Source organism: Piliocolobus tephrosceles, chromosome 13 (genome assembly GCF_002776525.5).
Source record: "Piliocolobus tephrosceles isolate RC106 chromosome 13, ASM277652v3, whole genome shotgun sequence".
NCBI lineage: Eukaryota > Metazoa > Chordata > Mammalia > Primates > Cercopithecidae > Piliocolobus > Piliocolobus tephrosceles.
In genome coordinates, this window is record NC_045446.1 from 20423059 (window position 1) to 20711416 (window position 288358).

At 43.2% G+C, this 288358-nt stretch overlaps 4 protein-coding genes across 9 annotated transcripts in view; 1 reads left to right on the top strand and 3 right to left on the bottom strand.

Annotated features, from left to right (window-relative positions):
* Nucleotides 1-10882, top strand: part of ALX4 (ALX homeobox 4) — a 49282-nt gene extending 38400 nt beyond the window's left edge. Inside the window, exons 3-4 of the mRNA XM_023215802.2 lie at nt 3705-3833; nt 6140-10882. Of these exons, the coding sequence (XP_023071570.1) occupies nt 3705-3833; nt 6140-6469 (459 nt within the window). The 3' untranslated portion in view covers nt 6470-10882. The remainder of the gene's footprint in view (nt 1-3704; nt 3834-6139) is intronic.
* A 13730-nt stretch (nt 10883-24612) lies between these two features.
* EXT2 (exostosin glycosyltransferase 2) lies at nt 24613-189365 on the bottom strand. 2 transcript variants are annotated; one of them, XM_023215803.1, is made up of 14 exons: nt 189176-189365; nt 175795-176360; nt 174767-174856; nt 169713-169829; nt 159376-159571; nt 157390-157529; nt 154193-154286; nt 96987-97118; nt 70703-70892; nt 61353-61519; nt 36917-37060; nt 35162-35290; nt 33003-33085; nt 24613-25854 (listed from the first exon to the last, which is right to left on the bottom strand). In XM_023215803.1, the coding sequence occupies exons 2-14, from the start codon at nt 176328-176330 to the stop codon at nt 25716-25718; spliced, it is 2157 nt and encodes a 718-aa protein (XP_023071571.1). In that variant the 5' UTR covers nt 176331-176360; nt 189176-189365; the 3' UTR covers nt 24613-25715. The 2 variants fall into 2 exon arrangements, with proteins under 2 accessions (XP_023071571.1, XP_031792572.1); XM_031936712.1 differs by lacking the exon at nt 189176-189365 and adding an exon at nt 177431-177452.
* An 11236-nt stretch (nt 189366-200601) lies between these two features.
* Nucleotides 200602-218869, bottom strand: ACCS (1-aminocyclopropane-1-carboxylate synthase homolog (inactive)). 5 transcript variants are annotated; one of them, XM_023215806.3, is made up of 15 exons: nt 218188-218867; nt 216975-217262; nt 213588-213647; nt 211387-211457; nt 210204-210273; nt 209274-209340; nt 207490-207587; nt 206945-207022; nt 206081-206181; nt 205344-205433; nt 203791-203875; nt 203536-203677; nt 201531-201673; nt 201265-201418; nt 200602-201147 (listed from the first exon to the last, which is right to left on the bottom strand). In XM_023215806.3, the coding sequence occupies exons 2-15, from the start codon at nt 217260-217262 to the stop codon at nt 201050-201052; spliced, it is 1545 nt and encodes a 514-aa protein (XP_023071574.1). In that variant the 5' UTR covers nt 218188-218867; the 3' UTR covers nt 200602-201049. The 5 variants fall into 5 exon arrangements, 4 of the variants coding, with proteins under 4 accessions (XP_023071574.1, XP_023071575.1, XP_023071576.1 ...); XM_023215807.3 differs by having other exon boundaries at nt 203791-203836; nt 218188-218865; XR_002732302.3 differs by having other exon boundaries at nt 200605-201147; nt 203519-203677; nt 218188-218869.
* Nucleotides 218870-224130: 5261 nt separating this feature from the next.
* On the bottom strand, nt 224131-236897 carry ACCSL (1-aminocyclopropane-1-carboxylate synthase homolog (inactive) like). The gene is made up of 14 exons (XM_023215862.1): nt 236344-236897; nt 234739-234798; nt 234242-234312; nt 233772-233841; nt 233459-233525; nt 232400-232497; nt 232089-232166; nt 231665-231765; nt 229528-229617; nt 228739-228784; nt 228498-228639; nt 226356-226498; nt 226116-226269; nt 224131-224977 (listed from the first exon to the last, which is right to left on the bottom strand). Exons 1-14 carry the CDS (start codon nt 236845-236847, stop codon nt 224895-224897), a joined length of 1707 nt encoding a protein of 568 aa, XP_023071630.1. The 5' UTR covers nt 236848-236897; the 3' UTR covers nt 224131-224894.
* Nucleotides 236898-288358: the final 51461 nt, after the last annotated feature.

A 288358-nucleotide genomic window follows, 5' to 3' on the forward strand; every position in this document is an offset into this window, starting at 1 on the left:
TGACTTTAGTTTGCTGTACAAGGACACATGCCAGATTGTTCAGAGGCTTTTCTTTGTATAAAGGAAGCAGGGTGGGTGGGATCTTCATGTGCGTCAGACTTGAAGGGTTGAGCCCTAAGCCTGGCAGTGCCCTGGGCGGGGGGTAAGGGGGTGGTGATGGAACCCCCTTCCTGCCTCTGCTGTGTTTGTTCAGGGCCCATGATCCGCTGGTGGCAAGCCAGGTGCCTGGAGTAGAGTGGTGGTAGGGACAGGGACGGGGCATTGGGGGCCCCAAGATGGACTTTTCCTGGGAAGAAGCCTGGGGTTTGGCCCTGCTCCAGGGGGCTGCAGGGGCCTCTCTCTGCTGTCTGGGATTCCAGTCTCTGCAGCTGGTGTCTGCAGACAATAAGACAGAGGCCTCCCCGCCCTGGGCCACCCCGCCCTGGCCCCAGATGGGCTGCGGTTAGCGAGGCCTCCACCAAGACAGTTGGTTCCTTGCACAGACCGGTCCTCGGGAGAGGCCTATGCTGAGTAGGCCCAGGCCAGGGTGGTCCTGAGGTGTGACATTCAGACTGGGAGAACAGTGGGGACCTCATGGTTGGCTGTCCTCCTGGGGCTGCACAGTGGAGACAGGCCTGCGGTGCAGAGCTTGGAGGCACAGGAGCAGGCCGGGGGGTTGGTGTGGCAGCTGGAAGGGAGCTCTCGGAGCCCCTAGGGCGCCAGGGGTCAGAAATGGGACACTCCAAGCCTCAGGACCTGCAGATGTGCGCATAGAAGGGGTCGTGGGGATACCCTTGCTGCCTCCAACTTACTGGGGAGGATATTGAGGACCGGCCAGGCTCACCTAGCTTATGTCTGGATCTGGGCAGAAGAGCCAGAGCTGGGTGCACAGGGTAAGGCCCCAGGACAAAGGAACAGGAGAAGGAGGGAGGAGGTGGGTAGCCCTGCTCCCAGCGGCCGCTCACCCGCCTCTCACCCGCCTCTCACCATTTCCATCTTCAGCCCTCAAATAAATCCCTCAGCCTGACCTTCTTCCACTCCTGTTCCAAAGACGGTGCTAGCTCTGCCGGCCTCTCCCCCGCCTGGTCATCTGTCTTCCCCAGATAACCCGCATCTCCTCCTCCCTCACACTCAGCTCCAGCGAGCCCGCACCCCACATTCCACTCCCCCACACGGCTCCTCCCTCCACTCTAGACCCCTTTGCCAGGCGCTGGCCACCTCCTTCCCTCCTCGGGGTCCCTCCCTGCCCATCCCTGGATCCTCTGTTCCAGAGCCTGCAGGGACATCTTCCACGTCCACAGTCCCACCACGGGGACCTGGAACCCACAGAGACACAAGGGGAACCCCAACAGTCACCATGACAAAAAGAAAAAGAGAAGCCATCTCTCTGCGCGCCTCCAGTGGCTTCTCCCCTCCCCCCAGCTTCCCCCACAGAAAACCCTGGGAGGCTGAGGAAGGAGCGGAAAGACGGAGCTAAGCCTGCAGGAAATTAAACATGAAATGAAAACAAGCTCCTCTGATTCATTCTCTCATCCTGGCCCCAGTCTCCCATCCCAGGCCACTGATAAAGAGGGATCCCATTTCAGCAGCGCAGAGAGGAGACCCCATCTGCCCTTGGCTCCCAGTGGGCGGCCAGGGCCTGGACCCTAGGAATCCCTGGAGGAAAAGAGGCCCTGGGAGGCCAGGGCAGGGGCTGAGACCCCAAGCTTGGGAGAGGGTCCGTTTCTAGGGAAGAGACCTCTCCTCCCCCAGCCAATATGTGCACACACACGCACGTGCGTGCAGCCACACTAGTGGGTACACTCGTGCACACACACACATGCTTAGGATTAGGAAGGGGAAAGTGAGTTGGTATAGGAGTGGAGAAACATACTAATGCGCACCCCTGCACCCCTGCTCACCCCCACCCTCCTCACAGTAACATGAGATACATTCCCATCTTCTTTGACTTCTCTTTCCTCTAGCAAAAGACAGTGAGAAAGATCAGGAGCTGTAAAGAAACAAATGGGAAGTACTTTAAACATTTTTGGACTGCATTTCCCATCTATTTCCCCAGCTGCGACTATGAGGCACCATTCACCACGCAGAAACTGAGGCCGTTGGCAATGCCAGTGCTTCTATGAGCCTGTCTGTTGGCCAGCTACACTGGATGCCCGAAGAGGCCAGGCAGCATCTGTGGGGAAGCATGTCCATGCCTCCTTCTCCCCTCCTTGCAGTGGTTCCTAGGAAGCTCAAAGGCTCTGAGGCAGAGGAATTTTGAGAGCTGACGCCTATATTTAGCTCAGCAGCTGCATCGATCGTGATGGATGGAGGAGTGTTTCCACCTGGAGAGCAGGGACTGGACCTCAGGAAAGTTGGCTTTCTTGATGCCTGGGCCTGGAAGGGCCTGGCAAGGCTCCTTATGGCTCTACAGCTGAGGCTGTTGTAATGGCTCTGTTCTCCCGGTCTGCAGCGTGCTGTCTGAGGTGTGCCCACTTGCATCTGAGTCTGCAAAGCCAGCAGGCAGGTGCATATCAAGATGGCAGAAGCCTCCCTCTGAGGAGCACCATGGTCCATTTCTGAATCAGCCTAAAGCCATTCCCGGCCTGGAAGCTGATCCCTCCTCATTCTCCCTCTCTCACCCACCCCGTCCCCATCGCCCCTTCTCCAGATCCTAAGTCATGGGCCAGGGGTAGGGCAGCTCTTGCTCCTGAGCCTTGGGACAGTTCTCAGCCTTCCAGAAATGCTTGTGCAAAGGAAAAGGACCCAACACTCCCCATCACCAAAGACCCCAGTGCTCACAGCTGACTCAGAGACCTCCCCTCCCCTCCCAGTCAGGCCAATATCCCGTCCACCCGTGCTCAGTGACAGGTGGGCCTCCGCTTCCTCTCAGCATCAGGCCACTCTTCTACACAAGATGCTGTAGCGACTGCTTCTCCGGACAACACTAAGGGCAAACCGCTTTACTTGGCATTCAAGGCCCCCTGCGATCTGCCTCTGTCTCTTTCTCTCCCACTACTTCCTTCAAATTGACCTCTTTAGGCTTTTGGGGCATGCCTCGCTGTTTCTAAACCCAGGCCTTGGCTTTCCTCCTTTCAGTCAACCATTCAAGGCCCAGCTCCTGTCCCTCCTCCTGGAAGTCTTCCCTGACTGCCTCTGTTGCCCAGCAGAGCCCCTGTTCTGCCACAGGGTCTCATTCCCTTTAACACAGGGGAGTTTTGAGCTGGGAGACTGTTTCCAACAAGAAGGTTGCAGACAGGATGCAGGGAGGAAGGCATTCTGAATCTGGACCAATAGGCCTTAGACAGCCATGAACCTTTTGGAAAACTGTGGCAAAACTGTGTGTGACTGTCTAGGAGAACGTATCTGGAGGAGCATTTGTAGCTTTTAGCAGCTTCTCCACAGGAGTTTGTGACCCACAGTGGGTTAGATGACTGCTAAGATGACTTATTTCATAGGTGGTGACACTTGGCTGCTCTAGATTCTGAAGCTTAGAAAAATAAAGTTCTGGCTCAGGATCACGCCCATGGCTGGTGGGGGTAAGATACCTTCCCAGCTCAGAGTGGATGATTCTAGATCGTCAGCTCTTGAGGCCAAAGACCAACGTTGATATTTATGTGTGGCCCCACCGCTTCCCAAACACACTGCAACTGATGGGGGGCTCAAGGGAACAGTTTGCACTGCCTGAAAGTGAGGCCTCCAGGCTGGCGTCTCACCCTGGCGACATCGGCTTCTTCATCTTGTAGGTCTGGTTCCAGAACCGAAGGGCCAAGTGGAGGAAGCGGGAGCGTTTTGGGCAGATGCAGCAGGTTCGAACCCACTTCTCCACTGCGTATGAGCTGCCCCTCCTCACCCGAGCTGAGAACTACGCCCAGGTAAGTCCCGCCCTGAGCTGCCGCCACCGATCCCCAGCCCCTGGTGCTCTGAGAATGAGCCCCTTGGAGGAGAGCCCAGGTCCCCCGAGATGACTTATGGCTCCAGGCTGCCCTTCCGTCTCGTTCCAGGGGTGTGCCTGTTTATAACCAGAATGTGGGAGGCCCAGGGTTACTCTATCCAACTAGTCATTGAACCAGGCTTGGCTGAACTTTAGGGAAGGGAAGGTTAGGGCAGTGAGAACGGCTCTTTCCTCCACTAGCTTTGGCCACTTCTGCTGTGGGCTTTGGAACCAAGGCAGGCAGAAGGCCACCAGGCCCTCAGATACCGCTCGGAGGGTCTCTTCCAAAAGCGAGCTCTGAACTCTCCAGGACTCGTGGCCAAGTTGGAATGAGCTTGGGATTCCGAGTCCGGGGACTTAGGCTGTCTCTCCAGCTCCAGGTCTTTCTCACTTCAGGCAAGTCTCAAGTCTCTGAGCCTCAGTTTCTTCACCTGTACCTTGGACATGGTAAAAGCATCTGCTCAGCTCCGTTGTCAGGCAGTTGTAAGGTCTAAATTCAATCGTGCAAAAGTATTTTGTGAACTGTACCCTTTCAAAAAGCTTGTGTGCCTGCACTCAGCTTCTGGGGCCATGTCCTCCCCTCCCCCTAGAGCATTTTCCCTGGGTGTCTGTCAGCCAGTCCCCCGTTCCAGTGTGAGATGCAAGGGATGAGCAGTGTTGAGTCACATCAGGCACCTGGGAGGCCTGGAGAGATGTGTTTTTGGCCAAGTCCAAGCCCACTCCTGACCCCTCAGCCTGCCCAGCTGAAGTGACTGCTCCCTCCCTGCTCAGGCCTCATTCTGGCATGACCTCCGCCTCAGCTCCAAGCCCGGCCCTGCCCAGCAGCCAGCCAGTAGCACGGGCGCCCCTGCCTCCTTTACTTCTCCCTGAGCAGGTTCTGTGCTAGCAAATCGTCTCTGGACTCTCCAACCAGACCAGCCCTCCATTCGCTCTCCCACAACCCGGGATTCATAGGGCAGGGGGGCAGGGGGGCAGGGGGGCAGAGCACAGGCCTGGAGGTGAGGCTGAGGAATATGGGACGTCTCACACAGGCGCCATCGGCATGAGCTCGCGCTGTGTTCTTCCATTCTTTCTCCCCTCTCCCTCCCTAAACTCAGCCTCCCTCTGTCCTCGCAGGATGGAACTCTAGCTCCCTCCTTGGCTTTGAGCTCTGCTGCCTGAGCGCACAGCTGGAGGCAGAAACCAACACAGGGCCCTATTCACCCCCTCCTACCCCCACCTCACCTACAGCACCACATAGTGCATGACCAGACCTCTTCCGAGACGGGGTGATGGAGGCCAACTGGTCCCCCTTCCCCTGCACCGCGGAGAGAAATGCGGTTCCCTCTGGGACTGAGGCTGAGCTCCTTCTCCCTGCTTTCAAATGCCTCCTTTGAGTGTGCTCCAGACACATGCAGGAGGGCAGGCCAGCAGAAGCCCACCTGAGGTTACCAGGAATCCTGTGTGCATAAGCTGAGAGGTTCCCGGATCTCCCCCACACCCTAATTCTACCTCCTTATACGTGCCTAGAGGGCAGAGGAAGATGGGAGCCCCAGGTGAACGTTGGGGAGGGAGGGGAAACCCAGTGGCACCGATGGAAGATAAGATGGCCAGCTCACCCCTGCTCATGCCCTCGCCCCCTCCTCGCATGAGGAGGTCCGGCCTCGGCTCTGGCTGTCCACTCCTGAGGCAGCCCCGTCCATCCTGAGTTAGTTCTGAAGCCTCCTAGTTCAGGCCCTGGAACCTCAGCCACTACCCTTGGTTTCTGAGAGGTTTAGGCCCCTGCCGCCCACCTTACCCAACCCCTCCACCTTCCCTTCTACTGGTGGGGGCCCAAGGGAATCTGTGATGCCAAAGTTCTCGGAGTTGAGGTCCACTCACCTTGCTCAGGTGCCTGCGGATGTGAGGGCCCTGGGGAGGAGCTGGAGGTGAATGAGACACAGCTGCCATCCGCAGATGGAGGCCAAGTCTACAGCTGAGTCTAAAATTAGGAAGCCAGCTGGGGGTTGCTGGGGTGTCACCCTTCCACTGGACCCTTGATGAAGACTGAATTTCCCTCTGCTGCTAGCCTGGCCCTGGGAACAGAGGTTGCCAAGGTGTAAAAGCCACCCCCGCAGGGGTATCTGGATGTCCATGAGGCTAAATGCTCACGAGGGGCTTCATGGGGAGGATGGACAGTGACGGGAGAGGTGCTCTGGGGGAAGGGGCGAGCCCCTTCCATACCGCGCCTGCCCGCCAGCCGGTGACATCTCTCCCTTCCTCTCCCAGATTCAGAACCCATCCTGGCTCGGCAACAACGGGGCTGCCTCACCAGTGCCGGCCTGCGTGGTCCCCTGCGACCCGGTGCCTGCCTGCATGTCCCCTCATGCCCACCCCCCTGGCTCTGGGGCCAGCAGCGTCACCGACTTCCTGAGTGTGTCTGGAGCTGGCAGTCACGTGGGCCAGACGCACATGGGCAGCCTGTTTGGAGCAGCCAGCCTCAGCCCAGGCCTCAATGGCTACGAGCTCAATGGCGAGCCGGACCGCAAGACCTCAAGCATCGCGGCCCTCCGCATGAAGGCCAAGGAGCACAGTGCGGCCATCTCCTGGGCCACATGACAGGGCACCCCTGCCCCGTCCCCACCTCGGGACACCATGGGCCACGCCCCTGTTTTCCAGGCCCCCAGCCTCCCACTCGACTTTCCTCTTAGGAACCTGGCCTGGGCCAGGGGCCTGACCCTCAGCACTTTCAGCCGCCCCAAGTCTGAGGCCTCGTGGACTGCTGGGAGGGAGGGGGCAGCAGGCCCCTGGCCCCTTCCTGGCACTGAGGCCCTGACCCCTGCTCCTGGCCACAGGCAGTGGAGAAAGCCAAGCGGCCACGTTTTTCGGCTTCGCATCCATGATAACCTGAAGGCGCTTTCTCCCTCCTGCCACCTCCTCTGCCCCGCCTAGTTGACCATGAGTCAAAGTTAGATTTCCCTGCAGACCCAGCAGCCTCACCAGCCCAGTCTTGTCCATCCTTCCCCCTCCTAGTGGGATCCCCTGGTCACCAGGCTGGTGGCTGTGTGTCTGAAGCACAGGCTGCCCTGCAGAACCGGCCTCCTACCCTCCCATCTTTCTCTCCCTGAAAGCACATGGAATCCGACCAGCTGGGGCCAAGGCAACGGCCTCCACCTTCCCCCAAACAGCAGCGAGTCTGACAGAGCCCGGCTGACTGCATCCTGGCTGTCCCCTGGGCTGGATACACCTGGAGGGAGTGGGCAGAGGACGACAGGAGCTGGAGCCGAGGACCCCTGCTGCCATCTAGCAATGCCAGTCCCCAGGGGAGACGTGGGCCAGCCCCTCACTGGACACTATAGGGGAGGAGCCAGACCTGAGGGAGGCTGAGAACACGGATGCCACAAGGGCTCCCGCGGTGCTAGAAGAAGGAAAGGTCCTGGGAGAGGGGGAGGCATCCGGGTGGGCAGGGGCCCGGGCAGTCCTCCCGCTCTCCCGCCTGCCTGGCATCCGGTACAGAGGGGAGGTCTAAGCAGCTTTGTTCTCCATCCGGAGCCCAGGCAGGGTCCCTTCAGGAGGATGCCGAGGGGCGCGTCCCTTCCCTGCCCTACCCTAGCCTCTCCCTGGGGCTGCTCAGCAGTGTCCCGGCGTGGAAGGACTCACAACTCGGAACACACAAGCTAGGGCTCGGGGGTCGGGCGGCAGAGGGTCAAGAGCCACGTGCAGGCTTTGCTAGAGGACACGTGGCCGTGCTCGGCCTCCAGGCTCTGCCACGGCCTCAGACTGACTGTCCTCCCTGCCATATCTGTCACAGTGTCATCACTGCCCAGAGCCTTCCACGGCAGATGGGGGCTCTGTCCCTCCAGGCACTGGGGAGGGTGCTGCTCTTCTCCACACAGCTTTCCACGCTCCGTCCTTACACTTCTTCCACAGGGACCGGGACCCTCTGCCCTCTCTCCAGCCTGCGAAGGGCTCCCGGCCTGGGCTCCTCGGTGTGGCTTTGCTGTTGCAGATAGGGGTGGCAGGATGCCCTCCTGAAACCAGGCTTCCCGCTCCAGGAAGCGGACCTCCATGCCTGCCTGACCCCTGCGGCTTGGGTCTGGCCCTGAGCCCCAGCCCTCACCTCAGCTGGGAGTACACAGTAACCGTCCAGAGGCAGGCCTGTCAGACCCCAGGGGGATCCCTCCAGCAGGCAGCCCCCCGCATTGAAGCGCTGGCCTTTCCTACCTTCTCCCTTGATTCCTGTCATGGAGTAGGGCTCAGGGTCGCCGACACAGAAAGGCCTGCTGGGTTGGGCTGAGGGTAAACTTGGTGTTGTTGAATGAGGGTCTCTGGGGTTGGGAGTGACAGTCTCCCGCCTGCCTGGTGTTCTCATCTGCTCTAGAAACCGGGCTGAGGAAGGGTCTGGCTGTGGCCTCCCTTAGTAAGAGTCAGACCTGTTTGTGAATCGTAGCTCTAAAATTGAGCTTGTAGAGGTGAAAGGGTCCTGGACATTGAATTAAATGTTCTTGGAGGCTTGGCTTTAAGTGTTTCAAATATTTGAGGATCTTGGAGTGACTTTTGGGAAGTTTTTTCTAGTTCTGAGGTTTGCTGAAATGACCCAGACTCCCCCAAAATCTAGCCAGGGAAAGGAAGAACTTAAGGCTGGGAACAGTTCCCCCATTTCTCCCCCTTTCCCTTCTGAAATGTTCATGGCTGAAGAAGGATGGGGGAGGAAGGAACTTTCACCCCGGGTCTTTCTCACCCATGAGAGAATCGGGACAAAAAGGAGGAGAGTCAGGTAGCTCCAGAGTGGGCCAGGAGGGAGAGCGAGGGAATCAGGACAAAGAGGAGGACAGACAGGGAGCTCCAGAGCAGGCAGGGAGGGAGAGCGAGAGCTTTAAGGGGGTTCTTCCAGAGGGGCCCCCGGCACTCAGTTCCTCCATGGGTCCGCTCTGTGGCTAGGCTAGACCCAAGTCAGGCAAATTTCAACCCAAAAGCTTGAGAAGAAAAGGTGTCTATTAGAAGGCCCTGTGGCTATGGCTGCCTGTCCCAACACACCCAGGAAGTGGCTAGGATTAAACACGCCAATGTGAAACGTTCCTGTTCATCTCGTCAAAGGCAGCCACATACCCCAGGCATGTCCTCCGCGGCTTGGCCCAGCCCCTGGGGTCCACCTAACCGCGCTAAGTATGATAGGACCACCGAGTTGGCAGGAAGCTTAGAAACCCTCTGCTTAGTCCAGTCCCTTCACAACAGAGAAGACCCTGGCCCAGAGTAGAGAAGTGACTGCCCTGACCTGCATTTGCCCTGAGACTAAGCTGAGAGAGGAGTCTGGGATGTGCCACCGAGGGTGTGAGGGCCCTGGCGTCGGTGGCACCGGGAGTGGCCGGTGCTGCACGGAGCTCCCCAGTGCCTCATGAGCATTCACTCAGCAGCTCAGTTCTCCAGAAGAGAACCTTGGGGCCCGGTCCCTTCCCAGACAGGTGGCTAGGCCCAGCATTCTGCACTGCAGAGTAGGGGGCCACTGCCTTGTCAGCTCCTAGGATGACTGAGCAAGTCAGGGCAGCTGCCCAAGGCCGTCTGGAGCTACAGCTCACGAAGGCAGGTGGAGAGAAGCATCTATCCGCCACGTGGTTCACTGCTATGCGAATAAGCTAGGAGAAGGGAGGATTTCCTTTGGATATCTGCCTAAGATCTCAACAGAGATGGCAACTTAAAAATGAAGTCGTGGGTAGCCAGCAGATGGACGGGCAGCCTCCCCACACTGACAGCCTCCAGTCCCTGCTGGGCACAGGTCTCAGCATGGCAAGGCTCGACCCTAAGGTGCTGCTACTGCCCTCCAGATGCCAGCACTACTCCTGGGGCATGGGAGCGAGGGCTCTGGGGGGCACACAGAGAGGCTTGTCTCCAAGGCTGAAATAGCACTTGGAGGACATGGGCTTTTAGAACTTTCCTTGAATTCTTTTAACTATACTTGATTCTCAGCGCTCAGTACCATGCCTCCAGCTTCGGGAAGCACTGTGGCCAGGTTAGCTCAAAGACACTGCGATGGGGTGGGTGCAGCAAGTATGGGGTGGGTGCCCAGCACACACGGCTGTGATCACACCGGACCCAGCTCCATGCCCCATCTCCCGTCATTTCGGCTGGGCAGACAAGAGGGACGTTTCCACGAAACGTACACTTTTATGTACCCTGCTTATGCAGTCATTCCCTCCCTGGGCTAGACAGTGGGGGGCCATCTTTGAGAACCCGAAAGACACGTGGGGGTTCCTGGTCTGTTTCATGGCCCTGACTGTCAGGTGCAAAGGCAAACAGGCCTAGCTGGGGGAGGATGGTTGGTAAACGGGCCCCCAGGATAATATTCTGTGACTATCCAGTTAAAAAATAAGAAGGTGACAAAGACCCATCAATCCCACTTCACTTCTTTCAGGATGCTGTAGGGAGGAAAGGTGCTTCCATCACCTCACCTCAGCCTCTCCTTTCTTCCCTCTTCACTCACACACATAGAGCTAGGCCTTTATACTACTGATTTTGAAGGACAGTTTTCAATGTCTAATCATCTGTTTGGGTGTGCAGTGGTTGAAAAAAGAGAGCTGAGTGCTAGAAGGAACATGAACCTCAACCGATACTTATTGTTCTCATTGTAAGATATTTTAACCCTGTATAAATGCAACTTTTCCTTTAGCTTAATGGCCTGGGGTGGAATATTAAAAATATATATTAAAAATACAGTAAAAATCTAGAAAAATGTAAAAAAAAAAAAAAAAAAAAAAAAAAGAGGTCGGTTCCATAAAGTTTTACTGCCTATACCACCATGTAACTACATTATAGCAAAATATTAAAAGAAACGTTCTTGCCTTTTAAAGTAAGTTATTGCACTTACATCTTTTTTGGGAGAGGAGGAACACGGATGGGAAGGAGACGTAGGGGCCCAGGCACGGGGCAAAATGGAGTGCAGAGGCAGCTGGGCGCTCCCAGAACACCCTTTGCTGGCCCAGCCCAAACTGTTTGGTTGCTGTTATTTGCAATAAACTCCTTCTCCTGCCTCCTCTCAACTGGAATCTGTCTGTTCTGTTCCTGACTTGTGACAGATGAAATGTGATCAGAGGGACCTCTGAAATCTCACGTTAATTGAAGTCGGCAAAAAATACTAACAGTGCCCTTTTGAACTGCTGACACAGTACAGAAGGGATTACCAGGGCTAGATGAACAACAGGTGGCCGGCTGATGCTCCTGCACAAAGAAGGGGTGCATGGGCCTGTGAAGGTCTGGACATACCCAGCCCCCTTGTCCCAGAGGACCTGTCTGCACCGAGGGAAGCTAGAAGGGGGCAGGGGGTACTACAGCCCACTTCTCAGGCAGCCCAAAGGGTTGCAGCAGCAGCTCTCTGCCTCCCCTGCATCTGGGGTGTGCTTGGCACAGACGCTGCAGTGAAGTCTTCACAACCAGCACTGCCAGCCCCTCGGTGCCACTGAGTACCGTTCTGTTCCCAGGGTTGTTCTGAAAGCAGGAGAGGGCCACAGCGTGGAGGTCCAGGCTGCTTGGCACCAGGAGCACAGGGTGGGGGACCTCCAGGAGAGGCGGGTCCCAGTTCTGGCTCTGCTACTGAGTGGCCAGGGGAACTGTCCTTCCGGGAGGTATGGCCAGACAACTTTTAAAGCGAATCTCTGAAGACAAACTATGAAGCAGAAGGAACACAGGTTCTACTGCGGAATAGGTGTTTCCTTGCTTTCCAGCATGAAGGTGACTCAGGAAGAGGCAGTCAGCCTCCAGGGGACCACTGTGTGGACAGGGAGTCATTTTTGTTGACCAAACCAGCCGACTCTCAGTTCTCACATCTGAAGGATAGAAATAAGACCTGTCCCTGCTTGGCTTACCAATGTGTGGGGAGGATTAAATGGACAATGTCCATGCATGGGCTTTGTAAGCCGACGTGGCATAGTGATATAAGGGACAATGATTACTCCCAGAGAATGACATCTCCCTCCAGCTCCCAGCGGTGAGTCTGATAAAACAACAACAACAAGCTCCTTTTCATCCTCTCTTTCCAACTATTTGAACATTATTCTCTTGGAACCACATCTCAGATTTGATACCTGTGCCAGTGCATTCACATTCAGTATAGACCCAACTGGGTTTTAGGTTGACCTGGACTGGGACCTTGTTTTTTAAAAAAATGACACCTGTCCAAAAATGACACCTGTCCTATATTAGGGCTTAGGGTCATGGCAGCACTTGGACGCTCCACACCAAATCACTGCCAAGTCACAGGGCGGGAATTGAAGCAGAAAGGGAGAAAAGCCATGTGCAAACCACATGTGAAGCCACGGGGTGCTGTCTCTACCTCACGCCCCTGCTTCTTCCTGTGGGAGCTGAGCACTCCCCAAATCCCGCAGGGTCCAGATGAGTGCCACTGCTGAAGAGGAAGACTGGCCTGATGGGTGACTTAGGCATCACGGGGGACGCAGGTAGCCCACCCCTGGGACCTGTGCCTTAGTGGTCTCCGGGGAGGACAAGGACAAGGTCAGGGCCGGCAGGGCCTCCTCTGGCTGTGGACTATGGCTCAGCCCTTCACTGTCTGACCGCCCAGCACAGCTCATTGTTCCCCAAGCCATCTAGGCCCTTTCACCTGGTCACACCACTGGACTTGCTATCTCTTCGTAGACTGCCTCTATCTGCTCCCTAGATCCCCTCCAATGCACCCAGCCACTCTGCAGTGTATCCTCCAAATGATAGCACCCTCTGTGAAGCTCTTTCCTAAGCCCACGCCCTCACCTCAACTTCCACCCCTAGGTCAACATCTGCCCTTCTGTGCCTCCACAAAACTGTTTGTGTCATAATACTATGACGGCACATAATACGTATAAGTTATCTATTTATCCACCTGACTTCCTCACGTCCCTGAAAGGCTCTTCAAAGAGAAGACAGGCTGTGTTCACATCTGAATGCCTGAGAGAATAAGAACGTCAGGTAACTGGGTGAATGAATGGGAAGGTGAGAATAATAAGATGCTCTGTTTTGATTAAGGGTGGGAGGAGGGAGGTCAGAGGACACTCAGGGGTTCGTTTTAGAGAGAGCTGGAAGCTGACTCAGCCCACTAGAGATCTTCCGGGAGTGTCAGTGCCTCTGCTTGACCATGAACCCCATCCACCCCATTCCTCCAGGGTTCACGTGCATTCATGATGAGCTGTGGCCACAGCAGTAAACCTGCCCTCTTTATTTAGTGTTGCCGGGGTTGGACCAGCACCGGGTCAGCACCAGGCCAGCTCCCCAAGATGGCGCAAGAGGTCCTGTGTCCAAGAGTGTGCATCTGGAAGCTTCTCCACTTGTCCCTGGGCTCCAGCATCCCTGGATAATCCTCATGCCCTTAAGCCCTCTACTCTCTCAACTCCAGCTTCAGCGACTGGCTGAAGACAGCTCCGTTCCTGCCTTGGTGCCAACCCCAGCAAAAACCACTCTTGCCTTCAGCTCATCACCAATCCCATTGTCCCAGGTCTTGCTACAGGCAACAGAGCCAACCCCAGGGCTCCACAAGCTGGTTGGGCCATGTGACAGCAGAATCCTCAATCTGGCGAGCAGGATGTGGAGTGGTGGTGGTACTTCTCCTTCCACAAGTCTAGACTTGCATGCTCAGCAGCTAAGGAACAATAGGCTCTCCACAAATAGCCAGTTCCCCAAAATAGGGCTGACTGCAAACTGTCTGTGTGCACAAGTGAGAAGATGCAAGTTAGTGCCAGAAGACAATGGGGTGTGAGAGTTGAAATTTTCCCAGGAATTCTGTGTGATTCCAAACAGAGTTTTTTTTTTTTTTTTTTTTTTTTTTAAGCTCAACACAGACCAACAGGCTTGAGGAAGGGCAAACCTCCACAGGGAGCTTCAGTTTATGAGCATGTGTACACCATGTGTTAAGGTGTTGCCTTAACTAGTTGGGAGAAAACCCACTGTAGTGCCTGCATGAGATCTGCCTGGAACCCCAGTCAGGAGGTGGTTCTTAGATGTGCAGAGGACACAGTGTTCTTGCCCTGCCTCCTGGGATTTCTCCTTTGGTTGCATCACAAGCCCCCTCTCCATCCCTTCTCTGTCCTCTACCCACAGTGTACCTCTGTAATTTCCAGGCTCTTCGGGAAAGGAAGGGGCTCCCTGTGGCTATGATAGTAGGGCCAAGCTACATCCTGGGAAAGAATGAAAATAAATGAGTGTGCATGTGTGTGTGTGTTTGTGTTGAGAGGACAGGAGAAGGGGATAAAAGCCTAAGGAAGGATGAAACACAAGGCAAACCATAGCTCTTCTCCAAGATAGGTATAGACAGAAAGTACTCTCCAGATAAAAGCATGGGAGAGCACTGGCCAGGAACCCACGTGGTGAAGCGAGAGACAGGAGACCTGAGTTTCAGAACTGACTTTGCAACTTACCTCTGTTACTTTTGGCAAGCCACAAAAATGCTTTCATTTTCAATTTTTTCATCTGTAAAATGGGGATAACCAACTGTTTCCTGCTTATCTCATCAGGTGGTTACAAAGTCCAAAAGTTAAAATATTTGAAAATAGTGGAGAGTTGCACAGTGGGGGAATCATGCACACTGGAGGCTGGGAAGGCCAAAGGGGTTGACTTCCATCCAAGGGGCTAAGGGCAGGCGCCAAACATCAGATAACTGCTTCACAAAAGTGACACCATACTATGGAGCACTGGGAACGTCCGATATTATGTCTATCAGATTGGCGGGGTGGGGAGGCAGTAAGGGACCTGGGGGAGAGTAGTGTATTAATCTGCTTGGGCTGCCATAACAAAATACCACACAGTGGGTGGCTAACAGACATTTATTTTCTCCTAGTTCTGGAGGCCGGAAGTCCATGATCAAGGTGCTGGCAAATCTGGTTTCTAGCCTCTTTCTGGCTTATGTTAATAGAAGACTGCCTTCTCACTGTGTCCTCACGTAGCCCTTGCTCTGTGCACACACGTAGACAGGTCTGGTTCCCCTTCGTCTTTTAAGGACACCAGGCTTATTGGAGTAGGGTTCCACACTTATGACCTGACTTAACCTTTATTATCTCTTTAAAAGCACTATCTGCAAATGCAGTTACATTGGGGGTTAGGGCTTCAGTATATGAAGGGAGGGCACACAACAAGCAGTGTGGCTGGTATGTGTTATCGGGGTGAGGGGAAGGCACAGAAATGGACAGGGGGCTCCTTTTCCCATCCCCATATCCAAAAGGGTCTCAGCATTGCCAGCAGCCATTCTGGTTCAGCGCCCTTTCACTTTCTACCCAGGCTACTGTTAAGTGGCTACATCTCATTCCCAGTCTCTCCCTGGTCCACTCCATCAACAATAGGGATGCCAAAACCCAGCTCTGATCCATTCTTTACCAGCACATTAACCTGAAAACCTTCACACAGCCTACAGACTGGAGTTCCAGCTCTTTCATGCAGCCCTCAAATCCTGTTCAACCTTGTTGTTTCTAATTCCCCAGCCTGGGCTCTGTGCTCCTGAAAACTTAGGACATCCTTTATATTTTCCCATCTTCTTGTTTCCTTTCACTTCCCTCAGGTCGAATGCCTGCCCCAGCGTGCATCTTTGTTTGTTAAGGATTTTGCAATTATGTTCAGGAGGGTTATTGGTCAACACACCCCTGTCCACCTAATGCCCATCTTCATGCATTAACTCTTCACAGCCCCTTCAAGTGGTACCTCCTTGACCAAGTCAGTAGAAATCCTACTGTCCTTCCACAGTGGAGAATGTGTGCAATTTGCCCTTTGTCATGCACTGCCTTATGCATATCAGTTGTACTGATACATCTCCTGTGATTAATCTCCTGTGTTTATCAACTGATTAATCTCTTGTGTTTATCAATTCAATGAGTTCCTTGAAGGCGGAAATGATGTCTCCTTTGCCTGTTTATCTGAAGAACCTGGCATGGCATCCCTCACATGGCCAGCATTTAATAAATGTCAGTCACCTAGTTGGCCAGATGCCACACCTGCCAACACCAGTGCACCAGGGATTAAGTTTCAACACATACATTTGGAGGGGAGTGGGTGCGGGGAGGCACACAAAAATTCAGATCATAGCAATGTATTATCCTTCTAATATGTTTAGAACCTGTTCCAATGTTCCCCTCTGATTCTTGATACTGTTAATTTGTATCTTAGTTCTTTTTTTTCCCTTTAGAAGTCTTGAGCAGTTATTAATCTTTTTCAAATAACCAGTTTTTGATTTTTTCCATTGTTTTCCATTTTCTACTCCACTGATTTCTGTTCTTATCTTTATTCTTTCTACCTACTTTGAGTTTATTTTGCTCTTTTTCCTAGTTTCTTAATGCAGACTTTTCTTTTTTTCTAATTTAAACTCTTCAGGCTATAAATCTCTAAGTACCCTACACATTTTGATACACTGTTTTCATTTTTACTCCAAATATTTTCTAATTTCCTTTATGTCTTTATTAATCCACGCATTATTTAGAAACGTTATTTAATTCCCAACTACTGGGGATATTCTCAGATATCTGTTACTGATTTAGAATTTAACTTCACTGTGGTCAGATAACTTTTTAATGTTTTCAATTCCTTTAAAATTACTGAGACTTATTTTTGTGTAACGCATTTGAGGTAAATGCTGCATGTGCACTTAAGAAGAGTGTGTATTCAGCTACAGCAGACAAAGTGTTCTATAACTGTCAATTAAGCCAAGGTTGTTGACAGTGTTATTCAGGTCATCTACATTTTTCTATCAACTTGTTATATCAGTTACTAAGAGAGGAGTGTTGAAACATCTGTATATAATTGTGGGTTTTCTATTTCTCTTTAAGTGTTAGTTTTTGCTTTATATATTTTGAGGCATTGTTATTTAATGCACACACATTTTAGGATTATCTTGTTCTGTCTTCCTGATGAATGGGCCTCTTTATCATTATGAAATGTTCCTCTTGCTCCCTGATGATACAAGCACTCTCACTTTTTCATGACTATTATTTGTATAGTATATCTTTTCTACCCTTTTACTTTTTAAACTTAACTGTTATAGGGGTTTTCCTTGTAGACAGCATGTAATTGCACTTGCTGCTTAATTCAGCCTGATAATCTCTGCCCTTTAATTATAGTGTTTAGATCATTTACATTTAATGTAATTGGTGACATGTTTGGGTTTAACCCTATCTTGCTCTTTGTTTCCATTTGTCCCTTTTGTCCTTTGTTTACTTTTCTTTTCCTGCTTTTTGATTGAGTATACTTTTGATATTCCATCTCCAGTATTGCCTTATTAGCCTTGCCTCTTTTAAAAGTGATTTTTAGTGGTTGCTCTAGGGTTTACACCATGCACTTTTAATTTATCACAGGTATCTTACAGACACCTTCCTGGTTTTCTTCCTAATTCACTGGCAACTACTTTGTCTCCTTTGCTGGTTCTTCCTTTTATTCTCTACCTGTAAATGTTAGAGTGGGCCCAGTACTTGGGCCCCTATCCTTGTCACCTCTCTAACTACACTAATTCTCTGGGTAATCTTATTGAGTCCTAGGGTTTTAAATCCCATCTTTATTTTCAGTCATAACCTTTCCTCTGAGCTCTAGATAACCAACTGTTTAAATGACACTATACCTTAGATGTCCAATAGACATCTTAAACTTAACATGTTCAAAGTAGAGCTCTTGATTTTTCTCTGTCAACATTTCCTTGCCCTCACCTGCTCAGTCTGACATATTTCAGCTCACGGTATCATGCAGTTACTCAGGATAAAAACCTTGGAGTTACCTGTAAATCCTCTTTTGTTTTCATCTCTTACATTCAATTCATCAGTACATCCAATAAACTCTACTTCCAATATAACTTCTCACCACCTCTGCTGCTACCATCCTAGTTTAGGTCACCATTTCTTACTTCGGGTCCCTAAAATAGCGTCCTAGCTGAATTCCTTTCTTCTACTCTTGCTCCTTACAGCCTATTGTCCAGTCAGTAGCAGGGATAACCTTTTTAAAAATGCCATTCAGATATGTCACTCTCTTGCTTAAAACTATCCAGTGTCTTCCCATCCTTACTCATAGTAAGACTCTAGAATCCTTTTGGCCCATATGATCCTAACACAATTTGGCACTGGTCTACCTTTCTGGCATCATCATCTATCATGCTCTCCATACTCAATACGCTTCAGATATTATTCTTACTGTTCTTAAAATAAGCTGAGCTTGTTCCTGCCTGAGGGCCTTTATACCAGCTCTTCCCTCTGCCTGGTGTGCTCATGGTTTACACCTCAACATTTACATTTGTGTTTAAATATCACCTCTGATCAACCTACCTAAAATGTCTCCAAGTCATTAGCCACATGTAATACTCTGCTTTATTTTCTTTACAGCATTTATTGACATTTGAAATTATATTCAGTTACTTGTTTTGGTTATCTTCCTCATTAGAATGTAAGCTTGAGAAAGTAGGTATATTGTTTTGTTCCGTGCCATATCCTCACACCAAAAACAGTATCTGGCACACAATAACTGCTCAATAAGTATTTGTTGATGGAAGGAAACCATCATATTAGGTTTTTTACTTTTTAAGGGAAAATAATCTTTTAAAGACAATAGACTTAAAAACATGAGTGAAAATTTACCTTCTCTTGGTTCTTTCTCTGAAAGTAAAGTACATTTTGGTGCCAGATACAATTCTCTTCAGTAATAGCCTTCAGGTTCAGATTGTGGGCACGAAAAGATTTCTTTACTGAGTGATTTAACCAAAGTAATCTGTACTGAGAAGTAGATAATAGTCACAGCCCAAGGCGAGAAACAATGTTGTGTCCTGCTTATAGTCTCACAGGATACTTTTGGTGTGTTGTTAAGGCCTAAAGGAACCAAAAATCATTCCTTAGGAAGTTCTCCCTCCAAATATTTCCTAAACCCCAGACTTCCACACAGCACTGCAGTGGACTTCCAAATGTTTCCTTTCTATCCCAACCTCATCCAACGTCATCCTCTCCATTGAGATGGTACAGATGACATGAGAGTTGAAAGAGCATCAATCTCCTATTAAAGGATATTCATCATTATGACTTCCAAAGAAGGGCCAGGGTACAACTGGCAACTGAAAGGTGCTATGAGAGAGAGAGAGGAAAAAAAAAAAAAAAAATCCTTGAATCCTCCATGCTTTGGACAAGATGGAGTTAATGGAACCCTCATTTGGCCAAGTTGTAAGATATCAAACCAACTGGTGACAAAAAGGCTGTTAGGAAAAAAAATTATTGAAACTATATCTGGAAAACAGGACAAGGTATTTTGGTGCAGGGTAGACAGAAGACAGGAGATCAAGGTGAGCCCCCAAGGATCTACTAGAGAAAGACTATTGGAAATCCTATAGGAGCTGCTGCCACCAATGTACAATTTTAGTTAATTACCTCAATTGTGGCTGTTATCCCCTTAATGAGAAACATAACTTTACTTCTAAGCAGGCAGTGATGCTGGCAGAAAGTTGAAACCTGAAAATCAGCAGATACAGGGCTGCATACAGCCTTTTCTATTGAAATTAAGCCACACAGAAAACACAGGGAGAGGACTCCAAATAGCTTCAGACAGCAGCCAGCCATGCAGGGCCCTCACCAGGCACCGGATGGACGCTCTCCGGACTCCTCAAAAGAGGCCCAAATCACAAGTGCTCATTTCAATAACGTAAGAAAATAAACATGGGGCTTATTTATAGCACAGGAAAGGGACTGGGGCAAAAGAACTGCTCATTTGGTAATCCACCCTGACGGGGCCAGATAGGATCCAGACCCCTGGGCTCTCTGGTAACAGGGTAAGCAGAAATAGGGGCCGGAAGAGGGCTGGCTAGCAGCATCACCAGGTACAATCTGGTAAACGATCCGGTTAATAAAAGGGGAAGAGATCTGATACATCATTCCATCTCACCAACTCAGGCATAAGTGCTCTTGCTATCTCCAATTTCTGGCTGAGGAAACTAAGGCATGGTCAAGGGAAGACACTGTGAGAAAAGGACATTTTAAAGCTTCTTGCATCCTCCATACATTGGAGAAGATGGGGTTAATGGAATCCTCATTTATAGCTGGGACTAAAACATACATGCTTAGAGTCCTGGGCCACTGATGGACTCATACCATCTTACCAAGCTCAAGAACTCCCACTAGGACTGGAGCTCAAGAACAGGGTAGGGACACTGTCTTAGTCAGCTCTAATTCCTGTATCTCCTGGGCCTACCACACTGCCTGGCAAAGACTACATTTTTTTTTTTTTTTTTTTTTTTTGAGATGGAGTCTTGCTCTGTTGCCCAGGCTGGAGTGCAGTGGTGCGATCTTGGCTCACTGTAAGCTCTGCCTCCCGGGTTCATGCCATTCTCCTGCCTCAGCCTCCTGAGTAACTGGGACTACAGGAGCCCGCCACTATGCCCGGCTAGTTTTTTGTATTTTTAGTAGAGACGGGGTTTCACTGTGTTAGCCAGGAGGGTCTCAATCTCCTGACCTCATGATCCGCCCACCTCGGCCTCCCAAAGTGCTGGGATTACAGGCATGAGCCACCATGCCTGGCCGAAGACTATATCTTCGTGAGAAAATGAATAGTAGGAATAACAGAATGACTGAATAAATGTTCTCTTCCCTCAACTGGATTAGTAACTAGTTGGTTGTTCTTCAGCTGTACTCACCAGAAAACCAAATGTTCCTTGAGTTGATGCTTGGGTATAGTAGCCAATGGTATGTTTGCAGCTATAAGTAAAAGTCCAAATAAATATATTCCAAAGGGAAGGTTCTATATGGTGGCAAGGCCTGACTGGTGGCTTTGGTCTAAGACATATGGATCCCTGCTTTGTCAGCCGCTCCCACCCCGCCTGCAGTTCCTGAGAGGTTGTAGACAAGATGGGGCTTTGCTAAGGAAGCCTCTAGCAGACATAGCTGCCTGGTACCTCTTGAGAACTACCTCGTCTTCTGTCTGATAGTTCTGTGCCTTTCAGGGAGAGTGGGAAGAGACGCAGCCAGTGGTCCAACCAGTGGAGAGCAGAAGAAAGGAAAAAGCGTTATCCTAGGCCAGGCATAGTGGTTCACACCTGTAATCCCAACACTTTGGGATGCTGAGGCAGGAGGATCACTTGAGCCCAGGAGTTAGAGACCAGCCTAAGCAACATAGTGAGGCCCTGTCTCTACAAAAAAAATAAGCTAGGTACGGTGGTGCATGCTTTTAGTTTCAGATACTTGGAAGGCTGAGATGGGAAGATTGCTTGAGCCCAGGAGTTTGAGGCTGCAGCAAGCCATGATCACAGCTCTGCACTCCAGCCGATGGGACAGAGTGAGACTCTGTTTAAAAATAAAAAGCTCTACCCTAAAATGGTTGCAAATGTGAAGAAACAAAATGCCAGATACAGATGCTGGTGACTCAACTATTTCTTGAAAAGGAAAGAGGCCTGGAAACTTAGGAGAGGGAGCCAAACTTTCTCTGATTATCTTCCCACTGTTGCCAGCAATGGTGAGCCAGAGATCGAAAGAATGACACGAGGTTGCCTGTACAGACCCACACACCCTCCCAGGAAATGTGGGGAAGCTGGGGATCCCTAACAGTCCATTTCATGGAGGTGGAAGAGAGGCTGTGGCTTGAGCTTACAATGCCCTCACCCAGTCTTCAAATGAACTCACAGCTCCTACCCTAAAATGAGGGGAAAACATTAAAATTTAGAGTGGGTCTTGCCTGCCTGACTTTCCTCTGCCAAGATAAGCTCAATAAGGCCTGTTCACAGATGATGCATGGCTGGCATAAAGGGACCAAATGCTGCCCTTGATTCTACTCAGAAGTAGAAAGTGGGTGAGTACCAAACACAAGCCGAGGATAGGAGCTCCAGGGCTTGGACAGAGCTCAGGGGTGAGGTGAGTAGGGGCAGGCCCCACAGGTTTCATATGCCTCCAGGCCCTGCAGTGGAAAGCTCAAGTTGCTTTCAAAGTCTCTCTGGATGGAAGCTGCTGCCAATATGGTTAACACTCCTGCCAGAACTGCTCCTCAGGAAGTGGCTGGAAGAGGTATGGGGCCAGTTTAGCATTCTCTACTCTGCCTCTCCGTGCCAGGGCTGCTTGGGGAACAGCCCATTGTGGCTTCTCTTGCTGCAATGGAAGAGTACCTGAGCCAAGAGAAATGGAAAAAGCAGCATACCCCCAAAGGAGCTACAAAGCAAAGGAAACACAGCAGGCTCAGGATGGGTGGCTGATGGGAAGTCTGCAATACCCAAAGCCTTTATCCTATCAGCTGGGTCCTCACAGGCTCTAACTGCAGAGCTACGAAGAGCCTTCCGAGAACCCCACCACTTCCCAAACCCAGTCTCTGCTTCATCTACTGTCTGATTACTATCTTGGCTGAAAACCATCAAAGGTTCTTGGATTTTAACCCCAAATCAACTTCAGAACCTGTGGATAGAAACGTGCTCTCTTTCAGTGATAAAGATGCTCTAGTTTCCTCCTGGCATGGTCCCTGTCAGAGGCTATCATCCGAGAAGGAAGCTGGGATCACAGGGTTATTAGCTACACCTGCGGCCAATGAGAGCCAAGAGAGAGTTTGTCTCTTCCAGCTCCCAGTCTGCGTCAGCACAGACCGGCATGATGGTCACCTTTTTCCAAAGGCAGCAGAGAAACCAGCACTTAAAAACCATGAGTTCAAAGCCCAGCTGGAAGTAGATGAGGCTGTGGCAGAGAAACCAGGGTGGTTAGAACTTTGAACTCGATGACACTGAGTAAAGAAAGGATACAGCAGCTGAGCGTGGGGGTTCATGCCTGTAATCCCAGCACTTTGGGAGGCCAAGGTATGTGGAGCACCTGAGGTCAGGAGTTTGAGACCAGCCTGGCCAACACGGTGAAACCCTGCCGCTACTAAAAACACAAACAAATTAGCCGTACGTGGTGGCAGGCGCCTGTAGTCCCAGCTACTTGGGAGGCTGAGGCAGGAGAATCGCTTGAACCTGGGAGGCGGAGGATGCAGTGAGCCGGAATCACGCTATCGCACTCCAGCCTGGGAGACAAGAGCGAGACTCTGTCTCAAAAAAAAAAAAAAAAAAAAAAGATACAGCAGAGCATCACTGGCAGGAAAGAACACAAGATTCTGACAACGAAAGTTGCTGTTTTCCTCTTTAATTCTTCCAGAAAAAGAGGTTTATACCTAAATGTGTGAGGGTTGGTAAAATACATGAGACAAACATTTTAACAACTATGTAATGTTAATCAGCAAAATAAAAAAGTATTTCCAGCCCTGGCATTCCAAGCAGGCCCAGCCCAGTTAAGTCCCTGGGGGCAAAGCCAGTGGCTCAGTGTGCACTTGGGCCAGGGCCAGTTCAAGTTCGTCTTTACTATAGGCTAGTAAGATGTGATTTCTTTAAAAAGATTTCTTAATCTAAAACCAGCTGTTGTCTGCTGTAGGCCAGAACATGACATTTTAATTAGCATGATTGTTCCGCTTCTGAAACCAGGCTGTATGGCATCCCAAGGGCAGATGATCCTGACCTAAGCTTATGGGTGAGGTTTGCTGGTGAGCAGCTCAGAAATACACTAACAAGGAAGTGGAGTCCCTAGCCCACTCTGAATCCATGAATCGCCATCACCTGCTACATCCCTGTCCTGAATTTCTACAGTGACTATACCACCTGTCTGTTCAGAGGGTATCCTCACCTTTGAGGTTGTTTCAGGTGCCTGGGATAGAATGCTCCTTCTTTAACATAAACTGTTTTATGCTACGTTGCAAGATCTAACACCCAGTATTCCTGGGAGTAATGAGGTACTTTAAATGGAGTTGTAATTCCTTTAAAGTCCAATGACTCCTATGACGATGACAAAGTCACACAGCTCTCTAGGGCTCACAATGAACTCAGGTGAAAGAGTTCCTCTTCCAAAATCAAAGGACTATTAAGATTTTAAAAAAGAAAAAGTTTAAAATGTACCCTTCGGGAGAAAAGCTGCATTAGAAACCAGCCACTAAGGTAGTGCATTCAGTGATGAGCAAAAGGGCAGAAATATCTGAAGAAGCCAGGGCAATATGACACATACACAATGCCAGCAGAGTCCATAGCTTTCAGCAGAGATTTCAATGTAAGGCCCTCCCCTATACCTGCCCCACATCTTGGAAAACTAGAAAATCCCCAGAAAGGTTAGAGGTCCCCACTGTGCTTGTCAGCCTCTGGTACCTGGGTGACAACAGAAATCTTTTCCTTGCTTTCTATCATATCGCCCCCAATATTGTGAATATGAGACCAAAATGCTTTCCTATGTCTCCCACTGACCAGTACCTATTACCCAAATCAAAAGTATTTGTTAAGCACCTGTGTTTGCTGTTGTCAGACACTGAAAAAAATCACAGCTTCAGTTTCTGCATTTGCAAAATGAACAAACTGGATGAGATGATTGCTTGCCCCCTTTGGCAATAATAGTCCAGGATTCAATCACTCATTCAAATGAAAGAAGACAAAACTCTTATGATTTCCACTTCCAACTTTGCTACTTCTGAAATTTTCTTTGACCTCTCAAAGTCTGGGGAACACATCTGAAGTGACTCTGGATGAAACGACAGCATAATAACTGCCCACCTTCATGTCACTCAACAGAAAAATGGACGGTGTATGAGTGATGTCGACTGGCATAACAACTAGGTTTCTGTAATTATATCCATATTCTAAGCAAATTGTTATGTATTTTGTGTTTTGGGGACATATGTTATGGCGAAAGACCAAACTGTGGCTAATCTTAATATTAGAGCCAGATAAATCTGTTTCAAATCCATAACATTTAACATTTGCCAGGGTTCATCAACTGGGCTTAAAGAGGTATAATTCACACATGTGCAGTATTAGTAAATACTGAAATTTAATGATTTAAATATACCAGCAACTGTTGCAAAGCAGTTGTATAGCAGCATTTAACGTTAGCCAGAACCTCCCTGGCTAATGTTAAGTTTATTGAGAGAAATTTTGGAATCCCCTTGGGATGGGGGTCACAATTCCCACAACTTTTACAGGTACCAGCTAGAGCCACTCCTTGCATGGCTAGTACAGACCCTCTGTTTTTCTCTGACAATACCTGCAAAACATTGACTGGATCTAATCAGGAAGCAAACAGATTCCTCTGGAGGTTTCTGAGTCATCTGCTCTCAAAATGGTTACGATTTGGGACCTTCTTATGCTGGATGCACAGGGTACCAGACGTTCCTCCTGGCGTGTGCTCCCAGACATGGGCAGAAGACTGTTGTCGGGCCAAAGACGGAGTTAAATATACCAAGAGAGAAAGGTGGTTCCTTGGACTATCAGGAATTGGTGTTTAAGACACAGTAGAAAAAGGAATAAAAAATAATTTTAATCATATCAAAAAGCCAAACCAAAGAGGAATCGTTCATGGAACTGACAGGGTCCTGACTCAGCGGCTGGTGCTCCTCCTGTGCACAAGCCCAGCACTCCAGGTCCCAAGGCATTTATCAAATCCCACCAAGATGTTTGGGTTTTGCACCAAATTCTGGGTTTGGCTGCTCCTTGAAAGAACTCACTGATGTAAATGACTAAAAGTGAGGTCTGGGTACCCCTTACATGATTCCCCAGACCTAAAATGGGCTGACAGGCTTCTCTTCTCCAGCAGTCTTACTGTCCGTGATGTGTCCTTCCAGACTGTTACACAGAACTGAAAACAAAGGGAGCCTCAGCTGGATTTAACTCTGGAGCATGAACTCATCAGAGATCATAAGAAATACAAGAACAGAGGTTGCATAGCTCGAGGTGCTTGGATATTCATTCTAGGTTCTTGTTCTTGAGAAAGTGGGTTAGGTGGGTACATGCCAAGATCCAAGTAGGTCAACCTTCCACCCTTAACCCACTTCTCTGACATTAGAGTGGTGGGAGGCCTTGTTCTCTCCCTCGGTCCCGGTCTCACATTCAGAACTCCACCAATGGCACATTTCATAAGCTGCCAATGTTGGGGAAGCTCTTCAGTTTCTCAGGAAAGTCGTCTTTGTACAGGACAGGGTCAGCTCGGTGTTCCACCACCTTGAGAGGCATGGTCCCGAAGACTGAAGCAAACTTGTTGATGCACTCTGACCTGTGTGGTTTGGGGAGGAGATGGGGAGGAGGGGTTTGAGCAGAATGAGAAGGATGGGGGCAGGGAGAAAAGATAATATGTTCAAGAGGCTGAGAGATAACAGCAAAATACGTAATGTTCAACATCAACAAAAAAAGCTCAAGTAGCCACAGTCTGCTCCCAGGTTCTTAAAAAGGTTGACAGGTGTGGAAAAAAGAGGTGAACTGGGGGTACTTGGACTATTAGTTCGGTGGGAGAACGTGAACAGGAGATGGTGCTTGGCGGCCATGGGCCTGCAAAGGTCAGAATATCTTTTCCCCTCCCCCTCAAATTCCAGTCATTCCTCCAGCTCAGTGTGAGAGGGCCTCAAACCAAGGTGGATTAGCTGCCAACAATTCTTAACCCCATCTCTGCCAGCTAAGAGAAGGCAAAGGATGGAAAGAAAAAGAACTACTTGGATCTGAGCTTCAGTTTACTGAAGTTTAAAAGGAGAGGAGAGATCTTGCTCACAAAGTGATGAAAGGCAAAAAAAAAAAAAAAAAGTGACAGGGCCAAATTTCAAACAATAAATACTTCATTCATTCAGCCAACATTGACGGAGGGCCTGTAAGTGGCAATCTCTGGGTATGATGTCAATCTGCACAATCTTCTGTGAAAGCTGAACAGCTTCACAGCCTTCGTATGAACAGCCTTCATAATTCTCATCATTTTTGTCACTTCCATGTCAGAACTGTTAGCAACAACTGCTTCAGTGCCAGTGCAGTGCAGCACCACCGGAGGAGGGGAGAGGCCGTCTCCCTATCTCCACCTCACTCCCAAAGCCAGTCTTCTCAGAGGTGAGCAGGTCAGGCATGTGTTCGGGAATGGCTCTGGTCCATCAGGCCAACTGAGTGTGACAGCTGGGTAATGAGGATGCTTCAGCACTAGGCCAGGGGGAAAACAAGCCTGGAAAAGCTGCTTTTGAAGTCAAGGGGACCTCAAGGATGGATTTCAGAAAGGTCAACACTCTCGCCTCAGTCGGGCCCAGGATATCTGAGAGCGCTACAAAAAGAACAAACTCTAACTGGAGGCAGAACCTTTCACCAAGCAGGAGCTGCATGTCAAGACACAGACCAGAGAGGTCTCTTCTGTCCTCAGAGATACTGCAAGCATTGTTTCAAATTATTTTAACCAACAAGTTTTTGTTCAAGTGCTTTGAGCTTTAGCAAGAAAGCTGTTAATTAAGAAGACTGCTATTATCAATTCTTCTCTCTTGGTCATTATGTTTCTAAAAAAATTTGTTATTATTTCATTTTGAGCCTTTAACTCATAACATTATCATGCCCACCAATACCACAAAGCAACAACTACGATTTACTGTATGTTCCAAGCTGTGTTAAAATTACTTTCTACTCATTAATAATGCGCTTAATCCTCACAACAACCCTATGGGGTAGGACCATTATTCCCATTTTATAATGGAAGACTGAGATACAGAGAGGATAAATAACATGTTCAAAGGTCAAATAACTAGAAAAGGCTAGAGCCAAAGCAGGCATTCTGGCTTCTAAGGCTAAAGTCTTAATTAGATGATACAAATGTACTTACTAACACAATTCTAGGGTCCAATGGGGGGGACTGGAAATTAACAACTGCTGAGCACCTATTATGTGCCAGATAATTTACATACATATCTCATGGATTTCTTAAAGTAATCCTCCCCCATACTCATCACCCGCCTTGCCCAACTATTGGGTTTATAGTAGCCTCACATTATGGGTTAAGAAATTAAGGTTCAGAGAGGTTAAGCAACTTGCCCAAGGACCCAGGGGTAGAATGACCCAGGGGTAGAACGTGGTGGAACTGGGTTTTAAACTCAGGTTTGAGCTGGCAATAGAGCCTGCTCTTTGGATCACACTCTACCATTACACACCAGTGACTGAGTTTCCCTCCTGCTGGAAGTCTTTTGAGACTCAGGAGGTGGTGTTCCTAGTTCTAAATTGAAGGGAGATTGGGAAAAGACAGATGAACTTTAACGAAGTGAGGTGGACCAAGCATGGGACAACAGCTTCCCTCTCTTCAGATTATGGGGTCAAAGCAATGGCAGATAAAATCAAACCTCTCCAAGGTTTACTTTTGACTGTTGTTCTGCCTGTAACATGTCCAGATTCTTCTCATTTCTAGTTATGCATACAGACTCTGGCCAGCAAAGCCCAGCTGTGCCCAGCGTAGGTACTAGCAAGTATGTATTAAAGAAGAATCCTGGTTCTTGGCAGAGGATAGTGGTTCCATGGCCCTGTAGAGAGTATTGAGGACAATGTCTCCTCTGTAACTAGATCTGCCAACAGGAATGGGTCATAGGCAAGAAGCCACTGGGGCTCAGGCCAGCTTGATTTGTTGACAGCTGCCCCTGGCTAACCCAGGTCTAGTGAGTACTTCTTTCTCCTTCACACAGACCCACAATGGAGAAGCAGCAGGCCTCCACTGAACGGTCAAGGTCCTTAACTCTCCTGCCAGGTAATAACAGTGCTTCCTACTATCTTTTCACACAGGGGGTCTGGTTTGGAGAGCAGGTTAGGGGAGACAGGATTTTGGCTGTTTGCCAGTGGCCCACATGAGCTGTTGTCAGGGGTCCAGCTACCATGTCAGTAAGCATTCTCCTGTGTTGGTTTTCCAATCAAGTATAAACACACCAAGAACTGCCACTATCTCTGAAGTGATGAAGGTGTCTGGAGAAGAAAGAACTAATGGTTTTCTATTTTCCTTTCAAACACATACCATTACTTAAAGTAACCAGGAGTCTTTAGGACTAACGCTGGGGAAACTGGGAAGGAAACTAACATTCCCAGGCCCTGTGCTACAGGCTTTCATGTATCACTACTTCATTTATCCCCACACATAACAGCTTGGGTACAAAGATGCTCAATAAATATTTGTTGAACCTATAAATGGACATTGTAATTTGACAGATATTAATATCCCTATGTTAGGAGATGAACAGATTGAAGTTTGGATAAGGTAAAGTCAATTTCCTTAGGTCAGACAGCTAATAAGTGTGGCAAACTCATCATTTGAATAAAGATTAGCCTAATTCAGAATACTATGTTCTTTTTCTTAAATCAATACTGTCTGCCTGTCATACTGCCCTAACCTTGGTGAAGACACTTGTCAAAATGAAGAGCGACACATTCTTCTGACTCTTAAAGAACTAACAGCGGATCTTGGCAACGGAAGCTGGGCAGTAATGGAAGCTACTCTCCTACACAACTGAGATTTCTGATCCCAGACCCCCAAATATAGGAATAAATGAGCTACTGAACCACCAAACCCAACACAAGGTCACACACACACTTGTACAGTGGCTAACTGCTTTCATTGTTTTGCATAAAATGTGTATTCTGCAAAGATTATTATTAAAAATAAAACAGCCGGGCATGGTGGCTCATACTTATAATCCCAGCTACTCAGGTGGCTGAGGCAGAGGCCTGTTTGAGGCCGGGAGACCAGCCAAAGATAGGGGGAGGGAAAAGGAAGGAAGGATGGATTCTACAGTTGTAACATCATCTCTTTATCTACCCAAGATGGCTTAACTCACGTCTCCTTCCCTCCCTATCTAAATGCCTTATTTAATTATTCAGTGACTCAATTTTTAATATAAATAGTTTTGTTCCCAGTTGCTAATTTATTTCCAGATTTGTTTCCTTCTATTCTCTGTTAAATTTCTCAAAAGAGTAGTTTACATTCACTAACTCTACTTCCTCACCATCGACTCATACTCTAAAACCTTTTGGCTTCATACTCTATGACATTATTACTATTTTTTACAGAAGGGGATTTTGCTATGTTGCCCAGGCAGGAGTGCAGTGGCTATTCACACAGGTGCAGTTGTGGAGTGGTATTGCCTTGAACTCCTAAGCTCAAGTGATCCCCCGTCTCAGTGTCCCAAGTAGCTGGGACTACAGGTGCCCACCACCACACCTGGCTATTATTTTTGTAAGGTACCAACAACCATGGAATTCAAAGACCTTCTCCAGCCTGCCTGTTCCTTGCTCCTTCCATGCTTCTGAGCACTGTATGTCCTGGTTCTCTCCTGGCCTTTTCAGTGGTTGCCTCTCTGTTTTCAGTTACTCTTTGTGTCTCCTAAATGTCAGAATTTCCCAAGATTCTGCCTTTGGTTTTCTTTAGTCAACTGCTGTCTCTGGACAGATGACTGCCAAATACAGTTAGCCATCCATATCCAAGGGTTCTGTGTTTGTAGATTCAACCAACCTTGGATCAAAGATATCTGGAAAAAAACTGCATCTATACTAAACATGTACAGACTTTTTTTCATGTCATTTTTCCCTAAACAATGCCATGTAACAACTATTTACATAGCGTTTATGTTGTATTAGGGATTGTAAGTAATCTAGAGATGATTTAAACTATAAAGAAGGATATGCAAAGGTTACATGCAAATCCTAGGCCTTTATATAAGGGACTTGCGCATGCATGAAGTTTAGTATCCTCTAGTGGTCCTGGGACAAATCCCCTATGGATACTGAGGTATGACTGGGCTCAACTTTTTTTTTAAACTTCTTTCTGAAATTCTAGTTCCACATATCTATATCTTGATATACATATATAAAAGTATATACAGAGACTGATTTGAGCAGTAGTAAAACTCCGGTCTTCCAATAAAAAAAAAAAAAAAAAAAAAAGCCCAGGCAGGGTGGCTCATGCCTGTAATCTCAGCACTTTGGGACGCCGAGGTGGGCAGATCACGAGGTCAGGAGATTAAGACCATCCTGGCCAACATGGCGAAACCTGTCTCTACTAAAATACAAAAAATTATTGCCGAGAGTCTCTGCTTCTGGCCCAGGGTTTTACTGGTTGGGATCCTAGTGATTTTTGAAGGATCACTTCAAATGTCACCTCTTTTAGAAAGTTATTCTTAACAATGAACCTAGCAAAAAGTTACTTCTCTTTCACCTGATCAATTATAGCCGTTTCAGCCTCTCTCAGGGCACTCATCACAAATAGCATTGTTACATATACATGTAACACTGTTAAGGTCCTTGACGCTGTTAAAGTCCAACAGTTCGCTCCAATCCCTCCATCAGCATCTCCTCCTAACTACATATCCTACATATCATAACATATCCTATCGTGTCTGTAATCTCAGCACTTTGGGAGCCCTAGGCGAGAGGATACCTTGAGCCAGGAGTTCAAGACCAGGCTGAGTAACATGGTGAGACCCTGTCCCCACAAAAAAATTTAAGAACTAGTTAGCATGGTGGTACTAGGATGCACCTGTAGTCCCAGCTACTCAGGTGGCTCAGATGAGAGGATCACTTGAGCCTAGGAGTTTAAGGTTGCAGTGAGCCATGATTGTATCACCGCAAAACAGAGCAAGATCCTTTCTCTTAAAAAAAAAAAAAAAACTTCCAAAGAGGAAGCCTCCATATCCCCCTTAGTTACTCCAGTGTTTAATAATAATTATATCTAAATTAAATCCCCCTACTGCACTTTTTTTTTTTTTTGAGATGGAGTTTCACTCTTGTTGCCCAGGCTGGAATGTGACGGCACGATCTCAGCTCACTGCAACCTCCACCTCCCGGGTTCAAGTAATTCTCCTGTCTCAGCCTCCCAAATAGCTGGGATTATAGGCATATACCAACACACTCAGCTAATTTTTTTTTTTTTTTTTTTAGTAGAGACAGGGTTTCACCATGTTGGTCAGGCTGGTCTTGAACTCCTGACCTCAGATGATCCACCGGCCTTGGCAACCCAAAGTGCTGGGATTACAGGCGTGAGCCATCACACCCGGCTCTCACTGCATTTTAAACCTCTTTACATTTGTTAAGATCTCAGTAGTGCTAGAGGAGTTGTTTAGCCTCAGCATGAACTTCAAGGCCATCATCAGGTCAACTTTTCTCCCTACACTTCCTTTCCTGGACCATGTATCCCCACCATTTTAACTCAGCCCAATGAATGACCACTTAGCTCACTGCTACGAATTTTCCCCAAACTGTTATTTAGGTTTAAATAACAATTTCATGTACTCCAATAGAAGTCCAATTGGGGTCTCTTCCAAAGGAGCTATGACAGTGTATGTCACTATCCTTAACTGTGAAATACTTATGATACCAGTGACAGTATACTATTTCACATCAACAACTGGTGAAGGTCATGTCGTTTGGGTAATGTTTATATATGAAAAAGATAAAGAGATTATTTAGAGAGTAAAACAGAGTAAAACATTACAGAATCCAGGCCAACTGAAACAACTTTCTGCACACACACGCAAAAATTCTCTAGGCTTGAAGAATTTTAATATAGCTGATAGATTTCAGAAATGAATTCTGCAAGCAAAGGCATATAATATCTGTGAAATCTAAACTAGATATTTCATTCTAAAAGGCTACTATATCCTTATCTGAGTGCATTTTTGTCCCCTGACAAGTGCTACTGGGATGTCAGAGTTTGCTGTCTTGTATAGAGAACTGTCTTCTGAAAGTATTACGTTTGATTCAGGCACTTCAAAGCTTGGGGACTTTTGGGGTACGGGTGAGAACTATTAGGTCTAGTAGAGTCTTAACGGAAGACATACATTTCCCACTCCTTTAATACTTACCTACAAGGCCTAGGATTACATTTCACACAAAGGTGTACTTGTTGAGTAACTGACTTGAATCGAAATAAAGAGAGTATTTTAGAGTTGTCTTGCCCCTCTGTCTGTAACTCGAGGGCTTTGCTTTCGATCCTGTTCTTGGCAGGCATTTCCACAGTGTCAGCAAAGGTAATTTGTCTCTGGTGGGTTTGGTTTAATTCTTTCTAATCAAGTTTTTACTATAATGTAGAGCTATTACCCTGAAAAATAATCCAGTATTTCCTTGGAATTAACTAGCTTCCACTCAAATGACTGTAGATGGTTAACTGCTTAGTCCACATGGAGAATTTGGCTTCTGGAGCTTAAGGCCAGCTATATTTTTAAGACCCTTCCAGCCATTACAAATTGAGTGAGTAGCATTCCGAATTAATTCTTTGGGTGACCTGGGCTTGAACTAACCCAATTCCCACAGTGCACATGGAGGTGACTATGGCTACCAGCTGCTGTCCTTATATCTCCAACAAAGTCCCATAAACAGGCCTAAGGCAGGAAATAGAGATCAGAGGCTAAGGCGCACTTTTGGTTGAGGCTCACTTACCTCTCCACCATGTGTGTTTGGTCTAGCGAAAGCCCATCTATGGCTGTACACTCAGGACACTTGAATTTCTTTCGTGGGGTTACCTACCAGAGGAGGATAAAAACATACCTGGCTGTCAATGTCAAGGACAATAAAATCATGCTTGTGACACCACACTGCATTATTTTGTGTTGTAAGCTGAGATGTTGCGTGCGCGTGCACACACACACAGACACACACCTCGCCATTCCTCCATTCAACTCTGTCTGGCTCAGCCAACAGCAGAACTCACAAGGGCCCAATAAAAAAGGCTTGGAGGGCTTTTGCCTTCTGTAACTGGAAAGAAGTGGTGATGACAAGCTCCTTAATTCCTGTTTAATGACTGTTTTCTCACTGCCAAGGTCCTTGTATAAACACCATTTGTTCTTGTAGCCATAAGGGCGATGAAATACAGCTTCCCATAACTTTCACCGTAACCTTAGTTCCAACAGGCGCTCGCTCTTTCTCTTCTTTCCAGCTAATGGCAAATGCTATGAGCAGTACCATGCTCTTGAAGATGCCAAGCTATTCTGCAATTCCCTTGAGTCAAGAAAAAAATTGAATGGTCCCTCATACTCTGAAACTTTTTCCCTGACTCCCCACTACCCTCTCAAACCTTAACCAGTGATCTTCCTAGCAAACTCAGGGGAAGCTGCTATCCCAACCTAGTGAAGATAAATAAACAGTGAAGAGATAGAAGGGAAGGAAAGCTAGATAACTAAGTCCAGGCTAAGAAGCATAGAGACACTGGGCATTACTGTTCACAGTCAGCAGCCACAGCTGAAAACATGTTGAAGCATGTTAAAAAGCAAATTTTGGGCCGGGCACAGTGGCTCACACCTGTAATCTTAGAACTTTGGGAAGCCGAGGTGGGTGGAGTGCCTGAGCTCAGGAGTTCAAGATCAGCCTGGCCAACGTGGTGAAACACCGTCTCTACTAAAATACAAAAAAAAAAAAAAAATAGCTGAGTCTGGCTGAGTACGCCTGTAGAACCAGTTACTCGGGAGGCTGAGGCAGCAGAATTGCTTGAACACAGGAGGCGGAGGTTGCAGTGAGCCAAGATTGTGCCACTGCACTCTAGCCTGGTGACAGAGATTCAGTCTCAAAAAAAAAGAAAAAGAAAAAGAAAAAAGAAAAAAGAAAAAAGAAAAAAAAAAAAAGCAAATTTGGGGATGGGAGGGGTCCCTTTAAAATAACTCTCACAATTTGCATTATTTTTTGTGTGGTCAGCTGTTCACTGAGTTATTTAGAGAGCTGGGGCACAGGGTGTGGACTGGGGCAAGTTTGGTGAGCACAGACAGTGATGTTTCCTCCTTCCCTCTTCACTTTGGTTTAATCTGGCTTCTCTCATCAGTTTTAGCATGAGGAATCAGTGGATAATGCCATACCATGCTTTCAGCATAAGCTCACCTAGAATCTGGCTTTCTAGGCAGATTGTTAGGGAACCTGGCATTGCCCATTTTCACGCATGAAATTCTAATCTAGAAGGAAAAAAGACCAAGATAATTCTACTCATATAAAGAAGGGTACCTTCTGTACCTACCTAGGGATCTTATTTGAGCAATGTATAAATTTCAGGAATACACAGGTATCTTTTACAGATACAAAGTCCTCTCATAGGAACTTTGTGTATTCTCAGCTTTTAATATGTTATGGGAAAGGTACTTTTAAAACCTGGTAATTGATATTTAAAAACAATTAAATTAGTTGTGTTTAGGACAACTACAGTTACATAACTGGATGAGGTGTACTATCTTCTCAACATCTAATAAAAACAAAACCAGCTACCTTAAGAAAAATTTAAACTACATCCTTTAACTAAAAGAACTAGATCCCATATCAGCTTTGAGAATATAATTACGTTTTTGATTTACAGATTGATCATCATAGCCTTTGTCTCTGATACTGAAGGTTAAAAACTGCAACTAAAGAAATTGTATAAAAAAAGAAAACATGTTTAATTTGTCAAAGCCTAGCTTCAGTTTCCCAGTGTGACCGCATCAATCATAGAAGCTTAAACTAAAATGGAGCTTTAAGTTTATCTAGTCCTATACTTAATTTATAGTTACAAGAACTTCTTAGGCTCAGATAATAGATATTTGCCCAAGGTCTCAAAACAAGTGAGTGCCAGAGCCTCCTACCTTGATAACTGCTTTTCCCGTGACGTTGGCCACCAGGAAGTTCATGGCAATATCTTCACAGTTCATATGAGCATCTACCCAGTTCTTGATATCCCCAGGCATTTTGTAGGTATACAGGTAATTAAAATACTATCAAATGAGACAGAAAGAAGAAATACTCAAAAACAGCAGTTCCCTTTGGCTGATAAATAAGGGGTAGCATAGCCAAGTCATGGGGACAAGCTTTCTCTCATAAGATTAATCACAAGGCTGTATTATTAGGAAAGGTACAAGGAGGTATTGGAATGCTTTTGGTCAAGTGATCAAGCATGTTCTATATGGTTATTCTTCTACCAAAGTGTGTGCTTTTTAAAGCAGAAGAAAAATGAGTCAATTCTAAAACTACCATATATATGAAATAGTATAGAAATGGGTCAAAAAAAAAAAAAGCATACATAGTCTACTACCATAAATCTCATTAATTATAAACCTTAGTTTCTGTTTTTTTGTTTGCTTGTTGCAAAATACAAAAACCCATTTCTGGATCTAGAGACCTGAAAAATATGAGGGCAGTAGTGCTGAGCTAACAACAAACAATCGATATGAATACAGCTAAATTAAATTAACTATGTTGAGCTGAACAGACCTTTCTCTTGACATCAGTTCTTTGCTGACAACAGACAAGTTATTATTGTTTAATTAAACCATACACTCCCAGGGAGCATTCTACCATTGAACTGAATATTCTAAAATCAAATGCATATTCCCCAATCTCTCCCTAATAAAAAAAGAGTCAAAAAGACGAAGTGATGATTCCCGGAGAGGAAATACAAAAGGCTAATAAACACACAAAAGGAATTTCAGTCTTACTAGTAATCAAATCAAAGTTAAGACAATAAAAATCACTTTTACTTATAAAAATAGCTAACTTCTTTTCTATTAAACATATTTCATGCAAGAAAAGGCATGGTAAAACAGTTTTATATTTTGCTGGTGGGAGTGTAAATTCACACAAACAATACTGAAACCAACAGACACAGACACATACACACATATATGCACATACACAACATATATACGTTTTAGAATATTCACAACATATATATGTATATGTGTATATATACGTGTATGTACATATATCTTAAAAAACCCAAAATATTCATTCCCTTTGACATAATAATTCTATTTCTAGGACTCTATCACAATGGTCATGAGTACAAACAGTTATGAAAATGGACATCAATCACTAACATTAGATATTAAGCATTATCTAAAATAGCAAAAATTTAGAAAGAAATATCCAAGATAGCAAAATAGTTATACATGACTTCTAAAGCATTAAGATAATGGTATCTTAATTATGCTAAGAAGTAACTGTTTATGAAGATATGTCAATGACATGAGAAAAGGCTCACAATGCAATACATGAAAAAAGCAAGCTAATGAGAATATTTACAACTGTCTGTGTATACATACGAGTAAGTAAATAAATAAACGGCAAGCTGGAAATAGCACCTGAACAATAAAATGGTTATCTCTAAGTGACAGGATTACAAGTAACTTTTCTTCATTCTATTTTATGTATTTTCCTCTTTTCTACCATGAGCGTGCATTACTTGTATAATTAGAAAAAGGACAGCTTTATTTGTAAAATACTGTCACACAATATGGCTTTTGTAAGCCCTCTCGGCAGGTATGGAAAATTAAATTGGGTCAGATACAATGTGTACCATTCTCTCAGTTTTGTTGACTTGCCCCAGGACTGCGCCCCCTTACCTTGTGATAAAAAGCTGCCCCGGTGAGCACCATGGACACTTCATTCGTCCACTCAGACTCGTACTTCCACTTATTCATCTCATGGTCCCAGAGATGCAGACGACCAGGGTAACCCACCAACCGGTCAGGAAATTCTCGCCAGACCTAAGGACAAATAATAACAATCAAGTCCCAATTCAGACAGCAACCATTCAGTGCTGAGTTATCCAAACAGGTATCAACAGACTTCCTAGGTTCAAACTGTTATAACCTAAGAAGGTCATAATGGGATTCTGGAGATGTTCCATCAGACAGGTGCTAGTTATTCTGCCAATACTCAAAGACAGATGCTGATTCTGACTTCCTCCCAATCTTCTTGTATGTGCTTGGGAATTTCAAGTAATGTGGGGGTAAATAGCTTACCGAGTTGGGCCAAGGTAGGCAATCTCTTAACATGATTAATGAAATAGGTTCCATTCTTAATGAATTCACAAAATGAAGGATAAATGGAACCTTGCAACTCAACTGCCCTGATTTGTATTAAATTGGTGATTATGAAAACTTATAATAAAGTCTCTATTTCTTAAAAAAAAAAAAAAAAGCATCTATTTCTCTTGAGCATACACCCATTCTTATGACCTATTGGAAGCCTAAAGGATAGAAGGGCTGCCTCATTCTGTAATCTATAACACAATAAAAACAAATATTTGATTTCCATATCTGGAAAGGTCCTTACATAGAGTTTTGTTGGATTAAGCAGAATTGGGTATACTGGGGATGAGGAATTTCCAATACCTTCTCCCATGTATTTCTGTATAATTTAGTTTAACCTTGAAAAGATCCATACCAAGAATGAGTATGATAATTTGCTGGTTGGTCTTTGTGCCTCTTATCAGTCTCTGTTGCTAGTTCCTCAACCATCACCAGACTTCTAAATAATGGAGTTCCTGAGAATTCAGTCCTAGGCCCTATTCTCTTCTTCAAACTCTCTTTAAGTAATCTCATCTAGTTTCAATCACTTTAAATATCATCAATAATCTGGTGACCTCTAAATTTATGTTTAGCTCTGAATGTTTCTAAGATAGCCAACCACTTAGTTAATATCTCCACCTGGATAAACAAACCTAATACGTCCAAAACATAACTCTTGATTCCATATCCCCAGACAAGTCATTCTCTCAATCTTCTCCATCTCAATAAATCAGCCAGCCAGTTGCTCAAACCCAAAAGCTAAGACTCAGTCTTTATTCCTTCCTTTCCTCATGTTCAATCCATTAACAAGTCCTGCTAGATCTTCTTCTATCTCTTACCACCTCCAGTGCCATTCCCTCTAGCCCAAACCACCACTGTCCATCACCAAGATTACTGTGCTAGCTTTCTAATTTGTCTCCTTCCTGCCATTCTTGCCCTTCCAAAGCATCATTTGCAAAGCATCCCTAAAAGGACCATTCCTAAAAGAATATTAGTGTATTCTGCACAGGGTAATTCAACTAGTGCATTCTCTCCTATTTTATATCTATTTTAATAGAGTTATTTTCATCATCAATTTCCCTAAATACATATAAAAGTCATATGATCATATGCCAGAGCAACTAGAGGCTTCCCCAACACACAAGTGTTGCTGAGTCCAGAAAGGACACTTCATGCCACTCCCTAGGGCAGAGCCAGTGTGTTTGGGCCCTATGCCCTTTTAAGTTTCCTACGGTTGCTGTTAACAAAGAACCACAAACTGGGGGGGCTTAGATCAGAAACTAGTCTTAAGTTCTAGAGGTTAAAATCTGAAAGCAAGGTGTTATTAGGGCCATGCTCCCACTGAAACATGTCGGGAAATGTTTCCTTGCTTCTTCCTAGCTTCTGGTGGCTGGCTGTCAATCTCTGGCATTGCTTGGCTTGTAGATGCCTCACTCCAACCCTCCATCTTCACAAGGCCATCTTCCCTCTGTGCAAGTCTATCTCTGTGTCTAAATTTCCCTTTTCGATAAGGACATCAGTCTGTGAATTAGGGGTCACCCTGACAACATTTTAACTTGATTAACCTCCGAAAATACCCCATTTCCAAATAAATAATACCCTATTTCCAAATAAAGTCACATTTTGAGGTACTGAAGATCAGGACTTCAACAATTCAACCTATAGTATCGCTCCCAAAATATTCAAAGAAAGGTACCGCCCTCAAAACAAAACAAAATGGCTTCCCACTGCACTGAGAATAACATTTGAACTCCTCCACACGTCACAGAGGGCCTGCCTACTCTTCACCTCTTCTGTCACCGTGTCCCCTCACTCTCCAGTGGCCCTTCTGTTCTTCAGCCACCACTAGACCTCAAGCCCTCTGCACTTGTTATTTCTTCTGGCTGGAGTGTTCTTCCAGCTCTTCCAAAGGCTTGGGTCCTTCTCATCTGTCAGGTCCCTGTTTAAATGTCAACTACTTTGAGAGGGCTTCTCGAACCTTCCTTGCTGAGGCAAACAGCACCCCCAACCAGCCACTCCTCGCCACACCCCCCCAACCCCATCCTTTTCTTTACCAAACTTTCACTTGCACCATTATCTTGGTTATTTATTGTTTACTATGTATTTTCCTCTTGCAGAATTTAAACTCAAAGAGGACAGAGACTGTTTTATACACTGTGGTATCCCAAGCACAAAGAACAGTGTCTGGCACTCTACAACATTCCACACGCAGTTGTCTAACGCATGATTGGGCAGAATCTCAGCAAGTAAAAAGCCAAGAATGAAGGGAATCAAAAATCCTCCTCTTTTCTTTAGAGAAAATATATACCAGAGCCAGTATACTCCTTAATTCAGGAAGGAAGCCTGTAGCAGTACTGACCAGCAGTTACCATGAATTATAACGTGATATCCATTGTGTGTGAAGACCATAGTCCTATTTCCCCACTAAAGCACATGTTGTGATTTGTTTTTCCAGAAGCAGGTAGAAGGGGCATTTTTGGTGAGACACTGCATTGTCTTGTCCAGTCCTCACTGTGACCATCTCTGTGCTTTTATGGAATGTCTGACATAGGTCTTGGGCGTGGTCTGGGATCATGAAAAGAGCTTTCATTTGTGTGAAACCAGCTCACCTAACAGGGCTCTCAAACCCACAGCCTTGGCTTCATTAACACCATGTTGTAACCAACAGAGCTAATCGACCACAGGCATCGTCATAATAGCTGCAGACAAATGAATCCATGTCAAACATTTTCTCAGATGTATAATGCTGCTGCTGTGTTCTCTCTACTCTGGGGTTTGTATTTCAGCAGATTAAAATAATATGATACTATTACAGTTTTATAGAGCCCAGAGCAGCAACACAGTATGTGAGCCATAACTTCTGTTTGTTTTGTGGGCCTGGGCAGATGCCATGAAATGCGCTGCCAGCTTCCTTTTCTCAGCACCAAGCACCTGCCTGTTCAAGTCACACCAATGCCATGATCACTGATTCATGGGGTTAAAGAGATTTCCGAAGGGCTCCAAGCACACATAACTATAAACACCAGGGATGCCAAAGTGAAAGAAAAGGAGTAGGGCGTGGGGAGGAGGCATCCAATTGAGTTGGCACTTCTGCTGAAGATGGAAGTTGCTTTTCTCCCCCTGTTTACTTTGAGTCAACACAGCTCTCTACTTCATGCTAAGAAAAGCTCAAATCGCTTTCCCTAGGGATTCTTCTTTACAAGCCCCTCTTTTGCAGCCATAATAATAACATTATTATTATTGGCTCAGTTGTCGAGTCCAGTGCTGTTAAGATTTCGGTCCTCTTACTGTTGGCTGAAGTCACTTATCAGACTTCTCTCAGGGACTTAATTTGGTGACAATGGGTCAGATGCTAAATTCTGCTGCTCTAAAAGGCATCAGAGGTGTCCTGAATTTCAGGTTGCTTTGGAGCCTTTATAGTGAGCGCTGTTCCTCATGCGGGGCCTCTCAGCCCTTGACTGATTCCAAGCAGCTGGATACAATCAAGATACCATCCTTGTCACTTCATCTATAACTCTGCAGCTGACTACAGGATCAAAACGGAGTGAAACAGAATGGGATGGGCCCTCTCTAATTGAGCCCTAGTGTAGTACGAAGTCGATTATGTATACAGTAAAGCATTTTCCCAGCCAGATGAGCAAGAGCTCAAACTCTACCCTGTCTCTTCATGGCTACCCACCCCTACTCTAATTCAACCTTTTCCTTTTAACCTCGGGGAAATGCTCTGGGTCAGTCTTTTGTCATTACTACCAAATGCCTTTATATATTGTGGTGTGGATATTTGAAACTTCATAGAATATCCCTGGAGTTCCAGAAACAGTGCTTCCACAGTTACATTCAAATCACAAAGTCAATATTAAATTGTCTATACCATTGAAATCCTCCATATATAGAGAGCCTTCATCTATTTAAAATTGCACACATTTTGGGGGACAGCAGCCTATCTCTGTTATAATAAACTCTACGCTTAAGTTAGGGACTTACCAATAATTTGGATAGTCCTTCCATTTGTGGCTATCCCACACCACTAGTCAAATGGGGATAGTAACGATGTAAAAACATCCTCTAACTGTTTCTTTCCATTCTAATTGTTATAATCTTGGTCCTCAACACCTCTTACCTGATTATGGAAATGTTCTGCTCTCTAGATTCTCAGCTATGCCTACTCAGCCATTTTCCAAGTTCTTCTTTCTTGAGCCTCCTGAGGTCTTTTGTCGTGTCCCGTTACTATAGATAGGATTAAACAAATACCTTCTACCTTTGTGTAAGAGCCCACAGGAGGCAGCCTAGACTGAGTCTCACACCCTATAGAAAGTGGACCAGAGGCACGTGGTTAAAGCAGATCCAGGAGGCTCTGCCACTGGTGCATTGTGCAACTGACCTATTCAAGGTGTCTTGCTTCCATTTTGCATCTATAAAATAAGGGGTTGGATTAAGTGACTTCTAATGTCCTTTAACAGCTAAAATATTTTATCTTCCTCCTCACTGACCTGTTCCCAGGGAACTAACCCACCAATTGTGATCTGTTTCAAGTTGTAAGTTTCTAAACAGCATGGGCTGCATTATCTAACTTTGTTTAAAATGCCATGCACATGTAAGTACCCAATAAATGGTCCTAAAAAGAGGATAATGCACTACCTTCTAAGCCAGCTTAGAGAGTGCATTTTAAACTCAGGGTGTGTGCTAACCGCAGTCAGATTCAGGAAACAGACTAGGGGGAGAAGGGGGAAGGTGTAACAACAGGTGGTGCCCATCTGGGATGTCCAATTATGAAATCACGGGTCAGCACTAGGAGAAAAGCCACTCTCTGAAGTGGCTTCTACAGTCATCACACTGTCAAAGGCACAGTTCCACAGGGATGTTGCTACTGGGTGAGCAATGTATTAGGACTCATGAACCAAGAGACAGACTAAGAAGTAGTGAGGGAAATGGAGAGGTGGTGCAGTCTATGGATCCAAGGCGCATCAAACTGGGCAATGGCTTCATTTCCTTCCTTGCACACACTGCCTGAGTTTGGTCAATCCTTAACCATCAAAGTGCAACACAGCTCTAAGAACCAGCACAAACCTTGCTGTCACATGCCTAGGTCAGCCAAGACAGAGCACAAGGAATCCAATATGCAAAAGCATCTTTGAATTAGTGGCCCTTCTTCCCTTCAGGCTTCGTCTTGCATGCTGCCCAGATGGGAAGGGGGCAGCTGGCCGGCTTCCAATTCTGAGCTGGCTTCCACAGAGGAGCCAGTTATAGGATTCACTCTCAGCCCTCTGGGAACAAAGCTCACCCTTTATTTTTGGAATTTCCTGAAATGAAGTGGAATGGAGGGACTAACTGGCTTCATTTTCAGCTTATGCTTTTAACTACATTGGCAGTTTTTATCAAGGAGGTGCTTTGAAAAAAGCCAAAGAGCCTTCATTCACTCCTGGGCCACAATTCAATGCCGATACTAGCCATCTAGAGCCAGGGAGCCCAGAAGTTGTCACGTAGAGTTCCCTAATGCTGACTAGTTTTGACAAAACACATGGACAAACTGCATTATGGATTAAGATTTACCTGCGAGATCACTTTAGTCTGCCCGAGAGACCTTCCCAACCCCAGGCAGGAGTTTGCTTAAAATAAGCCAAGCAGGAAAACCAATCATACAGGCAGGCTTCTGGGGTTTGGGCTGCATTCCCATTTGCCTCAGTCTGGGTAGAGGTTGGTACCTTGGTGCTGGGGCACATGATCTCCATTCTTTGCAAGTTATCTTTTAAGACCAGGGGCCATGAAGATGGCAAAGAGACGGACTGGGGTTGGCCATAGTTGATAGAACAATTTGTGCCATTAAATCTTTCAATAATTATCCCTCCTAGGAAGACACTGCCAAAGAAAGGGTCTTTAAACATGTACCTCATGTTTGTATCTGTACCAGCTCACTGGACAGCATAACCATGAGCCTTCTGTGGATAATAATAAGACTCACACTTTGGGAGTTGGAGCTGATGACCACTGTCCAAGCCACCTCAGAGATCTGCAACCTCAGAGATCATGTAGAAGGCAGAGGGCACTTGGTCCAGTTCCCTCATTGCACAGATGAGAACACTGAGACTTGGAGAGACGTGGTTCTCCCGAGGTTACAGTGCTGGGTCAAATTTAAATTGGTCCGAACTCCCAGTACAATCCTCTATTCATGAAGTCATCTGACTTGCTACTATGCTAATTCTAAAAAGCACCTTATTGTCCCCAAGCTCAGTACCTCACCTGAAAACAAAGAAGTCAGATTATGGTGTGAAAAATGACATTCAGGGTCAATGTTCTTCAGCTCTGTGGTGCCAGTGGCAGATATGAAGAGGGTCACAGGTGCCTGCTGAATGACCAGGTTCAGAATAGAACCAGGTAGGGAGAGGAGGTAGGGAACATGACAAAACCCTTTGCTCCCATCAGTCCTCATTTCTAAAAACTACTGGCTCTTTGTGAATGTGGTTTTCATTTAGCAAAGAAAGCCATATGCTCACACCACTAAAAGAAAGAACTCCCGTCAGCTGTGCAGCAAACTAGTGAGACTTCACATCTGACATCTGAGGGCCTACTGGAACCTCGTAATCTGTGAGGCTCCAGAGCAGAGAAGGAAACACAAGCAAAAAGCAGCTAAATGAAAGATTAACCCCAACTACTATTTTTCATGAGGCAATGAATCTCTTGGGAGATAATAAGAAGGGAAGGAAAGATGTGAGTTCGAGGGGATGAGAGGAGGAGGAAGACATGGGTCAGGATCAGGTCGTGGGTTTTCTAATTTTGTGCTCCCTAAGACCCAGTAAAGATGAAATCACTTTTATTTCCATAACCTCAGCTCCAGTGTGGGTCATACTATTTCTAAGTCTATTCTCAGGAGATTGCTTAATGAAGTTAAAAGGAGAATAGTCATCATAAGCCAAATGATGATTCTCTTTAAATCCTGCACAACCAGTGGAAACAGACTTCAGTTTCTTATAAATAACCATTATTGAGCCTTCAAAACTTCAAGCTGATTTTGGTGAGGCTTAATTTAAATGACCAGGGATCAAATATATTAGCTCTGTCCACCAAGGAGGAAATAAACTCTCCTTACTTCAAGTAGCTGCCCTGGTGACTTCCGTCACTTGCAGTCAGGGACACTACAGCATAACTGGCCAATCTCCTTTGTTTTCTTATTACTGTGCAAAGGTAGGAAATGACAGTGACCACAAACTCAGTAATCCTGGCTGGCTTCAAAGCATAAATCTGCTTCCCAAATCATTATTTAATGCATTAATTCATCCTAGTGCCCTATATGTGTGCTTAAATCCCATAATCTCTTGGTGGAGAATCAAGCAGCAGAGGGACTTTTTCAGATTACTTATTTATTTACATCTCATCTATTTCCAAAAAATGATTTGGGGTCACTTATAATAAAATGCAAAACTAAAGTCCAAAGTATCATAACAGATGACATCAACATTATTAAATATATATATATAAACACATATATCTAATATAAATACACATATATCTAATAAATATAGACAGACAGATATAGATAGATAGATATATCTCCAGATATACTCCATCTAGCTTTAAAATCTTAATTCTGATATTAAGTTCTAGAAAGGCAATCCAACAGCAAGCTAAAGTCATACAAGCTCAGGGATGGAGAGATTTGAGTGTTCTTATTTTATTAATTCATTATGCATCTGACTCACAGATACTAAGCTCCCAATATTTTTTAAATTAAACATTTTAGTTTGAGATAACTATAGATTCGCATACAGTTGTAAGAAAGAATGCAGACAGCCTGTATACGCTTTACCCAGTTTCCCCCAACATCCTGCAAAACTGTAGTATGACATCACAACATGATATTGACATTGATAGAATCAAGGCACAAAGCATTTCCACAGCCACAAGGGTCCCTCCTGTTGAACTTTTAAGACACAACTATCTCCCTCCCTCTCCCTCACTCCTGGCAAGTACCCATCTGGCCTCTATTTCTATAATTTTGTCATTTCGAGGAGGTTATATAAATAGAATCATACAGTATGTAACCTTTTTGGATTGGCTTTTTTCACTCGGCATAACTCCCTGGAGAATCATCCAAGCTGTTGTGTGTATCAGTAGTTTGCTCCTTTTCATTGCTGAATAGTATTCCATATGGTATGCACCTGCCATAGTCTGCTTAACCATTTATCCACTGAAAGATGCCTGAGCTGATTTCAGGTTTTGGCAATTACAAATAAAGCTGCTACAAACATTCACATATAGGTTTTATGTGAGCATAAATTATCATTCCTCTGGGATAAATGCCCAAATGTGTAACTGCTGAGTCCTATGGTAGTCGCATGGTTAATTTTATAAGAAACTACCAAACTATTTTTCAGAGTGGCTGTACCATTTTACATTTCCAAAAACAATGTGTGAGCAATTCAGTTTTTCTGTATTCTCACTGGCATTTGCTGTTTGTATTTTTTTTTTTGTTAACTTTAGCCATTCTTATAGGTGTGTGATGGTATTTCATTGCAGTTTTATTTTGCATTTCCATAATGGTTAATGATGCTGAACATCTTAGTTGCCACCTGTATGTCCTCTTCAGTGCAAAGTCTGTTCATGGCCTTGGCCCATTTTCTAACTGGATTATTTGTTTTTTTTACTGTTGAGTTTTGAGAGTTTTAAAAAACATATTCTAGATGTTTAGCCCTTTGTTGGATATGTGGTTTGCAGATATTATCTCCCAGTCTATAGCTTGTCTTTTTGTCCTCTTCACAAGGTCTTGACAGAGCAAAAGTTTTACATTTTGATTAGGTCTAATTGGTCAGTTTTTTTTTTTTTTTTTTTTTTTTAATGGATCATGCTTTTGGTGTCAGATCTAAGAACTCTTTGCCTAGCCCTAGAGTCTGAAGACTTTCTCCTTTTTTTCCTAAAAGTTTTACGGTTTCACGTTTTACATTTAAATCTGATTCACTTTCAGTTAATTTTTGCATAAAGTGTGAGGTCCAGGCCAAGGTTAAATTTTTGCCCATGGATGTCCAATCTTTCAGCACCATTTGTTGAAAAAGTCAGCAAAGAAAAGACCAGGACTTTTCCACTGAATATGGAATATGGAATCATTATACTTTGAACAACCCCTGACAATTCTACTGACAGGAAGTATATATAAATGCAATGTCCAAATACATCTAATTCAATAAATATTTACTGAGCATCTACTACGTGTCAAGCATTTAGGCATACAGTGGTAAACAAGGCAGATACAATTCTTGCATGAATGGACCACACTGGAGAAGAGGTTTTCAATCAAGTCCAGATCTCTGCTGTGGATGTATTTAGTGGCCCTGGTTGTGAGAAGCCAGTTTCTTCCTTCCCTCTCCAAGCACAGTGTCAACATGTGGTCATGACCTCCACCCAACCCTTCAAATCTTCAGCCCAAAGGCTGATTGGAAACCTAGAAATATTACTAGTAATGGTTGCCAACTCTTGATCTAAACCAGCCAACAGACAGCAGCAAATATATTTCAATCATGATTAATGTGAACCCTAAGCACCAATTTTCATGCACCAAGAAATAAATACGATCTGAGAGATGAGCTGTAAACATCACACTGATTAGTTCATCTTGTTTTCTAGAGACTTGTTTCACAGTTGTGACATTTCTAAGGTCTGGGACTACTCTGATCCTTCAAGTTTTCTTTCTCTTTATTCTCCCCAAATGTGGAATCACTATGTCTAATGCAATAGCAATCACCAATCACTGCCTGAAACTCACGATTTTGCAGGCAGTTGTAAAATTTTGCAATGCATGGATGCAGCTTCATATTCAGGAGAAATGATAGAGCTTTCCTCCGAATGCTACATACACTGCCCTCTTGAGTGAACTGGGGAGTTCAGGCCTGGGGCTGCTCTGGCTTCCCCTGGCCCTGGGCCCAGTCCTGCCCACACATCTCCTTGGAGTATCTCTATCACAATTAAGACAGATAAGCAGCCCATGAAGACAAATTCCCCACATCCCCAAACCATAAGCCAAATTCTGAAGCTCTGAATTCCTAAAGCAGCCAAAGCTCCCCTGTAATCAATCCCAATGAGACAGCAGGCAGCTTTTGGAACAATAACCCTGAAACATATGGATCCTTTCAGGGTTGGAATATCATTGCAGATATCTCCTTTTGAACAGGGGGAGGGAAAGCACATATTCTTTAAACCATCAAATGTACCAACACCTCTTTAAAATAACGATCCCATATTATGAGCACCAGTTTTGAGGCAGAGATACAAAACCACGTGGCCTCCATGGTGCTGCAGACAGGAAAGATCCTGGGGTGAGGTGAGGGTGCGGAACACACAGCGCTGGCTATGGAAAGGTCTGCAGGGCTCTTTCCTCACTAGGGCTGCTTGGTACAAAATGGAAAACATACTAAAACCAATGGAATGGACTTATCTGGAATGGGGGTCTTTGAGGAGGAGAGACCCTCAGACAGGCAGATGTGCCAGCAGGTAGTATGTGCCCTTCTCTGTGGGGCAGGGAGGCTGCTAGTCCTACATTGAATGTTTCATTAATGGCTATATAAACAAATTCTGAACTTGCTGTTTTAATTTGCTCAGTGGGGAAGAAAAAAGTGCCAGTTTCTTGTAATTCCCAACTAGGTGCTTTTTTTTCAACGATCAGATGTTATTTCAATGTTCAGCAAACATATTTGATTTCCTTCCCTTAACATTTGTTTGACTTGTTCTCCAATGGGGACTGGGTGCTTTGGAAAAGCTCTGAGAGGTCAGGCTTTACTGCGGCTTCCCTCAGCACTTCCCTGGGCTTCTGGCCCACTACTTGGTATCTTCTTTCAGCAGCACTTGCTGTAGCCGTGGCACACATGAACTATTTTCCCTCCAGGTCCCTGTGAGTCTTGGGGGTGTAAATCAATGCAAGCTGGAGATAGGACAGACCTAACCGACTATTTAGTTCTCCTACAGGCTGAAAAACAGGGAGCCTGAAGCAATGTGAAGAATACTCCAGGGAGATGATCCTCTAAGAAAGAATGACTCACCTCTGACCATAGTTTTCCATTTGTCTCTTTTGGGAAGTTCTAACTGTACCTGACAGGTGAGAACACTCACAGAAATGAGCTGTTTGTGGCCCATTCTCTTCTAAAGACAACAGTCTCTATAATGGCAACCCTTCAGGTACTTCCAAAAAGTGATAAATGGAGGTAACAGACAGGGATATGTTCTTTTCGAAACTGTACTGACATTATGGCCAGGCTAAGGAAAGGTACTCGGGGGAACTGTTGCTTACTCAGATACATACACAAGGCTCAAAGAGAGCTCACACCCCTCAACTTAAAGAATAGGGTACACCACAGGCCTAAAAAAATTATAGTTTTCTAAAAGCTCAACTTTGGCAAACTGGTCCTAGCTACACTGTAAAGCTTTAGTGTCAGACCTAGCACAAAAGCTGATCCAGTACAGCTCTGGCAAGGTTTGACCTTGTGCTCGCCAAAAACAGGCCTGGCTCAGTGTGAATTCCAGTGCCAGCAGCATACCAGCAGCCATGCAAGCTAACTCCCAGACTGGATCCACAGTGCACTCTGGATACAGGCCACCATCCAGATACGAGAAAGAAAGACTTTAATTCCTAATTTCCCAGTCATCACTAGGTCAGACTTAGGCTCAACGATCTGAGTCACACAAGAGGTCAAGGAAAGAAAATCTGAGGTGCTGGTTCCCACCAAAAGCTGAAATACTTTCAATAAGTATATTTATTGGAAGTGGATGCACTGCAGGTATGTCCTTTGTTTTATGGTTCCTCTGTTAGGGATGGCCCCTTTTTATCAGCCTCAGCTATGTAAGTAAGAACCGAGTTTCTCTGTGCCCAAGATGAACTCAAAGGGTGAGCCTTTCCTAGAGCCCATCCATGGCAAGATGAGATAGGAGGTTCCATGTGCTGTAAAGAAAACCCTTCTGCAGAGACCCTCCTGGATTCCCAACACACCGAGGCACATTTTCACATTTAGGATTCTGGGGTATAAATCTAGGCAGGGAAGCAGTTAATTTCTTATCAGAAGGATCATAAGCACAAGCCTGTGAGAAGCATGTCCAAGACTTGCTTTGCATTTTAACTTTTATTTATTTGTTGTTTTGAGACAGCGTCTCACTTTGTTGCCCAGGCTGGAGTGCAGTGGCGCGGATCCTAGACTCAAGTAATTCACTCACCTCAGCCTCCTGAGTAGCTGGGACTACAGGTGAGTGCCACCACACTTGGTTAATTTTTTTTTTTTTTTTAATTTTTAGTAGAGATGAGGTCTCACTATGTTGTTCACACTGGTCTTGAACTCCTGGCCTCAAACCATCCACTCACCTCGGGTTCCCAAGGTGTAGGAATTACAGGAATGGGTCACTGCACCCAGTCATCTACTAGTTTTTAAAGAAGTTACGAAGTCTAATTCTAGGATATGTAATTTCTGTTTTTCAGTTGTAGTGAGAAGAGAAAAAGTGGGATCATTTATTAAGAATTGCAGATTCTAGGCTGGGTGCGGTGGCTCACACCTGTAGTCCCAGTACTTTGGGAGGCCGAGGTGGGTGGATCACCTGAGGTCAGGAGTTTGAGACCAGCCTGGCCAACATGGTGAAACCCCATCTCTAGTAAAAATACAAAAAATTAGCCAGGTGTGGTGGCAGGTGCCTGTAATCCCAGTTACTCAGGAGGCTGGGGCAGGAGAATCGCTTGAACCTGGGAGGCGGAGGTTGCAGTGAGCCAAGACTGTGCCATTGCATTCCAGCCTGGACAACAGAGTGGAAAAAAAAAAAAAAAAAAAAGAATTGCAGATTCTATAATCTCTCCTACTCTCCTTGGATACACATATAGAGAGCCGTAAGTTTTACTAATTCTGTTTAAAACATAAACGTTATACAGCATCTCAGCTCTGGAATTCTCCAGTTAGCGAAGCCCCCTCATCACTAATTAAATCTGAGCTATGGAGTAAGCTGGTCTTTTCTTTCTCCTTGGTTCTTCAATCCATTCAAACACTAAGTCTATAGATTTTCCACTAACACAATCTCCAGTCTCTGCAACCTCTAAGTCATCCTATGATCTGACGGCTTTTACCATATACTTCTCTACAAACCTACAACACCTCTTTTCTGCCTGTCACTTTAAACCTTTCAGTTGACCTCTTAGCCTGTGCCTCCACTGGCCCTCTATTAACCTAAGCAGCCTAGCTTCCACTGCTCACCAAAACAAAATTCCTACTCTGCCACATCGATACGCTGATGGCTCCCCTGTGCTACCACACACACCAAGTTCATTCTCCTTTGGTGTCTTTCTACTTGGTGCTTCCTGCACCAGGAAACCCCACTCAAAGATGGTTTTATGTTCTCGTGAAAAAACTGGGGCATTCCATGCTATTTTGTGGTCTTCCATGGTTCTTTGAGAGTATTTACTTGTTATTACCTTGGGAAGTTGTGAACAAAGTAATACAAATAAATTCTCACAATGTATTAACACCCAGGAGGTATTACCAATGCTACCACCTACAGGATATCCAGATTGTAAAAGGGAGAGCATCAGTATTTTGTGTGCCTAACAACACACAGTTGCTCTTGGTGAATTCCTATTCTCACATGAACAGGAATTCATTCACTGACTTTATAATGGATATTCTTAGCCAAGAGCATTTCACATCTCAGGTGAAAATGTTCAACACTTAAGTGTTACTAGTAATTTTTATGGTTGGAAATGAGGATCAAAGAATGAAAGAAAAAATAAATTCACAGATTCATATATTTAGCCAAGTCTCCATGGCTCATTTTCTGCCACATGTTTTAAACTGTCTCTCTCAAAGGTGGAGGAGAGGAGGAGGAATAAGTTGCTTTTTATTTCCCAGCTCTCAGATCTGAAATAAAAGCAGACAGCCTTGGAAAAAAAAAAATCAAACATTCAAGTAACACTATACGCTGCTACTGTTCCCCTAGGAGTCCCTCGCAAATGAGTATCAAGAACTCAATAGATACTTTCCTAGTAAAATACATAAACAGATAAATAAATTATCCCAGGCTGAAAAGAATTTCCACATCTGGTAGCTCACTAGAGCTTGTCAAACAAGTCAGAAACACGCAGGGCCAGAGAAGATTATTCCTAGCTCCTGATTTCAGGGCTGGAGAGAGAATGGAACATTTCCCAAAGAGCTTTGTCTTCCAACAGGAAATATGACCCATATAAACACACAAATAACCCCTCTGTTTTCTTCCAATTAAATAAATAATGATACCCGGTATTCAGTCCAAATGTCTGTGTGCTCAAGTCACAGATGCTGGAAGAAAACGGGCTTTCCTACACCGTCTAGCCTTTCATTCCCAAGAACTTGCTATGGTGTGCCTTTAAGGGTTATATTCAATGTATATTTAACACCCCAAAGAAGTAACTTAACCCCTGTGCCCTTCAGTTTTCTCAGCAATAAAGCCTGAAGTGACAGGATGATCCTAAGATCTTCACATTCTGACACTGTGTTTCTTTTAAACAGAGTTTTCTGACTGGGGTGCTATGAATGGGTAATGAGCATGTAAAGATCTAATCCTCACCCATCAGCAGTGAGGCCTCGGGTGGGTCACATCTAGTGTGCCACAGCCTCATCTGTGTATCCCAATATAGCGTATTGGCATCATCTATTTGTGCAATGATTTGACAAAGGATGGAGAAAGGACTATTGTGACTCTAATAACTTTCTCCTGGAGAGTGATTCTAGAGTTCACTATCAATTTGCAAGCTAATATTCAGGTAGATCTCCCCTCATCATTTATCTTATATCTCTTCCCTCTTACACTAGGCCCAAGTTTCTCTCATAGCTCTTAGAAGTGTGCAATCTGTGAACTGGCCTTTAATTACTGCTTTATGTTCCTTTAGCAAGACCTGGAGCCAGTTGCTTTAAAATGGTCTCTGTAAATCAATTCTTCCAACTCTTTAACATAAGCACTGCCTTAGGATGCCTTCGCACTTGTGAAAAACGTGCTGGAAGTCTAGGGCTTGAATCTACATGTTATTCCTCAATACAGGCATCGTTAGAATCCTGAACGAAGTAAGATCTGGTTCACCATATTCGGCTCTGTCTCCTCCATTAAAATAACTTCTTGATTTCTTTCTTCAATTTCAATATGCTGTTGGCTATCACCTGCAAATACACCCTTATCTTAACACACACAGTCTCTCTGTGTTCCACAAGAAAGTGAAGGAATCTGACATTTTTTATGTGTTGAAGTTTGGTACTTTTCCACACAGAATCACACCTTACAGATCTGGCTGTACTTCTGTTGGCTTAGAATCATTACACCCAAAGGGATCTCAGGAAGTCACTTGGTCTATTCTTCTGTGTCCAAGCAGAACTAGGAAAACCACTCTAAATGCTGGGGGATTGCAGGCTTCCTTTTCTGCGAGATTGGGAGACTGCTGTCTCTCCAGGCCTCTTAAAAATTCTTTGGGGCAACAGCTAAAAAGGTCTGTGGCATGATTTCTCTTTGATTCTCTTATAGTAAATACTGTATTTAAACTATTTTTAACTTTAAGTGGGATAATGAATTTAACTATTACAGTATTTAAACTAATTTTAATTTTAAGTAGGATAATGAATTTAACTATTACAGAAATGATAAAAGCTACAGAAAAAAGAAGAAATAGAGATGCTTATTTCAGAGAACAAGCAAGGGCAAGGGGATATTTCGATTATGCTAAAGGTGCTGAGGTAGCTAGACTTACCTAACTGGCCTAGTAAGAACATTAAATCCACAGTGGCAGATGTGCCCTCTTTTTAATCACACATCGAACATTTACCAAAATAGACCTTTCATGGGGCCACATAGTCTCAACAAATTCTAAAATAATAAAATCGTAGAGTATATTTTCTGACCACGGTAGAATCAAGCTGGAAATACGTAAGAAAACTATTAACTTAAACATTTGACAAAAATAAGCTATGTACTTTTATATAACTATGGGTCAAAGAAGATAATACAATGGAAATCAGAAAATATTTTGAGCTTAAAGACAATAGAAATATAACACATTAAAATTTGGAAATGCACCTAAGGCAGCAATTGAAGAGTAATTTATAGCTTCATATGCATGTATTAGAAAAACAAATATTGAACTCAATGAGCTGATCTATCAAGTCAAAAGGCTAGAAAACAGCAACGTAAATTCATCAAAGAAGAGAAAGAAATTAATCAAGAAAGGAGTAGTAATTAAATACAAAAAAAAGCACAAGAGAAAAATCAACAAAAATTAAAAGTTGAGGCCAGGTGGAGTGGTTCATGCCTGTAACTCCAGTGCTTTGGGAGGCTGAGGCAGGAGGATTGCTTGAAACCAGGAGTTCAAGACCAGCCCACAACAACACAGCAAGACCCCATCTACCAAAAAAAAAAAAAAAAAAATTAGTATAGTGGGACAATTCTGTAGTCCTAGCAACTGGGGAGACTGAGGCGGAAGAATCACTTGAGCCCAGGAGTTTGAAGTTACAGTTAGCTACAATCACACCACTGCACACCAGCCTGGGTGATGGAGTGAGACCCTCTGTCTTTAAAAAAAAAAAAAAAAAAATCAATTCTTTGAAAAGATTATAGATAAATCTCTAACAAGATTCATCAAGAAAGAGATAAAACAAAAATTGCCAGTATCAGGAATGAAAAAGAGTATATCATTCCAAATCTTACAGGCTTTAAACAATAAGAGAATATTGTGAATGACTTTATACCAATACATTTTGTAATTTAGAAAAAATGAACAATTCCTTGGAAAATATGATTTATCAAAACCAACACAAGAAGAAAATCTGAGTAGTATTAGAGACATTAAAGAAATTGAGTCTGTAGTAAATATGCAAGGGTGCTGGTTGGGAAGGAAGGAAACATGGAATGGATAGAAGAAAGTTACAAATATTAACTATGGTCTGGAGATCAAGCAACAGAAGCAAAGAATGTGGTACCTATGCATATTTTCTCCTTTCCTTATGTATATATACTTGGATATATAAACCAGTTTATTTTTCTTCTTTTCTAATTACTATTTGAAATAGGAAGCATTGCTACAATTTATTCAGGTTATACAATTTATGTAAATTTATGCTATTTATTCTTTGTGTGTTTACAGTTGGTTCAGCTTCTTGAGTCTGTACATTTATGTCTCTTGCTAATTTGGGACGTTTTTAGCCATTATTTCTTCACTTGTTTCTTCAGTCCCACATTCTTTCTCTTCTTCTGAAATTCTAATGACACAAATATTATATCTTTTGTGATTGTCCCCCAAGTCCCTGAAGCTCTGTTCATTTTTCACAAATCTATTTCTTCTCTGTTGTTTACACTGGAGAATTCCTATTGATTTATCTTCAAGTTCTCCAGTTTTTTCTAGTTATCTCCATTCTCCTACTGAGCCCATCCAGTGAGTTTTCAATTTTAGGTATTGCAATCAGTTTTGAAATTTCCATTTAGTTCTTCTTTATATCTTCTTTTTACTGAAACTTTGGTTTTTCATTTGTTGTAACAGTACTCATAATTGCTTATTAGAGCCTTTTTTGTGATAACCTTTTAAAAATCTTTATCAGATAATTCCAACATCTGTGTCATCTTGTTGGCATCTGTTAATTATCTTTTCTCATTGAAATTGCAATTTTCCTGGTTCCTGGTATGATGAGTAATTTTGGAACACTCTGATTATTGCTATAAGATGCTGGATCTGTAAATTTTCTCTGTTGGTGTTTTCTACCTCACTAATTTAGCATTTACCTTGCTTCCTTCCTTCTACTTGCTTTGAGTTTAATATACTCTTCTTTTTCTAGGTTCTTAAAATGAAATGAACTTTTGATCACTGTTTTAGACTTCTTTTTATAAGCATTTAATGCTATAATTTTCCCATAAGCACTGCTTTAGCTGCATCCCCAAATTTTTTTTTCCAGTTTTGAAAGAGTTTACTTACAATAAAAACTATCAATTTTAAAGGTATAATTCATTGAGTGTTGACAAGTGTATATAATGATATAATCACCACCATATCATAATATAAAACATTTCCATCACCTGAAAAGGTCCTTCCTGCTTTTTTGTGGTCGATCCCATCCCCCAGCCCTAGCAATGTAGTTTTTTCTACTCTAGAATTTCATATACATGGAGTCATACAGTCAGTAGCCTCCGACCTCTGACTTTGTTCACTTAGCATAACACTTCTGAGATTTATCCATGTTGCTGCATGTATCCATTTCTTTCTTTTTATTGCTGTGTAGTACTCCCCTGTATAGATATTTCACATTCTGTTTATCCATTACCAGCTGATGTTCCTAGTTTAGGGATCTTATAAGGATAAGTCTTTATGTAGACATATGTCTGCACATATTTATTTCTTTTGGAAGCTGGGTCATATAAAAAATGTTTTATATGCCAAAGTGTTTTCTAAATTGGTTGTACCAGTTCACATTTTCACTAGTAATGTATGAGTTCAAGTTGCTCCACAGCCTCATCAATACTCAGTATTGTCATTCTTTTTAATTTTACTTATAGCCATTCTAGTGGAGATATAGTGGTAAACACACTGTGCTTTTATTTTAAAATTGCTGTAATGACTATGATGTTGAGGACTTTTTTGTGTGTTATCTTGTATCTCTATATCATCCTTTATTTACTTACTTATTTATTTTTATTTTTATTTTTTGTTTGAGATCGAGTCTCACACTGTCACCCAGGCTGGAGTGCAATGGTGCGATCTTGGCTCATGGCAACCTCTGCCTCCCAGATTCATGTGATTCTCCTGCCTCAGCCTCCCGAGTAGCTGGTATTACAGGCTCACACCACCACACTAAGCTAATTTTTTGTATTTTTAGTGGAGATGGGGTTTCATCACATTGGCTAGACTGGTCTCAAACTCCTGACCTCATGATTCACCTGCCTCAGCCTCCCAAAGTGCTGGGATTACAGGTGTGAGCCACAATGCACAGCCTATATCATGTTTTAAAAAATGCTTGAAGCAGTAATGTTTGCTCAACCCACCCTTTCCCCCTCTGTTTAATCCTATTCCGCTTTTTTAAAAAAGTTATTCTTATTGGCAAGTAATAATTGTATATATTTATGGGGTACAATGTGATAGCTCCATACACATACACATTGTAGATAAGCAAATCAGACTAATCCATCACCTTGCATACTTAATTCTTTGTGGTGGAAAGATTTAAAATCCATTCTTTTAGCAATATTGAAATATAATACATGTCATTATTAACTATAGTCACCTTACTGTGAATAGATCACCAGAACTATTCCTCCTCTCTAACTGAAACTTTATACCTTTTGACCAATATTTCCCCTTTACTCGCCTTTCTCTCCAACGTCTGGTAACCACCATTCTACTCTCTACTCCAATGAGGTCGGACTTTTAGATTCTACATTTAGTGAGATAATACAATATTTGTCTTTTTGTGCCTGCCCTCTAGATAGCATGCATAATGTCCTCTAGATTCATTCATGTTATCACAAATGATAAAATTTCATTCTTTTTTCAAGCTGAATATTATTTCATTGTGCATATGTATCACATTTTCTTTATCCACTCATCTGTTTATGGATACTTAGGTTGATTCCATATCTTGGCTATTGTGAACAACGCTGCAATGAATATGAGAGTGCATATATCTCATTAATATACTGATTTCAATTCCTTTGGATATATACCCAGAAGTGGGGTTGCTGGATCATATGGCAGTTCTATTTTTAGTTTTTTAAGGAACCTCCATACTGTTTTCCAAAACGGTTGTATCAATTTACATTCCCACCAAGTGTACAAGGCCATACATGTGTGGTCCATTTCTAAACTCTTTATTCTGTTTCATTGTCCTATATATCTAAATTTATCCCAATACTACCATGTCTTGATTACTGTAGCTTTATAGCAAGTTTGAAAATAAGGAATATAAGTCCTGCAACTTTGTTATTTTTTTTTAATTGCTTTGACTTTTTCAGGTCTGATGCATTTCCATTTCAATTTTAGCTTGTCAATTTCAATAACGAAAAGCCTTCTGGGATTTTGATTGGATTTCTTTGAATCTATACAATTTGGGGAGAATTTACATGGTAACAATACTGAGTCTTTGGATCCACAAGCATGCTATATCTTTCCAATTATGAAGTTGTTCTTCGATTTCTCTTGGCAACATTTTTTAGGTTTCACTAAACATATCTGGCACACGTTTTGTTAAATTTTTCAAGTATTTCCGTTTTTATGCTACCGCTAGAGTATAAGTAACTTTTCTTGTAGCTTTTTGGAAATATAGCTGACTTACAATAGATAGTTATTTAAAGTGTATAATTTGACATGTTTTAGCATCTGTATACACCAGTAAAACCATTACCCCAATTAAAATAATGAACATATCCATTTCCCCTAAAAGTTTCTTGTACCCCTCTGTTATTCGTCCCTCCTGCCCTTTACAGCCTGACCCTTCCCACTTACCTTCCAGGCAACCACTGATCTTTTTATCTCTAGGGTTAGTTTGCACTTTCTAGAATTTCATATATATGGAATCATAAAGTATGTTCTCTTTTTCATCCTGCTTCATTAACTTAGCATAATTATTTTGAAAAATGTCCACGTTGTTGCATGTATCAATAGTTACTTCTTACTTATTACTGAGCCATATTCTACTCTATGGATGTATCACAATGTTTATCCAGTCAACTGTTGATAGACATTGTTTTATTTTCTCCAGTTTTTGCCTATTACAAATAAAAGCTGCTTTCAGTGTTAGCGTACAAGTATTTGTACAGACATATGTTGTCATTTCTCTAGGGTAAATACCCATGGGAAGAATGGCTGGTCATAAGGTAGATGTATGTTTGACATTTTAAACTCCAAACTGTTTTCCAAAATGGATGTAACCAGATTATGGATCATGGTAAAGTGGAAGGGCATACAGGCCAGAATAATCTTTTCTATATCTTTCATATGTGTGTTGGTAAGGGAGATTTATTCATTAATCAAATGTTACTGAATTAACTACTGAATGCAATGAACTGGGTTAGGCACAGAGGACATAGCAATGAATAAGACAGCCATGGTTCCTGCCGTTTGCTGCTTACATTCCAGAAGGAAAAACAGACACTATAACAACATAGTTCACAATTATTTGCTCACAAAGACATACAGAGTGCTCTGAACCCAACCTGACTGGGGACTCTCTGAAAGCTTCTTTGAGATAGTAACAGCCGAGCTGAGTGTTGAAGGATGAGTAGAGATTAACAAGACAGATATAATCCCAAGGGACTGTGATAACACCACAAAATAGTAGTTCCAGGATCCAATATAACTCCCCTAGGATGTAAATATTTACTTATTTATTCCCTTAATCAGTAAGGCCTGCTCCCAATTCCTGCATGAAAATCAATCCTAGGCTTCAGCATAAAAAGCAGGATTTCGCAGCATCATGATCTTTTGTCTCTTGATTCAACACTAAACTGGGTCCCTTCTTCAAGATAGAAATGTCCCTTCTGAATAATGAAAATAACAATCTCTTTCATAGTAGAATCTCTTTCATCATAGTAGAATCATGAATGGAATAATGAAAATAGCAGTAGTCATAATGATAGCAGCAGCAGCAGCTAACATGGTATCTGTAAAGTGTACAATCTACTATCCATCACACAGGAGGTGTACTTACTGCCCTTTGGTGCTTACATTCTAAAAGGAAAAAAAGACACTAAACAACATAGTTCACCATTATGTGCTCACAAAGAGGTACAGAGTGCTCTGAACCCAACCTAGCTAGACTGGGGAATCTCACTTTCCATGTGGGAGGCACTATGTAATTTCATCCAATGCAAATAATAACCTCATGAAGTAGATACTGTCATTACCATTTTATATAAGAATGAACTATGTTCCAGAGAGATTAAATAACCTGTTCATCATCGTAAATCGGTCAGTGATAGAGCAGGAATTTGGGCACAGAGGCCCTAAAGCACCAATGGTAGGGGTACGTAAAAAATGTATTTGTTTGCCTTAGAGTCAAAATAATTTTGTGACAGGCAAATGATATGCTGATGACTGTAAGTACTACTTCTGAGGACCACTGATCTCAGGCAAATGTCACTCACAGTAAAAATCCTCAGAGAAGACAGCACAGTGTCAGAAAAATTTGGATTTAAATCCCAATTCTTCCACTTATTAGCTGTGTGACTACAGGCAAGTTATCTAACTTTACTTAGTCTCAGTACAGAATGAGAAAAACATACCTGCTTTGCAGGCCTGGGCCAAGATCATAAGTAATGTATGGAAACACTCAGGACGTTGACAGGAACATAGTAAGTTGTATATACAAGGTTGTTATCAAAGTTGTTCCTTCCATAGCGTCTGGGGAGTCTGACTAACAGAGATAAGAAAGCTTCCTGGTTTCACTCTTCTAATAATTACTTCTTTAGAGGTAATGTGGAATCAAACACAAGTAATCAGAGGAAAGAGGTAAAGATTCGAGTTCAGTCCCTTTAAGCGCTGCAAAACTTCCTCTCGTTAACATATTCTTAGTTGCCTAAAACAAACTCAGGGTTGAAAGAAATCATAGGAATACATTTAGCCCACCCTTCTTTTAGTAGTCTTCCTTTAGACCAACTGAAAATACTGAAGAGACAGCACTCTGTCCATCTTGGCCATGTCGTTTTGAACATTCCTTTTTTCCACCTCTCTTTTGCCACAAAAATAAACAGATGAGTAGCATTTGAAGCCATTATATGCAATGAAGAGAGAAATCACTGGCAAAAAAAAAAAAATTAGTCTTTTTGCCATGACTTGACTAGAAAAACAAGTAGGCAATTTGTTTTTAAAATGGGAATAATAGTATACTAAATATCATCCAACACCCTAGACACTATGCTGTAAAAGTCATCTCCTACGAATAAAAATAAATCCAAAAAGATGAATGTATGTTTTATTAGCTACTCTCATGCCTTTCATTGGCCAGTAACTACATCACCCAGGGCATTACATATCAATCTATTTCATAACAATTTCTTTTACACTCAAATGAAGCTACATTTTTTAAAAAACCTGGGAAAACTTGAGCTTTTAATTTTTAGTGGTGGTGATAGTGTCGGGGGGAGTGGATTCCTCTTCCTTTCCCTTAAAATCCACCTTCGATTTAAGTGTTTAAAAATACATTTCTATAATAAATACATGTACTAAATATAGCTTCATTAAAAAAATGTATGATTTAAGAACCCCAAATTCAACAAATCCTCAGTTAACTAAAGAAAATGGTTACCTCACTCCCCTTTCCCCTGAGCCAGCTATAGCTAAATGACTTGAACACTCTGCGTGCTTAAGTCTGATACCACCTCTACTCCCAGCCGCAGGCCTCCGCCTGTCGTCATCATGCATCTCACGTACACCCTGACAGGGCCCATCAATTCCTATTGCTTTTCACCAGGCCTCGACTCTGGCACTTTCCCCTGGGGAGACCTTTACTGGTCTCCATACTTAACCCTTGAACCCAGCCTAATCCATCAGCCTCATTGAATAAACGGTGATAGGGAATGTTTCTCCCTAAAGACAGGCAGCCAGCCTCTCCACTTAAAACTCAGAAAGAAAGCCATCAACAGGGTCTGCTTTGTTTGTCAGTGTCGCCAGCTTCTTCACTTATTGATGTTTTTATTGTTGCAGTGCCCAGCTGCTTGAGTCAAGGGAAGTGGTATTCAAGGAGACATCAATTAAGTGCTTGTTAAATGCTATAGATGCTCTTTTGAAATTGTCCCCTGGGACTCTCCCTGGGAGTTCCCAAAACCAGTGGAGGGCACAGTTGCCATTTTGGAATAGGGTTTCTCCAGTGCTTCACAGAACAGCTTCATAACCCACACTCTTATGCATACCTTTTGGACTCTACTAGCAGATTTTAGGAATTCTGACTTTTAAGAAGGAAATATAATACTCTTTTTTAGGAAAGACAAGCAGTCATAGAAAGTAATATTAAACATATAAACATACTGTGTAAAACCTCCTTACCTCATAACCAAATTGCAGCTCGTCAGAGGTCAGCATAATGATATCATCATCAATGGCCAGAACAGCTTCCGTCTCGATTTCATCATAAGGGAAGAAACGGTTACTTAACTTGTTTTCAGCAGTCCTCACAACTTTTAATGGAACCCGGATTTTGGGCCAGAGAGAATCTGGAAAAAGGGAAAAAGTAGTTACTATTCTCTTAATTTTATGAGGAGATAAAGTAGTAAAAGCATGACATCACAAATGAGATAGAAGAATCAACTTCTATCCATGGCTCTCATCAAATCCAAAGGTACAACTGTGCCAGGGGAGATTCTCACAGATGCATCTTTATTATGATAAAAACTACATATACTGTACACACACACACACATACACAACACATATACACACATACAATATACATACATATTTATCCTCTCTAAATCCTTGTAACATTACTAATTCTCAATACTGTCCTAACTAGAATGAACAAACTGGCTTCAACTCACAATTGAGAGGCAGAGAAGCCAAACGACTCAACCAAGGTCACAATGACAGGAAGAAAAATAAAGTCTGCATTACCTCATTCTCAGGATCACGACTTTAATATCAGAACTCTACCTACCTCCGGTAAACACTCTGTAAAATACTTCCAGGTAAGTATATTCTAGCTGAAAACTTGCCTGCAGCTGTTCTAGGAAACACAGTGTATGTGCTGAAGATGTCTGCCCCGACGTGCCCACCTCCATCATGCAATCAAACAGCTTTCAGTGCCGCTAAAATCCACCCCTCATCAAAGTATGTTTCATTGAATGAGTGTAGCTTTCTTAACTCAGCACTGTATCCCCTCCCCCTGACTCACTAGGTTTGGTGTCTCATCATAACCAATTTACAAAGTAAATACCAAATTTCTAGGTCCAATTATGTGGGATTTTCTAGTATACTAAAGAAGCACCAACCCATGACTTGCCTTATATTTTTTTCCCATTCTACTTTATGAAATGACTAGAGTAATTGAACCACAGATTCTTTGTTTTAAAACGTTGCATTGGCCGGGCGCGGTGGCTCAAGCCTGTAATCCCAGCACTTTGGGAGGCCGAGACGGGCGGATCACGAGGTCAGGAGATCGAGACCATCCTGGCTAACATGGTGAAACCCCGTCTCTACTAAAAAATACAAAAATCTAGCCGGGCGAGGTGGCGGGCGCCTGTAGTCCCAGCTACTCGGGAGGCTGAGGCAGGAGAATGGCGTAAACCCGGGAGGCGGAGCTTGCAGTGAGCTGAGATCCGGCCACTGCACTCCAGCCCGCGCGACAGAGTGAGACTCTGTCTCAAAAAAAAAAAAAAAAAAAAAAAAAAAAAACGTTGCATTTAGCAGAGCATGAAATTCAAACTTCTTTGGTACAGTACTCATGTCCATAGATCTCAGAGGGCAGTTTGTTCGTTACACATTTATCAAACAAGAATAGGAAGGCTAGGTATCATACTGCTTTTAAAAAGTCTATCATGGCATTGTAGAAAAATCTCATTTTTGTGGGTCTTGAAGTCCCAAAGTGCTCATGGCCACTCCAAAGTCACCATAATGAAGGAGAAGTATGAAACAGGGAAAGTCAGTAGGGAAAAGCTGTCTTAACTGATTGCATATAATATATTTTACTTCTGCAGAGTTGTAATATAACTGGTTGTAGAACACACTGTTGCGTCCCAGGGTCTTGGAAGGGGCCTGTGCAAGTGAGAGGCTTTGTAGTCAAGGAAGAGATTCGTGGTCTTAAAATAAACCTGTGGCACAGAGCCTAAAACAGTGGTCAGCTCCAAAAAGTGTGTTTGGGAAAGGGCTGAATCCATGACCAAAGAAATAACCCTATGGGCCACTGCCTTTTCATCAATATCAATAGTTAATTATAGTTAATTCTTGGCACATAATCGATAAATATCTTTGGAATAATGCATGAACACATGACTGAAAGACTAGAGGCCTGAATTCTGCATTATCTATGGGATCTTAAGCAAGTCCACTCTTCTCAGGACAAGAATAAACAGAGGGAAAGGGAGAAGTGGACTTTGTTAAGCAACTAATATATGCCAGATGCTTTACAGATGCACTGTCATTCAATCCTCCTGACAACCTTATGAGGCAGGAATTACTTACAAAGTAGTATTTTCATGGCTCAGAGAGGTTAATTAACTTGCCCAGTGATACACAGAAAATAATAAGGCTAGTATTTGAACTTAAGTCTGTTTAGCATTAAAAGACCAAAAAGGACCTGCAGCTTCAGAATCCCATGTTTCTCTGGATCTGGAACAAAACTAGTAAGGTTCAATCACTTTCTCCAGCAATCATTCTTATTCTTGCTTGATCCCTACTTCCTATATCAGATAAATAAAATCCCTGTCATACAACTACCGTTCCCAAATCCTTATAAAACATGAATACATTGTAACAGTTGTCCTCAACCTTTTTGGCACCAGGGACCAGTTCTGAGGAAGAAAATTTTTCCATGAATAGGGGGGAAGGTAGGGTGGGGATGGTTTTAGGATGAAACTACTCCACCTCAGATCATCCGGCATTAGATTCTCATAAGGGGCGCGCAACCTAGATCCCTGCATGAGCAGTTCACAATAGGGTTCTCGTTCTAGTGAGAATCTAATGCTGCCGCTGATCCTACAGGAGGTGGAGTTCAGGCGGTACCACCGCTCCTCCTGCTGTGCAGCTCGGTTCCTAACAGGCCACAGATGGCTTCGGGTTCATGGCCTGGGGTTGGGGACCCCTGTACCGTAACATATAAAATGAAGGAGGTTATAGCCCTACCTACCAGACCAGTGGTTTTCAAAACTTTTGGTCTCAGAATCCCTTTATGCTCTTAAAAATTATTGAAAATCCCAAAGAGATTTTGTTTATATAGGATACACACACACGCGTGCATGCACGCGCGCACACACACACACACACACACAAACACTACTTACTATATTAGTAATGAAAACTGAGGAAATTTTAAAACATGAAATACATGAAAATATACAAGCACACATTCCATTAGCTGTGGGAAATGATGTCACTCATGACATGTAGATTCTGGAGAACTCTACTGTACATTTGTGAGAGAATAAAAGAAGTGGAAAGATAAATAATGACTAAGTGTGATTATGAAAATAATTTCCATGTCCTGGATCTCCTGAAAGGAACTCAGGGATGTTCAGGGTACCCGGATTACACTCAGAAATCAGAGTTAGACTCTGTTCAGATTTGGGTACCACAACGTTAAGAGAAGTACCAACAAGCCCAGAAAATAGTTGAGAAGAAATAACAAAGACAGTGCAGGCATCTGTATCCAGGCTTTCTATAGAATGCTTAAAGAAATGAAGTGTGTCACTTATCACTTTATTGCTTCTCAGTTTCCAACTGTAGTCATCATTGCCCTGTTAGTGATAGCCGAACTGGACCCTGCAATCATCTCTCCTTTGCCAGCTGGCATGGCGTCACACTGTGTCAGTACAGGGCACTGAAGGGCCAGTGCAGTGCGTGGGGGTGGCTTTCTTCCTGGTTCTGGTATGCCTTTTATACTTCTTGCTCCAGTAGTGCCTGGCCAGCAGACAGGCAGGCAGGCAGGCACGGACACTTGTCTCTAGCAAGTGTAAGTAGCACCTCTTCCCTGGAGCGGCTTCCCAGCAGGTTCTAGCACACCCTAACAGGCTTCCCAGTGAATTTAACAGCACCCCTCCAGGCAGCTTCCCAGCAAGTTCTGTGGATGCCCCACCAGCAACTCAGCCAAAATTCTCCCTGTGGGTAGCTCCAGGTGAGCTCCACTAAAGCCCTAGCCAGTTTCCCAGCAAGTTCAATAACACTTCTGGGGCAGATTCCTGTTGAATTCTATGTATAGATGAGGGCATGATTGGGTTTCCTGCTTGTCAACTTTGGCCTGTGGCACTTCAGTAAACTTTACTAAGCCAGTGGGTGTGATTAGTAAGGTGTGAATCTCAGCTCTAGCTGGGGAAGGGGCTCTCCCAAGTTTATTTTCTATAATCTTTAGAGTTCTCTTTACCCTTTAGTAGGCAAATCCTGTTACTAGTTAATAATTCTTCAGATTAAATTTTTCCTATTCAAATTACCATGCGGTTTCTGTCTCCTAAATGAACCTTGACTAATATTCTTGGGATATCAGAAAGACTATTGAATGAAAAAGGAATTGTTCTCTATGGCCTCTAGAGTTAGAAGCATGACAAATGGAAGGGTAGAAGTTACAGGGAAACTGATTTAGACTTAAAATAGGTAAGAACTTCCTGATGGTATAAGCTGTTCTAAGACTGTTCTAAGACTGTTCAGCAGCACAATGTGCCCTTTTACTTCAAACGCACTAACTTAGGTCAGATTTCTACTTGATATCAGGTGGAAACTAAACAAGATGCCTCTATGGCCTTAGGATTCCCCGAGGCAGCAAACATCACAGAAAGAACACAGTCTTTGGAAACAGCTTCAGATCCCAGGTCTACCACTTACTTGTCATGTGACCTTGAACAAGTTAAACACCCTGAGCCTGCTTCTTCAACTACGAAGAAGGAATAACGACGCCACCATCTTGACATGATTGACTGTGAGGATGAATTGGGAAAGTATTCAGCAACACAGTGCCCAGCACACCGGCGGTAGTCACTAAATGTTAGCCATGCTGTCTCTGGAAAGTCTGTGTCTACCTACAGAACCAGAGCATTTTTTTGAACCCTAGGTAGCAGTGTCAAAGTGGTACGTTTGAGATCTGGTACAATCCAGTGGTATACCCCTGGCTCAGGCCTTCCATATCCACTTTGAGAGAAGCAAGATCCCTGACATGAATCCTCTAAACTCTCACACGCTAATAAAACAAAAGAACATGGAACTTTGGTCATGTTAATTCCACAAGGCAACAAACAGCTCCTCTTTCCACTATGCAGAGAAACTAGGCTAGCTACTTTGATTAAGTATGAAAGTACTTCTACACTGGATGGAATCTGGACTTATAATTGGGGAATGTGTATAGCATATTCAACCCATAGACAGCTTTCCACACTGTTCATCTATATATGTCCAAAGAATTACCTGAGACCATGTCCACAAAGAACTAACTTGCCTCTGTGAAGTCTTTGAAGGGGAGGTTTTAGAGAGCAATGAAGACCCAGGAGGATGATATGGGGTGCAGGTAGAAATACAGACTGAATCATGGCTTTTTAAGATATATAGTTACTTTTCCCTGTTGCAAGTTAGGTCTGAGTAGCCAAAAGTCGGCTTTGGCAAAAGGCGTCTCCATTTTAGTGATCAGCTATCTGTGGACCATCACTACCACCAGACAGGACTCTAAATAGAATTCTCAGTTTCGTGTTTTCCCTTTGTCAAATTAAATGGCCTCCATGAAAGAGAAGTAGCATTATCTCAGGCTTCTGACAGTATCCCTTTCGTGGAGGCCAGAAACGAGAGGGCAGCAATTAAAGAACAAGCATTAAAACTATATCCTGCCTTTAGATAATCCTGATATGGAATTTTGATTCTGGAAAGGTAACCTTTAAAAAAAAAATCAGGACTGGAGCAGTAGAAGGAGAAGGGAGCATGAGGTAGGAAAGAAAAATAAATGTGAAAAAGAAAAGAGGTTTTTTTCCTTCCCATTAGTCTTTTCAAAAAATAGATTTACTTTTCTGTCTCTCTGAGTCCCTGACAAGGATCTAGTTCTTATATATGATCCCAAATCAAAGAACTGACAACACATGATGATTTTCCTACAACTAAACGGTAATCTAAACAGACATGGGGGGGCTTAGTGCAAAGGGCGTGAGCTTTGGATCTAGAAAGATCTGTGTTGATTTCTGACAAATTACTAATCTGAGTTTCATTTTCCTTATTTTTGTAAAATGGGGATAATAATAGCTTCCTTGCAGGCTTGTCCTAAGGTCTAGAGATAATAAGCATGTAGCACAGTTCCTATTCCTAGGATTTAAAAAGTATATAATATGGTTACATCATTATCTTCTTCACAAATGGATTCTTGTGAAGTCCTATGAACTTCACTTCTCTACTGATAACATGAAGAGGTCTAGACAAAGGATACGGGGGTGACCCCTAGAATGCAGACAGAAACTGTGTCATAGCTAGAAATCTTCAGGCCTAACTTCTATTGCTTAGCCTAAATGGGGTCTTTTTTTCCTTACTCCTTTAAATTCTAAATGAAACAGCATGCGCTTGTATCTTATGTCTCATCCTGTGAACCTATAACAGACAAAATAGAAATGTCACCTTCCATTCATACAAAGTAGCCTGAAAAATAAGATTTTTCAAATGCATTGCAGAATTTATGAAAAACAAACAGCTGAGCTAGGTGACCTGATAACTTCACAGTATGAGCTTTAGTCCAGCTCAAAGGAGAAAAAGAACTCCTTGTGTTATGGATTTCTTTTTTTAAGTATATTGATTAACAGTTTTCTCCATGTTGGATGCCAAGAGAAATGTGAGCAAAGACATTTTTCTCCAACTTGGCAAAGGTACTACAAAATGGTCAGGTTAACTGAAGATGACCCCAAGTCCATCCTGCCAATCACTATCATAAATACAACCACAGATTCACAAAATAAATTATCAGATTATCTCCATACGAACCTTAAGCCTACTTCAGAATTGCCTGAGTTGCTGGTGTACAGCTGGTCTCATGAACCAACTCCCCGCAGTCCTAGAACTTGGCTCACAAGGAAGGTGGCTGCTGCTTTTACTCCCCTGTTGACCATACTGGGTTGCTGACATGCTCAGCCAACCCCACCCTGCCTGCTAAGGACTATGCAAATCACAATCTGAAGCTAGGGGGCTCCTGATATTAATACAAATTTAAAACTAAAGTCAGTTAAAAGAAGAAAGGCAGTAGTCTGCCTTTTCTTCTGACAAAGCTCAAAATCAATGTGATGAAAGCTCACTGGAAATTTCAATTGCCTAGTCTAAGTATTTACTTAAACTTAAAACCCAGAAATTTGGACTTAAGTGTAACCAAAAGAAAAAAGTATTTGGTTGGGTTGAGGAACGAAAAAAAAAAAAAAAAAAAAAAAAAAAGTAGGAAGGCGGGTAGATTTCTGCCTACACAAATCCTCCCAGCAGCAGACATGGTAACCACAATATTTATTTTAGTAAATGTAGAGAAAGTGAAAAACATCACTTTTGCCTCTAATATTTCAAAGACTTGGACTTGCTTTTTTATATATATATATAATATATATGTTACTAATGCTGTATGTGAAAAATCAGATGCCTTTGCTGGCATGTGGACCAGAGCTGACAGCCTCATTTACCAACTGAACAAACACCCCACAGAAGATTAAACATGGTTCATGTTCTCCCCAAACAACCACATAGCCAGAGCCAGAGCCCTGACCTAAAAACCGCTGTTAGAAAAAAGCCAGTCCAGTCACTACACGTGTCAAAATTAGGGCCTCATCAGTTAAGGGCTCTTTTTCCTCCCTAGAGTCAAAGTCTTTTAAAAATAAACTAAAGTCCTGGTCATAAAATTAACCACTACATTTTAGCAGGGTCTTACCAAAAATTAAAACTGAACACCCAACTCCAAAATCTGGGCTCCTGCTACACTGCCTTTAGTTGTGCCAGTATAGAGGCTTAGATCAAGAAGGAAAAAAAAAGTTATCCTTTCTCACAGTTTGCAATGATACCTTCCCAAAAGAAGTGACACAAATTCACAATAAATAACTCACCTTATGCCTAAAGTGGCTAACCAGGAGTTATAAGGAGAAGCCTCTTTTGCATTTAGCGCTATAATTTGCAACTCTGCCTTTCAGGCAGGACTGCAGGAGCAGGCTGAGAGTTTCTCTGAAAGCTGGTGGCCTTTGCATGCAGGAGCAAATACAGGCCTGTGACTACCACAAGACACAATAGGCCACTCCAGACCCAATGACAGGCCCCAGACTTCCTTCTACAAACATAACTCATCCTTTATAAATGAAGGGACTAATTAGCAATGCAATACCATCCAAGTCACTTCACTCTGGAGAAAGGCAATTGGTATGAATAAATCCAAGTCAACAATTTCCTTCTTCACATAGTTCCTTATAATTGTCTCTCTTTTCCTTCCTTTCTGTATTCTCATCCTCCCTTCTTAAATGATGCCCACATTTTCCTTTTTCTTTTACCCCTTTCCTTCTCCCTCATTAAGTATCAAACAAAACAAAAACCCAGAAAACTGGCCATGCTATAGTGTTGAGAAAGAGAAAACAAATCTTGGCATAGAAAGTTAATTTTTAAAAATCAGGGAATAATATAAGACCTTCATTTAAAATAGTTGTTTTATTTACTCAAACTGTGGCTCCCTAAATCTAAAAAGAAAGCATATGATTCTCTCAGAGAACAAACATCTCATGAAGTAAAGGAAAAACTAAAGAATTTTCTCAAGGCATATTCTGATTTGCCTAACAGAGCCAGAAATATGGTCTTCTTCCAGCCTGGACTATAGATCTACTACTGGCCATTTTCAGGGTTGACTCTCCCGACTTCAGTATATCCATAAAAGAGACTAGCCATAAAAAGTGCAGATACTACTGTCAGGCAATAAACTAGACCTTATCGGTGACAGTGGTGCACATTACTAACTTCAAACTCATTCATTCCTTGCTCTAATCCATCAGAAACTTCCTGGCTTTAATAGGCTATAAATGGCAGGAGCTTTGAAGTCCCTGGGATTAGGATCAGTAATACACAGACTGAATGAGAAACTAAATGCAGGTGGAACATATTCTGTGCGTCCCGAATTAAAAACAAATCCAATGAATCAAATAGTCCTCAACCCTAGCTGCCAGCCAGCAGATTACAGGGGTGGCCAAGGCAAGGAACAAAGTGATCAAGGGAGAACCAATGGGAACTCCTAGTGATTGCTCTCTTTAAGGACCTGACTTGAAGTCTGGACTTCAAGCAGATGCTTTACTGCTGACTTTTCCAATTAGATGTGAGGCCATCCTTTTTAATTTTATTATTATGATTTTTTTTTTTTGGAGGAAAGTACAGCATCAGAGCAGAGATAAGAAAGGAGAAAACTAATGCCTTTTAAACTGAGTTTTCATGTAAACAAATCAGCTGAGATGGCTGAGGGAAGCTGAGATCTGTTTTCCCAAGGCTGATAGCCTTTGATCCCATTGATTCCTAAGCCCTCAAACACTTGTGGCTACAGAGTATGCCAGGGCTTAGAGTTAAATGGGCCACCCTAGAACAAGAATGAGAGGACTGAGAAAAATGAAGGCATGCTGTCTCAGAAATGGCATTGCTATTGACAAAGCAGGAAAATTTATTTAAAACAAAGGATGTGAATAATTTGGCCATCCAAAATCAATCCAGCTGAGAGATGCACTAAGGCTTCTTACCTTCTGGAGGGTTTTTATTCTGATTATTCCAGACGACAAGCAGTTTGGATAGACTGGGCACCTTGGACACTTCAGTGATGACCCGGAAGAGGCTCTCTACTCGGTCGTAGGTGAGGACTATGGCGGTGAACCCTTGAGACTGTGGTGGGATCAGCGGGAGGAAGAGTGGATTGCTAACGCTGCCCCACTTCTACAAGAGGACAGATTAACACAGGTCAGAAAAGCAGCTGTAACAATATGGCTCACCCAATATCGTCAGCAAACCCAAACATGGCAGGCTTGGCGGCTTTTACCAGGACCGATCCTAGAGCTAAGCAACTGCTCAAAGTCTTCCCCTCCTCAAAATTTGCATGGACTAATTAAGTTTGGCTCTGATATCACTGAAAAAGGAGCTGAGAACTTTTGCAGCTGAGAAAAGAACTCTAGTTAAACACGACAGATTAAAGCATGCATTTATCTCCACTCTCTCCCCAAACCCAATAAAAAGGCAGTTGATGAATATAAAAGAATATAAATCTACAAGGACAAAGAGATGGGAGAAGAGACAACAGCTGATGGGCCTATTACGATATTTCTGAAAGACAGAAACGGCTAGAGAAGGGGTAGCAGAGGAGGAATGAGAGTGGAGACCTGGGCACCTACCAGGAGGGGAGGCAGCAATGGCAAGCAAGCCAACCTGGGAATTCACAGGGCTCAGGAATGAAACTCAACAGATACCTTGTGAGGTAAGAGGAGCGGTAAGGTTGAAAACAGGAAGACTGTTAAAAATCTGTGTAAGGAGCAGTTAGAGGCCCAGATTCACAAACTCTCCCTTGATCCTATTCAGCCAGAAAACGACTCGTCCCTTATCCCAGCTAGAGAAGGGAGGTTTCCTCTCTGAGGAAACTGAAGCTCTAGACAGGGAAATACAGGCAGAGAGGAGAGGAAAATACAGGCTAAAAATCTACATTCTGAATGATGGGCCCTACAGCCTTCTTTCCCCTTCAGTTCCCAAAGCGTTGGCAGCCACGTGGCTAGCTTGGCACCCCAACATCTTACAGTGAAGTCCTCCAGGCAATAAGCTGGCCTTCACACAGAGAACTTCCAATCAGCTTTTCAGTGCTTCCCTCTCAACCATGAGCAGATTCTAGAATCACAGACATTTCAAGAGCATCTTCAGCATGAATGACAAAAACCAAACAAAGAAAAAAAGGAACTTAGAAGTAACAGAAACAATAGAAGCAGCAGAAGGAAATTAAAATAGCATCAACAACAAATTGTATCCACTGGGAGATAAGATTCTTCATCCATGAAACAAGAATAAATTCCTATTTTTATTTTAAAAGCTCTATCAAAGAACAGAAACAACTCTTTGACATTAAAAATATAATAGTTTAAAAATTTTTTTTAAGGGCAGGATTGCTACCTGGTTGGTCCTGCCAGTCGGGGGAAAAAAGGTCAGGATTGCAAGATAAAGATGAGAAAATATTCCAGACTGGTGAACAAAAAGGCAGAGATGAAAAATAAGGACAGAAAAAAATGAGAAAATCTAGGAGGCCCAACATCCATTTAATAGGAGATTCCAGAAAAGAAAACACAGACTATGGGAGAAATAAATCTATCAAAGAAATTAAAGAAGTTCTCAGTACATAAGATATGAGAGGTATGAATTTTCAGATTGCAAAGGATTAACAGAAGTAGCACAGTGAATTTTTTAAAAAGACAAAAATAAAAAAACAAAAACCACTGCCATATTACAGTGCATATTTCTAAACACAGAGAATAAAGAGAAAATGCTCACAATGTGTGAAAATAGGTGAGGAACATATGAGTTCAACGTACAATTCTCAAAACTTATCTGTTAAGAGTGAAATGTTTTCAAAATAAAGTTTAAAAAGTAATGAAAGAAATTCAATCTCTTTGCTATCATTAAAATATTAAGTACTTTTAATATAGCAATGTAAGCAAAACTATTTTTGTACTGATAATAATTAAGATTATTTAAATGTTCTTACATTTTTTACCAGCTTTATTAGGATACGATTCATATACCATACAATCTACCCACTTAAAGCATAAAAAGGTTTTGGTATATTACATTGTTCACTTTTTAAAACTGTAGCAAAATACATATAATATTAAATTTGCCATTTTAACCATTGTTAAATGTGTAATTCAGTGGCATTAATTACACTCATATTCATACTTTATCATGCAAAAAGCCCAGGACTGAATTCCATCTTTGCCAGAAGGTGGCTGAGTATGAAATGTCCTATCTGCTGTTACGGCTGCTGCATACTTCCCTAGCCTTTTATACTCTGGGATTGCCAAGGTCCCCTATCAATCTCATCCATATCACTGATGGACACCCATCACCACCTTTGTGACAATGGCTGTCTGCCAGATGTAAGAGTGTGGGATGAGAAATGCACACAAACACACGGAACACACATGGGATGGAAACTCAAAGAAGCTGAATGCAATTCCTGGGGTTCTAATGTAATCAGGATATTAAAGCCAAAGTGCCCACAACATGCTATAATTAGAGTTCACAACCAAGACACAATAGGAAAGGCCATCTTTTCTTTTTCTTTTTTTTTTCTTTGAGACAGAGTTTCACTCTTGTTGCCCAGGCTGGAGTGCAGTGGCGCAATCTTGGCTCACCTCAACCTCCAACTCCCAGATTCAAGAGATTCTCCAGTCTCAGCCTCCCAAGTAGCTGGGATTACAGGCATGCACTACCACACTTGGCTAATTTTGTGTTTTTAGTAGAGATGGGGTTTCTCCATGTTGGTCAGGCTTGTCTCGAACTCCTGACCTCAGGTGATCCACCCGCCTCAACCTCCCAAAGTGCTGGAATTACAGGTGTGAGCCACCACGCCCAGCCAGGAAAGGCCATCTTTTCAATGTTGACCTTCTGTTTCCATGACATCACACTTTAATATTAAACTGTAGTCTTAGGAAGGTGCCTGGATTTTAGTATTTGACCTTAGCAACTCATTGTATTTCTAGAAACCTTTTTGAGTTTTCTACCCCAAATTTTATTCTTTATCTCTTCCTGACCTTTGTGGAAACTGAAGTCAGAAAGTAGCCCTATATTTAAGTCATAATTAATCCCCAGGGACGGTTCATGGTCTATGTGTCATCACTATCCCCAACCCAGTCACCTAAGCCTCTTGACACAATACTCACTAACGCCTGCTTGAAAAACATCATTTTAAGTGGAAAAGAAACAAAAAGATTTTTTTTTAAAGTGTATAAAATGATTTAATGTGTGATATTGAAACAGTCAAGATTTACTGAGTACTTACTAAGTGTAAAGCACTGTGCTTTACATGTATTACCTCATTAGATATTCACAACAACCCCCAAGATAGATATGGTTATTGTTCTCACTTTACAGATGAGGAAACTGTAGAACTAGAAATAGCAAATGATGTTCAAGGCTATATAACCTGTAAGTGATGGAAGTGAGATACAACTCAAGCAATCTGATTCCAGAACACCAGACGGTAATGGTTCACAGCCCTTCCCTATGCCCTCCTATATACATACCCACAGCAGGTATGCATCACCATTTTATAGACTTTGGAAAATGCAAGTGTGGGGAACTCCAGAGTTTGCTACTTCTAGCTCTTTTCTCAGACAAAAATCCTAAAAGTTCTTGATCCTTGTTAATAAAATCTGGGCCAATAAGCAAGAACCCACCCCCAAACACTATGATTTCAGAGAGTCTATGGAATAAAAACACACCAAATATATAACACTGACACAAAGTGTGCACATAAATTTAAAAAGGTAAATACACCACTAAAACAGAAGGAAAAACTATTAAAACTCTAACAGAATGAGGTCTGTTCTTTGGGAGAAGGGGGGAGAATGCCAACACACTTAAATGTCTTCATGACATTAAGAGGAGAGGAAAATTCCCTAAGAGATGCAAAGCATAGACTCACAAAACGAGTGCCTTGGCATTAAACTAAGGCACCCCTGAAAGGCATCGCAGCTCTGATTTCAAGGAGCTGCCAGGGACATGGAGCCAAAGTCGCTGGCAAGACAACAGATCAGGTCTCATCCCACATGCCAGCTTCACTTGGGAAGTGAACTGGTAGGAGAGGAGGGAGGACAGGAAGGAATGGCTGGCTGGGAAGTGGACAGTAACCTTTCTTGATGTTCAGTTTTTCCACACTTGCATCCCAAACAGGGCTTGACTACTGGAGAAGCAGGGAAGGCAGCATGGGGGTACGGACAGCATGGAAAGGAGCATAAGGAGGACTGGATCTTGCCGATACCTTCCCTTAAAATCCAGAAGTGGAGATGAACACAGGAGGCAGTATGTAAGCTTCTAAGCATGCATTTACTCAAATACAGGCTCAATTACTTACTGTAGAACACACCACCAGAGTTAATGCAAATGGCTTCAAAATTGAGTTAGCATGTTTGAAGTCAGTTTTGGAATCACAAGTCCTTCATCGGAATCCAAGTTCTTTCACTTGCCAGCTGCATAGCCTGGGCAAAGTACTTAACTTCTCTTGTACCTCAGTTTCTCTATCTATAAAAATCATCATACAACTATGACCATCTTTCTAGGTAGTATTACTTGGCCTAAATGAGGTAATATATGTAAGGTACTGTCATGTAGAAGCATTCAATAAATGATAGCCAACGGTTGAACTTGTGTGAGTTGTAATTTCTCCGGGCTTTACTTTCTGTGTGTCTCAAAAGGGGGTAGGAGGTTGCCTAAGCAGTCTTGAGATCTCTTGCAGCACAAGAATTTTGAATGAATTGCAGTACAAGAATCCCAAATGAAATCCTTCTTTCTCCCTCTCTTTATCTTATCATGTTTCAAGGTCCTGGTTTACGTGGATTCTCTACTGCTACTTCTTCCTGTGCAAATACACTGTTTTTAATATCCATGATTTTCTCTTTTCCTTTCTATTCATTATGTTTTGGCTATCCTGAAAGCTCCATGAAGGCAGGAGCCAGAACACCTACTACTTAGAACAATGCCTAATTTTTCAATCAAAACTTGTTTTTTAAAGGAGTAAGTTAAAGCCAAATGACTCAGGCCTGTTTTATCTGTCTCCCTTATGTATAGATATGAATAGCTGATGTACATTCAAATGACTAAAATTATGAGTTTTGAAATGACTCCCAACCTAGTTAACTTGTTTTATACATAGTTACCAAGAATCTTACTGTGCTGTGTTCTGAAGAAGTGTAGGATTTTATAGGGATATTTAACAGAGGGCTTTAATCTGGGCCTTGCCATGTACTAGTCTTGTGACATGTACAGTTCTTTGAGTATCAGTTTCCTCAACTGTAAAACAGGGATCATGATAGTAACTACCTCCTAGGGTAATGATTAAACGAGATTATGTACATAGACATTTAGCAGGGGGCTCAACACAGGACCCTATGAATTAGAGTTTAAAGCAAACAAAATACTTCCATTCTTCCCAATTTGTATTCTTGCCTACTAAAACACTGGTATTGGTGATTCAGCAATCATTCCCACTAGCATTATTTCTGGTACTCATTCATTCAGCTAACATTTCCTGAACATACACTACAAGCCTGGAATAGTGTTAAAGCTGCAAAGATGAACACTTTCCGTCCTCTCAAAACACACATAACCTAATGGGGAAGACAGCGTGGTAAAAACACAAATTACAATGTAAACTAACAAGTAGTAAACAAAGAATGAAAGGTACTCCGTAGGTGGAAACGTGGAGATCTACACAATCACCTCTCCCTACCTGGAGATGAGGAGGTCTGAGCAGTGCCTTTAAGAAGCAGCAGGAGAGGGCTGGCCAAAGAAGCCTAGGGGCAAGCTGGGCGGCATGTGTAAAGATTTGCCGACAAGACAGTGAACCATCCAACAGGGCACCTCACAGCTTGCTGGAAGGAGAAAGGTCAGACAGCAGAAATGAGAGGAACTCAGGTAATGGCAGGTTAGAGCTTTATGGTGAAAAGCCTTAAATAACAATTTTTTTTTTTTAAAGTTACACAGCTAGTCTTTTCGTTTCTTTTGAAACTTTATTTTCCTGATCGTTGTTTTAGTGACAAATTGACATGGCTACCGTTAATGCTCTATTTAAAGAGTCATAAATAGGAAATGCTGATCTGCAACTAAGCTTCTGTGTCAATTGCTTTTCCCTTCCTCAAGCATAATCCTATTTGCCTTTGGAGGTCAGTGACAGTGTGGAGAAGGCCAGCTTTAATTGGGGTGTATACCTTCACACAGACACTCCACCCCACTAGGGTAAGGTCAGCAAACTAACCTCCAGAGAAAAAAAGCTTACTGGGGAGGAACATTTCAAAAACGGCATTTAGTCACCTCTGAAATACCTTTAAGAACTGACCCCCTGCTGGCTGACCAAAGAGAGTGTCTACAGTCTGGGACCTCTTGACCCCACTTTCTGCAGGAAATCAAGCAAATTTAAACCTCCATAATTTACTCAAGACTGGTTTCTGCCAGGGAAAAGGCAAACAATGCTGGCAATTAACTCTGCTACCTGATTAAATCTCCATGATGGTAAGATAGGGCATAAAACCAGGCATCCAGCAACAGAGAGCTGGAGAAGAGGCAAAGCCCATCTATCGCAGCTATGCCTTCAAAACCTTGGCTATCAAGGCAGTTTTCAAATGCACTCGATGAACCTGTTCACTCAAAGGTAGGAGGAGATACCAAAAGAATAAGTGTGTATTATTCTGACAACATGCTGGCCTTTGGCCAAAATGCCTTGCTCACCTCTTGCCCATCCTCCCACTGTTTACTTCTCACTCCTCCAATGAATATTCACTATAGAAGCGCCAATAAGAAATCTCACATTGTTAAATTGCAATTGCATAAAAGGAATCCCTAACAGCCACAAGAACTGTCAGGTCACAATGCCAGCTGTAGAAAAGTTCTTTTATTCTGGAAAGCCCTGGTGTAAGAACTAGTGGAGTGCAGACACTAGTGAGAGGGATGTGTGGGCTCAGGTTTCAGGATGCCTTGAAGGAAAGGCCTTGGGAGACTAAGCTTAAAGTCAACTACCAGTTCAAAGAGGTTTCCCCTTCAGGAAAGAGATTCAAACTCAAGCAACTAGTGGTGCCTTTGGCAATCCCAAACAAAGGAAGTTGCCTGGGCCCTTCCTGCAATCCTGATTTGCTTTCTTGTAGTTGAAAGGTCATGGTAGCTATATATGAGCCTAACCAAAACCATTCTAGGGTTACCATACAGAAAGCAGAGAAAGGTGGTAAACGGGTGGCCTTTGCTAGCCATTCTGAAATGTTCTTGCTGATGCTACCCGGATTGTGAAATCAAGAGCAAGGAAAACCACATTTCATTACCAACTAAAACACTCTTTCAGCCTAAACCAAACCAAACTGTAGCACTGAAGAAATCAAGCTGCAATACAGGATGATCCAAATTTTAATTACTATTCCTCATCATATCAGATATTTTTTGTCACTACGTATAACTTCATGTGAAAATATGAGAATTCAGCAGATATTTGAGTCAACCTATATCTGATTTAAATGAACATATTTTGCCTAAACAGAAAAAGGAGAAGACAGAGAAGAAAGTAAGAGAAGAAGACAGGCTTGTTATACAGAAGCTTTTGAGCCCCTAGTAATGAGAAAGAAGCCTTACCTATTCCTACCTTGATAGAAAGGGCAGTTTTCTTAGTTGTTTTGAAGTTATCAACCCTTACCTCAATGTGGTTTCAATTATGAATTACCAGACTAAAAGGGGAAAAAAGCTTTGATTTATTCTTTTTTGCTCCAATTATGCATGATGTGTTTCCACTGAAGACTTTGAAAAGTATTTCATCATGCCTCTCATCCAGAAGTGGTCAAAGGGCAAAACCAAAAGGAGTTAACCCCTTCATTTCTCCTTTAGGTTCAAAGAGACTCCCCATCAATGAATATAGGACAAGGCCTTGGAAGCAGGGCAATGAAAGAGTTAAGCATTAGCATCATATTACTAACGTGCATAAGGGTGGTGTCCCTTGTCCAAAATGGTGAGATGATATTTATGTTAATGGTTACTGGGAGATTTGAAAGGGGCAATCAGTAATGTGGTCCACGTTGCCTTAACCATTAAACCTCTACAGCCCCAAATACCCACAGCACAGCACTCTATCAGCCAGGCACATGCTGACTTGCAAAACTAGAGAATTACTGAGACCTAACAATGTCTTCAAGTAGCATCTCTTAGCTCAAGAGAGAAAAGTTTTGGGGACAAGTCTGAAGTTTACCTGATGCATCGTGTCTACTTCATTTCACTCTCAAATAATAACTGATATGGTTTGGATTTGTGTTCCTACTCAAATCTCACATTGAATTGTAATCCCCAATGTTGGAGTAGAGGCCTGGTGGGATGTAAATGAATGATGGGGGGTGGGTTTCCCCCTTGCTGTTCTCAAGACAGTGAGTGAATTCTCCCAAGATCTGGTTGTTTAAAAGTGTGTAGTACCTCTCCCTTCTCTATTCCTCCTGCTTCAGCTATGTAAGACTTGCCAACTTCCCTTTTGCCTTCCGCCATGATTGTAAGTTTCCTGTGGCTTCCCCAGAAGCAGAAGCCTGCACAGCCTGCAGAACCATGAGCCAATTAAACCTCTTTTCTTTCCAAATTATCCAGTCTCAGGTAATTCTCTGTAGTGATGTGAGAACAGACTAATACAATAACTGACTGTTCTGAAAAACAAGAATAACACTGAAGGCCAAATCTCACTGACCAAACATTAAACAAACATGTGAAAAATGGAGAAAAGCAAAGGCTAGAAATTCTCTTAAGGCTTCAACTAAATAAGATAGTTAATTATTAACTTAAAGTTCCTGAAACCTATTTACAGCAATTTGCTCATAAGTGAGTTTTCTAAATGGTGGCATCACATTTGGGGGCACTGAACTAACAAGTACCATGACTGACATCTGAAGAAACTGAGCCAGAGACTAACTCAGGGTCACAAGAGCAGGCCAAATATGTCTACAGATATTCTCTTTTTCCTACAGCTGCTTTTAAGATCTTCGCTTTTTCTTTGGTTTACTGCAGTCTCATTATGATTACCAGGCTGTAAATGTACTTTTACTTATCCAGCTTGTGGTCTGTTAGTCTTCCTGGATCTGTGGCCTATGTCATTCAACAACTGTGGAAAATTCTCCATTCTGATCCTTTCAGTAGGGCTTCTTTCCATTCCCCACCTCTTCTTCTAGAACTCAGCTTAGCGTATGTTGGACCTTCTCTCTCTGTTCTCTATATTACTTCACTTACTCCTTCATATTTTCCATCTCTTTGTCTCTTTGGGCTGCATTCTGAACAATTTCATTGATTCTAATAATCTAATCTAATAATTGCAAGCCCTTGCATGTCTATTTCTGGTAGTTCTCACTCACAATATTGCCTATAGCTTTATGGCTGTGAGCTGCTAATTGTCCTCAGACACTTAATTTATAAGAATTATTTGAGACCTGGACTGAAAATACGGTCCTTATGACAGGGTTTGTGTCTGCTTCTGCTGGTTCCTATCAATACAAAGCCACTTTCAACTAAATTCCCTTCTTAAGGCTTATTTGGATGATAACTGTAGTAAGAATCCATCTGGGGGTGGCTTGTGATTGCAGTTCTCAATCACAAGGGTCAATACAGACAGGTTTACTCCTTCCTTACTCTTTCACCGAAGACATAATCTTTTAGTTCCCTAGCTTCATCCAGGAAGTCCTTGTGAGAGTTGGATGGGCCACAGGATTTAAATCCTAATCCCTGTCCCTTACTTCACAGAGTTACCAGGTCAAAGCTCCAGATCATCAAGGTCTACAAAAGTCTCCATAGCAAAAGCTGACTTTGGCTCCCATTCACCTCCCAGGACACTGAGTTTCACTTTGATTTGGGGATTAGTAAATACCTTACTTTCCTGCCAGCTCAGTAATAGGTTAAATTGCTTTATAATACTTCATTCAATATTTTGGTTGTTCACTTAAGAAGGTCACTTAGCATATCTAACCTATCAGAAAGCCAGGGACAGAAGTCTTTTTTATATTCACACTGCCACTGTACTTATGTGTCATTGTGTTCCCTGTTTAGCTTGGGGGCCAAATTTGGGTGCAAGATGAAAACAATTATATGAAAAGAAAGCAGTATAATAGGTGGAATGATGGGCAGAGAATCTCTGCATTAGATGAATCAACATACTTCTTTGGACCTCCATTTCCTCATGTAAAAAAAGAGGTGATCAGTGGATGGGCCTTGAAATCAATATGTCTCACTTCCTTCATCTGTAAGAATAGTGCTAAAGGAATGCTACTCTTGGTTGTAAGGAATAAACAAGAGAAAAAATATAATAAGACCTATCTGGGCACAAAAAATACCCTCCCGTATTTTTAATTTTCCTCTCCAGAGTCCCACCCAATTCTAAAATTTATGTGTCCATGTGATAAAGCATTATACTATCAACCTTATAATCAACACTTCACTTCTCATAGCCCCACACCACTTACAAAATGCTTCCATGTATATCATTAATTTCTTAAAGTAGTTCTCTCAAATAAGTATTCTCATTTTACAGATAAGAATAATGAAATTCAAAGAGATAAGAAACTTGCTGGGGTAGGAGGATTGCTTGAGGCCAGGAGTTCAAGAGCTGGAGGCCAGGAGTTCAAGATCAGCCTGGGCAACATAGCAAGACCCTGTCACTATAAAAAAAAAAAAATTACCTGTATATAGTGGTACAAGCCTATGGTCCTAGCTACTCAGGAGGCTGAAGCAGGAGGACTGGTGGAGCCCACGAGTTTGAGGCTGCAGTGAGCTATGATCATGCCATTGCACTCTACAAAAATAAGATTTTTTAAAAGTAGCTTGGCATGTGGTGCACACCTATAATCCCAGCTACTCAGGAGGCCGAGGTGGGAGGATCACTTGAGCCCAGGAGGTCAAGGCTGTAGTGAGCTATGACTGTGCCCCTGCAGAAGGGAGGGAGGGAGGGACGGAGGGAGGGAGGAGGGAGGAGGGAAGGAGGGAAGGAAGGAAGGAAGGAAATTTTGTACAAGGTCAAGCTAATAAATGGTTTTGAACTCAGGTTTGATTCCAAATGTCCTTTGCAATGGTCTTAATTAAAATCAGACATAATCAGATAATCATATAATCAGATAATAATCAGTTGTTAATTGTTACACTATTCTTCTGAAGCTATCATTATCCCTAATCTCCATCCTACAGATGGGCAAATTGTTGCAGAGAGAGATTTGGTAAGTAACCTCAAGTCACTCAGATCATCCCCAAGAAAAAAGGGATTGAAACGTGCAGTTTAGGAATTTCTGGGCTATAGTTAGTTTACTGGAAGGCTCACAGGTTAAACCCATCTGAATGCCTCTTGAAAATTCCTGTTATTATCCGAGTTTTAGCTACTTCAATTTTTTCTTTATATAGCACTGAAATTCACATTTGGCTAAATGCCCACCCTTCTTCCATAAAGCCAAACTACTGTCAAGGAGAGCAAGAAAGGTTGCCACTGATTGCTTTTCAGGTAGTAGAGGAAAAAGTTGACATTTCATCCTCCTCTTGCTTGGAAAGAAAGCCAATCATTTATAAGAAGCCTCATCTGGCTGCAGCTTCCATCAGTGGGATGGAGAGAGACCATTTAAATGGTTCAACATAAGCCATATTAAAAGAATTTGGAATGAGGGAAGAGAGGGCTCCATATGCTGATACTTTTAATAATTCATGAGTTATAGCAGTCTGCAAGTAATAAATTTCAGTAAATATATCTATAGTATGATTGCTTAAGATACTGGCAAAGATAACACACTATTGATTTTATTGGTTTATAACTTGATATGTTAAAAATAACAGTTCAGCTGTTTCACAGTACAAAAGATTTAGATTATTTAGAACAAGGTCTTCAATCATCATCCTTGGACCTGCTACTTCGTAAGTATACTGAAAATACTTAAATGCTTCAGTGAAAAAACTAGTGACTTATTTGATTCAAACAAAGAAAGCCAATCTATAAACCAAAGACAAAGTGTCCAACAATGTTCATGATGGCTTACACTACTATGTCTTATGAGAGGTAAAACAAATTTACAGCTTCATCTGATTCTCCCATACTTGAAATACTCTGGCAGTTTGAAAGAGTAGCTCATTCTCTGGTCTGGGCATAAAAATGCTTGTTGGTAGCCCATGACCATATTAGAGAGGTCATCCATGGTATAGGGGAAGATTTCATTGGCTTGGTAAGTAAGTACTCTGGGGAGTGATTAAATTACAGCTTATGGCATCCAAGCTCAAAACACCAACACAGTTATAATCAAGAAAACCAAAGTTTCTGTATAGTTTGAGCTGTTAGGAGCCTAACACCAAGATGAAAGTTGATACAGAGCGGAAAGAAGAGCCTCCACAATAAAGTGATTTCTTAAATATTAATTTCTCTGGAATTCCAATAAAGCATATGTTTTGTCTACTGTGTCCCATCTCTGCTTCTTCCTGAAAAAAAGGCATGAACCCACAAGGGCAAAAAAAAATCTTTCATTGGAAACAAGAATGGACCAAAGTTCAACAAATTTTTGGAAGGTAAAACAGATGAAGCCTTCCTTTTTCAAAATCTTCTTGCTATCAAATGTAGAAATGTAGTATAAAATAAAACAAAAATTATTTTAAATATACAGCTGAAGTCACTGGAAACGATAAGAAAATGAAAGCTGAACACCCAGGAGCTAGTTGGCACTATGGCACCACGGAGGGCCAAGCTTGTTGCAGGGGTTGGCAATGTAGTTGGTTTTAATGTTCATGCTGGAAGAGGAGACTTAGTTTTGGGCACAGGAAGTTAGGAAGTTAGAACTGAGACTTGTACATTAAACCAGATCCCCTGAAGGTCTATACAATCAGTGAAAGAGTGGGCTAGAAAAAGCCTCTCACTAGTACACAGAAGCAACAAAAGTCACTTTTGTTTCTCAACCTGAGCTTGGGGTGGTGATGTGGGTGAGGGGGAATCTTCCTGGGGAACTTTTTCTTTCAATTTATGTTTGCTTATTGTTTTGTAACATTTTGTTTTGAACATCAAGCACTGTACCAAAATATGAGCCATTCATCTTAAGACAACTGTATTTACCATAACGAAGAGCACTACACTAGTGTTTACAAGTAGTTGCTGACAACTTAAAAAACTTATTAGTGGCATTGCTGTCTAATAATCAAATGCTTCATCACAGGCTGAATATAATTATCAAAAGAGAAAAGTTCCTCCTCCCTTTCTTACCTTCCAACCAACCAAACAAACAAAAAAATAGTTTTCACCTGGAAAGAACACTTACTTTCAGAAAAAACGTAATTTTTAGCTAGTTTTATTAAACCTAGAATGCTCTAAAACATGGGAAAACAAGGCTTCCCAGAGTAAATACGATGATACATGAAAAAACAAAATTCCCTGGAACAGCATGTTTTCACCAACTTGCAAAAAGAGAGTTTACTGCTTTGTAACCAAGTCAGCTTTGCCTCCCTTGGGAGCTTTTAACAGAGGCTAGGGCTCATGCAGGTTTGGGGTTTTAAATGAATTATCTGAGTGGTACAGAAACCTCCAGTGAGACATTAATATTGAAGAAGCAAAATAAACAAAAACAAATAAATTCTCTGGAAAATACCTCCTTATCCCAGGATGGAAGAATTTCCACAGAAAACCTCACATGTGAGATGAACTCACATTCCAAAATTATAAAACATCTAAGGAAACAATGCAACAAGAGCAGTGGACAGTAGATAAATGACAAGATCAGACCTTACAGGAATTCAGAAAATTGAATGAAGAATATAAAGTAAGTGTCTCAAATGATTAAAGATATAAAAGAAGGAATTAAAAATGTAAGAAAAAAAGATGCTATGAAAAAGACCAGGCAGACAGATTTGAAAAATAATCAAATAGAACTTCTACAAATAACCACTGAAATTTAAATCACGATGGATGGGTAAAAAACACATTAGTCAAAGATGAAGAAAACAGGAAAACAGATGTGAAAAAGTTATCTAGCATGCAGCACAGAGAGAGAAAAATGTGGAAAACCTGATGAACGAAACAAAACAAAGCTGAGAGACATAAGGTAAGGACAGAATAAAAGGTCTAACAAAGATTCAATAGGATTCTAGAATGAAAGATTAGTGAGAATTGCAGATATGTAATATTCAAAGAGAAAATGAAAACTTTCCAAAACTGGATTAAAGAAGAACCTTTAAACTCAACAATCTTCAGGATTAAAAAGAAAAATCACCCTCAAAAAAACTAGTGATTTATTTGAGAAGATAGAGAATAAGAACTGGAAAATCACCATTTGGCAACCACTATAACAACTGATTCAGGCAAGAATCACCAGTGGATGCTAAAACTCTAGTGGGCGAAAGTTTGAGGAGTAACAGGATATTCACATAGTCTCAAATAGTTCCCCACAAGACACATAATAAAAGGAAAAGTAGTAACTTGACATGACATTGGAGAAACTCCCAGAAACCTGTGATCCAAGTTATCATCACCAGTAACAGGACAAATTGACATCATGTGTTCTCCAATATGATACACTGAGAACACATTACTTTTATGATACTCCTGTCAAAATGCGTAATTTGAATCTCATCATGCAGAAGCATCAGACAAAACCAAATCAAAGGACGTCTTACAAAATAACTGACATGTGCTTTTCAAAAATGTCAATTTCAGGTAAGAAAAAGAAAGACTGAGAAATCATTCTAGACTGAAAAAGGAGGCTAAAGAGACATGAATGCAATGCATGGTCTTGGATTTTCTTTTGTTCTGATGGACATTATTGAGATAACTGCTGAAATCGAAATAAGGTCTATAGATTAAATAACAATATTGCACCAGTGTTTATGTCCTGATGATTTCCATTGCTGTATTGTGATTCTGTATAAGAAGTACTTAGAGATAACGGTGCATCGTATCTGCTACTTCCAAAAAAATCAGGGGAAAAAATACACACACACATACCCAGAGAAAAAGGAATAAAGCAACTGTGATAAAATATAAACAGCTGAAGAATCTGGGTGATGGGTATACAGAAACATTTGAGAAATATGAGTAAAGAATGTACTGTTTTTAGAAATTTATTTCTGAAATATATCAAAGTAAAAAGTTAAAATTAAAAAAATAGAGTTTTTAGATCAATTTAAATAAACAAAATGTAGATAGGTGGACAATAACCTACACGGCAAAGAAAAAAAAAGCTAAACCTTCCAAGGATAAAACTCAGAAATTGGAGATACTTGGTATCCTGGAAGAAGGGGCTCTGGAAACAGAAATAAGGAACAGTTGGTCTCCAGATCCCTTAAACTCAGCACTCACAGGCCAACTATCTCCCTGTTACCCCCACCCCTCAACCTTGGCAGGAGAAGGGAGGTTTATATTCTGGAAAAAAAGTGATTGAAGGAGATTCCGGACTCAGAGATCCCAGGCACAGAAAGCAGGGTGAGGCACCATACTAAATATAACAGATTAAATAATAATCTGTAAGATGAAGGATGAGAACCCAACTCCTTCCTCTATTCAGCTCCCAAAATACCTGCAGCCCAGATTTATTATCCATCCTTTTCCCAACCCCAAAAACAGAAAGATTATTCTCTGATCAATGAACCAGTCCAAGAGAAATAAACCATGCATGCCAACACTTAGGCAATCAGGTCCCTATCCTCTTAACCTAAGTTAAGCCCATTGCTTGACAAGCCTTATGCATGTATACAGAGCTTCCAATCAGCTTTCAGTGCCTCACTCTCAAATAAGAGCAGACTGCCAATAATATCAGGTATTTGAAGAAAGCATCCAATATGAAAAATAACAAATAAAAACTGAAAAAGGAATTCAAAGAAACCAAACAATAAAAGGAGCTGAAGAAAACTAAAAACTAAAAACCACAAACAATATCTTCAGAGAGAAAATACTCCACCTTTAAAACAAAATTAGGAAGCTATAAGATTAACTAGAAGTCAAGAAAAAAACTCTCAGATTTTAAAAGTAAACAAAATATTAAAAATCAAAAGAATGGTCAGAATACAAAACTGAGAAAATATCCAAAAAATCAGAAGAAGATGAACAGATGGTAAGATACGAAAAACAGGGATCAGTCTAGCACGTTCGTCATCTGTGTAACAGACGTCCCATAAAGAAAGAAAAGAGAAAACAGAAAAATAAAATAATCAAAGAAATAAAATACAAAAATTTCTCACAACTGAAGCACATGGATTTCCAGTTTAAAAGGGTCCAAATCAGTATCCAGCTAACAGAAAACACCCACATCAGGGTGTATAATCATAAAATTTTAGAACATAGAATTTGCCAGGAAGGAAAAAAAGGTCACACAAAAGGACCAGGAATTGGAATGATATCTCACTTTTTGAGATTAAAATGAAAAGTTTAGAAGAAAATGGAGCAATTCTTTCAAAATTCATAAGAAAACCCACCTCAACCAGAATTCTACAATAGCCCAATTAATCACATGTGTAACAGAATAAAGAACTTTTTTTTTTTTTTTTTTTGAGATGGAGTCTCACTCTGACGCCCAGGCTAGAGTGCAATGGCGCAATCTCGGCTCACTGCAACCTCTGCCTCCTGGTTTCAAGCAATTCTCCTGCCTCAGCCTCCCAAGTAACTGGGATTACAGGCACACACCATCATGCCCAGCTAATTTTTGTATTTTTGTAGAGATGGGGTTTTGCCAATGTTGGCCAGGCTGGTCTTGAACTCCTGACCTCAGGTGATCCGCCCACCTTGGCCTCCCAAAGTGCTGGGATTACAGGTGTGAGCCATCACGCCCAGCCAGAATAAATAAATTTAGGACATGCAAGGTGACAGAAATGTATCTCCCTTCCTCCATTTCTTAAGAAGCTTTTGGAAAAAAATAAACCAAAACAGAGAAAGATGTTACACTATGGAAATAAAAAATCTGACAGAGCAGAGACAAAAAGGGAATTCTCAGTGTCACGGTGTACTGAGCATCAGGATGACGGCTGCCCAGGAAACCTGGAGAGCAATCACTGCCAACTGGAACTGAAGAGAGGGGGTACAGGAGAGATGACTCCAGAAAGAAAGAAAAATCCTGGACTTCACTTGTGCTTGATCATTTTATTATTTTGTTTGGGAATCCAGCAAAATTAAATTAGTGATAGGAACATGGAAAACTGAGGGGGAAAAAAAACCAGGCATTTATTAGCTCTCTGGAAAATAGAACGCTGTACAAGAAAGGAAACAAAATCCTTGTTTACAACTTTGTAAACATTTATACAGCTCTAATAATGCATATAATAAATACCACTTTAATGAAAAATGATGACAAAGTCATAATGGTAAGATGGAACAGGAGGAGTGTATAGGGGAAGTAGAAACAACAGGAGAAAAAGTGCTAACTTGAAGTAAAAAGAAGTTCCTGAGTAAAAAATTTAAAAACAGCATTAATGGGCAAATAGGAAGAAAGTATCAGAGAAAAGTTAAAGAGTTAAAAGCAGTTATCCCTTGAAAACAGGCCCTAATTTTCATTCTGTGGTTTCTTTTACTTGAATTTTTAAGCCATCCATATGTGTTAAGCCGCACTATTTTCTAAAGCACAAAACTAAGAAATATAGCTGAGGGGGGAAAAAAAAGGGTGGAGGGAGAGCCAAAAGTCAAGAATCAGCCTCTGGTTGAAGCCATGTGTAAAGTTTTCTAATCTGCAGCTGTAATGACCCATTTATTAGAAAATTACACTCAAATATTAATCAACTGGGAGATACATAAAAACGATAGACTATTAGAAATGGAAACAAAATTCATTATGTTGAGGTTAAAATACCTAACTACCACATTTCCCTGGTAACTTCTATTATTGAATCATTTAAGCAGACCTCAAGGGAGAATTACAATGGCCCCTGAAAAAAGGGGAAAGGGAATTTGATGTGCTAATCTAAGTGAGAGTTGGTACATGAAGGATTACTTTGCCAAAACATTCAGTATGTTCTTAATTAATCTGTTGCCAGATCAAGCTCCCACGGACTCTGAAAAACTATTCTACTCACTGCCCTCCCACAAGCTGTGTGATGTAAGGAAGCAGTCAGGTTTTGATTCATGAAAGCTAGAGCCATAAAACTGAACTCTAAGTAAGCAACGAAGGCAGGACTGCATCCAAGGAAACAATGTGTGTAGATTCATTCATCCAGCACCACCACTAGGGCTGCCATGCAGATGTGTGTTACACAGGCACATTCGTTTCTCTCTGCTACAAAAGCTCTAGCATGCTCTTCTGATTGACAAGATCATCTTAGTAATATCCCCAAGTCTGTCTTTTCATGTTCTTTATCTATCTTCCCCATCTGGATCGGGCTTGTGATTTTCATTTTCTTTACCATTTTCCATCTGACCATCAGAATTGGCCAAGTTCTTTGCTTGGGGCCCCAGATCAAGCTCTCTGTATCTTTCTGCATCTCTCCATCTGCAGACCCAGCTCAGCTTTCCTTATTCCCTGGCTGCTGACATTCTGAGACTTTCTAGCTCGCTTCCAAAGAAGTAAAAGGTACTACTCAAGGAAAGGTCTAGAATTTAGGGTAGCATACTGGATCACTTGTGCAAATGTGATCCTATAAATGTGAACCCTATAAAAACAATAGACTTCAAAAAGCTTAAACTTACCTTAAATTCAAGCTAAAATTTCTAAATTCCATACTTTTTTTTTTTTTTTTTAATCATATCTAGGCAGTAGGAGGAAGGAAGACAGAGAGAAAAAGCCAAGAAGGCCTCCTGTGGGGCAGGGTAGGCTTTCAAATTCCAGAGAAACATTCCACAACTTACAGGGTGCTGAGTTGAGTTACACAGACTGTTAACCTAGTATCTTTTCAACTTAGAGTTCTGCTTCATACATCTAAGCTAGCGCTTCTTCAGCTTGCAGAGTGATTTATTGCTTGTTAGTGTTTATAGCTGAGTGATATTTTCAGCTGCTTGTACAACCACAACCTTTGTGAGTGAGGGCCACCGTCTGGACATCTAAGTATAGGCAGCCCTGGGTTTTTCATGTAGCTGAGACAGATTCAGTCTAAACCCAGCCTCTGGATGCCTCTAATCCAAGCCCCGCGGGGTTAAGAGGAGGAAACAGATGAGGAGAAAGGAAGAGCCTTCTCCAGGGAGTGAGTTAGGACACACACAGTGAATGAAATCCCACGTCGAAATATGGTCCCTGGACCAGCAGCATCAACACCCAAGACTTGGGAACTTGCTAGAAATGCGAATTCTAGGTTCCTAACCCAGACCTACCCAATGTGAATCTCAGGGTGGGGTGGCAGCACTCTGTATTCTGATGCATACAAAAGATTGGGAACCACTGCCCCATGGCACACTCTACCACATTCTGCCCACAGTTGTGATTTCTGATCCCCCTGGGTGATTCTTGCCAATCAAGTGCTCTTATGCAATACTCTCATCTGGCTGATCCCTTGCCCTTTCTATCTTCAAAAATTAGAGTTAGACTGAGGCTTAGAGGAGGTCCAGGGAAGTATCTCATCCTCATCTGAGGCTTTGATTGCAGTGAAGTTGCCACTCTGGCTAGATTTCATAGAAAAAGTTCTTGTTATTCAACCTCATTCTTATTCTGGGTATAATAATTCATTTTAAGATGCTTCCCCATTTTTCTTATCAATTTTTATCAATGGCTATAAGAACCCCTACTCTCTTCTCTTTCTGTTTTAAATCTGGTAAGGTAAATGCAGAAAGGAAAACAATCTGGGGTATCTTTCTTAGTGTTACCTATGATAGCAAACTTGTAAAAAAAAAACTGTCTATCAAAAATGTAAATAAAATTATAACATTGATAAGATGGAGTATAATCTTTCAAATCACATTATAGAAAAATAACACGGGAAAACACTCCACTCTACATCATTTTCAGACTACATTACATTTAGTTTTTAAAAAGTTGTCACTGAGAGGATATAGCTTTGGTGACACATGAATTCATAGTTTAAAGCTCATTTGTCTCAGTCTCTGTCCTCCTGCATATGTTCACATCTGGCAGAGAACCAGAAGTAAAATGAGGTGGGTGTCCAAGGAGAACCCTAGCTATAGAGACTAGCCCCAGATGTGAGGATGAAGGTCTGCCAAGAGGCAAGACCAGAAATGGCACCAAAGTTAGAAGTAATATAGGATATTTCGGGAGATGATAAAGCTTTGCTGATATTTGCAAAAAGGAGAGAAAAATAAAAGCATGAAGGGACAGAAAAGGCATAAAAATGTGTGGCAGCCTTAACATGAACAGTTAAGAAAATTAATATAAAAACATGCATGCTTCCCCTCATAAAGAACCTTAACTTGGTGATAAATTCTTTTCAAAAAGAATTCCTTTCAAAACAAAGGGTCAATTTCTCTAATTTAGATAGGTCTGTTACTTTAACATTATGTCCAAGTTTTACTGTGTCAAACTTTTTCAGGTTCTGAGGGTGTGGTGCAACGTGGATAATGTCATCACCCTAGTTTTACAGACAAGAGTGACAAAGCATCTAGTGACATGAATACTCTGAAAGGCCACCTCTCACTGTCATAATCATTGACACACATAGGCCCCCCCCCTTTTTTTTCACATTAAACTAAGGCAGCTGCATCTAGCCAAAATATGATTCTGAACTCTCACCTCTCCTTCTCCATTCTGAGCAAGCTCTGTGCATGGCTGGAGACCCTAAGAGTGTATCTCTGAAAACCCCAGACCACCCCTTGATTTACTGACCAAGACCCACACCTACTCCCACCTCGGAGTGTCAGACACCATAAATTTGATGGAATCTGGAGAAGAGACTCCCCTGCAGGGCTCATAGTAATCTCATCTAGAGTAGGTTAAATATTTCTGAGGAATGGGAGAAGTTAACTATAAATAAACCATCGCTATTCAGGCCTCCCATCAGTTGTTTTCACTGAAGATGCAGAAATGTATAACCCCCTGCTTTAAATCAGGGCTCTCGTCACCTGAGCTAGAAATGTGATAAATATCAAAGTATCCTAAAAAGGATTATTTAAGAAAGAGTTAAAAATATATAGAGAATATATTTCCCAGTTATATACCTTGATTTATGCTTTTTATGCTTATTTCTCAAATTGTTAATAGTTTAGCACTTTGACCATTCTGTCCTGAATTAAAACATATCTATTTCAAAACTGTAAAATTTCATATTCTATTTTTCCTAGCCTATCTATATTCTTATAAAAAAGAACTAAAGTCCAACTCTTTATTTTTATTAAACATCTCTTAGAGCTTTAGATAAAAGTATAGGATAAAGTCCCACTATTTCTGTACTTTCTGTCTGGGTCATGACCAGACAGAATTCTTTATGAATTCTCCTGCACCGGTATGAATTCTCTTGCAGAGGAACAGATGAAATATTTTTCACCTCAAGCTTGGACCATTTGCTTGGAACAGTAGTAACGTTTTAGCCCAGAGGAGGCTCAAGGGCTCCCCTATAATTCCATGGCAATTCAAGATAATCTGCAGGTAGAAGACCTGGGTTCTCAGTTGTTCACACAACTTGCCATTACATGATCTTAGATAAGTCATTGGGTTACTCTCATTACAACCACTATACTGATGAGAAACAATCTACCACTTTCCCCACCTTCCCACCAGGATGTGTCTTAGATGGCTCAAGTCCTAGGATGCCAATCTTCCTCCCTCCTTCCCTTTCTCCCTCTCTCCATCCCTCTTTCTTTCCTTTATATATCAAGATCTTCCTGTCTGAATTAAGTTGTCCTAGGTATTACAAGAAACACCAAGGTCAGAAATGACCTTAAGATGCTTAAAACTTTACGGGAAATTCTACTTCTACACATGTTAAGTCATGGAAAAGAAACACAGATACCATGTTCTAAGAGTTACTTCCTACTGAAGGGGTTAGGAAAACCTCCTGGAGAAAGGAGTTTACCAGCCAGCCACTGAAGCCTGTATAAATCTGCAGATGATGGGGAAGAAAGGTGTGCCAAGGAAAAGGCTAGCAGCCACAAAGGCACAGAGGAGGAAAAACAGGGGCACACAGAGGAAGGATTGAGTTGTGTTGCCAGAAATCTAGAACTCTCTGAAACAGAACAGGAAAAAAAAAAAAGAAAGAAAGAAAGAAAGAAAAAGAAAGAAAGAAAGAAAGAAAGAAAGAAAGAAAGAAAGAAAGAAAGAAAGAAAGAAAGAAAGAAAGAAAGAAAGAAAGAAAGAAAGAAAGAAAGAAAAGTAGATTGTGGAGGGCCCTGCCCTTAGACTGAGTTTGGACGCCAATACCATCCTCTCCCATGACTCCTCACGCAACCAAATTCCCTATCTGTATAAACTATACAGTATACCTCAGTCTTCTGAACTTCTCCCTCACTTACAGTTAGAATAGTCCATTTTTTCCAGACACCACTCAAATGTGTCCTCTATTAATTTTCATCTGGATTTCTCAGTCTACTGCCTCCAGTCTGTTCCCACTGCCATGCATCATCCATCCTCCACACTAAGATGAGACTGACCCAAAATGCAATCTTATCACATTACTCCCTTGTTTAAAAGGCTTCAGTGGTTATTTGTTTCTCACAGATAACACTCCAATGCCTTATGTAAGATACACAGTGTTTTGTGATCTGGACCCTCTCCAGACTTCATCCTCTGCGTCTTCCTCCCAAGCCTCCTTCACTGTTGCCACACTGAACTCTCTGACGTTCCTTAAACTACCAAGCTCCCCTGTCCCTCCGTATCTTTGAATTTGTTGTTCCTTCTGGATGGAATCTAACTTTCTTCCTTTCTCTGACTAGATAATACCTACCCTTTTCTTTTAACATTCAAATCACCATTTAACATTGTTCTAGAAGTACTAGCCAATGCAAGTAGATAAAAGAAAAAATAAAAGTTCCAAATACTGGAAAAATGAAGCAAATTAGCATTTGTAGATATAATTGTATATCTAAAAAATATAAGAGAATCAACTAAAAAAAGTAAACAGCTACAGAATTCAGTAACAGAATAGTTGCAAAATTAATATACAAAAGTCAAAATGTGTCTGTATACAAATGGTAACCAGTTGAGAACTATAAGGTCAGAAAGTATTCTTTCATTAGAGCATAAGAAAAAATTTTAAATCTAAGAAATATTTACCAAGACTTGTAAAGGAGATACATATACATACAAATACACACACACACACACATACACACACACACCCCATATAAATTCTACCAGAAAGACAAATCTTTCTTCTAGATAGAAAGATCCATTGTAATGTAAGTTTCCCAAAGGCAAGGCTCCTCCTCTGCCTTGTTCATTCAAAGTACCACACACCCTGCCTGCAACAAGGCAGGCATTCAGTAAATAACTACTGAACAAATAAATGTCTAAAACAATCTAAAAGTACAATGTGATAACAATAAAAATACAAATAGAATTATCTGAGAAAACTCAACAAAGCTATCAATCTTTGCTTTGAAAAATACACATGAAGACCATTTCTCACTTATGAGATGAGCAAAAATTCAAGTACCCAGCATTACTGAAGGCATGGAGAACTAGAACACCCAAATGTTATTTGTGAAACTATGCATTAATATAGTCTTTTGAAAGAGAAATTTGTTAATATCTATCAACATTTAAAATGTGTATTTTCTTTTTTTTTGAGACGGAGTCTCGCTCAGTCGCCCAGGCTGGAGTGCAGTGGTGCGATCTCAGCTCACTGCAAGTTCTGCCTCCCGGGTTCACGCCATTCTCCTGCCTCAGCCTCCCAAGTAGCTGGGACTACAGGCGCCCGCCGCCATGCCCGGCTAAGTTTTTGCATTTTTAGTAGAGACGGGGTTTCACCATGTTAGCCAGGATGGTCTCGATCTCCTGACCGTGTGATCCGCCCGCCTCGGCCTCCCAAAGTGCTGGGATTATAGGTGTGAGCCACCGCACCCGGCCAACGTGTATTTTCTGTAAGCAGTTTTTTAGCTGGAATTAATTCTGTAGATATATTCACATATTTATGTGTAAACATATGAAAGTATGCCCTTGTATTACTGTTAGAAAGAAGGAAAAAAAAAAAAAAAAGAAAGCAGTCTAAATACCTGTCAATAATGGATCTATTACATACGATATACCCAAACAATTGAATACTAATACAGCCATCCTAAAAAACTGAAGTAGACCTATATAGAATAAAACAAAAATAAGTCTACAATCTAGCACTGAAATAAAAAAAGGCAGAAAAATAAGTATAGTATAATCCCATATATGTTTTAAAACTACAAAATTATGCTTATATATGAATGGTAACATTCTGAGATGTTGCCTTTGGTAACGGAGTCAAGGAGGAGATAGAAGGAAACTTCACCTCAAGCAAAACATAAAGATGTTTGCTGTTGTTTTTACCATATGCACATACTGACTTCCTCTCGGGCACTCCCTCTTCAGGAAGTGTCCCAGCAAGAAGAGATGCCTGTCCCCTGTGCACCCACAGCACTCAGTACACCACTCCACTCCAGGACCTCTATGTTCATGGCATTACTTGCTAGCTTCCCAAATTAGTGGAGAGCTTCTTTGAGGGCAGGAACTGTTTTCTTTTTTCTGTATTCTCAGCACCTGAGTACCTAAAACCCAGTAACCACTTCAAAAAGGCTGGATGAAAGTAGGAAGAAGGGAAGCAGGAAAGGAAAGAGAAAAGGATGGTCCTATATGAAGATTAACCAGGTGGCCATATACAGCACTATTTAGAAAAGGTAGAATCGGGGCCTGGCACAATGGTTCATGCCTGTAATCTCAGCACTTTGGGAGGCCAAGGCAGGTGGATCACCTGAAGTCAGGAGTTCGAGACCAGCCTGGCCAACCCCGTCTCTACTAAAAATAAAAAATCAGCTGGGTGTGCTGGCGGGCGCCTGTAATCTCAGCTACTAGGGAGGCTAAGGCAGGCGAATCACTTGAACCCAGGAGGCAGAGGTTGCAGTGAGCTGAGATCGCGCCACTGCACTCAAGCCTGGACAACAAGAGTGAAACTCAGTCTCAAAAAAAAAAAAAAAAAAACGAAAGAAAGAAAGAAAAGGTAGAATCAACGATAGCAATAACGTCCATCAATGATAGACTGGATTAAGAAAATGTGGCACATATACACCATGGAATACTATGCAGCCATAAAAAAAGATGAGTTCATGTCCTTTGTCGGGACATGGATGAAGCTGGAAACCATCATTCTGAGCAAATTATCGCAAGAACAGAAAACCAAACACCACATGTTCTCACTCATAGGTCGGAGTTGAACAATGAGAACACCTGGACACAGAGTGGGGAACACCACACACCGGGGCCTGTTGTGGAGAGTGGGGAGTGGGAGGGATAGCATTAGGAGATATACCTAATGTAAATGACGAGTTAACGGGTGCAGCACACTAACATGGCACATGTATACATATGTAACAAACCTGCATGTTGTGTACATGTACCCTAGAACTTAAAGTATAATAATAATTAAAAAAAAAAAAAAAGGAAAATAAAAGGTAGAATCGGGAGACAAGGAGGGCTGGTCAGAAAGAGAGAGACGATTAGAACGAAGAATGGAGAAGAGTCTAGTTCTCTTACAGGAACGCCTTGAAGTCTGTGAGATGGACAGCCAAGTCCACTTCCGAGCAGCTAGGAAGTAGTAATTTCCAGCTCCAGAACTTCAGGCATTTTCAGTGAGAAAGAAGGTGTGTCTAGAAGCCACTGCCACAGTCTCCACAATGACACATGTGCCTTGTGATTCCTTCACACAAGGAAGAAAGCCCAAGAACAGTTTCTGACCGCTCCATCTCTTTGCTGGAAATAGCTAGAGGCCTCTGCCACAACTGTGAGCAAATGACTATAGCAATCCGTAATGCCTCTAGATCACTTCTGCTTATGATTTTCCTCACAGTGTGTTGGAAATACTGATTGAAGTAATACATGTAAAGCACTAAGCACAGTCCCTGGCAGAGAGTAAGCACTCAAAATACAAGCTATTATTATTAAGTTGCTTACAGAACTTTTTCAAAAGCTCTAAGCATTACAATTGCAAAAGTCACCAGAATGTCTTTGATTTTCAACAAGACCCATGCCTCCTTACTTATCTCTGCAAAAAAATAAACAGACGGTCTTCCTAAGCACATTTAAAACACACTGGAAGCTGCTGCTTCCGTATTTTTTACTGTTGTCGGTGTTGCAAAATTACGCTGCCCTTATCAGCCCCCAGGTATAAAAAGCACACTCTCACCTTAGAAAGCTATAATTTAAATAACCTTTACAATTGTAGTACATTTTCCTTCCACCCACCCTGACAGCTGGACCAAGCCTCACGTGGCTAGCACTGGAATTCACTTACCACAGCAGGAGGGTCATTCCATTCTTCATAGGAGATGGCAGCATATGGATAGATCCGGTCATTGATAATCTGCAGGGTGGCCAGGGCAATGGCTTTAATTGACTGGAAGTATGCTTCCCAGAACCACCGGGCCTATAAAGAAAACAATGCTGTTTTAAGTGAGCAAGCAAGTGAGACAGAGTGGGAAAACTAGATGCTCTATCACAGTCAACTCTGGGTTTAGCTAATTCCTTTATTCCCAAAGTTGTAGGGGTGGGGGTACCTAGGGCAAATGCTCCCTGCTGTTCAAGCCAGTTACTATCAGAAGTTTGCATTTATCAAATACAGTCAAAATAAAATGTTAGCAAGTGAAATGCACATTGGATTCAATTAAGATAGAAGATAAATTATGTAATGATGAGACTATTCATGTGTTATAGCAGAGTTTATAATATTTTGTCTTATATAACATACACACAGTAAAGTGCACAAATCTCGTGTACAGCTCAATGGATTTATACATATGTACATACTCTTATAATTAGTATTCAGATAAAGATATAGAACATTCCAGCATTCCAAAAGATTCCCTCATGCTATTTCCCAGTCAGTATCTCACCCCTCCAAGAGTAACCATTATGCTGATTACAATTGTGGTGTCTGCTCTTGAATTTCATATTAATGGAATCAAACAGTATTTACTCTTTTGTGTCTGACTTGTTTTGCTCAACATTTGCAATATCTAAGTCAGGTTATGGTATCAAGGTTATGCTGGCCTTATAAAATGAGGTGGAAACTATTCTCTCTTTTTCTGTTCTTTGAGAACTTCTGTGTGAGGTTGGCATTATTTGTTCCCTGAAAGGTTTTAGAGGAATTCCTCACAGAAGCCATCTGGGCAACGGTGTGGGTGGGTAGGGGGATTGGTCTGTGTGTGTGTGTGAACATTTTAAATTATGGATTAATTTTCTTTCATAGCCATAGGATTATGCATGTTTTTCTGTGTGTATGTCAGTTTCATAAGTAGTGTTTTTCAAGGGATATGTTCATTCCATCTAAATTGTTAAATTTATTGAAATAAAGCTGTGCATTCACATCCATTTAACACCTGTAGAATCTATTCTGGTACATCTCTTTTCATTCCTGATACTGTTGTGTTTTCTCTTTATGCTTGATCAGTCTTAGTAGAGCTTTGTCAATTTTGTTAATCTTTTTTTAAAAATCGACTTTTGATTTTGTTGATTTTCCACATCATACTTTTTTTTTATTTTGCTAGTTTTTGTTCCTATTTTATTATTTCCTTCTATTTTGGAGGAATTTAATTAATCTTGCTTTTAACTTCCTTAAATTAAAGTTTAGATCATTGATTTCAACCTTTCTTCATTTCTAATACATGCATTTAAAGTTATAAATTTCCCGCTAAGTCCTATTTAAGTGCCCCCTGCACATTTACATATCATTTTCATTACCATTTAGACAAAAAAGTTCTAATTTCCTTTGAATATTGTTTAATTTCTAAATATTTTTATTTTTTCTATTTATCTTTCTGTTACTGATTTCTACTTTGATTGCACTTTGGCTGTGCTGTGGTCAGAGAACACATGTGATTTCAATACTTTACAATTTATTCAAACTTGATTTATGGCCCAGCACATTGTTTATTTTTATAAATAATGTATGTATACTTAAAAATATATATATTCTGCAACTGATGGGTATAATTTTGTTTAAATATTCTATATCCTTATTGATTTGTGTCTGCCTGCATGTGTGGCTATGGATTGCGTAGGGTGTGTGTGTATATTTATATACACATATATGTAAGTATTTCAAGTTTATAAATATATATTTCAAATTTTTACCCTCAAAGCTTGTCCCAAGCTTGTCTGTTGCAAAAAGCATATAAAGGTTGAGCATCCTAAATCCAAAAAACTCAAATCTAAAATGCTCCAAAATCCAAAACTTTTTGAGTGCTGACATGATGCTCAAAGGAAATGCTCATTGGAGCATTTCAGATTCCCTAAAATCTAAAAAAAGAATCTGAAATCTGAAATACTTCTGCTCCCAAGCATTTTGGATAAGGGATAATCAATCTGTTACTGGGTTTTAATATATTATCTCATCCAAAAATATTTGGTTCCTAATTACAAATATAGTTCATTTATATTTAATTTACATTACTGATATGGCTGAGTTTAAATGTATGATCATTCTATTTGTTTTCTATTTATCTCTTGTCATTTTAGTTTTTTCTCACCTTTAGAATTGATTAAAAAAATTTATTATTATTCCACATTTTTCTTCTTCATTAGCTTGCTAGTTATTTAGTCTTTTATTATTGAGTAGCTTTCCTAGCAACTACAGTAAGCATCATTGCTTTATTATATTACATTTCAAACTAACAATTTTATAACTTATCAGCTCTCTCCTATCTGCTGTGCTATTATTGTCAAATGTTTTTCATCTACACATTTTAAATCCCACATGTTTTTTATTTATTTATTTTTATTATTTATTTATTTATTTATTTTTGAGACAGTCTTGCTCTGTCACCTAGGCTGGAGTACAGTGGCACAGTCTCGACTCACTGCAACCTCCACCTCCCAGGTTCAAGCGATTCTCCCACCTCAGCCTCCTGAGCAGCTGGGATTACAGGAATGCACCACCACACCCAGCTAATTTTTGTATTTTTAGCAGAGATGGGGTTTCACCATTTGGTCAGACTGATCTCAAACTCCTGATCTCGTGATCCACCTGCCTTGGCCTCCCAAAGTGCTGGGATTACAAGCAAGAGCCACCGTGCCTGGGGACATCATTATTTTTTAAAGTAAATTTTCACCATATATTTACCCTTTCTTATCTTGATGCATATCTGAGCTTCCATCACATATCATCTTCCTGCTAATTGTAGAATTTATTTTATTTATTTCATTGCAGAATTAGTGGATGACTCTCTCTTTTTATTTGTTTGAAAGCTTCTTTTTACCCAAACAATTTTTGAAGGATACTTTGATAGGTAGAGAATTCTAGGTTAGCAATTATTTTCTTTCAGAACATTCAAAGTATACTTCTATTGTATTCTGGTTTCATCCAATTTTTCATTGATAAACCAGCTGTCAATCTTACTGGTACACCTTTGAGGACAATATGCTTTTTATTTCTGACTGCATTTAAGCTTTCTCTGTCTTTGGCTTACAGTAATTCAACTATGACATGCCTAGATGTGGCCCTTTGTATTTTATTCCACTGAGGGCTGTAGTGCTTCTTCAATTTGTGGTTTGATGCTTTCCACTGATTTTAGAAAACTCTCAGCCAATATTTCTTTTTTCTGGAGACAGAGTCTCACTCTGTCACCCAGGCTGGAGTGCAGTGGCATGATCTCGGCTCACTGACTGCAACCTCTGCCTCCTGGGTTCACGCCATTCTCCTGCCTCACCCTCCCTAGTAACTGGGACTACAGGCACCCGCCACCACACCCAGCTAATTTTTTGTATTTTGAGTAGAGATGGGGTTTCACCAATATTTCTTAAATATTACTTCTGTTGCATTCTCTTCTGAGACTCCAAATGTACATATATGTGAAATATATTTCACAATGTTTTCAATATATCTCATGTATCTCTTATTCTCTTTTCAGTATGTTTTCTCTCTGTGCTTCAATCTGGGTGTTTTCTACTAACTTTTCTTCTGGTTCAATAATCTTCTATCCCTCTTTCTTTGGTGTTTAAACTGCTATTAAATAATGTATTAAATTCTTAATTTCATTCCTCTATTTTTTCAGTTCCAGAATTTCCATTTGATCTTGTCAAAAGTAGATTTCATGTCTTTGTTGAAAGTATCCTTCTTGGCCGGGCGCGGTGGCTCAAGCCTGTAATCCCAGCACTTTGGGAGGCCGAGATGGGCGGATCACGAGGTCAGGAGATCCAGACCATCCTGGCTAACACGGTGAAACCCCGTCTCTACTAAAAATACAAAAAAAAAAACTAGCCGGGCGAGGTGGCGGGCGCCTGTAGTCCCAGCTACTCCGGAGGCTGAGGCAGGAGAATGGTGTAAACCCGGGAGGCGGAGCTTGCAGTGAGCTGAGATCCGGTCACTGCACTCCAGCCTGGGCGACAGAGCCAGATTCCGTCTCAAAAAAAAAAAAAAAAAAAAAAAAGAAAGTATCCTTCTTTTTTTCTACTTTCTTAAACATAGTCAGTTCTTGACTAATAAACTCCAATATCTGAATCACCTGTGGATATCTTTCTACTATCGTTTTTCTCTTCATTTTGGTCATTCGGTCTTAATTTTAGCATGCTTCTTAATTTTGTATTGGATGGCAGACATTCTGTTTAAAACCTGTAGAGGTTCTGGATGATTCAGATTATCTTCCTCCTAAGAGTGTAACGTATTCTTCCGGCAGGTGTAAGAGTAAAGTCAGGCCACTTTAATCCTGTCGGAGGTCAGTTTTAAGTTGTGTCAGGGCTAGCTTATTTCAGCTTTCCCTTATGCTTAAAGTGTGGTCCTTCTGAGGCCTCCAATTAAAGCCTGTGGTATCTGTATTTGCCAGGGCCCCTCTACCTTGGCAGGCCTTGAATACCAACCTCTCACCAGCACTGTATGTATATGGCTGCTGAAATATCTGCATTGCTCACAACATTCCCAACTGCTGCTTTTTACAAGGATTCTTGGAGCCTTGCTCTGATCATGTGTACCTTAGGAGTTGGCAAATACCCTAAGGGAAGATTACAAGCACATTTTTCACTTTCTTCCTTGTGGTTTTCTTTCTCCTGGGATTTTGTGTTTCAGATCCCAAATACTTTAATAGCCCCTAACTCCAACCTCTGAGCCCTGTAGTACTGCTGCTTTCTGCTGGGACCCCACACTCTTGGATAGAGAATTAATTGGCAAATACCCTCAGGGAAAATGCCAGAGTGACTATGTAGCTCAATTCCAAGTGCTTTCTTCCTCTCAGTAATGGTATTCCCTCAAATACTATGTTAGTTGCTCTACAATGCCTGTAAACAGTTGTTTTAAATAAACTTTTATAATTTTTTCTTCTTTTGGCAGGAGGGTTGCTCCAGTATCAGCTACTCTTTCCTGGTCCAACATAGTCTTTGGAAAGAAGGCAGTTCCTTATCTGAGTCGAGGTTAAACTCAGTTCCTAACAAAAGCAGAAGGCTAGTCTATATGATCTCTCCAGCTTCATTCAGATCTATGATTCCACTCAAAACCAGAGGCTATTAGGATTTATGCAAGGGAGTGAACATGTGAAAATTTAACATGGGGAAATTGTAAGGATAACCCAAAAGGATAAAGGAAAAAGATACTTTCTAGTCTAGATGTGCTTACTTTGCTTCTGTTTCGTGGGCAAGTGTTCTATCCATTAGTTAAAAGCCTAGGGTAACTTGAGTTATGTAACTACTATCATCTCCACTGACTAATAAGAAGAAGGCAAAGCATGCACAATGAGAATGTCTCCTATTCAAAAGAAAAGCTGAAATACAGATTTAGCTTTCAAGGGTAACTGACTTTCTCAAGTTGTCTGATAGTTGGTCATCTGGGCACACAGCTGGCTGCCTCCCTGCTACTGCTTCTTAGATATGCCCAATTCACTACAATCTCAATCCTGCTTAAATTCATGTTACTGCTTTCTCTCCTAGCATCCAGCCAAAATATTTACATTTTATGAGACCTGAAAGAACCCATCTTCCCTATGAAACCTTTACTGATCACTTCTATTACCACCAATCTCCCCTTTATGAAATCCCTTAGCCCTTACAGCTTTTGCCATACATGTTAGTTGTTATACACTGTGCTATAATTGTTTTTCGGTCGTTTCAGAGGATCACTTTTTTCTCTCCAGCTAGACTGTGAGGTCCTTGGAAATAGATATTGCCATTTTAAAAATCAGCATCCTTGCAAATGTTAGTGTCCTACCTGCTACAGAGCACTTTTATATTCATGATTTCATCTGCTCTTCACAACCAGTTTGTCACTTATTTGGGACAGTTTCATTTTATAAGTGAGGAAACTAAGATACAAAGATATTAAGGAGCAGAATCACGATTCAAATCCATGATTCCTAACTCTAAATTCAGACCTTTTTCTACCCCGTTCTAGAGCATTAAGAGTACCGGCACACAGCAAGTTTTAGAAAATGGTCCTTTTTCAAGAAACTGAAAGGTGTAAAAATTTACAAAGCATCAGGCCAAACATAAACACACATATATCCTGAATATTTATCTCCTTTTCTACCCAAATGGTTCTATCATCATATGTTCTTTTAAGTCATATTCAAATTAAACCACATTCCAACTTAAGCATTCCAAAGCTTTATGCTCACATATAATCACAGTGGAGACAGCAGCTTTTGGGATTTATAGAAAACAACGATTGGTAAGAAATCCACCCAGGACACCAGCCAAAGGCACAAATGCACAACTGAACTTCTAATTTAAGATGTCTCAAATCATCTCACCCTGTCCACCAAATTGCAATTCACTCAGAAAGGAAGCAAGTTTTGCCAATAATCATAGCTCAAGTGTCTCAGCCTGGGGATAAGTGAACTTCTCAGGCTTAATTGTTTCTGCAGGACCTCTGTAATACCTTGAAATGTTCAGAAGGTATTATAATTTATAGTCCCTCCAGGACTCAGTATAGCCTGCTTATCCACAGAGAGGAAGGAGTTTTCAGCTATGTTGGCAATGTACGAAAGCACCACGATTCTCATCCAGAGAGCAAATGCAAATAAGTGCTTACTATGACTTCTTCTCCCCTAAAACATGGTCCACATTTATATCTATCTTAAAAGTGTGAATGATGGATTCTTCAGCAGCTATGCAAATTCCCCAGTCACTCTAAACTCTGGAAGGTACACAGCTGAAGAGTTAAGTTACAGGTGAATAAATAGGTCATACCAATATAACCTTGAACAAAGCATTTAAACTTTCTTGGTTAAGCAGATTCCACTGTGATTTTGTTTATAAAACATGCAGATTTCGCAGCATAAGAACTACATAATTCCTATGATACTTTCAAACATGAGAATTATAAAGCTCCTCTAGGGCAGGGACTGGGCCAGCTTAAAACTATCATGGGCAAAATGGAACTCCAAATTGAAATTGCTATTTCAGTTGATACATCAGTTAAATGTGATTCATTTCTTAATTTTCAGTAATGCAAAGGCAATAGGATTAGCAGTAATTGTTGAAGGGAAGCCAGTGTGGCATAGGGGAAAGAACAACAGTTATAGAGCATCTTGAGCAATTTGAAGTTACTTAACCTCCGTTTTTTGAATCTGTAAGATGGAGATCACACCCCCTATCCCATGAAGATTCAATGAGATGAGGTTTACGAAGTACCTCAGTGCTAGTGCAGAATAGGCAGTTGGGAAATGTTAGCTCTCTCTCCAACACTTACATCTGTCCTGTCCCCTTAGGGTCTTTGTCACTTACATTAGAATATATTCAACAGGGCCAGGCACAGTGGCTCATGCCTGTAATCCCAACATTTTGGGAGGCCGAGGCGGGTGGATCATGAGGTCAGGAGTTTGAGACCAGCCTGGCCAAGATGGTGAAACCCCATCTCTAGTAAAAAATACAAAAATTAGCTGGGTGCAGTAGCAGGAGCCCGTAATCCCAGCTATTCGAGAGGCTGAGGTATGAGAATCGCTTGAACCCGGGAGGCGGGGTTTGCAGTGAGCCGAGATCGCACCACTGCACTCTAGCCTGGGCAACAGAGCAAGACTCTGTCTCATTAAAAAAAAAAAAAAAAAAAGAAGAAGAATATATTCAACAGTTGGCAGCACTGTTTTGGGGTAAGAATGGGGAATGGGTGAAGGGGAAGAGGAAAGAGAATAGGATCTCAGTGTTACAACTCCATTCATCTCAGTTCCTGAAGACAGTGAAGAAATCCAACCCCCAGAGAATGGAGTTGGAAATAAAAAAAAATACATCAAGCGGGAGTATGATAGCATTTCATATCGAAAAGTACAGCAATCAATAACATGTCCCTTCTAGATCAATCATGAGGTTTCTGAGAAAGAAGACAGTCCTTTTCCAGAAACTCCATGAGTGTGAATATGTCTGGTTTAGCTAACCACTGAACTCCTAGCACCTAACACAGCGCCTGTTAAAGGGCAGGCAGTTAAACATTGTTGAAAGAACAAATCCATCTGACAACAGTCCACCATAGGCACAAGGTAGGACAGGCACCACTTGCATCCTACAAAACTTTTCCAGATCATCAAGGTGTCAATCCATGAGGCTTAAGGGGAAAACAATCATTTAATAATGGCATCATATCTTGTATACCAAATTTTAAAAAGTGAAAGATTAGGGGAGTGGATCTGAGGGAAAAGGAGGAAAATCTGTTCCTGGTTGTAACAGCAAGGCAGAAATAGGACTAAGAATGTTCTTTATGTTATGCTTGCATAGACTACGAGAGAGATAAACAACTTTTAAAACTGTGTCATGTAAGTTTGCTGCCTCAAAGTGGTCAGGAGGTCTGTCCAATAGCACAAAGATTATATAAAAACCCTACCTAGCCCAAGAGTATCTGCATCCAATGATGGCTGGCTCTAATGAACCAGTCAACTTTGGATTGCCCTTTTAATCAGAACCTCCTGAATGGGATGTAGGTCAATAGGCTTAATTTTGGTATATTAAAGGATTTTTCTAATGGAACCCACAAAACAAAACCAGCTAGCTATGCTTCTGTCCCAATTTCCAAGTGCTAATGCCATCCAAACATCTGGCAATGACATGTAACTATGGATTGGTACTTGCTTAAATACTGCTCCATTTCCCCTCTCCCCACTCACTGGTTGGTCATAATATAAAGGATCCGCTTCTGCTTAGGATGGAGAAAGTCAAAAGAGAACATGGAATCTACTATAATAATGAGGAAAAGCCTACAAACATCATAACTTTCCTTAGGCCTATAAGAGAGCTGTGTTCATAAGGCAGTCAAGGGAACTACATTTCAAAGATGGCAAGCCTCTCCAAGGAGAGCTGGGACACACAAATTATTTCAGCTTTGGAAGAGCACAGGAGGAGGAGGTGGACTTCATAAAAGCAGCCACAGAAAACAGCTACAATTTTAACAAATCCTCAAAACTGAGCATGGGCCATCAGGACAGTTTAGAAGCTCTAGACACAAGGTGATCCACATTCACTCTCAAGTTCTCTTCTGCTGGATGTTTCTGAGGAAGATTTGGATAAAACTCTGCCCACTTATTGTAGTTTTTGTCATCCAAAACGAAAGTCTCAAAGGTTGGAGGACAGAAGGAAACCTTACCATGCCCAGGATCCACCATTTCTAGAAGTAGGAATCCTTCCAGCCCCCAGTAAACCACTACTGCCAGAAAGGGCGAAGCAAAAGCCCTCTGCTCCCAAAGGAGGGCAAAAAACTCCCCCAACTCTACCAGAAGCCATGCAAAAAGTCTACTGCTGTGGGAAGAACAGGATACCCTCCCACCACTAATCACAGGCAAAGGTATACTGCCTCACCAGGAGGTGTAGAAGCAAAAGCCATCTGCCCCAGAAAGACAAGCAGGAGCACTGGCTCAGGTCAGGACCCTGCACTGACACAAGGCAGAGGTTCACTACCACTCAGGGAAGGGCAGGAAACTCTCCAGTCCAAGACCCTCCAAGAGGAAGGGCAGGTTAAGCTGCCACCAGAGGAAAGAACAGGAACACTGAGAGTCACTCCCAAGGCTCCAGGAAAAGGGCCTAAGACCAAGGCTGGATTAGGGGAAGGGAAAAATCCCACTGCCCCCACCATGAGCCTAGCACCAAGTACAAGCACCAGCAGTCTATACCAAGGGAGGAACAGGAGTGAGAAGAAAGGTGGCAGGTTGGGTTTACTGAGAGGAGAAGGCCAGGCAGGAACTCTGAGAAGCACTCCAGGAGGCTGGGCCTCACTCTAAGTGTAAGGTAGCGGCCACCATGTCCTGGGAGCACTGGAAGTGTGTGGCACACTGCTGGTCACTCCAGCCATGAATCAGCTGAAACCCACCCCCAATTACTGAGTAGACTGAGTCAGCCTCCCACACTAAGGGCCTGACAGAAGAAAAGGTGTGCTCATTTCTGAACATGATATTTAAGTTGGTCTCTTCTGTTTTTCTATACAGAATGCCCATCTTTCAAAGTTTTCCAGAAACAAAAAATAAGAGAAAACAGACCATTGACATAAAATAAAGCTGTCAAAAGAACCTAACTCAAAGATGACCAAGATGATGGAACTATTAGACAAGGACTTTAACTGTAATTAAAATAAAGCTGTCAACAGAACCTAACTCAAAGATGACCAAGATGATGGAACTATTAGACAAGGACTTTAACTGTAATTAATATGTTAAAAGATCTAGTGAAAAATGTGGACAACTCACAGGAACATATGGGAATTTTTAGTAGAAAGATGCATAATATAAAAAACAGTCAAATAAAAATGCTAGAAGTGAAAAAACAGTATTATAAATGAAGAATTCCTTTAACAGGCTTAGCACACTAGACAGAGCCAAGACAACGGAGAGCTTGAAGACAGAACAATAGAAATTATCCAAACTGAAACACAAAGAGAAAAAAGAGTGGGGGGGTGGAAATCCAAAACAGAGTACTCTAGAACTGTAGGACGGTATCAAACACTCTAACATACCTGTAACTATAGTCTCAGAAGAGGAGAGAGCGTGAAGTATAGAACAAGGCAGTAGATGTATTTAAAGGAAAAAGAGCTAAGAATTTTCCAAACTTAATGAGAAAACAACAAAACACAGACCCCAAAACTTCAGAGAATCAAGACAGACTAAATAAAGCATTCACTTGCTCCCTCCCGAAGTTTAAGAAACAGCTGCATTGTTAAAAAGGCAAATCTTCTCTCTCTTAGCAAATGAGGAGATTCAAGAGATCTGAGCTATAGGAAACTTTCTCTTAACACACTAACATTGACAGAACCATTTATTTCAGGTGAAGGGCTGGAAAATATTTCTATGCATCATGGATTTATCTTTCAAAGCTGTGTCTGAAGATAAGCCTGAAAACTTCCAAAGGGATTCCAAGCCTTTCCAAATACATGTGCCAAAGGCTAATTATTCCTTTTCATTTGTTTGCTTTAACAAAATAGAAGCAACGAACATTCCCAACTTTCCAAAGCCCTGTGTCCAACAGGCTCTTTGGTGTTCACTGGTCCTTTTGACAGCACAAGAGCAGGGAGTCTGATGTCCTTCCTGGACTACCTCATAACAGTCTGAAGGTCCCAGAGATAGGCTCTAATAATCTTCATCTGACAGCTCTAAAAGCTCAATAATAAGGCCAAATTATAACCCAAGCATCCTTATTTTTAGTTTAGAATTACCGTAAGCAAGATTTTTTTGTTTATTCTTTTACGTACTCCATTTTCATAAATATAAGAGTTACCTGACAACTAACTTAAAATTAGAGGGAAAAAAAATGCCAGCAAAACCCCTGAAAGGCACTTCTTGTGGACTGGAGGTTTTTGTAGACATTTACTATGCCCATGTTACCAGTTTCTCCAGAAGAGCAGAGGAAGTTCACAAACATGTGATATCCCTTCAACTTTGGGATTCAACAAACAGCAATTAATAGAACTTACTTTCTTTAACATAAAAAGGGATTTTGAAGCAAAAAGGTTAATATACCTGGGATTTATCCACATACAAATTGTTTTCTTTATTTAAAATATTTATTTTGTTAATTTAGTTGAATGTAAAACACCTTGCTACATAAAACATGAGACTGCTTTTTTCCTTCCTTATTCATGAAGCTGTTTTATTTGCCTTCTCCACGTGTAACTCCTGGAAACACGTTTCTATTAATCCAGTATATTTTCCCAGCCCCACCATCTTCACCTCTCAGTTACATAAATTCAGTAATTTAGGAATCCACCCATATGGCACTCGCTGAAAATTTATAGAAAGCCACACCCAATGGTTCACCTAACAGCAGCAGAATTCATTTTGTAAGTTTTTGGTAGGTTTAAGTATTTTTCTATTTTTTTCCCATGTAAAGTGGTAATTGCCTTCTGTTTTTCTTTTCTTTTCTTTTTGAGATGCACTCTGTCTCCCAGGCTGGAGTGCAGTGGTGCAATCTCGGCTCACTGCAACCTCGGCCTACTGGGTTCAAGCAATTCTGCTACCTCAGCCTCCCGAGTAGCTAGGATTACAGGCATCTGCCATCATGTCTGGCTAATTTTTATATTTTTAGTAGAGATTGGGTTTTGCCATGTTGGCCAGGCTGGTCTCGAACACCTGACCTCAGGTGATCCACCCGCCTCGGCCTCCCAAAGTGCTGGGATTACAGGCATGAGCCACCATGCCCAGCTGGTGATTGCTTTTTTTAATTTTTAATTTTGAAATACTTTTAGACTTAGTGAACAGTTGCAATAGTAGCCAGAGAGTTCTCAAATATCTGGAATGCCCCTCATCCAGCTTCTCCTAATGTTAACATCTTACATCACCATGGTACAATTATCAAAACCAAGAGGTTAACATCGGTACAATTCTATTAACCAAACGACATACTTTTTTTTCTTCTCCAGATTCCCAGTTTTCTCCGGAAGTCCCTTTTTCTGTTCCAGGATCTAATCCAGGACACCATACAGCATTTACTCATCGTGTCAGCTCAGTCTCCTCTAATCAGTGACAGTTTCTCAGTCTTTCTTTGTCTTACATGACACTGACACAGTTGAACAGTACTGGTCAGGACTTTCATAGAATGTGCCTCAATTTGGGTTTATCTGATGTTTTCTACTTACTAGATTGAGGTTATAGATTTTGGAGAATACTACAGAGATGATGTACCCTTCTCTTCACATTCCACCAGGGGATACATGCTACCAATATGACTTATTACAAGTAACATTAACCTTGCTCACATAGTTAAGGTGAGGTCTGCCAGGTTTCCCCACTGTTAAATTACTACTGTTCCCATCCCATAGTGTATGCTCCCTAGAAGCAAGTCACTATATTCAGTCTATACTGAAAGGGAAAGTAATGAAGCTTCACCTCCTGGAGGAAGAAATATCAAAGATTTAGCGTACTATTTCTAATGTACTTTGAAAGGATTAAAAACTGTGAAATTGTATTCACTGAATATTACATTTTTTTTTTAAGAGCCTGGGTCTTGTTCCATTGCCCAGACTGGAGCATAGCAGCTATTCACAGGCACAATCATTGCACACTACAGCTTCAAACTCCCAGGCTCAGGTAAACCTCCTGCCTTGGCCTCCTGAGTAGCTGTGGCTAGAGGTATGTGCCATTGATCCTGGCTTACAATTTTTTAACATACATAAAGTATGGCATTCGGTCAAAATCTTTAAACTTATGGGGATTTGTGGCTAGAGAAAAATATTTAAACGTTTTCTTTCCTCAGTAATAAGTTCACAGCAATAAAAAATCTGACATTTGTCTTAAATGTTAAGTTGAAGCCTGATAACATATCTCACCCATTTAAAAGTGTATAGCCACTTTTTATTTTTAAAATCTTAGAGATGAAATCTGAGACTTTAGATATTTCTGAAATTCCAACTGCTTCTAGTTCCATTTTAATTGTATTCTGATGTATATACCAAATTACCATACAAAAATAAAGTAAACATCCAACTTAATGTGGAAAATGAAACAAATCCAAGAAAATCAGTAGAATTAATAAGAAAACAGAAAAAGGAAACAAATGTGAAAATAAATCCAAGAACTTTCCATAGACTGGCTATGAAGGAAACCCTAAAGAATCAGCTAAAAACCTATCGGAACTAATAAGCAAGTTCAGTAAATTAGCCAGCTACAAAATAACTTGTTAAGTAAATAACTAAAACAAATACCCAGACCCTTATATCCTAGCAACAGCCCCTGAGAGTTTCCACACACACAATCAGTAGCAGAGCTCTTCCCATTACCCAAGGTTCTCACGGTCCAGAGTACTCTTTGTCCAAAATCCATACCTCCTTCATCTTTACTCCAAGACACTCAATATCCTTCAAAATCTGTTGCACTCAACATATCTAAACTTCTCACCCACTATTTTCATCATGCTTCTGCTAGTCTAGGCAAGTCACTTCCTCCACTGGCCCACAAACACATGATCATTACTTTGTTCATGGTATTCCCTTCTTCTGGAATGCCATCTTCATACTCCTCCATCTACTAAAATCCTGTCTGGGGGTTTCTGGTTTCCAGTCTGGCACTGAATAAGCTTAGCAGTCACCATTCTGTCCTAACACAAGTAAAAGGCTGAAATGAAAAAATCAACAGCTTTTCTCCAATCTATCAAGCAAATGAGGTCACATGGCAAACAGCTGCCTTGAAAACTGAAGAGACAGAGAGGTGAATAGAGAGAATCAAACCTTGGCCGGGCGCGGTGGCTCAAGCCTGTAATCCCAGCACTTTGGGAGGCCGAGACGGGCGGATCACGAGGTCAGGAGATCGAGACCATCCTGGCTAACACGGTGAAACCCCGTCTCTACTAAAAATACAAAAACTAGCCGGGCGAGGTGGCGGGCGCCTGTCGTCCCAGCTACTCGGGAGGCTGAGGCAGGAGAATGGCGTAAACCCGGAGGCGGAGCTTGCAGTGAGCTGAGATCCGGCCACTGCACTCCAGTCCGGGCGACAGAGCGAGACTCCGCCTCAAAAAAAAAAAAAAAAAAACAAAAAAAACAAAAAACAAAAACAAAAACAAGATTTGCCCTCAGAAGAAACTATTTAACAAGAGCCTAACCTGTTAGGGTTTTATTAGAGCCTATCCTATCTGAGGGAAAGGAAATACCCAACTCCAGCTGGCTCTAACCTTCCACAGAAAAGTGGGGAAATACCCAACTCTAGTCCCCTGTAGCCATCCTGACCCACCTACGCAAGGTTGGGGAAAAACTGAGAAGCATTTGTGAAGTTCACAGTCCAGGCCTTCCCCAACACAATACCACCGTACCATTAAAGGCCTATTTCCCAGAGCTCCTTTCACCCAGTACCTCATGTCCAGACTTCAACAAAAAATTACAAGGCATACTGAAAAGCAAAAACACAGTTTGAAGATACTGAGTAAGCATCAGAACCAGAATGAGATATGGCAGAGATGTTGAAATTACCAGACCAGAAATTTAAAACAATTATGATTAATATGCTAAAGGTTCTAATGGAAAAAGCAGACAACATGCAAGAGCAGATGAATAATGTAAGCAGAGAGATGAAAATTCTAAGAAAGAATAAAAAAGAAATGATAGAGATCAAACACACTGTAATGAAAATGACGGTGGGCTCATTATTAAACTGGATACAACTGAGGAAAGAATCTCTGAACTTGAGGATATTATAACAGTAACTTCCAAACCTGAAAAGCACAGAAAAAAAAAAAAAAAAGACTGAAGAAAACAAAACAGGATCTCCAACAACTGTAGAACAACTACAAAAGGCATAAATTACATGTAATGAAAATACCAGAAGAGAAGAAACAGAGAAAGAAACAGAAGCAATATGTGAAGCAATAATGACTGAGGATTTTACCAAATTAATATCAAGATACCAAACTACAGATCCAGGAAGCTCAGAAAATAAACAGAATACATGAAAACAAAAAACAAAAAACAAAAAAACACAAGAACAACAAAAAACAAAAGCAAAAAACCATAAAAACATTAAAAAAGAGAAAATCCCAAAAAAAACAAAAACCACATCTAGCATATCATATTCAAACTTCAGAAAATCAAGCATAAAGAAAAAAAAATCTCTATAGATGCCAGGGGTAGGGGAAAACATCTTACCTACAGAGGAACAAGGATAAGAATTTCATCTGACTTCTCCTAAAAACCATGCAATAGAAGAAAGTGGAGTGAAATATTTAAAGTGTTGAGAGAAAAAAATCACACACTTAAGAATTCTGGATCCTGTAAAATTATCCCCCCAAGTGAAGGAGAAATAAAGATTTTCTTGGAAAAAGAACTGAGGAAATTTGTCAGTAGCCTTGCCTTGCAAGAAATGTTAAATATTCTTCAGAGAGAAGGAATGATACAGGTCAGGAACTCAGATCTACATATGGAAAGAAAGATCATCAGAGAAAAAGCAAAGGTCAAATAAAATGTTTTTTCAAATTCTTACTATTTTGGAAGGAATATTTCTCCGAGCAGCACGTCTCAATAGCAGGCTTAAAATATTCATAAACCATGCTATAAACCGATAGGCTGTCATACAGGCTTTGTCATCCCATTTACAGAACAAATAACAGTTTGTTCCAGATGTTCACAGCAACAATGTATCTGATTATATATGCTTGTCTGTGTGAATACATATATACATATATAAAAGGTTTTGTAAGCTTGTGTGTAAGTAAAATGAATGACAGCAGTGATACCACAAGGGAAAGGAAAGAAGAATTAGGAATATTTCATTATTATAAGGTACTTGTACTACCTGGAAGCTGTACAGTGTTACTTGAAACTAGACTTGGATTAGCTGTAAGTGTATAGTGCAAATTCTAGGGCAACAACTAAAAAAAAAGTTTTTAAAAAAGTAAAACAGGGCCGGGCGTGGTGGCTCAAGCCTGTAATCCCAGCACTTTGGGAGGCCGAGACGGGCGGATCATGAGGTCAGGAGATCGAGACCATCCTGGCTAACATGGTGAAACCCCGTCTCTACTGAAAAAAAAAAATACAAAAAACTAGCCGGGCGACGTGGTGGGCACCTGTAGTCCCAGCTACTCGGAAGGCTGAGGCAGGAGAATGGCGTAAACCCAGGAGGCGGAGCTCGCAGTGAGCTGAGATCCGGCCACTGCACTCCAGCCTGGGCAGCAGAGCGAGACTACGTCTCAAAAAAAAAAAAAAAAAAAAAAAAAAAGTAAAACAGATATGTTAAGAAAGAAGACAAAACTGAATCATATAAAATGCTCAATCAAAACTACAAAAATGGGCTGGGCGCAGTGGTTCACGCCTGTAATCCCAGCACTTTGGGAGGCCAAGGCAGGTGGATCACGAGGTCAGGAGGTAGAGGCCATCCTGGCTAACACAGTGAAACCCTGTCTCTACTAAAAAATACAAAAAAATTAGCCGGGCGTGGTGGCAGGTGCCTGTAGTCCCAGCTACTTGGGAGGCTGAGGCAGGAGAATGGCACGAACCCAGGAGGCGGAGCTTGCAGTGAGCTGAGACCGCACCACTGCACTCCAGCCTGCACAACAGAGCAAGACTGTCTAAAAAAAAAAAAAAAAAAAAAAAAAAACCTACAAAAATGCCAGACATGGTGCACACTTGTAGTCCTAGCTACCTGGGAGGCTAAGGCAGAAGACTGCTAGAACTCGGGAGCTGAAAACCAGCCTGGCCAACATAGCAATACACCATTTCTTAAAAACCACACACACAAAAGACAGAGAAAGGGTAGCAGAACATGAAAACAGAAACAAAAGAAAAGGGCAACAAAAAGAAAACAGTAACAAATATGGTAGATATTAACTCAACTATAACAGTACTAACTCTGAATGTCAATGGTCTAAATGGATCCATTAAAAGACAGACATTTCAGCATGGATCAAAAAATAAGACCCAATTATATGTTGCCTACAAGAAGCACACTTTAAATATAGACGCACACACAGATTAAAAGTAAATGGATGGAGAAGGATATACCATGTTAACACTAATCAAAAGAGAGAAGTACCTATATTGATTTCAGACAAAGCAGATTTCACAGCAAAGAAAGTTATCAGGGATAAAAAAGAGGCGATATACATGATAAAGAAGTAAATTCTCCAAGAAGACATAACAATCTTTGACATGTATGCATGTGCCTAACAACAAACCTTCAAAATATGTGAGGCAAAAACTCACAGAACTGCAAGAAGAAATACATACTTGAGATATTGAAGTTTTGGTTCCAGACCACCACAGTAAGATGAATACAGAAATAAAGCAAGCCATACTTTTTTATGTGTTTCCCAGTGTATATAAGAGTTATGTTTGTACTATAGTATGCAACAGCATTATATCTAAAAAGACAATGAGCATACCTTAATTTAAAATACTTCCTTGTTAAGAAATGCTAATGATCATCTGAGCCTTCAGTGAGTCATAATCTTTTTGCTGGTGGAGGAACTTGCCTCAACATTGACAGATGCTGACTGATAAGGGTGGTGTTGCTGAAGGATGGGATGACTGTAGCAATTTCTGAAAATAAGATGACAATGAAGTTTTCTGCATCAACTGACTCTTCCTTTCATGAAAGATTTCTCTGTAGCATGGGATGCTGCTTTGACAGCACTTTGCCCAGAGTAGAACTTCTTTTGAACTTTGAGGCAATCTTCTCAAACCCTAACACTGCTTTATCAACTACATTTACATAATATTCTTGTCATTTCATTGTTGTCATTTCAACAATGTTCAGAACATCTTTATCTGGAGTAGATGCCATCTAAAGAGACCACTTTCTTGGCTCATGCATAAGAAGCAACTCCTCATCCATTCAAGTTTGATCATGAGATTGCAGCAATTCAGTCACATCTTCAGGCTCCACTTCTAATGATAGTTCTCTTGCTATTTCACCACATCTGCAGTCTGGAACCCCTCTAAGTCATTCACGAGTGTTGGGATCAACTTGTTCCAAACTCCTGTTAATATTGATATTTTGACCTCTACCCACGAATCACAAATGTTCTTAATGGCGTCTAGAATGGTAAGTCCTTGCCAGATGGTTTTTAATTTACTTTGCCTAGATCCATCAGAGGAATTACTAAATATCCCAGTTATAGCCTTACAAAATGTATTTCTTAAATAAGATGACTTGAAAGTCAAAATTACTCTTTGATGTATGGGCTGCAGAACAGACATTGTGTTAGCAGGCATGGAAACATTTATTTCCTTGTACGTCTTCATCAAGCTCTTGTGTGGCCAGGTGCACTGTCAATGAGCAGTAGTATTTTGAAAGAAATCTTTTTCTGGGCAGTAGATCTCAACAGTGGGCTTAAAATACTCAGTGAATCACGCTGTAAACAGATGTGCTGTCATCCAGGCTTTATTGTTCCATTTAGAGAGCACAGGCAGAGTAGATTTAGCATAATTCTTAAAGACCCTAGGATCTTCAGAACGGTAAATGGGCACTGCTTTCAACTTAAACTCACCAGGTGCATTAGCTCCTAACAAGAGGGCCACCCTGTCCTTTGAAGCATCAACTTCTCCTCTCTAGCTATGAAAGTCCTAGATGGAATCTTCTTTCAATAGAAGACTTTCATCTACATTAAAAATCCATTTAATGTAGCCACCATCATCCATGATGTTATCTAGAGCTTCTGCATAACTTGCTGCAGGTTCTTCCTCAGCACTTGCTGCTTCACCTTGTACTTTCATATTATGAAGACAGCTTCCTTCCTTAAACCTCATGAACCAAACTCTGTTAGCTTCACATTTTTCTTCTGCAGCTTCCTCACCTCGCTTAGCCTTCGCAGAATTGAAGAGTTAGGATCTTGCTCTGGATTAGGTTGTGGCTTAAGGGAAATATATGGCTGGTTTAATCTTCCATCCAGACTACTAAAATGTTCTCCTTATCAGCAATCAGGCTATTTAACTTTCTTACCATTCATGTGTTCATTGCAATCATGCTTTTAATTTCCTTTGCATTCACAATTTGACTTACTGGTGCAAGAGGCCTAGCTTTCAGCCTGTTTCAGCTTTCAATATGTCTTCCTCATTAAGCTTAATCATTTCTAGTTTTTGACTTAAAGTGAGAGACATGCAACTCTTTCTTTCACTTCAACACTTGAGTCATTGTGGGGTTATTAATTGGCCTAAATTCAATATTGTTGTGTCTCAAGGAATAGGAAGGCCCAAGGAGAGGGAGAGATGAGGAACAGCTGGTTGGTGGAGCAGTCAGAAAGCACACAACATTTCTCAATTAAGTTCACCATCTTATACGGGCATGGTTCATGGTGCCCAAAACAATTATAATAGTGACATCAAAGATCACTGATCACAGAGCACTATAACAGATATAATAATAATGAAAAGTTTGAAATATTGTAAGGATTACCAAAATTCTTGACACAGAGACATGAAGTGAGCAGCACATGTTGTTGGGAAAATGGTACCAATAGACTTGCTTGATATAGGCGACAGGCCTTTAATTTGTAAAAACACAATAAAACTAAGCACAATAAAACAAAGTATGCCTGTAGATGAATCCACTATTATAGATGAAGACTTTGATATTTCAATATTTCTCTACATCAGAAATGGACAGATCAAGCAAGCAGGAAATCAGTAAGGACATAGTTGCACTCAACAACACCATCAATCAACTGGATATGGTGGACGTCTATAGGCTACTTCACCCAAAACAGCAAAATAAACATTATTCTAAAGTTTACATGGAACATTTACCAAAACAAACCACACTGTGGGTCATAGAACACACCTTAACAAATTTGAAAGAACAGAAATTATACAATGCCTGTTCTCAGATAACAGTGGAATTAAACGAGAAATAATAACTAACAATAGCCAGAAAATCCCAACAAATGTGCACAGTCAAGTTCTCCAGATGGGGTTAGACAGACCAAGCTTTCCCCCTTTTTCACTTGTGGTTCTAAAGAATAACTGTAGAATATGCTGGGAATGTAATATCTTGAGATAAAAGGGAACTCATCAGAACAGCTTAGGCTGTTCCAGTCTCTCCTAGAAACAAGATGCGTCTGTTCAACATTTTAGCCCAGTATGTCATGTCACCCCTGGCGTATAAAACCCAGGGCAGGCTGCTTTCTAGGGTCCCTCAGCTGCAATGCAAGAGAGACACATGCAGCCAAGATTCCATCCACCCTGGGTGGTTTTCCTCAGCCTCAGGGGACAAGCTCACAACGAATCCCTAGGCTTCTGTTGTCCCTTGCTGCCTATCTGTAAGAAATAAACCCCTTTCATGAAACATGTGGATAAGTATTCTGTCTCACCTGACTCAGATGCAGCCCAAGGTGTAGTGGGCTGAAGTAGCAACCAGGGCCCAGTGAAACTGCTTCGCAACTTGGAGATTAAACAACACAATTCTAACAAATGGATCAAAGAAGAAATCACAAGAGAAATACTTTAAAATGTTAAACTAAATAAAAATGAAAACACTACTTATTGAAATTTATGGGATGCCGCAAGAACAGTGCTTAGAGGAATATTTATAGCATGAAATGCATCTATTAGAAAAGAAGAAAGATCTAAAATGAATCATCTAAGCTTCACCCTTAGGAAACTAGAAAATGAAGAGCTAATTAAATCCAAAGTAAGCAGAAGAAAAGAAATGATAAAAATTAGAGCAGAAATTAATGAAACTAAAAACAAGAAATCAATAGCAAAAATCAACGAAACCAAAAGCTGGGTCCTCGAAAAGATCAATAAAATCAATAAGCCTCTAGGCCAGACTAACTGGCTAGAGAAAAAAGAAAAGAGAGACAAAAAAAGAAGAAAAAGAGAGAGAGAACACAAATTATTAACATCAGAAATAAAAGACAGGACATCACTATAGATCCTATGGACACTGAAAGAATAGGAAATTGTTTGGACGAACCGAGGCAAGATGGTGTACTTCCGGGTTCTTCATCCCCCCCTCCCAACTTTTCCCGCCCGGAGGCAAGATGGTGCACATCCGGGTTCTTCACCTCCCCCTCCCAACTTTTCCCGCGCGCGCGAAAATGCAGCCGGCCCCCAGGGAGGGGTGCAGACCAACTGGGCATGCGCCAGGTGACGTCAATCTGAAGAGACCAAGATTTACCTGGTCGCACCTGTGGAACGCCCCTGACACGCCCATGCCCCACCTATTGCCCTCCCACTCCTAGAAAAGCCGCTCTCCGCCATTGAGCCACGCGGCCTTCTCACAGCCCCGGCGGCCTTCTCACAGCCCTGCGGCCCTCTTACAGCCCCAGTCCTGTCGGGATGTCGGGACTGTGGGAAGTCCGTCCGAGAGCCCCACCGCGGGGGGACTCTGCCGGCCTCCTTTGCCGGAGGCCGACAGACTTCTCCCGCACACCTTAGGTTACCAAAATAAACTGTGCAGTTTTGCTGTTACACTTGCCTACCCGCTGGTTCTTTTGCGCCCGCTCGGCTGGTCTTAGAAAAACAAGACAGAAATATTATGATATATCTGGAGAGACCAATTTGTTGAAAGACATAATCTGCCAAAACTCACACAAGAACAAACAGACAATGTGAATGGGCCTATATGTAGTTAAAACATCGAATCAATATTTAGTAACCTTTGAAAACAGAAAGTACCATGCCAGATGGGTATGCTGGTACATTCTACCAAACATTTAAGGAGGAAATCATACCTATTCTCTATAATCTTTTTCAGAAGATAGAGGCAGGGGAAACACTGACTCATTCTATGAGGCCAGCATTACCTTAATAAGGAAACCAAACACTGACATTAAAAGATAAACAAAAAGGTGAAACAAGATGGATGAACAGAACCCTCCAGAGATCATCCCCCCTGCAGGAACATCAAATTGAATAACTACACACACAAGAAAGCACTATCGTAAGAATCAAACATCAGGTAAGCAATCACAGTATGTGGTTTTAACATCATATTAAGGAAAGAGGCACTGAAGAAGGTAGAAAAGACAGTCTTGAATTGCCAACACCAACTCCTCCCCCATCCTCTGGCAGCACAGCTTGGTGCAGAGAGAATCTGGGTGCTTGGGGGAGAGAGAGTGCAGTGATTGTGGGACTTTGCATTAGAATTCTGGGCTGCCCTGTCACCGTGGACATCAACAAGGGGCAGAATTCAGTCAGTGTCCATGGAGGGAGCATTTAGACCATCCCTAGCTAGAGGAATACCATCTATCCCAATGGTCGGAACCTGAGTTCTGGTTAATGGCTAAAGTGCTCTGGGGTAGGCAGTCTAGGCCTCAAGGATGGCAATTCCTGGGCAAGTCTGGGCTCAGAGCCAGTGGACTTGGGGTATTTGTGGCCTACATATATACACCAGCTGGGACAGTAAAGTGGGTGCTTGTGTCACTGCTCCCCCAACCTCAGGCAGTGCAGCTCACAGCTCCAGGAAAGGCTTTTTCCTTCCATTTGAGGAGAGGAGAGGGAACAATAAAGAGGACTTCGTCTTGCAACTTGGATACCAGCTCAACCACAGCAGAACAGGGAGGCAGGCAGAGTCCTGAAACCCTCATTCAAGGCTCTAGCTCTAGACTCACACTGGGCCAGAAGGAAACTCACTTCCTTGAAGAGAAGGGCCCAGGGCTGGTAGGATTCAGTCTGCTGCCTTAAGAGCACTGGGCCCTGAATAAGCATCAGTGATACATAGGCAGTTTTCACTGTGGGCCCTGGGTAAGACTCAGGGCTGTGCTGGCTTCAGGTATGACCCAGCACATTCACAGCTGTGGTGGCCACTGGGAGAGACTCCTTCTGCTCAGGGAAAGGGAAGAGAAAAGGGAACTTTGTTTTGCAGTTTGGGGACCAGCTTGGCCATAGCAGGGTAGAGTACCAAGTGGACCCTTGGGATCCCTCATCCCAGGCCCTGGTTCCTGGATGGCATTTCTGGACTCACCCTGGGCCAGAGGGGAGACTGCTGCCCTGAAGGGAGAGACCCAGGCCTGACAGCATTCACCACAAGCTGACTGAAGAGCCCTTGGGCCTTGACTGAACATCAGCCAGTAGCCAGGCTGCACTTGCCATGGGCCTGGGGCAGTGGTGGCCATGGAGAGAGACTTCTTCTACGTGTGGAAAGGAGAGGGAAAAGTGGGAAGGACTTGCAGCTTGGATGCCAGCTCAGCCACAGCAGAATAGAGAACCAAGTAGATTCCTAAGGTTCCCAACTCAAGGCCCTTGCTCCCAGATGGCATTTCTGGTCACGACTTCGACCAGGGGTGAGACCTGCTGTCCTGCAGAGGACATAAGCCAGAATGGATTTGCCACCTGCTGACAGAAGAGCCCTTGGAGGCTGAGTGAACATCAGGAGCAGCCAGACAGTGGTCACTGCAGGCCCTGGGAAAGATCCAGTGCTATGCTCGCTTTGGATCTGATCCAGCACAGTCCAAGCAGCGGTGACCACAGGAGTGCCTATGTCACCCCTCCCCCAGCTCCAGGCAGCTCATCACAGAGAGAGAGACTCCGTTTGTTAGGGAGAAAGTAAGAAAAGAGAACAAGAGTCTCTGCCTGGTACCCAGATAATTCTTCCAGACCTTATCCATGACCACCAAGGCTGTACCTTCATGAGTCCATAAGACTCACAGTTCTGGGCTTGGAGTGCCGCCCCCAGTGCAGATACGGCTGCAGTGACCAAGATTTAGATCACAACATTCAATTTCCTTTAAATACTTAGAAAGCCTTCCTAAGAAGGATGGGTACAAACAAGCCCAGACTACAGAGACTACAATAAATACCTAACTCTTCAATGCCTAGACATTGACAAACATCCACAAGCATCAAGAACATTCAGGAAAACATGAACTAGCCAAATGAACTAAGATAAGTCATCAGCAACCAATCCTGAAGTGACAGATATATGTGATCTTTCAGACAGAGAATTCAAATTAGCTCTTTTGAGGAAGCTCAAGGAAATTCAAGACAACACAGAGAAGGAATTCAGAATCCAAACAGATAAATGTAACAAAGGAGATTGAAATAATTTTTAAAAATCAAGCAGAAATTCTAGAGTTAAAAAATTCAGTTGACAAACTGAATACATCCATCTCTCAACAGCAGAATTTATCAAGCAAAAGAATTAGTGAGCTTGAAAACATAGAGGAGACAAAAGAAAACAGAATAAGAAAGAATGAAGCAAGCCTACAAGATCTATAAAATAGCTCCAAAGGGTGAATCTAAGAGTTACTGGCCTTAAAGAAGAGGTGGAAAGAGAGATTGAGGTAGAAAGTTTATTCAAAGGAATAATAATAGAGAACTTTCCAAATCTACAGCAAGATATCAATATTCAAGTATTAGAAGGTTATAGAACACCAAGCAGATTGAACCCCAAAGAAGACTATCTCGAGGCATTTAATAATCAAACTTCTAAAGGTCAAGAAAAAAGGAAGGGTCCTAAAAGCAGCCAGAGAAAAGAAACAAATAACTTATAAAGGAGCTCCAATACATCTGGCAGCAGACTTTTCAGTGGAAACCTTACAGGCCAGAAGAAAGTGACATGACATATTTGAAGTGCTGAAGGAAAAAAGCTTTTACTCTGGAATAGTATATCTGGCAAAAATGTTCTTCAAACATAAAGGAGGAATACTTTCCCAGACAAACAAAGGCTGAGGGATTTCATCAACACTACACCTGTCCTATAAGAAATGCTAAAGAGTTCTTCAATCTGAAAGAAAAGGATGTTAACAAGCAATAAGAAATCATCTGAAGGTACAAAACTCGCCGGTAACAGTAAGTCCACAGACACACACAGAATATTATAACACTATAATTATGATATATAAACTATTCATATCTTAGGTAGAAAGATTAAAAGATGAACTTAACAAAAATAGCTACAAAAACTTTTCAAGACATAGGCAGTATCATAAAATATAAATAAAAACAAAATGTTAAAAGGTGGGGAGGAGTGAAGTTAAAGTGTAGAGTTTTCATTAGTTTTCTCTTTGCTTGTTAGCTTGCTTTTGCAATCAGTGTTAAGTTGTCATCAGTTTAAAATAATGGATTACAAAACGTTATTTGTAAGCCTCATGGTAACCTTAAATTAAAAAAAAAAAAAAATCCTGCAACGGATACACAAAAAATAGAAAATAAGATATTAAAACATACTAGCAGAGAAAATCACCTTCACAAAAAGGAAGACAGGACAGAAGAAAGAAAAAATAAAAAGATCACAAAACAACCAGGAAACAAATAACAAAATGGCAGGAATAAGTCCTTAACTTATCAATAATAACACAGAATAAAGATGAAGGAAACTAGGTACCTATCTCTCACCATGTACAAAAATCAAATCAAAATGGATTAAAGACTAAGATCTCAAACCATGAAACTATTCAAAGAAAATACTAGGGAAACTGTCCAGGACATTGGTCCAGGCAAAGATTTCTTGAGTAAAACCCCCAAAGCACAGGCAATCAAATGGGCAAATGGGATCTCAGAGTTAAAAAGCTTCTGCACAGCAAAGGAAACAATCAACAAAGTGAAGAGACAACCAACAGAATGGGGGGAAATATCTGCAAACTATCCATCTGACAAGGGATTAATAACCAGAATATATAAGGAGCTCTAACAACTCAACAAGAAAAAAAAATCTGATTTAAAAATGGGCAAAATTAAGCCATGTTGTTACATGGCAGGAAAGGGTGCTCAACATCATTGATCATTAGAGAAATGGAAATCAAAAATATAATGAGATATCATCTCCTCCTAGTTCAAATGGCTTTCAACCAAAAGACAGGCAATAATGAATGCTGGTGAGGATGTAGAGAAAATGGAACCCTCATACAGCATTGGTGGGAATGTAAACAGGCACAGCATCTATGGAGAACAGTATGGAGGTTCCTCAAAAAACTAAAAATAGAACTAAACTTTGATCCAGCAATCCCAATGCTAGGTATATACCAAAAGACAGGAAATCAGTATATCGAAGAGATATCTATAATCCCAAGTTTATAACAGCACTATTCACAACAGCCAAGATTTGGAAGCAACCTAAGTGTCCATCAACAAATGAATGAAGAAAGAAAATGTGGTATATATACACAATGGAGTACTATTCAGTCATAAAAAGAATGAGATCCTGTCATTTGCAACATGGATGGAACTGGAGGTCATTATGTTAAGTGAAATAACCCAGGTATGGAAAGACAAACTTGGCATGTTCCCACTCATTTGTAGGAGCTAAACATTAAAACAACGGAATTCATAGAGATAGAAGGTAGAATGACGATCACCAGAGGCTGGGAAGGGTGGGGAGTGGGTAAGTAGGGGCTGTTAATGGGTACAAAAATATAGTTAGATAGAATAAATAAGATAGAGTATTTGACAGCGCAACAGAGTGACTATAGTCAACAATAATTTATTGTACATCTCAAAATGACTAAAAGACTGTAACTGGAATGTTTGTAACACAAAGAAATGATAAATGCTTGAGGCAATAGCTATTCCATTTTCCCTAATGTGATAATTATACATTGTATGCCTGTATCAAAATTATCTCATGTACCCCATAAATATATATACCTACTATGTACCCATAAAAATTTTTAATTAAAAAAAACCCAGAAAACTATAGACCAATATCTCTCATGAAAATAGAAGCAAAAAATTCTAAAAAAAAAAAAAAAGTACTCAAATCCAACAATGTGTAAAAAGAATTAAACATCATGATCAAGTGAGATTTATCCCAGGTATGCAAGGCTGGTTCAGCATTCAAAGATCAATTAATGTAATCCACCACATCAACAAGCTAAATAGCAAAAATCTATGGGCACACCAATAGATACAGAAAAAGCATTTGACAGAATCTAATGCTTACTCATGATAAAAACTCTCAGCAAACTAAGAATAGAAGGAAATTTCCTCTACTTGATAAAGAATATCTACAAAAAACCCTACTGCTTATATCATACTTAATGATGAAAAAGTCAAAGCTTTTCCACTCAGACCAGCAACAAGGCAGTGATGTCCCTTTCATACATACTAGCAATGAATAAGTGGAATTTGAAATTTAGAACACATTACCATTTACATTAGCACTGAAAACAATGAAATACTTAAGTATAAATCTAATGAAATATGTATAAGAGCTATAAGAGTAAAAGTATAACATTCTGATGAAAGATATCAAAGAACTAAATAAATGGAGAGATATTCTATATTCCTAGCTGGGAGGACTTAATATTGTCAAGATGTTAGTTCTTCCCAACTTGAATTATAGATTCAACAAAATTTCAATCAAAATCCCAGCAAGTTACTTTGTGACTGTCAACAAAGTGATTCTAAAGTTGTATGGAGAGGTAAAGATGCAGAATAGGCAACTCAATATTTAAGAACAAAGTCAGAAGACTGAGACTATCAGACTCCAAAACTTACAATAAAGCTACAGTCATCAAGACAGTGTGATATTGGTGAAAGAACAGACAAATAGATCAACGGAACAAAATAGAGAGCCCAGAAATAGACCTACAGAAATATACCCAAATGATCTTTGACAAAGGAGCAAAAACAATACATATGAGGAAAAGACAGTCTTTCAGCAAACAGTGCTGAAACAACTGGACATCTACATGCAAAAAAATCTAGACGAATTTTACACTCTTCAAAAAAAACTAACTCACAATGGATCACTGACCTAAATATAAAACGTAAAATTATAAAACTCCAGCCGGGTGCGGTGGCTCATGCCTATAATCTCAGCAATGTGGGAAGCTGAGGTGGGCAGATCACCTGAGGTCAGGAGTTCAAGACCAGCCTGGCCAACAGGATGAAAACCCATCTCTACTAAAAATACAAAGATTAGCCAGGCATGGTGGTGTGCGCCGGTAGTCCCAGCTACTCGGGAGGCTGAGGCATGAGAATTGCTTGAACCCGGGAGGAGGAGGCTGCATTGAGCCGAGCTCACGCCACTGCACTCCAGCCTGGGTGACAGAGGGAGACTCTGTCTCAAAACAAAACAATGAACAACAACAACAACAAAAACCTATAAAACTCCTAGATGATAACTTAGGAGAAAACCTAGATGGCCTTGGGTATGGCAATGACTTTTTGTTACAATACCAAAGGTATAATCCAGGAAATAAATAATAGATAGGCTAGACTTCATTAATATTAAACACTTCTGATGTGCAACAAACAATGTCAAGAGAATGAGAAGATAAGCCACAGACTGGGAGAAAACATTTGCAAAAAACACTTCTAATAAAGGACTGCTATCCAAAATAAGCAAAATACTCATAAAACTCTACAATAAGAAAGTAAACAGATTAAAAAATGGCAAAAGGCCTGAACAGACACCTTACCAAAGAACATATATAGATGGCAAGTAAGCATACGAAAAGATGTTCAATATCACATATCATTAAGGAATTATAAATTAAAACAACAATAAGATACAAATACGTATCTATTAGAATGGCCAAAATCCAAAGCACTGAGAACACCAAATGTTGGCGAAGATACAGGGCAACAGGAACTCTCAATCATTCTGGGTGGGAAAGCAAAGTGGTACAGCCACTTTGAAAGATAGTTTGGCAGGTTCCTACAAAACCAGACGTATTCTTACCATGCAAGCCAGCAATTGTGCTCCCTGATAGTTACCCAAATGCATTGAAAACTTACATCTACTCGAAAACCTGCACACAGATGTTTACAGCAGCTTTACTCATATACAAAACGTGGAAGGAATCAAGATGCCCTTCAGTAGGTGAATAGATAAACCATGGTGCATCCAGACAATGGAATATTATTTAGCACTGAAAAGAAATGAGCTACTAAGCCATGAAGACATATGGAGGAAACTTAAATGCATATTACTAAGTAAAAGAAGTCAAACTGAAAGGGCTACATACTATATGATTTCAACTATATGACTTCAAAAAAAGGCAAAACCACAGAGACAGCAAAAAGATCAATGGTTTCTGAGAGTTGGGAGAAGGGAGCAATTAACAGGCAGAGCACAGAGGATTTTTAGGGCAACGAAACTATTCTGTATATTACAATGGTATATACACGTTTGTCCAAACCCATACAATGTAAAATATCAAGAGTGAACCCTAATGTACATTATGGACTTCATGTGATAATGACGTGCCAATGTAGGTTCATGAACTGTAAGAAATGTACACTATGGTGTTCAACGTAAATAGTGGGGTATGTTGGACAACTATGAGGATGGGGGGTATATGGGAATTCTTTGTAGTTTCTGCTCAGTTTTGCTGTGAGCCTAAAACTGCTCTTAAAAATCTAAAGTTTATTAATTTAAAAAATCCTATCTGTACTTTAATGTTCATCTCTTCCTTGAAACTAGCCTTAATTCTTTTCTAATTCATCTGACAATTTTTCACAACAATCAGCATCTATTCTCTGCCCCACTGTAATTCTGTAGGGGAAAAGCTTATCTTCACAGACAGACCAAAAACTCTCTGACAGTTGGCACACAATGTTAAGCAAAATTTACTAGTCCTCACCTATGGGCAAGGACTCAAGAAACCAGCCCATAAATACTACACCTGTTGTATAATACGTCTGTGGATTCTTACAGATTCTTTACACTAGTATACTGAATTTCCTCTAGAGTAAGGCCCAGGTGTCCCCCAAAATTAGAAATGGATTAAGGAGAGAGAACTCCACCCTTAACATCACAATTTTCTCAGCAACAGCAAGGCAAGACTACACTTGGCTTGACCAGTAGAGACTCTATTTTAAGCTGTGTTGTTCCAGAGGAACAGCTGAGAACCATTTTAAATGTAGCCACTGCCCAGTGCAAGATCTAGTGTATCACACCTTAGTGAACACATATTTGCTTTCTTCCCAGGATCTCCTATACAGCCCAATAATTCTTGCTAGGAATTAATCTCTCCTAGGATTTAATCTCAATTTTCTTTTTACCTTATCCCACATTTCCATCCTTCTAAAAATATGTAAGAATGTAGAATCCACAGCGGGTTGTTTATTATTGTGGTTTTGTCTTTTTAAAAATAGTCTCTACCCAGTTGGCACATATGTAGTGAAAGGGAAAAAAAGTTTTAATATTAACAAACACCATTATGAAACTCTGTGCCATACTAAATGGACCTTATTTCTCTCTTGCGCGCCCTTCTCAGGATTTTGACAACTTGCTCATGACCCTATCTCTTGGTTAGCTTCAAAGATCTTGCTCATTTAAATCTAACTTTCTCCACTCCTAGCATTTTTGTTAACCATCTCTTAACCTCCTCCAGTTTAATCCCACTTCCCTGGTGCTGAGGAAAAAAAAAAAAAAAAAGGCTCTACACAGTCTTCCAGGCCATGTTTCCCTAGCATGTTCCAAAGAATTTCTGAAGAACTCTCAACATCAGCATCAGCCCCATCCACATATAAAAAGTTGAATATACAACAATTTCCTCTTTGTGTAGTTTAATTTTGGGGAGTTCTAGATCTATTATTACATCCAAAACTATGAGTCACTCAAAGGTTAGAAAAACAAGAAAATACATGGACCAGCACTCAAATCCCATTCTCAAACAGAGCGGCCTGGTAAATTCCCAGAGGCCCATATATAAGCACATGTCGTCCATTTTGAAGCATATTACTTCCTTTCATCTCTAGTCTCAGTATTTATATTTATGGGGGGTAATTAAAGAATTAACATGCAGTTAGTTCCATCAGAGAAAATGGTTAAAGCATATATTCATTAATGACAAAAATGTAGGGAAGAGGTCTAAATGATGAAATCCAGGACAATACTTTCTGATATCAAAATAGTGTACTCATGTAAGTTCACAAGAGTTTTTAGACAAAGTTTTATTTTCAAGGTCCAATACGTATTTACAAGCTTATACAGCATTGGATTACATGGTTGATTCCTATAAAGAGTTTAAAAACCCGATTATCATCAGCGAAAGGATACAGAAAAAGAACTAGAACATGACACAAAGAGAGGCAAATGAAAAATCGGGATTCCAAACTCCAATTGTTTTTAAGACAGTCTTGCTCTGTCACCCAGGCTGAAGTGCAGTGGCGTGATCACAGATCACTATAGCCTCCACCTCCCAGGTTCAAGCAATCTTCCCACCTCAGCCTCTTGAGTAGCTGAGACTATAGGCATGTACCACTACACCCAGCTAAGTTTTTTATTTTCTGTAGAGATGGGGCCTTACTGTGCTGCCCAGGCTGATCTTGAGCTCCTGGGCTCAAGTGATCCTGTTGCCTCAGCCTCCCAAAGTGCCAGGATTATAGGCCTGAGCCACTGCACCCAATCCCAAACTCTTTCCTTTCTCTAAGTCATGCCATAGACTTTGGAATAAGACAACTAAACTTGCAATTAGAAGGAACACATTACAAAAAGGCAGGACAAGCAACCTAGAAACCATCTTCAACACAGGAATTTCCCAAAAAACGTATTTACCTCAGTGTAAAAGACAAATACCCCTGGAAAAAGGGTGAAAAGTGAACTTAATGCTCACAGTTCATTCTGCTTCCAACATCTGTGACCTCAGATAATGACGATGCTCACCATCATCAACATCAGCATCATCTAACACTTGTTCCTACTAGAGGAATGTAAGTTCCAAGCAGGCAGAGATTTGTGTCTGTTTTGTTAACTGCGGCATCTGTAGCACTCAGAACTGTACCTGAACAAAGCAGGTGCTCAATAAATATCTGTGACTAAATGAGGCACTTACTATGTATTGGGCACTATTTTAAGTATTTTACCTGTATTAATTTATTTAATCCTCACAACCCAATTATCCCTATTTTATGATGAGAAAATTGAGCCACTGACAGGTTCATGGGGGTTTACTAGTCCTGCTTTTCTCTAGACTTCCTGATTTACCTTGGGTAACACTGGAGCATGTGCCGGGCTATGGTCCTGCACAGATTCCTAAAGGAATCAGTCAGTGACTTCAAGACTCCTAATGCTCCATAAAGTTCAACTTTTCCAGAAGTCTCCCTTTCTCAGTCACAGTCTGATGTGCTCTTGGCTAATTTAAGAGAGGCATTTAACCTGTGACCCAACACAGTGGCAAGGACTGTTATATGTCCATCTTGAGTGATGTTGGAAGACCCTTCTGAGAATAACAATAACCGAGAATTTTCCTCAACAACGTTGAGGGAGTAGTTGTCTAGGTAACATAATACCCACGTTCACCCCTGATCTCTTTCTACCTTGATTTCTTGTATTGTAACACAGTTGGGAATTAGTCCTTACTAGAGAATATAAAAACAAACAGATGATGAAATGGAGAGATTTAAAGCTAAGTAACTTGTCCAAAGTCATGCACTAAGAATCTTGAAAAGGACAGGAGGGAAACAGATGCACACGGCTGCCAGCCATCCCACTACCTCTCATGCCACTATTAGTACTCCAACGTGCCTTGCTCCAAGCGTGATAGTCAGCTCACAATTCCCTTGAGAGTTACTTCCTGGAAGATAGGGAGGATCCCACAGCACCTAAAAATAGTAGCTTGCTGCTGGATAAAAGAAACTAACACTTCATTAAAGATAAACCTCCTCTCTCAGGTCCAAAAATATAAAATGTTAAATGTCCCAATTATGTCAACAAATTTGCTACAGAAAAAAAAAAAAAAAAGACAATGCAGAGTACGAGGGGGAAAATGCTCAATTAAAAAACAAAACAAAACAAAAACAGATATCTTCCTGCCCAGGCCTAGCCCATTAACAATTAATGCATATAATATGGCTTGCTATTAAAGAAGTGTGGTATTAGTAAACTCTGCTTTACTAGTGGATCAATGGATCAATAGGGAAAACATCAGAAGAAATTATTTACATGTTTTACAGAAGATAAACTCAGAAGCCTCTGTGTCTCCTTAATCTTCTAAACACTTTGTGCCCTGCCTAGTAGTCAAGGAGAATCCAACGCTCTGAAAAACACAAATGAGGTAGGGAAGGCCATGACTTTATCTGGGCCAAGTAGACTACAATTCTGTAACTTTAAAAAACTTTTTAAAAAATTGCTGAAAAGATTTCTTCTTTATTACAATTTACTACTACATTAACACTCCATCAACCTGGCCAATCCAGAGAGCGAGGGTGTACAAGTATGTGCTGGGGTGGGTTGATCTAGCTAGCTGATGCATCTAGGTGAGGTAACAAAAGGCAGGCATGCAATGTTACAAGGATAAATTAACAATCTCTCTTTGGGGATAGAGATATGTTATTTTCATAAATCTATTTCCTCTGCTACCCTTCTGTCCTCCCCATCCCCCAAATCAACCATCTTGAGTGACGTAAGCATAAGAATGAAGAACTGCTTTTATTATAAGAGGTTTTCTGTACTATCAAATCTTTTTAAAATTCTCAAGTATTTGTTAAAGGACTGAAGCTCTCAATCTAGTGTAGAATCCTGAACCTTCAACCTTCCCTTTCTGGAATTAAAACATAAACTGTGATATGCAAAATTTCAATGAAGAAAAAAGTCTTCTCCAAGAATCTTTCCATTGATACCACAAAACAAAACAAAACTGAGCATTTATTAGGTTTAATAAACTATTTTAAGAATCTAACTTACCCTGTGATGATTAGGGAGCCATGAGTATAAGTCCCACCTTGTAGATGAGGTATCCAGGGCAGAGTCGCCTCACACAATCTGAATTGAGCCCAACAGGCCGGTTCTCAGTGTTTCAACTTGCAACGGAATGATGTGGTAGTGAAAGCACTTCTCTTCACTGGCTCCTACCCTCTGTCCGGCCTAACACCATGGCCACCGCTTATACTTGATAAGGTGTTGAGAATGGAGTTAGGAGAAAACACCTCAGAGATGCACTCCAGTCAGAAGCAAAACCCTTTCTCAATTGAGCCACTAAATGAAACTATTGACTTTGGCTCTTATACTTTATACAGACCTAGCCAGGGCTGAGCTGAACTGCCTACCCCAAATTCACATGTTGACCCTCACCCTCAGCACTTCAACATGTAACTGTATTTAGAGAAAGGGCCTTTTCAAAGAGGTGGTTAAGTGAAAATGAGGCTGTTAGGGTGGGCCCTGATCCAATCTGGTGTTCTTAAAGAAGAGGAATTTGGACACACAGAGTGACACCAGAGGTACATGAATACAGAGGGATGACATGTGAAGAGGCAGCAAGAGGGCAGCCATCCACGAGCCAAGCAGAGCAGCCTCAGAGGAAACCCTCCCTGCCAACTCCTTGATCCTGGGCTTCCAGCCTCCAGAACTGTGAGAAATAGATTTCTGTTGTTTAAGCCATCCTATCTGTGGTATTTTGTTACGGCAGCTCTAGCAAACTAATATAGACACTAATGGACATCACATACCTCTTCCTTCAAAAATGTTGGCCACTTGAGAACAAGAACCATAACTTGTATAGCTCTGAATTGTGTACAGTCTATTATCCAAAGTAGGCATTTTACAAATATTTTAGATGATTATAATAGTTCAAGAGTATTCTAAACAAGTACAAAAGAGAGAGCTTTATAAATGAAGTTCATACTTCTTAGTCACATGCCAAAATTCTTCCCAATCTTGAGTCTGTCACTTAAGTTTTATAACCACAGGCCATCTACTCAGCCTCTAAAGTTCCTCCTTTGTAAAAATGACAATAATAGCTACCTCATCAAGTTTTCATGAGGAAGCTCCCAATACAGTACCAGACACAGTAGTTAACACAAACGTTAATTTGGCCCTTCCCTTTGCAAACTGCGAACATGAGCGCATGATCCTACTCATGAAAATACCCATGACCACAGAAGAAGACAATGGTAGAAACAGGCCTAACTCTTCTGATAACACTTCTAAAAACTTAAACTTTGCTCTAAAGCAGAAAGAGACCTTTGTCCTTTCTGCTAAAGGTAGTATTATAATATCATCAATAATATTCTATTTGAATCGTAGAAAATCAAAGACTTCAATGGATATTATTTGCTCCTTTTCTACACTAAAGGCACCATGAGTAGAAGAGGCATTTTCTACTCAATGTTTTTAGAATGAGATGTTTGATTTCTTGCCAAAGAAGCTATACTGAAGTCATCTAATATCAACAGCTCCCTGGATTTGCCTCTAAATACCAGAAGTTTTCACTTTTGCTCATCAGGCAAGAACCCAAGCAGATGTGGGAGGACAATCCATGCTATTTCTATGTCTTCTGGCAAGATCTAGTTTTTTCTGAAGATGGAATGGAATCAAGAAGGCAAAGAAAACTACAGCCAGGTTCTCTCACAACTAGGACTTCTGTGATCTGAACGCTTTAGGACCAAACACACAGCCCCATGACACTTCCACTACACCATCTTCACCACTATATTCCCAGACACCTAAGATGCTTGTGATTTGCATGCTTTTGCCCTATTAAAAAAAACAAACAAACAAACTTTCGAAATAAATGCTACTTGGGGAACATTAGAAGAGTAAGGGGTGAAAGAGCTTGACAGTAAGAGAGGACTTCATGAATACTCTGAGGGAATGCTCCCATGTTATGACCTCCTGTCCTCCGGGAAACAAGAAGGGGTCAAGAAGGGAAAAGGGGAAGCCTGAGTCATGTTTCTTGGCGTGTGACAGACAGCTCCTGAAATAGAAAGCCCTAGGTTTCAAGTCTCAGGGGTATCACCTTCAAATATGTCAATGTTCTAAGGGTGGATCGGTTTTCCCAACTGCTGAAACCCTGCTGTGAGGTGAGGTCCCCAGCAAAACACAAGCCTCTGACTGGGAGCCTTTGAGGTGGCAGGAGCCATGAGGAGTTCAAAGACAAGGCCGGCCAGTGGCTTGCACCTCCAAGAGCCACTGGGGTGAAAGGTTACTAAAGCAGGAGCCACTGACCAATAAAATTGTGTTTGGTCAAGCCTTCTCAGCAAAGAGACTAGAGATTCATTTCTGCTGGGACCGGTTTTCTGAGTCACCCACGCCTGTGAATCCCACTGTTCCCTAGGCCAGATCAGGGAGTTCATTTGGTGATTAGCAGCTAACCAATTCTCTCTCTCCTGGCTGGTTCCATGAAGAGCTGAAAGGTGGATTGGAAACCTTTAATCAAGATGTGTCATCAAAAATAAATAAATAAGAGCACAACTTGGGTCAACTAGCTCTAAAGGAATCTGCCTGGGGTGAGATTTCCCATGTTTGCCATGCTAAAACCAGGAGAAGGAAAGCATAAGTTTGTTTGATTAGAGAAAGCAAATCTAAAACAAGCCTCACTCCAACAGGCACACTTGAAAGACCTGTCCCTTTTAATTAAAACACACACACAAACACAACACATGAAGGGAGTAAGAGGGGAGAAATCAAAAGCTCACCTTATCCCCAATGCTGTTATCATGACACCCTAATGCTGCTCTCATGTTAGCGGGACGTTCTCTACTCTATTTTCTTTCCCACATAGCAACAATTCTGGAAAACACCAAGGAGACACTCTCTGGCAGGTTTTCCTTTTGGTCATGAATACTAACTCAGCAGTCAGGTGGCACAGCAGCCCTTTCCACTGTTATTACTACACATTCCCAGAAAAATGACATTGAGAATCGTGTAGGTCCAATACCATGTATCACTGCTGCTCCTGACCAGAGGCACATGAGTCCTCTATAAACTGCTTGCTGGTAAAAAGCCCCATCTTCTGATTAAGGGTTATAGAGATAAGCTCTGCTGGTGATTCTGAGGGAAGACCCCTGTGTATGTTCCCCAAATTGGGACTCTTGAAAAGAGGGAGCTATACTTGCTATGTCAGTGGCTCTCACTTTTTCTCCTTGCCCCTTCTCACCTGAAGAATGACAAACACCTATGAGTAGGAGTAACTGTGGTTTGTTATGGCAGGGACTCTCAAGATAGATTCATGTCCCAAGCCCCCAGCCCAGAAAGCCTACAAAAATGGGAGTAGGAGTGGTATGTGAAGTTTAAAAATTCCCCCAGGGAACTGTATCCCTCTCTCATCTCACAGTTAAAAGTTGCTACAGTAGGAGATTAGACAGTTGAACTCCTTCTCTTCCATAGTCTCTAATCTAAAAGTATTCCCAAGGCCAGGTGTGATGGCTCATGCCTGTAATCCCAGCACTCTGGGAGGCCATGGAAGGAGGATCACCTTAAGTCAGGAGCTAAAGACCAGCCTGGTCAACATAGTGAAACCTCGCCTCTACTAAAAATACAAAAATTAGCCAGGTGTGGTGGTGCGCACCTGTAATCCCAGCTACTTGCAAGGCTGAGGCAGGAGAATTGCTTGAACCTGGGAGGCAGAGGTTGCAGTGAGCCAAAATCATGCCACTTCACTCCAGCCTAGGTGACAGAGTAAGACTCTATTTCAAAAAATTAAAGTAAATAAATAAATAAAAGTATTTCCAAAGATTATACTTACTGATATATCATATGTGAAGTCGTTTACCACTTGCTAGGCAAAGAGATTCGGGGGCAATCATGATTTGGAGTTATTCTAAGCTGAAGGGAGCAGGACTGGGTCTAATACTCCCTATGCACTGCTTCACAGTCATGAGCATGTTACTCAGACCCTTCAGTGTATCACTGGCCTCTAGGCCTCCTCATTCCCATCAAATGCCAAAATACCACACTGCTGCCCTCAACCATAATCTGCAGCTTAAAACCAAAGGAAAAACTCAAAGGTCTTTCTAAAATATAAATAATATATATATATAAGATCATTAAATCCTGATCAAATAAACTTGAAACTTAAAAAAAAAGAAAAAAAACCTCAGTATAGATAGACTTCAAACATTTGGAAAGAAACCACTTGTTCTCTTCATAAGAAAGTATTGGAATCTGAAAGAACAAGCAAACTAGTTTCCTATTATTAAAGTCCTTATCAAAATGGGCAGTAAGTACCCACTTAAATATAACAAATTAGCCTTTAAGTTACCAGTAGAAAAATAACTATATTGCCAGAAATGGCTTACATGAAGCTACTTTTGTACTCTGAGTGAAGATAATGAAATAAATATATGTGACTGTTGTCTAGACATTCCCAAGAACAGTAGCACAGAATTATAAGATGAATTGTGCTATTATAAAACTATAAATTACGCCATGCCAAAAATAATTAGGCAACTCCAAATTCTCTCAGCCTCTGTGATGCTTAAGGAGACACCATACACATAAGTATATAAGTTATTTTAATATTTATAAATAGAGACAGAAATCCTATGTTTCTGTTGTTGCCAATATTTGTAGCATGTTAGCCATCAACATACTAAATTCGGGCAAATAAACAAAATGACTTATTTTATTAATCAGTTTAACCCTTACTTGAAGGTTTGAAAACACTGAGTTCTCTACCAAACATACTGACACTTGATAATCTTCAAGTTATTGTATTGTAAACCTAGGTATTTGTCTAAGTAGGTATAGCATGAATTCACAAACCTGCACTGCACTTCCTGTAATGATCATTATTTTTCAGAAATATTTGTCAAATAGTCCCACCCTGTGGGAAACCAGCCCCAAGGAATCAGAGAATTCTTATATAGGCTGCAAATTAACATTTAACACTTTTATTAGACAGGCTATTTCCTAACGCAATATCCCATATTGGGGATTCATGACAAGGAATTAAACCAATGGTTCTAACGCAATATCCCATATTGGGGATTCATGACAAGGAATTAAACCAATGGTTAACTTTAGAGACAATTCTCCAACAAATGCCCAAGGAGCAAAGTATGACCATTTCACCCACCACCTTCAAAAGGCTATGTAACAAAGATTGTTCATGATCATAAATTTACTGACAACTTCCAACATACTTCAAAAGTATTTAGTTTGTTAAAAGTATATTATAAGCAATAACACCCAGTTCACTGTCCTAAATTTAATTTAACTAATTAGACGTTATCAACTTAGTCATCAGAAAAGTATGGAAAAGTGATTCTACCACTTTGGAGTTTGGGGGATTTTGTTTTGTTTTGCTGCTCATTTCGTTTTTGTACAATTACAGTTGGTCCCTTGTATTTGTGGTTCTGTATCTGTGGTTCCACATCCATGCATTTAACCAATCAAGGATCAAAAACATTCAGAAAAAGAAACTGTGCCAGGAGGGCGGAGCAAGATGGCCGAATAAGAACAGCTCCAGTCTCCAACTCCCGGCGCGAGCGACACAGAAGACCGGTCATTTCTGCATTTTCAACTGAGGTACTGGGGTCATCTCACTAGGGAGTGCCGGACAAGCGGTGCTGGTCAGCTGCTGCAGCCCGACCAGCGAGAGCTGAAGCAGGGCGAGGCATTGCCTCACCTGGGAAGCGCAAGGGGGAAGGGAATCCCTTTTCCTAGCCAGGCGAACTGAGACACACAACACCTGGAAAATCGGGTAATTCCCACCCCAATACTGCGCTTTAAGCAAACGGGCACACCAGGAGATTATACCCACACCTGGCTGGGAGGGTCCCACGGCCACGGAGCCTCCCTCATTGCTAGCACAGCAGTCTGCGATCTAACCGCAAGGCAGCAGCGAGACTGGGGGAGGGGCGCCCGCCATTGCTGAGGCTTAAGTAGGTAAACAAAGCCGCTGGGAAGCTCTAACTGGGTGGAGCTCACAGCAGCTCCAGGAAACCTGCCTGTCTCTGTAGACTCCACCTAGGGGACAGGGCACAGCTAAAAAACAACAGGGGAAGCAGCAGAGGCCTGTGAAGACCCAAACGACTCTGTCTGACAGCTTTGAAGAGAGCAGTGGATCTCCCAACACGGAGGTTGAGATCTGAGAACGGACAGACTGCCTGCTCAAGTGGGTCCCTGACCCCTGAGTAGCCTAACTGGGAGACATTCCCCACTAGGGGCAGTCTGACACCCCACACCTCACAGGGTGGAGTACACCCCTGAGAGGAAGCTTCCAAAGTAAGAATCAGACAGGTACACTCGCTGTTCAGCAATATTCTATCTTCTGCAACCTCTGCTGCTGATACCCAGGCAAACAGGGTCTGGAGTAGACCTCAAGCAATCTCCAACAGACCTACAGCTGAGGGTCCTGACTATTAGAAGGAAAACTACCAAACAGGAAGAACACCTATACCAAAACCCCATCAGTACGTCACCACCATCAAAGACCAGAGGCAGATAAAACCACAAAGATGGGGAAGAAGCAGGGCAGAAAAGCTGGAAATTCAAAAAATAAGAGCGCATCTCCCCCTGCAAAGGAGCGCAGCTCATCGCCAGCAACGGATCAAAGCTGGTCAGAGAATGACTTTGACGAGATGAGAGAAGAAGGCTTCAGTCCATCAAACTTCTCAGAGCTAAAGGAGGAATTACGTACCCAGTGCAAAGAAACTAAAAATCTTGAAAAAAGAGTGGAAGAATTGATAGCTAGAATAATTAATGCACAGAAAGTCATAAATGAAATGACAGAGATGAAAACCATGACACGAGAAATACGTGACAATTCCACAAGCTTCAGTAACCGACTCGATCAACTGGAAGAAAGGGTATCAGCGATTGAGGATCAAATGAATGAAATGAAGCGAGAAGAGAAACCTAAAGAAAAAAGAAGAAAAAGAAATGAACAAAGCCTGGAAGAAGTATGGGATTATGTAAAAAGACCACATCTATGTCTGATTGGGGTGCCTGAAAGTGAGGGGGAAAATGGAACCAAGTTGGAAAACACTCTTCAGGATATCATCCAGGAGAACTTCCCCAACCTAGTAGGGCAGGCCAACATTCAAATTCAGGAAATACAGAGAACACCACAAAGATACTCCTCGAGAAGAGCAACTCCAAGACACATAATTGCCAGATTCACCAAAGTTGAAATGAAGGAAAAAATCTTAAGGGCAGCCAGAGAGAAAGGTCGGGTTACCCACAAAGGGAAGCCCATCAGACTAACAGCAGACCTCTCGGCAGAAACTCTACAAGCCAGAAGAGAGTGGGGGCCAATATTCAACATTCTTAAAGAAAAGAATTTTAAACCCAGAATTTCATATCCAGCCAAACTAAGTTTCATCAGTGAAGGAGAAATAAAATCCTTTACAGACAAGCAAATGCTTAGAGATTTTGTCACCACCAGGCCTGCCTTACAAGAGACCCTGAAGGAAGCCCTAAACATGGAAAGGAACAACCGGTACCAGCCATTGCAAAAACATGCCAAAATGTGAAGACCATCGAGGCTAGGAAGAAACTGCATCAACTAATGAGCAAAATAACCAATTAATATCATAATGGCAGGATCAAGTTCACACATAACAATATTAACCTTAAATGTTAATGGACTAAATGCTCCAATTAAAAGACACAGACTGGCAAACTAGATAAAGAGTCAAGACCCATCAATCTGCTGTATCCAGGAGACCCATCTCACATGCAGAGACATACATAGGCTCAAAATAAAGGGATGGAGGAAGATCTACGAAGCAAATGGAGAACAAAAAAAAGCAGGGGTTGCAATACTAGTCTCTGATAAAACAGACTTTAAACTATCAAAGATCAAAAGAGACAAAGAAGGCCATTACATAATGGTAAAGGGATCAATTCAACAGGAAGAGCTAACTATCCTAAATATATATGCACCCAATACAGGAGCACCCAAATTCATAAAGCAAGTCCTTAGAGACTTACAAAGAGACTTAGACTCCCATACAATAATAATGGGAGACTTCAACACTCCACTGTCAACATTAGACAGATCAACGAGACAGAAAGTTAACAAGGACATCCAGGAATTGAACTCATCTCTGCACCAAGCGGACCTAATAGACATCTATAGAACTCTCCACCCCAAAATAAACAGAATATACATTCTTCTCAGCACCACATCGCACTTATTCCAAAATTGACCACATAATTGGAAGTAAAGCACTCCTTAGCAAATGTAAAAGAACAGAAATTATAACAAACTGTCTCTCAGACCACAGTGCAATCAAACTAGAACTCAGGACTAAGAAACTCAATCAAAACCGCTCAACTACATGGAAACTGAACAACCTGCTCCTGAATGACTACTGGGTACATAACGAAATGATGGCAGAAATAAAGATGTTCTTTGAAACCAATGAGAGCAAAGATACAACATACCAGAATCTCTGGGACACATTTAAAGCAGTGTGTAGAGGGAAATTTATAGCACTAAATGCCCACAAGAGAAAGCTGGAAAGATCTAAAATCGACACTCTAACATCACAATTAAAAGAACCGGAGAAGCAAGAGCAAACACATTCAAAAGCTAGCAGAAGGCAAGAAATAACTAAGATCAGAGTGGAACTGAAGGAGATAGAGACACAAAAAACCCTCCAAAAAATCAATGAATCCAGGAGTTGGTTTTTTGAAAAGATCAACAAAATTGACAGACCGCTAGCAAGACTAATAAAGAAAAAAAGAGAGAAGAATCAAATAGACACAATAAAAACTGATAAAGGGGATATCACCACCAACCCCACAGAAATACAAACTACCATGAGAGAATACTATAAACACCTCTATGCAAATAAACTAAAAAATCTAGAAGAAATGGATAATTTCCTGGACACTTACACTCTTCCAAGACTAAACCAGGAAGACGTTGAATCCCTGAATAGACCAATAGCAGGCTCTGAAATTGAGGCAATAATTAATAGCCTACCAACCAAAAAAAGTCCAGGACCAGATGGATTCACAGCTGAATTCTACCAGAGGTACAAAGAGGAGCTGGTACCATTCCTTCTGAAACTATTCCAATCAATTGAAAAAGAGGGAATCCTCCCTAACTCATTTTATGAGGCCAACATCATCCTGATACCAAAGCCTGGCAGAGACACAACAACAAAAAAAAGAGAATTTTAGACCAATCTCCCTGATGAACATCGATGCAAAAATCCTCAATAAAATACTGGCAAACCGGATTCAGCAGCACATCAAAAAGCTTATCCACCATGATCAAGTGGGCTTCATCCCTGGGATGCAAGGCTGGTTCAACATTCGCAAATCAATAAACGTAATCCAGCATATAAACAGAACCAAAGATAAGAACCACATGATTATCTCAATAGATGCAGAAAAGGCTTTTGACAAAATTCAACAGCTCTTCGTGCTAAAAACGCTCAATAAATTTGGTATTGATGGAACGTACCTCAAAATAATAAGAGCTATTTATGACAAACCCACAGCCAATATCATACTGAATGGGCAAAAACTGGAAAAATTCCCTTTGAAAACTGGCACAAGACAGGGATGCCCTCTCTCACCACTCCTATTCAACACAGTGCTGGAAGTTCTGGCTAGGGCAATCAGGCAAGAGAAAGAAATCAAGGGTATCCAGTTAGGAAAAGAAGAAGTCAAATTGTCCCTGTTTGCAGATGACATGATTGTATATTTGGAAAACCCCATTGTCTCAGCCCAAAATTTCCTTAAGCTGATAAGCAACTTCAGCAAAGTCTCAGGATACAAAATTAATGTGCAAAAATCACAAGCATTCTTATACACCAGTAACAGACAAACAGAGAGCCAAATCATGAATGAACTTCCATTCACAATTGCTTCAAAGAGAATAAAATACCTAGGAATCCAACTTACAAGGGATGTGAAGGACCTCTTCAAGGAGAACTACAAACCACTGCTCAGTGAAATAAAAGAGGACACAAACAAATGGAAGAACATACCATGCTCGTGGATAGGAAGAATCAGTATCGTGAAAATGGCCATACTGCCCAAGGTTATTTATAGATTCAATGCCATCCCCATCAAGCTACCAATGAGTTTCTTCACACAATTGGAAAAAACAGCTTTAAAGTTCATATGGAACCAAAAAAGAGCCCGCATTGCCAAGACAATCCTAAGTCAAAAGGACAAAGCTGGAGGCATCACGCTACCTGACTTCAAACTATACTACAAGGCTACAGTAACCAAAACAGCATGGTACTGGTACCAAAACAGAGATATAGACCAATGGAACAGAACAGAGTCCTCAGAAATAATACCACACATCTACAGCCATTTGATCTTTGACAAACCTGAGAGAAACAAGAAATGGGGAAAGGACTCCCTATTTAATAAATGGTGCTGGGAAAATTGGCTAGCCATAAGTAGAAAGCTGAAACTGGATCCTTTCCTTACTCCTTATACGAAAATTAATTCAAGATGGATTAGAGACTTAAATGTTAGACCTAATACCATAAAAACCCTAGAAGAAAACCTAGGTAGTACCATTCAGGACATAGGCACGGGCAAGGACTTCATGTCTAAAACACCAAAAGCAACAGCAGCAAAAGCCAAAATTGACAAATGGGATATGATTAAACTAAAGAGCTTCTGCACAGCAAAAGATACTACCATCAGAGTGAACAGGCAACCTACAGAATGGGAGAAAATTTTTGCAATCTACTCATCTGACAAAGGGCTAATATCCAGAATCTACAAAGAACTCAAACAAATTTACAAGAAAAAAACAAACAACCCCATCAAAAAGTGGGCAAAGGATATGAACAGACATTTCTCAAAAGAAGACATTCATACAGCCAACAGACACATGAAAAAATGCTCATCATCACTGGCCATCAGAGAAATGCAAATCAAAACCACAATGAGATACCATCTCACACCAGTTAGAATGGCAATCATTCAAAAGTCAGGAAACAACAGGTGCTGGAGAGGATGTGGAGAAATAGGATCACTTTTACACTGTTGGTGGGATTGTAAACTAGTTCAACCATTATGGAAAACAGTATGGCGATTCCTCAAGGATCTAGATCTAGATGTACCATATGATCCAGCCATCCCACTACTGGGTATATACCCAAAGGGTTATAAATCATGCTGCTATAAAGACACATGCACACGTATGTTTATTGCGGCACTATTCACAATAGCAAAGACTTGGAATCAACCCAAATGTCCATCTGTGACAGACTGGATTAAGAAAATGTGGCACATATACACCATGGAATACTATGCAGCCATAAAAAAGGATGAGTTTGTGTCCTTTGTAGGGACATGGTTGCAGCTAGAAACCATCATTCTTAGCAAACTATCAGAAGAACAGAAAACCAAACACTGCATGTTCTCACTCATAGGTGGGAACTGAACAATGACATCACTTGGACTCGGGAAGGGGAACATCACACATCGGGGCCTATCATGGGGAGGGGGGAGGGGGGAGGGACTGCATTGGGAGTTATACCTGATATAAATGATGAATTGATGGGTGCTGACGAGTCGATGGGTGCAGCACACCAACATGGCACAAGTATACATATGTAACAAACCTGCACGTTATGCACATGTACCCTAGAACTTAAAGTATAATAAAAAAAAAAAAAAGAAAAAAAACTGTGTCTGTACTGAACATATATAAAATTTTCTTCCTTTCACTTATTCCCTAAACAATACAGTATAGTAACTATCTGCATAGCATTCACATTGTATTAGGAAGTATAATTAATCTAGGGGTAAAGTATAAGGGAGGATGTACATAGGTCGTATGCAAATACTATGCCATTTTGTAGCGGAGACTGGAGCATCCTTGAATGCTGGTATCTGCAGGAGGTCCTGGAACCAATCCCCCACAGATACTGAGGGATGACTGTACTCTTCTCTTCCCCACAGGAGCTACACGAGTAATATCATGAATCAGTATATTTTATTATTTGTTCAATGACAATCCAAGATCAACAGTTATATATGTTTGACTAACTTACTATAAAAATTCTTGCTTTTGCCTCAACCTCAAGTTAAATGACTATTTTAAATGGAACACACTTGCAAAACTGCTCATGTCTACTTGAAAAAGGAAAAATAACATGTTTGTGCCAACAAGCTGTACAGAGTAGTTAGAAATATATATGCCCATTGGATTTTGCTTATCACTACTGACCTCTTCCTAAAAGCTTTAGTTAGAAGAAGAGCAGGAAGATATAAAGTACATTCTGAGGGCTTATTCTACCCATCCATCCCCCTTTGGAAGTCAAAGTTGGAAGGTTTAAAGGAGAAGGAGAGTAAGGATGCTCTTTTTAAAATGCCTGGAAAAACATTCTGGGCAGGAGATGCCAAAGATTTTGGAGCTCCCATCAAACCACTGGCCTTGATCCAGGTAATGGTTTTTCCTTCCCCTCAGCTGTCTGCTGCAGTTTTCCAGCAAAGAAAGAAAGAAAAGTAGTAGGATAGAGGGAGGAGCAGCCTCTAGTCCACTTCTCTACAACAGAGAGGGTAAAAAGGGCCAAGCATCGCAGGCTGACATTTATGGAGGGCCTGGTGTTTCCATGATACTCTCCGGGAGGATTATTGAGGGTTAACAGTCTGGTCTAAAAGGGTCAGCAAAGCAGACTGATGAAAGTCCCTTTCAATTCGATGACAGTGATGCTGTGGAGGCAGAGACAGCAGGCTGGAGCTGGCAAAGACACGCGAGCAGAGGTCCAGCCAGTCAGACTGCCTTTAGGAAAAAAAATTCATCGCAAACCTGGCCACCCTAACCCTTCAAGTTGCCCAACTCACTTGCTGAAGCACGAAAGCACAAACTGCCAGTGGAATGGTATTTCTAAGCTTGGGATAAAAATAAAAGCCCTTGGAAAACCCTCTTTTGCCTAACCCTTCCTGCCCTGCCCCTACCAGTGGCCAGCGGCGAGGTTCCGGACCTGCAAAGGTTAATTATCTTGCTAGTCTTTCACCTCTGCATCACTGACCCACCACCCAATCCCTTCTGCCTGGCATTTTTCTTCAATTTTAATATCAGAAGTTTCACACGCCTGCCTGAGCTCCTGGACTCGGCAGAAAGGCCCATATAGCTGTCAGCAAACTGATAAGGACTTTAAAATGACTCCACAGGGCCTCTTTATAAAGAAGAGCCAAAGAAGCCCATAAAGAAAAGGGCAGGGGCCACGGAAACCAGCCGCTCACACTGTTTTAACGTGGCATTAAAATGAGCTGCAGATTTATGGCAGTGCTTTAGCCCCTGGCCCAAATCATGTGGGGGATGAAGCTCGTCTCCCCTCTCCAGCGGGATTTCCAATATGGGATGGAGCTGGCTAGAAAGAAATGGGGGAAGGGAGGCAGAGGCAGCAAAATGGGGAGAAGAGGAAAAGTGAAGAGGCAGAGAGCACCATGAAAATCAGATATCAGAACTCATTCTCCTTTCGGCAGGATGTGAACAGCTATTTCTAAAAGGTATGTAACCAGTCCTCCTAAATTCACATAAAAATGTCCTTTATTTTTAGCTTATACTCAGTAGACTGCAGCTCCTCAGCTGTTTACCACTCAAACATCTACTCTGATTTTAACTTTCCTCTATAAGTTTTTTAATTAAAAATGGATAAACTTATGATCAGACAAAGAAAAGAACAGAAGGGGGAAAAGGCTCAGTACCATTTTTTTTTTCCATTGGAAAGGGGAAAGAAAGCAATAATACTTTATCCAAATGTGCCACTGAATTAAAAGAAAAAAAAGATCAGCTAAAGAGTCACTGATTTTTATCTCCCTACATGTCATTCTGATCCTCACACATACACGCAAAAAAAAAAGAAAAAACAGAGAGAGAGAAGTGAGCCTCTTCCATGCCAAGATGTAAAATGTACACCAGAACCCACAGGAATAAATTCCCTTTCAAGTTTCCAAGCCCAGAAGCAAATGCATAATACATCCGTAGTTGTAACTTACTGTGGTTCTTTAAGACCACTCTGCATTCCTTGGAGGCTCCTTCTAATACTCAAACGCTGACTGCCAGCATAGAGCGGGGAGCCAGAATCTACATGCTCTGAGTGATCTCATTTAATCAATACAACTACTCCATATTATTATCAGCTCCAGGCTATAGATAAGAAAACAGAAGCTACAAAACTGGTACACACCCGGCAGAGCAGGATTCAAATTCAGGTCTCTCCAGCTCACAGGCCCACGGGGCTTTCCAGTACCAACATTCTTCAAACTTTCTGGACTGGGACCCACAGTAAGAAACACACAAATACATTTTATGCAACAACTCACTACTGGAACAAAAGTTACAGGAAATATTTACCCTTACTTTGTATAAAGCTCTCTAATAGTTTCCTATTATATTTCATTAAAAAAAAAATGCCAGTCGTGAACCACTGAATTGATTTCATGATCTCCTAATGAATCATTACCTTCAGTTTGGAAAATACTGCAGTACACCATGAAAAAAAAAAATCACCAGACTGGGAGTCAGGAGACCTAGGTTCCAGCTGCAGACTGGGCCTAACAATTCGTTCTCAAGATTACTCCAACTCTAGGGCTTACTTGTCATTTGTAAAATACAAGGAATGGGTTGAATAATTTCTGAGGTCCCTTCCAGCTTTTTGATTTCTTTCCTAAATCTCTTCAATTATATTCACTGCTTTCCCCTTGCCTCACAAATCTTTTCATTACCTTCCGCTTGTTAGCTACCAACCTTACCTCCAGTTCTCAACCAAGTTCTTTGTTGCTGGTATTCAAAGCTCTCCCCTGCCTCCCACGCCTGGGCCACCAGATGCTCCTCTTACCTACTAGTCTTTCCACAGAACCTCCTGGTGGAAGTCAGTGCCCTGATGCTCACCCTCCCTATCTGAGGTTACCCAGTTGTGAAGATTCCTTTCACCTTCTGATCCACTCTGATCTTGAGGTCATTCCTGGCTCTCCTTAGCATAACTGAGTACATAGCACTCCTGGCCTTATAATTCATGTATTACTGAAAGTTTTCTTTCCAGCAACCTGAGGGCTTTTCTTAAAGACAAGATCTGTGCCCACCCTTTAAAAAGTCTCCCTCAATAGGCCAATACAATACTAGGAACAAAGCAAGCAAGTCCTTAATCCATATTTATTTAACTGATTTCCATTATGAAAGTAAGGACCCTAATTCTCCTAAATTTAAAGAATGCTTAGGTGAGCTACTCTTAGAAAAGTCACCAAACCAATTAAAACTGGTATCACAATAAGATGAGCAACTATTCTATACAGTCTAAGTTCCACATACTACTCAACTGTATTTGCCTAAAGACAAGACAGACCAAGGCTACCAGGGAAAGTAGCTTTATGGTCTCTCCATCTAGACTGTGAGAATTTAGATTTGCATTATGAAATTAGGGACCCTAATTCTCCTAAATTTAAAGAATGCTTTGGTGAGCTGCTCTTGGAAAAGTTGCCAAACCAATTAAAACTGGTATCACAGTAAGACGAGCGACCTATACAGACTAAGATCCACATACTACTCAATTGTATTTGCCCACAGACAAGACAGACCGAGGCTGCCAGGGAAAGTAACTTTATGGTCTCTCCATCTGGACTGTGAGGATTTAGATCTCAGAAGCTATACAAAACAACTGCAAATCAGTCCAAACCTTAAAGACGGGAAAATTTATTTACAGGCCCTAGTGCATTGTAAATCTGAGACAGTTCTATTAAAATGCTTTTCTTGGCTTACCATCAGATACTTGGTAAAAGTCTTTTTCCAACAAGGTTCTTAATACCAAAGTTGAAAAAAATAGTTAAACACATAAAAATCATCTTCCTTAAGCATTCCAATTAAATGAGGCCTTATTTTATGCTGCTTTAAAACAACACATGTTGACCACTTTCCTTCACAATAGGGATATACATACATAGGAAAACTCAAACAGAATATAGAGTGCTACTGAAAAAAAAAAAACTGAAATTTTAAATATCACACAAAATGATTACACCTGTCACCAAGGCTCTCCCACTGGCCAAAGAGCATCCCTTTGTATCAGAACCATCGTTGTCTATTTCACAGGAAGAACTCCAGGGATCAGGTCAATGTGCTCTGTTTAAGGGAAGCAGCCAGTAACTGTTTAAGGGCAAGTACAAAAGCAGAGACTGCAAAACACAGCTTGAAGTGGCATGTCAGAGGGAAGGAGGAGGGGCAGGGAATATTTGGCATTTTTTAAAAAGCCCCAAGAGTCCAGTTTATGTATATTTTTAAAAATCCTCAATTTCACAGTGGGGGTGCAGGGTGGATAAGAATGGTAGACATTATAATATTGATACTGGAAATTAGAGTGAAACCTTTTCCACATTCCTCATATTTCCAGGGATGTGTCCAGTCCTAAATGTCTCAAGCAACCACTTTTTCAAGGAAGACTATTCAATAAGCACTTAGCTTGAATTGTTGGGAAGCTCATCCTGATTTTTACCCTCAATCCAGGCCACACAGCTCTGTGGTTTGAATGAAGTTGTAGGCAGCAGAACAGAGTGTGCTACTTGTCTGTCCCTCACATGTTGTGTGGTCTTGGGAGGATTACTTTACGTCTCTTTATCCTCAGTTTCTTCACATAAAAAAATTGAGATTACTCTTCTAATGGCCTAGCTTACCACTCTGTTGAGTCTGCTTTGTAAACTGGTGTACGCTGGGGGTGGGAAATGAGAGAGAAATGGACACAGACAGCTATATAACTGTCATGGACATAACAAACTGGCCAGCAGCACAGGGAACCCTCAGATAATACATCAGTCTGGGTTGCTAAGGTTTCTAGACATCTGAGGGTTTACACCTTTAAGCAAATAACACTTTTTAAAAATAAAACAAACATTTTAAACAGAAAACTTTATAAAATATATTATGCAAGATCCAATATCTTAAAAACATACATGCTAAACGAAATTAAACTTAGCTTAAAGATTCAGGGGCATCACCATGAATAGTAATTTCTATATTTCCTCAATTTTAAGATGCCCCATTAATAATAATACTTTTGTGGGAAGAAACAGAAACTACGTTTGATGTTCAAATTGATGATAAGACTTATTTGGATGTCAGAAATTCAAAATATGGAAAATAAAGATGTACTTCTCTAAATTGAGGAATTCTGCCATCTTATAATGATATATCCAGGATATAGTGAAACCTGAAAAGCTAGCTGTCCTTACATTCAACATGCTGAAAATTCTTTATTATTAAAAATAGCTTTTCCACCCAGTGCAGTGGCTCATGCCTGTAATCCCAGCACTTTGGGAGGCCGAAGAGGGCTGATTGCTTGAGGCCAGGAGATCAAGACCAGCCTGGCTAACATGCAAAACCTCATCTCTACTAAAAATACAAAAATTAGCTGGGTGTGGTGGCGTATGCCTATAATCCCAGCTTCTTGGGAGGCTGAGGCACGAGAATCACTTGAACCCAGGAGGCAGAGGTTGCAGTGAGCTGAGCTCGCGCCACTGCACCCCAGCCTGGGTGACACAACGAGCCTCTGTCTCAAAAAAAAAAAAGCGTTTCCATCTTCTTTATTCATACCAGATTGGCAGATAACCCATCTCAGATACCTTCACTGTAAGTAGCCTTTCTTCACTTTAAAAGTGTGGCTTCCAAACTACTGCGACTATGGAAACCAAATAATTAAATGTGTTGAAATTGTATGCAAGTAGGATAAAATAAGAGACCCTTCATGGGGCTCTCCTACAAAGTACATGAACTTTGGTGTATGCACACACATTTACTGTTCTGTGGCCTCTTCTACTCTCTTCTTGATCACTACTAGGCCCAACTATAGTCTAGAGGTTTTATTTTCTTAAATAAAAGTGTTTTGCCTTTTTCCTAATCAGCCCACTACATCTACAAGTACTTCTCTGCAGCACTAATATTTGGTATGCTTAATAGAAAATTATGAAGGCACATTGAGATGGATCAGTGTAGTAGACTGAAAAGAAACTGGTATTTTAATGTACCCCAAGTGTTAAAGGCTAGAGAGGAAAGAAGATGCTGAATGTTTCTGCCACCTCAAAGGCTTCTAGTCAATTGAGTACAAAGAAGAGTTCAAAGGCAAGGCAGGCTCCTGACTTCCACCTCCTAGTGTGGCTGAGGTTAGAGGTCACTGCTGGTGGAGCCACTGACCAATAAAAGAATGTTTGGAAATTCTACTCAACAGATAAACTAGGGATCCATTTACACCTTCCTCCCTATCCACACAAACATTTCTAACGATACAGTCTAGTGTCTATCCAGCCTTCCGAGCCCCCAGATTGTGTACTTTTTCTTTGTGATTCAGGGGAGACTGGGGATATGAATGTTCCATTTGACTACAGAAAAATATTTAGCTGCATACTTCTGCCTGCCTTCCAACATAAGAAAGACGGCTGATGGAACTCCCATCTCAAGGCCTACCTCAAATTCTACATCTCCAATAAATTCATCCCAACAGCTTTAGCCCCAACTTTCTCTCTTCCATTTCAGACCCTTAATGTACATAGAAAAATTGGCATCCTCTTCTCAACTTTCTTTATGCTGATACCCATATATCCCCAACACAACTATTAGTCATTTGTGAATGTGGATCACGGATTTTTTTTTTATCTCCTATAATCTCTCCCCGCTCCTCGCAAAAAATAATAGGGATTCAATAAATTGACTAGTTAATCATTAGCTCACAGGACAATAAAAGACCAACTGAGAAGTCAGCTTTATACCATTACAACTACTATCTTCTACTGACTTAAGGAACTGTATTTTAACTTCCCTACAAAAAGCCCTATAAGCCCCCAGTAGTCTGTCCAATGCCACTTACGGCAGCACTGCTCACTGGTGACCTTCAGGAATAGATACCAGAGACACAGGTTGTACTTTTTTTCAAAAGTCTTAGTCTAACTACAGCTGTTACTGACATTAGGCTCTAACCTTGTAGTTAACTTTTTGGCTGCTACTATCACATCTAAGGTCAAGAGGGAAGTTTAATTTCTTTTCTTTGTCAGGCAGAATGACTTTCTCCCTTGGTACACACAAATTCCCATCACAACAAGGACTTCCACCACTGCAGACATCTGTCAGATCATAGCCTTTCTGATTCTAAACTCTAAGCTGCAAAATGTTGCTCCAATACCTTCCTCACCGAGATCCTACCCCACATTTCTGGGGCCAGCTCAGAAAGTTTGGCTCCATTGCATCTAGGGAGAGTAAAATCCTGTGCTAAGCACCATTTATTCCTCATCTGAAAGAAACGGTCTCTAGAGAGCAGCTATCAGGAAGATGTCAGTGTGAAACACCAGACTGGCTCATGGCATTTAGGATTTCTTGGAAAGATTTAAATACTCAGAGGGAAAATGAGTTAATTAAAAGTGGATGGAGACCTCTGCTGGCTACAACTGTTCAATGCAGCTCCGTAAAGCTAGTTCAGACTTTCTAGGCAAGCAAATCCGATCCTCTGTTCCTCATCCTTAGTTCATTCTGACACAGCATCTAGGGGCTCCAAAATATCACCTACTGATACAATAGGCTTTCCCCTAAAAGTTGATGCCTGTCTTGCAAAAAGACCCACCTCTGACCTCCCTAAAGAGAATTCACTAAGGTATAAGAACTTTTCAGAATCAGGTGTTTTACCATTTATTAAATTACTCCTGCCAAGGTCAGGTTAAATCAATAGAAGGTAAACAGAAAGCAAAATGACAAGAATGTTTTGGAAACAGTGTATTTTGTTTCCAAAATTAGAGTTCCAAAAGAACTCTAATTTTAGAGAGATGAGACATTAACTATCTATAAAGAACAGCGGTTCTCAATCAAAGCAATTTTGCCTGCCCTCCACCCTCAACCCCAAAGGGAACAACTGGCAAGCAATGTCTAGAGACATTTTTGGTGATCACAACTGAGTGGCGGGCGGTGCTACTGGAATCTAGTAGTAGTTGAAGAAACCTAGTCACCCTTCATACCTAACTGGAAATTCCTTTAACCAGATAATCTCATATCTAATTGAGATCAGCCCTCCCTAGAAATGTGGGGTTGGGAGAAGAAAAGAGGTCATTTTGGGAATATGGATTACTCAGAGAAAGAGTAGTGGGACTAGTGAGGCGCCGCAGTGGAGAGCCTTAGACAGTCCGAAAGCAGCACAGGGAAAGAGGCTGTCAGAAAGCAGAGAGTTAGAAAGGGGGCTGGGAAAGTGTCAAGACCACCTTCCTTTTCAAGCTGGCGTAGTAGACTGTTCACTACCAGAAGAGACAAGTGGCCCTTGTGACTACAGCTGTTCAAGGGGAGAAGAGATGACCACTAAATTATTAATGTTGTCAAGGAGAGTAATATTCTTGGTAGGGACAAGCATTTCATCGAGTTTTTTTAACAGCCACATGGAATATGACAGATTATTTAGCCAACCCCTTCATTTAATAAATGAGGAAATGGAAGCCTAGGGAGCTTGGGGACTTACCATGGTCATGCAATTCAAAGGGACAGAGCCAGGGATCAAACCCAAGTCTTCTGACTCTAAGTATGTCTCTTTGGACCCAAATAACCCAAAAGTACACTGTTTTAAATGACCGGCATTCATTCCATCTCAACTGCTCTATGATTCCGAGCCAATGCTGAACATGACGAAGCTTATCTCAGACCTGTGGTTCCCATACCACCCTCCTACGGGCAACAGTACTCCATGAGCTGGCAGTAGACGCCGCTCCAAAAACCAAATGATTCTCTTTCCCAGCTTCAGGGTGGAGGGGTGGAGAAGAAACTGAATAAAATTTGTGCATTTTAACCTCCTCAGTTTTTTTCTTAACCTTTCTAGACTAGATTCTAGTATAAAATAGTCTTTGCTTTAGCATATAATTCTCTATTTAGTTTTATTAATAAATCAAAATTCCATAAAAAGTAACATCAAGTGGGCCAGGTGTGGTGGCTCACGCCTGTAATCCTAGCACTTTGGGAAGCCGAGGCAAGCGGATCACTTGGGGTCAGGAGTTTGACCAGCCTGGTCAACATGGTGAAATTCTGTCTCTACTAAAAGTACAAAAATTAGCTGGGCATGGTGGTATGTGCCCGTAGTCTCAGCTACTCGGGAGGCTGAGGCAGGAGAATCACCAGAACCCTGGCGGCAGAGGTTGCAGTGAGCCAAGATCATGCCACTGCACTCCAGCCTGGACTACAGAGTGAGACCTCTTGGGGTAAGGAAAAGGTAACACAAAGCACACAAATATTATGACTCCTCAAGGAGCATTTCCTTCTACACAAGTTTTAGGAACCACAGGTTTAGGTAAAAAATCTAGAGATCTCTGGACTGATTTTCTGATTCACTGAAACTTAGATGAAATCAGTGGTTAAATAACAACTGGGAAACCCAGAAACTTAAAACGAACATGAGGATGTTATAAAGAAACTGCAGGGAAGCTAAAACTAACCTGTGACTTGTGTTCTAACCAGAATGCCAAAATGTTGTACAGATGAGGTCACTGAGGCCCAGAGAAGGCAGATCCTTACCTAAGGGTACAGAGTTTGTAACCCACAGAGCTGACACCAAAGCCAGGCAATCTGAGGTAAGAACCTAAAGACTCAATCTGTGTCTAATAAGAAGTTCACTGTCATAATAAAGAGGGTGGACTGAACACATCCACTGACCCCTCTCTCTCCTAAAACCCTAAAATGACAAGAGGAATTTTCTAAATTAAGGTATGCATACCCTAAGATAAAGAAAATGAAAGACAAGATAACAGCATCAGAATGTGGAAGCTGAAAAGTAGAGGAAGAAGTGGTAACTGATGCTATAGACTCAAGATAGCGGCCTCCTAAATCAGCCAAGAAAAACTTGAGTCACACTGCAGAGCCCCAAGTCAGGGGAAGAGTGGGGTTCAAGCAGGAGGACAGACTGAAACTTTAAGAAACAGTCAGAACCTCAGATCCCCTCCCCACATAGCCAGGCAGATGCGCTGCCCCCATCCAGACAGAAGCCTGTGGCCCATTCCTGGGACAAGGCCAAATGCAGGCTCTCTGCCTGAGGGTGGGGGAGCCGAACTAACAGCAGGGGGTTGCATGGGGCAGCTACGCACTTACTGCTGAGAATCTGCCAAGCCTCTTTTCTGGCTCTTCTCCCATACAGGTGATTTTGACAAAGATTAAACCTTTTTAAAAGTCCATTAAAAATTTCTGGGCCAGGCGCGGTGGCTCAAGCCTATAATCCCAGCACTTTGGAAGGCCGAGATGGGCGGATCACGAGGTCAGGAGATCGAGACCATCCTGGCTAACATGGCGAAACCGTCTCTACTAAAAAATACAAAAAAAAAAAAACTAGCCAGGCGAGGTGGCGGGCACCTGTAGTCCCAGCTACTCGGGAGGCTGAGGCAGGAGAATGGCGTAAACCCAGGAGGCGGAGCTTGCAGTGAGCTGAGATCCGGCCACTGCACTCCAGCTTGGGCGACAGAGCAAGACTCTGTCTCAAAAAAAAAAAAAAAAAAAAAAATTTCTGGGACAGTCTTCTTAACTTTTTCACCTTGCTCAATATTTAAAGCCAATTAAATGTCCTTCAGAAGAAAGAAAGGGAAGCAGGACTCAGCGGGACACCAAGTGGAGTATGAGACAGTCAGAGAGCAGCCCCAGGGAATGGGGTGTCAGAAGGCAGAAGAGAAATTTAGAAAGAGAGGCAGGAAAATGGCAAATGTTCCAGAAGAGAGGGGAGAATTCCCTAATTACAAAGATTGACTGAACTGGGAACTTGGCTAGTTTGTGCAGCAATAGTATCATGTCAAGAGCTACACAGAAGTATTACCCTGAAATGGTCGGGCTTCCATGGCTGTCTTAGTCACATGACCATCACCTGCTGTGACTACAAACCCTCCAAAGAGCTTCAGCTTTGCATCTGCTATGGTAAGACCCTAAAATTGCAGTAGGCTTACCTCTGCAGAGTTCTGAGAGTTATTATTTCAAACCTTATTTGACGCAACTTGCCTAACACTAATTTCCTATTGTTTAAGTTTGGTTAGTTGATCTAGTGGAGGAAGTAAACCCCACTCAGGCATTCAGCTCCTGTCCCTCTGTATCCAAACAGTCAAGGCCACCATTTCAGTACCACCCATGTCACATCCCCAAGAGGGCTGCTTGAACTTGGCCTCTTACCTGTCTCTGCATTTCTTCAATCTGTCTTTGGGGGATGCTCTGCAAAATACTGTACACGTCTGACATCTTTTCTTCTGGTACAACCACAGATGCTCTGGAGACAACAGCAAAACAGTTTACATACACACAGCCCTTCACAGAAAGCATTTCTACACACAGTCTTGTTTCATTCTCACAAGCAGAAACAACACCCCAAACCTCCTTCAGCCCCACATCCCTTCCGGTAAGTATTCTCTCTTTCCCCTCCCTCCCTCACTGGCTGAACTTCTCAAAGGAGTTCTCTTACACCTTCATTTTTTAACCTCCCACTCCCTACTCCATTAATCTTTCATCCTGCCTCTACTCCACTAGTGTGCTCTAGCCACACTGGTATTCTTTCAGTCACTTGAACACACCATGCTCTGCCCTACCATTGGGCCTTTGCATGTGAAATTCCACCCACCTAGTACACTACTCTTTATTCCCTTTATAAATTAACAAATACTTTCGTCCTTTAGCTATCCATGCAAATCTATTCATTTATCTGGTGTTTATTTATGGAAGCCCTATTATGTGCTAACCCAACAGTGAATTAATCAGACAAGGAAGGCGAGAGAGTAAGCAGGCCAGGAGAATGCCTGGGGAACAGCATTCCAGGCAAAAAGTCTAACAAGCAAACAGCCCTGAAGAAGCACCATGGTGGCCAAGTTCCAGGAACAGCAAGGAGGCTATTGTGGCTGGAGCAGAGTAAATAAGGCAGAGAATAATACCAGGAAAGAAGAAATGTGACAGACAGAGTCACAGCAAAGAGTATAGGACCTTGTAGGCCACTGAAAGACTTGTGCTTTTTTTCTGAGATGGGAAGCCATGAGAGGGTTTTGGGCAAAAGCATGATATAACCTAATCATGTTCTAACAGGATCATTCCATCTAAAGTGTTAGAATAAACTACAGGAAAGCAAGAACAGGAGCAGAGAGAACAGCTGGGGAACACTGCAAAAGCCAGGCAACAGATGTAGATGAGGGAAGACTTGATGACGGGGATGACAGGGTACAGCCCACAGGGTTTGCTAACAGATTAGATGTGGTGGGTAAGAGAAAGAGAAGACTCGACAATCACTTTTCCTTCATTACATTTAGCAGAGTTTGTAATTACATTTGTATAAATTAATGATTAAACTCTAACCCTCACTTCTGCAAACTTGGCCACTCCATTAGGACAGAAAGTGTGCCGGGCTCCACTCACCAGCGTATCCTCAGCACCTGGTATATTACTGCCTTGCACACAGTGAGCACTTGATAAACATTTGTTAAGTAAGTAAATGATTTCTACTATACAGATGGGAGAACTGAGACTCAAAGATTAAGTCATTTGCTAAGATCAAAAAGTCAGCCAGTAAGAGAGCTGGTTATCTCAACCTAGGCCTTCTGACTTTCAATCCATAATTAACACTACCCAAGCAGATCTAGATTCTTATAGAAATATCCTTTCAGACTCAGCTTAGAGTTACCACCTCTGTGAAGCCCTCACCAATGCCACGGCCAATGACGGTGTGTGTCTCCCCCTCCTCCTGGCATCCCATCCGGTCACAGCTGTCTCATCACAGGATTTGGTAACTGCTGATTTACTCCTCTGTCTTCCACCACTATATCATGAATGTCCCCGAGAAAAGGTTTGGCCTTGATTGTCTTTGTCTCCCTATACTTAAGACAGTACTTTGTAAATAAAAGGTACTTAACGAATGCTTTCATTGGGAGATAAATGCTGGAAGTGGCTCATCGCTTCTCTAAGAAATGAAGAATAACTACTTGCTCTCCTCTTTCAAGCTGAGTTAGGCTCTCTCCTCTCTTTTAGGTTTCCATGGTCCGCTGTGCATACACCTGCTCTGACATTTACCACAAAACATTATCACCGGTTTATTTTCTCTCACTAGATTCTAGTCTCCTTGGAAACAGAGACTCTATGTTACTCACAAGAGACTTTCCAATCAATGTGAGATGAATGAATGAATGAATGAATGAATGAATGAATGAATGAACTAGAGCTACTCAAATTGTTCAAATATGGTAGTGATCAGATTTGGACAGAAATATCAAAAAAGTTGGGAGAGGAAAAAACCAGTAAACATTTAAGGCAAGAAAAAGACTGAGAGATAGATATGAACGGAATTAAATTTCAACAACCTTCAACCTGCAAAATCTTGGGAAAATGAAGCATGAGAATAGAGGGCTATTCTGTTCATTGCAATATAAATGGCGAATACCCAGTAGAATGGAACTGGGTACATCTGTACACTGGGAATGTCCCTAAGCTTTCATCTACATGGAGGCCCTCCACCACCAGCTACAACATGATGCAAAATCGACAGAGACTCTAGACCAGTGGTTCTCAACTCTGACTACAAATCAGAATTAGCTGGGAGCTTTAACATTCAGAATACCCAAGAATTAGGCAAGGTTTTTTTTTTTTTAAGCTCTCCAGGTGAGTCTACTCTGCAGTCAGAGTTGCACACTGGTCTAGGCTAGCAGTTGATAACCATTTTCTGAAAAGCAACAGTCCCCAACCTTTACGGCACCAGGGACCGGTTTTGTGGAGGACATTTTTCCACGGACTGGGTTTGGCAGGGAATCGTTTGGGGATGAAACTGTTCCACGCCAATCATCAGGCATTAGTTGAATTCTCATAAGGAGAGCACAACCTAGATCCCTTGTATGCACAGTTCACAGCACGGTCCACGCTCCTGTGGTAATTTAATGCCACCACTGATCTGACAGGAGGCAAAGCTCAGGTGGTAATGCTCAGTGGCCTGCTGGTCACCTCCTACTGTGCAGCCCGGCTTCAAACAGGCCACAGTCCGGGATTTGTGGACTCTTGTGATAAAAGGCCAGATAGTGATATTTTAAGCCCTGCATGTCATCCAATTGCTGTTGCAATTACTCAACTCCGCCAATGTGACACAACAACAGCCAGACTATACATAAAGGAAGGGACATGGCTGTGTTTCAATAAAACTTGACTTACAAAAACAGCCAGCCTGCAAACTGGCCTCAGTTTGTGAACTGCTCTAGGCCAATGTACTAACTCTCTTGAGGGAAAATAGAGAAAAACTATCTGTAGTAGTTCTTGAACCAGGGTATACATTACAATGACCTGAGGGGATTTTATTTATAATACACACAGAACCACTAGTGTAGAGTTTACCAGAAGGTACTACCCACCTCTTCCAGTCAAGAACTTCAGAGAAAGGCAAAATATAGGAGTCTGCAATGACAACTGGGACACAGCCAGCTTGTAACACATCGCTCAATATTGCCTGGCCCAGCCGAGCTCCACGAAGGACCACACAGAAAGTAGCCTCCTGCAGGAACACAAAGAGGTAGGAAATTACAAACTAGTTTTGCTGATCCACTAACTTTGATCCCTATAGACCACAAAGTTTCTACAACGGTTGACGCCAAGCAATACTGAGGCATCTTGACACAAAAATGCCAAAAGACAACAGCTCACACCTGTAAAACTTGAAAAGTTTAAATAGCTGCAATGTTTTATATTAATATTTCTACTCTTCAAGGCCACCACTGTTGGCCTTCTGAAAATGTTCAAAGTCAATGTCAAAGTCTTCCTCTAGACAGTTAACAATGTGACTTTCCGCAAATGGGTCTCTTTAGGCCCTAGTGTACTATGTAAACACACCACAGCACACTGTCTGACATCTCTTACAGTACTTACCTCAGCCTACCTTATAATGGAATTATTTTGTCTGGGAATTTCAGGCTCTCTAGAAGACCCCCTATAGGGAAGGTATCAAATCTCTTTTCATCTTTCTACCCCCCATAGCATCTAACAGTGTGCTTTTTATATAGAAGATATTCATTTCATGAATTCAATGCCTCTGAAAAGATATTAAGACTGATATGTTCTATTAAAAAAAAAAAATCTAATGAAAAATGTCTTCCTCATTTACTCCCTCAAACCACCTCAATGTGGGGAATACTTGGGAAAAGGAGAGATGTGCCACAGAAAAAACAGTTGCAATAGGTAAACCAAAATACAGAGACCCTAACTATCTAATATTCTGTTTCTCCCAGTTTTTGCCTCTTAAGGAGGGGAAAAGATTAAAAAACAAAACAAAACAAAAACAACAACAATTAAAAAAACACTAATCTTTAAAGCTAGAGAAAAGGAAAGTTCAGTAAAAGAAATAAAGGAATTCGATATTCCAAACACCTCTGGTGATAAATGAGAAAAGCAGCGAGAGGAGAGGAAGAGAAGTCATCATGGTGCCCGGAGGTGCAGGTGGAAAGCTCCCCTGACCTCAAGAGTCAGCATCCAGATGTGGACACATGTGCTGATAACCATTTTTCCTGTCTAGACAAAGGTTACTATAAATACTCCTGCCCTCATCACCACTGTTACCAGCCAGACATTCCAGAGGGAGTGCAGCACTTTTTGAATGTATTTTTACAATCCCAGTATGGGCAACTCTCTGAAGATTAAAAAAAAAAAAATTCACACCAGCTCCTTTATGTTTCTTCTTTAACTAACCTGTGTCCATTTGAAATATTTAAGTAAACAAAGCTCAATTTCTCATTTCCTAGCCCCCATACCATTGGAATGTCAAATATCCTACATATAAAACATCCCCAAAGGGACTGCTTTCCCTGTGGTTACAGAAGTACAGCCATTCCCATTATGTAAATAAAGGACATGCTACTGACAGGACATGCTAAAGGTGGCAAGAACACCAAATACCAAAACTATAAAAACAACCCCCAAACCCCTTCACTCCAGGGAAAGTTCACTGTGGCTCTGTAGGCCAGTATGGTCAAGGGATGCAAGTTGCCACCTCAAAGAAGAAAATTTCTCTGGACTGCCTTATGAATACGGGGGTAAAAGCAAGATACATTTGCCTGATTTGTCCATGTGGCTTCTCTGAGAATCTATGAGATTTGTGTTTTTGAAGTATAATGAATATCTGAAAGGAGTATGAACTCTCATAGGCCAAGCAGCTTTGCACAAACACAAGACACCAGACATCCAAGTACCTGAAGGTCTACATGTCCAGTAAAGAGCAATGCTACGTTTTTTTTCCCCTTGGGTAATTCTAGTGGCATGTGGAAAACAACTCAGGATTGTTGGGCTCAATTTTAACCCATGGAAGCAACTTCTACCGAGCCTTGTGAGAGGTAATGAATGATACTCACCTGTAGCACCTGTGGGTAATCGAAGACCTGGTGCTTGTGGCAGCGCTTACGGATAGAAAGGACACCCTCTGAGAGGTTGGTGCATTTATCAAGTACTAACACTGACTCTCCGTGTTTGACCTGGAGGGCTTCTAGGTCTTCTCTGTACTCGGGATGGAGACCCACCTGAGACGATATGAGGAAGTATCGCCGTGGACTACAAGGGAAAAAACAGGTGATTGGAAAATTGCAGCTGGTATGTTAGTCAAGGTAAGACAAACTTTGATATTAAACTTATGGCACTAAGTGTTTCCTTACCAGTCTTGACATCCACCGATTTTTTCAAAATTTTCTTCTGTAGTATTAGTAAATATTTAACATATTATATATTGTGAGAAGGTAAGATATGATTCATTCACACACTGAAATATTATGCAATCGTAACAAATCTTATTTGGGAACAGTTCTTGATATTGTGAGGAAATGCTTATAATATGCTAAGCTGACAGCGCATGCTATAAATAAGTGTGTGTGTGTGTGTGTGTGTGTATGTGTGTATGTAGAAAGAGAGAAACTAACTGATTATTTGGAAGGAACATCAAAGTGTTGTCTTAGTTACATCTGAGTCCCAGATCTAAAAGGCACCGGAAGCTGGCTGCATTCTTCAAATGGGGGAAGAGGGAAGCTCGATGGGAAGCACTGGCATGCAACTGAAGGACTCTGGAAAGGGCTCCTCCTGGCTGTCGAACAGCATCCCTGTGCAATGGAGAGGCTCCAGGGAAAGTCCTCATCATCAAGGCCACATAAATGGGAGGGAGACTGCATTGGTAGTTGAAAACAAGAAGTAGAAAAAACGATCTTCATTAAAGCCTGAAATCTCCAGTCTTAACATCTGGATGGCAACGATGTATAAAAGAAAACAGAGAAAGAAAGATCTCCAAGGGTCTAGTGCCATGCAGATCTTCACGAGAGACAGAAATGGGAACACAAAGTTAGTAAGCCTGAAGTCAAGGGGACGATTTTGGGGAGACCAGATGGGAAGTAATTCCCTCCTGGAAGACAAGACTCCCACAAGACAGACAGAGTGCAGAACATAAAAGCTATATGGGTTGAGCATATCAAGTCTGTAAATCTGAAATCCAAAATGCTCCAAAATCCAAAACTTTCTGTATGCCAACATGACGCTCAAAAGAAACACTCATTGAAACAGTTTAGATTTCTGGATTTGGAATGCTCAACCAAGAGTATAATGCGAATGCTCCAAAATCTGAAAAAATCAGGAATCCAAAACACTTCCGGTCCCAAGCATTTTGGATAAGGGATACTCAATCTGTTTAGGCCAGGGGACCACAAGGAATCAGTGTCAAAGAGAAGAATCACAGAAAGCATGTTCCAGGAAGAAATGAAACACTCATCAGGCCTAGAAGCAACACGCAGTGAAATCCAGCTCAAACTGGTACAGCCCAGGGAAAATACTAGGACTACATATCTCTCACAGGCAATGCCACCATGCAACCTAGAGTTTGTGAACCCATCCATTTTTTTTTTTTTTAATTGTTTTTGGCTTTGAAGAGAGAATGGTAATTGTTACTTTCGCTTAGTTACTCAGACTTGTTTGGAAGTTCTAGCTGGGGAGCATCTCACTCAATAATTATACTCTAACTTAGAAGGTCATCTTCTTATTAAGCTTCAGGTCCAAATCACATAAAGCAATGAGTGAAGGTGAACACTAGGCTAGGTGAACACCAGGCTGGCCTAGCCAGCCAGACTAGTCAAATAAACCCAGAGAAAAGAGCAACCTATACCACAGCCAGACTGCTTTTACATCCTCAGAATCAATTCTTTTTTTGGCCGAACTAAGAGCAAAAGGCACTTCCCACATCACAATTAAGAAAAAAAGGAACCAGCAGACTCCCTAGAACTTCACTGTCTAATAGCGACTAGCTACCTGAGGCCATTTAAATTAAACTAATTAAAAGTAAATAAAATTAAAAGTTCAGTTTGTCAGTCACACTAGGCCCACTGCCAGCGCTCAATAGCCATATGTGGCTGGGGACTGCCTGACAGCATAAATTTAGACCATGTACTTACTGCAGAAACTTCTACTTAATGGAGCCGTTCCACGAGGTAGGCGAGAGTCAGAGGCCAGGGTGAGGGTAAGTGAGATAAGAAAGATATACAGCAGCAACCCAGCAGGGAGATGGTTTGGATCAGCTGTACAGACTGGTTCCTTTTTCCTGGCCCATTTCCTCCTAAATTACAATTTATTGAGCAATATGTTGAATATTTACAGCCAAAAGTATTCTTTGTAGACATTGAAACAGGCTTTTGAGTTCTACTCCCAGCCCTGAGCCTCAGTAATTTTTCTTTTGTAAAAGTATTAATTTTCAGAGGATGACTTAGTGATGGTGAGATCACATACAGGGAGCATACGCAGTTCATCTCAAAGTAAACACCATTTTTGCTCAAATTATTTCTATAATCAAACTTACCTGTTTAAACTAGAGGAAAATTTATAGTCAAACCCACAAGACAAACAGGGAAACTTCCTCAATAATTAAAGCTATTCAAAAATGAAATGGACTGTCTTGTCAGTTGGTGATTTTTCAATATAAACCAGAAACTTTTTCAGGAAAAAGTTACTGAAAACTCATGCTTCAAGTTAAGAGCTAAATGGTCTTTAAAGGTCTTTCCAAACCATAAGACCCTGGTTCTCTGAAGGATCTCATGGATGTTTCTGGAGCCTTTCTCTTTAAGTAGAGCTGATAGCACAAAACTAGTGTTCTACCCTCTCCAGAAAAAGAATAAACAGGTGGGCATCCAAGAGGGGTGAAGAGGATGTCCAGGCAGAAGGGCATAGAGTGCTGGAGTCCCAGAGGGCATTTCTGCATGGTCGGGTGGGGAAGAAGGCACATGTGGAATGTTCAAATCCTAGTGGGCTGGGAGCTTCTGCTTAAGAGAAGAGTAGTAAGGTAGCCTGGCGCAGGATGTCAGAGCCCCAGAAGGGAAAAGAAGGCTTCTGTGCTGGGGTAAGGGTTATGGGGATGCTGGAGACCAAGTGAGGTTAGGAGGGCATCTGGGCAGCTCAGAACAGAGTGTTAGAGCCTGGGCAGGCTGAGAAGGGTGCCCAGATTGTGGGGAGAATGGTGGTAATGATAGCATCACTCCAGTGCTAGAACCCAAGGAGTGTGAGGAAGGCGTCTGTGCTGGGAGGGTGCAAAACAGCACAACGTGAGGGGTCAGAGTCTAAGCAGGGATGAGGAGGGGTAGGGAAGGCCTCTGTGCAGTGTGGGGGCAGGGGGGCAACAGAAGTTTGATTAATATAAGAGGGTTGACCAAATAAGTAAAGATATTGAGGATAATGGAGGCCAGATTTCTAGGAGTCAAAGAAGGGAGTTACAAATATGGAAAGAGAGAAAACCAGAATGCCCCTGCAGTGTCGGATGGAACTGGAGATACTGAGATGAATGCATGGTTTTCAATATAATAGATAGACATCTATCTGTACAGATACAGAAATAAATACAGATGTTGATGTGTGATGCTCAAAGAAACTCTGAAGAAAGGCTCTGGGTTAGCTTTCACTGATAAGAAAAGAGTTCTATTTTAGACATTCAGTTACCAGGATCACTGGATCCTCGCTCTACTGCTACTCCATTTTCAACATAAATGTGTAGATGTGAACGAGTCTAAAAATGTGTCCCCTGCTTGCATGCTGGCTGTCCCTGACAGGGCAGATGGTTGAAGGAGTATGCCCATTTTAGTTTTAAGCCAACTACATTTTAAGGTGGATTTGTTTTTCTTTTAAAGGGTAAAATGACTATCTATGGCTTTCATGTCTCCTAGCAGCACTGATATCTAAGTTTAAGCAAAACCATGCTGAGAACTTGAAGTCTCCCTCAATAGTAACAGTTGTAAACTCCCAATTTAGTTCCTTTTAGAAGGAAAATGACAAGAATTTCAGCTGAGGCCAAAACAGCTGTGAGAAGCAGCTATCAATAGCAACAATCATCCGCTTTCCATTGAACAAATACTGACAGAGATTTAAAACAAAAATAAAAGCAAAGCTCTCGCTATTCTGTATAGCCCGCAAGAGATGTGGGAATTCCCTTAAACAGCAACTCTCACAAGGACCAACAAACCCAAAACACTGCCACGAGGTGGCCCACCCTGCCTTCTCCCAAGTCCCTGGCAGGACGATGAGTCTGAACCTGTCTTCACTTTTTTATTTTTATTTTTTGTCTGGGTTTTCGGGGGCAGGGAGGGGTGGTGGTGGGAGATGTTCTTATATAAAAGTTAACACCACAAGTTCATGGCCAGACTGCAAGCTGGCACCGAAATGGACAGCACGGGCCCAAGCCAATTTGCAGAAATCGGCCAGCAGCGGGAGGTTCATGCTCAGTGCAGACTGACCTTTCGGTGCTACCCTGAAGATAAAATAGACACTCCTATCAGGTTATTGAACCACAGAACTTTAGAAACTAACTAACAACTTTTCAAAGGATCCAGTTACAGATATTAATTCCGGCTGAGTTATACATAAAAATTAGAGACACTAAATTACTAGGAAAATACCACCAATACATAATCTCTGAAACTAATTATATATCGATGTATCTAAATCTCTGAAACTAATTATTTGAAAATGAGTTTTACTGTTTGGAGTGGTTTTTCTCCTTTGTTTTATTTTCACTAAAGATTTTATTTTCAGTTTTCTTCCCTGGATTAAATCTGAAAGGGATCAAGAGTCCTAAACAAATATAAGAGAGCTAGATTATATGAGAGGGATTAAACAATAAAGAGAGAGTTTGGTTCAAGTGGTCTCAAGAAAAGTGCACTTAAGACAGAGGCCCACAGGCAGCCGAGCAGTCCTAGCAGACCAGTCCTTACATGTCACTCTCTGCCTCACCCAGGGTTTCTCAACCCCAGCGCTGCTGACATTTGCACTCAGTACTTCTTGTTGTTGGGGGTTGCTCTGTCCTATGCAGAGAAGAATTAACATAGTAGGCCTGAGTGTTCTCCTTAGAAAGGCTTGCTTATAAGTTTGGTTTTCGGCTGTCATCTTGAAACTTGGATTTGGAGAGGCTTCCCATCATCCCTGGAAACGATAAGAGTGGCTCCCTGTGTTCAAACTGCACAAACACATGTGGTTTATGCTGAACACATGCTTTCCTTCTGGGAGTCTGGAAGTTTGGCACGTGCCAGGCAGAGACAGCCTATGCAATCAGCTCCTAAGAAAGGCCCTGGGTGCTAAGTCTCTGACGAGCTCCCTTGGTTGACAGCATTTCACAAGTGTTGTCACAGCTTGCTGCTGAGGGAACTGAGCACATCCTGTGCACTCCACTGGAAGAGGGTGCTTGGAAGCTTGTGCCTGGTTTCCCCAGATTCACCCCATGCGCCTTCTAACTCTCTGACTGTACTGTGCATCCTTTTGCTGTAATAAGTCAGAGACATTAGTTCAATTATATGCTGCGTCATGGAGCCCTCCTGGCAAATCACAGTAACTAGAAGTGGTCTTCAGGACCCTCTGACATACATTCCCACAGTCATGACAGTCAAAAATGTATATACATATATATATATAGCCAAATGTCCCCTGGGGAACAAAATCATTCCCTTTCTCCTGATGACAGCCAGCAGTCTAGCCCAATATTTGGTCCAAACAGGTCTTCAATAAAGGTTCGACTTGAAGTGAACTGAACTCAACTGAATTGAATTAAATAATTTCCAGAACAACTTTAGGAGGAAAAAAAGAGGAAAAGAACTGAATAAAAACTTTTTAAATCACACAACAGATTTAAGTAAATGCTCACAGAAGCAGCAAACAGAGAAGTAACTCTTTTCTCGGCTTACAGTTATTTCTATCTCATGCTACATAAATATGCCAAATTAAGACCCTAGGCACGTAACAGAAACTTGTACCGCCGCAGAGGGTACCAGCTGGGCTAATGTAGATCATCCTTTCTGAGTTTATGAAAATCTAACCTCGAAATAGGGCACTGAATTATATCAGTTTCTTCTGTCCATGAATTCACTGTAAGAATTATTTGTGTATTTCCATTTTGATGATAATCCAAAAACTTTGTATGGGAATAGTTTTGCTCGTATTCAATGATGAATACTACTAAAAAATATTCAACTTCCAAGTTTGTATTTAGTGGGCTAATGAGATGAGAGAAATGCTTACAACATAAATCATAAAGCAGTAGAGTAAAACGCAGATAGAATCTAGGCTGTGGGTACACATGATGTTCACTATAAAATTTTTTAAACTTTGCTGTTTGGACATTTTCATAATAAAATATTGGGAAAAAATATGAATCATGCATCTGCACCATATGAAGATAAATGATGTCACAATATGCTATCTAGAGGGAAGCTTCTAATGGTTCAAATAGAAAACATGGTGAAAAAAAAAAAGTACATTGTCACCCAACATACAACAGTATAGGCACATCAAACCCAGCAAACCCATAATTAACTCCATATTCACCTAAAAGATGCAATCCCATTTCAAAGAAACAGCATCAGCTATCATATTAAATTATGTTAATCTGAATGTTATTAGTTTTGTAGATGTGCTTATATTTAATTTGTAAATTAGTTTCAGTTTTGTAGTTGTATAAGCACAGACAGTTTAGACTTTTTTTTTATATTTACTTATAACAAAAAATTGTCAATTAAAATGCAAGGGACCTTGAATAGTCAGAAAAACTCTGAAAAAGAAGAACACAGCCTAGGCAATATCACAAGACCCTGTCTCTACAAAAAATTAGCCAGGCGTGGTGGCATGTGCCTATAGTCCTAGCTACTTGGGAGGCTGAGGCAGGAGGATCGCCTGAGCCCAGGGGTTCAAGGCTGCAGTGAGCTATGATTCCACCAATTCAATCCAGCACTCCAGAGTGAGAGAGCGAGACTTTGGCTCTTAAAAAAAGAAAAAGGAGGAACAAAGTTGGAGAACTTACATTTATTTCAAAACTTAATACAAAGCTATGGTAACCAAGACAATGTGGTACTGGCATAACAGACATATAGACCAACAGATTTGAATTGAGAATCCAAAAATAAACCCATATATCTATGACCTGCAAGTAACCAAGGGTACCAAGACCACTCAATGGAAGAAGACTCGTTTTTTCAACAAGTGGTGTTCAGACAACTAGACATACACAAGCAAAAGAATGAAGGTGGACCCCCACCTTATACTACATACAAAAATTAACCAAAATGAACCAAAAATCTAAATGTAAGAGCTAAAACTGTAGAATTCTTAGAAGAAAATGTAAAGGTAAATCTTCATGGCCTTAGATTACGCAATGGTTTCTTTAAAATGACACCAAAACTGCAAGTAACCAAAGGAAAAATAGATATGACTTCATCAAAATGAGGAACTTTTGTGCATCAGAGGACACTATCAAGAAAGTGAGGCCAGGAGCGGTGGCTCACGCCTATAATCCCAGTACTTTGGGAGGCCAAGGCAGGCGGATCACCTGAGGTCAGGAGTTTCAGACTAGCCTGACCAACATGGAGAAACCCTGTCTCCGCTAAAAATACAAAATTAGCCGGGTGTGGTGCCACATGCCTCTAATCCCAGGTACTTGGGAGGCTGAGGCAGAAAAATCGCTTGAACCTGGGAGGTGGAGGTTTTGGTGAGCCGAGATCGTGCCATTGCACTCCAGCCTGGGCAACAAGAGCGAAACTCCGTCTCAAAAAAAAAAGAAAAAAAAGAAAGTGAAAAGCAATCTATAGAACGGGAGAAAGCATTTGCAAATCATGTATCTGATGAAGGTCTAACATCTGTTATAGATAAAGAATTGTTACAGCTCTACAATAAAAAGACAATTCAATTTTAAAATGGGCAAATGATCTGAATAGACATTTCTCCAAAGAAGTTATATAAATGGCTGATAAGCACATGAAAAGATACTCAAAATTATTAGTCAGTGGGGAAATGCAAACCAAAACCACAACGAAGATACGACTTCACATTCACTAGGATGGCTAGAATAAAAAACAGGGTTAGTGAGGATATGGGGAAATCGAAATTCTTATACTTGGCTGGTGGGAATGTGAAATGGTGCAGCCGCTTTGGAAAAGAGTTTGGCAGCTCCTCAAAAAGTTAAACATAGAGCTACCGTAGGACCCAGCAGTTCTGCTCCTAGGTCAAGAGAACTGAAACCAGCTTTACACAAAAACTTGTATACAAATGTTCATAGCAGCATTATTCCTAAGAGCTAACAGGTGGAAATAATCCAAATTTCCATCAACTGATGAAGAGATGAACAAAATGTGGTATATTCATATGATGAAATATTCAGCCGAAAAACAAAGGAAGTACTGATTCTATGCTATGACATGAATAAGCCTTGGAAACATTATGCTAAGTGAAAGAAGACAGGTACAAAAGACCATTTATTGTATAATTATATTTATACAAAATGTCCCAAATAGGCAAACCCATAGAGACAAAAAGCAGATTAAGGATTCTTGCTGGGGACAGAGGTAAGAACTGACTGTTATTGGATATTAAGTTTATGAAGTGATGAAAATGTTCTAGAATTAGGTAGTAGGCCTGAAGATAGTTGCACAATTTTGTGAATACACTAAAAACCACTAAATTGTACACATTAAAACAGTAAATTTTATGGTATATAAATTAATCTCAATTTTAAAAATAAAATAAGTCAACTCTGGGAGTCCATGAAGGGAGAAAAATCCAGGAAGATATCCCAAGCAACAAGCTTATGAGCCACTCAGTCTTGCTCTGCACTTGCCTAAGGGTAGAAACAAAAATGTCTCAAGCTCACCTGGGCTTTACACATCGTCCACATAACAAAATTTGCTAAGTGAATGGCTAATGTAAGTTTCAGAATTTGGTCCTGGGCCACATGGCAGAACATAAATAGGAGAGAGATGTCTTCTCCTGAGAAAAGTTATCTTACTTCTCAGAGTCCACAAAGGTTTCTAAGGGGACACTTGAGATACTTAAAGAATGGTTCCAATGTTCTCCAAGCAAACTATTTCCATGACACCCATTTCTCAAACCAAATATGACATTTTTAGTGTCACAATTTATATATTGGTCACCTCTGCTTCTGAGCACTTCCACACAAGTAAAGGATGCTTTTATGATGTTTGTTTAAAGCTCATAGAGATTCTCACCAGGAAATAGCACAATTTTTACATAGACTACAGAAAAAAAAGGTTACATCCATGCTCCACAACCATGTTGTCAGCCCTTTTCATTTATTCCCTCACGTACTAAAATAGGAGCCAAGAAATGCCAGACACTGAAGATACGGTAATTTAAAAAAACAGCTGGACACAGTGGCATGGGCCCTACAGTTCCTGCTACTTGTGAGGCTGAGGCAGGAGGGTCGCTTGAGCCCAAGAGTTTGAATCTAGCCTGGGCAACAGAGCAAGACTCTGTCACTTAAAAAAGAAAAAAAAAAAAAAAAGCAAAAACAAAAACCTAACCTCAGCTTCACTGCATGTACAAAATCCAAAATCCAAACAAGACAGGCTTTGAGCAAGACATCATGATGGGCATCACGTGTGTCACTCTAGGAGACGTGCAGGCTGCTATGTGAGCACAAAGCACAGGAGCCAGTGCAGGGGCCAAGAAGGTACCCCAGCCACCCCACCCCAGAAGGTGGTTTCAAGCTGAAACCTAAGGCACAAGCAGGATTTTAGATCGATGAAGACGAGGAAAAAGGTCTGCTGCCAGCGGAGAGTGTGTCTACCGCCCAGAAAACTGAGAGAGAGCACAGCGTGTTCTAGGAACTGAAAGAAGTAAAAAGTTCTCAGACACAAAGCTAAAGATGGAGATAGCGGTCAGATGATAGAGGGCCTTGAAAGATATTTTAAGGACTGTGGGCTAAGGACCAATGTGAATCTTATCCCAAGGGCAATGTGAAGCCAAGGACCAGACTTGAGGGTAGCAAGACCAGAGGCAGGGAAACCACACAGGAAGCCGTTTCAGCAACCCAGGGAAGAGATGACAGTTCCCTGGTCTAGGGTAGAGGAAGAGGAGTTGGGGAGCAGATAGACCTAGGAAGTATTCAGGATGCAGAATCAATAGGACTTCCTACTTTGATATAGGAAACAAAGGAGAGAAAGGAGTTAAGGATACCACATGGATTCCTGCTTTAGAAAACTTGGTACACAGCACTGTGAATTTACGGAGACAGAGAAAACTGCAGGATGAATGAGACTGGCTTGGAGGTGGGAAAGATGGGTACCTCAGGGACCCTGCCCTGTAACTGATGTTTTGGTTACTTTGATGCCCACCACACTAAACCTCGTCAACATCTCACAGATTCAGTAAAGGCAAACCTGGTGGGATGAATGTACCTTACCCTGGTCCTTTCTCTGGAAGATCCACCTCAGCTGACAGTGGACTATAGACAGGAATGCTGACATCGTAGCCTTGCCGGTAAGTCCACGTAGAAAAGCCGCCGCCAGCTAACAGGGCCCTAAGAGCAAAGGATTTTGTTAAATGATGAGAAAGAAGGACTTTATTCTGATACACACTGTAGAGAGGAACAGGAGTTACTGAGTCTTTATTATCAAAACCAGCTAATGTTTACGGAGTCATTTTTCTATAAAGACACTGTGTTAAATGCCTTATACACGCATCTCGGGGCCATCAGCTGCATTCTACTCTTGAATCACCAGCCTTCCCCAGGGTCCTAAATAACCTTTCCTTACTTCCCAGTTTAAAAACACATCATAGCCCAGAGGCCACCTTATGGAGAGCCTCTCTGCTGCCTTCCTCAGATCCCATTTACCTCTCCCTAGTCATACTTTATAATTAAACACATTTACAATAACAGGAATAATAACAGTTCTGCATGGGAAGACTGGTTGGGGCAGTCATTTACCAACCACTGACTGGAATCTCAGAAGACAATGGGCCTGGAAAGCAGTGGTGGCCAGAAGGTATCACATCTCATATCACTTACACCCCAGCCTCTCTTCAATCCCTGCCCCAAGCAGTTCTTCCCACCATCATCCCAGAGCTACGTGTCAATCATGTAGCCTCCACCAGTTCTCACTGTCCATTCCAGCTACTTAGTCTTATTAACCCAATTCCCTATACAGGAAGCAGAACCTAGAATTAAACCCTCAGTCCTTCTCTTGCAGTTTGCTTGTATTAGCCTTTACTCTCCTTAATTAGAAAACAGTGACCACATTGTTTTAACTGGATCCAGCAAGTAGTACAATGACACTTCATCAGAGAAAGGAAGCAGGTGTTTATCACACCAACTTTTACTGTTATTCTCTCCCAGGACCCCAAACCCATCAAAATCACTTTCTAAGGCAGAACTCTGCCAATTGCACACACCACAAAGTCTGAGCCAAGATGTCTGAACTGAGAAACCACATTTTTTGCAATATTGATTGCTACCAATCCCCTCCCTGCCCTGATGACAACCTACATTCCCTTCTAACATGACCAGTTTAGGTTCAAAGATTTTCAAACCACCCCTGGAAATCCCACTCTGTTTGTTTAAGCTTTATGAAACCAAGAACTGGTGAATGAGGTAACGTGCAGGCTAAAAACTTCTCCAGCTGCCGGTCTACTCTGTAAAATGTAATGACTATCCTTGGTACCAACATACGGTCTTATTTTTCCTGATTAGCATGCGGCACTGAATCCGTCCAACATGAATTTGGGCAGGTTCCATGAACATGATGGCAAGCAGACTCTATGGGCCCCATGGCCTATGTGCAGACAAGCAGACATGGATGCAATATTCAGGCACCCAGCAGTCCAGGTAAGCCAGGGTCGTGGGTGATTAGGTTATTACACTCACAGCCCCAGAGGAGAAGTGGGTGTGCATGTGGAGAGAAAGGAAGCAGGTGTATATCACAGCAACCTTTACTGTTATTCTGTCCCTGGGGCCCCAAACTTGTTATTCTGTTCCAGGGGGTTAAGGTGAATGTTCAGCACTGGCAGTAGGAAAGCAGCAATCGGAAGCATGCCTTACGCTGACGATCATCCACATGCAATCTCTGTTTGTCATCTCAAAAAGAGCCACGACTGCAACTAGTCAAACTGGCCTCCTGCCAGCCCTGCTACTGACAAGACTTTAACTTTAAAGCACTGTATCTTCTTCTGCCAAGGTCTCCATTACATTATAATGGAGAAAATATTGTGAGCATCCCTTGGTTTACAGAACACATGTTTTACATTGACTGAAAAGTGAATTTCTGAACAGCACATTCTGTTTTCCCATTATGTATCCCAAAATCAGAGATCAGTTCCAAAGTTGCAAGAGACTGAATAGAAAACCTGCAGCTAAAGAAGTATCAATATGATGATCTGACTCAGGTCAGGCCAAGTATTGTATCACTGGAGGTCTCTCCAGCATTTTTAGCACTTTGCAGGGCTGCCTGATTCTGGGACATCTCCTCTGACACTGAGCCTTCCTCCCTATGGCCTCGTATCCTCCACCCTCCCTAACCCAGTGTTGGGCATGTTTTCTCACAGCTCTCCTGCTATCTAAGTTTTCACTGAGGCTGCAAGTTTATCCTTCGCTTTCCTTTAAACCATGCATGGAATCAGGCCTGCAAATTCCTCAAATATAAAGCTTCAGGTTTTGCACAAAACAAAACCCAAAAAGCAGACCGATTCTATCGGTCATCCTTATTTGTTCACTGAGTCAAACAAACTGTAAAACAGTATTTGTGAGACAGGTAAACATGAGCAAAGGCTAGATATTTACTATTTGTTGATATGGAAAAATGACTATTAATTTTCCTAGGTAGGATAATAGCATTATAGTTAGTTACATTTTTTGAAAAGGCTGTATCATGCAGAGATTCACACAAAAATATTTACAGATGTAATGATCTAATGTTGGGATTTGTTTCTAGATAATCTAGCGGAGGTGGAGGTGGATGAGAGTAAGGATGAAACAACATGGGCCGCAAGCTAATGATTATGGAAGCTGGACAGAGGATATGTGGGGTTCACTGTACTAGTCTCGCTTCTTTATATAGGTGTGAAATTTTCCATAACAAGTTTAAGTAAATAAATATACACCCACACAAAAGTAGAAATGTGTGAGAGATATTTGCCAAGAAAGGATAATAGAAATTCAAGGTAGTAACAGTATTACAGAACATATCTGAGAAAACTAACATCAGTTAAGTCGTTAAGGATGCATAAGCCATTAAATATGCTCCCACTTAAGTTAAAATAAAATGGGTTTGTACGTGTGCTTGTGTCTATATCCACAGAACAAAGACTAGAAAAATATATCATATTTAACAATAGGTATCTTTCAATAAGGGAGTGAAAACAGAGGAGGGAATCAAAGCAGGTTTTTACATTTTACTCTTTATACACTTGTATGCTATTCATATTCAACCCTTGTACAAAGTATATATGTATCATGTGTATGGATTGTTTTAAACTGCAAGAGAAATAAAAACATTTAAGCAGCATAAAAAAAACCCATATTCACTGAGCAGAAGACATTTCCCTTCAGTGCAGGTCCTTGTATTGCATTTCCTTTAGTAAAATAATTTTTAAGTAATCACACCTACGACTTTGAACTTTAGGGGATCTTACAGCTGTCTCATCTCGCCCATCTGTTTTCTAATTTCCAAACAACCTGACATGCAGCTCCTGTAAAACCATTCTGCCTTCACGGTTCTTACCACCTTTGAATCCAGGAGCAAGGATGAAGGATAAAAAAAAAAATTAACACACAAATCTACTATTCCTTACCCCAACAAGACGGCCACCTAAGTTTCAAAGTGAAATTTCCCACATGCAAAGATAAAGAAGGACTAGATGGTGATTCATTACCTGCTATAGGATTGGCTATAATCACTTACAAAAATATACGCACAGGAAAAACTATTTAACCTTCCTGATCCTAACACCTAAACTCTAGCATGTACTCACACTTTCTCCTGTCTACTTGACACCTTCCTGCAGAGAAATGCAACTGCATTTAACATGTGCACTTCATAAATATAAAATCCAACTCCCATACAGATGCATATACCAAAATGTCAGCAAAAAGTGAAATGCCCCAAACAGAAAGAAGCTCTTCTGCAAAGAAATCCAGAAAAGGAGATGGAGACTCTGCATTCCTAATAGTTCTTTTCCTTCCCTTCTCTGTTCTCCAAAGTATTTCACTTCCCCAGAACAACCAAATCCATAAAACAGTAGCCCACTCAGGAACAGGCACACCTGCTCTGGGGCTAAGAGCCAAATCCGCAATCGCCCTGTGTTCAGCCACTTCCTACAGCATTTGTGCACCTGGACTGCCCTCTATCGTCCAACATGGTCTCTACACCTAAGCTGAGGGGTGGTCCTGGGGTGTTTGTGTCTTCTAGTTATAATTGTATTTCCAGACAGAAACTCAAAACTGACTTTAGATAATCACTTAAAGCAAAGAAGGTTTAGATTTAATCTTCTGGGGAAAAGGAGTACTGAGTGTCGATTTTCGAAATTGATAATGTTAGCCTCTAACAAGTTGAGAACTAACCTCAGGCTGTTCTCGGGCTAATAGCTCAGGCCATTGCCTTTTCAGTAACGATGATTTTTAAGAGTTAAACGCCAACTGTAATAAGACTGAGTTTAGGTGAACCCTTAACAATCCTATACCTTGAGTACTGCCCAGGACCCTTATATGGGGCCCCAACTTTTTACTTTCCTCAAAGCCTTGAACCAAGTGCTAAGGGAGGTCCCTTAAGGAGCACCTCATACCAGAGCTTTCCAAGAAAGTTCACACCCAAATGTTTCAGTCAGTGGATGAAAGGGCAGATAAATACAGCGAGGGAACTCAAAGTCACTCTCATGCGGTCATGGCCACCCCACACCACATCTGCCTATTTGGAAGGTTATTCTAGAAAGAAGGAAAGGCAAGAGGGGCCAGTAATGAAGGCAGGCAGGCAGGGAGGGAGGGAGGGACAAACAGAAAGAACCCTGCTGACTGAAACAACAGAAGGTAAATGAGAATCAGCCTGCCCCCATTGCCCTCTACATTACAGGCTTTGGGTATCACTTTGACATATCCACGATGCCTTCTCTCAGTAAGCTGTGCATCTACTTGTGGCAAATGCTCCCGAATTCAGAGGGAGCTAGCACAAGCCTGGCACACTTTCGGGGGCTGGATGTGTTACACTCAGAAGTGCACAACCCAGAGTGGGAAAACAGTTTTAGAGGCTATGCCAGGACATAGGCCCTAACTGATTTTCCATAAAAGATTTAAGCACTTTTAAATCTTCAGGAGGAAAATACTTCAGACAATTTTCTAGTTTAATAAACAATTCTGATTACAAAGTATGCGGCAGATTTAGGAATATAATTTCACATGAACAAAAGGATCTGGCATTTACTTAATCCTCAGAAACCCGTCATAAGGACAGCCCCAAATATGCCTCCTACCTGTCTCTGGGGACATCCAGGGCTGTGTTATAATCTGGGGGACCTCCAGGCAACATGTTGAACAACAGGTGATTTGTACCTCGATCCCACCTGTCAAGAAATTTAAAAAGTAGGAGAATTCGTGTCCACTATGAAGAGACAAGAGTCAGTTACTGGATAACAAGTACCAAGGATCCCCAAGCCCAAATGGGCCACTTCTCAGGTATGCTAAGCAAACTCCTGGAAATCCCAACAGCACATCAGACACAAGTCGGGCTCCATGACAGAAAAAATGGACGGACGTGTACTTCAAGCTTGTCCCATACAGAACTGCTTCTAATAATGAAAAGTTGAAAACTATCCAAATGTTCACCATTTGGTTAAAGAAACACAAATACATTAGAGAAGCCTGGCTAAACATATGGTAGAATATCTGCAAAATGGAATACTATGCAACCCTTAAGGTTATATAGTAAAAGAACATAAAATTATGTCATAATTTGGAAATATATTCATGATATATAAAGGGAAAAGCAAAAGAGCATGTACTGTGTGATCCCATTTGGGACAAAACGTTTATACACATGTGTATGTATATTTTTAGTAACATCAAAATATTAATAATGTTTATCTCTTAAGAGGCAGGATTTCAGAATGAATCTTAGATTCTTCTTTTTGCTTATCTGTATTTTCAGACTTCTTACAGTGAATGTGTATTATGTAAGTGCTAAGAGGAGGAGGGAGCATGTTTAGATTTAAAAGGAAGAATATAGGAAGAAGAGCCACCCTAAGTTTGGAAACTCTAAGAGGCTGGGAACCCACAGCAGTAGTGCCGGAGACGGCAGACTACTCTTCACGGGCACACAGGCAGATGCTGCCACACAGGCCTCGTGCTGCAAGTCAGTCCCTTCAACACACCCCGTCCTGCAAGAAGACAGCATCGGGAGGCCGACTCAAGAGCAGAAGCATTCCCATCCTTCCCTTCCCTTTAGTTCCCTGAGGGCCACTCAAGTATCTCTTGGGCGCTGGGCTGTACCAGTGTGAGATACCTAGAGAGTTGGGCCAACGCTTGCGCTGTCTCCTTGATGCGGAGTGTGTTCTGGTTAAGCACATCGATGGAGGGAACAAACAGGCAGGCCCGGTTGATGTCATCAGTGTAGTAGTCACTGTCTGAGATGGCTGTGAGCAGTTCATTATACTCCCGGGAGATGGTGTTGCTGACAGGCACGCCAAAGTCATCCACGTACTTTTTCAGAGCATAGATGTACACCTTGATTTTGTTCTTTGGGTTGAAGCCACAGCGGTAGACATCAAAACACGTATGCATTCTGCAAGTGAGATCCCCGCGCTCTGGGATGGGACTGTCGGCTGGCAGCCTGACCACCGGCACATCACGGACGCTACGCTTCTCTACATTCCAGTCATTTGAGGACTCGATAGAATGGGGCCAGAACTGAAACATGCCAGTGGCAATGAGGCCCAGGAGGACAATGGAGAAGAGGGTGATATAGTAGATTCGGTGCTTGGTCTTCATTCTTGGGATGAGGGCAGGACCCCGGATATTATACTTGACCGACGCACACATAATGACACAGACAGCCTCTTTCTCACACTCCTGGTCACCAGGGAGAGAAATAAGGAAAATCGAGTGTTTAGGATGGCAAGTGACACTTGAAAAGACTATTCAACTTTTTTTTTTCTTTTTTTTTTTTGAGAAAGGGTCTCACTCTGTCACTCAGGTTGGAGTGCAGTGGTGCAATCTCAGCTCACTGCAACCTCCACCCCCTCAGGCTCAAGTGATCCTCCCACCTTAGCCTCCCAAGTAACTGTGAGCCCAGCTAATTTTTTGTATTTTTAGTATAGAAGGAGTCTTGCCATGTTGCCCAGGCTGGTCTTGAACTCCTGAGCTCAAGCTATCAGCCTGCCTCAGCCTCCCAAAATGCTAGGATTACAGGCATAAGCCACCGCGCCCAGCCTTGACTTTTAATGTACCTATTTCTTTCCCTGAAGTGGTGTGGTGAAATAACGAAAAGGGATTTTGGACACTTCTTATAAACATGGCCATCAGAGAAATGCAAATCAAAACCACAATGAGATACCATCTCACACCAGTTAGAATGGCAATCATTCAAAAGTCAGGAAACAACAGGTGCTGGAGAGGATGTGGAGAAACAGGAACACTTTTACACTGTTGGTGGGATTGTAAACTAGTTCAACCATTATGGAAAACAGTATGGCAATTCCTCAAGGATCTAGAACTAGAAGTATATGACCCAGCCATCCCATTACTGGGTATATACCCAAAGGATTATAAATCATGCTGCTATAAAGACACATGTACACGTATGTTCATTGCGGCACTATTCACAATAGCAAAGACTTGGAATCAACCCAAATGTCCATCAATGACAGACTGGATTAAGAAAAATGTGGCACATATACACCATGGAATACTATGCAGCCATAAAAAAGGATGAGTTTGCGTCCTTTGTAGGGACATGGATGCAGCTGGAAACCATCATTCTCAGCAAACTACCGCAAGAACACAAAACCAAACACTGCATGTTCTCACTCATAGGTGGGAACTGAACAATGAGATCACTTGGACTCGGGAAGGGGAACATCACACACCGGGGCCTATTATGGGGAGGGGGGAGGGGGGAGGGATTGCATTGGGAGTTATACCTGATGTAAAGGACGAGTTGATGGGTGCTGACGAGTTGATGGGTGCAGCACACCAACATGGCACAAGTATACATATGTAACAAACCAGCACGTTATGCACATGTACCCTAGAACTTAAAGTATAATAATAATAATAAAACATTTAGAAATATATATCTAGATATATGAATATACATCGTATATAATTTATTTAATATTTAATACTGCATAAATTTAACATAAATATTAATTCATAACATAAAATATTATTATACCCTATCAATACACATTCGCCTAAAGCAGAAGCTGGCAAATGTGGGACTCTGGGAATGAGGGCTCGGACCAAGGCAGAAAAATCAAAAGTGGAATAGCAAAAGACAGTTATTTTATTTCAAAACACTTGCTTAATGTACAATAATGATTTAACTGGACAAACTGATGCTTCATTATTCCAAAATCTGTTTTTAGCCTGGTGCGGTGGCTCATGCCTATAATCCCAGCACCTTGAGAGGCCGAGGTGGGTGGATCACCTGAGGTCAGGAGTTCGAGACCAGCCTGACCAACATGGCAAAACCCGTCTCTACTAAAAATACAAAAATCAGCCAGACATAGTGGCGTGCACCTGTAATCCCAGCTACTTGGGAGGCTGAGGCAGGAAAATTGCTTGAATCCAGGAGGTGGAGGTTGCGGTGAGCTGAGATCATGCCACTGCACTCCAGCCCAGGTGATAGAGCGACACTCTGTGTCAAAAAAAAAAAAAAAAAAAAAATCTGTTTTCATTCACTTATTCATTCAAACCATTATTGAGCACCCATGATGCACTGTGAAGAAAACAAAGATGAAAGTAAAGACCCTACTCTAATGAGGGAGAGAACACAAAACTATAACAAAAGGCAGAATGTAAAAACACCACTGGGAAAGTATCGATAAAGTACAAAAGGGCATCAATAAGAAAAAAATTAATCTTTATGTTTAAATAAAACATATAGTGATGATTTATAATGAAGGTGATAGTTGCATTTAGATGAATGGAAGAAATGAAGAAAGGAACGGAGCAGGAGAGACAAAGGGAGGGAGGAAAAGGAAGAGAAAGAGAGAAGAGAGAAAGGGAGGAAAAGGGCCAATGTGGCAGATTAACTTACAAAGATGAACACCAACAATTCTTTCCATCTCTGAATTTGCGTGGCACTTCTCCAAACAAAATGTAGAATACACGTCCCTTCCCCATGAATCTAGGCTAGCTTTATGATTTGCTTTGACCAAGAAAATGTGGCTGAAGTGATGTTCTGGGATTTTTGAGCACAGGACTTGAGAGGCCCTATAGCATCTGCCTTTGCACTCCTCGAATCCAGCCACCATGCTCTAAGGAAGCTGAGCTCCCAGGGAAAGGCAACCTACCCCAGCAGACACGGAGATCCCAGTCAAAACCATTAGGGAAGAGATGAGCCATCCCCACCAAGCTCTGCACAGATTCCGTAATCATGAGCAAACAAAAAGATTGTTGTTTTAAGCCTCTAAATTTTTGGGTGGCTTCTTACACAGCAATAGATAAATAAAACAGCCAATAAACATTATTGACTGAGATGTAAAGAAAATTTTTAGTCCTCAGCTAAAAATATAGAGTTCCCAAGTAGACCACATTTTAAGATCCTTACCAAACAAACTTCTCCTATGTGATTCCCAGATACTGTTTGCAGAGGGCAGAGCCTTGAGTGTGGCTACATCATCTGCCACAGACTTACCATGTTACTCAACAAACTATTTTGACATTCTGCATGTCAAAATCCCAATCCACAAAAAAGCCAGGCACAGTGGCTCACGCTTATAATCCCAGCACTTTGGGAGGCCAAGGCAGACAGATCACCTGAGATCAGGAGTTCAAGACCAGCCTAGCCAACCTGGTGAAACTCTGTCTCTACTAAAAATACAAAAATTAGCCAGGCATGATGGCGGGCGCCTGTTATCCCAGCTACTTGGGAGGCTGAGGCAAGAGAGTCACTTAAACCTGGGAGGCAGAGGTTGCAGTGATCTGAGATCGTGCCACTATACTCCAGCCTGGGCAACACAAGAAGCCTCTGTCTCAAAAAATAAAATAAAATAAAATAAAAATAAATAAACAAAATGGTATCATTCTACTCATGGATCTTCCAGGAAACCTATTAATATAATGGGAAGTAACTGAAAAGCTCACAGACCATCTTAGAGTTCATCAACCATTTTTACTTCGGATAAATGGAGCTCTCCCCATCACTGCCCACGTGGTAAACTGCTTCCTGCCTAGCTAGCTGAGTATTGCCAAGCCTTGAATGTCGCAATCACTGTCAGTTTTCTGGGTAAAATATGCTAAACGGTCATGAATGATTTCAAGTCATATCTCTCTGAGACCAGAAACTGGAACGTAACAAGGAATTTGCTTGTCACTGACTAACATACGAAAATTCATACATTTTGAACTTAAAACATGATCATCTTTGGAGTATATACATCAGTCACTCAATATATTCTAATTGCTTTATGACAGAAATGTAGGCATGACAGCAATTTCACTTTTTCTATCATTCTAACAGCAGAACATTCCTGCCTGCTCCCATCCCTTACCAGCTCCAGGCCCACTCTATGGTATGGCTTGCTTGCCATTCTGCATGTCCTTCCTGGAGTTTGCAGACAGGAAGTTTTGGGACAAATGCATGCAAGGAGCTGCCCTCCGCTAGCCCATGTTAAAACTTCCCAAGAAGCTCTCAAGGTCTATGTGGATACTTGAATCTGTGGTTCCCCAACACCTGAAGGGTAAGAAGCACAAGAGTTTGTTAAAACAGATTCCTTGGCCCCACCACTGGAGGCTGTTATCAGTAAGTCTAAAATAGGGCCACAGAATAGGTCATGTAAAAGCAAGCTTCTCAAGTATTTTGTGCCATCTGGTTTGAAACCTTGATTAATATTAGACAAACTACCCTTTAATAGTGTTTTTCAAAACTTTTTTTAAACTAAAATTGACAGTAAGAAATACATGTTATATTGTGGCCCAATATAGACAAATATATATATGTGTGTGTCTATAGATATTTTAAATAGTTTCACAAAACAATATTTAAGCTATGTACTGTGAGTACACAGTGTTAGCCACACAATATGCAATGAACCCTCCATTTTTCTACTCTGTTATTCTATTGCTTTTTAAAAAATTCTGGCCATAAAATACTAGATCAATTATACCACTCAATAATGGGTTCTTCATAGTTTGAAAAATAGTTTCCATATATAACAAAATTAAGGTTAAGGGAGCAAAAACTGTATTCACACATGAGCTTTACAAATCTTTATGAGTTGCAGATTAACTATAAAAAAGACATACCACAACAAAATAAAACCAAAGATAACAGAATAAAATAATAAATAAAAACACAGAAATTCATTAAAAAACACAATAGAAATAGTCAACAAGGCTAAAAGTTGTTTTTTTGTTTTTGTTTTTTGTTTTTTTTGAGACACAGTCTTGCTCTGTCGTCCAGGCTGGAGTGCAGTAGTGTGATCTCAGCTCACTGCCAGCTCCGCCTCCCGGGTTCACACCATTCTCCTGCCACAGGCTCCTGAGTAGCTGGGACTACAGGCACCCACCACCACGCCCGGCTAATTTTTTTGTATTTTTTAGTAGAGACGGAGTTTCATCATGTTAGCCAGGATGGTCTCAATCTCCTGACTCGTGATCTGCCTGCCCTGGCCTCCCAAAGTGTAAAAGTTGTTTTTTTAAAAACAGACTAATAAAATTCTGGTAAGATTAATCAAGAGTTCAAGGAAAAAGGTGCAAATAAATACCTGAAAAGGGGAACGTAACTCTAACTGCTGCATATATTTAAAAGATAAGATGATATCAATAAACTTATGCCACTACATTTAAAAACTCAGATAACATGGAAAAATTATTTTAAAATATACTTACCAAAAGCATCTCAAGGACAAACAGCAACTCTGAGTAGTTCTATAACATTAAAGAAACTGAACCAAAAGTTTAAAAGTCTCCCTATAAAGAAAATTTCAGGCCCAGAAAATTTTCCAAGTTCTACCAAATATTCAAGAAATAATCATTCCAATTTCCCACAAATTATTCCAGAGTTCAGAAAAAAAAAAGAGGAAACACTCCAAAGCTCATTTTAGGAGGCCAGCACATGCATCATACCAAAACCCTAGAACAGTGGTTCTTGAAGTATGCTTCAGGCACCCCAGGCCCTTTCAAAGGGTTTATACTGGTTTAATACTGACAGTTGCTTTATTCACTTCCATTTTCCAGAGGCTACATGATGCATGACACTGCAACAGACTGTAGAAGCAGATATTGTGTTTTGTTAAGTTTTTCCAAAAGTGATAAAATATACCAATTCACAGACTCAAGATGCTCAACTCAGAGCAGAATATATATGTAAAGAAAATGCTGACGGGCGTGGTGGCTCACGCCTGTAATCCCAGCACTTTGGGAGGCCAGGTCGAGGCGGGCGGATCATTAGGTCAGGAGATCCAGACCATCCTGGCTAACATGGTGAAACCCCGTCTCTACTAAAAAATACAAAAAATTAGCCGGGTGTGGTGGCGGGCGCCTGTAGTCCCAGCTACTCGGGTGGCTGAGGCAGGAGAATGGCGTGAACTCGGGAGGCGGAGCTTGCAGTGAGCTGAGATTGCCTCACTGCACTCCAGCCTGGGAGACACGGAGACTCCGTCTCAAAAAAAAAGAAAGGAAAATGCTACTTAGATGTATCAAAGCCAAATCGCTAAAAAGAAACTTAAAGAAGAATATTAAAAACAGCCAAAGGGGAGAAAAATCTATTCAAGGTAGATCTTAAAACTAAATGTAAAAGGAAAAACTATAAAATATTTAGACCACAATACAGAATATCGACATCTGGCAGAGAATGATTTCCAAAACAAAATACAAAAAGCACAAACCATTAAGAATTTTCCATCAAAAACACAATAAGGAAGTAAAAAGACAAGCTGCAAGCCTGAAGAATATATTTCCAGCACATATAACCAATAGGGACTTGCAACCAGAATAAACAACTGTACGAAGCAACAAGAAAAACACAAACAAAAAGAAAACAAAACAAAACAGAAAAAAAAAAAAAAACAGAAAACATACTTAAACAGGAATTTCACAGAAAAGGCAAAAAGGGCACATAAACATATAAAAAGATGTTTAGTCTCATTAATGGTCACGGAAAATAAAACCACAATGAAATGTATAGCCAATAGCACAGGCAAACTAAGAGTCAGATACCACCAAGTATTGTTGGAGGAGATATGGAACCACAGGAACTGACTCCAGAGTCCCAAGTGGCCTCAGCAGAAGGAAGAGGGAGCTGATACCCACTATGTTAGTCTTAAGTATCACATTTTGCTTGCTACCTGTCATAGTTTGAGTCCCCTCACAACCCCGACCCCATGGAAAAAAAAAAAGAGCGACCAAGACAGGGGTGCAAATAGTCTACTTACTTGGGAGGTGATCTCAGAAAGCCACAGTGAGGGAGCAAGGAGACAGGCAACAGGGCAAAGCCAATAAAGAGTGTGTTCTTAGGCTGGTTACTGCAGTGGGCAACAGGGGCTCCTAAGGCTACCAGGGGCCCTCTGAAGACTCATTTAGACTACAGCTGGTGGCTAAGCAGGATGGGAGGCTAGAGCATCTATCTGCAACACCTATCCGCTATTGGTTGAGGGTTGCCTGGTACTGTTATCAGCCCAGACCCTAGACCCTATATTCAACAGCCCTATAAAGGTCTAAATATTATACTTTCTTTGCTGTACAGCTATTCTGATAAAGATCTGCAGTTCCCTTGAGGAAGGATGGGAGAATGTCTGCCTATACGTGCAGGAATGTTGCAAGATCTTTCCCAAAAGAGATCCAGCCTCCCCTTCAATTCATGGGATGTGGGTCTAAGAACTGGCTCATACCTGAAAATGAGGTGAGAGACAGTGATTGTTCCATTGTAGCAGCTGACATCAATCTTCTACTTGCCAGCTCTTAATATTTTTTTTAACTGATTATACAAGTCAAGCAGCACCACGGCTAGCTGCCCGTCTCAGAAACATCATGCTCCATTCACATCAGAATGGGTCAGGAATCCCCAGTTGTGAGTCCAGCCTTGCTGCCCATCTGGGCACTATGTCTACTTTGTCTCTGATGGTTAACTGCTACCATCTGGCCTCTACTATCTCAGAATCCTATCATCCTCATTGATACTTGGGAACCCAGTTCCATAGTAACATCTCCTACGGTCAATCTCATCCTACAGAGGACAGCCAACACTGAGCTTCTCAAAGATGCAGGTCCCCTCACTGGGCATTCCATATTAGCAGAGTGAAAGGAATAGGCCCTCCCAGGAACACAGGCAGGAGGTGCAGGTGATTCCTTCCTCAATACTCTGCCAAGATAGTTCTGATGCCTCCACCTCATTTATTGCAGTCCAAAATGTCTTGACCTTAGCACTAAGACATTTTAGGCTACATAACTCTCTTTTGTGAGGAGCTGTTCTGTACACTGGAGGTGGTTGAATAGCATCCCCACTCAGTAGAAGCCAGAAGCAACCCCCAGCTGTAACAACCAAAAATATATCCAGACACTGCCAAATATCCCTTGGGGAGGCAAAGTCAGCCCTGGTTGCAAACCACTGGTATGGGTCATTGTTGTGTCCAAGCTTCGAGAAGCCTGCCCAGCTGCATACCAAGACTGGCTCCAGCTGTCCTTGCTAGGTCATCAAATCCTGAATCATGAAAGAATGCTCACTTGTCAAAAGGCTCTCTCCTCTCCAGCTTTATAGTCCACCAATACCCCCACCTTTGGTCCAATACCCTTAAGATTCTCCCCGCCACTCATTGTGTTTGCCGTTTCTGCTGGTCCATATTAGCCAGGTCCTGCAACTCCTGGAGAAACTGCTTTCCTGCTCAGGCAATGCTGAGATCTGATGGGGGAGGAGGGAGATCTTGAGGAGGACAAGGATCATATGGTGAGGCATCTGCCTCAAGTGAGAGCTCTGCACACTGTCCAGGCAAGAAGAGACTGCTGTCCTCTGCATCAGAGAGATGCATACCTCTACTGGTCCAAAGGATCTAAGGAAATCTGGGAATTCAAAGTTCTCTGTGCCTCCACCCAAATATCTCCATCCAGGTCTCAGGGTCTCACATCTTGCTACCATTGCCCTGATTTAGCAGAGGCAACCTGTCAAGGCTGTGCATTCAGCTTCCTTTGCAGTTCTGCCACAAGTATAATCAAATTCTGGGCCTGACCTTCAAAAGAGCACGCCCTCCAGCTGCAGGAGATGTGGCCATAGAGCCTTCTGTCTTTCACAGTGTACCCTGAGTTCATGTCTGGCTGATCTGGGCATGGCATTCTCTTACCCCAAGGCTTCTAAGGAAGATAACAAGAGTCAGTCAACTGCACTATCCTTATCATTACCATTGTTCATACACTGCTCAAGTGCTAGAGCTACCATACTAGCCAATGCTTTTCCTTCCACCTGAGTCTCATCCCAACCCACTGCTGGTGACAGTCTTACTACAACTGTGATGTTAGAGAGTACCAGGGGTTACCAACACCTAAATTAATACTAGTAAAGGGGTCCTTGTTGCCAACTGAGGTTGAGTGATTCCAGTTTAACAATACTATCTGACACTGCTTTCTAGAGCCACTTCTAGTACCAACAGTCTTGGTTTGTACTCTGCCAAACTAAGAGAAAACAACTTGGGTGCAAGTGTCTTGCGAAAGGTGAATCCAGAAAGCCAGAGTGAGGAAGTAAGGAGAGGAGTCAGAAGGGTGCACACCTGAGCTGGTTACGAGACTGAGCTAGGCCACAGTGCCCAGTCCTTCTATGATCCCTCTGGAGAAGCATGGAGAACACACCTCAGAGCTGTCCCATTGGAGGATGGAAAGCCACATCATTCACCCACCAAAGCCCACCCCACACTGGCTGAGGGACGCCCCCAGACACGTAAACTCCTCCACGCTTGTGAAGTCTGTCGACACAAGCTAAGCGAACTCCCACACATCTGTTTCAAACTCCAAGGAATAAAAGCTGAGAGATATGGCAAGCACTTGAGGTGGAATAAACAATAAAAGAAATGAAAGGGAAAGGATGAGAAAAGAAAGGGGAAAAGCCCCTTACTAAGAAGTGCTTTACAGAGAGAGAGTCTTCCCTGTGAGCACCCACATCACCTTTAATACACTTCATTCTAGCACCTGCCACATTTTATGAATTGGTTAAGTATTTGCAAGTCTGTCTCCTCTACTGGTAGTGATTTTTCCTGTAATCAGTTGTTCATCTCTGCTCAGTATTCCTAGCATCTAATACCAAATCTAGAACATATATTTAAGCCAGGTGCAGTGGCTGACACCTTTGGGAGGCTGAGGCGGAAGGATCACCTGAGTCCAGCAGTTTGAGACCAGCCTGGGCAACATAGCGAGAGCCTGTCTCTACTAAAAAATACAAAAATTAGCCAGGTGCACGACTATACTCCCAGCTACTTGGGAGGCTGAGGTGGGAGGGTTTCTTGAACCCAGGAGGTTGAGGCTGCAGTGAGCTATGACTGCATTCACTTCACTCCAGCCTGGAGTGCATATTTAATATAAACATAAATATTTGTTGAATGAACAAATGTCTCTATCCTTCCCAGTTCCATAGGTGCACACGGTTTAGAATCCAAGTTTTGAGTTATTATATGTGATGGCCTCTTACTATTATCTTTCCTAAATAGGAAGGAATTTCCAAAAGAGGAGGGGGATTAACTAGATATTTCCACAGACTCTGAATTTTCTGTACCCACCCCTGAACACCCTCCTCTCCCACCATCCATCATACGCAAACACATCCAAAGAGAACCATTACTCTCCCCACTCCTGCCTGTTGTTGTTTTTTGAGACAGAGTCTCTCTCTACTGCCCAGGCTGGAGTGCGGTGGTGCCACCTCGGCTCACTGCAACCTCCACCTCCTGGGTTCAAGCAATTCTTGTGCCTCAGCCTCCCAAGTCACTGGGATTACAGGCGCCCACCACGCCCGGCTGATTTTTTGTATTTTTTAGTAGAGGCGGGGTTTCGCCAAGTTGGCCAGGCTGGTCTTGAACTCCTGACCTCAGGTAATCCACCCACCTCAGTCTCCCAAAGTGCTGGCATTACAGGCTTGAGCCACTGCGCCCAGCCTGTACCCCTGCCTTTATAAGCCTGTGCTACATTGGATCCCTTTTGTAAAACTGCTGGGCTAGACTGAAGTGACAGTGCTCCTGACTCAGGACACTCCAACCTCATCCCTGTAAAACACAGAAGCCATCCTCCCAGAACAGTTTTCACATGCCAAAGCACAGAGAGATGGAATATCTCCAAACCATCATCCAAAGAAACAAGTCATAATCTTTCTGTCCAATGAGACTGCTCCCTACCACCAAGAAGTTAAAAGCCCCGGAAGATGACAGACTGAAAGGAATCATCTACTAATGAAGGTTTATTCCATACAATACCATAACCTGGATCAAAACAAAATTTCAGCCCTACAAACTTTATCGCCTTGAAACACGTCAAACCTGCCCCTGCAAAACACTGGAATCGTCTGGCTAGCTGTCAAGCACTGAGTCATTGGAAAAGTCTTTTAACCCCAATCTATGGTAAGGATGAGATGCATTTTCTGTTCCTGGAATTATTTATTCCTAAAATTTGCCTGAATAACCTTTCCTTGGTGCTTCAGTTATATCCAATCCACTTAGTCCAATGTTTTGAGTCACAGTCTCTTGTCGTCTTAACCTTTTTATTTTTATTTTCTTTATTTATTTTTTTGAGATGGAGTCTTGCTCTGTCACCCAGGCTGGAGTGCAGTGACACAATCTCAGCTCACTACCTCAGCCTCCTGGGTTCAAGCAATCCTCCCGCCTCAGCCTCCTGAGTAGCTGGGATTACAAGCGTGTGCCACTATACCCGGCTAAATTTTTTGTATTTTTAGTAGAGATGGGGGTTTCATCGTGTTGGCCAGGCTGGTCTTGAACTCATGACCTCAAGTGATCCACCCACTTGGCCGCCCAAAGTGTTGGGATTACAGGCGTGAGCCACTGGGCCTGGCCTCTTCTTAACCTTTTTAGAAAGGCCCTTAAAGCTGAACTCCCGGGGCCACTGCTACACTGGATCTTAACCCAACCGTTCCAAAAAACAGAGGAACCAAATATAAGCAAAACCAAAAAAAGCCACAATTCATTGCCTTACTTGATAGGATTCTTTATAATTAAAGTTATTTTATGGCTAAATGCCCCTAAAAATTATTCTCAATTAAAAACAATACCCTTTTAATGGTGGGATTATACTATAAGACAATGTGTGTCATTACATAATTAATATCTAAATCTTACTAAGCACTTACTACATGCCAGGGTCTGTTTTAAGCACTTTGTAGTGTTAACTTATTTAATCTTCACAATAGCACTATAAGCCAAGCTATTATTACCCTCATTTTACAGATGGGGATAGTACAGCAGAAAGTTTAAGCACCTAGCCCACTATTATACAACTGGAAATGCCAAAGCTAGGATTCAAAGCATGGCAGTCTGGCCCCAAAACTGATTATCCATTCATACCCTCACATGCAACCAGGAAGTCGGGGAGAGTGAATGATGGAAACTGAATCATCTATTTTATTAAGGTGAATAGCCTTTGAGTTCCGAAAGTTACAAACTAAGTCCAGTTAAAGTACATAGAGCACTTACCTGACTTACAAGAAGAATTTAAGACTTACAAGAAGAATTTAAATGGACATATTTCAAGACCACGTCTTCACACAAGTAAGTCAAGAACCTTTCTAGATTAGCACTGCCCAATTAGTAACACCAAGCAATTCTTTGATTCTCAAAATTGTGTGTTTAGATCTGGTTCCCACCGAATGTAACAAAGCCCCAGACACCCCTGGGCTTCAAGTTGAAACCCAGAGCAAGTGTGCTTCTGGCCACCTTGAAGAAGTGTGCTTCTTGGTCCCCAGACTAACATGCCCCTGGCCCCAGCCCGACACACCCCCGGGCTACCTAGTCCCTGGCCTAACATGCCACCAGCAATCTAGTTCGCAGCCTAACATGCCCCTGCCCCGTCCTGACAGGACCCCGGCCACCCAGTCCCCTGCCTAACGCCCCCAGCCACCTAGTGCCTGGCCCAACATGACCCCGACCACCCAGTTCCCGGCCTAACATGCCCCAGGCCACCTAGTTCCCGGCCACCCAGTCCACGGCCTAAAACGCCCCCGGCCACCCAGTCCCCGGCCTAACACGCCCCTTGCCCCTTCCCCACCTCGTCCCACGGCTCCCGGCACCGCAGGGGATGCCGCAGGCCACCGCCGGGCCCTGAGGCGCAGGACATCCCCGTGGGAGTAATCAGATCCCTGTGGCTGGCGGGAGGGTGGCAGCAGGAAGGGAGGGGTCACGGCGGAGGGCGGAGAGCGGAGGGCGGGTCCCTGGAGGAAAGAAAGGAGCGGACTGGGGGCGAAGGTTGGCTAGGAGGACAGGTGGGTACCAAGATGCAGCAAGCACGGCCGCCGCCGGGGGAGAAGGAGAAGCAGGAGTGGAAATCGGAGCGCTCCAAAAGCCGGCAGTCATTGTCACGGCCCCGGAGGAACTGGGGGTGGCCTCTCGCAGCCCACGGGCCTCCACGAAGCCTCTGCGCGGCCGCGCTCCCACGGCCCTTGTCCCGACCCAGCCGCGGCCCCGGGAGGCCCGAGCCCTAGCCTCAGCGCCAGCCCGGCCGCCGCCCTGGAGCGCCGCGCTTACCTCGGCCACGGCTGCCTCCCGCTCGGCCCCGCGCTCGGTCACCGGCTCATGCCGCGGGGCACGGGCCACCTCCGCCCGGGTCGGATCGCGCCGATTCGCCAGCCACCACCTCCAGGGCCGAGTCTGGGCGAGCCAGCATCGAGCTCGGGGCGGGTGACCGGGCTCCGGGGCGTCTGACACCGAGCGCACTGCGCATGCGGGAGCGGCCAGGCCGCGCCTCCTGGTGGACAGGAGGAGTCAGGGCACCGCTGCAGTGTTTTCCCAGTCAGGCTCCGCAGTGAAATGCTCAGATACCCTCATTCATAATTAAAGAATCCTTAAACCCAAACGACCTTAAAGCGACCACGCGTCGCTTATAAAACTAACAAATATGTAGACGTTTTATTATAATCAGTTCTGGTGAGGGTACAACATTCCTGGAGGGCAATTTGGTACTATCCATCAAATGGCAAATTCTGGTACCCTTCGTTCCAACAAGCTCTCTGTGGATACCTATGGATATTGTCAACAATGTTTGCCAAAAATTTCCACGACAGCATTCTTTCTAATCATAGCGAAATGCTAGACACAATCGAAATAAATTATGGAATTTGATTAGTGATTTCAATGTGAGAGGGTGCAATAACTGTATCTCCAAGACATTAGTTAATATGAAAGCGTAGTCCAAAACAGCGGGCAAGTACGATCACTTTTAGGTAAACTATGCAAATGCAAAAACAGAAGGGAGAAATATGTAAAGAAGGTGCTTATATTCAGGCATGTATATAAATTTTTTCTGGAAGGAATGCAAGAAGAAATGAACAGCTTCAGGTGGAGTAGTTGTCGTGGCAGAAATGGAAGCATTTATGGCCAGGCAAGGTGGCTCACGCCTGTAATCCCAGCATTTTGGGAGGTCTAAGCGAGAGGATCGCTTGGGCCCAAGAGTTTGAGACCAGCCTGGGCAGCACAGCAAGACCCCGTCCCTACAAAAACTACAAAGTTAGCCAGGCATGGTAGCACCCGCTTGCAGTCCCAACTACTCAGGAGGGAGAGGCAGGAGGATTGCTTGAGCCCAGGAGGTCAAGGCTGCAGTGGGCCGTGGTCGTGCCACTGCACTCCAGCCGGGGTGATAGAGCAAGACCCTGTCTCAAAAAAACAAAAACAAAAACAAAAACAAAAACAAAAAAAACCATTTTTTGGTATCTTTCTATATTATTGACATGATTTAGCTCTATACATGCACAGTAAAACCGCTGTCATAAAGCAGTAAGTGGAGTCTAAAAAATTAAATGAAAATTCCGAGTGATGTTATTGAGAGGTTCATGAAATGACCCCTGGGCCTGTGATGCTGGTTTGATAGAGTTGTGGGTCTGGCTCCAGGATCCAAATCCCTTCTGGTCCTAGATGTACTTTGGCGCCATCTGGTGGAAGTTGTCACTGATAGCTTCAATATTCACAGTGATTATTCTGGGACTAGATACCTACAGAGGCTTCTGGCAGCAACCATGATTCCAGGGATATTTTGTGATTAATGCCTGATTGTCATAGGTCTAGGGAGATTGGGATGAGGGCATTCTGGGAATGGGACATTCATGTTCTGCTTCCCCCACATCCAAGGGGGCATTGCTCTGCTTTCCAAATCAAATCCCCCCCCCTGCAAATGATACAAAATGTAGCACACATACACCCCATTTGAGAACTGGATGGGTGGAGAGCAGTGACAATCACCAGTGGAACTGTATCCAAATTTCTCTTATCCCAGGGAATATTGTTTTCACTTTTTTAAATAAGTTAACAATAGCCATCTGGTCCGAAGATTGTGACCTCTTTTTTTCTTCTCCATATTTATCTGTATTTTAAAACATGTGTTTTAAATTAATCCTTTGTTCTTTTATAAAATGAGAATTTGCCATGTTAAAGAATTGTGTGAGGCATAGCCTTTGAGAAAGGCTACCTATCTTATTCACTTTTTATAACCTTAAATTTGCTTAATGCCTGGCATATAGTAATTGCTCAATAAATATTTGTTGAATGGAGAAAGATGCCTAGGCACTGGGAGTAGCTACCTAGAAATAAGACAATAAGATTACTGAGAGGAGAAGGTAAAAAGTGGCATAGGAGAATATAAACAAAATGCTACAGAATTAAAAAAAGAAAGAGGTCACATCCAGTTGGAAAGCTCTAGGAAGATTTCAATCAACAGTTGATATCTTTGTTTATCCTGGAGGATACTTATGATTTTGACAAGCAGAGAGGTGAAAAGGGCATTCCAGGCAGAGAAAGAAAGTCATGAGCATGTGTTAAAGAAGGAAAAGCAGTTAGGCAGAGTGGCTCACACCTGTAATCCCAGCACTTTGGGAGGCCGAGGCAGGAGGACTGCTTGAGACCACAAGTTCAAGACCAGCCTAGACAACAAAGTGAGACCCCCATCTCTGCAAAAAAAAAATAATAATAATAATAATAATAATAAATAAAAATAAAGAAGGAAAAGCAATCAGAAAAGCAATCAGAAAGAGCAAGTGTTTTTCAATCCAGTGTGGCTGACACAGTGTGGCTACAATTCTAGGCATGGAAACCATGCAAGTAAGGGAGGTGGGAAAACATAGAAGCCGTGAAATTAGAACCTACATGTTGCGAAAGTATCCAAGGATGACTTCAGGGAGGAGTGGGAAATAAATTATAAGCCAAGACCTGAAGTTTCTGAGAAGGCAGAAAAGTGTCTTAGTAGTTGGTGGTTGAAGAAGGAGAGGCTGTAGAAAGATATTGCATTGCTGAATTTGAAGGTACAGGGCAAAGCAATGATTACACAAATACCCCCTTACCCAGTGAGTCAGGAAATATGAAAGTCAGGGTTAGAAAGGGAATGGCTTTCATGGAAAATAGTGTCATCAGGGGAAAGTGAGTTTCCAATTAGGAGAAATAGCTGGTATAGGGTTGAATCCCATACTTAGCACTTCCTCTAAATACAGCTGATTCTTGAACAACACAGGTTTAAACTTTGCAGATCCACTTCTGTGCAGATTTTTTTTCAATAAAAGTTACACCAAGTGTGCCTGCTTCTCCAGCTTCTCTTTCCACCTCTGCTACCTATTCTACCTCTGCCACTCCTGAGACAGTGAGACCAACACCCCTTCCTTCTCCTCCTTGGCCTACTACTCACCATAAAGATGAGGGGGATGAAAATCGTTATGATTATTTACTTCCACTTAATGAATAGTAAATATATTTTTCTTCCTCTTGATTTTCTTAATAACATTTTCTTTTCTCTTGCTTACTCTATTGTAAGAATACAGTATTATATATATATGTAAAACATATAAAATATGTTTAATAGACTATTTACATTATCAGTAAGGCTTCCAGTCAACAGAAGGCTATTAGTAGTTAAGTTTTGGGGGAGTCAAAAGTTAAATATAATTTTTCAACTGCTTAGGGGATTGGCACCCCCAACCCCCACATGATTCAAGAGTCTGCTGTAATAGAGGAATACAAGACTGGAGAAAGGCATATTCTCTAAAGAAAAGGGCTCCATAATACAATTGATCTGTGGGATCTTAGGGTGGCTTAGCTAAAAACAGCACTGGCAGGCAGCATGGTAGACTAGAAAACACCTAACCAGGTGAAATGTAAGGAATACGTTCTCAAGTGAATAGCTGAGCTCACGCCCAAAAAACAGGAAGGAAAATCTCCACAGTCAAAAATGAAGGTGAAATAACAAAAATGATATTGAAGCTATAACTATCAGGCATACAAGTTAGGGAGCTGATGCAAAGAAACCCATAAAGCTGGGATCTTACAGAATTACACCCAAAAGGGAATACTGGAAAACTTTGCTCAACATCCACCGAAGAAACTTACCTGTTTTGTCCAGGGAGTGGAAAAAGAAAAAGTCTCATTGATTGATGACCTCTAACATTCATGTCTTAGTCATTTCAGGCTGCTATAACAAAAATACCACAGACTGGGTGGCTTAAACATCAGGAATTTATTTCTCCCAGCTCTAGAGGCTGGGAAGTCCAAGATCAAGGTGCTGGCCAATTTGGTTCCTGGTGAGAGCTCTTTTCCTGGTTTGCGGAGGGTTACCTTTTTGCTGTATTCTCATATGGTGGAGAAAAAGGCCTTTCTTTATCTCTTCTTGTCAGGGCACTAATCCCATTCATGAGGATTCTACCCTCAAGACCTAATTACACCCCAAAGGCCCCACCTCCAAATATCATCACATCGGGTGGACTTCAATATATGAATAAGGTGTGGGAGGGGATGAACATTCAGTTCATAGCCATCAAGCTTTCTGACCATCTGGGGTTTGAATGTATACTACCAGCATGGTCTAGGAAGCTCCAAGCCAAGATAGTAACATACACTATTCCCAGGTTGGTAGCACCCAAAGACATGCAACAGAAGGAAACATAAATCCCCTCTGGAGGCCCACGTCTCCAACACAAGCTGCCTAGGATTCTGACAAATAAAACCCTGACAAATGTAAACTCACATTTCAGAACTACAAAGCATATGAGAAAACAAACCACCATGAACAAGAGTCAGCAGAAATCACAAACAGCAGAAATTTAACCCCCAATAACTATATATAATTCAATTATGATATATAAATATAAAACAAGTATGTTTATAGCACTCAAAGACTTAAAGTGAAATACAAAACATTACAAAGAAATAAGATGTTATAAGATGTTATATTTTTAAAAGACCAAGGAGACTGAAAATGTCCTAAATATAAACATTGAAATTGAAAACTCAGTGCATAAGTTAAATAGTAGGTTAGAAACAACAACAACAGATCTGAAAGGCAGGAAACAAAGGAATTAAATATAGGAAAGAGAAGTTAAGAGAGGATGAGGATAGATGAAGAAAATGGCACCTATCTAAAAGGAGGGAATAGAGAAAATGAGGTGAAGGTAAAATCCAAGGATATCATAGCTATGAATTTTCCAAAATTGAGCAGAGATGATCACCTGCAATGAACTAACAATGAGATTAACAGCAGACTTCTCCACAACAAAAACCTACAGCCATAAAATCATAGTAAAAATGTGGAGAGGACAATAGTTAATGATGCCTAATTGTATACCCAGTAAAACCATCTTTGAAGAATAACAGGGAAGCGAAGATATCTTAGACAAACACAAATAGAAAGAGATTACCATCAATAGGTCCTTCCTAAAGGAATTTCTTAAGAATGTATTTCAGGAAGAAAAAAATTAAAACCAAAAGGAAGTACTGCAATGAAGTAGGGCTAGGAAACAATGAAATTGATAAACCTGTGGGTAAATCAAAACAAATACTGACTGTATAAAACTAGAAAAATAATTTAGAAACTTAAAAACTAGGGCTGGGCACGGGGGCTCATGCTTATGTAATCGCAGCAATTTGGGCAGCTGAGGCAGGTGGATCTCCTGAGGTCAGGAGTTCAAAACCAGCCTGGCCAACATGGTGAAACCCCATCTCTACTAAAAATACAAAAATAAGCTGGGTATGGTGGCGCACACCTGTAATCCCAGCTACTCAGGAGGCTGAGGCAGGAAAATAGCTTGAACCCGGGAGGCAGAAGTTGCAGTGAGCCAAGATCGCACCACTGCACTCCAGCCTGGGTGACAGGGCAAGACTCCGTTTCAAAAAAAAAAAAAAAAACTAGGTGTAACTAATATACCAGTCAACAATATCACATGAGATGAAAGTAAAGGAGTAAGAGCTCAATGTTCTGAGGTCATTTCATGTTCAGGTAGAGGATAAAGAAGATAAAATTTAGACTTTGTTAACTATGAATGTTGATAATTTAAAGGTATCTGACAAAGGACTCATTTCCAGGATATATAAAGAACAGCTACACTTCAATTAGAAAAAGACAATTTTTTAAATGAGCAAAATTCTTAAACAAATACCACACAAAAGAATATATATAAAAGGGCAATACACATATGAAAACTTGTTTAATATCATTAGCAGCAGGAAATGCAAACCACATGGAATAGCGATATTGCCACTGAGGATCTGCAAATGGCCAAGAAGCATATGAAAAGGTGCTAAACATCACTAACTATCAGAGAAATGCAAATCGAAACCACAATGAGATATTGTCTCATATCTATGAAGATAGCTATCGAAAAAAACATACGGCCAGTGAGATGGCTCATGCCTGTAATCCCAGCACTTTGGGAGGCTGAGGTGAGCAAATCACTTGAGGTCAACAGTTCAAGACTAGCCTAGCCAACATGGTGAAACCTTATCTCTACTAAAATACAAAAATTAGCCAGGTATGGTGATGCATGCCTGTAATCCCAGCTACTTGGGAGGCTGAGGCAGGAGAATCTCTTGAGCCTGGGATGCAGAGTTTGCAGTGAGCCGAGATAATGCCACTGCACTCCAGCCTGGGCAACAGAGCAAGACCCCATCTTAAAACAACAACAACAACAAAAACGTAAACAAGTGCTAGTGAGAACATGGAGAAATTGGAATCCTTGTGCACTGTTGGTAGGACTGTAAAACAGTGCAACTGCTAGGGAAAACAGTATGATGGTTCCTAAAAAAATTAAGAATAGAATGACCATATGATCCAACAATTCCAATTCTGGGTATATAACCAAAAGCATTTAAAGCAGGGTCTTCAAGAGATAGCTGCACACCCATGTTCATAGCAGTATATGAGTTAAAGAAAGAGGAAAGAAACATGAAAAATGGCTCAATAGTCAAAGACAGGTTTATTTTGGAGAATAAACCTGACAGGGGCTTCTGGCTGATTTCAGTCAGGAGCATGTTCTCTCACAGACTAAGATTATTTAAGGGTTCAGGAAGAGACACCTTATCACAGGCTTGGAATGTTTCTGTGTAAGGGAGAAGTTTATGGCGGAGTTGGAATGTCTCTGGCCAGAGGGGAGGTGATCTTGGAGCTGACATCTCTCCTGATGGAGAAGAGGTTATCTCGGGGTTGGCATGTCTCTAGTCAAGAAGGGGTTTGGAATGTTTCTGGTTAGAAATGTAACTTGTGGTTTATGGTCATGCTGACCTTAGCCATTAGACTGATGCCCTTCGGATTTGGGCAGTTTTGGCTCAATGTGAACTTTAAAATGACAGTGCTTGTCCAAGATATCGATGCTCCTGCTCTGTCAGCAGCACTATTCACAATAGCCAACAGGAGATAGCAACATAATGACCATGGATAGGTGAATGATAAACAAGGCATAGACATATAATGGAATATTATTCAGCCTTAACAAGGAAAGATAGCCTATCAAATGCTATGACATGAATAACCCATAAGGACATTATGCGAAGTGAAATAAGCCATTCACAAAAGGACCAATATTGTGTGACTCCACTTACAAGAAGTATCTAACGTAGTCATATTCATAGAAACAAAAGGTAGAATAGTGGTTACCAAGAGCTGAGAGGAAGAGAGCGGGAAGAGTGGTTTAACTGGTATAGAGATTCAGTTTTGCAGGATGAAAAACTCCTGGACATCTGTTTAACCATACTGGGAATGTACTTAACATTACTGAAGTGTACACTTAAAAATGGTTAAAATGATAAATGTTATATGGTTTTTTTACCAGAAGAGAAAATGCAAACTACAAAGAGATGCTTCTTTTTCTTTTTTTCAGACAGTCTCGCTATGTCACCCAGGCTGGAGTGCAGTGGCGCAATCCCGGTTCACTACAACCTCCGCCTCCTGGGTTCAAGTGATTCTCTTGCTTCAGCCTCCTGAGGACCTGGCATTACAGGTGCCTGCCACCACACTCAGCTAATTTTTGTATTTTTAATAGAGACGGGGTTTCACCATGTTGGCCAGGCTGGTCTTGAGCTCTTGACCTCAGGTGATCCACCCACCTTGGTCTCCCAAAGTGCTGGGATTACAGGCATGAGCCACCATGCCCAGCCTACAATGAGATACTGCTACATACCTTTTTTACCTGATAATACCTAAAAGTTGGCAAGGATGAGGAGCTAATAGAATTTTTATACACTTCTATACATCGGTAGAATCATATTAGGAAACGGGCAGTATTTACTAAAGCCGAGCTTACCCCATTATCTAGCAGGTACATATCAAAAGGAAATGTGTATACATGTGTTCCAAAAAGTCATATTCAAGAATGTTCACAGCAGCATTATTCCTAATAGTGAAAAGCTATACACCATGGAAATTCTACTTAAAAATATAACCAGGACAGCAACATCTGCCTTGTGATGAAGTCAGGATGAAATGAGAGTGCAAACGGAAAGCCCACATAGTCATTTACAGTAAGGAAGACCCCCTCTCCCTACCACATACACTGAAAACTAGTAACAATGCTGAGTTAAAAACACAATGTTCAGGCCAGGCCTGGTGGCTCACGCCTGTAATCCCAGCACTTTGGTAAGCCAAGGCAGGAGGATCATCTAAGGTCAGTATATGACCAGCCTGGCCAACATGGTGAAACCCCATCTCTACCAAAAAAAAAAAAAAAAAAAAAAAAATTAGCCAGATGTGGTGGTGGGCGCCTGTAGTCCCAACTACTTGGGAGGCTGAGGCTGGAGACTCACTTGAACCCAGGAGACGGAGGTTGCAGTAAGCCGGGATCGCACCATTGCACTCAAGCCTGAACAGCAAGAGCAAAACTCCATCTCAAAAAAAGAAAAAAAGAAAAAAAACACACACACACAGTTTTCACAAGCACATGCATTAGCTGGAACAAAACAAAGGAATGATCAGGCATGGGACTGACTGACAACTATGATACATCTTGAGGCATCTGCGAAAACAATGATCTTGAGCTTCTATTTTCCCAATCTCCTGGAGGCTGACCAAAGATGAGAAATCTAATAGGAAACTCTTCTCCAATAAAGCCAGGACTCCAAAAAGTGAACTCCACAGAATGAGGCTAAACCAGAATCACATCCTTTCCTCCCTCTTCAAAAGAGTGCAAGGAAAGCTGTCTCAAAGCTTGGTGTTAAAGGAGGGAAGTTAACCTGAGAAGTTGTAACCAAAACTGGCTCTTGCCAGACTAGATTTCCAGACCAAATTCACAGCAGCTGATGGCAAAAAAAAAAAAAAAAAAAAAAAAAAAAAAAACCTAAACATTTAGTTTGAAGACTGCCATTGGCTCTAGTTACCTGGTACAAATAAACACAAAAACTCTCTTGAGGAATCTGTCTTCATCTAAGACTTCAAAGAATTCCAACAAATAAATTTCCCCAAAAAAATGAACAGCTCACCATAAAAAATCACTAAACCCACGAAGAATCAAGGCATGAGACAGCACAGCAGAAACAAACCAGCCAAGATTTCAGACACTGGAATACTGGAAATACATACATACATACATACATACATACATACATACATAGAAAGATTCATAGAGATATATAAAAGTAATTGGCCAGGTACAGTGGTTCCCACCTGTAATCCCGGCACTTTGGGAGGCTGAGGCAGGCAGACCACTTGAGGCCAGGAGTTCGAGATCAACCTGGCCAACATGGCAAAACCCCATCTCTACTAAAAATGCCAAAAATTAACCAGGCATAGTGGTGCACACCTGTAATCCTACCTACATTGGAGGCTGAGGCAGGAGAATCACTTGAACCTGGGAGGCAGAGGTTGCACTGAGCTGAGATCATGCCACTGCACTCCAGCACTCCAGCCGGGGCAACAGAGTGAGACTCTGTCTCAAAAAATAAACTTATTATCATCATTATGCTTATTGAAATGAATAAACGAGCTTGAGGTGTAAAGAATAACTTTTAGAACTTCTACTAATAAAAATATATTTGCTTAAATTTAAAACTCAAATAGATTAAAGTAGATTCGACTCAGCTAAAGAAAGAATTATTAAATGGAAAAATAGACCAAAACAAATTACCCTGAATGTAGCACAGAAAGATGAGAAAGAAAATATGAAAAAGAGATTAGAAGACATGAAGACAGAGCAAGTTGATCTATATCATACATTTAATAGGAATTCCAGAAGGAGAGAAGAGGGAGAATGAGGCAGAAGAAATATTTGATGAGAACTTTCCAGAGCTGCTGAAAGAATCCACAGATGCAAGAATCCCAATACCCAAAATAAGATCAGTAAAAAGAAACCATCAAGATATATAATAGTAACACTGCATAACATCAATGATGAGAGTATGTTTCAAAGGCATTGAGACAGAGGAAACAGATCACCTTTGAAGAAGCCACAGACTGACAGCAAGTCAGAAAATAACTATTAACCTGGAATCCTATACTCAGTGAAATTCTCTCAACAATAGAGCAAGCCAGGAGTGGTGGCTCATGCCTGTAATCCCAGCACTTTGGGAGGCCAACGCGGGCAGATCACCTGAGGTCGGGAGTTCGAGACCAGCCTGGCCAACATAGTGAAAACCTGTCTCTACAAAATTACAAATTAGCTAGGCATGGTAGTGCATGCCTGTAATTCCAGCTACTTGGGAGGCTGAGGCCCGAGAATCACTTGAACATGCGAGGCAGAGGCTGCAGTGAACAAAGATCGCACCATTGCACTGTAGCTCGGGCAACAGAGTGAGACTCTGTCTCAAATAAAATACAATAAAATAGAGCAAAACACAGATGAGCAAAAACTGAGGGTTTATCATCAGCAGACCCTCATCAAAGGACACTGAAGTGCTATACTCCAGGCAAAAGAAAAGTGATCTCAAAAAGAAGTCTGAGGCCAGGCATGGTGGCTCACGCCTGTAATTCCAACACTTCAGGAGGCCAAGGTGGGTGGATCACCTGAGGTCAGGAGTTCGAGACCAGCCTGGCCAACATGGTAAAATCTCATCTCTACTAAAAATATAAATATCAGCCGGGCATGGTGGCAGGTACCTGTAATCCCAGCTACTCAGGAGGCAGAGGCAGGAGAATCGCTTGAACCTGGGAGGTGGAAGTTGCAGTGAGCCGAGATTGTGCCACTGCACTCCAGCCTGGGCAAAAAAGTGAGACTCCATCTCAAAAAAAAAAAAAGGAACGAAGGAAAGCATCGGCTTCCAAGCAGGAGTGTCAGCACATGGGAAGGCTCCTCAGCGCACAGCTTTATGGTCAGATCTAGAAGCTCATTTAGCCTCTGAATTAAGGCACCCCTGAAAATGGGGTAGGTGGCCCTCATCTGCTCCTTACAGTAGAAAAGCCAGCCTTGGTTAGCTTGGCCTCATAGCAGCCTCAGTTCAGGGTTGCAGCACCAAATCTTCCCCCAACGACCAACACTAGGTCACTCTGCTTTGGGGACATCAGTGAAGGCAGCTCTTTCCAAGGGAGAGGGAGAAGGAGTTTCCTGGAGATTGAGGGACCGCTTCAGCTCCCATAAACATGCCTCTCCTGACTTCCACCATAGGGTCCTGTTCACCTCGTCCCAAGCAGAAGACGGTCCCAGGATCCCGGTGTGCTGTGAGCCCAACTGTCCTAAATGCGGGGAGAACAATCTGAACAAACAACATTCATTCCATTCTCCTCGGAGTTTGGAAGTTATCACTTTTTTTTATTTTTCTGCACACTCTCCTGTATGTGCTGTTCCTTTGACTCGTTTCCATGGCGACAAAGAAAGAGGAATGATGGTGATATCAGAAAGAAGGTACAGGTTGTTTGTTTTCTTTCCATATCCCCAGGAGGGCTGAGGCTCTGGTTAGAAGCAGTCACGACTCCTCCATTCTAAATAACTCACAATGGAGACATCTGGACTCCCCTAGTTTTGTTTAATAGGAGAGAGGGAGGGCCCAGGCTGAACCATAGCTTAAGGAGTTTCTCACGGATACAGCAAAAGGCAAGAAACAGTTCTTCAGGCACAAAGCCAAGTTAGACACCTTCCTGGCAAATGGCACATCCACAGTCGGTCTTCTGCAGCCCCGGAACGCCCCAGGTCCACAGTGGCTGCTGGGCCCTCTGGCCACGAGGCAATGACCAGCTCACCTGCGTTGGTCACTTGGCTCTTGGCTCTGAGAGGGAGGGGGGTCTTCAGCCACTTGGGATTTGCCTGCAAGCACCTGCCGGACCCTCTGCATCCCTGGGAAGGGGAAGTGAGGGGCCAGTTGGCACTGATGGCCAGGTGGGTGGGGACAAACAAGCAGAGGCCAGGGTGAAGGCTGCAGTTAGGACTCGGTTGGGAAGGCAGGCTGCTTACCCAGGCAAAGCCGGTGGGCCTGGTCTGAGAAGACAAAGCGAAACCAACCAGGCTCTTTACACTCGAAGGCCTTGCCAAAGGACAGCAGCACCTTGTTGTCCAAAAAGCGGCGCCAGAGCAGCATTTCCTCCTCAAAGGTGCCCTTGGGCAGGTACTGAGAGGGTGGAAGGGGCTCAGGACATAGCTGAGACCCCTCACCAACTGCCCCTCACCTGCTGGAGGGAGGCCTGAAACTCCCTCCCAGTCCGCACCTCCACCGGCATTACCTTTCTCAAGTCAACCCAGATGAAGAAGCCGGCCCCACGACTCAAGAAGGGGATCCCCAACGCCCTGAGCTCTTCCGAGACGTAGGTGTGGGCAGCCTTGAGCCGGGCATGGTTTTCCGGCAGGTACACCTGGTTGATCCAGTCTGTTTGGGTGAAAGAGAGGCCAGAAGATCAATCTCCCATCAACCCTCTACTTGGTCCCACTAGTCTAAATGCTGTAAAGAAAAAGGCCATAAGCTGCCAGGATGCTGTTGAGTCCCTCCTCTAGCTGGCTGCTGTGGTGGGGAGGATTATGAAGGGGAGGTCAAGAAGGGATGGAAATTCAGCGTTCAATGTAAAGCACCTTAAACCTAGATACTCAGCCCTGACAGCTCCGGGTCCCACACTCCCTCAGGAGTCCAGAGCACAAAGTCCCCGAGGATAAAGAATCAAACCCAAAGTTTATCTAGTTCTAAAGTTCCAGAGTGATCCTTTGTAGTCCCACCAACCAAGGTTCAGATTCCAGTGTGGCCAATGGCAAGGGTGGGTCCTTGGGCAACATCACCTCTCTGATCCTCATTGTTTGTACTTTTTGCTGTTGCCATACAGTTCTAAGAATTCTAATATACACATATGTTTATGTAACCACCACCATAGTCAGGATGCTGAACAGTTCCACCATCCTAAAGAACACCCTGATGCTGTTTATAGTCACACTGGCCCCTTCCCTGCAAGCACAGATCTGTTCTCCATCACTACAGTTTTGCCTTTTCCAGAATGTCATTGAATTGGAATTATATAGCATGTAATCTTTTAAGGCTAGCTGCTTTCACTCAGCATGATTCCTTTGAAACTATCCCATGTTGCCATGGATTTTATTGCAGAGTAGTGTTCCACTGAGTGGATGGGCCACGGTTTTTGCATCCACACATCTGTGGAAGGACATTTGGGTTGTTTCCAGTTATGGGTGATTATGAATAAAGCAGCAGTTATGGGTGATGATGAATAAAGCAGAGGTTTTTGTGTGACCATCAAGGTCAATATCTAGGAGTAGGATTGCTGAATCACTTGGCAAGTGTACGTTTAACTTTATAAGAAACTGCTGAATTCTTTTCCAAAGTGGCTGAACTACTTACACTCCTACCAGCAATGTATGAGACTTCCAGCTGCTCCTTATCTTTGTCAACACTTGATGTTGTCACTAGTTTTAAAACTTTTAGCTACTATAGTGAGTGGGGTAATATCTGGTCCTCATTTTCCTCATCTGTAAAATAATAAGGAAAATATAGGAATTCTTGCTTCCTAGGATTCTGAAGAGAATGAGATGATACAGCAGGTGCATTTGCTAGGCTCAGTAAATGGTGGCATTGACAGGTAACCTTTGCTATTTAAACTCACTATTTGAATCCAGGAATAGAACAGATTCACAGGAAGAGAGATACTTCCATTACAACGATTTTCCTTACAAGCTTCTGCTGTTTTTGTTTTTGTTGTTGTTGTTGTTGTTGTTGTTAAAGACATGGTCTTACTCTGTCACCCGAGCTGGAGTACAGTGGCATGACGAAGGCTCACTGTAGCCTCGACCTCACAGGCTCAAGTGATCCTCCCACCTCAGCCTCCCAAAGTGCTGAAATTACAGGCATGAGCCACCATGCTCAACCCTGCTCTGTTTTTTAAGTGCTCTCAGCTAATCATAATGAGTTCACATTAATCAAGTGCCTATTATATGCCAGGCACTATTCTAATTGAATTACAAATCACACTAACCTGTTACAGGACAGGTACCATTATGATCCCTGTTTTACAGATGAGGAAACTGAGGCTCATACAGATAAAGAGGTGAAGCAAAGTGCCGCATGGCCAGAAAGTGACCAAATAGGGTATGGACCCAGTCTGGGTCCAGAGCTGGTACTCTCTAACCCTACCCTAAATTCTTCTCATACAAGAAGCATCTACGATTCCTGGCTGTTCCCAGGATGCCTCCAACCCTCTTCCCATTTTCAGGTCACCAGGCCCAGGCAGTCACCACGGTCCCGCAGCAGCTGTGCCATCTGGTACTGGACCAAGCCACTGAGGCCGTGGTAGCGGCAGAGGGAAGCCACGGCAGTGGCCACGTCCTGGTTTTCTGTGTACAGTGTGCCAAAGCGGAGCCCAGACATCCCAAAGTCCTGCAGGAAGAAGCACCCTAGGTGGTGGCCAGCCCTCCATGGAGGAAGCTGCTTCCACCCACCTCGCTGCCCTCCCACCCTCCTGACACCCCCAAGGCCAGCCAGGAACTCACCTTGCTGGTTGCCCACATCACGTGGGTCCTCTGGGGGTCAGGCAGCCTGCAGAGAGCACAGCGTGGAAACAGACGCAACACAGAACTATGGGAACCCACATGTGTTTGGTTGAACAAATGAAGAGATGGATGGTTGAATCTAGTTTTGGTTCCGGGACAAGCCCTGGTTTCATCTCTTTGAACCACCCATTCCCATGCATCCTTTAGAGCAGGGGTCAGCAAATGACTGCCTGTGGGCCAAACCTAGCCTGCTGCCTGTTTTTTGTAAATAAAGTTTTATCGGAACACAGCCATGCTCATTCATTTACACAGTGTCTGTGGCAAAGTTGAGTAAGAGAGCATATGGCCTAGAAAGCCTAAAATATTCACCATCTGGCCTTTGCAGGAAAAGTTTGCTGGCCCCTGATCTACAGCCTAGCTCGAATGTCACTCATCAAAGAGACTTTCCCTAACCACTCCCCCTGGGACGAGGCCAATCAGGTACCCTAAACAGATCCTCTCACAGCTCCCTGGACCCTCCCTTTTAGCATTCATCATGGCCATAATCCAATGGCTGGATGTGCATTTAGCTGCTAAAATGTTTTTTTCTGGCTAGAAATTAAAGTTCCACACAGGAAGGGCCGATGTCTTTCCTGTTCACTGTTGTATCTCCAGCACTTAGCACAGCGCCTGCCATGAAATCGATGCTCAATAACTTTTTTTGTTAATGACTAACCAAGGATCATGGACAATCACTTTTTGTCTGTGCCTCACTTTCCTAATCCAAAAAATAGATGGGATTCACAATCCATGCTCCATTCACTCCTCAAGGCTTTGTGAAGATGAGAAGAGAAGGCTAATGGAAAGGACTTGGCAGGGCTGAAGGTTCTGGACAAACAGCAGGAACTGTTAGAATTCCTGAAGGTCAGATTCACAGACGGCACACATGACCTGATCCCCACTTTCTTTTTCTTCCCATAGAAACAGAGTCTCTCTACGTTGCCCAGGATGGTCTCAAACTCCTGGGCTCATGCAATCCTCCCACCTTGGCCTCCCAAAGTGCTGGGATTACAGGCATGGGCCACTGTGCCTTGAGGATGATCTGCTCCAAGTGGTCCCAAAGGTATTTTGGCCACAAATGCTTTGCTTACAGTAAACCTAATGAAAAACCCCAAAATGTAAATATCCAGAGGTGTTTGGCACATGCAAGGGGCTTCAGAGGTGCTGAGTGAATGAATGAGTGAGTAAATGAATGAATGAAAGAATAAAACTGGAGTGACTCTGGAGGTAAAGGAAATAGCAAAGAGGCCAATTTCCCATCCACTCAGCCCTAACTTAAGGAATCCTGAGGCCTCTTCTTGGAGTTCTCAGAAATTCCATAGAATAACTTGAAAATCACTAATCTAGCCCAACCCTCCCTGCTTCTCATTAGGAGATCTGAGGACCAGTGGGATCAGCTGGGTGGAAATGGAATTGCTCTGGGCAGGCCATGCCCCGTGGGCTGAGCCAGAAAGTGGTCGGGGCTCCGTGGGATAATAGGGGCTGAGGGAGTTAGCTGAGTCGGGGAGCCTCACCTTTCCAGGCTTAGGACACTGCGGTACCCAACTGACTCCTCAAACACGGACAGCATGTAGACCTCATCCACAATCACATGCAGCTTGTGCCTGGGGTGAGGAAGGGGGTGGGGAGGAGAGACTTAGTGTGTAGGGCAAATGTGTCCCACAGGGTGGGGAGGCAATACATCAGAAAATCAGAGGGGCCGGGGTCTAGCCCTGGGTTACCAAACTTGCTTTTTCCAAAACACCTTTCTTTGACCGATTTTTTCCAACAGAAAGCCATACACATAGAGCAGGTGACAGAGGAGCTTTTGAAGCACCGTAGGGGAGAAAGGGAGCCCTCGGGCACCTCCATGGAGGGGCAAGGGCATGCACAAGAGCTCGAGTCAGAGAGACCCAGGTTCAAGTCTGGCTCCACCCCTCACTTGACCACTCTAAGGCTCAGTGAGCTCGGCGTGATAACAGCATCAGGACCTGACAGGTTTGTTGTGAGGACTGTATGAGGCACATAAAGTACTTAGCATGGTGGCTGGCCCCTAGAGTGTGCGATAATTGATAGCTACTGTTATAAAGAGCCAAAGAGAAAGAGGAATGGCATCCCACAAATCCCTGCTTCCCCACTCGACTGCCAACGAAGGGCCAAAGCAAGTAGCAGCCGACAGTGGGGTGAAGAGAGTAGAAAAACCTGCACCAAACCCACATTGGAACCCCAGGCTGCCCAGATACTGTGTCGGGGCCAGTGTGGGGTACCTCACCTCTTGGCAAATACCAGGTACTCCTGCAGCTCTTCCGGGGAGTAGATGTCACCCAGAGGGTTCTGGGGGTTGATGAGGATGAGGCCTTTGACCTTCACACCCTGAAACCATCCGTTAGGGTAGGCGACCCTCAGCTCTTCCCCAAGGCCAGAGCCACACAGTCAAAGGGGGCTGCTCACTGGAAGGCTCCCAGGGAGATTTGAGGGGGACATGTTCATAACACAACATGAAGCAAACAAGCGGGACACAGAATTACATCTGCAGCATCAGATAAAGGCAGAGGACAAGGACCAGAGAGAAATGTGTCCACATGCCAGTAGGTTACCTTTGCTGGTAGAATTTTGGGTGGGCCTTTTGCAGTTTCAAAATTCCTACAGTGAGTATGTATAGCTTTCATGACTGAAGTACAAAAATTAAGTAGATTTTTGAAAAGCAGGCGGGAAAGGAATCACTGGAATACTGGTCTCTGCTCTTCTTTGGGAGTCCTCAGTACCCTCAAAGTGAGCAAGATTGCCCCCTCCTCAAATGACCAGGGAGACTCGTTAAGCCACAGACCCCTACACTCCACACTTGACTCACTGAACCAGAAGCAGACGGATCAGCGATGGGGGTATCCTTAGTGACGTTCCCTGGTTGATTCTCTGAGAACTGAGGTCTAAGAGTCTGTTTTGAAAGGGAAGACCCTCCCTGGCCAGGGTTCTGCCTGCCTCCCAGAATAATTCTGTGCTACCACCCTACCTGTCTGTCCTCATCACTGGGTACCACCAACCCTACTCCTGGGAGGAGATCAGCCACAAGAAGAGGGGTCCAGGCCCTGCTCAGACCCACCCACTCCCAGCCTTGGGTTTGATTTGATCCCCAGACCTCAGAGTGAGCTTCTCGCAGGGCCGTCTCCAGCTTCTCCACTGTGAGCTGGAAGGGGCGTGTGTCTAGCCCAGTGACCTGGAAAAAGACCCATGAGAGCCACCAGCCACATTCAGTGCCCACTGCCCCCCAAAACACACATGAACTCTCAGGTCTCTCCTCCCCTGTAAACCCCAGCCTCCTCAGAAGAGTCTCTGGAAAAGCAGGTAGGCCCCCCACTTACTGCCATCCACCCCCCCACCCCATCACTTCAGGGACCCCCTCATCACTCTCAGGTGCTATGCTTAGGTCTGCCCTGCTCTGTTCCCACCTCACTGTTTCTGGGTCTAGCTCTTGGCTTCTACATCAACCCCAGGGATCTCAGAGACTGGAACTTTGGAACCACTGGGGATCCCAGGCACAGGCAGCCATGTGGCAACAGAAGGCTCCATTCCCTACTCATCACAACCCCAGAGCCCTCAGCATGGATGACCCTCAAATTCAGACTCAGGAATCTCTTGACCACAGGCATGCCCAGGTTCCACCTGGGAAGCCAAGACTCTTACCTCACTGTCCAAGTAGACATAGGCCAGTCGGACGTTGCCGTAGAGACACACGTGCTGTGTGATGGCGCCATAGTAAGGGGTGGGGATCAGGAAAGCCTCTGGGGGCAGGAGTGGGTGAGGGCCTGTCACTTTCTGGCCAGAACACCCCAAACCCTCTGTCCACTGTCCCCACTCCCTCTCCAAGCCTTTAACTTCCTTGGGGACCATTTGGGGCATGCTTGCACTCTCAACTCCCAAAACACTTTGGAAAGCTTGGATCCACTGAGATCAGCCCGATATGGTTTGGCTGTGTCCCCACCCAAATCTCATCTTGAATTATAGCTCCCATAATTTCCATGTGTCACGGGAGGGACCTGGAGGGAAGTAATTGAATCATGGGGGCAGGTCTTTCCTGTGCTGTTCTGGTGATAGGGAAGTAAGTCCCACAAGATCTGATGGTTTTATAGAGGGGAGTTCCCCTATACAACCTCTCTTGCCTGCCGCCATGTAAGATGTGACTTTGCTCCTCATTCGCCTTCCACCATGATTGTGAGGCCTCCCCAGCCATGTGGAACTGTGAATCCATTAAACCTCTTTCCTTTATAAATTACCCAGTCTTGGGTATGTCTTTCTTAGCAGCATAAGAACAGACTAATACAGCCCCCTTTCTAATTATTAACAGTTAACATTTGCTAAGCACTTAATGATGTGATGGGAAATGCACTGAACATTTGCTTCTATTTTATCTCATTTGCTCCTGACAGTTAGTCTCCGAAGTAGGTACTATTTATTATATCCTAACTTTATAGATGGGGAAACTGAAGCTTAGAAGGTTCCTGTTCTTGATTGTTCTGGAATGGGCAGGAAATTGCTTATCATATCCTTACAATGAATCTCTCTTTGATGGTTCAAATCCTGGTTACTGCCTCTCTTTGTGTGACTTTGATAAGTTAACCTCCTGTGCCTTAGTCTCCTCATCTGTAAAATGGAGATCATCATAGAACCAACCTCATTGAAGTACTGTGAGGATTAAATGAAATACTCTGCATAAAGCCTTAGGCCAGATCCTGGAACATAGTACGGGGTCAATAAATGTTACTAATAATCTCATTATTAATTAAGCTACCATGAATGGGTCTCTTTTCCTTGCAACCAATAACCCCTGACCCTAACTGATTCTTAAAACAATCGGCTCTTGCAGCAGGCACTGCTGGTTGGCTGCCCACTCAACAGCCATTCCAATTTCCTTCCGTGCTAAGACAGCACCAGTTTTTTCAGGTATGAACAACAACATGTCTAAGGAAGGTTGGCCTTCCCCTAGCCCTGGGCGACAAACCACATCCGGTTTCAGGCAACCCTGGTTTTCTTAGTCCCCTTTGCCAGGGACCATTTTGGAGACAGGTTTATGAGTCAATTCTGGTCAGGAAGATAGAAGGGGGCCTCTTCTGGGAAACAGTATCCTTATCCCCATCTCCTGATAAAAAAGAGACAGGCACGGCACGACCACATCCCTTTCTTCCTGCTCTAAGACACACTGTCATGTGAGGATGCGACAGCCACCTTATGAGCATGAAGCAGCCAAGGTCACGGCAAACAGAAAGCCCAGGACCCTAACATCACACTAACTTCCCCTGAAACTGCTGACCCCCGGGTGCTTTGTCAAGCCACTTATTCACGCCCCCTGCAGTCTAGTATATTCTAGTGTGCCTGAAAGGATACTATTGCAGCCCTTGAGGCCAGGCAATGGGGGGGCCTGCAGGCACAACGTGGCTCACAGTGCAGGGCAGGCCACAGAGATCACTTACCCCTGGCCTCACACAGCACCGTGGCCAGAGCAGAGAAGAGCGAGGCACCACCATTCAGGACAACCACCTAAGGGTGACATATCCGAGGGATGAAGATGAACCAGTTCCAGGAGTGGACGGGGACCCACAGCCTCCCAGAACAGCACAGAGGGAGCATCAGGCCCTGCCTTGGTGCCACCTGGGGTTCTGTCACAACAAAGCCACTAGACTAAAAGCCAAGCTCATCCATGAGGACCCTGCTCCAGATCATCTGAGCCAGGAAGAGGGGGCTGGTCACTAAGAGGGTCTCGCCTAAAGATGTGGAGGCAGAAGGCCCACAGAACAACACAGGGTGGAAATTATACCCAAACTCTAAACATCGAGGAGGGAGAAGGTATTCCCAATTCTACTTTGAAACAAATCAAAACTATGTGAAGGGCAGATCTCAACCCCAGCTTACTCTCAGGCCAGCCAAAAGGTGGGGAATAGAGGCCAGGCTTAGTGGCTCACACCTGTAATCCCAGTACTTTGGGAGGCTGAGGCGGGCAGATTACTTGAGGTCTGTAGTTTGAGACTAGTCTGACCAACATGGTAAAACCCCGTCTCTACTAAAAATACAAAAATTAGCCAGGCGTGGTGGTGCACGCCTGTAATCCCAGCTACTCGGGAGGCTGAGGCAGGAGAATCACTTAAACACAAGAGGCAGAGGTTGCAGTGAGCCAAGATTGCACCACTACATTCCAGTCTGGGTGACCGAACAAGAGTGTGTTTGAGAAAAAAAAAAAGGGGGGGGGGGGAGGGGAGGAAGGAAGGAAGGAAGGAAGGAAGGAAGGAAGGAAGGAAGGAAGGAAGGAAGGAAGGAAGGAAGGGAAGGGAAAGAAAGAAAAGAAAAGAAAGAGATGGAGAGGGGAGGCAGGAGAACAGGAAGGAGCAGTGGAGGGGGCTACTCACATTCTCTGGTCTGAGTGGCGCTGGGCTCTTGCAGTAGAAAGACAGGAACTTGGCCACTTCCTCCCGGAGGCTGAAGATAAGACAAACAGGCAGTGCTTGCCAGATGGTCCCCAACCCACGGTACATCCCAAAGCTCCTCTGGTGAATCCTCAGGCAGCTGCCATCACTCTTCCCTAATTTCCTACGATGGGGGTATGGGTGCATCTGTCTCGACTCCTCAGCACCCACCTTCTCCTCCCCACTACCGACATGCATTGCAGTGGACACCCCACCGTACCTAATCAGGTGATTTCAGGGATTATCAAAAGTAACACTCTCTATGGAGATCTAGCTAATTATACTAATAAACATTATTACTACAACAATAACTATTAGCACCATTATTGTTGCTCATATTTTTTGAGCATTTACCTTATACAAATGTTATTTAGAAAATTTTTACTTACTCTTCATAATAATCCTATGATGTGGCTACTACTGTCATTATTATTATTATTCCCATTGCACAAAGAAACAAAAACCGAGATTTAAAGGAATTAAGTCACTTGCTGATAAGAGGCAAAGTCTACACTCAAGTCCAGTGGTCTGACTCCAGGGCCCACCATCCTAATGACTACACTAGAAGAACACATGTATTGCAATCAGCCTTGGGATCAGGTCCTGCTCAGCCGCTGAGCCCTTAGAACAGTGTCCCCAAGCAAGTGTTCAACAAGGACAAGCTACTATTAGTGTTACTTACCACCTCCCCTTTTAGCATTAGGAAAAGGCCCCAGCCAGCTACCCCAACAGCAATTATGGCTTCTCTAAAGCTACCAACAAAGCAGGGACAAAGACTCCTCGCCTGAAGGCCCTCCCCATGCTACAGAGCCAGGTTCCCAGAAACCAGACTAGAGAGACCCTGTGCTGAGGTGGGACTGGCAGGAGACCCCAGGTCACCAGGTCTCCAGAAGTAGGCCCTCAGCCTACTGCAGGCTTTCTCAGCCTCCCACTACTGATGTTCCGGGCCGGGTCATTCTTCGTGGTGGCGGCTGTCCTGTGCATTGTAGGAAATTTAGCAGCAACCCTGACCTCTACACACCAAATGCCAGGAGCACCTGACCTCCCAGTTATAACAACCAAAAATGTCTCCAGACATTGCCACACATCCCCAGGGGGCCAAACTCACCCTATGGCAACTACTTACAACAGATGTCCCCTCCAGTCGGCGTACTGCAGCAGGGACGGCTCCACTCTCTGCATGTCGCTCTGACTCAGCTGGGGACAGACAGGGAAGAGCAGGGCTGAGGGCCGGCACTGCTACCTGCATCCACAGCACAGGGCAGGTAAAGCTGAATGCTTGTTCTGCTCATCAGAGAAACCGTGAGAGGGGGCAGACGGTGACAGCTTTCTCATACCCATGTTCCAGGTGAGGAAACTGAGGTCCAAAAAAATGAGGTCACTCAGCCAAGGTCACAGAGCTAGCAAGTGGCAAAGCTGAGACAAAACCCCCAAATTTTTGACTCCTAGTCTGGCACTCTTTATACAACACTGCCACCTAAAAAAATTGGAGGGGTGGGTTTGCAGAAGCAGTAACGAGAGATCACACTGATCAGCATCTCCATGGGGCGACAGAAGACACTGAGAGCTAGAACCTCAATCTTGGCTCCAACTTCTACAAGGACTTAGGCTACTGTCTTCCTGTAAGCTCAGCTTGACCTCACACTTTGGAAAACATAGCAGTTTCTAGACCACCCACTCCATGACCAGGTGCTAGGTTAGAAACTCCTACTATTGTAGGCGCTTTGTCAAAGAAGGGCCAATGCAGGGGCCTTGCGCACTGAGGCCAAAAGGAAGAAAGGGAATCAGCCACTTCTACATAACTGGGTCCAGCATTCGCCCTCTCTCCCTTCCTCCCTTAGAGCCACAATGTCCAATATGGTAGCCACTGGCCACATGTGGCAAATGAGCATTTGAAATGTGGTTCAACTGAATTAAGACACACTGGATTTTGAAAAGTTGGTAGGAAAAAAAGTATGTAAAATATATCATTAATAATTTTTATACTGATGACATGCTGAAATGGTCATATTTTGAATATATTGGGCTAAATAAAATATATTATTAAAATTAATTGTTACCTGGCATCTTTTTTATTTTTTTAATAGAAAATTTAAATTGCTATATGTGTCTCACCTTTTATTTCGGTGCTTAGCTGCCTGAGAAGGAGGAGCTGGCTTTAGGTAAAACAGGCCTTTAAAATCTATTCCCTGGCCAGGCACAGTGGCTCACACCTGTAATCCCAGCACTTTGGGAGGCTGAGGCAGGCGAATCACGAGGTCAGGAGTTCGAGTCCAGCCTGGCCAAAATGATGAAACCCTGTCTCTACTAAAAGTACAAAAATTAGCCAAGCGTGGTGGTGTGTGCCTGTAATCCCAGCTACTTAGGAGGCTGTGGCAGAAGAATTGCTTGAATCCAGGAGGAGGGGGTTGTAGTGAGCTGAGATGATGCCACTACATCCTGCCTGGGCAACAGAGTGAGACTCCATCTCAAATAAATAAATAAATAAATAAAATATATTCCCGATAAGCCCTTCCCCTTGGGGTTGAGATTTCTCACCTCTGGAAATACGTTCCTTTGGGTTAAGCATTGCTGTCTCTACAAACCCAAACTCTGCCACTGCCACCTTGGGAGACACATTTATTAGACATTGTCAGTGGTTGCTAAGATGGCTCACCCCAGCTCAAGAAATCGGATTATAAAATTTCAGAAATGTTTCAAGCTGTGTCAAAACAGCCACTTTAAAAAAGCAAATTAATATAAACGGACAATGAAATAAATTATCTCACAAACAAAGGTGATAAGCACTCAAACATCATCGCTTCCTGATTTGCTAGTACCTTCTACTATCTATGCTTTTGAGGTCAGTTCTGTCTACGTGTCTGTATGGTGAAAATATTACATAAGTGTGCCTGTGCACCTCTCTTTCAACTCTGCCTGCAGTGATATCACAAGAGGAGGTTGAAATTGGCCATGGTGGGAGTGTTTACACTATGGAAATTGGCAAAGCTACACATCAGGGGTTTATTTTTGTCCCCCTGAAGAGCTACTTGCTAAATATCTACATCACAAAGCACTGAGTATTTCCCTCTGAGATCAGGGGACCCAACACAGCAGGAGAGACTGAGTGAAATAAGAGTCTGCAGAGATGAAGAAATAGGACTAGAGGGGGAAAGTAACTCACTTAAGATCACGGAGAAAACTGTCCCAAGGTAGGCCTGGAACCTGGGTCTCCTGATTCCCAGGCCAGGGCCACTGAGCCAAGCAGCAGGCTCCTGTTGGGAAAGCAACCCAGGGAAGACAGCTCCTTGGAGCTGGTGATGCCCCCAGAGGTGCCCTAGGACTTACCCGCCAGGACAGCAGGTCAGAGCAGAGTTTGTTCTCACTGACACCCAAGTTGATGATGCCCTAGAGATGAGTGGTACAGAGGCAGGGTTAGCATGGCAGGGGGGTGCCAGTGAAAGGCCCCAGGAGCCCATAGAGGCAGCAAAGCAAAATGGGAGCTCTCTACAACCCCACCCTTTCAACCACCCCTCCTTGCCTTTGCTCAAGGTGTGCCTTCTGATCAGCTGCCTGATCCCATCTTCCCATTTCTAAAGCTCTGTCCAAATGCCAGGTCCTCCAGGAAGTCCCCCCTATAATGCCACCTGGAAGGGATCTTTCCTTCTGCATCCCACAGCTCTTGATCTGTCCCCTTTAGAGCACTGGTCAGTTTCCACCCCAGGTCACAGGGATTGACATACACACCATATCTCCCGTACTGAGGGTAAGCTCCCTGAAGGACATATGTGTGCTGAAGACACCGCCGTGTCTCTCAAGGGGCTTAGTGGGACTCAATACACATTTACAGAATGAAAGAATAGAGAGGGTATATAGGCAGTCTGGCAGGAACAGAAGCAAAGGTGGGTGTAGATCAAGAAGAGGTTCCTTTGCCAGTGCAAATACTCCCCCAGGAGACCCTGCAATGTTACACAATACCTTGATCCCCACTCCATAGGCATTTATTGTCATAGGAGAGGCTGACAGGCATAACCCGAGCTCTCCCTTACAGAGTCCCCAGGGAGACTCGGTGCAGCCTCACAGCTAACTGCTGACCCCTGAGTTACTGCAGGGGAAGTGAAGGAAGGAAGATGAAAAAGTAAAACCTGAATGAGCTCAGACTATGACAAAATGAAAGGCAGTGCTCCTTCATGCCCAGGGAAGCAAGCTGGGAAGCTCCTCCAAACACAGCCAATCTATTCACACATCCTGGCAGCTCTAACTTCAAAACACATGCACAGTCCAACCATGTCTCACCCTCCACTGCTGGGACCCTGGTATGAGCCACCATCATTTCTCGTCTATATTATTACAACAGCTTCCCTCCCCTCTCTCTGTGCACTCTCTTACCTGCCAAGTCAAATCTCCATACAGCAGTCCAAGTCATCTTTCCAAACTCCGAATCAGACCACACTGCTCCTCCTTTGAATACCTCCTATTCCACTCTGTCCAAAATCAGAAGGCTCACCAGGTCCTCTGGGGCCCTACAGGATCTATGACCTCCACCACCCCGTCACCTTTCTGACCCCATCACCTGCCCATCTTGGTCTTAGCTTTATTCCATCTCCAGTGGCCCCTCTGCTGTCCCTTGAACTCGTCAAGCATGATCCAAGCCTGGAGCCTTTGCACTGGCTCTTCCCTCTACTGGGAATGCTCTTCCCTAGATAACTGCATGGCTCACTCCTGTGGCAGGCAGCCTCTAAGGTCCCAGCCTCCTGGCATTCACACCCCTTGAGTGTGGGCTGGGCCTAGCAATGTGCTTCTAATGAACAGAATAGGCAGATGGGGTGGGATGTCACTTCTGAAGTCAGGTTATAAAGAGTCTAAGGCTTCCATCTTGGGTACCCATGACCTTTCATTCTCTCTTGAATCACTTGCCCTGAGAGAATCCAGTTACCATGTCATGAGACAATTCTGTGAAGAAGCCCACATGGAGAAGAACTGAAGCCTGCCAATAAGCATGAGAGTGTCACTGGAAGTAGAGCCTCCCACCCAATCCCCTGGCTCCAAGTCAACCTTTCAGATGAGACCACAGCCCCAGCTTTATGGCACCTTCACAAAAGATCTTGTGGCTAGGTGCGGTGGCTTGGCCGGGCGCAGTGGCTCATGCCTGTAATCCCAGCACTTTGGCAGGTTGAGGCAGGCGGATCACCTGAGGTCAGGAGTTCGTGACCAGCCTGGCCAACACGGCAAAACCCCATCTCTACCAAAAATACAAAAATTAGCCGGGCACAATGGCACACGCCTGTAATCCCAGCTACTCGGGAGGCTGAGGCAGAATCACTTGAACCCAGGAGACAGAGGTTGTGGTGAACCGAGATTGTGCCACTGCACTCCAGCCTGGGTGACAGACACAGCAACACTCCATAACAATTAAAAAAAAAAAAAAAAAAAAAAAAGATCTTGAGCCTGAGGCATCCACCAGGATTCCTGAACCCCAGAAATTATGCACTGTTATTTTAACTTGCTAGATTTGAGGTCATTTGTTATGCAACAATAGATAACTAATACAATCCCTCACTTTTTCCAGGTTTCTGCTCAAATGTTCACCTTATTAAAATAGCCTTCTGTGACCTCCTTCTACTTAATAGCAACATCCCCAGCCCACCCATCATTCTCTGTCTTCTTTACCCTGGTTTATGTTTCTCTATAGGATTTACCACCATATAGTATACATATTTTTTCTCTGTCCATTCACTGTCTGTCTCCCTAACTAGAATATGAGCTCTATGAGGATAAGAACTTTGTTTCTGTTCACATCTATATGGTAGATGCTCAACAAATAAGGATTATTAAAGGGTTACTGTAACAACTTTCTGACTTCTGAAGGCATTATGAGAATAGCTTATATTGGGGACAGAAAATATTAATAATAGCAGCTATCATTTATTGAGTAGCACTGTGCTAAAAACTTCACATACTTGCTCTCATTTAATCTTGACTCTTCTACACAGCAGGTATTATTATCCCATTTTATTTTATTTTTGTTTGTTTGTTGTTATTTTGAGACAGGGTCTCACTCCATTGCCCAGGCTAGAACGCAGTGGCGTGATCTTGGCTCACTATAGCGTTGACCTCCAGGTTCAAGCAATCCTTCCACCTCAGCCTCCCCAGTAGCTGGGACCACAGGTGCACACCACCACACCCTGCTAATTTTTTTATTTTTATTTTTTTGTGGTGATGGGGTCTTGCTATGTTGCCCAGGCTGGTCTCAAACTCCTAGCCTCAAGTGTTCCCTCTGCCTCAGCCTCCAAAAGTGCTGGGATTACAGGTGTGAACCACCATGCCTGGTGTCATTATTTCATTTTAGAGATAATTTAAGATTCAAGGAAGTGAAGTAACTAGCTCAGCAATAAACAACCTATAAGTAAAACAGTTGCAACCTGAACCTTAGTTCTGCCCTAGTTCTAAAGCTGGACAGTTGACAGGTCGTGGGTCAGAATCCACAGAAGAATATCGTGTGGCTCTTGAATTCCTCCCTCACAAATCAAGGTCCCCTATATTCCAAATGGACCATTTCCTGATCCAGGCAATACACTGGAGCCTCTCTAAGCTACATCAGAAGCCCTCTTGGAGGTCAGAGGACCATAACTCCAACCTCACAAGAGCAGGCTGGATGCTGCCTTATTGGTCAAGGTAGGGTACCCCACCCTGCAGTTCCCTCTCGGGTGCCAGTGGGAGGGGACCTTCACTCACACTGGGGTTCTTGTCCTCATCATACTCATCCATGTGGTAGGTCCTGTAGCCCTCCTCAGCGGAATCCCAGAACCATTTAATCATTCTTCCTCTAGAGGATAGGTAGGAGGTATCAGAGGAGAGGATGGCAGGATCACCCACTCCAAGGAGCTCTGGCAGCTTCTGGTCCAGTTTTCTGGAGCATTCTCCTTCCAGATCATCCCCATGGCTACTGCCCAGGTCCTGCATGCAGGTGGGGCCCAGACAGGTGGTGGGAGCACTTAAGTCCTTTTGAGGAAGTGTGAACATCTGCAAAAAGACAAAATTCACAGGTCTGCTCAAGGGATTTCCACAGCACCAAGCATCAGAAAGGAGTTGGAATCATGGGAGTTCCCTTTCTTTTATTCCCTTCCTTTAGGTTTATGCACTCATCACTTCCTGTGTCCCTTAGTTGTAACCATATGTGCAATGACTTCAACAAGAAAAATCTGTTAAGGACCTAGTATGTGCCAGGGGCTGCACTTGCCATATTTATATGACTTTAATGTATTGCTGCTTTAGCGTGTTCTACTTCTGCATTAAGTTTTTCACTCTGCAGCCTAAGGGGTCATCAACATTCTTTTTCCATCCTCGCTCACCTCAATTACCAAATGCCAGGTTAAAATTTCCTGAGTTAAAGCAGAGCATCGCCTGGGAGTCCTGGGGGTCTTGTGGTGTAAAGGGTATGATGAGATCATGTGGTAGTCTGAGGCGGATAGTGGGTGGGAACTGAGGGGAGGGAGGAATGGGGGTCTCCATAAGTGCAGGCACCCCAGGCAGAGCTCCAGTGACTGCCTCTTCAGTACTGAAGAAAAGAGGTGTGGACACCAAGGAGAGGGTGGTCTACTCCTGCCCGCGGGTGTGAACTCCTTCACTTCTCTAAGCCAGTTTAGTTTCCTCATCTGCACAGTGGATATAACAGTAACCACCTCGGTTTGGCCGTGAAGATACAAATATATGGGTTAGTGACAATAAAGTACTTAGAACAAATCCTGGCTGATGACAAAAGTTCAATAAAATATGAGTCATCAGAGCGTAAGTAACTCCTCGCCAATTTTCCAGTCCTGATGCACAACACAAGCTCTGATACACCGGGTGCACCAGAAACTCAGGGGGTACCAGCAGTTAAATTTTCCTCTGCCAAGTCTTCTCGGGGGACTCTTTAAATTGGCTGGGTTCTCCCGAGAGCGCTCACCTCCAGCTCTCCCGACAGCCCAGGTCCAAGGAAGTGCAGCACCGTGGGTGGAAGCCGGGGTGGGAGCAAAGCCTGGGATCTGGGAGCGGCGGGGTTCGAGCCTCCAGGCGTCCAGCGGGACGGCGGCGAATCCACAGCCAGACACCCGCACCCGATTAGGCAGGCCTTGGAATCCTGCAAGTGGGGCCGCTACCGCGCATGAAGAACCGAAATGGCCTTCTACAGGGCGGAGGATGTCTCGCGAGAGAAGGCTCCAGGTTTCCAGGCGAAGAAAGTGTGATCGGTGCGAAGGGATTCGAGATGGAAGGGCAGAGGCTTTTGCAAAATGCACACAGGGAGGCCTGAACGGCTTCCTTCTCTTCAAAGTAGGGGATCCCACCCACTTGGCGGAGCTGGAGGAGCTGGCACTCAGCAGGCGCGCATCACGTGTCGGTTTCCTCCGCGGGTAAACGCCCTCCGTCCGGCTCGTTACGCAAGGGTGAGGACAGCGCCGCCCTGCGCTCAATGCGCTCCGACTAGGAGACTGAGGGTCATCCGCCCCGGGGCGGGCTTCCTGGCCTGCTCAGGGCACAGTTTGTTCCCTCGCAAGTCAGGCCGGGTGCCGTCGCGGCGGGGCCTACGCTTTAAGGGTCGCACACGAGGTTGGACCGCGGGACCAGGAAAAGGGAAAGGGGCCCCTTTCAGCGAGGAAGGGGCGGAGCGCCGGTTCCCACCTCCGCTCTGGGTGGCCTGCGTGTGCGCGGCCGCCGCCGGGCCGGGTGGGGTCAGTCACCTCCCTCTGCCACCTGGCCTTGGTTCTCGAGTTTTCAAAGGAGGTTAGAGCCACAGAAATTTCTTGGCCAAAGTATGCTTGGCTGCGGCCCACGCAAAGGGCTTTTTAGATTCGGGTGTGAGCATCCTTGTGGCCTTTCATCGCAGCTTGTCATTTCTGTCCCTTTTATTTGTAGGGGATTTTCTTTAGCCCTCATAGGTTCTTAGTTGGGGGAGACTCCGGTTACAAAAGGCAAATTAAGAGAAAAACAAACACAAATTTACTGACATGTATATTTCATTTATACATGAGAAATACGAAGGGAATGAGTCGTTCTGGAAGAGGTGACTTTGAATTCCATTTTTTATAGCATCTTCAACAAAGAACAGTAATTTTTTTTAAGTTACAAGACAAAGAAATAGGACTTGGAGTCTCTCCAGGAGGCAACTTGTGAGACGGCAAAAAAAAAACCACACACACACACAAAACAAAGGCCAGTTAGTCAAGCTTGTTAATGTAAATTCCTCTGATACCATCTCCAGGCCGTAGGGGTCTAAAGTAGTCTTTGTTCTCCCAGGTAGACAGAGGGACAGGATACCTTTTGTCTTTGTAAACTTATGTCCTACTTTTAGGCAAAAAGGGCCAGGGTAGAGAGCTTTCCTGAATCTGCTGCTGCTTGTCTTTAGCACAATCCTTCATGTTTTGGGGAGGCATGTCCTGGTCTCCCACATGTGACTGCAACATTTGTTGAACTCTGGCTAGGCGTGGTGGCCCACGCCTGTAATCCCAACACTTTGAGAGGACAAGGTGGGACCATCCCTTGAACCAAGGAGTTTGAAACATAGGGAGACCGTGTCTCTACCAAAATAAGGTTTTTGTGTTTTTTTGAGACGGAGTCTCGCTCTGTCGTCCAGGCTGGAGTGCAGTGGCAGGATCTCTGCTCACTGCAACTCTCGCCTCCCGGGTTCAAACAATTCTTCTGCCTCAGCCTCTGGAGTAGCTGGGACTACAGGCGTGCACCACCACACCCGGCTAATTTTTGTATTTTTAGTAGAGTCGGAGTTTCACTATTATTGGCCAGGCTGGTCTTGAACTCCTGACCTCATGATTCGCCCGCCTCGGCCTCCCAAAGTGCTGGGATTGCAGGTGTGAGCCACCACTCTCAGCCAAAAGGTTTTTGTAAATTAGCCAGACATGATGACATGTGTCTGTGGTTTCAGGTACTTAGGAGGCTGAGGTGCAAGGATCACTTGAGCTCAGAAGGTAGAGGCTGCAGTGAATATGATCGTGCCACTGCACTCCCACCTGGGTATTTGCAAAACTCTGTCTAAAAAACAAAAAAAAAAAAAATTACATATATATGTATATATATATAATTTTAAAAGTATTTTTCAAACTTTGCCCTAAGATCTACATATTCTGGCAATGGGTACAGTGGGCACCCAGTCCCAGGTACAGCTGCAATCTCTGAGGTGCCTTGAATGGGAAAGTCTTCTTTCCCCATGGAAGGATATAAGCAGAATCTCTCAATACAGGTATGGCTGGGAAGGCATGGCTGTCTTCTGGCCATTCCACTTCTTGTCTTCACTTTTACCTTGCCACTAGCTAACACTGTGACCTCGAGCAACTCTCATGACTTTTTTGGCCCTGCATGTTTTCTTCTGTAAGATAAGGAAGTCATCATTTCCCTCTATTTAAATCTTAACTCTATGTAGTTCACATCTCAGTGAACGCCTGTTACGTGCCAGGTCTCTGTAAAGTGCGAGGATATGATGATAAGCAAGACAAACCAAAGCCTGCATGACCGATTGGGGAGGCTGGCTTACAATGTGGGGACTATTTAAAAAATACTATTTACTGGGTACCATAGAAGCATACAGCAGGGGGATTTAATCCCACCAAACAACAAACACAGGCATTTGTCCTACGTAGAAGACATACACACACATTACATTAAATGTGAATTGACTAAAGATCAATTAAAAGATCATCAGACTGGATAAAACAGCAAGAATCAAGCATATGGTGTGTGCAGGAGACACACTTTAAATACAAAACCAAATGGTCAAAGGTAAAATGGGAAAAAAAAACCAAGCAAATAATAATCATAAAAAAAGCTGATATGTTCATATTGGTATCTGACATAGTAGGCTTCAAGACAAAAATGATTAACAAAAATAAAATGGGGCATTTTATAATAAAATGATTAATTCATCAGGATGACAATCTTAAAAGTTTATGCTCCTAATAAAGCTTCAAAATACATGAAGCAGAAACTGACACAACGAAAAAGAGAAAAGACAAGTTCATAATTATAATTGGAAATTTTTATACCACTCAGTGATAGAATAAATGGATCAAAAGATACTAAGGATCAGAAGTTTTGGACATTATACAAAAATTTAATCTAATTGACATTTATAGAACACCATCCCCAATACCACAGAATATACTTCTTTTCAAATGCAAATGAAACATTAGATAGACCATAAACAAATCTGGCCATAAACTGTCTTAAGTTGCAAAGAATCGAAACCGTAGAGTACATTCTGTAGTCACAATGAAATTAAAGTAGAAATCAATAACAAAGAAAGCTGAACAATCCCCAAATATTTGGAAACTAAGTTACATATGCTAAGCAAACCATAGATTTAAAAAAAGATATCACAAGGGAAATTAGAAAATATTTTGAATGATTAAAAACCAGCAGATCAAAGTTTATGGAATGTAGCTAAAATAATGCTAAGTGAGAAATGAATTGCTTGTAATGCATATATTTGAAACCGACTTAAATGATCTAAGCTTCCACATTAAGAAGCTAGAAAAAAAAAGAGCAAATTAAATCCAGAGTAAATAGGAAGAAATAAAGAGCAGAAATGAAAGAGAAACAATAGAGAAAAATCAATGAAACCGAAAGTTGGTTCTTTGAAAAGTTCAATACAATTGATAAACAGATTGATCCAAAAAACTCATTTTGTTGCAGAATTCTGCTCCTTAATTCAGCTAAAACCAGGTTCTTGTCACACCACCAGGAAGGATTAGGAACACGGACACATTGAAGGGTGAGGGGAACGGAATTTACTGGGTGAAAAGGAAAAAAGAAAAATACTCTCAGAAGAGCGAGCGGGGGTCCTGCCAACAGGCCCCCAACTCACAGATTGAATCCCAGGCCACCACACAGCAATTGCAGAGGCCAGGCTCCTCCACTCTGAGCATGGTCGCAGCTTCCCTTGCCTCCATCTTGTTCTCCCTGTGCACAGATGGGTTGGAGATTCTCCAGAGACCCTCCCTGTTATCTCCCTCCTGCATGTATCAATTTCATTATCAGGAAAGGAAAAGCAGATAAAACTAAAGGTCCTATATATATGTTAAAAAGGATAACAATATTTATAACCAATTTTATGTCAATAATTAAACTTAGATGAAATAGACAAACTTTATTGAAAGGCACAAATAACCAAATCCGATATAAGAAATAGAAAACTTGAACTGTCAGAGAAATTGAATTTATAAGTAAAAGCCATCCCACAAAAAAACAAAACAAAAAAAAACTTCAGGCCCTTATGGTTTTAAAGCTGAATTCAACCAAACATTTAAAGGTTGAAGAAGTTTTTGGACACTAACTTCTAGAAAATTGAGGAAGGCACGGTTTCGCAAACATCTATGAAACCAGTATTAATCATGATATTGAAACGAACAATTCATTACAAAAAATATATATATATAGAATGATGTCTCTCTTGAATGTAAAATTCTTAAAATAGCAAACCAAAGTCAGTGATATATAAAAGGACAATGCATCATGATCAAACAGGGTTTATTGCAGCAATGTGAAGTTGCTTCAACATTAAGAAATCAATGGAATTTACCACATTGATAAGAGAAAAATCATATCTCTATAGATGCAGATCAAAAACAACATTGAACTCTCATACATGGTAAAACTCCCAGCAAACTAGTAATAGAAGGAAACTTTGTTGGATAAGGGGCAGAATGAAAATACAGTAACGTACTCAAGAGCAGAAGATTGCACTCGATGCTGCTAAGACTGAGAACAAGGCAAGCTGTCCTCTCAACTACTTTTATTCAGTATTATACTCGAGTTTTTTTAAAAAGAACAATATTGGTCAGGAGCGGTGGCTCAGCTTGTAATCCCAGCACTTTGGGAGGCCGAGGCAGGCGGATCACTTGAGGTCAGGAGTTTGAGACCAGCACAGCTAACATAGTAAAACCCTGTCTGTACTAAAGATATAAAAATTAGCTGGGCGAGATGGCGCATGCCTGTAGTCCCAGCTGCTCAGGAGGCAGAAGCAGGAGAATCGCTGAACCAGTGGCAGAGGTTGCAGTGAGCTGAGATTGTGCCACTGCACTCCAACCTGGGCGACAGAGTGAGACTCTGTCCCAACAACAACAACACAAGCAAACTGACAATGAAGGTAAACAAATTTGGATTCGGAGCAAGTACGGCCACAAACCCAAGTGACTAAAGTCACCAGCTGGTACTGTGAGCTCTTTCTTCATCCATAAAATGGTAGTAGTCCCTTCTCTGCCCACTTCACAGCATCAGTGCTCTGATGTGCAAGGGCTTTGCAGAGAAACTGATGGGTGGTGTGATTTGAACAGCTGAAAATACTAGAAATGGAAATGGACAACCCCAGATGCTAGGGACTGAATGTGTCCCCCCAACATTCATATGTGAAATCCTAACCCCCAAGGTGATGGTATTAGAAGGTGAGCCCTTTGAAAGGTGACTAGGTCATGAAGGCAGAGGGAGACCTCTCACCCCTCTGCCACATGAGGTGATACTGGGAAGATGGGACCCTCACCAGATGCCAAATCTGCCAGGGCCTTGAACTTGGCCTTTCCAGCCTTCAGAACTGTGAGAAAGATTTGTTTCTAAGCCATCCACTTTGTGATATTTTCATATCATAAAGGGACTAAGACACCAAGTTTATCAGATTTTTTTTTTTTTTTTTTTTTTTTTTTTTTTTTTTTTTTTTTTTTTTGAGACAGAGTCTTACTCTATCACCAGGCTGGAGTGCAGTAGCACGATCATGGTCCACTGCAGGCTTGACCTCCTGGACTTAAGTGAGCCCCCCAGCTCAGCCTCCTGAATAGCTTGGACTAGAGACACACATCACCACACCCAGCTAATTTTACTTTTTGTAGAGACAGGGTGTCGGTTGCCCAGGCTGGTCTCGAACACCTGGCCTCAAGCCATTCTCTGGCCTCAGCCTCCCAAAGTGCTGGGATTACAGGCTTGAGCCACCATACCCAACAAAAGACTTTAAAAGCCTTTTGGGAAGGTAAAAGTAGAGCAAACTCTAGTATTTGGAAGCAGGAATACCTGCAATTATACTCCCACCTGCCTCTTAGCAGGTCATGTGGAAGTGGATGTGATGCAATCTTATTGCGTCCAACGCCTGGAAAATGGCCCATCAGTTAAGGATGACTTCTTTCTTTTTCTTGCCTGCTCTAGACAGTATTCTTTACATAGAACCTGCCTTAGAATTTAAAAATTAAGGAGGACAGAAAATCATCTGGCTTCCAAAGATGATTATGAAGAATATAAGCAAGAAAATAAGATGGGCCTAGAATTTAAGAGTATAGAATTTATTAGGTACTGAATATAAAAATAAACCATCTAAATAGGGGCCCAGAGAACTTCCTTTATTTCTCTAGGTGTCTCTAGGTCTTTCCACCCCAACCCCAATAAAAACATTTTGCATATATAATGGATAGCAAAGACTAAAAAGATGGAAAGCTTCCAAAGACAGCAGACACTCAGCTTAAGGAGGGTGATGACTGGGTCATATGAGATCTTCCTGGAGGAGCCCACCATTTTCTCCATCACAACACTGACAAAAAGACACCCTGGCCTTCTGGACCAGAGGTTGTCATTAGTGGGTCCCTGAGCAAGTGACAGGCTGGAACTGCTGGTTGGGAGGCAGACGGCCTACTCCCTCATTGCATCCTCCAACTGCTTCACTATCAAAGCCTCCTTCTGCTCCTGCAGCACGTCACAGAACCGACGCATGGCTAGAGGGTCCAAATGGGGACAGAGAGAAATAGTGATTTAGTGGGTTTGCAGGTGGGTCCCAGACAGATCCAGGTCATGGTCAACCATAAAAGCCTCTCATCCAGGGATCCTGAACTTCAGCCCTCCCATCTTTGGGATGGGTTTCCAAGTCTACATGTTACATCCCTGATTTCTTTTTGAATATCATTGTTATGTCAGCCTGCGAGACATCTCAATATCTCATAACAAAGCCTGTACTCTGGGGCTTATGGCCTTGGCCTAATCAGGATTTCTATTTGCCTGTAGTGTCTCTGCACTCAGCCTATCTTCTATGCTAGCTCAAAAGAATTCTGCAACAAAACCCTTCATGAAAATGAACGATTCACTGCTATATTCCCAGCAGGTAGAACAGTATCTGGCATGTAGTGGAATGCAATAAATAAATGTTCACATGAATGTCCTATTCTCTATAACCTCAGAGGAGAATCTAAACTCTCTAGTATGGCATACAGGGACTGCCATAGTCACCTGCCTATCCATCTCACTTACTAGGCTGCCAGCCCCACAAGGGAAGAGTACTACTTTTTTTGTTTTTGTTTGTTTGTGTGTGTGTTTTTGAAATGGAGTCTCACTCTGTCACCCAGGCTGGAGTGCAGTGGCGCGATCTCAGCTTACTGCAACCTCTACCTCCCAGGTTCAAGCAATTCTCCTGCCTCAGCACACACCCGAGTAGCTAGGACTACAGGCACACACCACCATGCCTGGCTAATTTTTTGTATTTTTAGTAGAGACGGGGTTTCACCATGCTGGCCAGGCTGGTCTCAAACTCCTGACCTCATGATTTGCCTGGCTCGGCCTCCCAAAGTGCTGGGATTACAGGCATAAGACACTGTGCCTGGCCTCAGAATAGTACTTTTTAGCTTGTTGGCCCAATGCCTCACTCAATGGCAGTCACAGAACAGATACCCCAAATGGGTAATGAATGGATAGGTGCTTGCGGTACGTATCAGTTCTTATTTGCAAAAGCACTTAACTAAAGATAGACATGGAAACAGGGAATAAAGGGCTAGATCTATAGGATGTTTAAGGATGGGGAGAAGATTGAGATATTAAGTTGATGGGGCATCTTTAAAGGATTGGGAGGTGAGTTCCACTCACCCAGTTTTAGCCGGGGGAGCTCATCTGCAAAGATGAGGCAGAACCAGCCTGGCTCCTTACACATGTAGGCTTTGCCACGGGATAACAACAGCTTGTTGTCCAAGAAGCGGCAATAGAGGAGCCGTTCTTCTTCAAATGTACAGGGATCCAGGTACTAGGGAGGGCAGAGGAATAGAGCTGAGCCCAAGACCCAGCTGGCAGGTCTGCCCAAGAACACCTGTCCTCATTCCCAGAACACACCTTTTTCAAGTTGATCCAGACATAGAGGCCAGAGCTGCTGTTGTGAAAGGGGATCTCTAATGCCTTCAGCTTGGCAGTGATGTACTTGTGAGCTTCCCGGAGCCGGCAGCAATTGGTGGGTAGGTACACTTTGTCAATCCATTCTGGATGGGTAGAGGAAAAACATTGTCACAGATATTACTACAGAAATCTACCGAGAGTTCCTTCCCAAATGCTCCCTTCCTGGGCTTCATGCAAGTTTGTTGTTTTTGTTTTGTTTGTTTAAAAAAAAAAAAAAAAAAACCCAGAGTCTCCCTCTGTCACCCAGGCTAAAGTGCAATGGCACAATCTTGGCACACTGCAATTTCCACCTCCTTGGCTCCAGCGATTCTCATGTCTCAGCCTCCCAAGTAACTGGGACTACAGGCATATGCCACCATACCCAGCTAATTTCTGTATTTTTAGTAGACGGGGTTTCACCATGTTGGCCAGGTGAAACCTCCTGGCCTCAAGTGATCCATCTGCCTTGGCCTCCCAAAGTGCTGGGATTTTAGGTGTTAACCACTGCACCCCGCAAGCTATTTCTAAGACTAACTCTAGCATATTTGAGCTGATGGTGTCTACACCCAATACACCCACCTCTTATCTAAGGCTCTGGTAGAGACACTGGGCTTCTCAAAGGTCGAGTAGGAAAGTTCTCTGAGTTCACAGCCCTGAGGCAAGGAGTCAATACCCTAATAGGGGTTGATGCTGCTGCTGTTAACTGGGCAAGCAGCAGGGACTTGCACCTCCTACCACCGGAATTTGAGCCTCATACAATGGAGTTGGAGGAATACATGTGTGCCCGGGGCTGCTCTTGGCCAATTGCCCTCAGCATTCATAGAACAGAACCACTTGGGGAACTATTAGAAGCCCTGATGCTCAGGCTATATATCTGATATAACTCAGGCTACATCAGGATCTTTGAAGATGGAACACACATGTCAGTATTTAAGCTCCCTGGGAAACTCCCATGTCCATCCAAGATTGAGGACCAGCGTTCAAGGGGCCGGGATCTGGTTTCTGCTAAGTATCAAAGGTCTTGATATCTATGGAAGCATTCAGTTGGATTTCTCCTGTCTACCTCTCTCGCGTCCCAGACCTGAAAGCAAATTGTTTTCTAAACCAGCAAATATAATGATATTCGTTTGTTTCATTATATCCCAGCTATGAATTAAAACTTCCAGCTTCGTATCTGTTCTATTACAGGGAAGTACACAAAGTGAGTCTCTAAGCTTGGGCCATGGCTTTAAAGGGGAAAGTCCCTTCTGAGGCCAGCATTCACTTGAGATCCAAGTGAGGGGACGATGAATCCAGGTGCCACAGGCCCAGCCACGCCAACTTGCCCAAATGGCAGCTGTCCTTTGGCCACCTTGGAAGATGAGATTATGTTGTATTAGAAGAGTCAGGGTGTTTGTTTTGTGTCTGGTTTTATAATCTTTGTCTAAAGCAGTTTTGGGGACGGAAAATCTATATTCACATAAAGATTAATTTCTGAGGTTCCTACCTTTACAACTTAGAGTAGGATTGGCCATCCCACCTCTAGGCAGAACACAAGCTACCAGACATCCAGAAATTAAGCTCATCCTGTGGATTTTTGTTTTTGTTTTTGTTTTCTGAGACAGAGTTTCACTTTTTCTACCGAGACTGGAGTGCGATGGCACCATCTCAGCTTACTGCGACCTCTGCCTCCTGCATTCAAGAGATTCTCCTGCCTCAGCCCCCAAAGTAGCTGGGATTACAGGCGTGCGCCACCGCACCTGGCTAATTTTGCATTTTTAGTAGAGACCGGGTTTCACCTTGTTGGCCAGGCTGGTCTCAAACTCCCGACCTCAAGTGATCTGCCCACCTCGGCCTCCCAAAGTGCTGGGATTACACACGTGAGCCACCACACCTGGCCTCGTCCTGTGTTTTAAAACAGCACCTCCATCTTCTGTCTACACCCTGCTGTGTTATCTGCCCTCTCTTGCCCTCCTTCAAACTTCACGTCTTACCACAGTTAAATCTGAGACAGCAAATAGGGTCTCAGTATATTAAGGGCACATCAGAGACCCAAGCAAATCCAAGACTTCCCCATGGCCATGACATCCAGCCAACATGCTGGCCTGTGCTAGAGCTCAGTACCTGTGTTGTGGAGCAGTTGACACAGCTTGTGCTGTACGATGCCAGAAATACTGTGGAGGTAGCCAAAGGCACTCACAGCAGAGACCACCTCCTTGTTGTGGGTATACAGAGCACCAAAGCGGAAGCCAGAGATGCCAAAATCCTAGAGGAAGAAAAGTAGGAACAGGAACAAGTGTTTTGTCTGCCTTCTATTCCCAGTTCCTCCTCCTTCCCTAGCCAAGGAGAGAAAGCAATGGCTCACCTTACTGGTACCCCAGATCACATGGGTCCTGTTGCGATCAGGCAAACTGAAGAAGAAATGGAAAAAATAACTAAGGTCATAGAGAAATAGTTGATGAAGATTTGGGGTATATGAGGGGAAAGTGGACTTGAGGTTCTTCCTAGACAGCAGGGCCTATAGGGCCCAACGTTCAAGAAACAGTTGTCCCAGTTAAGCCAGGAAGTCAACACAAGGTATCCCTGAAGACCTAGAGGGAACAGAACCCAAGTGCCCACTGAATGAAGTCTAGGGCCTTCAGCCTGACATGGCTCTCCTACAGCTTAGCCAAGGCTACCTTCCTGGCAGTTGGCTCTTCAGATGTGGGTCACCATCATTTCTAGAACATGCCTGAATATTTCTTACTGCTCCATCTTTGGTGAAGCTGTTCCTTCTGCCAGGCATTTCCTTCCCTTGCTTTGAATGCTAGAATCCCATCTCTAGGGCCAGATACTACCCTTCAGAAGGTTCTGCCTCCTTATTCTTTCCCTGTGCTCTACTTATCAAGAAGCTCCTACCCTGGCATTTTATGAGGCTTTATTTTGACCTTTGACAGTAGACTTTCTACCTTGACCTCAAATTATTGTATACAAAAAGGCGTATAGACTAGAAGACATTTGGGGGAAAGATGATGCTTTGATTGCATTCACAGCCCCTGTGAGCAGTTAACTGGCTATGTGCTAGGAACTGAGTTAAGTTCATGTCACATAAACTCACCCTGCAAAACAAGAACCTTGTGGTTCTCATTCCCAACTCCAGCTGAGACCAACTCACCTTTTCATGCTCAGAACACTGTGGAATGTGATGGATTCATCAAACACAGACAGCATGTAAATCTCATCTATGATCACATGTAAGTTATACCTGTAGATTAGATGAAAGAAGAAGAATAAGGTCTAGCTTATCTCTAACCTTTTTTCTTTGCATGCTTTTTACAAGCATCTTTGTAATCTTAAGTCATGTCTTTTTTTTTTTTTTTTTTTTTTTTTTTTTTTTTTTTTTTTGAGGCGGAGTCTCACTCTGTCGCCCAGGCTGGGGTGCAGTGGCGCAATCTCAGCTTACTGCAAGCTCTGCCTCCTGGGTTTACACCATTCTCCTGCCTCAGCCTCCCGAGTAGCTGGGACTACAGGTGCCCGCCACCTCGCCCGGCTAGTTTTTTGTATTTTTTAGTAGAGACGGGGTTTCACCATGTTAGCCAGGATAGTCTCGATCTTCTGACCTCGTGATCCACCCGTCTCGGCCTCCCAAAGTGCTGGGATTACAGGCTTGAGCCACCGTACCCGGCCCATGTCTTTTATAGTGTTCTCTGGACACAGATCATGCACTCCTACTGCCCCAGCAGCCCATCTGACCCTCCAAGGGGCATAGTAAGGTAGATGGGGTAGTACACCAGAAGGGACCCTTAGACCTAGCTTGGGGGTAATGAGAAGGAATAGGAACCAAAAGACACATTGAGAACATTTTGTCTAACCTTAGCTAACCATTCAACCATCAAGCAGAGACTATGGGAAGAGGTTGGGTAGCACAGATAATTTTTAACTGGTAGAGTCAGGAGCTCCTAACTGCTTATGTGCCTCATTCATTCTCCCAACAATCCTGACTACTGTCATCTCCACTTCAGATGAAGAAACTAAGGCGGGCTGGGCACCATGGCTCATGCCTGTAATCCCAACACTTTTGGAGGCCGAGGCGGGTGGATCATGAGGTCAGGAGTTCAAGACCAGCCTGGACAACATGGTGAAACCCTGTCTCTACTAAAAATACAAAAATTGGCTGGGTGTGTTGGTGCATGCCTGCAATTGTAGTGACTCAGGAGGCTGAGGCAGGAGAATTGCTTGAACCCGGGAGGTGGAGGTTGCAGTGAGCTGAGATCCCACCACAGCACTCCAGCCTGGGTGACAGAGCATGACTCTGTCTCAAAAAAAAAATAAAGAAAGAAAGAAAAGAAAAAGAAAAAAAGAAATTAAGGCTCTTAGCTGTAAAGTCAATTCTCTCAATTAGCAGGTGCTATAGCTGGGAGGTGAACCCATTCTATCCAATTCTTGCCTACCCCCTCTAGCATTTTTTCTCCTGACCCCACGCTGCACCATTCATTGGTCTGGGTTAGTCATGAAGTTTGACTAAGTCTGTTTCTTATGGAAAATGGAAGGTTATCTGCCTTAAGTAATAGGACTATTTCAGGACTCCAGAGAAAACTAAGGTTAACTTGCTCTTAGAAAGGAACGTGAAGCTCTGTAGGAACACATCTTCATCCCACAAGGTCTGAGAGTGTCTTCCTCGGCACTCCAGCCCAAGTGGCTTCCAAAATGGATGCTGGGAGAAAGTACTTAAGCTTAAGTAGAAAAGTAACAAATTATATATTTTTAAGTGACATATTTCTCAGAAAACAAAACTATATTTTGACTGTTATGTAAATGTCAATACATAGGCTGAGGCTAGAAAGGAAATGGCAAAAAGTTTGAAGTGGTAAGTATGTGATTGCATTTTCCTTCATTTTAATTTCAGTTTAATATAACTCTGCAAAGTATGATATATAGTAAGAATATTTAGGGTAAATTACTTTTTGAGACAAAGTCTCACTCTGTTGCCTAGGCTGGAGCACGATCTCGGCTCACTGCAACCTCCTCCTCCCCGGCTCAAGCAATTCTCATGTCTCAGTCTCCCAAGTAGCTGGGATTGTAGGTGCCCGCCACCATGCCTGGCTAATTTTGTATTTTTAGTGGAGACAAGGTTTCACCCTGTTGGCCAGGCTGTTCTCGAACTCCTGACCTCAAGTGATCCACTGCCTCGGCGCCCCAAAGTGCTGGGATTACAGGCATGTGCCACCAGATCTGGCTCATGACTACTTGACTATAAGTGACGGGAATCCTTTCAAGGAACATTACCTAGTCTCAAGGGGTGGAACTCATACCTCTTGGCAAATTCCAGGTATTTCATTAGCGAGTCTGGGGAGTAGATGTCACCCACAGGATTCTGAGGGTTGATTAGCACAAGGCCTCGGACCTTTTTCCCCTAAGAAAAACCCAAATATAACTGAGTGAATACAAGTCCTTTGCATCTTTTACAGGTCAGGCACCCTAAAAGGCCTAGGTAGGGTCTTGAAGCAGCAACTACTCTACTGCCCAAAGAGGGGGAATGGGAAGGAAATCTGGGGCTGCTATAACATCCCCATAGGACTCAGGGCTCTAGAGGGACACACCCCTGGATCATTCACTATCTCTTCCAACTAAGGACAGCCCACCAGGTCTTGGTGAACAAGCAGTACCAGAGTTTCAATACTCAAACCCCTTTCAGGACCAGCAGTGGCCATCCTAAAAATATGGTTCCCTCCTTACCTCACGCCTAGCTTCAAGCAGGGCTTCCTCTAACTTGTCTACAGTGAGCTGGAAAGGTTGAGTGTTTGTAACAGTGACCTGGAAGAGAAACATTATGTGAGAAGTGTCTCTTAAAGTCTAAGCCTTGATTCCTCTTTCCCATAAGCCCCAGATAATCCTCTGCCTTCATACCAGAGTGCTAGTCCCCGTGCCTTCTCCACCCCTACCCAACCACTTAGATGGGTAGAAAGCAAGCCCTTCTACCCCTTTAAGTGTCCCCAGATCAGTCCATTGTCTAGGTGTATGGAGCAGGGAAGGGGCCCCATTCAGACCTCACTCTCCAGGTAGACAGGAATCAACTCAACCTTTGCATACAGGCGGGAGCTAAAGGCAAAGCCACCATAGAAGGGAGCAGGGACCAGGAAGGCCTCTGGAAACAGAGAGACAGAGCCATCATTTCAAAGTCTCCCAATCAGAGCCTGTTGCCAGGCTCCCCAAACTAGCAAAGCTGTCAACCAAAAAAAAAAAAAAAAAAAAAAAAAAAAGTCAGTTTCACGATCCTTTCTACCTGGGGATTAATGTTCTTAGGTTCAGGTGCTATGAAAGTTATCCATTATTATAGACATCACTGTGGGAAACAAAACTCTAGTTTCTTCTTTGCAGGTACACTAGAGAGGAAGAGGGAAGAATATCACTGAATAACTCAGAATCCAGGGTACAAGTTAAACAAGGCTCACTAGCAGATGGAGCAATGGTTATTAGGAAAGTCTCAACTGATCCAGGCCAAATATCAGAGGTCAAGGTCCGTGCACAAGGAGGGCTCCAGTTGTTTGGACCTGGGGATCTCACTTTCTTTTCTTCCCATCCATTTGGCCTTACTGATGAGTTAAGAGAAGCTCCTTTGTATGAAAGGGACTATCTTAGCCACTTCTTTTGATGCACCCAGAGCTCTTTAACATTGGAGCCTCTTGCTTAAGCATTGTTACAGGGGAGGTTGAGAACAGTCCACTCAACCTTGTTTGGTCCAGGACTAATTAACCTTTTTCTGAAGAGATAAGAAATCTATACTGTCTGAGCCTGTTGCCACGGCTCTCTGTACTGCAGCTGAGCCCAAAAGCCCAGCCATGAACTTAGTAGGTAGGCCCCCATCGTCATTCCTGGGGCATACCTCCTTGAGGTCCATCATGTCTCTCTTCCATTAAATGGAGAATCCAAACCCCTTGCTCCCACAGAAATAGGAAGATAACCTAGTCAGTGTGGGAGAAGGCCCACCACTGTGTGGAAAAGGCCTTGAGTCAGGATGCTCTTCTTCCTCAAAGTCCAGTGCCTGTGTGTTCCTACCCACGTTGCTAGTATTTCACTGAGAGGGAAAGCAGAGCCCACTGACTTACCGCCTGGATCACACAGAACCATGGCCAGGGCAGAGAAGACAGAGCAGCAGCCATTTAGAACAACTACCTGAAGACAACACATGAGAGGCAGAAGTCAAAGCCAATACCTAAGTGAGAAGGGGTAGCCACGCTTTCTCCATCCTCCTGGGCGGAACAGGCACAGGGAACCTCCTCAGCTGGGACACATTGGCCTTCACACTGCCCTGGCCCCTGAGAGTCTCCACTGGTTCTCCTTGTACCCCCTAGAAAGGGCAGCACATCCTCCAAGAATATAGCCCTCCACCAGGGTGGCAAGGCCGGGAAACTGACTCACGTTTTCTGGATCAAGTCGGGTAGGTGCCCTGCAGTAGTAGGTCAGGAACCGGGCCACTTCTTCCCGCAGGCTGTAAACAGACCCAGAGAGACCTTGTGGTTCCTGAGCCCCTTTCCTCGTTCATGGTCTGGATGGCCATTGTCCAGCCTAATAGGGACCTTTGCTACCCAGTCCAACCTCGTATCACAGGGCTACTGACTGAGACCATCAACTCCCCAAGTCACACAGACAATAAATGAGAATTGGCACAAGAACTCGGACCTTTTGAATTATTCCTACTATACCAGGAATAACCCTTCCTACTATACCAGGCTGCCTCCTGATGAAGTTTTGCTCTAGGCATTTTCTAGATGTTATTACCCAAAGAGACAGGGAGGTAACCAACCAGGAATTTGGTGCCTTGAATCCTCCTTCTGGATAAGGACAGCTGCCTGTGGGACCAAGAGACCCTAAATCTGAAAGTCACTTACAACGGCTGCCCTCTCCAATCAGGGTACTGCAGCAAGGCATCCTCAATGCAGTTCATGTCCCTTTCCTGCAACTGTTGACAAATAGAACATGAAAACACGTAGGCCAGGGAAGTCCAAGAGGCCTCATCCTACTCCTAGTTCGTACAGTGTTTGCCTTCCACATACGTGACCTCCTAGAAAGGGTATGAGTGTACACACTGAGTGCTCCTTAATGAATGGAGGCTACCATCTTGTCATAAATTACACAAGTAGATACCTCACTGGGAAGTATTTGACCTGGAGGTTCCCATAGCAACCTTCCTACCATATACCTAATCAGAGAATACTTCTGGACAGTCAGCAAGGCCAGGAGGTTAAATGTGATGTTCTAGAAGCTATTTCTTCACTCTTCTTCCAAGCTCCTATGTCTCACTCCTGTATTTACCACAGCTGAGGAGCAGGCTAGGGGGACTAAGCTTTGAAGGGACGGGTCCCAACACAGCCCAGAACATCCTTACTCTTTCAGTCATCAGATCCATGCAGAGCTTGTTCTCACTGGTGCCAAGGTTAATGAAGCCCTGGAGATGGAAGGAATCCAAGATCAGGTCTGTCCTCTTGCTCCACCCTATATAGATCCCTTGAAACACGCTAAGAAATATTCATCTCAGATTAGCTCAAATGGAGATCTCACTGCCCACAAGGCAATTCAATCCAAATTTGACAACTTTACACGTTAGGAAAGCTTTCTGTGAACCCAAAATAGTACAGCTTGCAAATTTCCTCCTTAGAGCCACATAAATAAGTAATGTCCTATCGACCAGTCAGAGTTCTTACTATGTGCCAGACAGTGGACCAAGTGTTTCATGTGAGTTGTCTCAATTCCTGAGAAAAAGGTTCTATATACTCCAATTTAAAGAGTGAAGTTTAGAAAAGTTGAATAACCTACTAGCCATGTGACCTTGGGTGATAGGCAGAACTCTACCTACCTGACTCCTGACCATGGACCCTTAATCCCCAAGGCCCCACCTGGCACCTACCTCTGCTAGTTCTCCTTATACGTTAGGGCCTTCTAAGTTATTATGGGAGAACAGAAAGAACAGAAGGGGAAGGTATAGCTAATGTTTCCCTCCGCCCTCTGGTTGGAGAGCTGCTAAGGACCCCCTTTGCTGGAAGCCTTTCATCAGTTCCCCATTGCCCTTAGGGTAACATGCTTGTTTTTTTTTTTTTTTTTTTGAGCTAGGGTCCCACTCTGTCCACTCTGTCACCCAGGCTGGAGTGCAGTGGCATGATCTCAGCTCACTGCAACCTCCACCCACTGGGATCAAGTGATCCTCCCACCTCAGCTTCCCAGATAGTTGGGACTATAGGTGTGTGCCACCATGCCTAGCTAGTTTTTGTATTTTTTGTAGAGATGAGGTTTCACCATGTTGCCCAGGCTCGTCTTGAATTCCTGGACTTGAGCAATCCACCAACCTTGGCCTCCCAAAGTGGTGGGATTACAGGCGTGAGCCACCACGCCCGGCCCCTTAGGGTAACATCTTAACATCTCCGATCCACCTCTGTTCACACCTCCTGCCACAGCACCAGTGGTCCCTAGTCTGGCCACTGGCCCTCCTTTCCCAATCACTTCTAGCCCTTCACATCTTGAAGGTTTTACCTGTGCTGTTCCTCCTGCCTGGAGGGTCTTGGCCATGACCATCACTGCATGGCTGGCAAATTCAGCCTTTAAGACATCTTCCCAGACCACCTGAAGTGGGCATCCGTTTCATGCTCTTGGGAAGATTATTAATGTCTGTGCCTCAGTTGCTGACTCAATTCATCACTATACTAAGTTCTGTAATGGCAGGCTCATTTGCCCCTGTGACCACAGGGGCCAACTCCTAATAATTAAGAGCTGGGATTTAGGGAGAGGGAAGGATTTGGGGGTGGAGGGAGTTCTCCAACTTTCTGGGGCATTGTCACTTTATTTCTGCAATTACTCCCTTATCTGCAAGATGACAAGAGTGCCCATTTCATAAGGATATAAAGAATGAGAGCACATACAGCACTTGGCCCAGGACTCAGTAAATCTAAGTGACTAGAGCCCGTGAGGATGCTGCCCATCCCCCACCCCAAATTCTCACCAAGGTGTTCTTGTCCTTATGATATTTATCTTTTTGGTAGGCATTGTAGTCCTGGAAGCTTGACTGATAGAAGACAGAGATGTCAATCCCACGGTTGGATAGATCACGGCTGACAAAGGCAGCTTCACAGTCACTCAGTTGGGGAACTGGATCAGACTGCCCAGACAGTTGGTCCCTATGCCCATATCTGACATCACCCCTAGAGTCCTCAGAAGGAAGAGGCACTTGGAGCTCCAGGTCACTTGCGGCCTCAGACTGTAGGAGGTTGATCATCCGGCGTATTAAGCAACTCAGAAGGGCTTCCTTCTCACGGATGGCCTGTGTGTGCCTCCTTTCCTCCAGTGACAGTCCCTGTCTGCTCGTCAGCTGCACGAAGTGCTCCCTCATGGCCTGCCGCAAGTGCAGTGTTATCTCCAGCAGCTGGGGATAGATGCTGTGGTCTCTGGGGACCTGGTCTCTCCTCTGGCCGGAGGGCACAGGAAGAGTGTCTGACCAATGACTCATACTCCAGGTATCTTTACTGGCCTCTGCGGGCTGCCTGGCTCCTACGGAGAAAGAGACCATTGACATTGGAGCAAAGGAAGATCTCCTGGACCCTCAGTTCCAGGAATGGATGGAGACAGAACAGATCTCAAACTGGTTCTTCTTACTTCCATACCTTGGTTATATGACCAGATTTGTTCATGAAGAATTACCTACTCATTAGGGCAATGAGTATGTGGCCCCCAGCCTAGACACTGAGTGCTCTACTTCAATGGCATTAGAATGTGTTCTGAGGAAGAGCAGGGGGATATGAACAAGGAGGCTCTGGATCCTCCACCCTGTTCTTCAACCTGAGCAGTTCCTGCTTTGTTTGGTTAAATAGGAAAAAAGCCTTTCTACTGCTCAAAAACAATCACCATCACTACCCACTGAGTAAAACATTCTGCTAGAATCAACTAATGCCTGAGGGCCAAATCTGGCCTGCCACTTATTTTTGTAGATAGTTTTATTAAAACACAGCCCCATTCATTTATTTATGTCTTGATTATGACTGCTTTTGTATTGCAATGGCAGAGTTTAATAGTCATGACAGAGACCACGTGACAGAGACCATATGGTCCACTAAATATAAATATGGTCCTAAAATATTAACTGTCTGGCCCTTTACAGAAAAGGTTTGCCAAGCCCTGTTCAAGAACATCAGCCCTTCTTTTTGCCTGTTGTTCTCCAGGTTGGCATACCAGATACTCAAAGCCTTTAGATTCCTCAGTTCCTCTATCCTCACTTGGCTTCCTGCAAATGCCTTCTACCTACTCACTATGACAGCTGCCTTAGGCTTCCATCACTTGTAACTATGGGCTAGGTACATGGCTCTCAAACTTTGAAGTCCATTACCAAGTCCTTCAGTAATCACCTGGAGGGCATGGTAGGAAACAGATGGTGAGACCTCACCCCTGAATTTTGAGTCAGTGTGTCTGGGGTGAGACCTGTGAATCCTCATTTCTAGCAAGTTCCTGGGACTATACTTAGCAAGTTTTCCTTTTTTCTTTTTTCTTTTTGGAGGGACTGGGTCTTGCTCTGTCACTCAGACTGAAGTGCAGTGGCATGATTATGGCTTACTGCAACATACTTCCAACGATTAGGATTAGTCTTACTTCTGAAAACAAGTTAAATACTGAATAAGACCAAAAAATACCTCCTTAAAGCCTCAAAGAATCAGTAAATCAGATAGCAAGATCCCAGGAGGTAGGAAAGCTTGAGGCCAACAGCTGCCGCTACTTTAAAACAATCCTCATATCCCAAGACACCAAGACCCTTTTTTCTAAAAATCTACATCTATGCCCATTCCACCAAATGCTACAATTCCAAGTTTTTCCCCCTAAGTAACACCCACTACACACATACAAACAAAATAAACCTCGCTGCTTCTTTTATAAATTTATGGCACCAGTACTTCAGAGTACCAAACACACTGTCCAACTTCTTCAAACCATGTTCAGTTTGCCTGTGATGTTCCCATTGCAACCTATACCTCCCCTTAATGACATGTAATATTGTTACTTGTTCAGTGTCTGCTCAGGTCAGCCTTCATTATTACATTCTTAGCACAGTACCTTGGCACATAGGCAACTAACATAGTTAATGAGTAGGAGAGGCATAACCACAAGGATGTTGCCAAGTCAGGGCAGCGATGAGCCATAAATGAAGACTGGCCATGGAAGGTGAAGCAATAGACAGAGAAAGCCACACAACAAAGCTGTGTCAAGTCTTGACTTAGGATCCCAACCTTTCATCAGTGATGCAAAAACTTTATTCAGTGTTAGGAACATACTGATGCGAAAGAAACTTAATATGAGTGTTTATGCCTAGATAAACCCTCTCTTCCACAAGCAAGAACTTTGCTCTGGCCCAAATTCCCTGTCCTAGAAGAGAATCATTTTAATGGGGCTCTCAACTCTGTAGGTAAGTCACACTATCTTTCCAAAATACTTGATTATCATAAAGCATTTCAAGGGCCAGGTGAGATTCCTTTGGTTTCGCCTTCCAAAAGGTGGTGCCTATCATCCCTGTTGGTCCTGCAGAGTGCTAGTGGAACAGCCAAGATGGGGTGGTAACCTCCCTCCAATGAACAAGAAGGTACTGTCACTGGGTATCTTCTTCCTTCTCCCAGGACTGGGAGAGTATCTTTGTATCTTTGTCCTGTGTCACTATAACAACAAAGTCAAAGATGGGACAGCTCTTTGGACAGCTCTGTAACATCAACCAGCTTAGCCCATGGTCCCAGAATTTTAGTTATTCCAGTTCAGTTAAATTAGGGGCTCTTAGACTTCTTGCCATGGAAGTCCTTGCTGTTAACAAAGTCCCACTAGTCTGCCCCATATACCAAGCACTCAGCCAGGGACTCCAGGCACATAGGAAATGGGGACCAGAATGGGACAGGGAAGCTGAAGGCCAGTGTGGCCTAGTAGGCAAATGGAGGAGGAAACTTGTTTAAAGTAGTTAGAATGAGAACCTCCCAGGGCAGATTTACATAGCAGAACTTGGGGGCCAAGGCAGTTAACTGAAAGTAACGCATTTTCCTGGTAAAAAAAATTTTTTTTTTTTTTTTTGGCGGTATGGTGGGGGGTTGTTTGTTTTTGAGACAGAATCTCACTCTCTTGCCCAGGCTGGAGTACATTGGTGCAATCATGGCTCACTGCAACCTCTGACTCCTGGGCTCCAGCGTTCTTCCCACCTCAGCCTCCTGAGTAGCTGGGACTACAGGTGCATTCCACTACACCCAGCCAATTTTTGTGTATCTTTTGTAGAGATGGGTTTCATCATGTTGCCCAGGTTGGTCTCAAATTCCTGGGCTCAAGTGATCCTCCCGCCTCAGCCTCCCTAAGTGCTAGGATTGTAGGCACAAGCCACCATGCCTGGCCCCAAGATGTGTTCTCTGATAACAAAGTGAGTATGCAGCAAGGCTAGGAGTAAACCTAGAAGATGGACTTCTGCCAAGACTCATCTTTCTATGGGAAAAGTCTATTGTAAATGATACCATTCCATAAAGGCAACAATGCCCCTATACCTCAGCCCTGAGTTGTCTAGTACCGGGGATATACCAATCCTCTCCTCAAGTCTTCTTGGCTATACCATTGATTTCAATATTCCTCAGCCTTCCACCATCTACCTTTCAATTCACTCAGGGGCCTTCTATAGCAGCTAGAACCAGTATCCCAGGATCAGCCTGGTGGATGCTAGCAGCCTTTTGAGAAGAGCTGAAAGACAGATCTTGAACAGCAGAAGTTGAGGAGGGGAAGTGAATGTGGGAAATGAAGTGAGAACAGGCCGGCAGTTCACTTTTGATACCAGCACATGGCTATACCATTTACACAAGGATACTTCTAGTATCACTTTTTCTAGTGTCCTACAAGCCTTTTAACTCTGTCTTGGTCCTCCAGCCTTCCTTCTTCTTGCCATATACCAGCCTCCTCTGGTGTCTCAGCACTCTCACCTAATTCAGATTCTTCCTTCTGGGTATGGCAAGTATGATAGGGATTACAGAATCGTCTTCATGTGCATGTAGGGGAAAGCAAGGTATTTGGGGATATAGATCCCTAGATATAAGGTACAAAATTGAAAGTTCAGGTAGAAGTACCCTTGACAGGCTTAGGCTCTGTTCTATAATTGCTGCTCACTAATTGTAGGATGTTGGAAAAATTACTTCCCTTGTCTGGGCATCAGTTTCTCCGTATGTAAGATAAGAAGAATGTGATGAAACTGAAGGCCAGTGAAGATAAGTACCTTCTAGGGTCTCACCAGGATTTAAACGCAAGCCTCCCATTTTAGCCCTAGGAAGCAGAGTGAACTAGTAGAAAACCAGTCCTTGCAGGAACTCCAGCCTGGCTTCATGTCACATAATACCCAGAAAGTCTCAAGTTCTGAGATTGGGTTAAATCATACTGTATTTTGGTGACTCAAAATTCCTGGTAGAAGTGAGCAAATACTCTGGAAGCTGTTACCATAGAGTACATTGCTCAAAGAATTTTTAAAATATTGTGTCCAGCATATAGAAAATCAGGTACATGAATAAACAGCATGACCTAAAACCACCAGCACAGACAAGAGAAAGACCAACTGGTCTCCAGCTACTGGGAGTAGATAAAATAATTGCTTTTCTGTTGAAGGAGATAAAATCCAAGTTTAAAAATTGAAAGAAAATTAAGATTTATTAAAATAATAAATTTGAAAGAAAACAGGAGATCCCCAGAGGTTAAAATATAAGGACCAAAAATTTAAAACCTCTAAAGGTAAAATTACTAACCTGGAAGGAGAGGCTGAAGAAACTTTCTGGAATGAGGCATGAAGACAAGAGAAAGAAAGAATATGAAAAAATCTAATACACACACATATATATATTTATTTGGAGTCCCAAAAGAAGAGGAAATGGGGCAAAAACCATTTGAATAAGATGTATCTTCAGTGCTAGATAGTTAGACATCAAAGCATGGATTCAAGAAGCCCAAATGCTAACTAGGATAAGGAAATCTACACTTATGTTGAAACTACAAAAAACAAGACAAAGATAACATCTCAAAAGGAGTCCAGGAAAAAAAAAAATGTATCTTTCAAGGAACAACAGATCAAAAGCTAACTTCATCAGCAGTAGAAACCTGAAGACAGTGGGATGTCATTTTCAATGTACTGAAAGAAAATAAGTCCACTTAGAATCTTGTGACCATCACAGGATCCATATTTCCACAGGCAGTACCAATTCCTCAGAACAATGGTTGCCAGGGAAGAGGTGTAAGAAACTGACTGCACTGGGGCCCAAGGAACTTTTCTAGGGAAACGGAGGTGATCTCTATTTGATGGAGTGGTAGGTAGATGGTGATAGCCATTTGTCCAAGCTCAAATGGTACACTTATGAATCTTATTAGACTTAAATAGATTTAAAATTTAGCTATAATGAACTAAGTCTCTGCTAGAATATAGTCAAATACATTTATTTTTGAGACAGGGTCTTGCTCTGTCACTGAGACTGGAGAGCAATGGTGCAATCACAGCTCACTGCAGCTTCAACTTCCCAGACTCAAGCAATCCTCCCACCTCAGCCTCCCGAGTAGCTGGTATCACAGACACACACCACCATGCCCAGCTAATTTTGTTGGATTTTTTGTAGAGACAAGGTCTCACCTTGTTGCCCAGGCTGGTTTCAATCTCCTGGGCTCAAGTGATTTGCCCACCTCAGTCTCCCAAAGTGCTGGGATTACAGGTGTGAGCCACTGCACCCAGTCAACAACTTTATTTTAAATGCTAGCCTTTCCAGTGGAAAGACCAGGATGGGATTGCGCCCAAGATTTACACAGGATATTTGCATAATTATTTTATAGTAGAAAAAAGTGACAAAAAAGACAAGCTAATAAAATAAAGGAAAAAAAAAAAAAAAAGGCAGGCTAGGCATAGCGGCTCCCACTTGTAATCCAAACATTTGGGAGGCTGAGGCAAGAGAATGCCTTGAGGCCAGGAGTTGGAGACCAGCCTCATCAACATAGTGAGATCTCATCTCTACCAAAAAAATAAAAATAAAAAATAACAGGAGAAAGCACATACAGAGAAATAAGGGCTAAAGACTATTTTGAATAGTTCTATGGCTACACTTCAATCTGGATGAAGTGGACAATTTAGTATAAAAACTGAAATTATTAGTCCTAATCCCAGAAGAGAAAAAATCTAAACAAATCAGTTCCCATGGAAGTTAGAAAAGAGCTAACTCCCTAAGCAAGTATCTGGCCCAGACTGTCTCACAGGTGAATTCTATCATATATTTAAAGGAGTATATTACTTCAACGCTATTTAAATTATTTTAGAGAAGAAAAACCCCACATTTTCTAGTCAAATAAATAGTGATAAAGATTTGATGAAGTTTAATGAAGAACTACAGATGAATTTCACCTATGAGTAGATTATCAATATCTTAAAAACTGAATAGCATTCAGCAAATGGAATCCAACGGCACCATAAAATAACCTTATGACCAAGTGGGGTTATACGCGAATGTAAGACTAGTTTAATACTATTATTTATATCAACTTTTCATTAATAGATCCTAGGGAGTTTTAAAAAATCAATTATATCTATAGATGCTAAAAAGACACCTGACAAAATTCAGCATCCATTCTTCATTTGGACAACGTATTAAAATGAATGGTACCTATTCAACATGAAACATCTCTCAGCTAAAAAGCCAGCCTCCTACACAATTGGGAAACAATGGAAGGATTCTCATAAACAGGTAAGGCAAGGCCTACCTATTGTCTCTGCTAAATATCTAACATTGTACCAGCAGTTTCAGCCAAGAATATTAGCCAAGGTAAGAAATTTGAGTCAGAAAAAGGGAATTTGAACTATCACTATCTACAGACTACTACTATACATCTGGAAAACACAAGAGAATTAATGGAAGATCTACAAGAGTTTAGCATAGTTGTAGAATGGGGCCCATCTCATGTTTTTATAAAGTTGTATTGGAACACAGCTATGCCTATGTTGTATATACACGTAGGTCAGACTTTGGTAGTAAACACTAGACTAGCATTTTCAACCTATCCTAGAGGTTCAGACATAAGGACCAAAAATGGAAAACCTCAACAAAGGGGTTTATCAGGCAATTAGATATAGCTAAAAAGAAAATTAGTAACCTGGAAGAAAAGGCTGTGTCACTTAGCTAATGAGTGAAACTAATGACCACCTAGCAGCCCCATTCAAGTAGTTTCATTTTCACTTAACCCTAACAACTGCTGTGAGGTAAGAATTATCCCCAACATTCAGATGACACAGTTAAGGATATAATTCATTATAGTCCACTGAATTTACCAAGGTCCCCAGATATGACCTGAATGATTACGAATGATGAAAACTATTCGTGGGGGACATCAAATTCTCTGAACCACAATATTACCAAAGATAGCTAAAATTTGAGCACTGCCTCAAGTCAGGCCGTGATCTAGGTTCCTTGTATATGTTATGTTATTTAATTCTCAAAACAGTTCTGTTAGGAGGGTACCGTCATTAGACTCACTTTACAGGTGAGAAAACAGAGGCTCCATGAATCACACAACATGGCACAAGTAGGATGTGGAAAGGGGAGCTTCAACCCAAGTTGGTGAACCTCAGGCCCCATTGCCCTTATAAACATCCCTCCTTAAGACCTCCCCTGGAAGAGTGCACATACTCTCAAAGCTTGGCATTCACTTTTGGGGATCTATGAGCCACCTAAGTCCATCAGGGACCCCCCCCCTCACTGGAGGCCCAGGAGCCCCAGGCATCACTGGGTCCAAAGCACCTTTCTCACTCTACATCCCACAGCCCACACCACCTTGCCACCAGCACTTACCTCTGTATCTCTTTTCACTCATCCTTTCTCCGGCCTAAAACCTGACTGAGCAAACCATTCTTGACTGTCAGTGCTCAGGGACCTGCTCTGCTATGCTGCTCCTCAATGAATGTGGTTACCACTGTGGCCTGCACCTTCTGCTTTTAGGCACAAGGTAGCTTTAGAGGTAATAATAAGATCCACCTTTTTACATCCAAGGCAATCTTCCCCAGGAGCTTCCTATTACCTAAAGTGGGCTTTCTTTGCCCCATTACAGAGAAAAGGCTTTGCAACACCCACCAAGGGAGAACCACTCATTGAAGCCTTTGGAGGATATTGGCATCACCTGGAGAACTAATGAAGCACTACAGAACCAGGTTTTTTGAATTAGGCTAGGCCTGGGCCTACATACTTGATCAAGACCACCAGGTGATTCTAATACTTACCAACTACTAAGAACTACTGGAGCAAGAGACTTCCAATTAAAACACAAATGAGCTACTAACTTTTCCCCATATCTGGGGAGGTCATGATTTGAGAACAAGCTGAAGTCGGTTAACCCAGGGCAGAAAAGACAACTTGGTAAGAAAGCTCAGGAAGGAGACCCAGGAGGGCTGGATCCCCATCTGCCCAAGCCCCCCTGCCTGTGTGGCCTTGGCAAACCCACCTAGCCTTTCTGGTTTTCAGTTTCTCTTTGTTAAAGATGGAGGTAGGCCGGGTGCGGTGGTTCACGCCTGTAATCCCAGCACTTAGGGAGGCCGAGGCGGGTGGATCACGAGGTCAGGAGATCGAGACCATCCTGGCTAACACGGTGAAACCCTGTCTCTACTAAAAATACAAAAAAATTAGCTGGGCGTGGTGGTGGGTGCCTGTAGTCCCAGGTTCTAGGGAGGCTGAGGCAGGAGAATGGTGTGAACTCGGGAGACGGAGCTTGCAGTGAGCCGAGATCACACCACTGCACTCCAGCAAGGGTGACAGAGCAAGATTCTGTCTCAAAAAAAAGAATTTAAAAAGGGGGTAATGAAACCTACCTCCCTGAGGGCGGTGTGAGGACTAGAAGGGAGCGGATATGCTAAAGCAATAGGACAGGTGGAACTGTACCCATGACCATGTGCTGTTGGTTTGCCAGGCTAGCCCTCGGCAGCAAGCTGCTGTGCTGCTTTCTCTGGGGGTCTATACAGATGCAAGGCCCAAAGCAGCCTGTGGCCCCAGAAGACTCTGCCTTATGCCTCTTTGCAAACTTTAATGAGTGCTTGTTTAACATACAGATGTCTTGGCTCTACGTCAGTAGGATTCCAATTCAGTAGGTATATAACTGAACCCAGGAATCTGCATTTTATTTATTTATTTATTTTAAATTTTTTATTTCCATAGGTTTTTGGGAAAGAGGCTGTGTTTGGTTACATGAGTAAGTTCTTTAATGGTGATTTGTGAGACTTGAGTGCACCCATCACCCAAGCAGTATACACTGAACCCAATTTATAGTCTTTTATCTCTCACCCCCTTCCCATCCTTTCCCCCTGAGTCCCCGAAGTCCTTTGTGTCGTTTTTATGCCTTTGCATCCTCATAGCTTAGCTCCCACTTATAAGTGAGAACATACAATGTTTGGTTTTCCATTCCTGAGTTACTTCCTTAAAATAACAGTCTCCAATCCCATCCAGGTTTCTGTGATTGCCATTAATTCAATCCTTTTTTATGGCTGAGGAGTAGGAATCTGCATTTTAAAACAAGCATGACAGGTGATTCTGGAAGACTCTTGGAAAGGCAGTGTCATAGTAGATTCCACACCAAAAGGAAGCATTAACTGTGGGCAGGCACCTTACCCCAGAGGGCAGGACCTCACATATCCCCCATCCTGGCCTGCACTGGGAGCCCATCTCCTCTGTCATTTGTTTATTCACTCCCCATTCATTAAAAACAAAACTAAAAACAATCCACTGGGCACCTATTAGATACAAGTGTCGCCTTAGACCCTGGAAGCATCAAAATGAAGAAAAACATCCCCTGACTTGAAGGAGATGGGAATAAACCTTCCAATGGAAAAAGTAAAACCTTCCAATGGAAAAGTCCGATCACCTATTTCCTTAGATCAAGATCCTTCAGGGTTCCCTTTCACCTTACAGAGTGCAAATTCAAATACCTTCAGGGACACAGTGATGACACATGTACAATGCTGACTTAAGGAAGAGGGAGAGGTTGGGGAGGACATGGGCTGATGGCAGCCTGCCTACTCCTCCAATACACATTCAAAATTTTTTAAAAAGTAAGGCCAGCCGAGCGAAGTCATTTTGCCAGTTGATTTCAGCCCTGTAACTATCATTTGCAAGCTCTTCAGTGTGGCAACTAGAGCTTTGGAATAATCAGTCACATCTAGCTCCCTACTCTCATCCTTTGAACTCCTCTCCCCCTCACTCTGCCCTCTGACTCTACCCAACCCAAATCATTGAGCCTGCTTAACTCTCCCAGCACACCAGGATTTCTTGTTCCCCTGGTCCTTTGCACGTGCTGCTCCTCCACTGGAAAGCCCTGTCAGAGCCTTGCCCACTCTGTAGATTCCTGCTCATACTTCAAGTCTGAGCTCTCTTATCACTTCCTCCAAGGAGCCTTCCTCCCTAACTCCTTAGGCAGATAAAGGGACCCATGCCTATGTTCCCACATACTTTGTTCATGCCTTCTGTATAAAACACAATAGGTAGGCAGTGTTTTAGAGCCTTGGCTCTAGTGTGAATCCAGCGTCTGGGCTACTCTGTCCTCAGATACCTGCTTGGCTCACTCCCTCATCTCCTTCAAGGCTTTGCTCAAAGCTTACCTTCTCCCAGAGTTCTGCTATGACCACCTATTTAATTCTACAACCCGCTCCTCACGCTCACCACACTGCAGTTCCCCCTCCTCCATCATAGCACTTTTCCCCTCCAAGCATACTATATAATTCACTCATTTATTACATGCAACGTTTATTTTCAGTCCCCTTCTCTGGAAGGTAAACTCCATGAGGGCAGAGGTCTTCAATTGTTTTGTTTACTGATGTTTCTCAAACGCAAAGAAGGGTGCTTGGCCCATGGAAGAGCTCGATCATGTCTGTGAATGAATAAATGAATGACTAAGTGGATGGATGGATGGATGGATGGATGCATGGATGGATGGATGAATACCATAATGCAATTTTTTAAGGTCTGGGCCCTCTCTGGTCTGTACGCTTTTCATGTTCTACCATAGTTCCAAGGCACACAGGGGATTTTTAGTTAATGTTTGTTGAATATTCATTTCTAACGAATCTTTCAGTGACTAAAGACAAGAATGAAGAAATCAATCAGTCGCAGGCACCTGGTGAATGTTGACAGTACAGTGAAGATTTACCCAGCGGAAAACTTCATTTTCCACAACCTCCTGGCTTTTCTACAACTTGACATGCCTGGGAGCCTCTGTGCTGTGGGCACCCTGACTACAGCAGCTGTAACATGGATTTGCCAAGAGGGGTCGCTAAACCTTTATTTTCTTGCCCAGTGCAGAAAACTCAGGCCAGCCAGCACTGCAGACTCAGAGAAGCAGTGGGTGAGAGCAGTACAGAAGAGGCCAGGTGAGAAGCAGCCAGCGCCCCATCCGCCCGTGCGTGACCTCAGGAGTGCTGGGAGCCAACAGAGACAGCCGACTGCTGGGCTCCAGCCTCCAGTTGCCACTAGCAGCCAAATGCATCTCTTTTCTGACTCACTGCAACCACTGGTGGGTCTTGGAATCTCTTAGTATTTCTGTTTTACAGACAGGACTCAGGGCTCAGAGAGGCTGGGTACCGCAGTCACTGTCACAACCAGAATCTAGTGATAGGATTAGAATCCAGAATTGGCAAATACGGCTGTTCCTGCTACCACCCCTTTGGCATCTCTGCTCCAAAAGCAAACAAATTCCAAATACAGCATCTGGCTGGGCCTAATTTAGAAGGTCTGTAGGTTCCAAGGTTGGGGAAAGGTGGAGGTAGGCAGTGGGAGATGGGGAAAGGAGAATTCCTCTTCCAGGGACACTGACCCAGCTGCCCTCAGCTCTCCCCATCCTCCAGATTGTATAACCTTTGCTCCCTTGACTTCAGTTCCCTGGGCTTCTAAGTGGTCACTGGCCACATAGAAACTCACTTTGGAGACAGCAGCCTGGAGGGCACATAGGTGCGGGCCAGTGGGAAGAGACCGCAAAAGGTCCCCGATCCATCAATGAAACTGTGGTCCAGAGAGAGGTACAGGAACCTACCTGGCAAGACCCTGGCCTGTCCATGCCAGAACCTGGGAATCTTTTATTTTTTATTTATTTATTTATTATTATTATTTTTTGAGATGGTATCTTGCTCTGTTACCCAGTCTGGAGTGCAATGGTGTCATCTCGACTCACTGCAGCCTCTGCCCCTGGGGTTCAAGCAATTCTCCTGCCTCAGCCTCCCAAGTAGCTGGTATTACATGTGTGCACCACCACACACGGATAATTTTTGTATTTTTTTGTAGAGACAGGGTTTTGCCATATTGGCCAGACTGGTCTCAAACTCCTGGCTTCAAGTGATCCACCCGCCTTGGCCTCCCAAAGTGCTGGGATTGCGGGTGTGCGCCACGGCACCCGGCCTAGAACCTGGGAATCTGTAATACTGTGCCCTGGATTCCAAATAACAGGCCTCCCAAGAATTCAGTGAGGAAAGTGTCCTTGGCCCCATTTTATAGGTAACAAAACTGAGGCCCAGCGAGGTTCCTCAATCTTGTCCAAGTTCATGCTACTTGCTTGGGCCTGACTGCAGGCTTGTCTGAATCCAGGCCCAGGGTGTTCTCTTTACAGATTCCTGGGCCATAGCGACAGGACCCTAACAATTCCATTAGGTCTGGCCTGGTCTCTAGGTTGCATGAGGTGACCTGGAGTGGAGATCCTGGGGAAGAGGAAGGCCACCATGTCGGGGTCCTAATGGCTCTTGCCTACTTTCCTCCAGCAGGGGCCAAAGGCCAGTTACCCAGTTGGTTGCTACCTGGTTGCCCTCTGGGGAACAGTCTGGCTCAAACCACTTACACTGCAGGGCCTGTTCTTCAAAGGGCACTGAAGGTCTCCCCTTCTCCAGAAAATTTCCCTGACTTCTCCAGCCCCCTCAGAACTTCAACTATTCTTTTCTTTCTTTCCTTTCTTTCCCTCCCTTCCCTTTCCTTCCTTCCTTTCTTTCTTCCTTTCTCTCTTTCTCTCTTTCCTTCTTTCTTTTTGACACATAGTCTCACTCTATGGTCCAGGCTGGAGTGTAACGGCATGATCTTGGCTCACTGCAACCTCTACCTTCCAGGTTCAAGCAATTCTCCTGCCTCAACCACTACAGGCATGCACCACCATGCCTGGCTAATTTTTGTATTTTTAGTAGAGACAGGGTTTCACCATGTTTCACCACATTGACCAGGCTGGTCTTGAACTCCTGGCCTCAAGTGATCAGCCTGCCAAAGTGCTGGGATTACAGGCACGAGCCACCGTGCCCTGCCCCTTCAGCTATTCTTTATGGTTCTAATGCCTCCCAGGTAGGTATTCTCTGGTCTTAGCACTCAGATCCAAACAGACTGTGAAGACCTTGAAGAGAGGGACTAATGCTTTACTCTGCTTCTTTCTCCCTTAAGCCCGTGGTGGCTGAGCATACAGTAGATGCCAAGTAGCTGCTTTTTGTTTATTTGTTTACTGTTTACATGGGAAAACAGATCCAAAAAACAGCTCTCTGCTTTCCAGGGAATTTTTAACCACAGTTGAAAATGACATCTGTGTCCTGTTGGACAACAGAGAGGAGGGAATTAGCATTATTCATTCACTCAACAAATATTTAATGAGCAACTGCCACGTGCTAGACACTGCTGTAGGTGCTGGCAAGAGAGAAGGCAACAAGACAGACACAACCCTCTTGCAGTTTACCTAAAGCAGGTGACAGAAAATGAGCAACATACGTAAATAAGTATAATATAATTGGGTAAGTGCTGTGAAGAAAACTCAAGTTGGGTAGAGGATTGAGAGCAAAAGGGGGTGCTATTTAGGTAGGGTAGTTGGACAAAGACCCACAGGAAGCAAAGGAGCAGCCCACATGGATCTGTAGGGGAAGGAAGAATGTTCCAGGCAGAGGGAGCACCAAGTGCAAAGGCCCTGGGGTGAGAGAGTGTATTTGCTGTAGTTGAGGAATGGATCTGCAAGGTTTTGTAAACCTGGATAGCCACTTTGGCTTTTACTATGAGCATGATGGGAAGACAATACATGTGCTCTAGAGCTACTGTGTGGGTTACTCACTGCCTTGTGGAGCTGGCTGGATACCCCCAAACCACTCAGGATGCCTGGAACTCTGTGAGGTTCATTCCCTGACTTAAAACTCACTTGTTCTCATTGCTAGAATGAAGCATCTGACATGGTTTGGGTATGTCCCCACCCAAATCTCATCTTGAATTGTAGCTCCCACAATTTCCACATGTCATAGGAGGGACCCAGTGGGAGGTAACTGAATCATGGGGATGGGTGTTTCCCATGCTGTTCTCGCGATAGTGAGTAAGTCTCATGAGATCTGATGGTTTTTTTAAAGGGGAGCTTCCCTGCACAAGCTCTCTTTCTTGCCTGCCACTATGTAAGATATACTTTTCGCCTTCCATCATGATTGTGAGGCCTCCTCAGCTATGTGGAACTGTGAGTCCATTAAAACTCTTTTTCTTTATAACTTGCCTAGTTTGGGGTATGTCTTTATCAGCAGCATGAAAAGAGACTAATACAGCATCCTTGTTCCTCAAAGGCTAAGGTCTTCCTCTGGGTTTCCTGGCACCCCAGAGCAATATGCTCAACCAGGGGCCATGTCAAAATCACTGGGAAGTTTTTTTCCTAAAACAAATGCCAAGTCCCACCTGTGCCTCACTGACCCAGTCTCTGGGGGTGAGCTATGGGATACACATTGCTCATGAAGACCCACAGTCCCAGAGCGGGTGTGGGTGGGCCCCCACCCTAAATTGTATCTGCATGTACATGTGGTGTAAGAGAGATGATAATGACCATAGCTTTCATCAGACGCCCCCAAAGATGGAGAATCATATTCCAGGCAAACCAAATGGGGCTGCCACTGAAATGGCTGCACAATGATAGCCCAAGCCCGGGTGGGCTTGATCCCTCTCCCTCCAGTTCCTTTCCGTCCCACCCACTGCCCCCACCCCATCCCATCTGCCAATGTCTTCTTTCTCAGGCTCCTGCATCTCATTACTTTGCTTAGATGTATTTTGATGGCAGTGTCTCCCTTCCTTTCAGCACTTAGGATGCTGCCAGCATCCAATACCTCTTCAAATATGAATAAGCTGTTTTCTTTGCCAGAGCTGCAGCTCAGTGAAGTCAGTCTTTTCTGGGCCCTTTCTGTTTACTCTTCCCCCAAACAAGGTCTTCCCGCTTCAGCTGTCAAAGAGGAGTTTGTTCCAACGACCCATTTCTCCCCCTGCCCAGGACTTGGTATCCTGCTTGGGACACAAAGAAAAGGGTCTTGTTTCATTTTCCATTGACACTATCTACTACTGTCACCCACATTTCAAATCCGAGGGGCCCCCTTCAAGAACTCTGGTGCTGTGGGGGAGACCAAATGACCTCAGCCCTGGGCGTGCAGGGGCTGAGGAGGCCGGAGACAGCAGTGGTGGCCGTGTCAATGGCCTGGTTCCCTGGCTGGGAAGGGGTTGCTATCTGGCTTTGGCAGGCACTGAATTCATCTGCTCATTTTCTGGGCCTGTTTGCCAGGATTCCCTAAGAAGTTCCTTTCTCTTCAGGAGATATGGTATGGTGTGTTGTGGTCTGATACGGAGTTTTTGTCAAGAGCTCAGGGTTCAAGTCACAAGTTCAAGTCCCAGCTCAGCCACTTACAGACCACGTGGCCAGACAAACCACATGGCCATGGGTGAGTTATTAAGCATCTCTGGGCTTCAGTTTCTCTTCTGTGAAGGAAGGTCAGGGAGGAGGGCTCAAGAGGTTATGTGAAATAACAAATATAAATTTGAGCCTCTCCCTTCCAAATTCCATCCTGTCATCCACCAAACCCGACTGTTCCTCCACCTGACCATTTAAACTTTCATTCTTCCATTACTAACTTTTGTTGAGCCGTACTCCACTGTGCACACACCAGTCTTCTGAGACTGAGGCTGATAACAAGAAACATTTTAGAGGGAGCTCCTGCCGACTCCTCCCACTGTCGCCAGGGAGGCTTGAGCTCTGTAGAGAAGTCTCCACCCGCATCTCCCTTGGGGGAGTCTCTCAGAGATGCTGAGCTGAGAGTTTCTATGGGACTTTTCCTCCCAGTCGTACCACATTTGTGAGTTCCTTCCCACTGGGAAAATTCTTGGCAGGAGGGCTTTTCCTTGATTCTGAAAGGCCCCTTCTGACCTACTGGGCTTCTGTTGACCTAGGTCTCCCTCAAACCTGCACCTGCAGAGCTGGATTCCACCACCTCCCTTCTTCCTGGGAATTCTTGAGCAGGTATCCCCCCATATCCCCACTCCACGTATCCCCCTGCTCCCCACTCCAGTCCGCTTTGCTATGTTTTCGCAGAGCTAGGAGTGCTTATTTAATGCCTCGAGCCTTCCAGAGAGCAATTTCATCATGCCCCCCAGATTATTGAGCGCATCGAGGCACCCCAGACACCGCGCTGAGCACTTGGCAGTGTTATTTCATCCCCCTCCCTGCATCCTGCAGCTGCCTGGAACATTGCTGACCCATGATGAATAACGCCTTCTGGTATTCATGCCCTTGCACACGGACTCTGGGTTTGGCCATGTGACCTGCTCAGTCAGTGGGACACGAACAAGAGCCATGCAAACAGCGCTTGACAAGTGCAGTGGGTGGTCCAGAAGCCAGCGCCATGCTGCAGAGAAGCTCAGACTGCAGAGTGATGAGAGGCCATGTGGACAGAGACCCTGGAGGGTGAGGCATCTTGTACATCCCAGCCCTAACAAAGCACCCGTTAGAATGCAGCCACATAAGTAATGTGAGTACTTGGCAATGCCATGTGAAGCAGAAAGACCCCTAACTGAGTCCCATTCACCAACAGAATAGTGAGAAAGGATACATTATCGTAGTCTTAAGCCACTAAGTATGAGGACAGTTTGTCACACAGCAATAGAAAATGGAAATAAAACTCCCAGACCCAGATACTACGATACTCAGTCCCATTTCACCGATGCTGACTCTGAGGTTCAGAGAGCTTGAGGGAATTTCCCAAGGTTGCCCCAGGGAGTAAGTAAATGTGGTGGCCATGAAACACGCACCTTGGATCTCCTGCTGGGGGGAGCTTAATTGACTGACCACTGTCCACCTGCATCCACCACCATCCACACTGAGGCCGTGCCTCCTCCAGGGCTGCCCCCAGCTATTAAATAAGTACAGCCAAGGTACTAGCACAAGCCTATTCCTAGGGGATGCGAATTCCTCCATCAGTCTACTTTGGCTCAAGGACTCCCCATCAGTCTGACTGAACCTTTCTTGGAAGTGTGTGGCAGTGCAAGACTCTTCCTACCTCAATCCCCATCCTTCTCTCTTCTCTCCCTGGGTCACATAGTCTGAAGACCCTCCCACCTCCTCCTGCTCCCTCTCTGTCATCCATCGCAGGCGTTTCCTCCAATAAATATATTGCATTTCTAATCCCACCCAGGGGGAAAGCTAAGATTCAAGCTCATGGAGCTTCTGTCTTGACACTTTCCTTTGTTTTCCTGCAGACACTTTTCCTCCCAGGAAACATAGGCATCTTCAAAAATCAGTACCATCCAGATCTCAGAAGTTCTAAAGCCACAGGAAAGGAAAACTTCAAAGACAGAAAAACAAGGTGCAGGAACCTCAGCAGACACCCCTGGGGGAGCCAGACTGACACCTGGGTCTTCAGGAACTAATGCGATCCAGGAGCCTCCATGGGAGGGACGGCAGGGGGCGAGATGATATGCGAATGTTTCTTCTCTGTTCTGAGCTCTTTACACACATTAACTCATGGAATCCTCCCAAATATTCACAAGCCAAGTAGTACCATTCCCATTTTATGGAGGACATTGAGTCTCGAAGAGGTGAAGCAGCCTGCTAGGTCACACAGCTAACACATGGCAGGGCTGAGACTTAAACCTCAATGGAAGGAAACAACAGCCTGGTGCCTTCCAAATCCTGGGTGTAAATCCGTGCCCTTTGTGTGTTCCTGGGAGGCCCTGGGCACGTTGCTTAACCCCTCTGAGTTTCAGTTTCCCCATGTATAAAACTAGGACCCTCCTTGTCTCTTCCTACTAAGAGCCTTGTGAGCATAGAGAATGAGTCTTGTGTGATCATGTGTTAGATGTGTTAGTCATATTAATTTTGACCCTGACTCCCACCCCAGCCTCCAGACCAGCCAGTTTTCCATTACACTGAGTTGTTTCCATCCTATTGACACAAACAAGACAAGAATTTTTTTTTTAACCCAAACTCCAGGCGGATCACAAATTACACAAGAGTTGATGTCCATGTCTGATTCATAATCTGGTGTTGCCTTCGTTTCTATATATATATATATAAAAAATACATCAACAACGAAAACCCTGATAAATTAGCAAGGGGCACACAAAAATTGAAGGCTCCAAGCCAGGATCCAAAAAAATTCCCCTGGATTCTTTCCCCATGAGGGGAGGTTTTCCACAGGGACGCAGTCCTGTGCCTTGGCTCAGGGACTCGTGCTGTTTTCTCCTTGAAAAAGCTCCTGGGCTAAAAATAGCCAAGCAGCAGGCGGCCCCTTCTGGGGCTTGGAGAATAGGCAGGGAGGGATGGAAGGGAGGAGGCCTTGGCTTCTGGACGCCTGTGTCCATGAGAAACAGGAGGGAGAGTGGAGCTGTACAATCTGGGATTTTAGGGCAAGGTCGGGAGAAGGGGCTTTGTGGTGAAGGGGAGAAAGAAATGGGTCAAGACTCCTCAAATTCGTTGAACAGGAGAATCCTGAGGAATCACTACTAGTGTTCTCAGATTTACCAGTGGGAGAGAAAAGGGCCCAGGGAGAGAGGGGTAGACTTCAATAGACCAGGAAGAGAAAGGCAGGTCACCACTGTCACCAAACAAGGAAAACCAGAGGGAGACCCTTTATAAAAAAAAAAAAAAAAAAAAAAAAAAAAAAAAGCGACCAAGGAAACAAACAGAAAATAAAATAAAATAAAATAAAAACAGGGCCCAGGGGACCCTGGTTTGACTGTTTGAAATGAACCCAGGCCAATGGAGTCACTTCCAAGAAGCCCATGTTCCACAAAAGTTATCCCCTTGCCCTTTCAGTCCTACCCCAGGGACCCCAGCTTAGACTCCACTCTTCTTTATCCTAAGTGAGCCAACCCAAGATGAAACTTCTCTTCTGGAGGGCCACCTCGCCAATCCATCAGGCAAGGATGGAAGCAGAATCAGGGGCTCTATGGAACTTGGGGTTATGGACTCTTTGAAATGAGAAGGTATCTTCCAGATTTTTCACACTCCCTTGTGTAGGCCTCAACATGCAGATGGGGCATCTGAAGTCCAGAAAGGGTGAACAGCTTGTTCAAGTCACCCAGCAAGTGTGCCAACTCCCAATCCAGCACCACCTCACTGCATGAGCTGCCAGTGATTCATTCTGACCAGGACTTCATTCATTCAGCAGCAATGACTGAGCACCCATCCTGGCTAACACAGTGAAACCCCATCTCTACTAAAAAAAAACACAAAAAAATTAGCTGGATGTGGTGGCAGGCACTTGTAATCCCAGCTACTCGGGAGGTTGAGGCAGGAGAATGGTGTGAACCCAGGAGGCGGAGCTTGCAGTGAGCAGAGATCATGCCACTGCACTCCAGCCTGGGTGACAGAGTGAGACTCTGTCTCAAAAAAAAAAAAAAAGAGATAAAAAAGAAAAAGAAAAAGAATGACCGAGCACCTATTCTGCACCAGGCACTGTTGCAGGTGCATAGGTATCCAACAGTATACAGAGAAAGCCTCTCTGATAAGGTAGCATTTGAGCAATGGTGACCTGAAGGCAACAAAGGGTGAGCCATGAGAATATCCAGCAGAACAGTCTAGTCAGGGGCCAAGTGCAAAGGCCCTGAGGCTTCTCACGTATAAGGAACAGCAAGAAGCTGGATGGCTGGAGGGGAATACTTGAGGATGAGGTCAGAGACAGAACAGGAGGGACCTGTAGGCCTCTGGAAGGATCTTGGCTTTCTCCTAGACAGGCCAGAAGCCTTTGCAGGGTTTTGAAGAAGACTAGATCTGATTTGGCATATAAAAGAGTCCCTCTGATTACAGTGTGGAAAAGATGCTGTTGCAGACGGACAATGGCGGGGCCAGATAGGAGGACATCGTAATAGCCCCAGGACGAGGTGGTGACAGTGTGCTCGGCATGATCACTGCTGGGGAGTGAGAAATGGTTGGATTCTGGATGGAGTCAAGCCTACAGGATCACCACACCCCAGCCCAGCCTGAACACACCTGTTCTAAAGGACTCATCCATTCCAAACGTATTCCAAACTTATTGTTTAAGCTAACTCATTTTTCTACTACTTTATGGCTTACAAAACGTTCCTCCTGTATTATTCCACATGACCCTCATTACAAGCCTATGACATTTGTGAAGAAGGCATTATTACCCTTATTACTCTTATTTTACAGACAAGGAACTGAGGCACAGACAAGACTGAGGAAACAAGGCTAAGTCCCTTGGGCAAGGCTGCTCAGTCATGCAATCCAGGATTTAGGTGCAGAAACTTTGTCTCCTGACCCCTGGGTAAGGGATTCCTGTGCCACACACTCTGCTCAATGAAGGTGACTCAAGGATGACCAGAGGGTGCTGGAGCAGCTGTAATCAATTCGATTTATGGCTCAGCTGTTCCAACACAGCAGCTACCAGTCACATGTAGCAGTTTAAATTCAAAATGTAAAAATTAATTCTTTAATCATATTAGCCACACTTCAAGTGCTAAGCGTGGCTGGTGGCCACCATACGGCATAGCACATATAGTAAAACATTTTCATTATCAGAGAAAATTCTACTGGATAGTGCTGGTACAAATAACCTTTCCTGCCCACTCCAACTCTAACTCCCAATATCAGAATTGAGGGCTTGTGGGTAGAATGTGGTGCCATGCCAATTTCCACTACTCTCAGCTTTTGCCCTGACAACATACCACCTGTACCATATCTTACTTATCTTAATAATTGATTTTAGATTGACTCAATTTTTTTTTAAGAGACAGGGTCTCACTCTGTCACCCAGGCAAGAGTACAGTGGCATGACCATAGCTTACTGCAGCCTCAAAATCCTAGGCTCAAGCAATCTTCCCTTTAGCCTCCCAAGTAGCTAAGACTATAGGTGCCTGCTACCATGCCCAGATAATTTTTTAAAAAAGACTTGTAGAGATAGAGTTTCACTCTGTTGTCCAGGCTGGTCTCACAATTAGGACAAGGCATATATATAACAGATACTTAAGCTTAAAGAGTGAGTCAATCTAGGCTGGGTATGGCGGCTCATGCCTGTAATCCCAGCACTTTGGGAGATCAAAGCAGGAGGATTACAGTTTACTTTTTATCAGAAACTATGGAAAACAGAAAGCATGGGGATGACATATTCAAAGTGCTGAAAGAAAAAGACTTTGAACATGAATTCTATATCCAGCAAAACTATCTTTCAGAAATGAAGAAGAAATTAAGACATTCCTAGATTTTTTTGTAACTGAGAGAATTTATCACTAGCAGACCAATCCTATAGGAAATACTAAGGAGTCATTTAGGCTGTATGAACTAACCAGGAACTCAAATCCACATGAGTAAATATAGTGTATAAGTAATTACATAGGAAAATATGAAAACAGTTCAAAGATATGTTTTTGTTTATAACTCTTTATTTTAATATCTGATTTAAAAGATAATGGTATAATTCAATAATTACAAAACTGTTACGGTCTTATCATGCATAAGGATGTAAGTTGTATGCCAACAATAGTAGAAAGGAGAGGGACAGCAGTGAACAAAGTTATATTAAAATAAAGTTTTTGTATAGTATACTATTGAAATTAAGTTGATATTAGTCCAAACTAGATTGTTTTAAGTTAAGGTATTGTAATTTCCCGGGCAATCACTAAGAAAGTAACTTTAAAGTGAAAGAAACAAGAAACAAGTTAAAATCATATATTTAAAAATATCGATTTAATACAAATAAGGCAGCAGTGATAGAATACAGAGAGAAAAAGACATAGGACATTTAGAAAACAAATAGCAAAATGGCAAGTGTAAACCCTACCTAAATGGTAATTACAATAATGTAAACAGATTAAACACTCCAAGCAAAAGTATAAGACATATCATCCAATTATATGATGTTTATAAGAAATACACTTTAGAATCAAATGCATAAATAGATTGAAAGTAAAAGAATAGAATATTTACTATGCAAATGTGCCTAAAAGAGAGCTGGAGTTGCTGCATGAAGACAAAATAGACTTTAAGACAAAATCATCATTGGAGACAAAGAAGGGCATTTTTAAATAATAAAAGGATAAATAGATCATAAAAACATAACAATTCTATGCATATATGCACCCAACAAACAGCTGCAAAATACATGAAGCAAAAAAATAACAGAAATGAAGGGAGAAATAGACAATTCAATAATAACAGAAACTTTAATACCTTGCTTTCACTAATGAATACAACAACCAGGCAGATCATCAGTAATGGAATAGAACATTTGGACAACATATAAGCCAACTAGATCTAATGAACATCTATAGAACTCTCTACCCAACAACAGCAGAATACACATTCTTCTCAAGTGCACATGGAACATTCTCCAGGATAGACCATATGCCGGGCCATAAAACAAGTCTCAATACATTTAAAAGTATTTTTTTCTGATCACAATTGAATGAAATTGGAAGTCAATGCATTAGTTAGGGTTCTCCAGAGAAACAGAAGCAATAGGATGTACACACACACACACAGAGAGAGAGAGAGAGAGAGAGGTAAAGATAGAGAGAGAGAGAGACATATATATAGGAGAAGATTTATTATGAGGAGCTGGCTTATGCAAGTATGGAGGCTGAGAAGTCTCATAATCTGCCATCTGCAAGCTGGAGACCCAGGAAAGCTGGGGGTATAGTTCCAGATTGAGTCCAAAGGCCTGGAAACCAATGGAGCCAGTGATGTATATCCTAGTCCAAGAGCAGGAGAAACTGATGTCCCAGCTCAAGCAGACATGCAGGAAGCAAAAAAGTGAATCCCTCCTTCCCCTGCTTTTTGTTCTACTCAGGCCATCAATAGACTGGATGATGCCTACCTACACTAGGAAGCACAATCTACTGAGTCCACTGATTCAAATGCTAATCTCATCCAGAGACACTTTCACAGACACACTCAGAAATAATGTATAATCTGTACACCCGTTGCTCCAGTCAAATTGGCACATAGAGTTAACCATCACAATAACAACAGAAAATTCAGGAAATCCACACATATGGAAATTAAACAACACAATCTTAAATAGCCACTGGATTAAAGAATAAATTTCAGGGGAAAGTAGAAATGATCTGACATTAATAAAAGTGAAAACACAACATACCAAACTTATGAGAGGTTATTAAATTAGTACTTAGAGGAAAATTTTTAGCTACAAACATATTTTTAGAAAAGAAAGATCTCAAATAAATAACCTAACTTTCCACCTTCAGAAATTAGAAAATTGAAACCAAACTTAATCCAAAGCAAGCCAGAGGAAGGAAATAATAAATCACTGGAGCAGAAATAGAGAATAGAAAAAGAAACAGAGAAAATCAACAAAACTAAAAGTTGGTTCTTTGAAAAGATAATGAAATTGACAAACCTTTAGCTAGATTGACCAAGAAAAAAGAAAGAAAAAATTTGAATTACAAAAATCAGACATGAAAGAGGGGACATGAATACCAATCATACAGAAATAAAAAGGATCATAAGGGAATACCAGAAACCACATATGCTAAAACATTAGATAACTTAAATGGAAAAATTTCTAGAAAGACACAAACTACTCAAATTAAATTAAAAAGAAATAGAAAATCTAGGTTGTGTGTGGTGGCTTACACCTATAATTCCAACACTTTGGGAGGCTGAGGCAGGTGGATAGCATGAGCCCAGGAGTTCAACACAAGCCTAGGCAACATGGCAAAACTCCGCCTCTACTAAAAGTATAAAAAAGTAGCCGGGCATGGTGGTGTGCCCCTGTATTCCCAGCTACTTGGGAGGCTGAGGTGGGAGGATCATCTGAGTCCAGAAAGTCTGCAGTGAGCCATGATGGCGCCACTGCACCCCAGCCTGGGCAATAGGAGTGAGACTCTACCTCAAAGAAAAAAAAAAAAAAAAAAGAGGAAGAAGAAGAAGAAGGAGAGGAGAAGGAGGAGGAAGAGGAGGAGAAGGAGGAGAAGAAGAAACAGAAAATCTGAATGGACCTATAATAAATAAAGAGATTGAATTAGCAACCAAAAAACTTCCCACTAAGAAAAGCCTAGGCCCAAAAGTCTTCACTGGTGAATTCTACTAAACATTTAAAGAAGAATCAACACAAACTCTTCCAAAAACAGAAAAGGAGGGAACACTTTTCAATGATTTCATGAGGACTGAATTACCCTGATATCAAAGCCAGACAAAGAGATCACAAGAAAGGAAAACTACAGATCAATACCTTGTATAAATATAGACACAAAAATCCTCAACAAAATACTTGCAAATTTAATGAAGCAACAAATAAAAAGGATAAAACACCACAACCAAGTGGGATTTATTCCAGGAGTGCACGATTGTGTTAACATCCAAAAATCAATCAATGTAAGCCAGAGCAATCAGACAAGAAAAGGAAATAAAGTGTACTCAAATGAGTAAAGAGGAAATCAAACCTCTCTGTTCACCAATGATATGATTGTATGCCTAGAAAACCCTAAAGACTCATCCAAAAAGATCCTAGATCTGATAAATGAATTCAGTAAAGTTTCAAGATACAAAATCAATGTGCACAAATCAGCAGCACTGCTATATACCAACAGCGACAAAGCAGAGAATCAAATAAAGAACTCAACCAGTTTTACATAGCTGCAAAAAATAATAATAATAAAATACGTATGAATATACATAACCAAGGAGGTGAAAGACCACTACAAGGAAAGCTACAAAACACTGCTGAAAGAAATCATAGATGACACAAACAAATGGAAACACATTCCATGATCACGGATGGGTAGAATCAATATTGTAAAAACGACCACACTGTCAAAAGCAATCTACAAATTCAATGCAATTCCCATCAAAATACCACAATCATTTTCACAGAACTAGAAAAAGCAATCCTAAACTTCATGTGAAACCAAAAAAGAGCCCTCACAGCTACAAAACTAAGCAAAAATAATAAATCTGAAGGCATCACATTACCTGACTTCAAACTATACTATAAGGCTATAGTCACCAACACAGCATGCTACTGGTATAAAAATAGGCACCTAGACCAATGGAACAGAAGGGAGAACCCAAAAATAAAGCCAAATACTTACAGCCAATTATCTTCAACAAAGCAAACAAAAACAGAAGGTGCGGAAAGGACACCCTATTCAACAAATAGTCCTGGGATCATCGGCAAGCCACATGTAGAAAAATGAAACTGGATCCTCATCTGCCACTTTATTAAAAAATCAACTCAAGATAGATCAAAGACTTAAATCTAAGACCTGAAACCATAAACATTCTAGAAGGTAACACTGGAAAAACTATTCTAGACATTGGCTTAGGCAAAGAGTTCATGACCAAGAACCCAAAAGCAAATGCAACAAAAACAAAGATAAATAGATGAGACTTAATTAAACTAAAAAGCTTCGCACAGCAAAAGAAATAATCAACAGAGTAAACAGAAATCCACAGAGTGGGAGAAAATTTTTGCAAACTATACATCCAACAAAGAACTAACATCCAGAAGCTACAAGGAACTTAAACAAATCAGCAAGAAAAAAAACAAGTAATCCCATCAAAAAGTGGGCAAAGGACATGAATAGACAATTCTCAAAAGAAGATATACAAATGGCCGACAAATATATGAAAAATGCTCAACATCACTAATTATCAGGGAAATGCAAATCAAAACCATGATGCAATACCACCTAACTCCTGCAAGAATGGCCATAAATAAAAAATCAAAATATAATAGATGTTGGTGTGGATGTGGTGAAAAGGGAACACTATTACACTGCTGGTGGGAATGTAAGCTAGTACAACCACTAGGAAAACAGTATGGAGAGTCCTTAAAGAACTAAAAATAGAGCTACCATTTGATCCATCAATCCCACCACTGGAGGAAAAGAAGTCATTGTGTGAAAAAGACACTTGCACACACATGTTTATAGCAGCACAATTCACAATTGCAAAATACAGAGCTAGCCTAAATGCCCATCAACCAGCAACTAGTGAAAGAAAATGTGATATATATACACAGACCATGGAATACTACTCAGCCATAAAAAGGAATGAAATAATGGCATTTGCAGCAACCAGGATGGAGTTGGAAACCATTATTCTAAGTGAAGTAACTTAGGAATGAGAAACCAAACATTATATGTTCTCATTTACAAGTGGGAGCTAAGCTATGAGGACTTGAAGGCATAAGAATGGTAACAATGGACTTTGGGAACTTGGGGGAAAGGGTGGGAGGGGGTGAGGAATAAAAGACCACGCCTGGGTACGGTGTACACTGCTTCGGTGATGGGTGCACCAAAATGTCAGAAATCACCACTAAAGAACTTATCCGTGTAACTAGATACCACCTGTTCCCCCAAAAACTATTGAAATAAAGAAAGAAAAAAATCAATCAATGTAATATACCATATTAATAGGATAAAGGACAAAAACCATGTGATTATCTTAATAGGCATGCGAAAAGCATTTGACAGGATGCAACATTCTTTCGTGATAAAAACACACAAAGAAACTAGGAATAGCTTTCTTCAATCTAATAAAGGACATCTATGAAAAATCCACGGTTATCATTCTTAACAGTGAAAGACTTAAAATTCTCCTTGTAATATCAAGAACAATAGAAGGATGTCTGCTCTCACCATTTCTATTCAATTTATACTGGATAGTCTAGTCAAGACAAGTAAGAAAAAGAAATAAAAGGCATCCAGGCTGTGGGAAACAAAAGGAGTAAAACTATCTCGATTTGCAGATGCTATGATCTTATATATAGAAAAGCCTAAGGAAGCTACAAATACACAAACTATAAGAGCTAATAAACATGCAACAAGTTGCAGGATACAAGATCAAAATGTACTACAAAGCAACAGTAATCAAGACCTTATGGTACTAGAATAAGGGTAGAAATATAGATCAGTGGAATAAAATTGAAAGTCCAGCTGTAAACCTTTACATTTATGGTCAACTGATTTTCAACAAGGGTTCCAAGATAATTCAGTGGGGGCAAAAATAGTTTTTTTCCAACAAATAATGCTGAGACAACTGGATATCCACATGCAAAAGGATGGAATTAGACCCCTACCTTATACCATGTGCAAAAATTAACTCCAAATGGATCAGAGATCTAAATGCAAGAGTTAAACCTATAAAGCTCTTAGAGAAAAACATAGAAGTAGATTTTCGTGAGCTTGGGGTAGGTAATGGTTTCTTAGACATGGCACTGAAAGTACAACTTACAAAAAAAATATTTAAATTGAACTTCATCAACACTAGAAACTTCTGTGCTTCAAGGGACACTATCAAGAAAGTAAAAAGGCAACTCTCAGAAGGGAGAAAAGATTTGCAAATCATATCTCTGATAAAGGTCTAGTATTTAGAACATATAAAGAAATTTTACAGTTCAATAATAAAATGACAACCTAATTTTTAAATGGGCAAATGATTTGAATAGAGATTTTTTCCAAATAACGTACACAAGTGTGCAATAAGCCCATGAAAAATGTTCTCAAAAACCACAATTAGATACTACTTTATACTCATTGGGATGGCTAGAATAAAAATGACAGACAGTAACAAGTGTCGGCAAGGATGTGGAAAAATCGGAATCTTCATACACTGCTGGTTGGATTGTAAAATGATACAGCCACTTTGGAAAACAGGCAATTCTAAAAAGTTAAACACACAGTTACTATATGACCCAACAATTCCACTCCTAGGTGTATACCCAAGATAATCTAAAACGTATGTGCAGGCAAACACTTGTACCCATATGTTCATAACAATATTATTCATAATAGCCCCAACATGGAAACAACTTAGTCCATCAACTGATGGATGATTAAACAAAGTATGATATATCCATACAATGGAAAATGAGTACTGATTCATGCATTAACATGGATGAACCTTGAAAACATACATTAAGTGAGAAAAACCAGTCACAAAAGACCACACATTGTATTACTTCACTCATATGATACGCCTAGAAGAGTCAAATTCATAGAAACAGAAAACGAATTAGTGGTTGCCAAGGGCTGGAAACACAGATGGGAATGGAGAATTAATGGGTATCAGATTTCTTTTTTGGAGTGATGAGAATGTTTTGGAATTAGATAATTGCATAACTTTGTGAATATACCTTAAAACACTGAATTGTATATTTTAAAGGGTGAATTTTTATTTTTGTTTTATTTCCCTTTATTTTTTTAAAAATGGGGTCTCACTGTGTTGTCTAGGCTGGTCTCAAACTCCTGGCCTCAAGTGATTCTCCTCCTTGGCCTCCCAATGTGCTGGGATTACAGGCACGAAAAGAGTGAATTTTATATATGAATTATATCTCAGTAAAGCAACTTTATTTTAAAACTGAGTAATTATTATTATTATCATCCTGGTCCCAAGTCTAGAAACCCATCTAGAATGGACTCTGAAAGGTCAAGGGTGCCGGTGCCCTCCACCAGGCACTAGGTGGAGATCCCTCAATCTTTGCCCGCTCAAGTGAAGCGAAAAGGAAGTTGAGCCTGGGCTATGTCCAAGACTGCAGGAGGAATTTTGCCCTGACTGAGCACCAACTATATCGCCTGTAGACTCATGGGTCAGGAGGGTAAGCCTGAGTGGGGCTGGGGCGAGTTGGGGCTCCTGCTATCAGTTCTGTGTCTGCACAGCTGGTGAGAGCAGGCAGAGGGCGAGACTGGCTGGCACAGACCTCCCGACTGTGAGTTCACATCTCAGTCTGGCTGAGCCGTCTGCCTGGAGTCGTGATGCGACCTGGGAAGCTCAACCTCTCTCAGATATCTGCATCTTTGGTCTCCTTAAGTAGTGCCCAGGTGGCCACGGGGTCTATCCACTGTGAAGTTCCTTGCCCCACTGGGGCTGGGGAACAGACAGAGGCCCAGATGCAGGCAGTGGCCCAAGGTCCTTGATGGGTGAGGAAAAGAACTCCAGTCCCCTGGGTCCCTGGCTCCAGTGTACTTCAGAAAGCATTTTTCCTAAAACAGTTCTCCCAGGAGACGCTACTGGTGTCCTGGGAGCCATCCAAATTTATGATTTATGGAAAAATCATTACTGCTTGGCAATGGCTCATCTCCAGCCCAATGACAAGCTGCTTACTTCCACCCCTCTGTTCCCAGTGCCCAGTAGCTTCCAGGAACCAATCCACCCAGCCTTTCTCTCTCTCTCCCAGGGTCAGTCATCATAACATGGATCAATGATCAAGCCCAGGGTTACACGGTTACTTTACATACATGATCCACCTGCAACCCTGTACGGCAGGAACTCTTATGATGCCCACTTTCAAGGAGTAAACCGAGGCATAGAGAGGTTATGTCAGTTGCCCAGAATTCCAGAAAACACTGGAGGAAACATCTGAACCTGATGTCTTTGGCTGCACTCCTCTCATGAACACTTGAGCCATTCAGGAAATGAAGAGATAAATGCCCCCAAGCCTGGGAGAACAGTAACCCCCACAGGCCAGGTGGGCAAATGGGCCACCCATGGGCTACTCTTGCCTGTTCCTGCAGCCCTGGCAGACATCATTCATCTATGCCAGCACTTTTTTCAGGGCTTTAGCATAAGGCCATGCAGATTGTATACAGGGAGTATAGAATCTCACAGATCACAATGTGAATTCTGCCTCTGGAGTTGTGCAGTGCACAGCCTACATAGCTGTATGTGTCAGCCCTGACTTTTCACCAGGCCTTGCGTGGGACACCCTGCTCCCTTCTTCTAACCTAGTGAACTCTGCTCATCTTTCAAGACCTGGCTCAAATTCTCCCTCCTCCTGGAAGCCATCCTGAACCAGCCCAGGCCACCTTGCTGTCTCTTACTCTGGACCCCCATAGATAAATCCTTTCCATTGGGTATTGAGTGGCTGCTTCCATATGTGTGCCTGTGTGTATCTGAATGTCCTTGATGAGCTTCAGGAGGGCAGAGGCTGGTTTCAAAGTGACTTGTTTCTCCCACCTCACCTGACAGGGCTCTATAAATACTTGCTCATTGGCAGATCTTCAGATTATGAAAGATGAGGCAAAAAATCCAGAAATGAATCAGAGATTTTCAGGGCCGGAGGAGTCTCTATAAGAGATCTATTTTATAAGTAGAGAAACTGAGGCTCTGAGTGGGAAGTGGTTTGCCCAAAATCCCAAGGTCAGTGGGTGCTCTGACACCATGTCCAGTGCTCTTTCTGTTGACTACTGCGGGCCTGGGTACTCGGCTGCCTCTCCCAAAGAAACGCCAAAGTAGTCTTGCCTATGGAGTCCACATACTTGTCTACCTGATTTCTTGGAAAGTCCCCTATCATGAAGTCCTGTATTTGGGGTATCGGAAAGGGCTTTCAAAGCTTGGTCCAACCACCCTTCAATTCCTGAGGACCACCCACCCTTTGCCCAGAGCTGGCCCCCCGACCTGAACAGATACTATCTTCTTCTGGTTCTATTAAACCACCTATTTTTGAGTGATCAAGCTACAAGTTTTTTTGGTTTCCCCAAAAAAACCTCAGGTCAGAGCAGCTCAGGGAGGATTTATGACCCTTTCAATCTTGTTGTAGTCTAGCTGAGCATCTCTAGAGTATCTGCTCGCCCTTAGCTCAGCTAGGACAGAAGCAGCTACTTCCCAAGGGATCTCCGTTGCTGGAATCCAACCACCTCCCAGGCCTGCCCACTGTGACTAAGCCAGCCAGCAATACTGCAGCAGCCACCACCCGACAACCTGGGGTTTTTCCACTCCAGAAATGCTGCAGGATCTGTGTCCCTGACTGACCCACCAGAATAGCAGTTGGCTAAAATTAAGCCACCTGTACTAAAGTCTCATTTTCCTGGGGGCTTCAGGTCTGGCTTTATCAAGGCACAGAAAAGAAAGCCCCTATCAATGCTTGGAGGTCTTCATTGGTTGGAAGAAGTGTTTGGGGATGCTAGGGCCACACAGGACAAAAAAATAGCAGGCTAGTGTAAGGGTCCCCTTTTCAACCCAAAGAAGAATATTTTTATTGGAGGAAGAATTGGAGCTTCTGCAATATGATAATAAATGACTAAAGGAAGCAAAGAAATTAATATAATTTGTTACTACATGCCAGGCATTTTCATTTCTTATGTTTCGCTTATTCCTCACAACTAAATTAGAAATTAGTGTGATTGCCCCATTTTACAGATATGAAAACTGAGGCTCAGAAAGCTTAAGTACTTGTCCAAGGTCAGAAGACTAGGATTTGAATGCAGATCTATCTGATGACACAGCTCAGGCTCTTTCTAGTGCACCATCCTACTGGGAATTAGCTCCAATGTTCAAAACAAACCTAGCCGCATTCTCGTCGCACAAGTATTTTTGCATGAGCTGGGATGAGGATGGGCTTTAGGGTAGAAGCGAAAGACCACTAGTCTAGCTCTTAGGAGGCTTTGGGTGTGGGTTCTGCTCCCCACTCAAGGAGTGAAGCTGCTTCTTGTCTTGGGCCTGCACCTTGTGTGCCTCTTTAGTGAAGCGGGAAGGACTCGGAGGTCTATAAGATGCCTACACCATGCTAGGCTCCTATTTATTCTCTCTGGTAGACGGTCCTGTCTCCTACTGGAGGAGAGTGGGTGGGAGGCAATGTCATGTCAGAGGCAAGAGCAGAGGCTTTGAAGCCAGGCCGATCTGAATGTAAGTCCTGTAAGGATTTGAGCAATGTGCTCAACCCTCCCAGCCTGTTTCCCATCCTTAAAATGGGGCTAATGTTATTAGTGTATTTAGTCTCTGCTGTATTGCAACCTCAGTGTGACCAACAGAATATGGTGGAGGTGGTGGTATGTCCCTTCTGAGATTAGGTGATGAAAGATGAAAGGCAATGGCACCTCTCTCTCTCTCTCTCTCCCTCCCTCTCTGGCTGTCTCTCTCTGCCAGCTCACTGCTCTGGGGGAAGCCAGCTGCGATGTCATGATGACCCTCAGGCAGCCTATGGCCCACATGGCAGGGACTGAGGTCTCTGGCTGACAGCCGATGAGGCATCGCCACCTGCCAAGGGCCACAGAGTGAGCCTGGAAGCCCAGTCCAGTTTTCAGATGACAGCAGCCCCTGCCTGCAGCTGGACCTCAAGGGGCCTCCTGGGAAGCCCTGAGCCAGGATCAGCAGCTCAGCCACTCTTGAAACCCTGGCCTCCAGAAACTGTGAGGCAGTAAGTGAAGTAAGCATTTTTGGTCTTAAGATGCAAGATGCGGTGTGGGGATATATGTTTCACAGCGGTACATAACTGGCACCCGCCCCCAACCCCGCCGCTGTCAGCACTCCTGGGGGCCCAGCAAAAAGAACTCTTATCTGTTGTTTCCCCTTCAGGAAGGCGCTGTGCTGCTTTGGGCCTCAGTTTCCTCAGCATCACGATTGGTGACAATGAGGCCTTCTTCTCAAGTTTGAGATGAAGACAAATAGAGACCAGGTGATTTCTGGGGCAGGAGGGCACCTCTATAGGCTGTGAAAACCCATCCGTCTGTTACCAACCCTGAGGCCTCTGTCCGCAGAGCCCCAAATGCTACTTTTTACTTTTTACATTTCCCTTTTACATTCAAGTCTTGCTGCAATCAAGGGGGACCAAGCAGTCCTGTTTTTTTGTTTTTGTTTTTGAACTAAACTAGGTTTGCAGGGTGGTGGTGGTGGGTTGTAGAATCAGTGTATGCTCACAAAATAAAACTAAAACAGCTCAAAAACCTATGAAATATACAATGAATATATTTTCATACCCTTCACTCCAAACTCTGTCTTACTCACAGAGAAAACCACTATTAAGACTTGCTTGGCCAGGCAGGCATGGTGGCTCACGCCTGTAATCCCAGCACTTTGGGAGGCCGAGGTGGTGGATCACCTGAGGTCAGGGGTTCGAGACCAGCCTGGCCAACATGGCGAGCCCCCCCAACCCCTGTCTCTACTAAAAGTACAAAAATTAGTCAGGCATGGTGGTGGACACCTGTAATCCAAGCTACTTGGGAGGCTGAGGCAGGAGAATCGCTTGAACCCAGGAGGCAGACGTTGCAGTGAGCTGAGATCACACCACTGCACTCCAGCTCCAGCCTGGCGACAGAGCAAGACCCTGTCTCCAAAAAAAAAAAAAAGAATTGCTTATGTTCTTTCACATACGTAAGTTTCCTATGCATAGATAAGCAGATCCATTTATTTTTACCTATTTGTACCCCAAAAGTATAATATACACAGTGCTTTGTACTTTGCTTTTTCAGTGTATCTTGGACTTCTTTCCTTATTTGCATATCTAGACTTACCTCATTCTCTTTCCTTCAATCATGTAACCATTATTTATTGAGCACCCGCTATGCACTAGATCCTGTTCATATACCACAGATTTAATGAGTATTTACCATGCTCCCGGTACTGGGCTAGCCCAGGGCTTCTCACCCTTGGCACTATTTATATTTAGGACCAGATTATTCTGTGTTGTTGAGAGGAGGTGAACCCAGTACAGGACACCAAGAAGGAAAGTTGTTGAGGTAGGAAGAAAACCAAAGGACTGTAATATGGAAAGAGCCACCTTACAGCTTTCATAACATTTCACCGTATGGAGGGACCACACAATGTATTAGGCCATTTCCTTATTGTTAGACTTTAATTGTTCTGACTTTTTTGCTAGCATAAAAAACACTGCAATGAACATCTTTATATGTCCATCTCTGCACACAACTTCAAGTGTATCCATGAGATAGATTCCTGGAAGATAATTTGGCACTATCAAGGGTGTATGTCTTCAAATGTTTGACAGATATTGCTAAATTGCCCTACAGAAAGTTAATCAAAGCTGGGTACAGTGGCTCACACCTGTAATCCCAGCACTTTGGGAGGCAGAGGCCGGTGGATCACCTGAGGTCAGGAATTCAAAACCAGCCTGGCCAACATGGTGAAACCCTGTCTCTACTAAAAATACAAAAATTTGCTGGGCATGGTGGCATGCACCTGTAATCCCAGCTACTCAGGAAGCTGAGGCAGGAGAATTGCTTGAACCAGGGGAGGTGGAGGTTGCAGTGAGCCGAGATCATGCCATTGCACTCCAGCCTGGGCAACAAGAGCAACAGTATATAAGAGAGCCTGTTTCTCCACACCTAGCCAGCATCAGGTCTTTTTGGAAGACTGAGCACAAAGTGGGTATAAATGGGAACCTGTTTTGAAAGCCAAACACTAGCCCCACTGACCACAGCAGACTACTTCCTGGGCCATCGCCTCCTTGAAGGAGTCCAGAGGATCATCCAGGAGAGGATGCTGACGGGACGGAGAGAAAAAAGGCTAGAAGCGAAGCTCTTCTCTTTCTTCCTGCATCCCTCCTAGCATCAGCACGTTAGTAATGATTCCTTCACATATGCATTCAGTACACAAATGCTTAGCAGTATTGGAGCAAGTATTCATTGCACAAATACTTCAAATAAGGCTCTAGGTTGGGTGTATCTGTATTTTGATAGGTAATTCAACAGAATCCTCTCTTCCTCTTTTTCTTCTCACCAGGGAATGTTCTCTTAACTTCTCAACCATACCCATACATGTACACACACATATACACACACACGCCCCCACACATACTCACACACACACCCAGGGTTTATCAAGGTCTCCACCACCCATATGTGAGCTCTGAACAGATCAATATGTTCTTTCAAATGGACAGTCTTGAAACACTTCAGCATTTGTTTGGTTGGGGAGGAGAAAAACTGACTGCATATGTACAAAAATTACTGATCTGAGGTTTATAACACCTTTATTCATTTATTCATTCACTGAACAAATATTTATTAAGCACCTCTCATGATCAGGAGAGGAAGACAGAGTAAGTAGAGAATAGATCTAACTTACGTGGATATGTTTACAAAGCATTGGCCAAAATATGTTTCAGACTCCTTCTTCCACGCTTTGTGCTAAGTGCAGGGGAAAGAATGATGAGCAAAAACAGACGCAGTCCCTCCACTCAAGGACATTATAATGAAACGGGGAAGGCAACCATTACTTAACAAACTCACTAATAAATCCATAGCTAGGACCACGATGAGTGCTGGGGAGAAGTGCTGGAGCCAACCATGGGAGATTCTGGCCTCACTGGCTGGGGGTTAGGAGGTGGAGGTCAGAGTGGATGTATCGGTTGAGCAGATGTGCAGGTGGGAAGTGAAGGTAGCACGGACTGAACAGGTAGCAGGGAAGATGGGAGACATAGACAGATCTGAGACATACTCAGGAACTAAACTCCCAGTGGGGCGAGGAGACAGAGATGTACACTCTTGGGTTTCTGGCTCATGGCGAGATCCTTTCCAAAGGCTGCAAATATTGGAAGCGCCCCAGGTTACAGGCTCTAAATGCAACGCAATATTTTAACTTATTTGGACTTTTATGTCCCAGCTTTTCCATCACACAATTTGCCTAACTTGAGTCACCCTCGCTGACTAAGGATGGGGTAACTTACAAGGAGATGTTTACAAGTTCTTGCTAAAATAGAGTACAAACTCCTCAATCCTAGCTCTCATGTCAGCGAGACCTGACTCAGTTTATCCACACTTGTTGTTCCCGCTTCCATTTCTCAATTTTCTTTGCCATTTTCCAGACAGCTTCTCAGGAGGCCCAGGAAAAGGTTGTGAGTTTGGAGAAAAAAGTAAATCAGTTGCTCCTAGCTACCAGCACCAAACCATGTACAATTCCATTTCAGAGTTTTGACTACCTGAGATTGGAGACTTCAGGGCACTGCCAGTAGGAGGATATGAACATAGTAAAAGCACTCAGCAGAGAGAGCTCAAGAGAGAGGGGAGATTTTTTTCTTCCACATTATCCACTTGGGTATGAGAGGAGTCAATTCAAGTTTTGTCAGTCATATGAGTCCCCTCTGAAAAACCTGCATTAACTTGGACCATATGCCCACTTTATTTCAGGGATATTTGTCCCTGTATCTCCAGCACCCAGAGTAATGCCTATACATAGTAAGTGTTCAGTAAATACTTGTTGCCTAAATGAATGAGATGACCTTTATTTATTTATTTATTTTTTTTGAGACGGAGTTTCGCTCTTGTCGCCCAGGCTGGAGTGCAATGGTACGATCTCGGCTCACCACAACCTCCGCCTCCCAGGTTCAAGCGATTCTCCTACCTCAGCCTCCCAAGTAGCTGGGATTACAGGCATATGCCACCATGCCTGGCTAATTTGGTATTTTTAGTAGAGACGGGGTTTCTCCATGTTGGTCAGGCTGGTCTCGAACTCCCGACCTCAGGCATTCCCCCCACCTCCGCCTCCCAAAGTCCTGGGATTACAGGCGTGAGCCACCGCACCCGGCTGAGAGATGATGTTTTAATCTCTCATTTGGATGTCTGTCCTTTTAGTCCAGTTCTTCCATTACCGAACGTTGTTTCAAGCAGGCATCTCTGGTCTCACATTTAGCATCATTAATAAGAGAGAAGACTTTATCCCCAGGAGAAGCAGAGTGAGGAGAGGGCTGGGGCTCGGGATGGCAACTTGTCCATTCAGAGTAACAAGGAAACCTTTTCTGTGGGCAGCCAGAGTCCTTTGATTCCACGATGCACAATTTCTTCTCATTTTATTTTATCTTATGTTATTTATTTACTTATTTGAGACAGGGTCTTGCTCTGTCACCCAGGCTAGAGTGCAGTGGTGCGATCACGGCTCACTGCAGCTTCCACCTCCTGGGCTCAAGCGATCCTCCTGCCTCAACCTCCCAAGTAGCTGGGACCACAGGTGCATACTACCATGCCCAATAAATTTTTTATTTTTAGTAGAGACAGGGTCTCACTATGTTGCCCAGGCTGGTCTCAAACTCCTGGGTTCAAGCCATCCTCTTACCTTGACCTCTCAAAGTGTTGAGAGTATGGGCATGAGCCACTGCGCCTGGCCCTGAGCACTTTTTATATGCAGCTTTTTCTTCTCCCCAGTATTGTTTCAGACTCTGTGCTCTCTGGCATTCCTCTTCCAACTCTGCTAATCCTTCTACAAATCCTAGGCTAGGCCCAAGGAACTGACCTGACAACAGTAGAACCCTCCTGTGTGGGTGGAGAAGGGGAGAAACTGAGCCACAACAAATCCTTTTCAGCAGCTAGGAGAAGCAAAGGCCTAGGAACCCTGATACCGCAATTGCTCCTATCCTATTCAATAATGGTAGCTTGCATTTATGGAGCACTAAGCATTGTATTACATTTTGATTGTTTGTTTTGAGACAGGGTCTCCTACTATCACCCAGGCTGGAACGCAGTGCCATGATCACAGCTCACTACAGCCTCGACCTCCCAGAATCAAGTGATCCTCCCACCTCAGCCTCCTGGGTAGCTGGGACCACAGATACATGCCACCATGCCTGGCTAATTTGTTGTATTTTCAGTAGAGACAGGGTCTCGCCACATTGCCCAGTCTGGTCTCAAACTCCTGGTGTCAGGTGATCTGCACACCTTGGCCTCCCAAAGTGCTGGGATTACAGGTGCTGACATTTACTAATGATACAACCTTGGACCTCAGTTTTCTCATCTGTAAACAGGGTTTAATATGAGCATCTCCTTCTGAGAGTTGTCAGGAAGATGACATTAGCTGATGCAGGTGATGTGCTCAGGCAGTGCCTGGCCCTTGGTAGGTGTTCAGCACATGTCACCAGGTGTCTCAGATTGTTTAAAGTGGCAAACCTATGAGACAGGTGTTACCATCGCTGCTGCGATGAGGAAACTGAGACCCAAAGAGGCAAAATAATTTGCCCAGGTTGACACAGTTCATATATAGAAAGACTATGCTTCGCGGTCATACAGCCGGTCCCAAGCCATCTTCTTAACCACTGTGCTCATTGTCTCTATCGATCCCCTTTTACAGATTAGGAAAATGAGATTTGGATGAGTCCTGTTTACAAAGACAGAAGAAGGACGGCCCCTGTGGGGCAGACCAGGTCTCCTGACATTGCTGTTTGCCCTGAGAGCCCTGGGAGGTCCCAGAGAGATGAACTACCCAGTGAGCAGAGAGCCCTGCAGTCCAGACACCAGCCACGGACCACGCTGCCCACAGCTGGTACGTCACCTCTCTTCGCTTTCTGCAATTTGGTCGCATCCCAGGGAAAACCTGTCACATTTTCACAGTGGTCAAGGCCTCCCCCGGCCCCAGCATCACCACCACCACCAAAAGCATCTGCTCGTCCCTGGGGAAAGAGGCAGCCTCAGAGGGTGAATCATCCTGGGCAATGAAAATTACTTGTGAGATGCCTTTTGGGCACTAAAGTATTGGCATGTCCAGGTTGATGGGGACAATGACACAGAAGCCTGGAAACGGAACTGGAGAATCAGCTGCCACATTCCCACACCAGGCTAGACCAGTGCCCTGCACACACTAGAAGAGATGGACCCTGTCTAATGCAAGAACCCTTTCCGGGCACTCAGATGCCTGAGCCACCTTGAGGGAGAGCTGCACCCTGTGTGCTGTTTCTAGGAGTCGAGACAGATCTCGCTGCACCATCCAAACCACCCCCAACACTGTCTTATAACCGAAGGGATAAAGATGAGCATGTGCAGAGCTCCTACTGCGTGCTAGCCCTGAACTTGGTCATTTCATCCTTCCATCGTCTCATGTAATCTACACCACAAACCAGCAAGGGCACACATAATCATCCTTATTTTCCAGAGGAGGAGCCTCCCTGAGGCTCTCTGGGGCTCAGAGAGATTGAGTGCCCCGCCCGAGGTCACACACGTAGAGCTTGCGAGGCAGAGAAAGGGTTCAAATGCTGCCTTTCCTGCTATACTTAGGTGCCTTTGCTTGGACTGACCCAAGGTCTTGTCTCTATGAGACAACAGGGAGGTGGTTTGAGGAGCCAGCATCATCCTGGGACAGAGAAGAGGACTTAGGTGGTTCATCACTGCACAGTGGCCTAGAGGTCTGTTTCTATGGGGGCTCTTGGAGTTCCCCAGCTTTTGCACAGATGCTCCCCAGAAGCAATGGCTTCGGATTCCACATCCAAGTGGGGCCTCTGAACAATCTCGGGCCTTGGGATCTCTTTCTTGCCCAGGCTCTGGAATGTCTGGCTGGGAAGAGGGCCTGAAGCCGGGGGCGCTTCTGTCTCAAACTGATTTCAAATAAAATTCAGTCCCCAGAGAGTCATCCATCTGGGAGAGAAGGAGCCTGTGACATTCCCGGGGCCTCCCTGGGCAGATCTGGCAAAAACCAGAGCAGGCCTGAGGCAGTCTACCCTGCAGCTCCCCAGCCCTAGGGCCTGCCAGGTGGCACAGACTCTGGCCTTGTATGGGCAAAATTGTCCCGCTAAGCCTGACTTTGGAGTCAGCTTTATCTCTATTTTTGGCCCCCAGGGGTAGTGTTGGTCTCTCCTCTGAGCTCTCATTGGCTCAAACATCAGCTAGGCCTACCAGGATCCTTGAAGCTCCTCTAGGGGCAAGGGCCTGTGGGGAGAGGTTAGCTTGAAAGTCCAGCCTTGGGGAGGAGAACATCACTAAAAATAATAACAACAACATCAACAACTAGCTATTACTTCCTGCCAGGCATCATGCTGAGAGCTTTCCACAGATTGTCCCTTTAAGATCTTAAAGAGGGCTGGGTGTGGTGGCTTACGCCTATATTCCCAGCACTTTGAGAGGCCGAGGCAGGCAGATCACTTGAGGTCAGGAGTTCGAGACCAGCCGGGCCAACATGATGAGACCCTGTCTCTACTAAAAATACACAAATTAGCCAGGTGTGATGGTGCGCGCCTGTAATCCCAGCTACTCAGGAGGCTGAGGCAGGAGATGGAGGCCGCAGTAAGCCAGGATTGCACCACTGCACTCCAGCCTGGGTGACAGAGCGAGACTCTGCCTCAAAACAAAAATAAAAACAAAAACAAAACTCAAAGAGGTGAGTAGCATCATTATTCCCCCTTAAGCATCTTCTAGAAGGTGGGTACCTTACCCAAAGTCACGCAGTCGGCAAGGAGCTGCAAAGCCATGCACACTGGCTCTCAGCCACTCAGATGAGCTGCATTCAGCTGGTACCCAGAGCTGGAAGGGACCTCAGTCTACATCCAAGCCAGCTCCCCCATCCCACAAGGAAGCCTGAACTACCTGGGTCCCACTTTGGTGGCAGGTCCAGGCCCAGATCACCTAGACTCCAAGGCCAGAGCTTTGCCCTCCCACTGAGCACCTTGCCCCTAAGGGTCTAGCCATGCCTGGCTGCCAGAGGAGGGTTCACATAGTCACCCCTCCTGGGACTGGCCCAGTTCTGGGATCTAGGAGAGGTAGTCTGTACAGAGAAAGGCTGGAACCCAGGAGGTCACTGGGGTGGCATGCTGGTGGGAACCTTGAGCCTAGGCCACAGAAAAGATGGGGTGGGGAATACACCCTGCAAACTTGGGCCCTCCCCTGCACTTTGGTCTTTGGGCAGATTCCTTGCATTGCGGATCTTTGGAGTTTAGACCTGGGTCCAAATCCAGCTTCTGCCACTTAGCAGCTATTTGACCCTGGAGACAAAATCCTCGATGTCTCTAAGCCTTGGTTTCTTTATCTGTAAAGTGAGGATAACAGGTCCCCCATCTCCTCTAGCTGTTGAGAGAGTTTGATGTAGTGTGATAGTGTAATTACCTGTCCAGCTTTACCTGGGGGTGGAGGGTTGGGGAGGAGGTTCTGGAGACATGAAACTTTCAGTAGTAAAAACTGGGAATGTCCGGGGAAGCCAGAATGTGTTGGTCTTCCTGTGAGACCTGATATGCAAAGCACGGAGCACAGTGCCTGCCAGAAAACACATCCAATGCCCCAACCCGCTGTGCATTCCAAATTCACAGCCCACTCCTCAGCCGCACTCCCTCCTTCAGCCCTGCCTCGCTGTAAGAGATTTGCCACCCAGAGCCCCTGAGTCCAGGAGCAGAACAAAGCTAGTGCTGCCCTCAGTGCTCCCCTCACCAGAGTGGAACCCCTTTGTCCTCAGAACCCTCCCCTCCCCCGCCCCAGGCAGGCTGTGTGCCAGCAGCAATTACAGAATCACATATTCACAGAAGCCTGCACGTGCAGCCCACCATCAGCAGTAATTAGGCAGCGAAAGGGATTTGAAAGCCCATCAGCCAATCCGGGGAGGGGATGCTGAATGGGACAATCAGCCTTGCCAGGCAGGGGGCTGGGGGCAGGGAAAGAGTGGGACTCTTGTTGTGGTGCTGGGGGGGGGAGGCGGTGGAGGGACAGCCATTGAAACAGTTCCCCTCACCCCCTCTACAGCTCTCGTGTACAATGGCAGGGTGGGGGTGCGCTTGCTGGGACTCGAAAAGCACAGGGCAGACTGGCACGAGGGAGAAAGGGTGGGTGGGTCGGGCGGGGTTTTTTGAAGACAAGGCCAACCTCACCACCAGTGGGCCTCCAAAAAACATACTTCCTACAAGTGTCCCAATGGCCTTGGCTAGGGGTGTCCTGGCTTTCCAGGCAAGTATCCTCTCCCTGCTAGGAAGCTGCATCCCCTCGATGGGAAAGAACTCCTAAAGCAGAGCTTCCCCAGCTGTAAAGTGCTAGCAGATCACCAGGTTCTTGCTAAAATGTACATTCTGGTTCCGCGGGTCCAGGGAGGGGCCTAGAATTCTGCATTTCCAACCAGCTCCCAGACGCTGATGGTGCTGCTGGTCTTGGACTGCATTTTGAGGAGCAAGGTTCAGTACATCTCTGAGGATAGGGCAGGCAGGTGGGAGGGAAAGACTCTGGGGTCATTTGCCCGCCACGTGACCTTGGGCGAGCCCCCTCGATTCCCAGAGCCTCATTTTCCCAGTGGCCATCCTACTTGCCTCGTGGGGCTGGGCTGAGAATGAAAGGAGAAAACAGCGGGGGACATGACGTGCCCTTGAGAGTCGCATACAGGCTTTTTGGGGGAGGGGACCAGACCTCAACTCAGCTCAGCTTGGCCTTGGAAGCCCTGGGTGAGGGCAGGGAGCAACTGGAGCTCAAATTTTGGAACAGGCTGGTGAGACTCCTTTTCTCACCTCTTGCTCTTGGGGGTCCCTGGGTAGTTTCTTGGTCCCCCAGGGCAGTATGCGGGGGTGAGTAAACCAAGAACTCGACCCAGAAAACCCACTCTGTGTCCCTTCCCAGACTCATGCTCGTGACTGCCCTTCTGAGTCAGCCTCTCTCTACTCCAAGCCTCTGGGCACGTGGTTCTAGATGCCCGGGACACATGTCCCCCCTTCACCTCACTCACTCCTGGGAGCCCCCTGGCCTCAGTTTCCCTGTTCCACCTGCAGGCTCAGCCCCTCCCCTGCCCTCAAGACCAACGGAACTAGAGGATGCAGGTTGCTAGGCAGTCAGCATCCCAGATATCTCATTCTGGGTATCGGGGTACCCCTTACCTCAGCATAGTGGTCTGGCTCTGCTCTACCTGCTGCAGCTGCTACCCCAGGAATGCTCACCTCCAAGGCCTGGGGGAACAGCTCCCTGCTACTGGCTGCTGCCAGAGGGTGAGGGCCTGGTGAGGTTCTTCTAAGTGAGGTACCCCCTATCCCCGGGTAACAGGGGCCCCTGGCAGAACCCAGACCCACAGCCCCTGGGCAGCAGTCAGGTCAGGCTCCTGCACTGCCTCTCCAGGCTGGAAACCTGCGGAGCATGCAAAAAGTCAGAGGGGAATGGGCAGTTACCGTCCAGTGGGGGTAGAATTTTGGTTGTATAGGATGAAAAGAGTTTTGGTGATGAATAATGGCAACAGTTGCCCAATGTAATGAATGCATTTTTTTTTTTTTTGAGACAGAGTCTCACTCTGTTGCCCAGGCTGGAGTGTAGTGGCGTGATCTCAGCTCAGTGCAACCTCCACCTCCTGGGTTCAAGTGATTCTCCTGCCTCAGCCTCCCGATTACAGGCATGTACCACCACACCCAGCTAATTTTTGTACTTTTAGTAGAGATGGAGCTTCACCATGTTGGCCAGGCTTGTCTTGAACTCCTGGCCTCAAGTGACCCACCCACCTAAGCCTTCCAAAGGACTGGGATTACAGGTGTGATCCACCACACCCGGCCTATGAATGCATTTAATGCCACTAAACTGTACAGTTAAAAATAGTTAAGATTGTAAACTTTATGTTATGTGTATTTGGCCACAATAAAAAAGTATTCAGAGAGAAGAATCTGGCAGTCGCTGAAAACACCATGTCCTCTCTCTGAGGTGACTTCCGTGACCTGCTCTGGCTTATACTTGGAACATTGAGTTATCATTTTTAATCATAATTTTTCTCCTCATTCTTTTTAAAAACCAGCTTCTCCTAATGCAATTACTTCTCTGCAAAATATAATAATATTTTACATCTGTAAATGTTTATTATGAAATATTTCAGATGAACCAAACGGTCTTTACTTACGTCCCCTCACCACGCTTAAGCAATGAAACATCACGAATGCAGCTGCAGCCTCCTTGTGACCCTGCGAGGTGGTATCTTCTCCCTCCCTACTCCCAGAAAGTCACCCTCACCGTGCCCCATCCAGACCCCTCCAGCCCTGGGCAAGGCCATGCAGCCATTCCCGTCAATAGAGCAGCTTCCCTACCCAGTGCCTTGTCAAGGGCTTTTGCTTATTTTCTCATTTAACCTCCACAACAAAAATCACTCCTAGCTAGTGTAACTATCCCCATTTTACTGGTAAGGATTCTGAGGCTCAGAGAGGTTAAATAGCTCCCCTCAGATCACACAGCATTCAGACCCACAGAAGGCGGATTCACAAACTGCCCTTTTCCAGATGCCAACTAGAGCCTCAAAGTGCCCCTCCCACCCTAGTAAGCGGGTGTCCCCCCGACTACAGCCTCCAGGGTCACTGGAGTTTCCCAAAGCCAAGTCTCTTGGTGAAGTGAGTGGTGAAACCCTGAGTTGGTCGCCAGGGATGACTTTGGCCCTCCTGTATCAGGAAGACTTAAAAACAGAAGCCAGAGGAAAGCGGTGTTTCCAGCATAACCTTTCCCTAGAAACTACGCGGGGGGCTTCTTCCAGAAACTTCTTCCAAAGAGTGGGTCATTCCTGGGGGTCCAGATTCACTCTACCTGGGTGTAGGTAGGCCAGCTCGGGTTGGGGCAAGGTGGCGTCTGAAGGGGAGAATCCTTCAAGGCCAGGCCCACAGCTCAGGGCAGCGTGGGGAGGAACGCTCTCAAACCCACCCCTTCTCCTGTCCTCACCAGAATGGCCTTTTCCGGTGGTGTGGGCCACGTAACACAGGAGGAAGGAGGACCTGTGTCACCTTGGCTCAGGAGCAGGGACAAAGGAGCAAGGGCAAACACTTGCCCACTTCCTTGTCCACAGATGAAAAAAAGCCCGACAAAACCAGGGCTGTAATTCCAAATCTATTTTCCTCTCCCTGGTGGGCTGACACCAAGACCCCCTGCCTGAGCCATTAATACTAGGAATGAGCCATGCTGGCTCTGAGAGGACCTGTCACCAGGGTGCAGCAGGGTGAGGACTGTAAGGACGTGCAGAGAGAAGAAGCCCTCAGAGCCTTCCAGCCCCTTCAACCACTTTGGGGAGGAAGAAGGAGCCTGTCGGGGAGCCCCAACCTCTACACACACACACAAACACACACACACACTTCCCTTTACCTCCACTTCCCCCCTGCCCCCACCCCATCCATGAACCCCAGGCAAAGGCTGGCCTCTTTTTCTGTAATTCCTCCTGTCCACCCACATTTAAATTTATAACAGCTCAGAAGGCAAGTGGGCAGGATCTCGTATTTTGCTTGCACAAGGCAGGAACGCATGAATGAATCTCCATTTAACAGATGGATATGCCGAGGCCAGACTCTGCCCCCGACAAGCCAGTGGCAGAAGAGGCACCGAACTCCCCATCTTCTCTATACACAGTCTCACCCCGGAATCTTAGAACGTTTCCCAATTTCAATAATTGTAATACTTCTCCCCTCATTTTTTTTCAAAGCTTGGATGCCTGTTGCTGTCATCTGCTAACAAAAGACTGAACAGAAATGACTAGAAAAGACTGATGGAAAAACTTGGAAACCCACCCCCCAGAGCTCGGCAGCTTGCTTTGCTCCTGAATGCAAGCAGTATTCTTGGTCGCAGTTTCATTTTGTGTACAAATAACGAGTATTGTTCACCACGTTTTCCACTGGTAAAAATTGTTCCTGGTTTCCACCTTGCTTGGTATTAAGTCTGTTTATGTTTCTGTCTTCCCCACAAGACTGCAGGCTTCCAGAGATGAGGGACTTTATTTTATGCATCTTTTTGACCCCCATAGTTAGGACAGGGCCTGGCACAAAACAGGGGCATAGTAAATGATTGGATAATAAAAATAATGCCTATCATCTCTTGAGGAGACAGATTAATGTAAAAGTTACGAGGATGAGCTCCAGAATCACATCACCTGGGTTTGAATCCCAGCTCAATTTTCTTAACTTCTCAGTGCCTCAGCCTCCTCATCTGTGAAATGGGCTTATAACATAGTTGTCTCTCAGCACCTGGGGGATTGGCTCCAGGATCCCCTGTGGATACCAAAATCCATTGATGCTCACATCCCTGATATAAAATGGCATAGTATTTGTATATACACTATGCACATCCTCCCATATACTTGCATGTATTTTTTTATTTTACAATTTTTTTTCTTTTTTTTTTGAGACAGAGTCTCACTCGGTCACCCAGGCTGGAGTGCAGTGGTATGAGCTCAGCACACTGCCACACTGCAACAGGCTTTTTTTAAAAAAATAGAGACAGGGGGCCAGGTGTGGTGGCTCATGCCTGTAATCCTAGCACTTTGGGAGGCTGAGGCGGGGGATTACCTGAGGTCAAGAGTTCAAAACCAGCCTGGCCAACGTGGCGAAACCTTGTCTCTACTAAAAATACAAAAACTAGCTGAGCATGGTGGTGCACACCTGTAATCCCAGCTACTGGAGAGGCTGATGCAGGAGAATCACTTGCACCCAGGAGGCAGAGGTTGCAGTAAGCTGAGATCGTGCCACTGCACTCCAGCCTGGGCAACAGAGCAAGACTCCATCCCCCCCCCAAAAAAAAAGAAAGAAAAAGAAAAATAGAGACAGGGTTTCACCATTTTGGTCAGGCTGGTCTCGAACTCCTGGGCTCAAGTGATCCACCCCCTCTTGGCCTCCCAAAGTGAGGGGATTACAGCCATGATCCACTGTGCCTGGCCCCTTCCATATACTTTAAATCATCTCTAGATTATTTATAACACCTAATACAATGTAAATGCTATGTAAATAATTATAATGCTGTATTAGTTTTTTATTTGTATTTTTTCACTGCTGTATTGTTATTCTTTATTATTTATTTTTTCTGAATATTTTTGATCTGTGGATGTGGAACCCACAGATACTGAGAGCCGACTATACCTACTTCACAGGGTCAGGAAGGGGATTGAAAGACTGTAGCTGTCAACCCTACCTTGGCCTCTGATTATGCCATCCCCTGGTATTCAATAATCCTCTCCCCTTGAGTGTGGGCCGGACATAGTAGCTGGCTTCTAACCAACAGAATACAGCAAAGAAGGCGTATCACTTCTGCAGTTAGGTTACTCAGTAGCAGACCTACCCTTGCTAGCTTTGCTGGAATGTCATGGTGGAGAAGCCCATATGACAAGGAGCTGAGGGCCACCAGCAGCCAACAGCCTGCAAGAAACTGAGATCCCAGTCCAAAAACCCTCAGGAACTAAATTCTGCCAACACCAGAGTGAGCTGATACTGCCCTAGTCCAGCTTTCAGATGAAACCCCAGCCCCAGCTGACACTTTGGCTGCAGCTTTTTGAGAGATCCTGAAGTAGAGGACCCAGATAAGCTGTGCCCATATTCCTGACCCAGAGGTTGAGAGGTGTGTCATTTTAAGCCTGGAAGTTTGTGGTAATTTGTTACACAGTAATAAACAACTAATATAAGGCCTTATACATATGATATGCCTAGAACAGGGCTTGGCGCACTGTAAGGGTTCGGTAAATGTTGGTTTTCATTATTGAGCATGTACTATCGGCCAGGATTGTGTCTTAAGCACTTAACATTCAATATCTCATTTCATCCTCACAACTGTTAGCCTCATTGGAAAGATGAGGAAACTGAGGCACAGAGAGAGCCACTTAGCATATATGCAGAGGTTTCACAGCTAATGGTAAAGCCAGGATTTAAATTCAGGTCTGTATGACTCAAAGGCCATGAGTAACCTGAACAACATAGTGAGATCGCATCTCTGTAAAAACGTAAAAAATTAGCCTGGTGTGGTGGTGCATGCCTGTAGTCTCAGCTACTGGGGAGGCTGAGGTGGGAGGATCACCTAAGCTTGGGGGTTTGAGGCTGCAGTGAGCCACGATCACATCACTACACTCTAGGCTGAGCAACAGAGAGAGACACTGTCTCAAAAAAAAAAAAAAAAAAAAAAAAAAAAAAAAAAACTGCCATGTGACAATGAATGAATAAATAATGAATGAATCTATGAAGAAGTGAATGAATGAATAAGTGAGAGGGCAAACTGGGTCAATAAACATTCATTTAGTAAAGAAAATTTTTAACTCTCACTTTGCCAGACCGACTGAACCCAGAGATACCAGGGATCTGGTTGGTGCCTGGCCCTGCAGTCTGCTAAGCCAGTGGCCACCAGAACCCAAGGGACCAGGGCCCCTCAAGGCTCAGACCTCAGTGCTGTGCCCACTGTGGAGAATGCCTAATCCAGGGCTTTCCTGATGGAACCAGCCAGAAAGGCTCTAGTTTTTTCACGAAATGAAGGCATGGGAGGAGAGACAAAAAAATCAACCAACACACACTGAAAAGAAAGGGGCTGAAGAAAGATCTGGGGCTCAGGAAAGAATCTAAGCCCCGTCAGCTGAATTTTACCCACATACTCGCCCTCCAGGAGTTCAGGAAGCATTTCCAAGTAATAGTGCTGCACTGAAGGGCACCAGCATTCATGTAGTCCTTACTATGTGACTGTCCTGGCCGAACGCTTTATACACCTTGTCTCGTTCAATCATTTCCACAACAATAGTGAAGTCTAGTGTCACCCCCTTTTCACCAATGGGAATTTGAGACCAAAGTGGTTAAGAAACTGGCCCAAAGATACCCAGAAAGTGGCAGAGCTGGGATTTGAACCAAGGTCTACCTAACTCCAAAATACCATGCTTTTAAACCACCATGCTACCCTGGTGGTGATTTGATATCTGAGACAGACACCGCTGGGTGGCTAAGTCAGCACCTGTTTCCTACCTCTTCTCCCTTGTCTAATTCCCCCATAGAAATTGGAGGAAGGGGACATTCTCTTCCCACAGGAGAAGGCCAGGAGGACTGCAGAGCTGCTGTCACTAGCACTGTTGAGTCCCCTAATCTAGATCTTTGGCTGCTTAATTCTAGACTCTAATGTGGGGTAAAAAAAAGCCACACTTGTTTTTGTCACTGTTGGTTGGGGTTTATATTACATGTAGCCAAAAACCTTCCTGACGATGCACTGGCGAAAGGAAACCTGTATCTCAAGGTGTTTAACACACGTTTCTTGGCCGGTGAAGCTGAAACGTAGACATCTACGTTTGATCCCTCCCAAATCTCACTGAAACAATAGTCAAGGGATGTTCTTTGAGGCATAAAACTACAAGAATGGGGAGAGTAGGAGAGGAGAGAACAGCACGGAAATCTCGCAACTGGAAAGCTGCCAAACAGGTTGCAGCTGACTTAGCAGACCCCAGAAAGCTGAATCCTCAGCCAGCACACGGGAAATCTAAGAATTAACCTGATTTACATGCAGAAGCCCCAGAGGATCGGGAGGCAGGAGGAAGCTGGAAGAATCCTCTCTGGAACTGACAGCCCAAAAGAAACTGACATGGGGGATTTTCAAGAGACAGTTCAGTCAGAGCATTTCACAGTGAAGCAGCAAGACAGTGCCCTCTGTTTAGCACAAAATACCTGCTATATGCTGGTCCCCGCCTCCGAGATTCCAATTTAATTGGTCTGGGGAATCCCCTGGACATTGGGTTTTTTATAATCTCCCCGCATGAGTATAATGTGAAATCAAGGTTGAGAACCTGGCCAGAAGCAGTGGCTCACACCTGTAATCCCAACACTTTGGGAGACCGAGGTGGGCAGATCACCTGAACTTGGGAGTTTGAGATCAGCCTGGCTAACATGGCAAAACTCGCCTCTACTAAAAATACAAAAATTCCAGGCATGGTGGTGGGTGCCTGTAATCCCAGCTACTCAGGAGGTTGAGGCACAAGAAACGTTTGAACCCAGGAGGTGGAGTTTGCAGTGAGTCAAGGGTACACCAGTGCTCTTTAGCCTGGGTGACAGAGTGAGACTATGTCTCAAAAAAAAAAAAAAAAGGTTAAGAAGTTGAGAACCTTGAGGAACATGAGTCTCCCCACCAAGGCCCATCAAAGCTGCCCCAGCCGAGTCTCCAGGGAAGAGACTTCTGGAAACATCTAGAATGAAGTTCCAAGCTTTATCTCCAGTCCAAACTTTCCTCTAGGAGACAGAATCTGCAGCCCCACTGGAGGCCTTAAAAGCACCGCAGATTCTGATGCACACTTGTGCCTTTACCTTCAAACCTGGTCCTGCCACCCCCATCTCAGGCATGGACACTGTCACCTACTTAGCAGAAGCCATCGTCCCAGGGTTCATCCTTGACATGACCTATAAACTCCATCTTCTAAGTATCTCCCACGTCTGTCCACTTTCCTCCATCTCCATCTGCCCCATCCTCACCAAGCCGCCATCAGCTGTTAACAGAGCATGGCAATCTCCCCACGACAGGTCTCCCCACAACCACTGATGCCCCTCTGATCCACGTTCCATACCCCGTCAGCAAGGCCATCTCAAGACATCAGTCGAACCATATTATTCTCCAGTTTAGAACCACCTATGGTGTTTTCATTTTCTGGGATTGCTAAAACAATGTACTACCAACTGGGGGTGCTTAAACAACAGAAATGTATCCTCTCACAGTTCTAGTGGCTGGAAATCTGAGATCAAGGTGTCAGCAGAGTTGGTCCCTTCTGAGGGCTGTGAGCGGGGACTATCCCAGGCCTTTCCCCTGGCTTCTGGGAGCCTCAGGCCTTCCTTGGCTTGTAAACAGTGTTCTTCTTATGTCACTACACATGGTCTTCCCTCTGTGTCTGCCTCTGTACCAAATTTCCCCCTTTTTATAAGGACACAGGTCATATTGGATTACGGCCCACCCTAATGACTTTTTCTTAAGTTGGTCATCTGCAAAGATCTTTTTTCAAATTAAGGTGGCATTCACAGATTCTGGGGTGGATCTGGTTAACTCATAACACATGGCTTCCCATTCTCTTGCCAAGTCTTCCCACAGTCATTTGGCACTGTGTGGTCTGGCCAGGCCACTTCTGCTTATTCTCCCTCTTGCTCTCTGGGGTCTGCACTCACTGGCCTCCTTCCTCTGAAATGCTCTGGGGTCCTTCCAGCTCACCTACCACTGTCTGCTTGGGTACAGAACTCTCTCCTTCCTACCTCCTCATGTACCAACTCTTATTTGCCCTCCCTGTCTATGCCCTAGCCTTTTTGCCCTCAAGCCCAGCTCAGGCCAGGTTCCCTAGGACATACTCTCTCTGTCCTCTACCCCTTGATAGAACATATACATTGCGATGAACTATTTGCACTCACTTTGCCTTCTCCACTAGAAAGCCAATCCCATAAGGACAGACACTAAGTCAATTCTGTTGACGGCTGCCTTCCTAGGCCTCGTGTGTGTCCTCCATGTGCATCGACTGCCAACTGCTCGATGAAAACATCAGTCACTGAAGATGTCCTCCTTCAACATACAGGCAGAGCAGCCTCCTTAATGGCTGTTGAGTCACAGTCTTGGATTGGGATCTGAACATCACAACTCGACAGCTATGTGTCTACTGAGCAGGTCACCCAACCTTCCTGTGCACAGAGTCCTCATGAGGCCTCAAAACAGCCGTAGTGATACCTTCCCCCTCCCCTGAAATACCCAGCACCGTGCCCAGCATGCAGTAGGCTCTTAGAAGTTAGTTCTCCCCACCCTAGAAAGAGTGCTATATCAGGAGTCAGGACCCTGGCTGGAACACACCATTCACCTTGTGTAAGTCTCTCTCCCCATCTGGGAAAATATTCCACCCTATAGAGTGTAAAGGTTGGTCTAAATCAGTGGTCTCAATCCTGATGAATGCACAGTCCACTTCTTATAATAAATATTTAGCCCGAGCATAGTGACTCACGCCTGTGATCCCAGCACTTTGCGAGGCCGAGGCAGGTGATACCTTGAGCTCAGGAGTTTAAGACCAGCCTGGGCAACATGGTGAAACTTCATCTCTACAAACACAAAAAAATTAGCCAGGCACGGTGGCAGGTGCACTGTAGTCCCTGCTACTGAGGCAGAGGTGGGAGAATGGCTTGAGCCTGGGAGGCTGAGGCTGCAGTTGGCTGTGATTGTGCCACTGCATCTCAGCCTGAACAACAGAGTGAGACCCTGTCTCAAAATAATAATAATAATAATACATATTTAGTAACACCCCTTTTACCTCCCAAAATGAAATTCTTAGAAACAAGAAACCACTCACCCACTAAATCAAAATGCACACAACACACACACACAGACACACACACACATATACACAATGCTCTAACTACAATATAAAGAACAAATAAAGGAAAAATAATTTATACTAAAGTCATGGACATTCCAACCCTACTGAATAATGGTACGGCTACACTGACACCCTGATGAAGCAGTCAGAGGCAGGCTTGCATTTGCAGAATCTCCATGAATATCACAGCTGTACATGCAGACTGCACAGACTGTTAGACTGGCAACTTGGATATTGCCAGTAGCACTACCAGTGAGGACTATATTTCCTGAGATGGTGAAACTCCCAGTAAAGTTCCA

Excerpts from the sequence above, each read along its gene's own strand:
- EXT2 (XM_023215803.1), bottom strand. The coding sequence starts at position 176,330 with ATGTGTGCGTCGGTCAAGTATAATATCCGGGGTCCTGCCCTCATCCCA. Across the intron at positions 154,287-157,389 it reads GAAGTTCTTGACTGGAAGAG|AGCATCTGTGGTTGTACCAG; the intron begins GTGGGTAGTACC and ends TGTTGTCTCCAG. Across the intron at positions 70,893-96,986 it reads GGAATGACCCTCCTGCTGTG|AAGTGGGGCAGCGTTAGCAA; the intron begins GTAAGTGAATTC and ends GTCCTCTTGTAG.
- ACCS (XM_023215806.3), bottom strand. The coding sequence starts at position 217,262 with ATGTTCACACTTCCTCAAAAGGACTTAAGTGCTCCCACCACCTGTCTG. Across the intron at positions 213,648-216,974 it reads ATGAGGACAAGAACCCCAGT|GGCATCATCAACTTGGGTGT; the intron begins GTGAGTGAAGGT and ends ACTCATCTCTAG. Across the intron at positions 203,678-203,790 it reads TGATGTGGGCAACCAGCAAG|GACTTTGGGATGTCTGGGCT; the intron begins GTGAGTTCCTGG and ends TTCTTCCTGCAG.
- ACCSL (XM_023215862.1), bottom strand. The coding sequence starts at position 236,847 with ATGAGTCATTGGTCAGACACTCTTCCTGTGCCCTCCGGCCAGAGGAGA. Across the intron at positions 232,167-232,399 it reads CTGTCTACCTGGAGAGTGAG|GTCACTGTTACAAACACTCA; the intron begins GTCTGAATGGGG and ends TTTCTCTTCCAG. Across the intron at positions 228,785-229,527 it reads AGTGTTCTGAGCATGAAAAG|TTTGCCTGATCGCAACAGGA; the intron begins GTGAGTTGGTCT and ends TTTCTTCTTCAG.